This window comes from Pelodiscus sinensis, chromosome 4 (assembly GCF_052426305.1).
Source record: "Pelodiscus sinensis isolate ZL-2025 chromosome 4, ASM5242630v1, whole genome shotgun sequence".
In the NCBI taxonomy this organism is placed as follows: domain Eukaryota; kingdom Metazoa; phylum Chordata; order Testudines; family Trionychidae; genus Pelodiscus; species Pelodiscus sinensis.
Genome location: NC_143055.1, coordinates 55,983,828 through 56,272,185, shown reverse-complemented (window position 1 = coordinate 56,272,185; position 288,358 = coordinate 55,983,828). Strand labels below are relative to the sequence as shown.

At 41.9% G+C, this 288,358-nt stretch overlaps 5 protein-coding genes across 20 annotated transcripts; 4 read left to right on the top strand and 1 right to left on the bottom strand.

Moving 5' to 3' along the window:
• Nucleotides 1-60,266: 60,266 nt before the first annotated feature.
• FRG1 (FSHD region gene 1) lies at nt 60,267-73,940 on the top strand. The gene is made up of 9 exons (XM_075930346.2): nt 60,267-60,471; nt 60,939-61,006; nt 63,079-63,201; nt 65,216-65,273; nt 66,461-66,575; nt 66,920-67,024; nt 70,098-70,189; nt 70,942-71,052; nt 72,119-73,940. Exons 1-9 carry the CDS (start codon nt 60,410-60,412, stop codon nt 72,153-72,155), a joined length of 771 nt encoding a protein of 256 aa, XP_075786461.1. The 5' UTR covers nt 60,267-60,409; the 3' UTR covers nt 72,156-73,940.
• An 11,640-nt stretch (nt 73,941-85,580) lies between these two features.
• On the top strand, nt 85,581-119,120 carry ASAH1 (N-acylsphingosine amidohydrolase 1). Of its 2 annotated transcripts, none has more exons than XM_075931188.2 (14): nt 85,581-85,785; nt 95,604-95,650; nt 97,159-97,249; nt 100,374-100,460; nt 102,496-102,574; nt 104,388-104,462; nt 106,138-106,183; nt 111,413-111,557; nt 113,257-113,311; nt 113,541-113,622; nt 114,290-114,421; nt 115,325-115,448; nt 116,204-116,260; nt 118,450-119,120. In XM_075931188.2, the coding sequence occupies exons 1-14, from the start codon at nt 85,723-85,725 to the stop codon at nt 118,537-118,539; spliced, it is 1,173 nt and encodes a 390-aa protein (XP_075787303.2). In that variant the 5' UTR covers nt 85,581-85,722; the 3' UTR covers nt 118,540-119,120. The 2 variants fall into 2 exon arrangements, with proteins under 2 accessions (XP_075787303.2, XP_075787304.2); XM_075931189.2 differs by lacking the exon at nt 85,581-85,785 and adding an exon at nt 86,048-86,204.
• Nucleotides 119,121-119,867: 747 nt separating this feature from the next.
• On the top strand, nt 119,868-135,183 carry LOC102453757 (general transcription factor IIE subunit 1-like). Of its 3 annotated transcripts, none has more exons than XM_075931185.2 (5): nt 119,868-123,635; nt 128,533-128,986; nt 130,705-130,906; nt 132,903-133,129; nt 134,437-135,183. In XM_075931185.2, exons 2-5 carry the CDS (start codon nt 128,539-128,541, stop codon nt 134,811-134,813), a joined length of 1,254 nt encoding a protein of 417 aa, XP_075787300.2. In that variant the 5' UTR covers nt 119,868-123,635; nt 128,533-128,538; the 3' UTR covers nt 134,814-135,183. The 3 variants fall into 3 exon arrangements, with proteins under 3 accessions (XP_075787300.2, XP_075787298.2, XP_075787299.2); XM_075931183.2 differs by having other exon boundaries at nt 119,869-123,635; nt 128,528-128,986; XM_075931184.2 differs by lacking the exon at nt 119,868-123,635 and adding an exon at nt 123,713-124,962 and having other exon boundaries at nt 128,528-128,986.
• A 4,969-nt stretch (nt 135,184-140,152) lies between these two features.
• On the bottom strand, nt 140,153-227,715 carry PCM1 (pericentriolar material 1). Of its 12 annotated transcripts, none has more exons than XM_075931153.2 (42): nt 227,543-227,715; nt 226,776-226,878; nt 219,689-219,809; nt 217,406-217,651; nt 215,895-216,167; nt 214,314-214,484; nt 214,005-214,121; nt 212,590-212,763; nt 207,040-207,217; nt 204,035-204,144; nt 202,985-203,201; nt 200,083-200,284; nt 199,310-199,483; nt 197,799-197,956; nt 197,283-197,494; nt 195,443-195,597; nt 195,225-195,354; nt 191,688-191,819; nt 184,111-184,301; nt 183,246-183,446; nt 177,436-177,658; nt 177,142-177,287; nt 173,829-174,019; nt 171,237-171,417; nt 169,697-170,058; nt 168,934-169,101; nt 166,670-166,726; nt 163,278-163,450; nt 163,067-163,195; nt 161,782-161,902; nt 161,414-161,551; nt 161,033-161,166; nt 158,901-159,035; nt 155,530-155,727; nt 153,577-153,636; nt 152,329-152,467; nt 150,844-151,001; nt 146,446-146,515; nt 143,090-143,346; nt 142,439-142,531; nt 142,170-142,293; nt 140,153-140,475 (listed from the first exon to the last, which is right to left on the bottom strand). In XM_075931153.2, the coding sequence occupies exons 3-42, from the start codon at nt 219,782-219,784 to the stop codon at nt 140,450-140,452; spliced, it is 6,420 nt and encodes a 2,139-aa protein (XP_075787268.2). In that variant the 5' UTR covers nt 219,785-219,809; nt 226,776-226,878; nt 227,543-227,715; the 3' UTR covers nt 140,153-140,449. The 12 variants fall into 12 exon arrangements, with proteins under 12 accessions (XP_075787268.2, XP_075787267.2, XP_075787272.2 ...); XM_075931152.2 differs by lacking the exon at nt 227,543-227,715 and adding an exon at nt 227,372-227,531; XM_075931157.2 differs by lacking the exon at nt 227,543-227,715 and adding an exon at nt 227,372-227,531 and having other exon boundaries at nt 153,619-153,636.
• Nucleotides 227,716-245,657: 17,942 nt separating this feature from the next.
• Nucleotides 245,658-280,131, top strand: FGL1 (fibrinogen like 1). 2 transcript variants are annotated; one of them, XM_014576244.4, is made up of 8 exons: nt 245,658-245,825; nt 249,383-249,458; nt 257,946-258,126; nt 262,421-262,580; nt 265,913-266,010; nt 268,340-268,428; nt 270,043-270,230; nt 275,328-280,131. In XM_014576244.4, the coding sequence occupies exons 2-8, from the start codon at nt 249,393-249,395 to the stop codon at nt 275,485-275,487; spliced, it is 942 nt and encodes a 313-aa protein (XP_014431730.3). In that variant the 5' UTR covers nt 245,658-245,825; nt 249,383-249,392; the 3' UTR covers nt 275,488-280,131. The 2 variants fall into 2 exon arrangements, with proteins under 2 accessions (XP_014431730.3, XP_006128500.3); XM_006128438.5 differs by having other exon boundaries at nt 245,659-245,816.
• The last annotated feature ends 8,227 nt before the right edge of the window (nt 280,132-288,358 follow it).

The following is a 288,358-nucleotide window of genomic DNA, read 5'->3' as shown; positions in this document are numbered from 1 at the left end:
TCCTGGCTACCCAGCTTCCAAAGAGAGAGGCTAATGACCAGCATATATAGCATTAAGCATACCACAAAAACATTCAGTTTTTACCCCTCCATGTCACAGACTTCTATCTCCTTTTGTTTATTTTCTTCCTGTCATCGAGTGTGCCTGTTTAACCACCAACATGCAGAACCAAACCTGGGAGTACTGGAGCTTAGTGCATTAGCCTCTATAGCTTTGAGCTATAAAGTCAGCTGGCTCTCAACTAGGGCTGTAGAACTCACTCATTCTTATATCTTGCTGTCAGTGGTCTAAGTGCCACTACATGAGACTGTGAACCACACCCATTAGGTGTGTGGGTTACACCTGCACTCTAGCACCCCCAGATGCCCTACAGTGACACAGCAAGGACTCTGGCCTTAGCGTCCCTTCTTCCAAAGTCCCTTAAGAAATTCACACTGTCCAAAAGAGTCTAAGACAAACTCTCCCAGGAGGAAAGTCTCAGAGGGATAGCTGTGTTATTCTGTAGCTGCAAAAACAATGAGGCTACGTCTACATTGGCATGATCTTGCACAAATACTCTTTAATGCAAGAGTTCTTGCATTAAAGTATTTGCGCAAGAGAGCATCTACACTGGCATGTGCCTTTGTGCGAGAGGTGCTTTTGCGCAAGAGCATCCGTGCTAGTGTAGACGCTCTCTTGTGCAAGAAAGCTCCGATGGCCATTTTAATCATCGTGCTTTCTTGCACAAGAAACTCATGTTGCTTGTCTACACTGGCCTCTTGCGCAAGAACAGTTCCGCAAGAGGGCTTATTCCTGAGCGGGAGCATCATAGTTCTTGCACAAGAAGCATTGATTTCACACATTAGAATGTCAGTGTTCTTGTGCAAGAACTCCCCACCAGTGTAGACAGGCAGCATGTTTTTGCACAAAAGCGGCCACTTTGGTGCAAGATCGCGCCTGAGTCTTTTGTGGATGAAACCCACTTCATCAGTTTTATTGGAGAGGAAGTTACAGAGGCATTGTGTTACAGAGGCATATATTGTGTTAATGAGGCTAATCAAGTCAGGGTGGAACCGGTTCATTCACTGCATTTGGTGTGAAGATGTGACTATCAAGAGATGGGAAATGGCCTTTGTAATATGTTAACCAGTTAAGATCCTTATTTAGTCCTAAGTTGATTGTCTTGAATTTGCAAATGAACCCGAGTTCAGCTGTCTCGCAGAAGGGGCTTTCCTTTAATAAGTACAAATAAACTTGAGCTAAAATCTCTCTCCTCAAGCTCAGCGATGCACAGCCCTCCTCCTTGGGGGCCTGTGATTCTTAGCACTGTCCTCCCAGGTCTGTAGTCTTGCCCTTTAGCTCATAGATTGCACAGACTTCCTCCAGTCTTTAGGAGCTCCTCTACCTTGTATTTCTCTCAGCAACTCCACTACAACTGAGCTCTGATGGCCTTTATCAGGCTCAGATGCTGATTATTCCATCAACTCCCTAGAAAGGTTTGTTCCCCTTAAAAGAGCTCATCACAGCTAGCCTGGGCCTGGACTCCTTTTAAAAGGGCTAGGAGACCCATAATACTTCCATTGCTGTATTAAACATCCCTTATTATGCTAAATAAAATAACAGGTCTCTGCCATGTAAAGCTCCATCCACTCATGTAAATTAGTTACAATGTCTAAATAATTAAATAATAAATTGAATATATAATGAACTGTATTATTTTTAAAAAATCATTGATAGCCTTTATTTTTCCATTCAGAAGAATTCAGGGGTATTTCCCTTGCTGTGTGCCAGGTATGATAGCTGTTGGATACTGTACTGCAAGCAAATGTTATTCTAAATGACAGATCATAAAAGCTATAAAGCTTTGCCTTTAATTTATTCTTTTATTCCTATACTGTAAGGTTATTGTATTGGGGTTTAGATATTGTTGATGAGACCTAATGTCAGACTATTGTATTATAGACATGCTAGATGCTGAAATAAATGAGGGCAGCAAAACACTCCAGCAAATGATCCAGAACCTAAAAGTAAAGAATAGGGAAGAAGCAATTTAATTGTTTCAAATTATAATTGAGCTAAATATTGATTATTTCAGCCTACTGGCTTGATATCAGACAACAAGTTATCAAATTCTTCAACATTTTGACTAAGAGAAATATCTGTTAAGATATGAATATAGCTCTTTCTTGGTATATAAAACAATATTGTGGGCATGTATATTGTAGTTCAGTTTATGCTTGCCTGATCTATACAAATTTCTTCAATATCCAAAATTGATCTCTGTATCTCACAAGAACAATTTGCTCCTATCAGACTTCTGGTGCTTCCTACTTCCAGTCAGGTGGAAATGACATAGGAACATGTTCTTCTGTAGCATTTTCAGTGCTCCTACTGCTATAATCAGGCAATGCAGAAAATCAGATTATACCTATGTACTTTTAAAGTTATACATCTTTTCTGAGCTTCAAGAAAGGGTCCATTTGGATTCACACTAAATGAACTGAGCCAGGCAATTTTAAGAAGCAATAGAGAACCTCAGACCTGTTGCAACTCAACATTTGCATGATGGGATGACTTGATCACATATATATGGTTTAGTCATGTAGATTTTAAAAGACAAAAAAAAGGCTATCTAACAACATCTTTTGCACCCCAACATCATTAATTATACAGTAAAACTCCAGCAGAATTGGTCATTTCACAGAATCTCTGCTAAATAGCTAGAGCAATTCCTTCACTCATGCCCTCACCTCGCTTCAAAAACCCTGCAAGTCAGATGTATTTTGCAACATAACTGAAAGTCACCTTATTCAGGCTATTTTGGACCCAGACAGGGAACGATTTCCAAGTACTAGACCCTACACATAGAATGCTGGGCCAGCCACCCCCTCTCTTCTATGACTGAATCATTTCACTTGTTCCCTTTTCTCAGGCACATCAGATCCAAGCTGCCTCTCACCTTTCAGTCCCCCATTACTCTGCCCTTGACTTAGCTGACTTTGTCTGTCACCTTGTCCCCTGTGCTCCACAAATTACATCAGCATGGATACCTCATTTGTCTGTTTTTTGTCAAATCATTTCACACTTCCTTACCTTCCTAGAAAGTTAATATGGGAAAAATAGAGGTATAGACATGATAGCACACACAGCAGGAAGGTCAGCTGCCCTCAGTATGATCCAATATGAAACCTTACGTACATCCTTGGACCACTAGCCCACTCCACCAATTGCACTTATGTGGCTATACCGATTGAACTTCTCTAGTCCAGCACCCTTGGAACCTGACTGGTTCTGAACAAGAGAGTTTCCCAGACCATAGGAGGTTAATATTATCTAGCAGCATTACCAACATTTCCACTGATTACTGGGCTCTTAAAAGACATTCAGGATACATCTAAACAACACCCCTCTGTCGGCAAAGGGATGTAAATTAGACACATTGAAAGTGCAAATGAAGCAGCCGCTGATTTTTCCGAAATGGGGCTTCCCCGTCTAAACTGCTGGGGTTTTTTCAAAAAGCCACGTTTTTTAAAAAAAAGCAGTGGCCACCACTATGCAAATGAAGCGTGAGATATTTAAATCCCGGCTTCATTTGCACTTTCCATGTGTCTAATTTACATCCCTCTGCCAACAGAGGGGTTCGGTTTAGACACACCCTTAGAAGAAAATTAAAGCTAAAATGACAGTACAGAACACTGAGAGCCAGGAGCGGTAGCTGTAAACAAAATGTATGGAACTACAGGAAACTTGCTTATACACATGAAAAGCAGACATCTGGCTAACTAAAATCATGTTGGATGACAGATGTTTCCAGACCAGAGAGTGCTGGACTAGAGAGGTTAAACTTGTACTTCTATATTTAGCATTCTAGCTCAGTCACAGCTAGTGCAGGTATATCCACACAAACTGGAAATTACAAATCTTGCTCTAACAGAGATGTATCTAACACATCCATTTAGACCTAAGGAAAAGAAAAAAAATATTTTGTTCCACTATATCTTGCACCAGCCACCATGCCATCTTATTGATGCTACTGTACCTTTCCTTTCCAAGCCCCTCCCTGATACAATTCTATCCCCTTTTTATGTCCTATCTAATTTAGTTTGTAAGCTCCTTTTGGGGTAGATACTAGGCAATCTTTCTGTTGTGAAAGCCACCTAGAAAGCCTTTAGACATCAATAATAAATAAACTAGAAAAATGCTAGTCCTTCTCAATCAGCTGACCCTGAGCTCCATGCTATGGCTCCCCTACTCCTTTGAATTGTGCGGAGGTGGCAGTTTCAAAGGGGCAATGGCCACACAGCTGCCCCTTTGAAACTGCCACCTCTGCACGATTCAGAGGGAAAGCAGGGGAGCCTGGGCACAGCTGAGGACTCCCATGCAACACTTCTCTGGAACCCTGTGTCAGCTGGGGACTCCCGGATCCTGGGGAAATGCCACGGGGAGCCCGGGGTCAGCTGGAGAGTGCCCAGCTGACCATGGGCTCACCTATGGCTGCCTCTTTGAATCATGCCAAGGTGGCATTTTAAAGGGGCAGGAGGGGAGCACGGGGTCAGCTGGGAATTCCCCAGCTGAGCACGGGCTCCCCACCGCATTTCCCCAGAACTCAGGATCAGCTGGGAAGTCCCCAGCTGATCCCGGGTTCCAGGGAAATGCCGTGGGAAGTCTGGGATAAGCTGGGAATCCCCAGCTGACCCCAGGTTCCAAGGCCGCACTGGGTCAGACCAAAGGTCCATCTAGCCCAGTATCCTGTCTGCCAACAGTGGCCAGCACCAGGTGCCCCAGAGAGGGTGGACCGAAGACAATGATCAAGCAATTTGTCTCCTGCCATCCTTCTCCAGCCTTCTGAAAAACAGAGGCCGGGGACACCATTTCTATCCCCTGGCTAATAGCCTTTTAGGGACCTAACCTCCATGAAATTATCTAGCTTCTCTTGTTATAGTCCTAGCCTTCACAGCCTCCTCTGGCAAGAAGTTCCACAGGTTGACTACACACTATGTGAAGAAGAACTTTCTTTTATTAGTTTTAAACCTGCTACCCATTAACTTTATTTGTCCTCTAGTTTTTCTATTATGGGAACTAATAAATAACTTTTCTTTATTCACCCTCTCCACACCACTCATGATTTTATATAACTCTATCATATTCCACCTGAGTCTCCTCTTTTCCAAACTGAAAAGTCTCAGTCGCTTTAACCTCTCTTCATATGGGACCCGTTCCAAACCCCTAATCATTGTAGTTGCCCTTTTCTGAACCCTTTCCAAGGCCAAAATATCTTGTTTTGAGGTGAGGAGACTACATCTGTTCACAGTATTCAAGATGTGGGCGTACCATAGTTTTATACAGGGGCAGTAAGATATTTTGTGTCTTATTTTCTATCCCTTTCTTAATAATTCCTAGCATCCTATTCACCTTTTTGACCGCCGCCGTACACCGTGTGGAAGTTTTCAGAGAACTATCCACGATAACTCCAAGATCTCTTTTCTGATTTGTCATAGCCAAATTAGCCCCCATCATACTGTATGTATAGCTGGGGTTATTTTTCCCGATGTGCATTACTTTACACTTATCCATATTAAATTTTATTTGTCATTTAGTTGCCCAATCGCTGAGTTTGGTGAGATCTTTTTGGAGTCTCTCACAGTCTGCTTCTGTCTTGATTATCCTAAACAGTTTGGTATCATCCGCAAACTTTACCACCTCACTACTTACCCCTTTCTCCAGATCATTTATGAATAAGTTGAAAAGGACTGGTCCCAGGACTGACCCTTGGGGGGCACCACTAGTTACCCCTCTCCATTCTGAAAATTTACCATTTATTCTTACCCTTTGTTTCCTGTCTGTTAACCAGTTCTCAATCCATGAAAGGACCTTCCCTCTTATCCCATGGCAATGTAATTTACACAAGAGCCTTTGGTGAGGGACCTTGTCAAAGGCTTTCTGAAAATCTAAGTATACTATATCTACTGGATCCCCCTTGTCTGCATGTTTGTTAACCCCTTCAAAGAACTCTAATAGATTAGTAAGACATGATTTCCCTTTACAGAAACCATGTTGACTTTTGTCCAACAAATTATGTTCTTCTGTGTGCCTCACAATTTTATTCTTTACTATTGTTTTGACTAATTTGCCCGGTACTGAAGTTAGACTTACCAGTCTGTAATTGCCAGGATCACCTCTAGAGCCCTTTTTAAATATTGGTGTCACGTTAGCTACCTTCCAGTCTTTAGGTACAGAAACCAATTTAAAGGATAGGTTACAAACGACAGATAATAGTTCACCAATTTCCGATTTGAGTTCCTTTAGAATTCTTGGATGAATGCCATCTGGTCCCGGAGATTTGTTGACATTACGTTTTTCTATTTGTTCCAAAACCTCCTCTAATGACACTTCAATCCGGGACAGTACCTCAGATTCATCACCCACAAAGGACGGTGCAGATTTGGGAATCTCCCTAACATCCTCAGCCGTGAAGACTGAAGCAAAGAAATCATTTAGTTTCTCCGCAATGGCTTTATTGTCCTTGATTGCTCCTTTTATATCTCGATCGTCTAGGGGACCCACAGGTTTTTTAGCAGGCTTCCTGCTTCTAATGTACTTGAAAAACGTTTTGTTATTTCTTTGAGAGTTTTTGGCTAGCTGTTCCTCAAAATCTTTTTTTGTTTTTCTTATTACATTTTTACACTTGATTTGACAGTGTTTATGTTCTTTTCTATTTATCTCACTAGGATTGGACTTCCACTTCTTAAAATATGCCTTTTTGTCCCTCACTGCTTCTTTTACATAGTGGTTAAGCCACGGTGACTCTTTTTAGGGTCTCTTGCTATGTTTTTTAACTTGGGGTATACATTTAAGTTGGGTAATACATTGAGTACTGCTTTTCATAGAATCATAGAACCATAGAACTGAAAGAGACCTCAGAAGGTCATCAAGTCCAGCCCCCTGCTCTAGACAGGACCAATCCCACTAAGGATAGGTACCTGAAAGGGAACAAATTTCCCCTTCACAGGTAAGGTTTTATTACTATCAACCTTGCAAAAGAAAAAGTTCAGCAACTCAGTATAAGTATGTTTATATTCTGTATGTAACCCAGCACGAATTATGAATGAAACATCCCTAAAGGCTTAGGGTGAATTTTTCAAGGCTGCCTAAAGGATTTGGATGCTAATCCCATTCGTTTAAATTTTTAACTGAATTAACACTTTTAATTTGAATGGCAAACAAATCCGTTAGGTATCTTAGAAAACTTCACCTGAATGCTGGGTTAAGGTTTTTAAACCCAAAACAGGGGAAGGGAGAAGAGAAAAGGAAGTATGGCACAGACGCACCCACTACCAGTGATAAAGGCAAAATTTCACAGTTGATTGAATTTAAGAAAATGCATTATTTTCGCCATGTTTTTACCAGAGGAGTTGTATTTATGTAGTAATAATGGCTCGTTTTGTAAGAGTGCATAGGTTTCCCACATGAATACTCAAAGCAAAAGAGATTCAAATACAGTACATCTAAGAGACTACTGATTGTTGATAGATGTCTGGACTTTTTGGAAGTGCAACTTGAGATACATTAATGGGGCCTGATTTTTAAAAGGCAGGAGTCTGGCACTCCTGAAAATCAAGCCCTTTTAACTAGTAGTCATTGTGTATTCTCCATCTCTGTCTTTTTTAAAATCAGGGTCAGATTTTTTTCTAAGGCTATATCTCACGTCTTCACAGCAAGCCTACTGTTTCAGACTTGCTATTCCAACATCCCTGTAAACCTCATTCCATGAGTAGTAAGGGATGTTTTGGAATAGCGGGTGATTTTGAAATTTGGCACTGTGAAGACAGTGCCAAATTACAAAATAAGCTATTTCAAAATAAGATTCAAAGAAGATATGCAATTTGTGTAGCTCAAATTGCGTATCTTATTTTGAACTACAGTACAGTATAGACATAGCCTGAAAGATTTGCTCCAGGAATTACTTTGGGGAAGTTCTGTGGCCTGTTGTACAGGAGGTCAGACAATATGATCACAATGGTCCATTCTCACCTTGGAATCTATAAAAGTTGTCTCAAGCCGAACACCCAGGAACTTCTGAAATCTTTGACCTATTAATTTATAGGTCTCATGCAAAAACTATAATACATAGCTTTATTTCATCTTAATTTCCAGCTGTGATCTCTTGGTGTTTGCAACTGTAATCAAATTATGTAGGTCAATTTTTCACTAGATTTCCTAATCATGTCTGTCTCCATCAGAGAAATAGAGTTTACCTTACTCAAAGCAGTGGGTTGCTTTTAATATCGTATAAGCTTGCAACATTTTATATGGCTTAGCCAAGTTCTGTTTATGAGATTAACAAAGGTCCATTTCTGAATTCCATGCTGTTTAATCAATAAAACCCCTGATTTTGAGTACAACGGGAGTTCTATCTGAATAAAGAATACAGAGCAGCCCCTGGTCTTATTCATATTGGCTAAAACCTAGATAATCAGTGGCATACATAACCTCCATCTAACAGATCACATTCAACTCTATAGTAAGCTCTTAAGTTTTGAAAGCTGATTTTTATTAGTAATAAGTTGCCCATTTTTTAAACTAAAACTAAAAACCGAGTGCTATGGTTTGTTTGTTGTTATTGTTGTTTTGAAGTATCTAATGTCCTACTTTCAACCAGATTCTTCATATGACACCCTGGGGTCCTTGGAAGAAGTTTACTTTATAAATATACAGCTAATCGATTAATGGAAGACTTGATGCCTGGCTTATGTCATGACCTTTACTTTCCCTCATTATCTATCACTCATGAAACAAAAGGTCAAAATAGGACTTAGCCATTACGTATTCTCACTGAAGATGGTTATATTCATAGATATATGAAGGCTGACATAAATGGGATCGCCTCTTTGCTTTCCCATTTTTATCCATTTCTTTTCTCATCAGAGGGGAAAGTGCCAAATGTCAGCACACACATCCAACTTGTCCCATATTCTTTTCCATTGTTTTTACCTTCCCATTGACGGGTATAATATGCAATCAAAAATGGCTCCCATAAGAATTGCCCTTTTTTATTTTATTTTTTTTATTTTTTTTTTTCCTGACAGGACTCCTTCAGTGACTGAAATGAAACTGGCAGGATGAACGGAGTCCGTGAATGATAGGAGAGTTTATTGAGTGGCATGGATTGGTGCATAACTCCGCAGCTTTGCTATGGAAAGGTTTGTGCGGATATATTTATTGGCTTCAGATTGCTTAGGTTGGAATTCCTCTTTTTTAATTTGAGTTTTGGATTTAAACTCACTCAAAATCACAAAGTAAAACTTAATAAAAACCATAAATTTCAAATGTTGATCCTGCAAAGCCATTAGTCAATCCTGGTTCACTTCAGTAATGACCCATGTTTGCTCAATTGGCTCAAGAACTTTTTAAGGAACATGGTCTCAGTTTTGAGATTGTAGCAAAACTGAAAGCAATAGGAGTTTTACTTGATGCCAGGTTTCATCTGGAGTATTTTGCATAGCTGTAATGAGGTATTTGATGCATCAGTTACATGATGAATCAGAAAATGACTAATCTGCAATGGGAAGAGCAGGTAGCCTTGATATGCTACAGTGGTCCTGGGGGAGTAGAGAATAAGCAAATTATTAAAGTCAAATGATAACAATGGCATTGGAAGAATAATGTCCTACAGATTGACATGAACAAAAGGAGCTTTACTTTCTGATTCCAGGCAAGTTATCTCTGCTTCATCTGCATGCCTAGAAATAAAGCAATAACAATAACATATAATAAGAGATTAGAAGAATTTCAGTTTCAAGACAAAGGACTCATGTCTATACTAAAATAGCATATCAGTTGAGATTCCATTGAGAGTAATTCTGAGCTAGAAATGTATGCTAATGAAATATGTAAAGGTAACATGGATGTCCCATTATCTAAAGAAGCACAAAAGAACAAGCATACATCCTCAGAAAATGGGATGTCTACTTTCAAATAGTTGGACTATGACATTAGTGAACAAGTACATTTTATAGAATTATGAATGCTCTCTATTTCACAAAATTCCTACAGTATTTTATTAGCTCTGTTCATTTAATTATGTCTTCTCTAAATGATCACTTTAATTTTTCATAGAACCAGACTCTGTTCAAAGAAGTCATTCAGGCAGTGCTAAAGGCTCAATGCTTTGCAGCTTTGGGAAGCCTTTAAGAAGAACAGAATCCTACTGGACCCTAGTGGAGATTCAAGACAGTGTAAACATAATGAAATCATATTAATTTTTCAATATGTTGAATATGTCTCTTATTATAAAACCATTACTACAGGTGAAGATAAACTAAAAAGCAGATACAGTAACTCTTCACTTCAGGACAATTGTATTAAGTGGACAGCCACAGTTTATCAGTTGTCCCTTTCTACAATGGTACTGGCATGTCCCTGAAAAAAAACCAATAATCATATTAGTAAGTGATGCGAATTAGTAAGTGATGCATCCACACTACCAAGCCCATTATTCTAGAATAAGGGGCCTCAGAATTCAAACTCAGTACTCCTGCTTTTCATGAGGAATAATGCTAATTCCAAACTTGTAAGTCTGAAATAACATCAGTGTGGATACTCCAGAGCCACTAATTCAAAATAACTGGCCTCCAGCAGGCCTCCCACAGCTCCGCAGAGTCTTTCCTGGGGCTCTGAGACCAAGGTTGCACATGCACATTAATGGAGCCTGCCTCAGACTACATTAGATGCTTTCCAATAGTGAGGACATGCAAGTTTGAATTTGTTAAACTGGGAGTCCAGAATTTGAATTTAGTAAATTCAAAATAATCTCCTATTGTAGACGTGGCATGAGAGAGGCCACAATAACAGCTTCCAAGTTCCTAAAAGGTTGTTACAAGAAGGAGGGAGAAAAATTATTCTCCTTAACCTTCCATGATAGAACAAGAAGCAATTGGCTTAAATTGCGGCAAGGGAGATTTACATTGGACATTAGGAAAACCTTCCTAACAGACAGGGCGTTTAAGCCCTGGCACAAATTGCCTAGGAATGTGGTGGAATCTCCATCATTGGAGATTAAAAGCAGGTTAGACAAATACCTGTCACGAATAGTCTAGATGGTGCTTGTTCTTCCCATGAGTGCAGGGGACTGGCCTAGTTGACCTATCAAGGTTCCTTCCAATTCTGTGATTCTATAGAGATACAGAGACACAGCATATTACAATACACAGTTCATCAGAACTTCCAACACACAGAAGGGAGTGGGACAAGGACAGCAGATCTGCCATCATACCAATCAGCTAATCATCGCCCTGCAGGCAAATATGAGGAGCTGTTCCACGTCCACACTATAGCTTTGTGAGCTATAGTGTGAGAATTCCCTATACCTGACCCTTACAAACATCCTAGCACAAAGCCTAGTGCTTAGGCTTCATGTTTGGATAAAAATTTGCATAGTATTCTAATAATCTTTATACAAGGTATTCCTTCTGAAATATCACCTGAAAACTTATAATTTTGCTGGTCAATATTGTCCTGCACAACTTTGTTGAGAAGTTATAAAATCTCCCTATCTCATGTTTTTAACATATGTTCTAAACCACAACAGAAGTTGGCACAAGGGTCTACGGGAGGGCTGGGCAACTCATAACATATATTTCTCGGGGAAAATCTGAGACTGGGCATGTGTTGAGGTCACCCTGTAGTATGACCAAGGTTGGGAAAAGCTAAGGAGTGACTGGCAGGCTGCAGCACATGACTGGTTTTTGTTTCTGAACAATCAAAGAACAGTGGAGTACAGTATAGTATATTTGCAGAAGAGAGAAAGGAGGTGCTAACAGAATTGATACAGGTCATGGCTACTCAACACATGGCCTGTGGGTTGTGTACTGCCTGTGGCCTGTTTGTTTGTAGCCCATGGTGCAGTTTGGGTTTATGCAGGACTCAACACGGAGCCCGTGGATGGGATCTTTTGAACACGCTCCACAATGGCAAGTCAATATAATGGTCTTCTGTTAATAGGCATGGCAATATTCACCACTTTGCCTCATTTGTATATTTTCTTGCACAAGAGAGGGCAGTGTAGACATAGTTCCCGGTAATTTCAGTATGAAACAAAACCAAAAATAAAGACGAGAAAGATTATCATTTATTATTTCAACAAACTTATATGGGTACGTCTCCACTAGCTCATTAGTTCGAGCTAAGTAGGGTAATTAGGGCAAGCGGAGTTGCAAATGAAGCCCGGGATTTAAATATCCCGGGCTTCATTTGCATGTTCCCGGGCGCCGCCATTTTTAAATCCCCCTTAGTCTGAATTTCGTCCCCGTGGTTACACGCGGCACAGAGTAGGTAGTTCGAATTAAAGATCCTAATTCCACGAGGAGTAACAGTAGTTTGAATTAGGATCTTTCATTCAAACTACATACTCCGTGCCGCATGTAGCCGCGGGCACGGAGTTCAGACTAAGGGGGATTTAAAAATGGCGGCGCCCGGGAACATGCAAATGAAGCCCGGGATATTTAAATCCCGGGCTTAATTTGCAACTCCGCTTGCCCTAATTACCCTACCTAGCTTGAACTAACGAGCTAGTGTAGACATACCCTCTGTGATACTCAACTAGTAGTAACAAAATAAATGTGCAGAATGTTGGATAACAGGAGGAGGAGGACTCTATATAGGGGACTTTTTCTTGGATGTCAATTTTCTGTAATTTTAACAGCCTACTGCAACATTCGTCATCTTAGGTGCATTTCAGCAAACACATCCATCAGTCTATTCAAATCTATTTTGTAAGACAGATACAACTCTACTGCAACGACAGCCAGGTGGTTTGATCTTTTCTGTTACCTTGTTGTTCAGAGATAGTTCTGAGCTAGTTCTTTCTCTGTGGAAAATGATCCCTCAAGCAAGAACTCATGGGGAAAGTAATGGGCATCATAAGGAGCTCACACTTACTATATAAAATGGCTGTTCAGCAAGGAAGAAGCAGAAAAGCTCTCTTTTGCTTGAGGGTGAGAAGGGAGAAACATGTCAGGAAAGAAGGGGTAATGGTTGGTTGTCAGCAGGTCCCTGAGCCAGAATCAATAATAGAGGGATTTCTCTCTCTCTCTCTCTCTCTCTCTCTGACACACACACACACACACACACACACACACACACTGCAGTTTGTCAACTAAGGACTGCAACTGGCCACTCGGGCAAACAAGGGGCCTAAGGGTCACCTGTCCATAGAAGGTAAGAAGATAGCGGGCTGGGACACAGCCAGAGGGATCATAGCTCAGAGGGGACCTCGTGGTCCAATAGTGAGATAGGCCCAGATAGTGAAGGCGATGAAGACAGAGGGAATTCCTCTAGCTCCTTGTCTCCCAATCCCCTCCTTTTTTCCCTCCCTCCTCTCCTTCCCCTCTCCTATTTATTTTGGGTCTGCACATCCTAAACTCATAACTCCAATCATCTGAAGAAGTAGGTTGTGCCCACGAAAGCTCATGATACCATCTACATGTTTTGTTACTCTATAAAGTGCTACCAGACCATTTGTTGTTTCTTTCTGTAAGGGTATGTCTACACAGCAAAGTTATTTTGAAATAACTTTACCAGCATCTACACAGCCAAACCTTCATTTCGAAATTAATTTGAAATAGCCGCAGAGTTTGGGGGGAGGCCTCCAATATCCATGATCTCCGCACTAGATGCAGGAACGTGGCCGTCTACAGGCGGATGGCTGACAGCCTGGTCACCAAAGGCCACATGCGCCCCCAGGAACAGGTGCGCATGAAGATAAAGGAGCTGCAGCAGGCCTATGCCAGGGCCACAGGGGGAAGCTCCCAAACAGGGGCTGACCCAGACTCCTGCCCCTATTATGATGCCCTGGACAGCATCCTGGAGGGTCAGACGGTCCGTGCCCCCCAGGTGGTCATCGACCCTGGGGGAAAGGGCCCTGAGCAGAGCATGGAGGAGGAGGAGGAGAAGGAGGAGGACAACAGCCAGGAGTCGCAGGAGTCTGGAGGGAGCATGGCACTCACCCAGGACCCCTGAGGCGTCACAGCAGCCATGTCACTGGTGTCATCCAAGGCCGGGTAGGCCTCAACATGTGAGTGCCATCACTGTCCCCTTTTGCGGGGCGGGGCGGGGAGGGAGGGAGACCAGGGACCACGCATGTGGGCCTTGCTGACCACGGAGCATGCAGCAACCTGTGCATATGCCATGCCACCCTGGGCATGTGGCCCTGGCTAGCTGTCACACAGGGGCCCCTGGCCTGTTACCCACACGTTTGTATGTATGAAGGCACATGACATGCTCCTGACCCCGGGGAGGGACACTGCACGATGCCCTCTCTCCACAAGCCCACTCTACGCAGAGGCAGGGCACATCTCCCCTGTGCTATATATAGTGTGGGTGTGTAGGCCTCCACACCCACACTATATACAGCACAGGGGCCTGGGTGCAGTCCTGGGCCAGCTCACACTCCCGGGGATAGCAGGAAATGCCGAACATGGCCTGTGTGCAAGCACATCAGCTCTGATAGTCCGGAGACCTGCCATCCTCGCCTTGCAGAGGGGAGCTGGGCTTCACCCACTGTGTCCCCAGAGATAACTGACCACTTCTCTTGTTTCTCCACTGCCGCAGCAGCTCCAAGTGAAGTGCGCACCACCCCGCCTAGGACATCCTCCCACACTTAGGCCAGCAGGGTGACTTGGGGATCCTGCGAAGGAAGGTCCGTATCGTGGAACAGTGTGTGCACGAAGACCTGCAGCTGCGGCGGGAGAGCTGGTGTGATCTGCCATCTGCGACCACCTGCAGACCCTGGTGCAGAGATTGGTGCCTCCTGCCACTCCAGCCCCTGCTGCTACCCAGCTATCGCTCCTCCTCCCACTCCTGCTCTCCCTCCCGCCTCTTCCTCCCGTCCGCTCCCCACCGGCCCCACCCTCCATACCCATTCCCCCCCAGGGGCACCAAGGCCCCTGCACCCACAGTGCTGGGAGACCAACAAGACCCCCAACCCTGAGCTTCTCTTCCCCCTTTCTCCCCTTGCCTCCCCCTTCCAGCTCCCTCCTCCCAGGTTTACCCCTCCCCTCTCCCGCCCTCATTCCCCCCCACACTCCAGTTATGTTCAATAAAGAGAGTTTGTTTTTGGCAACACATGTGGTTTTATTTTACATCAGGAAGGAGAGTTAGGGAGGGGAAAGTGGAAGGACGTGTGGGTGGAATAAGGCACAAGGCCCCAGTGGGGCACACCAGGGAGACTTCACTCCTCCTCCGTCTGGAAGCTCTCCCGCAGGGCCTGCCAGATACTGACAGGCCCCCGATGGGCCTCCCGGCTGGCAGCCATGCTGGGCTGTGCATAGAGGTCAGCCAAGTGGTCGGCCTCTGCCATCCAGCCTGGTAGGAAAGCCTCTCCCTTTCTTTCACACAAATTGTGCAGCACACAACACACCGCCACCACGTGAGGAATATTCCTCTCAGAGAGGTCCAGGCAGGTGAGGAGTCATCTAAATTGGGCCTTCAGCCAGCCAAAGGCACCTTCCACCATGATGCAGGCCCTGCTGAGCCTGGCATTAAAGGCCTGCCGGGAGAGGTTAAGGTGTCCCGTGTAGGGCTTCATGAGCCAGGGCTGTAGTAGGTAGGCCACATCCTCCACCAGCCACACAGGCATGTCCACGTCCCCAACCCTGATGTGGAGATCAGGAAAGAAAGTCCCAGCATGCAGCCTCTGGCACACGGAGGACTTGCAGTACACCCGCGCGTTGTGTGCTTTGCCGGACCAGCCCACGTTAATGTCCAGGAAGCAGCCCTGATGGTCAGATATAGCCTGCAGGATGACCGAGAAGTATTCCTTCTGGTTTATGTACAGGAAGGCCTGGTGTTCTGGGGTTCCCCATCCGTCGATTGCTCCGCCCTCCCGCCCACAGTTGGGGAAGCCCAGGGTGCCAAAGCCCTCGATGACCACGTCCACATCAGTGAGGCGGATGACTCTGCGGAGCAGCACTTAATTGATGGCCTTGACCACCTACAGAGGGACACACAAAACCGAGAGTCACTGGGGTGCCCGGGTGGCTGATAGTGCTCCTTCCCTACCACTGCTCCACACCCCCTCCTCGGGAGCAACTCCCCTCCCCTGCATTTCTGGCCACTGCGGGCAGTCCGTAGTGTGGCTGGGACAGAATAAACCCTCCCGGGGAGGGGACTTGCACCACCTCCCCACCTTTTCTCTGGGGCAGCCCAGCCCCTCCTTGCCCCATTCCTGGCACAGTGGCTGGAGACTGCATGAGCACTGCTCCCATGGTGGATCTTCCCACACTGAACTGGTTCCCCACGGATCAGTATCTATCCAGTGTGGAGAACTTCCAGAGGGTGATGGCCACACGCTTCTGGAGGGGAATGGAGGGCCTCATGTGCATGTCCCGTCACTGCAGAGCAGGGGCGAGCCACTCACAGAGCTCCAGGAAGGTGTCCTTCTTCATTCTGAAGTTCTGGGTCCATTATTGGTCTCCCCAGCGTTCCAGGACGATGTGCTCCCACCAGTCGCTGCTGGTGTCCAGACGCCAGATGCGGCGGGGCACACTGGCATCCAGGCACTGCTGCTGCTCCTCCTCATCCCCTAGGAGGGTCCAGAAGAGGGCCTGGGGGTTGGGCTGCAGCAGATGCTGAGAGGCAGACGCCAACAATTGCTGCCAGGCTTGCATCAAGTCATCTAAAATAAGCACCAGAGTACCCAGGGGCAGCTCTGGCTCCACGGTGCCAAGTGCTGTGGTGTCCTGAGTCAGGGCAACCAAATCAGACAGAGACAAAAATGCTTTGCTGTCCCTCAGCGAGGTAGGCATCAAGCAGGGAAAGCTGAGAACCGGCTGTCCGGGGGGGTCCCTTTAAGCACAAGCCTCACAAAGTAACCATTGACCTGCTGCCATGCTGGAACCGGTTTCAGCTGGCCTTAAATGCAATTCAGCATCCAATAGTGGACGCGCTATTTCAAAATAGCAAAACGCTATTTCGAAATGCATTTTGTGTGTAGACACGTAATTTCAAAATATCTTATTTCAAATTAACTATTTTGAAACAAGCTATTTCGAAATAACGCTGTAGTGTAGACGTACCCTTTCAGACTAACTCGGTTACCCCCTGAAGCTTTAAATATGATGTTCAGGTTGTGTCCTTTTACAATGTATATCACAAAACTCTCTAGAATAATACGTAATTCTTCTTTACGAAAAAAGTTTGCTGCCAAAACCAAAATCAGTATAATTATAATGAATGCAATGCTCTCTCTCTCTCTCTCTCTCTTATTTCTCTCAGTCCCTCCCCCTACAAGGATGCTTTGAACCAAATTCTGTACTGGCTTTCACAACATACAAATACCATTTAAATTAATAGGAGCTATTTTGTATAGAAATTAAGGCAGAGTATGAGCCTTTTGAATTAAGTATGAGGGGCTTATCTACTATATATATTTAGAGAGTTTGTCTGTTTGATCAAGAACTCCTCCTAAACCGTAAGAGCTAATACCACCAAATTCAGCATACGGCTTCCTCTTATCATAACTTAAAGTAACATTAGGGTTTGGTTGTGCCAGGAATATGGGATTGCTTCTCATAAAACCAAACAGAAAAGAGAAAGAATCACCATATCAAATACAGTCCTCAAAAGTGACATCATAGAGTAAATGTGGGAAGAGACTGAACCAAGATGAACAAGAAACATAGGATGAACCTGCAATAGGATTGCTTCTCAATACAGAAAAAAGATAAAAGGGAGACATTTGGAGTAGTACTCTGTTTGGGCTCAGTTAAATCAATGCTTAAGGTTTGAAAACTAGAAGACAATGTTATTGGCAACTAAATTGACTATAGCCCTTTCTTGTTAAAACACAGCAAGGGATAAATGTTTTATAGAGAGGAAGAAAAGAAACTTGATGGAACTCCCATTTTAAAAATTACACAATTACACACATTTTAATAATCCCTTTTTTAAAGAATTCTGAACTAAAAATGAACTTCATAAAAATAATGCTGTATTTTTTAAAAATACACTCATTTTTAAAAAGCATGTACACTTTCCTTTTATTTAAAAAAAACCTTAATTGAATTAAGAACCCAAGCATCTCCAGGTAAATCTGCAGGTTATAAATATTTATTTTTCCTCTAAATTAGCTTTGGAGGCATAACCTGAGAAGTAAGAAACTTGGAATAAGAATTAAACCATATAAAAACTACAGCACAATTCAGATACTAAAGGGGCTTGATTTTTCAAAAATACTTCCCTCTAACTCACTCCTGGGCAAAATATGGCCCGCAGGCTGCATCCAGCCTGCCAAGCCACCAGATCCAGCCTGTGAAAGATGCTCCCCAGCTTGTCCCACAGCCCTGCACATTGCTCAGAAACATGGCTACCTGACCTCATTTCCCTTTCAGAATTGTAATTCCAAAGGAGAAAGGGAAGCATCAGGCACTGTCTCTACCCCCAGCACAATCCCTATGTCACATTCCAAAACCCTGCACTCCAGCCCCCTACCCTACGTCACAACTGCCTCCTTCACCCAGATTCCCTCCTGAATCCCAATCCCTTACCCCAAGCCCCCTTCTGCACCCAACCTCCATCCCAGACTCTACACCTCCTTCATTAATATCATGGAAGAGTGTGACCCATTTTCCAAAATCTTGGAGTAGCCCCATCAAAAATTATTGTTTCCTTCTCTCTCCGCCTTACCTCTAAATTCTTTAAAATGACTGTCATCCTTACATGTAGGCTTTAGAGAAATTGAGAATATAAATAACAGACTCTTTGCGAAGGGATTGGAATAGAATCTCATTTGCTTGACTTGAATTCTAGAGCCAACGTGAGTGAGTCATCTCTTGGACTATTGAGTCAGTCCCACACTCTTCAATCACCAAACCTGAACGGTGCTTCAATATGACACACAGGTTGTACTACCAATTACTCAGTTGTGAGCGCAGAGTTTTGCAACCCCATGTGCCAGGTCGCAGCTGCAAGCAGGTGTGACCTGACCTGGCCTGATTTCTGTGGATGCTATCACACCCATGGACCCCAGCTAAAGCCTTTTGTAGTGCACCGCACAGCACTCTCTTCCCAAGCTGGTCTGAAAGGCCACCCACCTCTCTTCACTGAAATTGCTCCTGAAGAGCCATATCTGCGATGCCTAACAGAAACTAACCTGCTGATTATAGTGAGCTTGTGTGTACCTACAATTGATATATTTATCTTATTAAAAAATAAAATAAATCTCTCAAAGTGCTATTCTGAAAGCCTTGAATTACTAGAATATGGTCAGTTATAACCTTTAATGCTATGCATTTCCTTACCTTTTTACTTGCTTGTGTTTTGAGCAAAGGTCTTCAGAGCTCATGCCTTCCTTTATGTTTGCAATGTGCTCGGCCTTGTGGGATCTGTCAGAAACAAATGATGAACTTCATAGTAACAACAACAGTTCAAGTAGTTCAAGCAGTTCAAACTTGCTCAGACCAGCTGCTTACAAATGTGTAAAAGCAAATTCTGACATTGAATGTTCAGTTTGGAACCTGTGGTGTCCCATCACCTTGTTTTACAAAAGCCATTGCATGTTGGAGGCTGAGGGGACTCCCAGAGTATAGGAAAGAATTTGAGTTCACCAAATGTCTCTTGTTTCACTCAATCTGTTATAGAATGATGCCTGTCTTCATATTCTTACCATAAGAGGCCTCTCTCAGGGTTAAAAGTCTCATATTTTATAGGGGTTGACGTAGCTCCTACATTCTAGAAATTTTTTCATTGTCTTTCTCCTCAGTGCCTCAAGCCCTGGGCAAGAACTGACAAAATTAATTAACTAAAAAATATTTACATGAGAAAAGTGAATGAAATGACTTGATTTTTCTACCTACAAGTAGAACCGTAATTAGACAATTTTGACAGATTTTGCCACTTCTCATGTCATAATTTCCTACCCTTACATTTCCTTCAGTGTCAAGGAATGAGAAATCCTGACAACTGATAAGCACTCATGGGTATTTACTAACTCTGATAAAAGGCTGGGAGTTTTTTCATATTGTATCTTTTCTCTATATTTGTATAGAGAGAGAGAGCAATTTTTGATAGTAAAGCATAAACTCACAAGTAAAAATTGACTTTTGGCACCAATAGAAAAACTAAAGGGATGAATTTTATGAAGAGGAATCAAAAGATGTTTTAGTAGTTAAAGATTTTTATCCCTGCATCTCTTTGTATGGATTCTTTTAGATCTTTTAGGCCCCTATGCTGACTGACCTTCCATGCAGAGGACAAGGAGGTTGCCAGTGCATTACAGAAATGATGGTACTGATGAAGACTAACTACATTGACCAGGTTGAAAAGTCATCTCTGATTCTCTGATTTATAAGAAGCATCACAGAGCCTTAGAAATAATTTCAAAAGTTCAGTCATTGCACTCTACAGCTTTCTGACAATTCCTGTTCTGGCTCCATTTTTACATTAAAGTAAAACTTGGAATAAGAAAAGTGCTGTAGCTGAAAGACAGTGACATTGGCAGGTAATAATATTTAGCAGCTTTTGAAGTCTTTGATCCCCTACTAGCTGCCTCAAGCTGACTTATGGCAAAGGCTAAATAGTGAGTGCCAAAGCTATTATGGTCAAACCAGGATGATATTATCAATGAGAAAAATTTAGCAAGGGCAGTGCACTTGAAGTAGGACTTAGAATCACACCTGGGGGATTCAAGATTTTCTCACTTCACACTCAGACCACAGTTAAATCTCTCCTGTGCATTTATTTACTTAAAAGGATCTTTTGAACAATTCACATCTTACTAGGATATCCAGGATTTGTAAGTTCAAGAAATCTAAAAGACTTACAAGCAACAAAACATTTCTACTGCTAATATTTACTTCAGTGTTCAATGCTGGCTCACAGCCACGCCAGTGGCTAAGTAGTCACTGAGCAACAAACTAAGAAGAACTTGATTCAGGAACTTTTGTAAACTGTCAATCTTCCATGCAGCAAGAACTCAGATTCAAGGTTCAAGGATTTCATCCAAAGCCTATTGGAGGCAAAGCAGAACTCCCATTGGCTTCACTGAGGTGAACGTCCATCCCCTAAAAGTTTCTTGGGCAAGGATAAGGTTGGCGACTGCACCATGCCTCACTCTTACACAGGGATGGGCAACAACACAGGGTGGTTCACCAGTGTTAGCCCCTGGCAGGCTGCCACTGCTATACAGGCAGTCCCCGGATTACGTACAAGATAGGGACTGTAGGTTTGTTCTTAAGTTGAATCTGTATGCAAGTCGGCACTGGCGTCCAGATTCAGCCACTGCTGAAACTGATCAGTTTCAACAGCGGCTGAATCTGGACGCCAGTTCTGACTTACATACAGATTCAACTTAAGAACCCCATGCATCCCCAAGTCAGCTGCTGCTGAAACTAATCGGCGGCTGATTCCAGGAAGCCCGGGGCAGGGGCTTCCTGTAGTCAGCCACTGGTCAGTTTCAGCAGCGGCTGACTTGGGAACGCCTGGGGCAGAGCAGCTGGGGTGCTGCTGGGTTGGTCCAGTAGCGCCAAGGAGCGGTGCTGCAGGACCAATCAGCAGCGCCCCACCTGCTCTACCACAGGCCCGGGGCTTTGCTCCACGTCTCCCTGATCTGCTGGGGGGGGGCCACTAGCTGCGCCTCCCCCCAGCAGACCAGGGACACGGGGAGCAAAGCCGCAGCGGCAGCGGGGTGCCGCGCCTGTGAGGCTTTGCTCTGGCAAAGCCACAGAGGCGCGGGACTCCTCCGCCTCCCGGCTTTGCTCCAGGTGTCCCTGGTCTGCTGGAGACAGTCCCCAGCAGACCAGAGGCACCGGGAGCAAAGCGGCAGCGGCGGCGGGGTTCCGCACCTCCCCGGCTTTGCTCTGGCAAAGCCTCAGAGGCGCGGGACCCCTCCGCCTCCCCAGCTTTGCTCCCGGTGTCCCTGGTCTGCTGGAGACGGTCCCCAGCAGACCAGAGGCACCGGGAGCAAAGTGGCAGCGGCGGTGGAGTCCCGCGCCTCCCCGGCTTTGCCACAGCAAAGCCTCAGAGGCGCAGGACCCCTACACCTCCCCGGCTTTGCTCCGGGTGTCCCTGGTCTGCTGGAGACGGTCCCCAGCAGACCAGGGGCACCCAGAGCAGGTTTTTTCGCCCCGTAGGTCGAGGTGGCAGGACCGCTGCACTCTGGGCGGTCCCGCTGCCTGAGAGCTCCGGGGCGAGAAAGCCCCGTTCGTAAGTGCGGATCCGACATAAGTTGGATCCGCGTAACTCGGGGACTGCCTGTATTTACCTACACGGCCTCCGGTACCAGTAATAGCAGTTCCCATTGGTGGCAGTTCACCATTCCCAGCCAATGGGAGTGGCAGGAAGTAGCACAGACTGGACACTACTTCCTGCAGCTCCCATTGGCTGGGAATGGCAATCCATGGCTAACAGGAGCTGTGATTGCCAGTACAGGTGGCTATGCAGGTAAGCATAATGGTGAGGGCCCGCCAGGAGCTAACCCTAGCGGACCAGCTCCGTCTCGCAGGCCAGTATTTGCTCATTCCTGCCTTTACAGTACTTGTTGCCCTCCCAGCATAGGAAAAGTTAAAAAAATCTTACAAAGTGTCAATACAGCTGCTGGGGGGCTGTGATACAAGTAATTTGGACCTGGGGAGAGGAAAAGAGAAGGGCAATCATCATGGTATTTAGAAACCAAAATACATTAATTAAAAGTAGCATAAGACTTTTTAAAAGTGAGCTCTGCTCTCAAATCCCTTGTGTTTGGCCACTTGTACTTGTCACTCTGTCTTCCCCCAAAGCTCATGTAAATAGCCCCATCCCTCTGTATCATCCATTAGTGGAAAGGTTGTCCAGTCCATAATTGTGCATCTACCGTACTCATCTTCTTCTGCTGGAATAAGTCTGAATGTCTGAAGGAGCTGGCACCAACACTATGAAACCTCTACACTGTACCCTACCACCAACTCATTTGTATTGGGGAAATTGAGCCCTGAGTCCTTTTTATTGTCTAGCCTTAGTCTGACAGCTATTCATTTAGGGGAGGCTTTCACACAAATGTGAATTAGGCACACAAGTCACGCTGATTTTCTGTAAGACTTTGTGATGCCTAACTGACCTTTGGTCTTTTAAAAATATTCCATTTATTTTTATTTGTATCTGACAATATTCAGTCTTTAAAAAGCACCTGCAACACCTTAAAATGCAGCATGAATAAGAGGTGAGTGCAGAGGCTTCAACATAAGGTCCACACCCTTCAGAGGGGGAGGAACTGCATTTTACAGAGACTTCATGGTGATGAGTTACCTAAAGTCTTTTAAAAAATCTAATCCAGGGATGCCAGGTAAACTGTATACAGAGTGTAATGACTGTAAGTATCCAGTTCCAGATTAATATGCATATGCTGATTATCTGCCAGACTGGTTACTACCTGACTTCAAGGCATACAAAAGAATTCCAGTTAAAATCCCACCAAATATTACTGGATTATTACAAATCACTATACTATGTGATTATTTTAAACACAGGAGTATGGACTGCACATACTGTATGTTATATTCTGACTTGTGCGAGCTCAAAAGGCACCTGCATGAGGTTTTTCAAAGCACGTGTACTACATTTCACTGGTTGTGACAAGCCTTATAAAAATGAAATAATGTCATGCTTTACAAGCATTTCAATCAATGGGACCAAACACATTGAGGGCATAGAAGACGATATTTAACTTTTTCCATCTGTTGATTTAATACCACACAAAAGTTTGAGTCCCATATTGCCAATTTTCCACCATGTGGTAACCATTTAGTTGGGTTTTTTAAAGTTACTGAATTACAGAGTTGAATTACAGAACACAGTGACTATCAGTGGGCACTGGGTGTAGGCATGTCCCCCAGGCTTAGCGCAGGGTCACATACACGGGCAGTAAATCATGGCAGCATTCCTAGAGCAGCACTGGTCATCTTACACAGGAATGAAAGTGCCAGATTGTAAAACCACATGCTTATGTAGTTCTAAAAATAGAGAAGGTTAGTGTCAGATTTAATTGATGTAATTCCATCAGGTTCATGTCATTTTTAGTACACCTGTGGAAATATAGTAAAGTATTGGGGGGAGGCTCTGGGATATGATCGTGTGAGAGAAGCCTGCTAGGTTATATGGAGTCAATTAAATCAAGCGGAGATTATTTTACATGGCTATGCATGTCCAAATGTAACCCAAGAAATGCCATTAGCAACAAGATTTGAAATCATTCCCTGAACTTTCACATCACAAAGTACCATTTTGCACTTCTTCTTTTCAGGTTAAGGGAAGGCTTGAGTTGACAACTTTTGAAGAGAGAAGCACTTTTAAAATACATCACAAATTAGAAGGGGGAAAAACATCAATCATTTTGTTCATTCAATATCAGAGATAAAGATCATTCATTTAAAGTCAATGTGTTCCCAATAGCAAAGATCTGTTGCAGAGTATGGAGTATGATGAATTATCTAAGCATCTTATCTGAGGGATTTCTACTGCTGTTTATCATCACAGTATCAGAGCACCAACTGCAGAAAATCTATACCAAAGATCTGCCCAAGCTCACACATCTTAAAGAAAGCAGCAAATATACCACATTACTACCAATGGTACAATATACTAGGCATAGTAAGATACTGGGTATGTTTTCTAAGTTAGTTATATGTGCGCTCCGGGATGCATCTAGCTTTTCATCCTGTTCCCCGGACTCTAAGGGAGGGGCTGGTGCACCAGCCAGGTGTGAGAGGCATGCATGGAATGCAAGCACTTTCCCCTCACTCTCTTAGCATGTGGGGACTGCTGCCCTCCTCTATCTACCCAAAATGGTGTCCTTGCAAACCAGTGAAAACCTAAATATTTTTCACAGTGCAGAGGGAGCACATCCCAGTTACCCATTTTCTCTTTCCATCTGGGCCATTGTAACTTTTAGGAACGTAAGAAAGGCTGGTACTAGATTAGATCAATTGTCCATCTAGCCCAGTATCCTATATTCCACCAAGGAAGATGCTTCCAAAGGAATTAACAAATTAGGGCAACTTATCATGTGATCCATCCCTGACCATATTGAGTAATAGCCATTGACAGACCTATGTTCCACAAATGTACATAATGCTATTTTGAACTCAGCTGCTTTAAAGTACAATTAAAACCCCGGTTGTATCGCCGCATCACACCTTGTTTTGTCGGAGTGCATCCACACTAACATCTCTTGCACTGACACAGAGAGCAGTGCACTGTGGTAGCTCTCCGGACGTGCAACTGGCCACAGGGTACTTTGGGAAGGGTTTGCAATGACTCCAGGGGCAAGCACAGTGTCATACAATGCAGATTTCTCAATACCATTATTCCAGGGGCATCCTAGTAGACATTCAACTGCTCTTACAATTGAAGTGTGTTGGGCAATGCACAGGAAATTGGTGTGTCTGGGATGTGGAGAGACAGTAGGCAATGTGGGAAATTATAATAAGCCAGAGGAGGATCTGTCTCTCCTCATACTGCCGTGACTATAGGACCCCACATTGCAGGGTTTCATGGCACATTTTTTATTTTATCATGCCCCATGCAGATTCCGGGGCAGCTGAGTAGATAGTATGTGCTATTCGATTGCCTGGGTTCCTCAGTAATCTCCTTGTTACTGAGGAACCCAGGAAGCTGAGTAGCAAATACCGCTGTCTCGGCCATTACAGAATCTACATATCAAAAGCATCTTTGAAGAGATGTTTTTCCCCTAAGCAGCTTGAACCTGCACTGGAAAAGAAAAGAAAAGAAAAGAAAAGAAAAGAAAAGAAAAGAAAAGAAAAGAAAAGAAAAGAAAAGAAAAGAAAAGAAAAGAAAAGAAAAGAAAAGGGAGGGGAGGTGCTAAACTAGAGCTACTCTGAAAGGTGGCGCTGTGGTAGGCGCCAGGGCTTCTCTGGCTGAGGGGAAAGCTTTTGGGACTTCACCATGTGGAATGAGGGACTTTGTTGCTCAGGTCAAGGTTGGGGTAGGGGTTATTAGTGCAGTAGAAATTAAAACAGTGAGCAGTCACAACAGGCATTGTGGGATACTGGTGGTAGCCAATTCTGATGACAAAACAAACAGCAGTGTCTACACTGGTGCTTTGATCCTTTAACTTAGTCCTAAAAACTCTATGCCTCTCAACGAAGTGGTTTTATATTGTCAGCAAAAAAACAGAGCTTGGTGCCCAAAATAATTTGGTAGTATGTACGTCTCCCCTGTTTTGTTAATAAAAGGCAACTTTTGCCAACAAAACTTTGTAGTGTAGACAAGGCCTTAGACAAACTCGATGGTCCAGGAGTTTACAACCTAATCTAATGAATATAATATCCAGTAAGAACAATAAAATAATGAGAGACAAGGTGGAAGGCAGACGAGAAATGGCAAGAAGGTGGAGGAGATTGATTCAATTAATAATGGAAATTGAGGATGTTCCATTCCAACCATTAAAAACCAACAGAAGTGTCAAGAGTGAAAGGAGAGCACAAATGGCTCCTTAAGGAGAACACAATCCCTAGGACTCCTATTAAGATTTTTCTTCACACCCACACTCTATTCCTCTTCAGTTAAGTCTCCGTTTTACAGAATCTATAGTATAGCAATTAAATTGTTTGCTCAGGGCTACAGAGAGATTCAGCATCAGAACAGGAATTAAAACTCAGAAAATCCTTGGTCCTAAACCTGTTCTCTTGCCATGACATCACTCCTCTTTCTGGGAGCATCAGGGAAGTCATATTATATGCATTTGCCTGGACATTTAAGGGCCACTTTTCAAATATGTTTATTTTTGCTATACCTTTGCTTTTGCAGTCATGAAAGAAATGTTAACTTCCCCATAAAATATCAGATGAACCAGAATGGTCTTTCCTGGCTATTCTTCAGTTTAGAAGCTCAAGGTGGGTAAGTTAATATCTTTGATTGGACTCACTTCTGTTAATGAAAGGCAAGCTTTCAAGCTTACACAGAGATCTTGTTCAGATTTTTAAACTCAGACTACCTGATGCAATAATACTTACTCTAGCTAATTATTGTTTTGGCATGAATCACATAAAGTCCGTAGAATGTAGATGTTCTAAACATTTTTAAAATACCAATTAGCTATATAATCGCAGCTACTATCAGTAGTACTGACTATCCTTTTGCTAATAATGCCACAGCTCACAGAAGCTCATTAGCAATCTCCATTAAGAAAATCATTTAAGCATCCTGTAAAATCAGAAGAATATGAGTCAGAGAATTAGCAAGTGGCCTTTTACTAAATGCCACCATTTTGGCATTGTTTGTCAGACAAGACTCAAAATGAATGAATATATAATCTCCAAGCACCCTCTACCCCAGAAAATATTCTCTTTTCTTCTGCAGTATTTCTACTGCATTTTGGATGTCCAATCTGCATGCATTCAATCTGGGAGAAACTGGACTTATGTTAGTCTCTATCAACCACCAATATTTCCAGTACTTCAAAATGTTATGAAAAGTAGAAAAGACAAAAAAGAAGAATATAAGCTTATTTCCCACTTCAGTATGCTAGAGGAAACATCCTTATCTGATTGTAATGGCTGCAAACCATAAGAATAGTCACTAGACAAAAAGAGGAATTCTGTATCTTACTTCAATTATAATATGAAAGCAGTTCATTAATGCTTAAAGAATCAAGTCTCCACAGGAGGTTAATACTATACTCTTTCTGCTGCTAGCATAATAATTTTTCCCAGGGACTTCAAAGCCTTTCATAGCACCCTATGGAAGACAAAGGCTGCTGCAGATTAAGAGAATGAAATGTCTGCACATCACTCTAGAGCTATTTGTTTGGACATTTACAAGGCATTTACTGTAGATGTAACAAATTGTGCCACTGCTGCTACAGAATGGCTACCTAATAAATAAGTCCACTGTTATCCATCTTTCATTATATAGAGACCAAAAGGCCAACAATACAGATTTATTTGTGTCTAACAGTCGCCTTCAGAGTGATGGAAAGAGGACAGGAACAAAGTACAAGAGTCCCTCTCAATTAAAAAAGAATATTGTTATCAGCCTTTGAGAATAAAATGATGCATTTCAGAACCCATTCAGAAATCAAATTAGAGCCTAGATATCATTATGCACCAGCCAAGGAGAAAATGCAGTGCGCCTTTCTTGCAGTTTGTATACCAATCTGTGGCGACCCATGTGGACACTCACAGAAATGAGACACCTTACCCCAGTTGTAGCACTACCTAAACAACCCACTAAGCCAGACAATAGCATGAAGATTTTGGATGCCACAGAAAACTATCCCAGAAATCTGACTACGTCTAGACTACAAGCCTCTTTCATCTAGACTACAACCAGTACTTTTGAAAGAGCGAGCCACTTTTTCAAAAGAGAGCAGCACCCAGGCAGTCTAGATGCTCTCTTTTGAAAAAGCACAGTTTGCATTACATAGTGCTTTTTTCAAAAGAGCACTTGTGATAAAAAGCATTCTTCCTCATAAAACGAGGTTTTCCACTGTCAAAAAAACTGCCGCATTCTTTCAATTTACTTTCGAAAGAACGTGGCAGCAGTCTAGACGCAGGGGAAGTTTTTTCGAAAAAATGAGACTTTTTTTGAAAAAACCCTGCAGTCTAGACACACCCTAAATGTGAAACCCTAGCGTGCGCTTTTTCTGCTGCACTTGGGATTTATGTTGAGTTTTCTGTATAGCTGAGCTACAGACCTTACCCAGCCCCACCACTATTATTATCTGGATTGTATGTATATAGGAGCCTTCCAGGTAACATTATAGAGGTGTTTATCAAAATGCAACAAACAAACAGGTCTCTCTTAATTTCCAAATGTCTCTTTTTAAAGAATACATTGGTGGAAGAGGGCTTGGAGATTACATAGCCAAGACACTATCAATTTTCCATAGTAAATGAAAATAATTTGAAAGACATCAAGAAATGCTAGTGGAGCCAATTGTCTTTTTTCTGCATCTCCCCTAGCGCAAAATTACAGGTCAATATTTATCAAAGAAGAAAGTGATGGATTGAGTCAAGTACAGCACAGACCAGAGCCATCCCAAGGGGAGTGTGGTGCCTGGGGAACCCCACTGCAGTGCCCACATGCCCCTGCTCCTCTCCACCCCACCCCTGCTCTCCCCCACCTCAGCTCAGGGAATGACAGGAGACCCGGCGTGGCAGCAGCAGGGGTTCCCTCCCCACACCCTGTGGAAGGTGAGAGCCAGAACAGCACAGCAGCCTATTCTGCTTCAGCCTGTTACGCCATCCTCTCAGCCGCTGCAACCTGCTTCTGCAGGAACCAGAATGCCCTGGGGTCAAAGGGCTCTGATTCCTCCTGCTTCTGATAAGCTGAGTGCAGCCGGCAAAGAGATGGTGGCATGGCATGGCAAAGTAGAGCGGAGCAGGCTCCTGGCACTCCAGCTCTCACCACCCATGTGGTGAGTTGGGGGGAGCGACCCCTTCCTGCCATCCCATACCACCCCCCATAATCACCTGGGTCTCTCCTGTACATAGGATTTTGGGGCAGCTCCCTCAGGGCACCCAAAAGCTTGGGGCCTGGGGCGGCCACCTCGATTCATCCTATGGATGGCATGGCTCTGGTACAGATGCAGACAGATGCTATGCAAGCTGCTGAAGAACAAAGCTAATACAGAATGGGAGTATACAGCAGACCTTTGACAACCTTGGGGTATCTAGGGCTAAGCTGAAATTTCCTACTGTGCTGAACAATATGCTAGTTGTAGCCAAAACCAAACAGAACCCGTCCAGGGGTGAATAGATATCCTACCATGACAAAAGGCTAAATACCCTCTGTAGGTTCTGTTTCTAAGTCAGAATATTATTTCCCACCAAATATCCACTTGACATATGTTTCACTGGTTGCACAAGTAGAGTGGCGGTGTGTGAGCACTCAGAATGAAATTAGACATGGGGCTCCTGTGTATCCTTCCTAAATCCTTCCTATCCTGCCAATAGCAAACATGTGTCCACAATGCAGTAACATGTGTCCACAATGCAAATCTAATGGCAAAGGCAGCCATCCCTTCCTGCATTTAAGTTGCATTGATACTTGACACTGAAAAGGGCTGAAAGACATTTATGGCTTCCGGTAGCTTAATTAAAAGTCATGCTGCAAACTTAGGTTGCATTTTTGAGCACTGAGCATAGTTCACTCTCGGGTAAGTCTACACTACTGTAGTAAGTCACCCTCAGGTACACAACACCAGCTACATATATAACATAATTGGAGTCGACATACCTTAGGTTGAGTTACTATGGTGTCTACACTGGAGGGTGGGTGGATGTGGGGAGGGGTCAACATGACCTTACTCTTCTCATCAGGAATAAAGTAGCAGGGTAAACTGGAGGGTCAGCAGTTGATTTGGTGGGTCTTCATTAGACCTGCTAAATGAACTATTGGTGCATCAATCTTGGAGCGTCAATCCTGGCTGTAATGTAGAAGTAGTGTTGGGGCAATTTTAACTTTTTCTACAGTGCTGATGCCTTAAATAAACCTGCATACCCATCCACAAACTATCAAGCTAGCATCACTATGGAGAAAAGCTACAGCTCAACTGGCCAAATATAAGATTCTCAGCAGTGAGACTTCTACCAGAGTATAATCTAACTGTTCATATCCAAACACAAGATCCACATCCTTGATAAAGACACCTCAGTATCACTCTCCCCTGTAACTATAAACATGTTAGTTCTGGTCTACATTATGAACTTATGTCACTGTAACTACATTGTTCAAGTGTGTGGAAAACCTTGTAAGTATAGACAAGCACCTAGCAACATTGTAGATCAGACAGATAGTTGTTTACATTGTTTTGAGGAAGACTGGTGGAGTGTAGAATACAAAAGCGTTATAGATACTGCTGATGGGTGAAACTAGATCCTCCTGTTTCAGATAGGTTACTCTCATTCCCACAGACATCGCCCTCCTATTCCCACTGGTCACAAAAAGAGTTTGTGAAGCCACATCACTGACAGCAGATTTACTCCACTGAAAACTGAATAAAAACTAATTTTCCCTCTTTTAGACAGACTTAGACTCAGGAAAGGGAGATGATCAATAAAATCCTAAAACGGGAAGTAGACTGAATTCTCAGATCACTTGTGGCTGGATTTCTTTTCCTGGTTGGTCTCACTTTACTCTTGTATATTTATTTCTCTCTTGTGTGTTATCAATCCTTACTCACCCCATGATAAAACAGCCAGAATTAACATGCCAAAAGGTAACAAAATATGGGACACATCATCAATCATGTAGTAAGGAGCTTTGAAATTAAAAGCAAAGTCCTTTCAAACTTGTAACTGCAACTCAGAAATAAAGTTCTTTATTTCCTTTTTTTAATCTTATTTTGCATGTTTGCGCTAACATTTCCGTACAATGGTCCTGCACAGTTTTTCCTACATACTGCATCAATTCATTTTTATGGGGAGATTTGTCACATTAAAATACACATTGCTCATTGAGCAGATGCATGCCTAATATACTTTTGAAACACTCCGTGCACAGAGCTAACTGAAATGGGATTCATTATTCTCACTCACAAGAAGCTCATATCTCACCACGAACACGCACACACGCAAGTCATCTTCAGCTATTGAGAAGCTAGGTAGGAGGCTCCCTTTGAGACTGAACAACTTCACAGCATTAAAAAGAGGCTGTCTTTCTAGGTCAGGGTCAAAGCTATTAATGAGGATACTGTGGAGCATACTGTGATTGCCTGCATCCTACTAAGTCTGTGGATAAACGAACAGGCTTAGCTCCCAGTACAGCAGCTTGCAAGTTTTCAGATGCTGATTTAGATTTAGACAATCCGATGGCACTGGTGATGGGGGATTTTATACAGGGAAAAGCCGAGGGAAAACTAAGTATACTAAGATAAAAAGAAACATGAACCCATCACAAATGGTATGTCTTGGAGGCCTCTCGTGTATAGTATTTATAAAGATTCATGACTACTCATTAACCTTCAGAACACCACGCAGCCAGGGAAAAGATAAAAAGAACAGCATTACTTTGTTTAGTACTGGCAAGCCTTAACTGTCAGGGCTTGTGCAATTAAAGAAATTTCCTTTTGAGTGTAGGTATTGCAGTGTAGACCCCTATTACAGATACACCACAGTGTTGCAAAATGCAACGTATGTAGCTGCAAACACCAGAAGAGAACATCCACACAAGGGGCAGCACTGACTGTGCGCCACCAGCACGTACATAATATCATCAGTAAAGACAAGGCCTAAGCTTGCTAAAGCAGTAACTTACCCAGGCTGCACTGTTTGCAGGAAGCTCATGCCCATAGCTATGTCTGCGTTGAAGCTGGAGGTGTAATTTCCAGCATATCACACATATTCCCACTAGGAGTATCTGTTTGCACAAGTAGCTAAACATTCAATTACTCAATTGTATGCACAAGCTCAATTTATACTAGCATGAGTGATTAGGTGTCCAATAGTTGGTGTTTAACCAGAATCTGATTTTCAGAATTATCCAAACTAATGGCCTATGGCTGATAGGATGCAGAGACCACTGCCTATCATGCTAACCAGTATTGTCTTATCATTTCTCTGTACTCCCATGTACATATATATCCCTCTTGTCACCTCTTGTCCTATACTTAGGGTGCATGTACACTTCACCCTAAGTTCGAAATAAGACGTGCAATTTGTGTTATGTAAATTGCACATCTTATTTTGATTCTTTTTCGAAATAGGCTATTTTGAAATTTGGTGTGTCTACACTGCCAAATTTTGAAATAACCCTATTTCAAGACATTCCTTATCCCTCATGCAATGAGGTTTACAGCAATGAAGAAATAGCACGTCCGCTATATTTCGCAATAACAGACGTGTTCAAAAGAGGGGTAGCTATTTTGGGACTCCCCTGATATCCTGAAATAGCATTGCAGTGTAGATGTACCCCTAGACTGTAACTTTTGGGCAGACCCACCATTGACGTGGGAGCAAAAAGAGCAATTGCCAAAGGGTCCAGGAGATTTAAAGTACCCACTGGCAGCACAGCAGGACTAAGACAGGCTTTCTGCCCTCCTTTGCTCTGCACTGCTCTCGCAAGTAGCTGGCACATCCCTGAGTGACAACTCCGCAGCTCCCATTGGCTGGAACTGCAGCCAATAGGAGCTCCAGGAATGGTGCCTGAGAGAAGCAGCAGAGACCATCTGGCCCCTCACCAACTAGCAGCCACTGCCATTTCTTCTGGGAGCCACCTGAGGTAAGTACTGACCCCCTGACCTCCTCTCACACCCCAACTGCCTGCCCAGCCACAACCAAACTCCCTCCAAGTGCCAGACCCTGCATCCTCCTCACCCTCCCAAGCTCCCTCCCAGAATCTGCACCCCACACCCACTCCCACACCCCAACTCCCTGCTCTTGCCTGGTAAAAGTGGGGGGTTGCAAGTGACAGAGGGAGAGGGGTGGAGAGAGTGGGACAGGGCCTCAGAGAGGGGCAGGACAGGAACATGGCCTCAGGGAAGGGGCAGAGCAGGGGGAGGGCAAGGGTCTTTGAGTTTACCTGATTAGACATTTGTGATGTTGGCTGATGTCCAGCAAGCTAAAAAGCACCCCATTTTCATACTTGGAAATTCCCATTTGAGTATATGAGTTTTGCAATATAATGCTGTAACCCCTGATCCTTCTGTGGTTAATCTTGGGGGTTTTCCCACACTTATCCTTTGATGGTTATTGTCAGGCTTCCCATCATTATCTTTTGTTCATCATTTCACCTTTGGGAGTGTCTGCCTGTCTCCAAGGTTCATCAGTTCTGCTAATTCATTCAGCCTTGGGCACAATGGCTGTATTCTGATCTTCTCCCAGCTTCTCACATCTTCTTGACCATCAGGACATTTGTGATGGCTTTTGCACTTATCCTTAACTATGCACATAATCCTTCACTCACACCAAACAGTTTTACAGAGCATTTCAGACAAAGGAGTACATAGTCACTAAAGAAATAACAAAAAGACCCTTTCATAACTTAGTTTGCAATGCAGACAAGAAGCACAACTTAATTTGTGATGCTGACAAGAAGAAAGGCATAGTGAAGCAGAGAATCATATAGAACTTATAAGCAAATCATTATATAGGATGTATTACCATCTTTATACTTATAGTCTCATACCAGCACTAAAACATTACATTTTGGCTATTATGTGGTAAAATGAGCGGGGCTCCTAAGCGCTATGATAAAAAAAAAACAATGATAATGAGAAAAATCAAAGGAGAACAAGTGCATATGAGCACCTAAAACTGCAGGAATTCTGTGGAGGATTTAACAAAACTATCCAAACCTATGAAGTCAGTGCATGGTCAGGATTTATTGGGGTCTCCTGGGGATAAATTTTAGACAGTAGCTTTCCCCTGTTTATGATCAAAGAACTTATATGTTGGGAAGACTATTTGTTTTATATCTATCTATCTGCAATATAATATTGACAAATAATAATTATAATAATAAGAGTTATGAGTATAGTAGCTGTTTGTTCAGAACACAAATCATTTCCTTTGAAGCTTCAGGGGCTGTTTCCACACAAAATAAATCTGAAATGTTAAGGTTGAATTGCTTTTGTTGAAGACTAATGTAAACCTTTGATGTCATAGAAATGCTTTTAACGTTTCTTATTTCTTGTGTGTTACGCATAAAATATAAGTGGGGAGATGATGTCGATAGGATACATTACAGAACCTTGTGATAAATGTATTTATCATTCATCTATGACTGCTTCATCTGTCCTCTGCACACCAATCCATAACTGCTGAAATTACTTCCATTGTTCCCAAGTTCAAGTCCACTGACCATTTCATTGCCGAGCAACTCTCAAGGTTCCTCAACAAATTCCAGCTATGTAAATACAGCCAATGTCATCCACTCATTAGCTCCCAATATCTCCATAGGCCAGGAAGTAGACCCCAACTGCTGCCATCTCTGTCCACTCAATTTAGTTGTTGCCTTCTGTGGAAGAAGGGAGCAGGAAAGACACCTCCCTGTATTTCTCCCCCCTTCCACTTAGCTTGGAATAAAGGTGGGAAAGGACACAAAAAAGCTCCTTATGAAAACAAGAGCAGTAAAATAGATATTTAAAACATGTTCATGCTCCCAACTCAGGCCCAGCCTTTGGTCACAATGAGTGAGGCAGTTGCCTTGGTCCCCGTGCATTCTGGGTCCCGCACTGCCCAGCTCCCAACCCTACCCATCCGGCCGCTCACTCATTGCTCTGATTGGGAGCCGCACAGCTGTGCAACTCAACCACACTGTCTTGGACCCTGCAAACTCTTTGGCTGGGCCTGTCCCAAATAATACTGATACACCTATTATACCACTTTGTCCCATCTCTCTCTTTCACACACACACAGACCCACATGCAGGAATTTCTGTGGAGGAGTGCTTTTTCAAAAAATGTGGACTGCAATTTTTTTTAAATATAAAGGAGTTCAAAATAGTTATGCCGTGAATGTGCATAAGAGATGTTAATGAAAAACATGAGAGGAAACTGATTGGTAAAATGATTTTGTTAGAACATGCTAAAAATGTATACAGTAATAAAGGTTTTATAGAAATTACCTTCTGGGATCAGGGTGGGCAGCACAGCTGCCGTGGCCCCCTCTTCCTTGGCTGCCTCTGCCTGCTGTTGCTCTACCTGCTTGACGATGCCAGCACCAGGTGAGTGCCAGCAGGGCTTCTGGCCAGCCAAGCTGGGCCTGAATTGTGCCTTGTGGGTGGCGGGCACCATTCCCCTGGCCCTGCCATGTTGCCACCAGCCCCTCATGGCCATTCCCCTGCAACACAGCATCTCCCATCCACCTAACATAGTGGTTCTCAAACTCTTTAGCCCATGGCCCACCTGGCTCAATGCAAACCTTTCCATGGACCATGAGTTGCTAATGGAAACTCATCATTAATTACACTCGAGCCATTTTGCTAGTGCTGCAGTTAGGGAGAATGGTTTAATTTAACCAGTAAGAAAAGAAATATTAATTTAAATTATTAAACAGACTAAGTACTTAACTTTCTCATGTTAGTTTACCAAACTGCATTTTCAATACAGTAAAATATTAATTTATGTCCAACACAAAAGGTTCCCATGTTTTCTTTATTTATGGCAGGGGTGGAGAACCTTTTTTGGGTTGGGGAACACTGACCCACAGAAAAATCAGTTGGGGGACCACACAAGTGAGAAGAAAAAAAAGCCCCTCCAAAAAACCCCAATCTCCACTTATGTGGCCGCCAGCTGAGACATCTAACTCTTTTGGCACTCCAGCCCCACCAAGGGAAGGGGAAGGACAGGGGGAACTGAGGTTCAGGGCTTCCCATAGAATCATAAGGTTGGAAGAGACCTCAGGAGGTCATTGAGTTCAAGCCCCTGCCCAAATGACCAACCCCAGATTTACTCTTCTGGGGTTTCAGGATTAGTGGATTTTGTGGACTCACCTAGGCTTGGGGTTTGGGACAAAAATGGGGGATTCAGTATGCGGGATGTAGCTGCCAATGAGAGGAACGGGGGTGCAGGATCTGGGTGGGAGGTGTGGTACAGGAAGGGGTAAAGAGAATAGGTCTGGGTGGGAGATGAGGTGCAGGAGTGGGTGAGGGTGCAAGGTCTGGATGGGAAGTAGGCTGGGAGTAGGGTCTCTGGCCAGGGGAAGGGTGCAGGAGCAGGATAGGGAGTAGGATGCCTGGCAAGGGGGGAAAATGCAGGAGAAGGCTAGGGTGTCTGGGGTCTCAGCGTGGGTCTGGGCATGAGGGAAAGGGGGCACTTACTTGCCTTTGCACTCAGTGCTACTACCAGGCACAGCCTCCCACTGCTTCCATTGGCCAGATTCCAGCCAATGGGAGCAGTGGGGAAAAGCCTCCAGGCAGTGCGTCCATTGGAGGAAGAAGCTGATGCTGGTGCTCCAGACTCGTGGAGGGGGAAAGGAGAGGCTGAGGCTGGAGCATCAGCATGGGCTCTCTGCTGCAGGAGGAATGAGAGGGGCTGCACTCAAGCTGCAGAGCCCACTCACACTTCCTAGGGAGATGATGAGAGGGTGCGTTCACATCCTTTCCATCCCCACTGCATACAGGCCTGAATACACAGAGAGAGAGAGAGAAAGAGAGAGAGAGAGAGGTACACAACTGAAACAAACTCCTACAACTAAACCAGAGAACTTGTTTTTTGCTTTTCTGCTTGCGCCAAGTAGCAAATTATGTCTAAGAAGAAAATAACAGGGTACAGCTATAGTGTGTTGTGAAAATGAATAAATCAGAAGTGATCACTGCTTGAGCTCAGCTTCTGAAGTGTTGATTTTAAACAGATCAGTGAAGGAAGCTGATGAGCGGAATAATCTCTCTAATCACTGCAGATGAAATCCACTTTTTACCAGCATAAAACTTAAGTAATCAGGCCATGTGCAGAATACCAAATGAGGGGATGGAAAGAGATGGCATACAGGGTGTGTCTAGACTAAATGGCTCCGTCGACGGAGCCACGTAAATTAGTGTATTCGGCACAGTCAAAGAAGCAGGGTTTAAATAATACCTGATTCATTAAAATAAACATGGCCGCTGTGCTGTGCCAACAATCAGCTGATCCGACACAGCGCGGCAGTCTAGACGCGGATCTGTCGGCTGGAGAAGCCTTTACCGACTGATCCTGTAAACCTCGTTTCATGAGGCATAAGGGATCGGTCGGCAAGGTCCCTCACCAAAGGCTCTTGTGTAAATTACATTGCCATGGGATAAGAGGGAAGGTCCTTTCTTGGATCGAGAACTGATTAAAAGACAGGAAACAAAGGGTAGGAATAAATGGTACGTTTTCAGAATGGAGAGGGGTAACTAGTGCTGTCTCACAAGGGTGTCCACCAAGGGTCAATCCTGGGACCAATCTTTTTCAACATATTCATAAATGATCTGAAGAAAGGGGTAAGCAGTGAGGTGGTAAAGTTTGCGGATGATACTAAACTGTTTAGGATAGTCAAGACGGAAGCAGACTGTGAGGGACTCCAAAAAGATCTCAACAAACTGAGTGACTGGGCAACAAAATGGCAAATGAAATTTAATGTGGATACGTGTAAAGTAATGCACATCTGGAAAAATAACCCCAAATATACGTACAGTACGTTGGGGGATAATTTGGTTATGACAAATCAGGAAAGAGATCTTGGAGTTATTGTGGACAGTTCTCTGAAAACATCCACACAGTGTGCAGTGGCGGTCAAAAAGGCAAATAGGATGCTAGGAATTATTAAGAAAGGGATAGATAATAAGACCCAGAATATCTTACTGCCCCTGTCTAAAACTATGGTACGCCCACATCTTGAATACTGTGTTCAGATGTGGTCTCCTCACCTCAAAAAAGATATTTTGGCCTTGGAAAGGGTTCAGAAAAGGGCAACTACAATGATTAGGGGTTTGGAACCGGTCCCATATAAAGAGATGTTAAAGTGACTGGGACTTTTCAGTTTAGAAAAGAGGAGACTGAGGGGGGATATGATAGAGGTATATAAAATCATAAGTGGTATGGAGGGGGCGGATAAAGAAAAGTTATTTATTAGTTCCCATAATAAAAGAACTAGAGGACACCAAATGAAATTAATGGGTAGCAGGTTTAAAACTAATAAAAGAAAGTTCTTCTTCACACAGCGTGTAGTCAACCTGTGGAACTCCTTGCCAGAGGAGGCTGTGAGGGCTAGGACTATAACAGAGTTTAAAGAGAAGCTAGATAATTTCAGGGAGGTTAGGTCCATAAAAGGCTATTATCCAGGGGATAGAAATGGTGACCCTGGCTTCTGTTTGTCAGAGGCTGGAGAAAGATGGCAGGAGACAAATCGCTTGATCATTGTCTTCGGTCCACCCTCTCTGGGGCACCTGGTGCTGGCCACTGTCGGCAGACAGGCTACTGGGCTAGATGGACCTTTGGTCTGACCCAGTACGGCCGTTCTTATGTTCTTATGCTTCCCCAACCGACATGTCCGCATCTAGACTGCTGCACTGTGTCGGATCAGCTGATTGTTGGCACAGTGCGGTGGCCATGTATATTTTAATGAAGTGAGGATTATTTAAATCCCCACTTCTTTGACTATGCCAAATACACTAATTTACATGGCTCTGTCGACGGAGCCATGCAGTCTAGACACACCCACAGAGATACACATATCTACCTTTGAGTAGGCCATGGGCCTATTATGCAGCCATTATGCAGAACCACTCTATTATAGGCATTAAACTAACAGATACATCATTGCTCTGAAGGGACTGCACCTACATAAGCCCTGAATGGACGGTCCTCCCCTGGCTCATTATATTCTGGTATTCGGAACCCAGCCCCATCACAAGGCTTAATTAAGTGCAGATGATTTGCACCAGCCCATCACACTGGAATAGATTTCACTCTAATGGGGACACACTACAATAGACAATATGCCAAAACTGTTACAGGAGTAGAATGAGGCTATGGCTACACTACAAACTTTGGCTGATGCATGTTACATCACTATAAAGCTGCCACCATTATTTTACTGCTTGTGCATATGCATACTTGTTTCTTTTCATTGGTGCTGTGTGTACTTACCAGGAGTGTGTCAGTGCACCATGGGTAGGTATTGTAGTGTGCAACCCAGCACCATCCAGTACACTGTCTTTCGGAAAGTTTGATAAAGTTGGTGGGGCAGAAATGACTCACAGGAATAGAATCATAGAATCATAGAATCATAGGACTGGAAGGGACCTCGAGAGGTCATCGAGACCAGCCCCCTGCCCTCAAGGCAGGACCAAGTTCCGTCTACACCATCCCTGACAGATGTCTATCTAACCTGTTCTTAAATATCTCCAGAGAGGGAGATTCCACCACCTCCCTTGGCAATTTATTCCAATAGTTGACCACCCTGACAGTTAGGAATTTTTTCCTAATGTCCAATCTAAACCTCCCTTGCTGCACTTTAAGCCCATTACTCCTTGTCCTGTCCTCAGAAACCAAGAGGAAAACATTTTCTCCTTCCTCCTTGTGAGACCCTTTTAGATATTTGAAAACCGCTATCATGTCCCCCCTTAATCTTCTTTTTTCCAAACTAAACAAGCCCAGTTCATGAAGCCTGGCTTCATAGGTCATGTTCTCTAGACCTTTAATCATTCTTGTCACTCTTCTCTGTACCCCTTCCAATTTCTCCACATCTTTCTTGAAATGTGGCGCCCAGAACTGGACACAGTACTCCAGCTGAGGCCTAACTAGTGCAGAGTAGAGCGGCAGAATGACTTCACGAGTTTTGCTTACAACACACCTGTTGATACAATCTAGAATCATATTTGCTTTTTTTGCAACAGCATCACACTGTTGACTCATATTCAACTTGTGGTCCACTATGACCCCTAGATCCCTTTCCGCCATGCTCCTTCCTAGACAGTCGATTCCCATCTTGTATGTATGGAACTGATTGTTCCTTCCTAAGTGGAGCACTTTGCATTTCTCTTTATTAAACTTCATCCTGTTTACCTCTAACCATTTCTCTAACTTGCTAAGGTCATTTTGAATTATGTCCCTATCCTCCAAAGAAGTTGCAACCCCACCCAGTTTGGTATCATCTGCAAACTTAATAAGCGTACTCTCTATTCCAATATCTACATCATTGATGAAGATATTGAACAGTACGGGTCCCAAAACAGACCCTTGCGGAACTCCACTTGTTATCCCTTTCCAGCAGGATTTAGCACCGTTAACAACAACTCTCTGACTACAGTTATCCAGCCAATTATGCACCCACCTTATCGTGGCCCTATCTAAGTTATATTTGCCTAGTTTATCAATAAGAATATCATGCGAGACCATATCAAATGCCTTACTAAAGTCTAGGTATATGACATCCACCACTTCTCCCTTATCCACAAGGCTCGTTATCCTATCAAAGAAAGCTGTCAGATTAGTTTGGCATGACTTGTTCTTCACAAACCCATGCTGGCTATTCCCTATCACTTTATTACCTTCCAAGTGTTTGCATATGATTTCCTTAATTACCTGCTCCATTATCTTCCCTGGCACAGATGTTAAACTAACTGGTCTGTAGTTTCCTGGGTTGTTCTTATTTCCCTTTTTATAAATGGGCACTATATTTGCCCTTTTCCCGTCTTCTGGAATCTCCCCTGTCTTCCATGATTTTTCAAAGATCATAGCTAAAAGCTCAGATACCTCCTCTATCAGCTCCTTGAGTATCCTGGGATGCATTTCATCAGGACCTGGTGACTTGCTGAATGACTGCCCTGTGTCCATATGCAGGCCTCGTGATTCGAGTGGAGGACAAAGCCCAGACACGGGGTTGAGATTGGATGGAAGGTAGCATTGGAATTGAGATCTAGGGACATGCAAGGATCAGAACTGAGATCAGAGTCCATAGATAAGCCAGAATCAGCACAATAGCCAGCGGTACAATATAACAGAATTACATTACAATTATACATCTGGGCACTATCAGTATTTAACCTACAGTGCCCTTGAAGTTCATTGTAACCAGATGTCACCTGTATAAAAATGTGAGCCACATACAGGCTGATTTGCCCTGGGCCCAGCATTCACCTAGGGACAGCCAATGGCAGCCCCTCAGCAGGCAACTCCAATTTCAAGGGGCCTTACCCTGTAAGCTGGATCTGAGCATCACTGAAGCTACTGTGAGAGAAACAACAGGGGAGAAGGCAAGCACATGATAGTAGCTCATCCAGGAAGGCCAGGGCTGTCTTCCTGGACCTGAGAGGGGTCCTAGAAGCACATGCAGTGGCAGTGATGTGAGGTGAGTGTACTGCAAGAGGCAAAGAGGGTCCTTCTCCAGAGTTCACTGCTGCTGGAGGGGAGAAGGCTGGGGGAGTCCTCCTGTGGGCCCAGCACTGGGCAGCCTGCCTGAACTTCAAAACTCCTCATCCCAGGCTCCACCTCAGAGCCCTCACCCTCAGCCCTAAGCTGTCTCCTGTACTAGGAACCCCTGATACCCGGCCCTAACACACAGTCCTGACCCTACACCCCAACCCTCTGAACAAACTTCTCCCACAGCCTTCACATTTTTACATTATTTTACAAAATATATATCAGCTTACAAGGCAGGTGGGGGGAAGCATGACTTGGACGCATTCTGTTCACCACCAAAAATTATATAAACCTGCCACCCCTGCTTATGTCAACTTAACTTTGCAGTACAGACCAGGTCTCAGTAAGGCAAGCAGGAGTAGGTCCTAAACACATTCTAGCTGAAAGGCGCACAGCTGAGCTTTCCAAAGCAAATGTTGGCATTATTTAACTCTGATGGGACACTCTGTTATGCATGCTATGGGACTGTCCAAATCCCTGACAGAAAATAAACCATCAGTATTCAAATAACTGCAGATTTAGAAATTCCACGTTTGTTTTAGAAGTCTTAACAATACTCCTAAGGATAGCTACAGATCCAGGAAAACAGTCACTTTGGAGATTTCTCAATGCCAAAAAGTGATCTTTGTCAAACAGAAATAAAAAACAGGCATTATCCATTGCAGGAAAATGCACTGAATTGCAGCATTTTGTCTTTAAAAGAATTATCCCTTTCATTGTCCTGGATCACTCTTATTAAGGGCTAATCCTGCTGAATCTACACTGTTTGCCATAGTGCTCTCTCCATCACCACCCCCCATCCTCCCGTTTAAATCACAACCAGTAGTGGATTTACTGAAATTGCTCCCCCGAATACTTGAGGGATACTGTTTACTCAGTACCCATAGTCTTGATACAGTTGGTAGCAATGAATGAAAATTAGGGGTGCAAAAAGTACTTTCCCTTCCTTTGTATTTATCTTCTTGGTACCACCTCCACAATCATTCATTTCCATCAAAAGACTATTCAACTTCTTCTAAAAGCCCTAGTTCCTCCCAGGACATGCCTGGAATGAAGAAATCAGATTTAACTAGCAGACAAATGAAAGGCATCAATACAATGCATAAAATATTAAAACCTAAAACAACAAATCCAAACATATCCTGAAACACTAACAATAGCTGTTCAACTTCACTCCTTGCAATCTGAGCTCAGCCTTCATTTGTATGCAGTCAACCTACATGGCAAGCTGTTTAAGGACAGGACCTTCACTTCGTGTCCATTTGTAAAGCATCTAGCACAACACTGGCCTTATACAAGTAATAATCAACCATAAACTGTACTCTATGTCAAAAGTTTTGCCTTTTACAAAGGTGGGTCCAAAAAAAGAAAGCTGGAATTGGAAGGTAGGTCTACCAAAGAGTTTATACTTACATTCTGCTGAGAGTAAGAATCCTAAATCTTTAAAATTCATTTATATTTCTAGAGGTGCATCCATTACTGTTTAATTTTCATGCTAAAATTACCTGTCAACCACTAAGAAAATAGAGTAGGCGTATTGAGCTGTGGATACTGCATTTTTATTTTCATGCAATTATATATCATTTTAAATCTTTTTCACAAGCTCATTTTCTTTTCTGTTCATAACATTTTGTTTTATTGCTTTTAATCACTTCTCAGCAATTTACTAAACAAATATTATCAGCTACTCTCAATTTATTTTGAAGATTTAGAGCCCAATGAAGTAAAAATTTGCAATCAATGCAAAATAACACCCTTTATCTACTCTGGGATCCCTGCTCATGAATCATGATATGACAGTATCTACATCTACAAGGTGCAGCACTATTTCTAGTTCACCTTGTTTAGTACCAGATCACAAAATCTTCATAAATCATATCCTGTTTTTATACATCTGAGCTGCAGACACATTCATTTTTCAAACTCCTCATTTCAAGCAGCATTTATTTTCAACTTTAATTTCCTGACCAATCTTGTCATATAGGTTATGACACCCCTTAATAGGTTTTGTGTGTATGCGTATGCACTCTTTAGAGAGAGCAGCATTGTATTTTCTATGAACTACCTCAGCTGTTAAATCTAAATCCTCATTTAGTTATCCTCTTGCCTCCAAAATCTATTGCACCGCATCAACTGTCCATAGGGCCTGATTCCACTTCCCTTGTAGTCAATAGCCACATTCCTGTAGATATAGATATAGCCTAGTACAGTGGTCCCCAACCTTTAGAGGCTCCCGGGCGCCCGGGGGGTGAGGCCACTCACGCGCCGGGCACCCGGGGGCGGGGCCGCACGTCCTGGGGCACTCCAGGGGCCACCCGAGCACCTTGTGCTGTGGGCCTGGGGCCGGCGCCGCCGCCTGAGCCACGCGCCTGGGGCCGGCACCGGTGCCGCGCCGCCCGCATGTGCCCCAGGGCTGGGGCCACCTGAGCGCTGCGCACCAGGCGCCGGTGCGTGTCGCGCGCCTGGGGCCGGCGCCAGCAGTGCGCCGCACACCAGAGGCGGGGACGGCCCAGGTTGTCGGCGGGCGCACACAAATGCCCCGGCGGGTGCCATGGCGTCTGCGGGCACCGCGTTGGGGACCACTGGCCTAGTATCTAGTGCTAGGGACAGTTTATAAACATAAAAGGAGGCAGAGTCCTATAATAAAAAGCATTACATCTCTTTCAGTGAGAATAGGATCAGGCTCACCATGTTCTGTAATCTTAAAAGTAAAAGTCCCAATCCTGAGAGTTTTCTGAACATGTAGGCTGTGTCTAGACTGGCCAGTTTTTCCGGAAAATCAGCCGCTTTTCTGGAAAAACTTGCCAGCTGTCTACACTGGCTGCTTGAATTTCCGCAAAAGCACTGACTTCCTACTGTAAGAAATCAGTGCTTTTTGCGGAAATACTATGCTGCTCCTGTTCAGGCAAAAGAGACAGTGTAGACAGCTGAGATTTGTTTTGCGCAGAAAAGCCCCGATCGCAAAAATGGCGATCGGGGCTTTTTTGCACAAAAGCGCATCTAGAATGGCCACGGACGCTTTTCGCAAAAAGTGCTTTTGCAGCAAAGCGTCCGTGCCAATCTAGACGCTCTTTTCTGAAAATGCTTTTAACGGAAAACTTTTCAGTTAAAAGCATTTCCGGAAAATCATGCCAGTCTAGACGTAGCCGTAAGGTAAAGTGAAGTCAATTCAGTTGAATGGTAAGGCTCTAGTCCTTGCTGATCACAATTAATGAGAGCTGCCTGTCCTCATCATCCCTCAAGGGACAAGTTCTCAGCCTCAGTTCCAATCTCTCTGTACCAGCCAGCCAGCATGAAGAGGCTATCACCTAGCCATAGCTGGCAGGTTCAGAATTCCCTCTTTCTTTTCACATTAATAAAGAATTCCAGCACTAAGGAGCATGTAAAGGGAAGGGATGTAGCAGGCTCAATGATGGGAAACTCCACTTTGGTCTCCTAAGGCAAATTTCAGCTGGCATAGTATATTCTAACCAACACCAGAGTCATCTTGCCTGAGTTAAAGCTGCCCCTAGACTGCTATAATTTATGTTGAGGCCAGGGCAGTTTGAGAACCAGGTAGCTGGAACAGGCACCATGACAGCCCCTTCTACTTAGTTTACACAAATAAAACAGGGTCTTTTCTCCTTGCTGCAAAATGAGTCCCATGGCCAGTGAGTTTTCACACTGTATCAAGTCTGTGTTTTGGTTTTCCTCTGGCAATGAGAAGCTCTTTGTTGAAGTGCAATATATTTTAGGGCTGTGAAAAGACAATTTAGATATTACAAAGCCCAATGATGCCCAATGGACATGACAATGAAAAAGCATGGTGGTAACAACAACAAACATCACCCTTCCCCCTGCCATCATATACGCTGCAACAGGGTTAAGTGAGCTGTCCTCAGAGTGTACTATTGTGCTGCTGGTACAGACAAATGGGTTTCATTTTATTGTGTTTGATAAGGCTTTTCAATTGATTCTGGTGAGTCACTATGCCTTACAGCACAGGTTGTTATTCTCAGAACAGCATCTAGTGCCCTTCACAACACAGTGGTTTTCCTTAAGATAGGCAGTTGTTATCAAAGCTAAAACAATCAGTGGTCACAGTTTCTACATTTTTGTGAACCAAATTAATCAATTCTGCATCAGCACATTAACCATAATAACCAGAAATACCAAGAAATCAAGGCAAAAATAAAGATTTTTTTCTCTCTTTTTCTTCAATGTTTGGAAGCATGAAGATCCAGTAGAATCCATGATTCACAATCCAAATCCACAGCAGGAATGGTGTCAAATTATGTATTTTCAAATTTCATTGTTTTAATGAGACTAAAAGCAGTTTTCACTGGATAATTAGCAATGCCAAGAATCATGATTTCAGTTTTAGAATTCAGATAACCAGAGCAGAGGTTATTCTATCTCCTGTATGACCAAATTCCTAAAAGTGAAGCTAAGTTTGTCTTTCTGTCACCCTCACATTACCTTGAGTTAATAATAATGACAGGTGAACTTCAAAAAGTTTCAAAAAGATGGATAGGTTTTCAATAACAAAAAGTTGATCAAGTCATTAAGGCATGGGGGAAAGGGGAACACCAGTAATAGAGCTCATTAACATATTTAAAACATAACAGTCTCATATTTCATATTTCTATCTTTATATAAAATAATGATACAGGCACAAAATAGGATATACATATCCAGCTGATTGTACCATTCAAATTGATAGGTTACATGAGATATTTTGTCTAAAGCATCTTCGAGTTATGCATATTTATATTCATAAGCCAATTTTCATAAAGTTTGGTGGTTGCCAATATTTATTTCCCTAAAAGATGTGCTGAAAGGATTAACTATTTGTACAGTGTTTTAGGAACCCAGATACAAGACACAATAAAATGCAAAGTATTATTATACTACCATTATTATCCACATGTTGTGAAACGTATTTTGCACCTGTGGATTGGAAATATCAAAACAACAGGCTCTCCAGCAAACTTTGAAGTTCTTCTTTGGAGATGTGTCAGAACTCCTGCCAGAGTAGTGTCCTATTCATACTTGTGATCATATCAAGTAAGTGCAGGGGCCATAAAACAAATGAAGAGTTAATTAAACTTTTTCAGAGCTTCCATTTTCTTTTATCCATACAAGTTTGTCTGTGATTCTTTTTTGGCATTACAGTTGGACAGGGATGCTCTGTAGTGTAGCCAAACACTAATTCAGATCTGCTAGAGTTGTTTTAAATCTCTCTTTTTTTTTCTTAAAACTCCTGAAAAAAGTTCAGAACAAGAGATTTAATCTTATCCATCTCCTTACTGCATGTCTGTCAGTTAGCAACTAGAAATATGTACAAGCCACAAACCAGATTATGAATTCATTTTTCCCCAAGATTTGAGGATATTCAGAATTACTAAAATGGCTTGTCCAGCTATTAGAACAGAGTAAGACCAAGATCCATAAAGGGATTTAGGCCCCTAAATCTTACATTTAGATGCTACTGTGGTCAACAAACCCCCATTCAGCTGCTGCCAAACCCTATGGCTGTGTCTAAACTGGCCAGTTTTTCCGGAAAATCAGCCGCTTTTCCGGAAAAACTTGCCAGCTGTCTACACTGGCTGCTTGAATTTCCGCAAAAGCACTGACTTCCTACTGTAAGAAATCAGTGCTTCTTGAGGAAATACTATGCTGCTCCTGTTCAGGCAAAAGTCCTTTTGCGCAAAACTTTTGTGCAAAAGGGCCAGTGTAGACAGCTCAGATTTGTTTTCCGCAAAAAAAGCCCCGATCACGAAAATGGCTTTTGCAGAAAAGCGAACGTGCCAATCTAGACACTCTTTTCCGAAAATGCTTTCCCGTTAAAAGCATTTCCGGAAAATCATGCCAGTCTAGATGTAGCCTATAGGTTCCTAAACTCATTCAGTGCCTAAATTTTCACTGTAAAAGGTTCTTAGCTGCCTAAGTTTTTGCTTCTGGCCACGTGCACTACTGCCTCAGGTAGATGTCCAGATGCCTATATCACTTCTAAACCCTAGTACTATCATCAGAATAAGTGAAGATAGGGTCACCCCACCTAACTCACCTGTGGGGCCCAATACACTAGGCATACTTGCAGCATGCTTAACTCCACAAAAAACAAGTGGTGGGTGCCTTCAGCCCAGTGATTAGGGTTCTCACCCAGACTGTAGGGGACACCACTTCAGTTACCTCATCTGCATAATGTAGAAAGGAGGTTTGAACTTAGGTATCTCACTTCTTAGGTAAGGGCCCTAATCACCAGACTATGGCATGCCCTGGAGTAGAGTACTCTCAATTGCTCTTGATGAAGCTGTTGCATTTTGTGACACTCATGAAATATGCAGTGAAATACAAAAAGAGTGAGTTAATAGCCCAATGGTTAGGACACTCACCAGAACAGGAGGGAATCCATATCTAATTGCTTTTCCACAATAAGCCAAGAAGAAATAGAACAAGGGTCTCCCACATTCAAGGTGAGTACCCTAACATCTGGGATAAAAATTATAAGACACTTCTACTTCCTTCCTACCCATTTTGTGTGGAGTTACACATGCACTACCATCATGCTTGCAAAAAACTGTATCGGTGTCCAACACCAGGAGATGGTCCCCAGCTAAGGATCACAAATAGATCCTCCTCTCTGTCAGCTGAACTTTGGTGCTGAACTCTATGTGAGGGGTACAGCTTAGAACACCCCCTTCTTGTCAGCATTTTCCACTGGCAAGTTTAGGCAGCTCCCCACCTAGTGAGGCTCCCATTCTCAGGCACCCATTTCTCCACATGCATTGCATCAGGGTCCTAAAGTGCCAGATCCAAAGTTTGTGGATACCATTAATTTTCCAGGTACCTACAAGCTAAGTGTGCAATGCCTATGCCCCTTTGTGACTCCAGGCCAGGAAATCTGGAATTTGCAGTGTTTCTAGGTGTTTGACTCCTGAGATTTAATTTAAGAAAAATCTCAATAAAAAATTCACAAAGCTTTGGCCTACGATACAGAAAAAAGTTCAGCACTATCCTTTAGTACAGTAAGACCTGTCCTTCTATACTCATGAGAAGCTTTACATCTGTTCCTGAGCTTTCCTTTCAAATTAGCTGCTTGTCAATTCTATTACCAAACAAACATGAAGCAGCTGTAGCTCTCAAACTATGATTAGTATTAAACCCTCCAAATCCAGCCCAGCTTATACAGCCTCCCTGCAGTTCTACTCAATTGATTAACTCCAACTGGTTCGCTACTAAAACTAATCTATTAATTTAACAATGTGCAAAAGCTTCAAATAAAATGCTTCACACCAGAGGGATCCAAACAATATATTAAGTAAAACATCAATGGATGACACCACAGACGTGTTTTAGGAGGGATAAGTAACTTTACGTTTTAAATTGGTGAGTTTTCTTTTGCCTTATGGCACTAAAACTGTGGATTATTTTATTGATTCTACACTCATTCTTGTCCTTTGCAGAACACTCAAGGACTGGGATAATGTTATTATTTGTCTTCTGAGAGTGGTAACATAGATGACTCTAGGAACCACATACGAATCAGCCTGCTATCTGCTGCCTGTAATGTTTGTGGCAAAGTACTGAACAAGTGATTCACAGGAAAGCTGGATTCCAACTATGCTAAAGAATAGCATTTCAATCTGAACTTTCCCCAGTTTATACCATCTCTGTGCAGTAAACAAAGTATGAGAAAACATGACGAACTCTAACCATCAATTTTCATTATCTTGTTACGACATACCGAGATGTGTAAAATCCTATATAGGAAGAAGGCTAGTTACATACAACATATCTATTGATGGGATGCTAACCAGACCAGTGAGGGGTTGTGTCACTGCCTGCCCTGTAGCCCTGAGGAGATCACAATGTTTTGCTGTTGTAGCTCCCAACCTGGGACACTCACAATCAGCCTACAGGTTGGACCTTCCTGTTCTGGCATCCTCCATTGCTGGCTGTTCTGCTGCAGGCTCCTCTCTCTGGGGCCCTCAAAGCTTGGGTTCCCCACCCTGCCACTGCCCAGCTAACTCTAGCCAGGCTCCCTGCCCACTGCTGCTGGGGGTTCCCCAGCCAGGGCTGCCTGGCTGCCTCCAGCTCCATTCAGCCACTGCTGGTCCGGGTAACTCTGAGTGTTCCTCAGAGTTTCCTGGCCCTGAGGTGTTCTCAGGGTTTCCCAGTCGGTGGCCCCAGCTGCCACCGGGGATTCCCCTTCTGGTGCCCGGACTCCCGGCTGCCGCCTAGCCCCACCACCGGTGTTCAACCTGTACAAGCTTGCAAATCCCATCCTGAGGGTGCATATAAACAGCCCTGGTTCAACAGCTCTGACCATAGCAGCCTTTCTACAGCCCCAATATGGCTTCCTCCAGCCCTCGTTACTACTTGCAGGGTGATCACGATGCACTCCCAGTTCAGACCTTTCCTAAAACCATTTGTCCAGTAATGTTCGGCCCTCTCCTGGACACAAAAGCACATCAGCGCTTATTAACTTAATTTGGGTAAAGACACCTTCCATTTAAACACAGCACTGAGTTGATTTACCTTAATAGTAGATCAGGGCTTTTTTTTAACAAAAGAAGGTAGGATAAGTGATGCCAAGTAAAAGGAATACAGCAAAAGGGGCTACAAGTGCCTAAAAGTCAAAACACATCAAAATGTCTAAAATTTAATCTATACTGGCTTTATTCAAAATGTTTTTCTCACCTCTATTAAGTCCCAGAAACTTCAAAACACACACACACACACACACACACACACACACACACACACACACACACACACACACACACACACACCCCACCCACCTTCCTCAACTTGCAAGAGTTCTTTTCGCTTGTGTGGCTAGTGATGGATGCCAAATATGGCTTCTCTCCTTGCTTATATCTTCCAAAGCTGAAGTTCAGTGATTTATTTTCAGAGTGATTTATGCTGTTCTTTCCTTCATGTGCGGTTCCCATCCCTTGTATGTAAATTACACTTCTATTGTTTTGATTTCAGCATCATCAACTGACACTGGAGACAGATAAATAGCTTCCTTCTCTCCTGTGGAAGAATCAGTTTCTCCCCATGTGGCCTCAAAACATAATATAATTTACTCATATAGTGTTCATATTTACATGTTACAATTATATTAATCACCAGGTGTCACTAGCTTTCACTCTTATAACTCAGAGATATTGCATACACTGGGGTGATTCAATTGCATTCCTCCAGAACTATGAGGGCCAGAAAATATCCCTTTTTTAAATGAAAGCTGAGAGTCTTACATAATTACTTCCCTCTAGGAGCTGAAGCTTAAAGAAAAACACCAAATATGAGAGTTGCAACAAGAACATATGAGTTGGCAAGACTACCTTCCCAATTAGAAAGTAGACTTTATATACTACATAGTACTATTAGATGTTACATGCAGATGGCAACAAAAGAACAAAGGCCCAATTGATTAAAGTGTAAGCCTAGGATTTGGGAGACCCAGTACAGTTTCCTGCTCTACCTCAAATTTCCTGTATGGCCTGGGACCTTGATTTCAGTGGGAATTAGACATTTTAGTAACTTAGCCCTTAGTTCCCCTGCGACTCAGTTTCTCATCTGTAAAATAAGAGCAACGCCCTACGTTTCAAGGCGTACTACATTAAATACACTCTGAGGATAAACACATAACAATTATAAGGCATTCAGATGCTATGGTATTGGTAGAAATAGAGAACCATCTTAGACTAAAAAACACTTGTTGGAAAACAAGAAGTGAGTTGGCAAAACAACTAACGATAACAGAATGATTAACATAGAAGACTGCATTTTTATGACAAAGGCCATTAAGTAATCATGATCTGTGTTCTATGGTGGCTGCATCACACAAGTTCTTTTCCAGGCTAACCCTGATGTTTGTTGCAGTAGTCGTAGGGATCCTAGAGATCACAAATTAGTGAAAATAATGCAGCAAGCTGTCAGAGTTGCAAAACACAATGTCTATATTTAAAACGCTGCAGCAGTAGTTAATCAGCTTCCACAAGAAGCAGTAGCCAAACTGATGGAAGAATTATTCTATCAACCTTAAAATGACCTAACCCCCAATGTAGACAGCATAACTATCTCTCTCAGAGGTGTGGATTGTTCATGCTCCTGAGAGTTGCAGCTATCCCGATGTAATTTTCAGTGAAAACCAGACCCAAGAAGTCAATGTTACATGTTTGAGCAATGTTTGTTTCCAAAAAAGCAAGCTTATATTCTTCAGGCCACATCTACCCTAAAAAGTTTGGTTGATCCAGCTATGTCATTCTGGAATGTGAAAATTCCAGACCATTAGCAACAAAGTTAAACCACTCTAACCCTTGGTGTGACTGCATTAGGTTGACAGATGAATTATTTATTCCAACTTAACTATCAACTCTCAGGAGGATGGATTAAATACAGCAAAGGGAGAACCCCTCCCATCACTGTAGAAAGTACCTACACTGAAGCACTACAGCTGTACCACTGAAGTGGTTGAATTGTAAACATAGCCCGTTTCTGGCCTCATACAAATACATGTTCCTTCTTAAAATCTGATCATTTTTTTCCTGTCCATCTCAACATCACAAGAATGGATTACTATGGCAAGGCCAACATTTCAAAGAAAAAGTCACAACTTCTGAATATTTCAGAAACCCCAACTGAACTCTCTACCACCTTAGAGGTGTGGGATTCCATGTTCAATATATGGTCTTTTTCATTGTTGTTTCTTTTCCTAAGCAAAAATTATAAAAATCAATAGCATTAAAAACAGTTTAAAATATTGGTTAGACTGCTTGGGGATATAGGTTCATAAATATAAACTGAATGGTGATTGGGCAACAAAATAGCAGATGAAATTCAGTATTAATCAATGCAAAGTATTGTGCATTCGAAAATACAATCCCAACTATACATATAAAATGATGGGATCTAAATTTGCTGTCACCACTTAAGAAAGAGATCTTGAAATCACTGTGGTAAGTCTTTGAAAATATCCACTCAATGTCCGATAGCAGTCAAAAAATCAAACATGATACTGGAAATAATTAAGAAATGGATAAATAAGACAGACAATATCATATTGTTTCTATATATCTATGATATGCCCATCTCTTGAATACTGTGTGCAGAAGTGGTTGCCTGTCTCAAAAAAAAAGATATAATGAAATTGTAAAAGGTTCAGAAAAGGGCAACAAAAATGATTAGAGGCATGGAATAGTTTCCGTGTAAGGAGAGATTAATAAGACTGGAACTCATCAGCTTGGAAAAGAGATGAATGGAGGGACTGGGGATATGGTAGAGGTGTATAAAATCATGACTGGTGTGGAGAAAGTAAATAAAGAAGTGTTATTTACTCCTCATACACAAGAACTAGGATCAACAAATGAAATTAATAGGCAGCAGGTTTAAAACAAACAAAAGGAAGTATTGTTTTCACACAGCACATAATCAACCTATGGAACTTGTTACCACAGAATATTGTGAAGGCCAACCCCATAACAGAATTTTTAAAAAGTACTGGTTAAGTTCATGAAGGATAGGTCTATATGTGGCTATTAGCCAGGCAGAGCCGACCCAAGGTACGGGCCAACCGGGCTACCGCCCAGGGCGCCCCATTGTAAGCGACGCCGCGCAGAGCTACCAGGCTGGGCGGGAGCAGCACCATGCATGCTCCGCACGCCCGGGGTGGCGCCACGCATGCGCCACGCACCCGGGGCAGGGCCGCGCATGTGCTGGACACCCGGGGGAGGGGGACGCTGCGTGCCCGGGGGCGGAGCCACACGTGTCGCACTCCCGGGGATGGCGTCGCGCTCCAGGGACCCGGGGTGCACAAATGGCTCGGGCCGGCCCTGTAGCCAGGCAGGATGGGCAGGAATGTTTCCCCTAACCTCTATTTGCCAGGAGTGCTGCTGAAAGGGTGTTTAGGCCATGCCTCCACCCACATTCTGCCCTGTGGCCCTGTTTCTGCATTCTGCTCTTAGCCCATGGCTCCACGCTCTCTGTTCTTCTTTCCATCCGTGCTTTGCTTCTTCTCCTGAGGTCTGTCAGGACCCCCTACACCACCTATATCTCACACCTCTTCACTCCCTGGGAAGCAAAGAGGCACAAATGGTGGAAAAGGTTTCAGGGGAGAGGCCTGAGGAGGAGCAGGGCCTGGGATGCGGTGGCACTAGAGTATAGATGGGACAGGAGTGGGCCTCAAGTGGAATAGGGGATGGCACCATGGTGCAGGCACTGTTACCCTCCCACTTCTAAGGATCTTCTGGCACACAGGCCCAGCCTCTCCAAATACAGGAATCAAGCATCACTAAAGTTTTATGAACAAAATCTGTCAAATAAGCAAAAATGGACTAATAGCTCTTCCTCTCAAAAAGTTACTTTTTATTGTATCAATATTGTATCAGGTATTGACTAAAGTTATAAAATGCTAGTTTGAGAATATGTACTTGTCCATGCTAAAAAACTGAAATGAAACTTCTTATTAGCAGAACTAGCAACTTTCAAGGCATCTGTAATATCCAAGAGTCACAATCATTTTCAGAATACAGAAAATGACTTTATTTTGACATCTAGATATTGTGTCGCGAGATCATGACTTGAATCAGGATATTATGGTGATGCATTATCATGATCTCGTAACTATTTTGGAACATAAAGACTGAGCACTGAAAGACAGCAGCTCGAGCTCCACCTCCAATCAGTCGTTGCTCTTCCAAATTACAAAAAAAATAACATATAAACCTGACTCACAACCTACCTTTTATACAGCTTGCTATATCTTCCAAGAGCCAGATATTTGAGAAGGGCCACCCACAGTTGTAAAGAAAGAGAAATTGACTATTAAGAGAGTTCATTCACCACTAGAGTTTCTCTTAACCTGGAAGATTTTCAAATTTCCTAACCATAAATAAAACAGATAGACCTAGAACATACAAAGTTCAGATCCCAAAGTTCAAGGATGCTCAGAGCTGGTATTTTGGTTGAGGCTCATTGCTAGCAAATGCATCCACAGTACTTGGAAATATCCATGCAAGCACAACTTCATCTCTTTATTTCCATCACTTCAAAATGTCCTAGAGACACGTTCATAAGGATTTTATTATAACTTGAGCTAGGAAGGTGCCCATTTTGCAAATGACACTGTATGGAAAATTCCCCATTTGCATGGGAGACAGTAAATGATCTGACTCTTCAGGGATATTTATTTTCAAAAAGCGCAGACAGCAAATTCTAAACCAGTAACAAAATCCATTTATGAAAAAAACGTTGATTTGTTTTCTACGTTTTCATATACCTAGGCTCCATTTATTTCCATTACCATAAAGAAAATGAACCATTACACTTTTTAAACAATCATAGCTAGCACATTTTTGAAGTGTTTTAATTTCAAAAATACTAACTGGCAAATTAGAGTGTAAATAGCTTTTCTAAAATGGCACTATTTTAGACATTGTTTTCTGACTAATAGTATGACTTTGCCCTGCGGGAGAAGATTTCACGATTTTGTACGTATAATGTAATGATGTCTTTTTGCTGTTAGTGTCACTGAAATGAAAAATACTTTAAAATACGTAATTATTGTAAATAAAATTATATTCATTATGAAGAAGAGAACCTAAGTCTCACATTGTGGGAGCTTGAGAAACTCATGCCTAATTTTTTTAAACACCAGGAACGTATACTCTCAGCACACTTCTCAAATATAATGAGGAAAATAAAATAGTAAGTGTAATGAATATGTCTCCAATCCTATTTAACTTTATGTACAGTGAGTAATATCTTCATGGACCCCTCAAAATGCACAAAGTAAGCAAATGTAAGATTTTTCAGAATCAGGACATATATCATTAGTAAATATATAGGCATATATTTCAAAAGTTTGTTAATTTTCATGTATTTTTGTGGGTACAGCAACACCTGGTGGACAAATAGGAGAATTTAAAGAGAAGACATTTTGGTTATCTGATATACAGTATATGTAACAAACTGCAATCTGTTATTGCTTGCATTTATTTAAAAAATCTTGCAAGAGAAAAACAGCTATTTAACTCAGTTTTTGCTAACTCTAGAGTAGAATTTTATGTTACCTTTATAAAGCATTATATTTGGACTCAGAAATGATCATGACATTTTTGTTCCCATGTTAGATCCTAACATACTTATCCAGGACCACGCAAAATACAGGCCATGGGCCGAGCTTCAGTCAGGCTCCACGCCTGACCCACCACCGGTTGGCACTCAGAAAAGCTGGCTACGGGGCTATGTGCATCAGTGAATGCTGCAAGATGGGGGAGAGAGGATTCTCATGCTACCACTGCCACCAGCAAAATCTTGCATCTCCTATTGGCTGGCTTCCGGCCAATAGGAGCTGCCTATTTGCAGAACAGGCAGCATGTGAAGTACCTCCCTTCTTCCCCCCTTTCAGTTCACAGAGTTCAGTTCAGAGCAGCACACCTAGGCCCTACCACTGTTCTAAGCACATCTGGGGGCACAGAAGGCAGGGACTCCATCTAAGGAACCTGATGGGCTGCTGACCAGGAGCCACCCAGCCTCTTCCCCAATCCTCTGTCCCCTTACCCCATCTAACCCAAACCCTCTGCACCCCCACTCCTTCCCAGATACTGCACCCCTCCTATAACCCTCTCCAGGTGACAACCCTCTCACAGATCTTGCACCCCAATCCCCTAATCCTGGTCAAAGCTCAAATGCCTGCACCCCCTTCTGTACTCCTGCCCCAAGTTACAATCCCCTCCTAGACCCTGCACTCCCTCTTGTACCCCTCCCCAAGGTCAGAATCCTCTCTTGCACACATACTCCCTTCCAGACCCTGCACCACAGTCTCCTGCTCCTGGTCACAATCCCTCCTTCACCCAAACTCCCTCCCACACCCGCTCCTGCACTCCAATCCCTTGCCCTAATCTCCCTTCTGTATCCAACTTCCACCACAGACCCCACACTTCCTTCATTAATATCATGGAAGAGTTCAGCACTTGACCTCTTATCAAATTCTTGGAATAGCCCCTCATAAGGAATTATTGCACATACCTGGCATAGATAGTGACAGCTAATGTTCTTAAGGTCTAATTTGGAACTGTCCACTCTTATCACTACAAATAGTTAATATTCATTAACACCCTAAGTTGCAGTTTAAGCAAGTCCATCTTGATTTGTATTAATTGTGAACACCTGATCAAAAGACAAAGTTACTCTAGATGACTGTATATATGTATAATTTAAAATTTTGGAGATTGTGTGCACATATGCACACAAACATTCATGTTTGTATTATTGACTTGGCTAACAGTCAAGAATATATTAGCTCTCAAGTTAAAAAGACAGAATAACATTATAAATGATCTGTTCTAAAACACAAGCTTTATTTTTCTGACCTGGTTGCTTCAAATAGCTCTTACTTACTAAAAAGTTGTTTTTGCAAATGCCTTTAAGAGAGAATCATGTTATTTTCATTTATACAGTGTAGTTTGCATGTCCCAGTGTGTTAACTGAAATTTTGCAGTGTGGGAAAGGGAGTGCTTGCAATTAAAGCACAAGACTTGGAATTAGACTAGATTCTAGCCCTTCATATGGACTTTCTGTGTAACCAGGGCCAACTCACTTAAACTTTGTGCTAGTGTTTCTTTTGTATAACAGGGATAACCCTTCCCTATCTCTCACAGATGTTGACAGGTTTAGTTCACTGTGTGTGAAGAGTCCAGATGTCCTTAAGTGAGTAGTAACATTATAATGCTTAGCCCACTGTACTCTTGACATGGAAGCAAAAATAATATATTTTATTTTATTTATTTTTTTAATATGAGCTCCATAAACATATGCAGTAGTTACAGATGTTGGCGGGGGAGACAATAAAAACACAGCAATCAGATTTTTCCTTAGATATCTTCTGAACAAACTCATTGGAATAGAAGGAAAATCTACAGAGACATATTAATGGGGTTATGTACTGTAAAGAAAAATCTTCTAGTGAAATATGGAGATGAAGAGTTTATAGTTAACAACGTATCAGTGGGAAATGGAGAGAGGGTAAAATCTCCATGCTAGTACTGCTGGATCTCTCTGCAGCCTTTGAAACCATGGACTTGAAAGTACTACTAACTTTCCTACTTGACACAGCCAATGACTCAGAATGAGTGGCTCCAGTGATTCCTCTCCAAGGGATCTCAGAGTATGATGGGTAATTTCTTCTCCCTTCAAAGACCTATACCTAAGGGTCCTGCAGGGATCCCTACTATCCCCTACTCTTCAATATCTACATGAGACCACTAGGAGTGATAGTGAGATGATACAGGCTTAGCTGTCAACAGCATGCCAATGACACAACTATATATCTCAACCAACATCACCACTTTTGAAATGTCCGAATATTTACAGAAAATCAGCTCTTGAATGAAGAGTAGCTGATTCAAGCTAAACCCAGGTAAAACCAAACAGATGCTGGTCAGAACGAAAAGGAAAGCTTAGAAGAGTTGATCAAGTCATTATCTTTACGTTCCATCAAAAGCACACAGCCCTCATTTGTCAAAATGGTGTGAAGCCTTAGGGTTCTATTCAACCCCTCACTAAATTTGTATAACCAGAAAGCATCAGTTTACAAAAAGGTCTTCTCTCACCTCCAGCTTGATATGAGACTTTGTCCCTCTCTCCCAGACAACGACTTGGCCATATTGATCCATGTATTGTCACTACCAGACTGGATTACTGTAACTCATATCTGAAACTGAATATGCAGATGATGTAGCTGGTACAGAAAGGGGCTACTTGACTTCTTTGGGGGTCAGGGATGTCATGAACACATAAAGCCTGTGTTCAAGTTCCTTCACTGGCTCCCAGTCAGCTTCCATTGCTAGTTTTAAGGCTTTGATCCTGATTTCCTAACCAATTAATGGATCAAGCCGCACTTCCATCAGAGACTAATTTTTTATCTCTGCACCATTAGGATAACTGAGTCACTCTGGGACAATGAAATCTCAAAGCCCAGGATAAAGCATGTGAGAGCTGAGGACAAAGCATTCACTGTTCAAGGGATTTGGCTATGGAACAATCTTCCTGAAGAAATAAGGTGAACTGAGAGTGAAACTATTTTCAGGAAATGTTGCAAAGCAACATTCTCTTTAAGAAAGGCTTTCAACACAAGTGATGATCATAGTTCAAACAATACTTTTATTTACAAATGTCTTCCATCACCACTTAAAAAGAAAAAGAAATCAATCTATTCCAAACAAAGTTGACCTTAAAAAGGAAGAAGGGATAGAGACTTCATGAAGTCCACTGCATCTTGGCCATTGCTATTACAGTGATGGGCCACACTATGAAATCTTTAAATTACATCTACACAGCACACTCCTTTTGGTGTATAGAATACAGACATTATGCACAGGTATAACATAGATATAAATAGTAGCATAGATGGTGAGTTTTCTGCATAGGCAGAGTAAAAACACACCTGAACTTTTTGGATATGTCCCCTACATGGCACTCTAACCAACCAAGCAGTGCCTCCCCTAAAAATTGCAGTGCAGTGTTCTGCTGCCTCCCTGCTGCTGAAAATTTCCTCTCTGCAGGGAAAGGCTCCTCTGGCAGGGGAAAGGCAGTACAGAAACGACGAGGAGTCCTGTGGCACCTTATAGACTAACTGAAGTGTAGGAGCAGGGTCTATAAGGTGCCACAGGACTCCTCGTCGCTTTTGCAGATTCAGACTAACACGGCTACCCCTCTGATGCAGTACAGAAAGGTTTTGGCAGCTCCATCGTATGCAGCCTTTCCCTGCAGCCCCACTCTCCACCCCATCAACACTTTCACCAACACCTGTGGTTACATGGTGCAGCAGGCACAGGCTGCTTTTCACTGTGGTGTCTAATTTAGTAATTCATATACTCTACCCACTGATGAGGGAAGTTGTAGTGTAGCCATAGACTGTAGTTTCAGTATGTCAATGCTGCAACCCACCCATGCCAGGTGACTTGGGCTGTTGAGGGTCAGGCTGGGAGGATCGCTTAATTGTGGTGTGGGATGAGCCCACATCCAACTCTACACATGGGTAGTTAAATAGTCCCTTGGTGGGAAGCCGAGTCATCTGCACAGCCAGCCACGGTACCTAACTGCAGTGTGGACACGCCCTTGTCTCTAGCCCTGAGGATTATGGAGAAAAATTGGGCAAGAGGCAGCAAACGCCAGTAGAGCGAACAGCCCCAGGGCAGAGACAGCGAAGCGGGGCTGGCGTTTGTTGTTCTTTTTTATCGTCTGCCTGGTCCCACGTGCGCTGCCAGCGCGGACACCGCCCCCGCCCAGCCGGGGCAGCAGATCTGGGGCTTTCCCGCCATGTTTCAACCTCCCGCCTCGAAAAAAATCCTCCCCGCCCGCCACTCTTACTCTGCCCCGCCCGGCCCCTTTGAGCGGCGGCTGCGCTGAGACACCCCCTCAAAAAACTGAGCGGCGGCCGGCGGGGACCGACACAGCCGGGTGAGGGCAGGCGTTTCGCTTCCTACCCCTACCCCTGCGCATGCGCACACCATTTTACGCGTTTGATTAAGCTCCGGGCGCGGCGGATCTCATTTGCCCTTCGGCGGGCTCCGTCCCCATTGCAGGAAGCGATTAATTTTTTCCCACGGCGGCCTCCGTAGTTCAGCCATGGCGGAGTATACTTGCGTGAAATCCACCAAGCTCGTGCTCAAGGGAGCGAAGGGGAAAAGGTGCGAAGCGGCCGGGGTGTCTCCCTCCGCGTTCAGGCCTGGCCAGGCCCCCCCCCCCCCCACTCTTGCTCCAGCCCTGAAGTCACCGCGCCTAGATCCGACTGCGCGCTGCTCCCCCCTCCCCCTCGGACGCGCTCGCTCCGGAACAAAGCGGCCTTGACTCGCTATCGGTTAAGCTAACTGGCGCCGGGTGCAAACTACCCCTTCCCCAGGCGCGTCCACACTGGGGACGTGCCCGGGTCTGAGTAAAGCGGTTTAAAACCTGACTTGTGGAATGGGTACAACGGCAGCCTGCGGGCAGCCAGGTTTGCAAAGCCTTGGGCTGCCCTGGCGGCGGAAATTTGCTCCGATGACTTGCCTCTTTACCCCCGTATTCGGGGGGGGGGGGGCTGATCCAGACACACGCAGTTCAGGAAGGTTTTTTGGGGGGGGTTAAATTTAGCCATTTTTGTCGTCTCCTTTTGCAGTAAGAAAAAACACAAAGATAAGAAAAGGAAAAGAGAAGAAAATGCAGAAGATCAGCTTGATATTGTTGGTGAGATGGCTTTCAAGGAGATGCATGGAACATAGAAGTAAAGACAGGAAAATGTAGGGTGTTTGCTGTGTTTTCTGTTTTGGACTTCTAGCATGATACATACCACTTCATAATCTGTAGGGGATGATGTTTTTAAATCTATAAATCATAGTCTCTGTTGTAAAGAAATAGATGACTTCTTCTGGTTAGTCAGTTAATCATTAAACGTTATATTTAGCTGGTTAACCAATTAGATAGGCGTGGGCAGGGGGGCCAGGCAGTACACTGGGCCAGGCCTGCCACAGGCCCTGTAGGGTTGGAGCGGCCCACTACCTGTTGTAGGCAGGGAGCTGCTCCAGCCACCACTTAAACATAAGCTGTAAGCATCAGCTAGTAAGATGTAAGTGGTTAACCCAGTGGTCTCCAAAGTTTTGGGGCTGCCGGGCGCCTGCGGGCGGGGCCGCTCATGGGTCTGGGGGCGGGGCCAAGCATGCACCGCATGCCCGGGGCCAGCACCAGCATGTGCTGCAACCCTGGGCAGGGGCTGCCCAGGTGCCACGTGCCTGGGAACGGCACCGACATGTGCCGCAATCCCAGGCAGAGGCCAGCACCTGCATGTGTGGCGACCCCGGGCAGGGGCCGCCCAGGCGCCGCATGCAAGGGGCCGGCACCGGCATGCGCCGCAACCCCGGGGCAGGGGCCGCCCATGTGCCCGGGGCTGGCACCTGCCGCACGCCCAGGGGCGGGGCCAGCCCAGATTGCTCCGCGGGCGCACATAAATGGCTCGGCGGGCGCCGTGGCACCCGCGGGCACCGCGTTGGGGACCACTGTGTTAACCATTCACATCCCTAATGCAGAACACTTTTGTTTAGCTTCTGGAATGCTTGTAGATTGTTTTAGTGCACGAGCAGAATGATCCCAAATATATTTATCAGTCAAGGTTTCACAGCAAACTACGTAAACTGTAGATATTTATAATGCTACTATATATTACTAGATAAAATCTATTTCCTACTTAGAACAAAATCTCAAACTCTCTCTCTCCCCTTGTGGATGGCTTGCCATCAGCTATTGCTCAACATTTCTAAAACAGCTTATAATCTTCCCTCCAAGCCCTTGCTGCGCCAGTTCCTTTTTTAGTCACCATGAACACCACCACCTTTCTGCTTTCACTCAAGCAGCTGTACAACATCTCTCTCTAGGACCTCATATTTAAGTTATCTTGAAGTTTCTTTCTGAAAAAGTTTCTGTAAGGTGTAGCCTTTCCTATCCAACCATACGGCTTACACTGTGGTGTAGGCACTTAACATCTCAATCATTGGAACATCCCTTTCTCTCTCTAACAACTATAATAAATTTAATTTTGTCCTACTTGTATCCATTCAGAATGCTGCTGCAAAGATAATACTCAGAGCCTGATATTTTGACCGTATCCTCTCCCTCTTTGCAAGCCTTCACTGGTTCTCCCTTCTCTATCACATCATACATAAACAGCTTCTCTTCACTTTCAAAGTTTTGCACAGTGTATCCCTACCCTTCCTCTAACTTCTCATTCACAGTTGAGATATTGATTTGCACCTCTAATCAGTCGATGCCAGCCTTATCACACATTTATTGAATTTTCAAACAAGCATCTTTATACTTTCTCTCAGGCTGTCCCTCATGCTTAAGAGCAGCACGGTGAAATCACAGGAATTGTAGCAATAGAACTAGACAAGGGAGCTTTTATCCATGCACTTAACAATGGCCTTTTCACATTTGGAGCACCACATAGTTATCCTCCAAATCCTCTCCTTTGCCATGAAGCTGAAAACAAAACTGACGACAAATGCTGGTATGCTGAGCCCATTGCCTACCATGCTCACAAATACTGTCTTGGTACCTTATACTCGCTTGTCTATATCCGTCCATAGTCTCTTGTCTTATACATTAGTTGCAAGTTCTCTGAGGCAAGGACCGTGATTTTGTTTTGTGCAATTTAGCTGTGGTCTATATTAGCATAGCACCTAGGAGCATAGCAGCTAATTTGAATAATAGTACTTTACTAAAATCCAGTTGTGTGTGTGGTGTTATTTCTTGTTCTTATATTTTAGGAAGCTGGTGGGCAGTAAAAAATTTTGGTGAAATCACAGGAACTGTAGCAATAGAACTGGACAAGGGAGCTTATATCCATGCACTTGACAATGGCCTTTTCACACTTGGAGCACCGCATAAAGGTTTGTATAAGGAAAAGAAAAACTTGGCAGTGTCAAAGTATGAAACGTATTTTGTTAGATGAAGAATTTATTTTCAAGCCAATAAACTTAAGGTATTTTTAACATACATTATACAGATTGCACCTCCCAAAGCCACAATACTCTGGTCTGGCAACATCTCTGGTCTGGCAGGACCATGGATGTTACTTGATCAGAGAACCCTGATAGCCTGACAGGAGGGCAATCCAGGAGGACTGGACTGAAGTAGTGGGATGGGGTAGGGGTTGCTTCAGTCCAGCCCTCAGTAGCTCCCTGCAGCACTGGGACGGGATCAGCAACAGCCTGTGGCAGCACAGGATCCAGCTGGTGACAGTCCATGGCAGAGAGCCCCGGGCAGTCCACAGAAGTGGGGCCAGAATCTGTGGGCTGTTGTGCAGTAGGAGCCTGTGCTCTTGGCAGCCCGCCACAGTGGGGATGGGACTGGCGGCAGCCCCAGCAACACATGGCAGCATGGGGCTGGAACCCCAGACAGCCCGCAGAAGTGGGGTCAGAGCCTGCAGGCTTCCATGGGGATGGGACTCTAGCCCAAGCACTCAGCTGCCCCAGGCAGCCTGACTGGGACAAGATCCAGCAGCTTGCAGCAGGCAGTCCAGTTGGGGCAACAGTAGCAGGGCTAGCAACCCAACAGGCAGCCTGTCAGGGGCTGGAGGTAGTCCATTCCACACCCTCTCCACCCTTTGCCCCTCTGCTACACCGACAGAGAGTCGGCAGCTGTGGTAGAGAACCTTCTCTAGTCCAGCAAATTCGAGCGCAGGGTAAGAAATGTCCAACCTGTATTAAAAATATTATTCTATAACTGCATAAACCAGCGAAGAGGATAACTGAATCCTAATGACTGACTACTAATCAATTTTTCTAAGCTCATCTTGTTTTCCTTATACATGCAATTCACTTCCTTTTCTGATGCTCACCTGTTGGTGAATGCCTTTAAAAAGATGGAAAGCAGTGTGACTCTTGTAAGAAATCATATAAAGCCTGTATGGGATGAATTTGTCTTATAAAAAGAGAAACTCACATCAGACCAGGACTCTCATTTTACCACCCACTGACTCCTACTCCACATCAGAGTGCTGACCAATCCTTCTGTACTTGTTATATAGATGTTCTCTGAAAGTGGCCTAGTAGCTGATCTTTCCCTCAGTCTGGGAATGAGAAAGGCACTGCTCAAGTAGGGAATCCCTATTCTGGAGGTAAAGTGAATTTGGATGTTACTTTACTCTGGGGTTGAGGAACAGCCAGTCCAGGGATGGTGGCAGTATGTCATTCCTACTGCTACAAAAGAGATGGTGGGTTTAAAATTAGGGATGTGTCAGTGTACACATTTAACTGTGTAATGGAAGAGCCCAGGCTCATTGGCTACTTAACCGTCATGGTTACACACAAGCCCTCCCCGGTACATTGCTGCCTATGTCAGAGGCAGGCGGCTCCACAGGAGACTGTACGAGTGGGGAACTGCCTCCCCTTCCCTCGCATGTTAATGTGTAACCGCTGACAATTTCAGCAGTTACACTGTTTAACTTGAGCACATAACTAGAATTCAGTATTTTAAATAAGGATGTTAAAATGTGAGTTTTTTTTGTAAACGTGTAAGTACATTTTCTTATGAGAACAGTATATATTGCATAACCTGAGATTCACAGAGAAATTCAGTGGCTTTAGATACAAGTTTTTCATGAATTGCTGTAAATTCTCAATCCTAAATTGGTTGAGGGCAGGGATTATGTTTGTATCTTGTAGAATGCTAACCATATAGGTGTTTAGCTAACTCCTCTAAAACAATTTTTTTTGCTTTTACAGTAGTTGGATTCTTTTTTTAAAATGTATGTCAATATTTGGCCCTGCAGCATTGTCTTTTCCTGCATTTTACACTGATAATTCTTGTATAATCTATCATTTTTATTAGTCTCATGAATTAGAAGATTGTATAACTAACACTTTATTCCTAATACTGATTTAAAAAAAAAAATTCTTTCAGAGGATGATGGCCCTAGTCCCCCTGAGCAGTTTACAGCAGCAAAACTGTCTGACACCAGGTAATGACCAATGTTCCCTCTAAGATTGTCCAACCATGAACTGAGTGAGATTTGGCTTGTGCACCAATATTGAGGTCACGTGTGCTGGTTTGGGTGTGTGCCACCATGGCACCTAATTTATTAACACACATGTTTCCAGCCACCAGAGCAGAATTCCTTCCCTCCCCCGGCCAAGCAGCACGTCCTGTTCCCAGCCACTGGAGCAGACCCCTGCCCAGCCATGTAGCATGTCCCGTTCCTGGCTGCAGGACTGTCTTCCACCCCCCCACACCCTCCTCGCCATGCAGCAGATCCCGTTACTGTGCCTAGCCACCAGAAGAGCCCCTGGCCCTCCCCGCCACATGGCCATGGCAGATCATGGCCCAGTGCCCTAGTAGCTCCCTCACCATGTTGTCTCAGCCAGCGCCCCCACCCGCCCGAGCAGCTGCCTGCCATGCAAGTGCTGCTGAGTGGCTCTCCAGAGGAGATGGGCAGAGGTTGAATTTTGTATGCATGGCCGTGCAGGCATACACCTCAGCAGGAGCTATGCTAATGACTCCAGTAGATCTTTGTAAAATTTGAGGTTGTGCAGGTTTTATTTCAAGAATGAATATAAAGTCTCATTTAGACTACTTTTTTTTTTATTTCTTATCCTGAATCAAAGATAAATATCCTTCCTTAAAATCAACTTTATTATAACTAGAGATGTTAATGGTTAACTGGTAAGGCTCACCCTTAATGGTAAGGCTTACTGTTTATGGTTAACTAGTAGGGGCTGGAGCAGTCTGCCTTGGGCAGGGGACTGCTCCAGAGGCTTTCCAGCCCGGCCAGAGTAGCCCTTGTCTGTGGCAGGCCCAGCCTGGGGTGTACCACCGGCAGCGGTGCTGTAGCCCAGCCAGAGCAGCCCTTGTGTGTGGTGGGCTTGGTGCACACTGGACAAGGGCACTCAAGCCCAGCTGGAGCAGTCCCCGTCCAGGTAGGGGAAAGCACTCCAGCCTGGCTGTAGCGGGTGGGGGTCCCTCCCATTTGATCAATTACACTTAACATTTAACTAGTTACCCAATTAAATGGGATTTTTTTATTCCTAAATATAACATCTAGCTCTTAGAAGTATAGCTAAAATCAAAGTGCTGAACCTCTTATAATTGAACATTTTAAACAGTTTTAACATTCAAGTATTCTGTATCTCTTTTACCCATTTCTTTAAGAATTGCACTGAAGTCTGGCTATGGCAAATACCTTGGCATAAATTCAGATGGTCTTGTTGTTGGACGATCAGATGCAATAGGATCAAGAGAGCAATGGGAGCCCGTTTTCCAAGATGTAAGCATACTCTATTACAGATATCACTTACATACAGGTAGTAAAACAATGAATGACAGCTACTACAAGATTATAAAGAATAGTTAACTTGTACATTATTTTCTTAAGTATTTAAAGTATTTTTAAAGACTTCAAATCAAAAAGTGTGTCTGTTTTGGTAGCACTATACAATGTAAGAGTAAATGAGACAGGAGATACCCAAGGCTGGCTACTAGAATTTCTTAGGCAGAATGTGAGAAGATATCTGAGGTGCATTCTGGAGTATTCTAGAAAAAAATCTTAAAATGAAAGACTTGTGTCTAAATATGTTCATAGTACTAACTTGAGTGGTGGTATTTTGACAGGGGAAAATGGCTTTATTAGCAGCAAATAGCTGCTTTATTACCTGCAATGAAGAGGGAGATATAGAAGCCAAAAGTAAAACTGCGGGGGAAGAAGAAATGTTAAAGGTAACATATATGTGTGTGCATACACCAAGACATAATGTACTACAATATTTAATATAGTGTGCATAAATATACATGCACACTACAAATATATTATCAACTTGAATGATATAATATAAAATGCAAAACTCACTATCCATAATATTTAGGGAACAAACGTTCTAACATCTTAAATTTACATAATACCTTTCATCATGAATTTTTCTAATTGACTTTGCAAACTGCATATAAAAGAATATCTTCATTCACCATTGAATTATGGACCTCTCCCTGGGGCAGCTTTTCATCAGATCTGCTGCATAACCACTTCAGACAGGAAAGGAATATTCAGGTAGTCCCGGGTTACGCGGATCCGACTTATGTCAGATCTGCACTTACGAACGGGGCTTTTCTCGCCCTGGAGGACACGGGCGGCAGGACCGCCCAGACGCGCCACGGTCCCGCCGCCGGCATCCTCTGGGGTGAGAAAAGCTGCTCCGCATCTCCCTGGTCTGCGGGGGGGAGCCCAGCAGACCAGGGAGACGCAGAGCAAAGCCGCGGAGGACCCAGGTGGCGGGACCGCAGCGCGTCTGGGCGGTCCCCCCGCCCGGTCCTCCACGGCTTTGCTCCGCGTCTCCCTGGTTTGCTGGGGGCGGGGCCCCAGCAGACCAGGGAGACGCGGAGGACCCGGGGTGGTGGGACCGCGGCACATCTCGGTCCCGCTGCCCGCCCGCCCGCCCCTCCCTGGTCTCCTGGGGGGGAGGGCGCAGCTAGTGTGCTCCCCCCCAGCAGACCAGGCTTTTCTCAGGATGCCTGTGGTAGAGCAGCTGGGGCGCTGCCGGTTGGTCCCGCAGCGCCACTCTCAGCGCTACTTGACCAACCCGGTAGCACCCCAGCTGCTCTGCCCCAGGCGTCCCCAAGTCAGCTGCTGCTGAAACTGACCAGCGGCTGACTACAGGAAGCCCAAGGCAGAGTTGCTCTGCCCCGGGCTTCCTGGAATCAGCCGCTGATCAGTTTCAGCAACAGCTGACTTGGGGGCGCCTGGGGTTCTTAAGTTGAATCTGTATGCAAGTCGGAACTGGCGTCCAGATTCAGGCGCTGTTGCAACTCTGCCTCGGGCTTCCTGTAGTCAGCCGCTGGTCAGTTTCAGCAGCGGCTGAATCTGGACGCCAGTTCCGACTTACATACAGGTTCAACTTAAGAACAAACCTACAGTCCCTATCTTGTACGTAACCCGGGGACTGCCTGTACTCACTTGAAATTGCAGGCATGCAAAATAAGGAACAAAACTAGCTAGTGCCAGGTAACCAAGATTCAAACCCCTTGCTCTTGTGTGAATGCAATGATATCTCTGACCACAAGTAGTCTCTATCTTTTTCAATTGGAAGAAATCAGATTGTACTTCTGACAGCAAATTAATAATATTCTCCATTATTTGTTCAGCACTTGCTCAGAAGTGTACCACATCCTGGTTGCCAGTAACAGACAGCACCTTCTGATTTCCTTGGAGATCTTATAGTAGATGTCCCTATTTAGTAAACACAAAACTCTCACAGTTTGCAGTAGAAACTTCATCATCGGTTAAATTAGAAATGTATTACGTCATTCACGGACATTAAATCAGTCAAAAAATTATGCCTTGATTTCTAGTTTCTACAATCCCATAAACTTAATTGAAAACTTAATATATAAAATTTGCTAATAACTATCTTCTGAGATTACACACTTCACATAGGCATTTAAGTCCCCTTTCATCTTGTACAGAAATATTTCAATCAGTTAATGCTCTTGCTGTTTATACATTTCTGAACATGAGTTGTCTACTCACTTAAATGTAGTATTTGATACTAAAGATACAGAATATATGGTGTTTAAACATTTCACAGGTTTCTTGAATGTACAGTATTAATTTATATTGGGAATGTTAACAATTCGTGAATTTGTGTAAACATGTAATTGTTTCAAATTTTAGTGGTTACACGTTTACACATGGGCACGCAAGCAGAAGCTCATGAGGAGGTGGCTTAAAAGCTGGCTTCCACTGACCCCACAGCCCTCACTGCCTCTGATAAATTGGCAGCAGCACAGGTAACTGATGGTTCAATGGGAGCCGATATGTGCAGGGAGCCAGCTTGAAAGCCTCTTCCCATGTGTACTGGCTCCCGCCTGCCTCCCTTATCCCTTGTGCTGCTGCCTCTCTATGGGTACATCTAAACGACATCACTTTTTTGATAAAGGGACGTAAAATAGACGTATCAAAGTTGTAAAAGCCGGGATTTGAATTTCAGCCACGGCTTTTTTTTTTTCTTTCTGAAAAGCCGCTTTAAAAAAAAACGCAGTCAAGACGGGGATCGTTTGACAGAAATCCCCCGTTTTGAAAGATCCTGTAACCCTCAAAAAATGAGGGTTAAAGGATCTTTTGAAACGGGGCATTTCTGTTGAACGATCCCCACCTTGACCATGGTGCGTGTGTGTTTTTTATTCATCCCCCTCCCCCTCAAAAAAAGCAGCTTTTCGAGAAAAAACCATGACCGCTATTATGTAAATGAAGCACGGGAAATTCAAATCTCCGCTTCATTTACAGTTTTGATGTGTCTAATTTACATCCCTTTATTGAAAAAGGGATGTAGTTTAGATGTACGCTATAAGGGCAGGTGGTTTCACGGAAGCCGGTGCTCATGGGGAACCATCTTTTAAGATAGTTCTCCCCCGAGCACCAACTCCCACCCAACCCCTCCACTGCCTCTACTACAATGGGTGGGAGCACATGTAGTTGTGAGGATTAACCAATAAACCCAGGATTATCAGTTAATTGTGTAATCAAATACATGCTAACATCCTTATTTTTATATAGAATTATGAGGTAGGAACAAAGGCTTTATAAAGAAATTAAACCATAAGGGAATGGAACCAACTCTTTTGTTAAGTGGTGTTTGGTTATATCTTAAGAAGCTGAGAAACTTAAAAAACTTCCTCAAATTCAACATTTGTCATATTTTTAGTACCAGGAGAAGTTAGAATTGAAATTATTTTTCTTACAAGCAAGTGTAGTTTGTATAATGTACATTTTCTGTTTTCCTTTTCTCCTAATAACTAGATCCGTTCTTGTGCAGAAAGAGAAACTACGCAGAAAGATGACATTCCAGAAGAAGACAAAGGAAATGTTAAACAGTGTGAAATCAATTACGTGTATGTAACTGAAAGCATTTAGCTGCCAGTCTTCTGCATCTAAAATAAACTATGCATTCGATACCTGAGTAAAAAGGATTCCCATTTTCCCATTTTTAAAACTTTTCAGGACCTTGAATTCTGACCCATCATCTTTCTAGTCAAATGAAATTCTCTGCATAGTCGGTCAGCACTGCACATTAATCCACTCAGGCTATGTCTAGATCCATTCCCCTTTCGAAAGAGGATTGTAAATGAGGCAAATCGAAAGTGCAAATGAAGTATGGATTTAAATATCCCATGCTTCATTTGCATATTTGCATCCTCCTGAAAAAATGAGTATGGATTTTTTCGAAAAAGGTTTTTTTTAAAAAGAATCCTGTCTAGACTGCGCTTTCACTTTCGAAAAACCCTTTTTCGAAAAAGCACTTGGATGCAAATATGCAAATGAAGCATGGGACATTGAAATCCACGCTTCATTTGCACTTTCAATTTGCCTCATTTACATTCCTCTTTTGACAGAGGAATATAACTTAGACATGCCCTCTGAGTGGTTCCTGCTAAATGACAGTTTCCCTGTGAGAACGAAGTGGCTGAATTGGTTGCATCTGCAACACTCAGTGCAACATTTGAGACCATTATGGATTCTCCTCATCTTGTTCTAGTTTTAGGCCACCAGTCTAGTCCATGCATTGAACTTTGAAATCACGTTCAAGTATTGAATTGTGTTATATTACATTTCAATGTAACTAGCACTTTATTATTCTTTGCAGAAAGAAGTTCCAAAGTTTCCAAGATCGTAAACTCAAAATAAGCCAAGAAGACAGCAAAACTCTCAAAAAAGCCAGAAAAGAAGGCAGTTTCCATGAGACACTGCTTGACAGGTATTTTAAAATCCTAATAATAATTCCAGCTGTTGATTAAATGAAAGCTATTGACAGATACTCCTGGAAAGCTAAAAGACAACTAAAGTTAAAGTTACTTAAATGTTCTCACTGTAGTCCGTTTTCTGCTGCCAGTATATTTTTGAAACTCACCTTTTGAGCTGAAAATTTTCAGACCTGCCTGGTTTCTATGAGAGAACTTTTATAGAAATCTTGAGCAAAATTAAATTGAATACAAGGAAGTTATTATAAAAGCAAAATTTGTATTTTTATGTTTTCAATAACCCTCTCACCAAAATGGGGATAGAAAGTTGCATTTTTATAGGAAAACAGCCATTACTGAGTATTCTTTTCCCATTGTCTTTTGAAAACTAGTCTTGGATTAGCCAAGCTATGAGGGTCTGAGAATAGCACTTTATCCAAGTGCAATATGTGGGGAATGCAGAATATCTCATTACTCATAATTGAACTGTATATCTATAACTAATTCAACTGCATAGAACATTGAGAACATCTCTTTCTAACATTGAACAATTGTTGGTATGTGTATTGAAGACATTGGGGTTTCATAGGAGCTTTTGCCCCATCGCATTGACTTATGTCGCTGAAAATTTTATGAACCTGGTATAATAATTTCTGTGATGTTTGCTGTGTATTCCAGTGAACCCTTTCCTTGTTAAATGTGATGTCATGCCAGAAATGTCCAGCATAATAGTTTTTGATAATGGAACCCTTTTTCTTTACATTTCCTGCCTTTAAAAAATTCTAATAAAAACAGTAAGAGATTAAGTCTTCAAGATTCAGAAGTCAGAGAATTCCAAAATTTTAAGATAGCATGTGCAACCAGCTGGCATATTCCATACAGTTCTAATGCAAGAATAAATACTAGTTGAGCATAGTAACAAAATCACTGAACAAATCATGAGTACTAAAAGGCCTCTAATGTCATTTGCAAATGCTCCAAAGATAAGTGGAAGCAAATGTTATAACAGCCTCCTCATATGTCTTATGACTATCACACTATTCAAATGTGTAATCTAAATTTTGTGTCTTTCCTTTCATATAGGAGATCAAAATTGAAAGCTGATAGATACTGCAAGTGACAAACAATTGGCAGGTTTGCTTGCTTTTATATCCTTCAGTTGCCCATCTGAACATACTATCTGAATAAAACATTTTGCAAAAAGTGATTGTATTTATGCAAAGACTTTCTTGTTCTTACTTCTCATTAAAGTTAGTATCTAATGTCACTCTACATAAGAATGTCATTATTTTGATGGAATGCTATTTAGCTGCTTAATAAACTTTACAAATATTAAAATTTGGTATGCAGAATTTTATCCAAAAGCAAATAGCTTTAGCAATTTAATAGATGAAGGTTGAGAGAAGCAACTCAGTAATCTGAGGGTCATGTTGATTAACAATCAAGAAGAGAAGAGCTGCATACGAAACCAAACTATAAAGTTGCCCTGACAAATTGTACTTCCAATAAATAAATATTTTATCAGACTAATGTCTCTCTGAGCATATTGGACTGAAGTCTCAGCTTGACTTCAGTGGAGTCATGAGGCCTTATATCAGCTGAGGATCTAGAATGGTTTTCTACATTTATAGATGTCAGTTTGTCTGTAAACATTAAGTGAATACTTGTGTAAACTGTACTTGAAAAACAGTATGAAGGAATGAAGAAAAAGGCTGTCAGAATAAAAGCTGAGGCTCTTCATGAGAAAAGACCACTTAATTACTTGTACACTTAATCATCATCATGTTGCTGATGTTTGAATGCTCTTCCAAATTTTGCTAACTTACATCAGTTTTATGAACTTGTTTCTATCTTTTTAAACTAAACATGTTAAAGAATGGTGTAAAATGCAGAATCTGTACATTCTTGATTAATATGTAGAATGCAGTTTGCTATGTGCTTGTTACCAAAATTGTATTTTAGTAAAGTCCCTTTATAGGAACTATTCCAGCTACACTGATTGCAACACAATTCAGTTATAACCAGTCTTCAGAAAGTACTTTGTTACCATGCTCAGCTTTTTCACCTCAGTTCTTATGTCTCAAGAAGACCATTATTTAAGTTATCTACATGCAATGTGCAGTCTGTACTGTTCTTAGTGGTTTTTAATTTGGAGTGTGCAGTTGCTTATAAACTAAGACGGGGTAGTCAGTCAGGAGCTCATGGGCCAAATTTGGACCTCCAGACTCTTCTGAATGCACCCCAACATATTTTTATTTACTTACTTTTATCATTATTGTTAGCTGGAATCTGGACCTTGACAAAAAAATAATTGACTACACTTGACTCAAGGTGTAGACGTGGGATTGTTAAAAAGAACAGGTAAAGTCTGAGCATAAATACTCATCAGCATAAGGCTAAAAGACGGTATTTCCAGTTTAAAGTGACATCACTTTACAGCTAGCCTATGTAAAAATGAATCAGTGTGAACTTAATAGTCTATATTCAGAACAAGTTACAACTGGTTCTTAACCCAATTAAGAAAGAATTACAGTAGCAGAGCCTTATACTCATGTGTCACTGATGTCAGGGAGTCATAGGACAAACAAGTTCATAGATTGTACAGATTTATACAGCTGAAAAACTTTTTACTGTTCCTTATCACATGAAAAACTGATTTGCTGCATCAGAATTAGAACTGGTGCTTGAGAAAGTTTATAGGTTCTATGCTAACTACACACCTTGATTGTTGACTCCCCCATGTGATTTTAATGCCAGAAATCTAATTGTCTGCTTATTTAATACTATTAAAAAGATAAAGGATCCTAGTTTTTAGATACTATGGAGAATTTGAGTCCAATTCTTAGTTTCTTAGAAAATATATATATATATTACAAAAATAAAAACCATAACACTTGTCCATTTATTATCACCTATTTTTTTTATCCATTGTTGCTGTTTGTCTGGAAATATACCAGCTCATGCCCTGTTTATCTTCCTGCAGCAGAGACTCTGCACCTAATGCTTTTTCATGAAAGCATGGGAACCAGCAGTTACAGTGTTCCTGAGTCTATACCCAGTCCTAAAGAGAGTCCTCTGTGTCTGAGAAACCATAGGAAAGGAAAGTGCTTGGGAATATGACTCCTACAATGATGCAGGGATCTCACATGAAAGTTAATATAGCTTCCTTTGGGAAGTAGCTTTTCAAGGGGAGTCCTTGCCTCATGGCTCATTTGATGTTGCGCATCCAAGGAGTTGAAAAGAAGGTTGAGAGACCCGCAGAGCTTCTGTGGACTCAGAGGGAATATGCAAATAGCATTTTGCTTCCATGTATATCTCTGCAGATCTGCTTATTCCACAGGGAGTCAACCCAATAGAAGAACTGATAGAAACTCTGCCATTTTTCCTTCACAAGACTTTTTGTGTGAGATTTTGCCTGAGAAGAGAACTTGCTGAAATGAGGAAATTTACAGCAATACTACCAATACAATTATAGTGGTATAATTTCTCATGTAGTCAATCTTATTCTTATATAGCCAAGCCCTTAAAAGAGGAGAAACTGCGGAAGGCACGTAAAAACTTTGGTGTGATAGAAATAAATTAGATTACAGAGAATACTGGGGCAGCTGCTGCAGCCCCAGGTCCCTTTGAATTGCCCCTGGAGTGCCACTCTGTGCGGCTCTAAAGGCTGGGAGGGGGCACAACAGTCTGGGCTGCATTAAGGGCTGACTACCTTCTGTCCCACCTCTTCTGACCTTGGCCCTGCCCCTTTCAGGAGCACCAAGCAGCCCCCTCCCCAACTTTCGCCAAGGTTCACAGTGGCTGTCTACCCCTCTGCAACTACCAGATGCATCAAAGGTGAGTGCAAGAAATCCCACAGTAGATAAATTGTAGCCTAACCTGACTTTTGGAAAGCTTTTCTCTTTAATCTGTTACTTATGCCTTGAGTATGAGGGTTTATAGCCCTTCCTGAACATAATTCTAATTCAGTGACTGGACATTCCCTTGAACTATATAAATGCTTAATCCTTTTTTGTATACAGTGACCTAAAGACAAGCTCCATAGCTCGAAAGCTTGTCTCACTCCTCCACAGAGTTTGTCCAATAGAAGATTTTCTCACTCAGCTTGAGTGTCTCATCCTTTTGTAAATACTTTTAAGCTTGTCAATCTTAATATTGTTTAGAATGAGTCTTTCATAAGATACATTGCTGGGAGGTTTTTTTTTAGTATTGTATTTGAACCTATCAGTTTTATATTTGTTGCTTTCCAGTTTCACTTGTTCCTGGATTGTGAAAAAAGATGAATAGCATTCATTTTACCTTTTCTATGCTATTTAATTTTGTTGAAAACTTCTTTTATATCACCCATTATTTACTTCCTCTCTAAATAAAGTTGTTCTGGTCTTTTCAATTCCCCCTCATACAAAATATGCCCATGATCTAGTCATATTTGTCAGAATTTCTGTTTCTCCCACTTTTTTGAGGTAGAGTAACTAAAACTAAACACAGTATTCCAAGTATAGGGTACTATAGTTTGATGTAATGGTTTTATGTTCTCAGTGATACTTTCTTTTTGCATACATCCTCATGTATTTTCTTTTGACAGTTATTATAGAGCAGTGGCTCTCAACCTTTCCAAAGTACTGTACCAGTTTCAGGACTCTGATTTGGTTTGTGTATCCTAAGTGTCACTTCACTTAAAAACTACTTGTTTACAAATCAGACAAAAATACAAAAAAGGCACATTGCACTGTTGCTGAAACATTACTCACTTTTTTCATTTTTACCATATAATTATCAAATGGAATATAAATATTGCACTTTCATTTCAGTATTCAATATATAGAACAGTATAAACAAGTCATTGTCTATGAAATTTTAGTTAGTACTGACTCTGATTTTGCTTTTTGCAATACCACTTTTCATCCATTTTACAAAGATAATTAAAAATATATTGAACTCCAGTTCTTGTACAGAGCCTCATGTCAGTCTGCTTTAACCTTTTACCATGTTGAAAACTGGTCTTTTATTTCTATTTTATGGCAGTATTTTACCTGTCAGATCATTTACAATGAAACAAGGAGTATGCAGGTCATTTAGAATGAAACAAAGTATGAATGCATTAATTTAGTTACCAAATTTGATCTTTGAGTTTCTAATTATTTCATGGACTTCCTATGGAATTAAATCCCTCCCCTTAGACTTCTTAGTGCCCCATATCTCCTACATCCACACAAATGCACATCAGGTGCAATGTATTTCTGTCTGGGCTAACAGTAGGACTGTATGTGAGAATTTAGTCCTTTGAGGCACCACCCTAAAAAAATTGAGGTGTGTAAAGCCTTAATCAAGTGATGATACTAATCACATACTGCTGCTGAACCCTTAGAGAAGGGAGGTATGTAACACAGATAATGCCCATAAAAAGATATTTATATAATTAGTGGATAAACAGTTTGTGAATGTGTTCAGACAGCATTTTATATAAAGCTTACCCCATAATGAGATCACTATCTGATTTTCTTAATCTTAGCTATGCCAATCTCTACATGAGTAGCAAAAGTCCATGGTGTTTTTAAAAATCTGGAAATAAAGACCAAATAGCCATTTACAGTGTGTCTGGCATTACCCCCAATGTTTTTCAATTGTCTGAAATATAAATTAGGCATAAGCAGCTGAATGAAAGACTGATAGGTAAAGAATTATCAAAAAGTTGGTAAGTGTTAGAAAACTTTTAAAAGCAAAGCTCAGTACCTATTTTAAAGTAGTTTGTGATCAACTATTGGGGCCACTCATCTGCCATATACCTCCTCATGCTGTGACTCTCCCTTAGTTATCTCTTACCACACTCTGGTAAGTTTCCAGCATACTAGTTCTTAGCTTCAGCTAAATCTCAAACTCTTCAAAAACCTTCAGAACTCTTCTGACTTACTGACAAGACTGTGTTGTGAATAATACTGACCTTTCTAAAAAAAATTGGACCTCAAGAAGAACTCTGTGGTGCTTAAAAGCTTGTGTCTTTAACTCAGTGTTTCTCAAAGTGGTCCACAAAACCACTTTGAGAAACCGTTAACTCACCGCACCAGTTTGTTTAATTACCGGCACTGCAGCAGAGCCTCACAGTTCCTATTGGCTCCATTTTGCCATTTGCAGCCAAGGGGAGCCGCAGGAAGTGGCACAGGCCGGGCCACTGCTTCCCACAGCTCCCCTTGGCTGCAAACAGCGAAATGAGGCTAATAGGAGCCGCAAGGCTCTATGGCTACGGTGTTAGTAAGTCAAAAAACAAACACGGCCAGTTACAGGTTTTTCAAAGTGGTTTCATGGACCACTTTGAGAAACACTGCTTTAACCAACAGGAATCAGTCCAATAAGAGAGATTACCTCACCCTCCTTGTTTTTGGATTTAATACAAGCCTGCTTGTATCGAGAGCTCTTTGATAATGATGGATTCAAACCCGCAGACTTAAATCCCTGCCTTCTCCTGAGATGTACTAATTCCACTGAAAGATAGATACGTCAAGACCTTTTCTGTTTAGAAAAGTCCCATATAGAGTATGCTAGCAAAATGTATTGACCTGTCCATTATTAGCCACATGTATTGGGAGGGTATAAAGATAAATAAAAGCAATTGCTGATGAACAAAACAATTCTTTTGTGAAGGGTCCATGCAGTGTTTCCCAAGCAGAAAAAAGATCAGCGACAGTCTATAATACCAAACTGATAAACCTTCCTACTACTGAGGGATAGAAATTATGTGCTCAGTTCCCCTCTTTCCTTCATGCAAAATCAAAACTTTCATTAAATCCTACCTTTTTTTCTTCTATGATATCTCAGAATGTATGCTTTCCTCCATCATTACCCAGACTCCTATCTATACTTTAGTACCTTATTCAAGAAAAGTTGTCCATTCTTAGCTAATACAATAACTATGGTATCTTCTTATGCTCTGCCTTCCCTTGACCCTATCTAATTTTCATGCTCTTCTGATTACTGCTGTCCTGATCTCCTCATATATGTCCCTTTATGCATTCTTCTTTTTTAAAAACTGAGTTCTATTGGAAAGTAATAAATATACACCATTGTAACTAGCTACAATTACTCTATTTGTGTTCTGAGGGTGTGAGAGTTTCATCACGTATTTCTCTATTTCCTTATTTTTGTATTATGCAGCCCAACTAGTGTAATGTGGAAGCAACATAAATTACAAAAAAAAACCAATTTGTATAGTGCACTATTTTTTTTTTTCAAAAGTTTTTCCATGGAAAAATGTGGCCCACTGCATCTGAGTCCAGATTTGATTTAGGAATCCAAAGTTTAAAAAAAGGTAATCCAGCCTTATCCTATTTGTAACAAGGTTATCTGCATTAACTGCATACAGGCAGTCCCCGGGTTACGTACAAGATAGAGACTGTAGGTTTGTTCTTAAGTTGAATCTGTATGTAAGTCGGAACTGGCGTCCAGCCGCTGCTGAAACTGACCACCAGTTCTGACTTACATACAGATTCAACTTAAGAACCCCAAGTCAGCTGCTGCTGAAACTGATCAGCAGCTGATTCCAGGAAGCCCGGGGCAGAGCAACTGTGCCTCGGGCTTCCTGTAGTCAGCGCTGGTCAGTTTCAGCAACGGCTGACTTGGGGACGTCTGGGGCAGGGCAGCTGGGGTGCTGCTGGGTTGCTCCAGTAGCACCGCTCCTCGGCGCTACTGGACCAACCCAGCAGCACCCCAGCTGCTCTGCCCCAGGAGTCCTGATTCAGCCACTGCTGAAACTGACCAGCAGCGGCTGAATCAGGACGCCTGGGGCAGAGCACTTGGGGTGCTGCCTGGTTGGTCCAGTAGTGCCCAGAGCGGCGCTGCGGGACCAACCGGCAGCACCCCAGCTGCTCTGCCCCAGGGTCCACAACAAAAGCCTGGTCTGCTGGGGGGGGGGGCGCACACTAGCTGCCCCCCCCCCAGCAGACCAGGGACACAGGGAGCAAAGCGGCAGCGGGGGGTGCCTCGCCTCTGAGGCTTTGCTCGCGGTGCCTCTGGTCTGCTGGGGACGGTCCCCAGCAGACCAGGGGCACCGGGAGCAAACCCGCAGCAGCGGGGGGGGGGGGTCCCGTGCTTCTGAGGCTTTGCTAGAGCAAAGCCTCAGAAGCGGGGGATCCCGCCGCTGCTGCGGGTTTGCTCGCGGTGTCCCTGGTCTGCTGGAGACGGTCCCCAGCAGACCAGGGGCACCGGGAGCAGCTTTTCTCGCCCCGGAGCTCGAGGTGGCTGATCGCTGCCTGTGAGCTCAGGTGCGAGAAAGCCCCGTTCGTAAGTGCGGATCCGACGTAAGTCGGGGACTGCCTGTACTTGGAAACTAGAAACAAGCTGTTCAGCTATTCTCTTGTTGGCATTTGATGCAAGTCAGTTTTCCACAGAAATGGTGTAATATACTCTTATAAGATATCAAGATTAAGTTAGCTGGTTGCTTTTCTGCCAGTAAATCAAAACAATACATCCAGATACCACTAGTAAATATGAAACCAGTGTTCTGCCACATGTAAGATATCCCTTCCACCCACCCTGCACAGACACCATTGCAGAAATAGAGCGAACCAACAAATTAGTGTAGGTTATTTTCTGTGCATTAGGTATAAAACAAGCTTCCAGAGCCCTTTGATGATGAGACACTCCCAAAGTGATTATCTCTGTAGAGATACAACAGCAATTTCCCCTATTTCTCAAATCTATACACTCACTTCACATTATCCATATCACACTTCTCATTGTTACCTTAAAAGGCTTTATGCAACTCCATACCTCTACATCTATGAACTGACTTCTTCCTACACACTGCTGCACACCCTACATTTTGTTCAAGGCACTCTACCACTTTATTTCTTTTATCTTCTGACACTTTGCCTTCATCAGTGCCTCCCACTCAGTACAGTAAGCATTTGCCAATCCATTCCCTCATCCTCATATCATCTGAGCTTTATTTATTTGTGGGAGTTCAATACCTAAATAAGTTGGATAACTGCATAAACTATCATATTAAAGAATGTATATCTTGTTTGTCTGTGCTTTGAATTATGTGTTGTGCCTAAAAAGTGAGGGGTATTGTAAAAATCAAAAGAAACAAAATTAAAATGCTCCCATTCTAGAAGGCCTAAATGATTAACATTCACACAAAGCCATCCACCACTGTTGCTATTGTACTTGAACTACAGTGGATTGCCTATATTTTAGCAGAAAACCCAGCACTAAAACAATGCTATAGCTTGTATTTTTTATTGTAACCCCTTTAGCGTCTGGGCTTTGTCTTCTGTTAGCTGACATTTAGAGCATTATAAAACATCACCTACATACAGTGAAACATAAATAATAGACAAACTGGCTAAGGCAGTGGTTCCCAACCTTTTAGAGCATATCGGCTCCTTTTCAATCTGCTAAAATTTTGAAGACCCCTCAACAGGAGTGGCGGGAAGTGGTGGTCAGCACAAACCCCATGGCCACACTGCTTCCTCAGCTCCCACGCCCACCATCCCCTGCCCATCCACAGAGGATACGGTGAAGGGGCTTTTGTGGCCAAAGGCAGATCCTGCCCCAGCACTCTGCTTTTGGCCAAGCACAGAGCCTTGTAGGAGAAAAAAAAGGGGGGGGGGAGAATAAGGATTGGGCCCGCTATGGGACTGGTAGGGGGGAGAGGGCTGCAGCATAAATGGCAGTGCAGCTGATGGCAGGAGGACGGATGTTGCTTCCTGGGATATCAAGATCCCATCCGGATGGCGGGAGGCAGTGTACATGCAGCCGGTCGTGGACTGTAAGCCCCAGGCAAGAATCTCCAAGCGGAAAGTTCCAGTCTTGCAGTGGACCAATTCTTTTATTTTCCTTTCCTAAACTTTCCATGGACCCCCTACAGTACCATCACAGACCTCCCCAAGGGTCTGCAGACTACAGGTTGGGAACCACTGGTCTAAGGTAATAGGTCTCATGCTACATCTGCGTTATCTCTGTGGCTGCATGCGTGAGTGATCTGCCTGTCTGCTGCATTAGATAGCGTAATGCATACAAAATTAAACCTAGTTCCACAGTTTTGTTCAGCGTGGCCTAACAGAGACAGTTGAAGCCTGGTACTGCAGTCTCACTTTTGTAGAATAGATAGATTTTTTTCTATCAGGATACTCTCTTTAATATGTATTTTAAGGTAGGTTCCATTTGGGGTTAGTGTTTTAAGTTGCTGTATCAGCTGAAAACCAGTCAAGTATCACTCATTTAAAACAAGCTCAATACAATCAACTAGAACCTGTTCATCAAGTTTCTGTTCAGTGAAACAAGTATTGTATAAGAGAAATGTCAAAAAAATAAAATAAATTAATGCAGCATTTCAGCTAAAAAGATACACGCACAAGTTGGAAATTCAGCTGCTCAGACCTGTTTTTCTCAACGTAATATTTTATATTATTCTATATTAAAAGTATTGCCATAAAGAGATATTTTCAGATGAAATAAATCATTTAAAAAAATTCTACCACAGTTACTGTTGTTTTAAATTACTGTATGAGTTTCAATGAGTTATTAAATGGAATTACTGAATACACCTACATTCATTACTTATGTTATTTTGTTTTTCATTCTACTTGGATATTGCAAACAGATTAAAAATAATTGATTGGAAATTAATTTGAGAGGGGGATTCCCACAGAAAATTTAGATTTTTTTTGTCCAAAAAAACATGAAAGCCTACAATTTTGGGGGCATAGATGAAAAGTCAAGATTTTCCACAGAAAGCAAACACTTCCTAAAAAAAATCTTGCCAAAACCCCAATTTTCTGTTGAAAAACACTTGATGGAAACTTTTAGCCAACTTTTGGCAAACCCTGGCCCGCACACTAAACCCCTCATTTTTGTTCCTACCCCAGAGCCTAAAGGAGTCCACAAAATCCACTAACTTCAGAACCCCAGAAAGGTAAATCTGGCCTATGGGAAGCCCTGAACTTCAGTCCTCCCTGTCCCTTCCCCTCACCCCATGGGGCTGGAGCTCCAGAGGAGTGAGGTGTCTCAGATGGGGGGCACATCAGTGAAGGTTGGGGGTTTTGTGGAAGTTTTTTTGCTTATCACTTGTGTGATCCCCAACTGGGGTGGAGGGACAACGGACCTCCCCTATCCCCGCAGGCTGCCCTGGGCTCTTGCCCTTGTCTGGGCTGCGCCTCTTCTTTGAGGCCTTAGAAGACAGGTGCCCCTCTTTAGGGCGCACCTTCTGGGCACTCCTCTCTGCTGCCCCACAAATCCTAAGGAGGTCCCTGGCGCTGAATCCTCCCAATTTCAGTAGAGATCAACAAGAACTATAAGTGCTCAGAACTCGTGAAAAGCAGGCCTCATGTGACTTCCTAAATTGAAACCCAAATTGCCTTCCTCTGACTCATTCCTATTTGGTTATTCATGTGAGTAAAGGCTTGCGAAATTGCACTCTTGGACTAACTTTTTTTAATAGTCAGTTTTACATTGCTTCTTACGCAGTACTACTATGCCTCAGTTTTTGGGATGCAACATGTACAAAATATGGTCTGATTTTCATTTTTTTTAAATAGCTGCTTTTGAATTCAGCCTTGGAGCTGCACAACTGCTGCAATACTTGGGCCACACACTTCTCATCCTGGTTTTGCCATTAGTTTGCAGTGTAGCTTTAGGCAAGTTACATAAGTTCTCATGTATATAGATGCTCATAAGGAAAGTACCTCCCATTATAACTATGAATTTTAAGAAGCTTTTACATCTTACATTATATAATTTAATCATTTGACCTGAACACCTTGGGGTTGGATGTTGCTGGGAGTATTACAGATACTGGACCAAATTAATCCTACCATTAGAGCTAACTATATTCCATTTGTATTAAACTCTTCAAAGCTATAGATACAAACAGAAAAAAACCCCACATTAATTACAAAAAGAATGGACTGAGTTGGTCAGGTCCATGCAACCTCCCTAACTGCCCACAGTCTTGCTGTTGTGTTGATAACTCTAACCTTATCTCTAAAAACTATTTCAGCCCAAGGTTGGATTGCTACCATCTCAAGAACTTTCCATCTGAAATATCTATGTGTTCCATCTTCTGCAGATGAAATTATACCTGTCTTAGATTTCTTAATACATTTCTTCATACCATTCATGACCCCCCACTATGCAAGCTTGCAGGAGGCAGAAGAGGAAACAGCCATTTTGTCTCTCTCAACCAAAGGGCTTGAGACTAGAGTTCTCTAGAATAGGCTTTAGGAATACTCTAGAATAGGCCTGGAGTTTCATAGTATCAGCATCTGTCTCCCAGTGACTATTGCAAGCAATCCTGGTGATTTTAATAAGCTATTTTAAGAAAATGACAGTACATCATGTTTGAGGGACAAAACCTTCCAGGATAGCTTCAGTCAGAGTTGGCAACCCTACTTGAGACTGACCTAGTGCCCTGCCAGTGAGGCCTGACTTCCAGTGACACATTGTAGGCTCCCCCTTAGTGTTGCCCTTATTACAGGGGACACGTTCTTATTTTTTATCTTTGTGCAACAAGTTTGGGAGTTGCTGAGTGCTGTAAAAACTACAACAAATACCCTGACAAATGTGAGTACTGATTATTAATAATTATTAATAACAATATCTGGAAAAGCAGTGGGATAAAGAAGCTAACAAAACAGTCCCTGATGTTTTAAATGCATTGTAGACAACCCTACTACACCAGGAGCTGGCCAGCACTTGAGGCCAACCTGACCTGCAACCAAAAGGAAGAGTTATTGGTTTCTCAATGAGGGGCACTAGCCCTTCATACTGAGTTGCAACCCCACCAACCAGGAAAGGCCTATCTATGGGCAGACTTTGTGGACATTTAGAATTTACTGCTGAGGGATGGTTTCTCCTTTATTTACTATCCAATATTTCCATATCTGTTGAAATAGCTTATTTTGAAATTTAGCACTGTCTACACAGCTCCAAATTTAAAAATAAGGCGTTAATCCAAAACATCTCTTAACCCTCACACAGTGAGGTCTACGGGGACGTCGGACTAGCAAGCCCATTATATTTCGATATAATGGGCTTGCTCCTAAGATGCAGAATAGTTATTTCGGAATACCAGAGGTATCCCAAAATAGCTCAGCTGTGTAGACACAGCCTAACACTTCTGGAGACTGGGGGCAGAGGGTGCCCCAGAGGGTACATGTTAATAAGATATATCTTTCCTCAAATGGAAACCTGGGCATGATACATAGTAACAATAATGATTTGCCCATCTTTGCAGTCTTCATGTAGTGAAGCAATTTATAAAGCTTCACAAAACAATTATGAAGTATCTCTATCCCTGCTTTACAAATGATGACACATCAAAACTAGTTTAAATTCACACAAGAAGCCTGACGTAGATTGGGGAATAGAATCCAGATGCCCTGATTCTAATCTGTATGTAGTATCAGCCTCCTTATTATAATTACTTGTTATTTAACATTGATACTGTAATAGCACCTAGAGATCAACCATTTTGGGACCTCACTATACTAGACATTTGCCACAGTAGCATCCATTTCTTTATTCTTCTGTATCTGCAACTGGCTGTACTGTGAAAATGGAAGGGGAATCTGTGGGTTTGGTGGGATTTAGAAGCAACTCTCTCTCTATTCCTAAAGCCAACTAATCTTGTCCACCACTTAAGAGTTCACCTTCCTTCCAGTGCTTCAAAATCATTTAATTTAGTCTCACAGTAAGGAACCAAATCACGAGCTGCTTCCAAATTGAACTTTCTAATTTGGGAGGATATTTTGCCAATGATTATATTAAGGTCTTGAACAGTTCAAAACTGTCATCTCTCAGATGCTTTTAGCTAGCTGCAAGATGTCTTCAATAGACAGCTAAGAGAACAAGTGGGTCTCACAGAAGTACAAGCTGAGAAATCTTTCAGTGTGGATGACCCAAAGCAATGGACTTAGATAATAGAAAATATTATGTGGACTACTGATCATTGGTTTGAGATGTTGCAATATCCAACCACATTCCCAACGTGCTATAGATTCTGCCTTAAGTCTTTCTTTAAGCAGCCAAAAATTTCTTTACACAACATAGATTGCAAAATAGGACTTGCCATACTAGGTCAGAAAAGTGAAGTATCTAGTCCAGCATTCTGCATCTGACAGAGGCTAATAGATGCCTGTGAGGAAGAGACAAAAAAATCCTGTAGTGGGCAATTATGAAATAATCTGTCCACACCACACACTTTTTTATTTAGGCAGCCCAGGCAATTACCAATTAGTGACTGGTTTATTCCAGGTGGCGGCATTAAGGATTATAGACCTTAAACAGTTTCACTCTCAATGGATGCCAGACAGGCTGTTTTTACTGCCCTTCCTCTTTTTTGCTATGATGGCTCTGGATCGCCGCAGCAGGGAGTTCCACGGGGGCGCGCAAAGAAAGCATTTCCTTGAGCCGGTTTTGGTGTGAGCTAAGCGCTGCCTCAGCCGAAATAACCTGGCCCAGCGTCCCGCCCGCACCCGGACTCGAGCGAGGCCTTTCGCTGGGCGCCGGTGGAAAGTTGCTCAGCAGCCCTTCTCCCGCCCCCCGTAATTTCCCGGGGAGGAGTCACGAGGCGCGCCCGGCTGTGGGCGGTGTGGACTCAGGCTGTGTCACGTGACAGCGCTTTGGCCTGGGTTCCTGCTGACCCGGCTCAGGCCGCAGTGCGGGTGCGGCGCGCGCGGGGCCCAGCCAGGATGAGTGTCTCGCGCTGGCTGCTACTGGCGCTCGCGACCGCCGCGGCGCTGGCCGAGGACCCGGTGAGCGGCGCGCGGGGGGCTGGCGCGGGGCGCAGCTGGAGGGCGCGGGGCGGCGCCGTGGTCGCTTCGCTTCTCCCCGGGGAGCCTCGGCGGCTGCGCGCTTCGTGGTTAAGCAGGGCGCGGGAGCCGCACCTTGCGGGAGGGGGCGCGGCCGGGCTGGGCCACCCGCAGCGCTCTCCTCTCGGACGGGGGGGCCCTCGCCTGATGCTGCCTCTGGGCCCCCGGGGCAGGACGCGGAGCCATGTCCGCACTAGTTGTGCATGGGCAGCACCTCCCCGAGAGAGAAGCCCGTGGGCTGCCACGCCTGGATTAGCGGTTGGCAAATGGGAGCGTCAGGAGCCTGGGAGTCCAGATGCTTTCAATTGCTCGAGTCATTGGTATTGGTCTAAACTAGGGATGTGAAAGGGGAACCGGAACCGGTAAGCCTCGTTGCCACCGTTTAACTAGGAACCGGGGGGAAGGGGCTGGAGCAGCTCCTTGCTGGCCTCGTCGGACCCCGCAGGGGGCCCGCCACGGACAGGGGCTGCTCTGGTTCAGGGCGGCCCCTGGGCGTCCTACAAGCAGGGGCTACTGCAGTGAGGACTGGGAGCCGAAGCCCAGCTGAAGCGGTCCTCTGCCTGAATCATGCTTAGTCGGCTAACTGACCTGTTAGGTTGGCCTAACGTTTAATTGATTAACTGGGGTTTGACACCACTTGTCTAAACATTCAGGGTGAAGAACTTTTCTGAATTGAAACTTGAATTTTTTTTCATTGGGGAAAGAAAACACTTGAAGGTTTGGGTGTAGTAGCCAAAGTAGGAGAAATCTATCCAAGCATGATAAATTCCTACTTGATTTAAAAGTCTCAGAGGAGTAGCTGTTAGCCTGTAATTTTAAAAAAGGAGTGGTCCTATAACACTTTAGAGACTAACAAAGAATGTAGATAATATCATGATCTTTTGTGGGCACAACCCACTTCTTCAGCTACTCCACTCATCTGAAGTGGGTTGTGCCCACAAAAGCTCTGAGACTTTTAAATCAAGTAGAAATTTATCATGCTTGGAAAGATTTCTCCTACTTTGGCTACTGTCTATATTTTTTGTTAAGTCTCTGAGGTGCTACAGGACCACTTGTTGAGTGTTAAGTTTTCCTGACTGATTTAGACAAGCTGGCTGTTGAAGTAACAAAATGCATCTGCACTGTCTAACTTGTAACCTTCCTGCACCTCTGAACTAATCCTCTCAATGCCTGTAACTTCATTTCAGTAGTAAATGAACTGAATTGCATGTATACCAGTGGTAGGCAACCTGCAACCCAAGGCCCACATGTGGCCCATTAGGGTTCTATATGTGGCCCACAAGGCTCTTTGTTTACTGTTTCTCACCTGAAGGAAGCTTCTGCTGGTTTCCTTCCACGTAGATTTTGTTTTCCCTACTGGTATTACTAAAGTGACATACATGTAAAGCAAAAGCACATGAAGTGGTGAGGTGCATGTCAGTTGCACACAATCATTGACTGGGAGCAGTGTGCTCCCCCTGCATCCAGTCAAAGTTCTACTACAGTTTAGTCCGTCAGTCTAGATACACAAGCACAGTTAGCAAAACTGTGGTAAAGACAGTCTCACAATCTTGCAGTCCACTGAGATGGAGTGGACGGTCACTAATGCAGCCCACTAGCCTAGGTTGTCTATCACTGATATAAACTTAAACAACAAATAGTCTGGTAGCACTTCATACCATCTACATGCTTTGTTAGTCTATAATGAGCTTTTGTGGGCATAGCCCACTTCTTCAGGTGTCTGGAGTTTTAAGTTTAGGATGTCCAGTCTCAAAATAAATAGAGGAGAAAGGGGGGGGGGACAACAACCCCATATCACTGATGTGTTTGTGATAGGGATGTGAATGTTTAACCTGTAAGCCTCACCTACCTGTTAAGATTAACCCGTGGGGGCTGGAGCACTTCCTCGCCTGCCATGGGAAGGAGGCTCCAGCCTCAAGGGGCTCATCACTGAGAGGGCCTGCTTTAGCATCCCCCATGTATGATGCGGGGGAGATGGGGCACTCCAGCCGTGCTCCTGGAATGGCCTCCCTACCTGTGGCCCCCTTTAATCGGTTAATCCAGTGGTCGCTAATCAGTAGATTGGGATCTACCGGTAGATCTTGGAGCCTCTGACAGGTGATCCTGACTGGTTTGGCCAGGAAGCTATCAAGTGCTGGCACTGCAGTTGCCCCCCACCTACTGTAAGCCTGCTGCTTGCTGCACAGGGCATGGGAGGAGGAGAAGGGGGACATTGCTGTCAGGGTGTGTGTACCCCCACATCTTTACCCTATCTCCACACAGAAAGAAAGGGATGGATGGAGCTTGGCAATGCAAATCTGTCACTCACACACTGTGTCTCTGTCATTCTCACAAACACACATTGTCCTTCACTCTCATCTCCTGACCCAGTGCACGTGTGGGGGTGGTTATTACTTTTACTGCTTGCAAAGTGGGTTAGTTTTGGTGTTTGACATGTCATAATTTTCATTTCTCTCTTACTCCTCAAAGAATTAAATTCAAGTGTGAGTTCTAAAATGCCTAATCTGTCATGGCTGGGGTCATTATACCTGTGGTAATTGCTGCTCCTGAAAGTGGCTGGCGTGTCCCTGCAGCCCTTGAGAAAGGTAGAGCAGGGGGTCTTCATATGCTATCCTTAGCTGCAGACACCATTCTTGTAGCTCCCATTGATCAGTAATGGGGAACCATGGCCAGTAGGAGCTGTGGGCTCAATGCCTGTAGATGAAGGGCAGCACATGAAGCCATTGCTATATGTGCCAGCTGCTTTCAGGAGTGGGGCAGGGCAGAAGTAAGCCTTCCTTAATCCCACTGGTCCACCATCCAGAAGTCATCTCAGTTAAACGGTGCCCAGCCAGAGCCTGCTTCCTGAACCCCTGTCTCACTCCTGAACCTCCTCCTGCACCCCACCTCCTGCCCCAGATGTGAATCCCCCTACACCCAAACTTTCCCAGAGCTTCCACTTTGAAATCCCTCCTGGGCCCCCAATCTCCCACCCTGGGCTAAGCCCGGAGCCCCTCCCATACTCCAAACCCTTTAGTCTAAGACAGAGCTCGCACCCCAACCCACTGCCCCATTATCAGGGGTACCTGCAGGATAAGGTACCTGCTTCTGGAGCCAGAGGCTGAAGATTCAAACCCTGCCCAACATGGGGGTCGCCCAGCACCAGCTTTGTGATGGATGGACCTGGCACCCTTGGGACAAAGGAAGGATAAAGGGGGCCCTGAAAGTAGGGTGGTTGGGGGCCTTCTCCAGTGGCACAATGGGTTGATAAAAGTGAATGCGGTTCAGGGAGGAAGGAGGATGGAATGGGCAGGGTGAGGCCTCAGAGAAGGGATAGAGCAGGGGTGGGGACTCAAGAGAAGGGACGGGAAGGAAGCTGGGCAAGGGTATTTGGGTTGGAGGTAGATCTTACATTGCACTTAAATTGAAAAAGTGACCTTGTGGTTAAAAAGGTTGCAGACTAGTTAAACAAGACTTTACATTCCTAGTTTGCTAAGTGCTTTGGGATAAAATGTTCTAATATTTGGATTACAGTGGTTTCTAGAGGCGTCATTCAGAATTGAGATCTCATTGTTCTAAGAGCTGTGCAAATAGTGCAAAAACTTAAATCCCTGCTCTGAAGAGCAGTAAGTATTTGCAAAACTTGGGCCTTGTTAAAAATTAATTGCTTAATAAACTACTGTCCTGGCAGTTGTTTTTCTTATGGTTGCAATGATTAGTTTATCTTAAATGTATGTAATATACTCTTCTGACTCTTCATTTGTTTTCTATCTTGTATGAAAGATAAAACTGGCAAAATGCTTCTTGATGAAATACTGCTGTACTACACACAAACATACCAATACAGTTCCTTAAAATGTTAAGAGGAAAATTAAGGGAGCAGTCTATTTGTTATTCAAATAGAGAGTTTAAGAGCAGTTTAGTTGAGCTGCTTAACAAATCATGTGTAGTGTATCTTAGAAGGAAAAAATAACAAACAATCCTAAGGATTCCTGAAAATTTCTGCTACTCAGACTAAGAATTAGGAGGAAAAAATCTCTTCCTATATAATTAGGTTATTTGTTTTAGAAGTGTCCATTTTGATTTTTATCTTCTCCCTAGTCCACAGTAATTTACAACAGGACAGTTGCTTCCTTTCTTAACTTTCTAAAGTCTAGGTCAGGAGTCTCAAACTCCTGGCCTCCCATGTGTGCCAGGCCCCCAGTGATCTCCATAACAGCATGCTCAGAGTATAGAGTGCAATAGTAGGGGGGGCAGGGCTTAGGGGCTGTTAATGGATGTTTTCCTCCTTCCGCCTGCCCCAGCCCTGCCAGGAGTCCCAGGCCAGTTTGTGCAATCCCTCTGGATGAGACTGGGCTGTGAACCAGGAGTTTGAGACCTCTAGTCTAGATAACGTCTTGTTTCAGAAGTGACTCTTAATACTACTACTGTTACCTTTTTCAAACACATGCTATGTTCTTATTACGTTATAAGCAGAGTTCCTCATTTTATTTTTTTCCTTTAAGTATTTTATATCAAGCATGCTATTAGAATGTTTCATATGAATGAGTTCACACACTCAACCTCTAATTGATAAATCCTTTTTGATGTAACCACAAGGTCTTGTTGAACGAATAAAAATGTTAAATGTGGCCTTCACCAGGACAGCAAATATTTGTAATACGTTTATAATGGAAGCATTGCAAAGGTAATTAAAGGGAAGCAAAGTGGATATTAAAATCCAGACGGATCCTTATTTTGCAGTTGACTGCATATAGGCGTGTCCTTGGATCTGCACAGAACTCTAGAAGGCTCCATGTTGTTATGGAGCATGCTGCTGGAGTGGCTTAGAGGCACTTGTGAAAATATGTAATGGTAGACCGTTTGTGGGTATGGGAGGAGAGATGAAGGTAAAGTATAGTGTTCCATGGGCACTTGTGCAGCTGCTCAGGAGAGCTTCAAATGTCACACAGCTGATTAGCCTCTATATAACTTTTTAATGTGTGTGATTTATTCCTAATAAAGAACTTCAGGTTTCTCTGTGGTGCAGATGGAGTATTTGTCAGTGGCATGAAGTCGACTTTAAATCAAGATGGCTTTTTATCCTATAGAATTATGATGGGCAACGTAGTTAATGAGCATGAGTTGCCCCCCTTCATCTTAGTGGACCACAAGATGGTTGTAACCAAGATGGTCTCCCAGAATAGGGTAGATTTTCTAATTGAGCTTGTATACCTGGCATTTGTAAGGTGTGCTGATTGAACTATAGCAGCACTTGGATGCAGAGGGAGCACCAGGCTCTCACAGTTAATGTTGTGTGCAGTCAGCATGCACCTCATTTCATGTTTTCTTGCTTTACTTGCATTACTTGCATGTCATTTTTAATAACACTGATTGGGGAAAGAACTATGTGGAAGGAAACCAACAGAATCTGGCAACCCTGAACGTGGGCAACAGTAAACAAAATGTCTCACAGACCACACAGAGCTCGCAGGAAAGCCTCTCCAAGCCCACTTCACTTTATACAGCAGATCCTGCAGCACATGTAACTGCTAAGATTTTCAGCAGTTACATGGCTACCTTTTAATCAACTTTTTACATCCCTACAGCTGTGCTGTACTTAAATGTAACTTTGTTAATTTTCTGTTTAATAACAGAGAGATATATGGAGGCTAAATTTTGGTTCATCTTTCTTCCTAACTTGACTTCACTCATTTTGTGATCATAGTATATATTTTCTGTGTTCAATGTCTTTCATCTTATCTTCCTCCTTCATGATATTTTTTTCTCCATCCAATTCTTCCCCACAATCTATCTTATGTTTCTTTATAAATTATGCTGCCGCACACTCTTCCACATACATTCATGCACACAGGAGGTTTGGAAAAACTTTACTAGACATCAAACAGTCAAAACCAAACTTGGTAGCAAAAGGTTGGTAAGAAAGATGAAGGCTTACTGCCTGGGCCAGCGTCCAAGCAAGAAGCTATCTTATCTCCAACCAAAACTCCCTCTGCATTGAGAAGGCGGAAGTGTATGAATTTTTACCAAATTGCTGCCTCAGGCCCCTCTGTCCAAGCTGCAGTTTTTTTGTAGCAGCCAGTAAATATATGTTTGACATACTTGAAGCTAACTTTCTGGCTTCTGAAAGGAAGAGAAGTTATTTGTCTACTAAGAGTAGCCTGACATTTGAGAGACAAGGATGTCTCCTCTACCCTTCCTTCAGCTTCACAATAGCTGTGTGGGAAAAGGCCTCTTTTACCATAACTCCAGACATTCTCCCAATTTCCCAGCAACAGAATGAAATGTGTCAATTTCATTGCTATCCCAGAAGCTTCTGAAGAGTAGCAATTAAATTAATCAGTCTTGTCAATTTCATGCATTTGCTTAAGGAATACTTTAGTAGATGCACTGGAATTGTCTGAAGATCTGGGAATAGCAGTGTTGGTTCATGTATGGAGGGCTATCTTTGTAATCCACCACCTAGAAACTTGTCTCTTTTTGAATTTATTGTAAAAGTCGAGTTTGGGTGGTGTTTGGAGGTTTTCGTCTTTGGGGTTTTGTTCTTTTTTGCATTAACTATGTTGATATAACACAGAGGATGACTATAACTGAAAGACTAAAGAAAAGTCATTTCTGGTTTTTTTCATTGTATTTCCTTTAAATATCTACTACAATGGACGGTCAAATGGTCCATTTGACTGCCCACCTATCTGGGTTATTTTACACAGATAAAGGGGAAGTCTTTGAAGAGTGATTATAAAACAACCAAATAACAGGGGGTTAAGGCAGCATGCGTGGGACCTGAAACACCAAACTAAAAAAAAAAAAGTTGTGTGGATTTCAAGCTAATATACTGTTTTTCCGGAAAAACTTGCCAGTCTAGACGCAGCCTCAGAGTTTATCTAGTTTTCTTTTATAGTTTAATAATGGTGGAGATAGGGAGGAGGGATAGTGAGGTTTTTAAACACTGCTGGCAACAAAACATGGATCATTTTGAGATGTTTAAATATTTGTCTGCTTAGTAGAGATGTAAAATTCCTTTTAATTGGCTAACTGGTTTAAAATATTGAATCCTACTTAATTTGCTAATCAGTTAAATGATTAAACCTGGGCTGGAGCAGCAGAATACTTTTCACACTTCCCTGCCACAGGCAGGGGCTGCTCCAGCCTGGGTCAGAGCAGGCCCTGCCTGCAGGGCACCCAGGCCTGCTGCAGGCAGCGGCTGTACTTGAGCAACCCCTGTCTGTGGTCCCCTGCACCTCCGCCGGGCTGGAGCAGCCCCCTGCCCATGGCAGGTGGGGAGAGCTGCGCCAGCACTGATTAACCTTAACCAATAAGCCTCACCCATTAAACCTTCACATCCCTATTGCTTAGTAATGTTTTTTGACAAAATATCTATTTTGAGAGGGGCGCTTCACAAATTGTCTCACATAGTCCTAATTTATGCTTTATCTGGCATGTGATGAAATATTTCCTTTTTTAAACATTGCAAAATGTAAACATTTCACAAGATGTATTTTATCTCTTCAGAATTCCTTTGATTGTACATGAGACTTCTGACTCTTTACATCAGGTGACAGAGGAGACTCTATCCAACTAGCTTCCTCATTTTAGATTCCTTAATTTGGTGGTTAGCATCTGTAAGATTGTAATTAAGAGGGGGTGTAACAGCTATGCAACATTGTGTTCAGGCCCATGAATCAGCCTACTTCCTGTAGTCACATGTAGCATGAGCTAGGATTCTCCTTATTAAGTTTCTTCTCAGTCTCCCCAAATAGCAATACAAATGTATTCCATTTATTCAGCACTCTGCTGGTTGCAATTCTCAGTTGTGACTATATAGTGACTAGGACTACAGGTTAAGAGTAAGAAGCAGCTGCCAAAGGCTAGCCTCAGTGATAGTAGTAAAATCCCTTTAATTTATTTTGCTCTATTATGAGTTAAATCTAATATCATATTTAATTATATTGCACAAGTATTAATTGTTTTTTAATGTCTTATGATTAATACCATGGAATAACTTGTAAGTCAGCCTGTGATACTCTGCGAGGTACCTTCTATTTGAATTTATGAATGTAGGGAACTTAAGATGAGTTGGCCAAGAACATTTTGTGTCTCCATCCAGATTGTTAAACAAAGATATGTTGGCTATCAGTTTAGTCTGAATGAGTTGTGTGTCTTATTTGTGAAGGACAAACTGCTAATCTTACTCACTGGTGCAACCAAACAAACTGCAAATAATTGACCTTCTTTCTGTTTGCTTGTAAATGGCATGTGTCCATAAAATACATGGGGGTGCACTTGTTCTGAAGGGCAATGGAGGGTGTGTTTGGGTGAACAGAACTCAGGCTGGCAATTACTTCTGTTAGCTGGCTATACTTCTAAGGCAAGTGAGGTGAGTTGCCAGAGTGGAATAGCTGGTGCAGCACAGGATTGGGAGCAAGGAAACAGGTTCTGATCCTGATTCCTAGACTTCCATATACTACAGAAAGTGCTCATTACATTGCGTGCAGCTGTTATGCTGGGATTATGCCTTCAATTAACCAGTTTCTATATCACCGCTGAATGAAAAATTAAATATACTTTGCCCTTAACCTCACTGCATTTATGCTATATTCAGCACCAGTTTAGCTGCTCATGTAGCAGTAGGTAATGTCTGTAGCATATCGTAAGATCTCAAGTCTTAGGAAAGCACTTAATTTGCATGTGCCTCTGTCACCCATCTGTAAGACAAGGATAACATCAAACAGCCCCCCTACACACACATCCCCACCCTCATCTTGCATGTAGGTGGTGATTTATTTAACACTTCTGAATTGTTCTGATCTCTTAACAGATACCATTTATCATTTACAGAGAAATCATTTAATATATAGTGCAAACCATTAGCTTGTTCGCTAAGTGATAAGTAATCTTAAATTCACTTTTTCAGCTTGGACGAACGAAATATGGGATTTTTTCCTCCATCTTGTTTATTCTTTGATAAAAATCCGAGGGATTTTTCTGTCCCCTCCCCAAACACTCCTTGGGTCTGAGCACCTTCAGACCAGAGTTACTGTCCCACTTCTCCTTTCAGGCTCTGTAAAAACACCATAACAGGCTCTCTTGCTTCAAGAGCACCCCACCTTAGGGCCCATTTATTACAAAAATAAGCCAATATGCCAAAACAAAAATATCAAAGTGTACTCCATCTATCAATCCCAGTGCCTCTGATATTAAAATATTAAAGCATACTCTGTCTATCACTCCCAAAGCACAGGCCACACCTTCTGCCAGGGCAGTCATCCCAACCCTTCCACCTAGAATACAACCCCAGTTTTCCAAATAGGAACCCTTCTCTGCTGGGAGTTCACCCATGCCAGGGGGTGGGAACATCTTTCTCATCCTTTCCTGTTAACTTTTTCCAGCTCTGTAGATGTCAGCAGGTAAACCTCTCTGTTGCATCCTTGCCTTCTGTCTTCTCTGGCCCTTGTGTTTCAGCTCTCCAGCTTGGGGAGGTCAGCCAATGAACACCTCTGCAGCTTTCTCCCAGTGACTGCCTTCCCTATGTGATTCTTTTCCCTGATCCGTTATAGCTGCATATACTGCCTGGGCCTCCCCAGTTAGCCAAACTAGAAGCACCTTTACTAGTACAGAGGTTCTGGACATGCTTCATTTAAAAAGGGAAAAGCCAACCTGTGACAATAAGTCAAAAGGAAAAAAAACACTACATGGTATATTTAAAAAAAATCTGCTAACCAAGAAGCTGGTTTTTAAAACCTTGCATTCTTAAATAGCACAGTTTCTCTCTTTCTCTACAGTTTGGAGAAGACTGCAGAAGTAAAACATACCCTCCTGCAGGACCAACGTGAGTAACTCAAATGACTAGTACAGTTTTTGCCAAATTACAGGACAGTGAATTGAGAAGAAATAAAAAGCAGTTCAGTTTTCTTCTGGCTTGCTCACATAGAATCAGATGGAAAAATAATCTCTTCTAGTGTTTTGGCATTGCACTATACCAAGTAAACGTTTATAATATTTTTATATACCGTATTTTCCGGCGTATAGGGCGACTGGGTGTATAAGACGACCCCCTATCTTTTTAATTAAAAGATAGGGTTTCATCTTATACCCCAGCGCCCCTCCGCCTCCTTTGCTCCCGGTGTCCCTGGTCTGCTGGAGATGGTCCCCAGCAGACCAGAGGCACCGGGAGCAAAGCCGCCAGGAGCGCCTGGGCTGCCCCCCCCCCCCCCCCCGCCGGAGCCCCTCCGAGGCTTTGAAAGCCTCGGGGGAAGCCGGCGGCGGGGCATCCCAGGCGCGCATGGGCTGCGCCCCCGCCGGAGCCCCTCCGCGGCTTTGAAAGCCTCGGGGGAAGCCGGCGGCGGGGCATCCCAGGCGCGCATGGGCTGCGCCCCCGCCGGAGCCCCTCCGCGGCTTTGAAAGCCTCGGGGGAAGCCGGCGGCGGGGCATCCCAGGCGCGCATGGGCTGCGCCCCCGCCGGAGCCCCTCCGCGGCTTTGAAAGCCTCGGGGGAAGCCGGCGGCGGGGCAGCCCAGGCGCGCCTGGGATGCCCCGCCGCCGGCTTCCCCCGAGGCTTTCAAAGCCGCGGAGGGGCTCCGGCGGGGGGGCAGCCCATGCGCGCCTGGGATGCCCCGCCGCCGGCTTCCCCCGAGGCTTTCAAAGCCGCGGAGGGGCTCCGGCGGGGGCGCAGCCCATGCGCGCCTGGGATGCCCCGCCGCCGGCTTCCCCCGAGGCTTTCAAAGCCGCGGAGGGGCTCCGGCGGGGGGGCAGCCCATGCGCGCCTGGGATGCCCCGCCGCCGGCTTCCCCCGAGGCTTTCAAAGCCGCGGAGGGGCTCCGGCGGGGGCGCAGCCCATGCGCGCCTGGGATGCCCCGCCGCCGGCTTCCCCCGAGGCTTTCAAAGCCGCGGAGGGGCTCCGGCGGGGGGGCAGCCCATGCGCGCCTGGGATGCCCCGCCGCCGGCTTCCCCCGAGGCTTTCAAAGCCGCGGAGGGGCTCCGGCGGGGGGGCAGCCCATGCGCGCCTGGGATGCCCCGCCGCCGGCTTCCCCCGAGGCTTTCAAAGCCGCGGAGGGGCTCCGGCGGGGGCGCAGCCCATGCGCGCCTGGGATGCCCCGCCGCCGGCTTCCCCCGAGGCTTTCAAAGCCGCGGAGGGGCTCCGGCGGGGGGGCAGCCCATGCGCGCCTGGGATGCCCCCCCGCCGGCTTCCCCCGAGGCTTTCAAAGCCGCGGAGGGGCTCCGGCGGCGGTGCATCCGGCGTACAAGACGACCCCCGATTTTGGGGGGATGTTTTTTAACATCAGAGGTCGTCTTGTACGCCGGAATATACGGTATATGAACTTTGGTACTTGTTTTTCAGATTCAAGGGGACGGTTCCTACCTACATCATAAATCTTGATTTACCTCCCAGCAGAAGATGGGACAAGTTGATGAGTGAAAAAAAACCAGAGGTATCAAGTAACACTTTTTCTTTTAAGTTTAGCTTGAATCATAACTAGTATACAACTTTCTCTCATAGAGTCTCACAGGAAAGAGTGAGATGAATTTACTTCTGAAATATTTAATGACTACTTAAACTGATCTAATTTAAGTTCTTGATCAGAAAGCAAATAAAATGGTTTAAGCAAACATTATTTCTTTCTACAAAATGTTTATTCTCAGAACTGAATCTGATATAAAATAAAGTAAGTTAGAACACTGAAGAGTGACATTTTCTGAGGTGGACTTCATTTTTCTTACCATTTTTTTTCTTCAAATCTAAACACAATTATGGGAAAATTGTGCCAATGTAATGGCCTTCTGGGGATTGAAGTGTTGTATCCACAAATACAATATACAACAGCAGTATTAACTTTCCCATGTTAACCAGTCAATGTGCCTGCTCCCTAATTTGGAAACATCGACTCGGGTGCTGATAGTCCATTCCCCGTCACCATGCTTGTGTTGTCCTCTTAAGACTGTATATAACCTAACTAACTGTGGGGGAGCTTTTTGTTGTGTGGTAAGAGGGTCACTGTTTGGTTCATTTAACCCATCTAATCTTCCATTTGGTAGGAATAGCTCTTGAACAACATTTAAATGTGTTTGGGTTGAACCAACAGAAAAAGTACAGTCAGATTTTTACATCTGCTTGTCTCTAGGCTTAAAATTTTTATTTAGGCTTCTATTTAGAAGTGGTGCTTTTCCCCAAGTGGGTTGGGCATCTGCTTCTTACCCTGATTTTTAGTGTTAGCTGGAGCTGTTCAACACCTCAAAACTAAACTAGTTTTGCTTGTGCCCAAATGTAAGTCTTAAAAATCTATTTTTAGATAGACATGCCTATAACTTTGTTTGTATATTTTAGACCATGTAATCCAAATCAGTGGAGTTGGACCATTTATAACATAACTACATTTGTGATGTGCTTTCAGATGAAACAAATGTGAAGTTTTTGTACCATATGTACTTGAGAAGTTTCCTAAAGTAGGGGTCTTTACCTTCCTATCTGAAAAGACTCAAGCACATGAGTGCTGAATAAGGTTATGTCTAGACTACAAAGATAAATCGGAAAAAGAAACGCAATTTGTGGTACATAAATGTATCTTTTTCCAATTTACTTCCAAAAGAGGCTTTTCCGGAATTGTGCCCATCTAAACATGCCACATTTTGGGGGGAAACCCCCTCTTTCGGAACATCCCTTCCTCCTCATAAACTGAGATTTACAGGGATGCTGACAAAACGCGTCTACTTTTCTGACATTTCTTTTCAGAAGAATGGACGTGTTCCTTGGCATACCTCTGGAAAAACTCTGCAGTCTAGAGGTATCCTAAGTGAAGAAATAGAATGGAATTTGTTTTTGTTTGTTTTTTTTAAAAAAAAAGAAGTGCCAGTTCTAGGATTTTGTCAAGAGAAAAAAAAACGCCAGAGAAAATTTGTCAAGCAAAAACAAAAAAATGCTTGGGAAGTCGGGGCCTGTTATACCAATAAAAGCAAGCAGGATCTTATGAGGGGGATAAGGTAAAAAGCCACATTTATTGTAAAGATAATAATAAAAAAATAAAGAAAAGATAGACGCAAACAACGTTGTTTAACTACTTAACCCTTATACATATAAACATTCATTCATTCATCCATTCATTCAGGTTCTGTGTATTTGTTATAGTTACCAGCCTGGAAGTTGCTTGTGACAGAATACTGGCCAGGTATTCTGTACACAAGTGATGGTAGTGGGGAGCGAAGTCCTGATCAGATGTGCATCTGAAGCTCCTGGTAGGCTGGCAGCAGAACCTTGGACTCTGATTCCATAGTTTTTTAGTCCAGTTCTTATAGGAATTTCTTCCTATGCCAGTCTATGGAAATTGCTGCATCGTGCTGATGTCTTCAGGGTGGCTGCCAGGTGCTCGTCAGTGATCTCCTTGAGTGGACCTCCAGTACTTGGTTTTCTCCACTTGACACCTTTTGGTTGCGCTGGCACCTGACGCCTTTTTCAGCCCTTTGTTGCTGTATTCTCAGGCTGGCACCTCTCAGAACCATTCATTCATCGTCCAAGCACTCTCTCTCTCTCTTACATACATTCCCTAATTAATGTTTCCCATACAGTGTTTCATATAATAACAACTTTACATATTCAAGAGTTGTAGTTACAAAAAAGTCAAGTTTCTGGGTGGCATTTCTTGAAACATTCTCTGTCTGAGTGCTGAGTTAGTTACAGTTGTTTTGAAGAGAACAGGCGTCAATTATGTAACAATGCCCTTAGTCAATTACAGGTCTTGGCTCCCATAGCAGAGTTAGTGGCTTGACAATGCATTATTACAATGTATCTCTGCAATGTCAATTTCAAGCAGCCCCTTGCACAAGCTTGAGCATGCCCTGGGACACAGGGGGGGGCTGTTTCTGGCTACATAGGATTATATTCTTAACAGTTCTAAGTTACATTATATTCTAAACATTTAACAATCTTAACTAATAATAATAAATCTAAATAATAATAATAAATCTAAACACTTTAAGTTGTGAGGAACAAATTATGGGGAGTCACTTCCACTTGGGGGAATCATTTTTAATACATTGATATGTTATCCCTACAGGCCGAAATGTGGTCATGGCCCCTTTAATTGCCATGGGTCCCGAGTGCGCTTCTATCCAGTGCGGCATGAGTGCTCCTAGGGCTGGCTGGGGGCTGTGCCGGAGGAAAGTGGCGAGTACTCCCCCAAAAAAGATGATGGTACTCTGTACCGGTGTGTACCGTCAAAAAAACACTGGATGTAACCCTTTCATGGCTGGAAGTGTGCAGAAATTATCAGTGTAAAACATTGCCAGTGGATGACCATGGTAGTATCTACCAAGCACAGTCATTCTTATTAAGATACTTACTGTTACAAGAAAAGATCCAGGCTCTGTCCTGAATTGGTATGAATAAGGATTGTAGCTAATCCCCCTGATTTCAGATGAGATTACACCTGTGAGTAAGGATTTCAGACTTGGGTTATTAAACGGTTGAAGATTATAATTTTTGCTTTCATTGTTTTTCTGTTTTATTTTGCATTTTAATATACTATCTTGAACTCTATTAACTTAAAACATTTTGCCTTCTAGTTGAAGACTGTAATTCATAGTATTAAAGATCTAGCAAATGCATTTATCCCTAGTGGCAAAGTGATTGAAATTGTGGATACTAAGTTGGTAAGTGTCGTCAATTTTGTTTTAATATCAAACTGCATGCTGTAGCCTCCAGAATGCTATCATAGAATCCATAGACATACAGGTCTGGAAGGACTGTGAGAGGTCATCAGATTCAGCCCCCTGCACAGTGACAGGGCCAGATACACCTCAACTGTATAATAGGCAATCTCCATTATTATTATTATTATCTCCTAGATCTGGAAGGGACCTTGCTAGGTCATCGAGGCCAGTCCCCTGCCTTCACAGCAGGACCAAATCCTATCCCTGATGAATTTTTGCCCCAAATCCCTAAATGGCCTCCACAAGGATTGAACTCACAACCCTGGGTTTAGCAGGCCAATACTCAAACCACTGAGCTATCCCTCCCCTGTTAGCTACTCTCCCTTGGAAGTCTATTCCAGGCCTTACTTACACTTATAATTAGAAAGTTTTTCCCTACTATCTAACCTAATTTTTCCCTTGCTGCAGATTAATCCTACTACTCCTCCAGAAACAGACTTCAGATGTTATACTTGCCTGCCCTTAGATTCTATTTTCTGGAGTTTACTGAACTTACTTACCTGAAACCAAACACTAAATTGCGGGGTGGGAAACCCACAAGTGTTCAGCTTCTTGAGTTCATAGGAATTCTCCCAAAGTTTGAACTTAGTTTTCCTATCCAATAGGAAAATTTATTTGCCACTTAAAAAAAGGCTTGGTTTCTTTAACAAAACAGATTTATTGAAATGCTGTTCATTCTGCTGTGCTGAACTCTTTAGTGTAGTCAGTTTTTTGTCCATTACATGTGCAGTAAGTGTCTGACCAGAACAGTATAGGTGTATTTACCAAATGGTCACAGAACCCTTTTTTTGTTTTTGGACTAATAGCAGCATGGTGGTCCCTCCCTTTTAACTGCTAGCATAAATAGGAAGTACATAAGTGTAGCAAAACTGATTTGAAACAGTAAAGTTCTGTGAAGCAGCAGTACTATCTGGAGTTAAAAGTAGAAGTACTATGTTCAGTTTTGCAAAGGGCAAAAGGGATAATAGCAAGAGAGACGGCAAATCTAGTATTAAAATCTACTGATCATAATTGTAAAATGTGTGTACAGTGCAATTTCCCTTTTCTTCTTTGTACATTTTTAGACTTCTCAGCTGTTTGACTAGCTGAAATGATTATCTTAAACTCTTTAGATAATGAAACACACTTGAAACAGTCGTAGTGGTTCTGAAATGCCTTTTATGTCTTGCTCTTTGAAGTTAAAGATTCTTGGGTCAAATCTTCAATCTAAATTTGGTATAGGACCTGAGCAAGGTAACAGCCCCACCCATGCTAGTTGTGCTTGAGCTAGTGAGCTAAAATAGCATTGTGGATATTGCCTTTAGACTAGCCACATGAGTACAGATCCGAGGAGTCAGGAGTGCTTGTACATGGTCATCTAATCCAAACTACAGACCTGCTGCAATGCCCACATTGCAATTTTTGCCATGCTGGCTTAAGTAGAGTTAGTGTATCTGCCTTCCTTGAATAGGAAGCACACTTCCAATTGCAATGTAGGCATAACATTTGATGCCTCTGCTCTCTTTAGTCTGAAAGTACAGTAGGCCAACCCTGTCCCTACCCAATTTACAACAGTCTCGTGTCACTGGATTAGAAGGCACTGTGGCATACCACATCCTACTTTCTCCCATTCCTCTGACAGGGAATGGGTGGTGTAGGTAGGGGTTCCCCTAGTCAGCGTTACTGTTAATGATTCATGGACTTGTCTTGGTCTTAACTGTGACTACACTTATCTCTTTATTAATGTCTGTGGTCTCAAAAATTAAGTGGCTATTGTGCTCATCTCCACTGTACAGATTTTAATAAACTAATTTTTATTCTTAAGGTGGTTCTTTGCCTTTCATTTTCTTCCACACCCCGTAAATATTGGCAGCAATGTTAAATGGCCAAATTACAGTGTCAGCCTAAAAAGATGTAAATATAAGGAGAGCCCCTGTTTAAAGACAAAGCTATTATTCATCTTCAGTTACAATTTAAACTAGATTTTTTTTTTCAGGTTTGGTTGATTTCCACTCTTCCCTACCCTTTCAATGAAGAGCTCAAAGGGATAGCAAATGCTTCAGGCATTCCTCCAGGTAATATTGTCAATATTTCAGTTTCATAGTGTCTGTTTCCATTTTTTTTCTTCTCTAAAAGTGCAGTGTATTTGTCAATCACATTAGCCTCCATTATCTAATTATTCAATATACAGTTGGTAATTTAGTGAAGCAATTTGTGATGCTATAAATGAAGAGTGCCTATAGGAACATAATGACAGCAAATGACACTTGAAAGATTGCAACATGTAATCTTTTTATCCAGCTGGGCCATCTCCCCAATGGCCTTGTGAAGCAAATCTACTGCTGGGAGTTATGGGGGTTCTCAATCCATGACTACTAGATGTCTCAGTCCTCCTTTGGTGAGGTTCTTTGCATTTCTTACACCCAATGCGCTATAGGACGAGGTGGGGAGTTAGATTGCTTTCTTTCCCAGAAAGGCTATGTCTGTACTGGCAGTAGTATGTAAGGTATGTATGCCAAAGTAAAAAGCAGATTGTATCCACGTGTAAGTCATAGCATTGTAGACTGGGGACATGCTGCTTTGGGCATGTAGAGATCATTGTAGGATAGATACCACCAGGATTCAGGAGTAACTTTATTTGGCCAAGCAATGCCTCACCCTGTACGCCAGTGATGGGCAAGCAAAGGTAGTAAATGAGCCGCATAGGTGGCCACAGAATTGTCATAACCAAGATGGGATAGAGTAGTTTTGCTAACTGTGCTTGTGTACCTGGAATTTGTGGAGTGGGCTAGATGAATCACAGCAGCGCTTTGATTGGATGCAGAGGGAGCGCGCAGCTCTCAGTCAGTGTTGTGTGCAATCAGCAATCAGCATGCACCTCACTTCATGTGCCCTTGCTTTACATGCACGTCACTTTAGTAATACTGGAAGGGAGAAAAAAACTACATGGATGGAAACTATGGGCTGCAGGTTGCCCACCACTGCTCTACATTGCTGTTGATACCCATGCTAGGTAGGCATGCAGTGTATGTATTCTACATGCTGAAGTAAGGTGTGTGCAGACTCCCATAATATATCTTTGTGTGCTCCATTTTCTTTATCAGAATCAATGTAGATCAGGAGATCCATTGATTTGTGCTTTTCCCAACACTCTTAGCCATGTGGGAGCATCATGAGTAGTGAAACGCTGAAGATTTTCTATGATGCAAGTTACTGAAAATATAGGTTTCCTTGTTCTGCATCAGATTTGGGTGGGCACATAGCTGCTCAAGAGAATCATAGAATCATAGAATAATAGGACTGGAAGGGACCTCAAGAGGTCATCGAGTCCAGCCCCCCGCCCTCAAGGCAGGACCAAGCTCCGTCTACACCATCCCTGACAGATATCTATCTAACCTGTTCTTAAATATCTCCAGAGAGGGAGATTCCACCACCTCCCTTGGCAATTTATTCCAATATTTGACCACCCTGACAGTTAGGAATTTTTTCCTAATGTCCAATCTAAACCTCCCCTGCTGCACTTTAAGCCCATTACTCCTTGTCCTGTCCTCAGAAACCAAGAGGAACAAATTTTCTCCTTCCTCCTTGTGACACCCTTTTAGATATTTGAAAACGCTATCATGTCCCCCCTTAATCTTCTTTTTTCCAAACTAAACAAGCCCAGTAAATAGTCCCCACATTAGTTCTCAAAATACTGAAGCTCCTTGTATCTTGTGAGGCTCTTGCCTTTAAATGAACTGGCCATTTGACTTAAGTCCCAAGAGAGTAAAACTGAAATTCTAGCAAAGTGTTGTAGAATGCTCCTATCTCCAATAGACTTCTTTCTAATAGTTACTGGTTTTTATTGACAGTCTGGCAGTTTGAATGTTCCTTCTTCTTGTTTTCTAGGAGAAATTCTTCTATTCAATATCTTCTATGAAATCTTTACCGTATGCACTTCTATAGTAGCAGAAGACAAAACAGGTAAAGTCTGTTCTTTGCTACTTTTATTGTGAATCTTAGGGAAACAATGTCTTTCTGGCTTTTGTCTTGTGTAAATACTTTTTAGTTGAGCTTTCCTAGTAATCCACTAGGAATTTTGCTGTTGCTAGCATCTCTTCTTTGCTGTCTTGCTGGATGAAGGGATTTGTTCAACGTCATTTTCCTCTGTCTCAGTTTCCTCTTCTGGAAAGTAGAAATAATACTGAGCTTTAAAGCACTTAGATCTACAGATAGAGTGCTATGTACAAGTTAACTTTATATGGAAGGCGCTCAGATATTAGGGTGATGGCATTATAAAACTTTAAATCGGATCATCTTAAGTGGCTGATTCCCTACTGAATGGAAAAAATCATAGTTGCCATGTTCTCTGAGGACTAGATTTCATGTTTTGTTTTCTTATTCCCTTCTTTCACCTTTCTAAACTGCACAGGCACTAACTTGAGTTGCCTCAAAAAGAGTCTTACATTTCTGAAAGAATTCGGTGAACAAATGGCATGAAGATTTCATTTGCTGCTTTTTCCCCTTCATGGAAATGAGTTCTGATATTGCACAATCACTCTTCTCATAAACATTTACAAACAGAGTAAACCAAATACTCAATTAGAACAAAACCCTCATACATAGTTGTGGATTAACCCAGATCTGGGCAAGATGCGGCCTGCCTAACACTTTGATGCAGCCTACGACTGCATCTGCCACTTCCTATTTATATCCTGATGCTCGTGCCACTGCATTTCCAGGTAGTAGGATCCTGTTTCAACGTCTCCTGGCTCATGGTTGCAGCAGGAACTGTGAGCCTTTTAAATAGCCAGGCTGTGTGGGTTGGTTTTGTTTTGTTTTTTGTTTTTGTTTTTTTAATTTCTTTATTTCAAAACCTCTGGCCCCAGACAATTCTGGGGAGAGACTAGTCCCCAGCCCTGCCTCTTCCACATCAGGTCCTCCCCCTTCTGGGGTGGACCTGGCCCATAACCATGGACCAAAATTCATTAAGTGGCTCCCCCTGAAAAAATGTTTGTCCAACCCTGGATTAATTAGAAAATTGGAACTGCTTTAGACTCTGGAAAACTAATAGCAATCTATAAGCTGCAACAACTTCACCTATGTCACAGATTTACTAGCATAGTTGAAATGCCCTTCCAAATCTCCAAGAAGATATAGCATTTTTAAAGTTACCTGATTATGTATTCAGTCTGGTGTTCTATTGTGTAAATTTGATAACATTCTATTTTATTAAAAAATTATTTGAAATGGGGAAAACTGGGAGAATTGTATTTATATGCTCAAATAATGTTGGGGATTAGAGTTCATTTTGATATTGAAAACAATGGGACCTGTTTCGTTTCATCAGAGGAAAAAAATGCTAAGGTTAGAAAACATTAAATTTAAAAAAGGAAAAGTTCTAGAAGCAGACTTGTTCCGAATATTTTTTTTGGCAAAAGTACCTTATTTAGACTCCTCAATTATTCTTCATAAAGTATGGTCTTACTTCGCATCCATATTGGTATATTAAGAACAGTCACAACAACATACAATTATAAAATCTTACATCTGCTATGAGTTCAGCTTGCCTGTTTTTTCTTTATTCAGACAGAGCCTTAACCTCCAAGACATGTCTATTTTAAAAAATATACTAAAGTCATTTCTTTTCTAAATCCAGGAAAGCTGTACCATGCTAGAAATTTAGATTTTGGACTATTTCTGGGGTAAGTGTGTGTCTGTCCTTTAGAATAACTCAAAATAAGAGTCCTAAAAGCAACCTAGGCTTGAATGTTACTGTTTGCTGTATTTCAGTACAAGCTGCTTAACATTTACACCTTGTCTGCCTATTGCAACTAGTTACTGTAGCTCTTCACTAAATATTGCTGATATAATAAAAAAGACCAGTGCAGGCTAAAAGTACAACTCTTCTAACCAGTGTGTTCTCTCTAATTTTTTCCATCCAAGCTAAGTGCAGATGTGCACCACCATTAGAAACACATGCTATTGGCTCTGCTAATCAGTTGGGTGGCACTGGAATCTCTCCTGGGTAACACTGAATCACTTAGCTTAACACTGCTCCTCACCTCAAATAGTAAAATTACCTTTATTTAGCAGAAATGGCTGTCGTTCAATTAAAAAATTGTCTTGCCCTATTACTGGAGTGGGGAACCTGCAGCCCCCAGCTTGCCTGGATCTCATCCCTGAGGCTTGGGACTTCTCTCTACAGCATTGGGGAACCTGCACTGACACTCCAACCCCCGCCCCAACTATCTCACCATGGGGCTGAGGCACACAATCTAATATCCTGGGGATCAGCAGCCCCGACCCAAAAAAGGTTCCCCACTCCTGCCCTATTAGCAAGAAAGAACCCCATAAATGGAATGAGCAGCTTCCCCCTCTTCCCCGTCCCCCCAAATATACCAGGCCTGGATAGTTGCTAGAGACCGATGCACTCTTGATATGCTCTGCTCTGTCCTAGTAGATGGAACTCAGTCCAGCACAGAGCTTGCTTTGGCGCAATACACAAAGGAAACGGTGTAAAAGAAAAGTTCCTCTAGTGGTATCATGTGAAGAAGCACTTGTGTCATGCCATCTGAATTATTCTGACTGCTTGTTTTATGGGTCTGCGCACGCGCACGCACACACTCTCACTCCTCCCCCATGGCCCCCCTCCCCCCTCATGTGATTCTGGAATTTGGTTTCCTTATAAGGATAACTTAGGTCAACAATGGACTTAAGCTTTTGCATTGTCTAAGAACAGTAGAAAAGTTTCTATGGACTCTTCTTCTAAATTCTTTTGGGGTGCATCTACACAACACCCTAAACTCAAAATAAGTTACGCAAATTGCATATCTTATTTTGAATCTATTTTGAAATTTGGCGCGACTATGCAGTGTCAAATTCAAAATAACACACTATTTCGAGACATCCCTTAACCCTTGTGGAACGAGGGTTATCAGGATGCCGAAATAGCATGTCCGTTACTGTATTTTGAAAAGCATTTCAAAATAACATCTTGTGTAGATGTGGGGTATTTATTTAGCCATGCAGTGTAGACATACCTCAATATTTTGCATCTCAAATATTGCCACATTATGCTAGTGCATGAGAACCAGAAAACAGAACCGAATAGATTATTTTTCTGAGAATTTTCCGAGAATGAAAACTATAAATAGTGAAAAGTAAACAGTATGAAACGAGTGAATTTTACTACTCTTAAAATTATCTATGGTGTGCTTAATGTGCTATGTTTTTTAAATACATACACACACATCTGCATACTAGGGGGCTGTGCCCCCCCCCGTTTGCTATGCTCAACAATCCCCTTCTCTCTGGGAGTAGGTGTCTGGCTGTGGGGAAGGTACAGGAGCAGGCTGGGAGTGGGGGGGTTCTCTCTGGAAGGGGTGAGAGGGATGGGGTACAGGGTCTCAGTGGAAGGAGTGTGAGGGAGTTGGGGGTCTCAGCTTGGGGGGTATAAGGAAGTGGGGGTGTAGGGTCTTGGTAGAGGGGGTGAGTGAGTAGGGTGGCATTTCCCCAGATAGAAAAGGAGCTTCAGCTCTGCCCCTCCCTCCCATCCCCAGCTGCTGCTGCTATCGCTTCCTCCCCTGTGGCCAACCTCAGTCTGGCCACATCAAGTGGCTGAGGGTGGAGGTGGGCGGCGACGTGGGCAGCATGTAGATGCAGATGATATTCCGTCATCTGGCAGGAAGAAAATGTCTCAAATACAGATATGCTTAACCTGGCTATCACTCTATTCTCAAGTTTTTGGAAGTTTTTATTATTAAATAACTATCCATATAGTTTTTATATGTCTCTAGTATCCCAGACCTACTGGGCACCTTGCTGCTTATAGGCATGTGAACTAAAGATTCAGCTGTGTAATAGTCTGAGAAATGTGGTCTCTAAAACAACTCAGTTTAGATTTGGGTTACAGATTTATTTACCATACAGGTCATTGTTTCCTTGACCTCTATCAGCAGGTTCACCATCTGCTTTCTGTCGAGAGGTTGGTAGTCTACTCGTTATTATATTTGTATCGTTATGACAAATATAGTGTTTGTAGCCGTATAGATTCTCATATTTTCTTCCACTCACTTTGTTTGAATAATCTGAGCTCCATTGCGGGGCAGTAGTTTCCCTCCCAACTCTTTTGTTAACTAAGAATTTCATTTCAGAATTTCATTTGTGACTAGTTCAATCACAAGGGTTCCCCTTGCAACTGTCATTTGCTGTGCTGGTCAAGCCACTGAGCCTGCCAGCTTGCTCTCTGCTATGCCCCACCACCCTGCCCTTCCGGGCCAGAAGCTCTGGTCTCCCCCAGCCAAGGCACAGATTTGAAGTAGCAGCCCCCATCAGATCAATACAGATACTATGCCAGCTCAGCTGTGGGAGAGCTTAGCTATAAGGCCAATGACAGCACCCTGGAACACAACCCCAAAGAGGATCAAAACTCAGAATAAATTCATCTTACTTTGTATAAAAGTTTTACACAGAGAAAACTCATCAGGTTAGCTTCCTTTTTCAATAAAAGAGAGAGATGCACAGTGGTTACTTCCCGCCCCCCCCCCCCCCCATGTAACAATTTACACTGGACTTGCTTATAAAAATGTTGTTTATTAAGTGTAAAAAGTAGGATTTGAGTGATTGCAAGTGACAACAGACAGAAGAAAGTAAATTACTAATACAAAGTAAACAAAACATGCTAATCTTAATACACTAAAACTTGTTAAATGCCAACAGCTCTAATCCTCTTTCACGAGCTAGGTGGTCTCCTAGCCCGGGCCCAATCCTACCCCTCTTTTAGTCTTAGATGTTTCCAGCAGGTATCTTGATTGGTAGGAAGGGGGCTCCTGGCATCTAGTCACTTCCTATTGTTTGGTTTTCTACCTTTATATCCTTTTTGCAAAAGGCAGGAATTCTGTGTGTTCCGTCTAATTTTTTTTCTCACTTTGAGCAGAAAAGTACTGGATTCATAATGGGTTCCAGCATTAGGTGGTCTGGCCACAGTCCTGGCATGACCAACCACAATCCAGGCTTAAAGGAAAAACAAATATTTGCAGATTTGTTACTTTGAGCACCTAAGTTTCTGGCATATCAATAATGGCCCTCATTAGTACATTTTAGAATTACAGGCAGTCCCCGAGTTACGCGGATCCGACTTATGTCGGATCCCTAGATACGAACTTACGAACGGGGCCCTCTCCCTGGTCTCCAGCAGACCAGGGAAAGGAAGCAAAGCGGCGGGGCTGTCCGCTGCCCGCGTGCTCCAGGGCTTTGCTCTGCTTTGCTCCCCGTCCCCCTGGTCTGCAGACCAGGAGGACGGGGAGCAAAGTAGCGGAACACGCGGGCGGCGGGCAGGGGGACGGGGAGCAAAGCGGAGCAAAGCCGCGGAGCCGGAGGGCAGCAGGACAGCCACGGCGCGTCTGGGCTGTCCCGCTGCCCCTGTGCTCCGCGGCTTTGCTCCGGGCGCCTGTGGTACAGCAGCTGGGGCGCTGCCGGTTGGTCCCGTAGCGCCGCTCTGGGCGCTACGGGACCAACCCGGCAGCACCCCAGCTGCTCTGCCCCAGGCATCCCCAAGTCAGCCGCTGCTGAAACGGACCAGGTTCTGACTACAGGAAGCCCCTGGCCCGGGGCTTCCTGGAATCAGCAGCTGATCGGTTTCAGCAGCAGCTGACTTGGGGATGCCTGGGGTTCTTAAGTTGAATCTGTAATGTAAGTCAGAACTGGTGTCCAGATTCAGCCACTGTTGAAACTGATCAGTTTCAGCAGCGGCTGAATCTGGACGCCAGTTCCGACTTACATACAGATTCAACTTAAGAACAAACCTATAGTCCCTATCTTGTACGTAACCCGGGGACTGCCTGTATAACCAGATCTACATTTCTAACTTTGCATACAAGGATGATACTTGCACAAAAATAGAATATGCACATTCCACAATTTTTAACTTAAAAAATGTTACATAATGCATTTTGCCTAAATTTGAGTTATGCATATTCATAAGCCAGTTTTTATAAAGCATTGGGGATGCCCTGTGACACCATTCATTATCCCATTACATTTCTGAAAATGTATCTTTTCCTAATACCAGGGATTTCAGATCTCAGAGTTTTTGTTTTAATTTCTCATTTGCATATAGTCCTTTATGTTAGTTTTTTAAAGAGATGTGTGTCTGCCTATGGGATATTCACTTCCTGAATTGCTGCAACTTATCTCCCTCTTTCACACAGATACCCTCTGCATATTAAATATAACTTCTGTCTTCTCCATATTTTTACAAGAATTGCCGCTGTTTCTTGCAAGCTTTATTGGTCTGAACTCCTCATCATCTTCCAGATTTCTCCTGACTAATAGCAAGAATAATCTCCTCCCAAAAAACCTCCACTGTTCTTTAGCCTCTCAACAAAGACAACCCCTGCATCTCTTTAATGAATCCTGATAGTATTGTATGTTTGCTTCCTCAATGACCCTATAGGATACAGGCATGACTGAGACTTTAAAGTCGGCCTTGCACAATGAAATTTGATCACCCTTTGTCCAAGAGGCATACAATATTGGGGTGCTTTCAAAGTCTCAGTAACTCCTGGAATTCCAGGTAGTATCGGCCAAAAATGGTCCAGTTACTGCGGCAGTTGACATCATTTCAAGACCTCTTACTAACAGAGCTAAAGTGGCTGGATAAGTGTTGTATAAAGATCCAGTTTGGCATTGAACAGTAGGATATGGACCAATATTGAGTCTTTACAACCATATGTTCACCCATAAACTGCAGTTTATAAATTTTGCTTTACACATTCATGCATGGATTTCTTTTTAATCCTTACGTCTAGCTAGTACTACGTGTGGAATTAAGAACCCTGTTGCATTGGATGCATGTGTGCATTACTGTAATGCAGTTATATGTTGCAGTCTGTAATAATTGTGGATTAGCTGAGTTTTCTTTCCTTCTGCAGGTGGAACGTAAAAAATAGTTCTTGGATTATAACTCAGGAACTGAAGCCCTTAGTGGTGACTCTGGACTTCCAGAGAAACAACAAAACAGTATTTAAGTCTACAAACTTCGCAGGATATGTGGGCATAGTATCTGGAATCAAACCAGTAAGTATTCTTTGTTTGCAATGATACAAAACTTTCTAGGTTTTCCCTTTTTTAGCGCACAATTCACTTTCCTTCCAAGATCAAATAGCAAATATCCATCTTCACAGATTGTCCTCCGTCTTTGTAACTGAGCCCTTTACATGTAATTGAGAAGGAAATATACATTTCCAAAGAGTGGAAGAAGAAAGGATACTTGTTGAAGGCCATTGATTTGCGCAATTTCATTATAGAAGGAAACAACCCAAATAAAATACTTGAACTTTGAAGCAAGCTTGTGTAGCTAAATCTTAAAGAAAAAGGAAAGGAAAGAAAAATTTAAATGAGCAAGCTTTGTAAACATGTAAAAAGTGAGATCACCTGTGATTCCCAAAAAGGGGAACCAGCAAACTTGGTCAGGGTTCTTAGTGTTAATCTCTCTTCCTAGTAAATGTAGAGATGTATTTTAAAATGACTTGGTTTACCAGCAGTGAGATTTGGGGGTTACCTAGAGTTTAATCACTGTGACTATAAACATACACCCTTCCTCTCAAACTGGGGGCATTCCTCACTGCTTCCTCTTTTCCCTTTATTTTACCATTACCTCAGTCTTTTCTATGTGCTCTATCCAACTACTCTCCTCTACCATTTTAGTCCCCAGCACAGTAGAATGAGTTTCACCTTCAGTCCCTGTTCCTTCTTAACCTTTCTTCATCTTGGTAATTCCACAAGCCAACAACTTGGAAAGATCAACTTAGCTGTTGTGTTCTATTCCCACCCCACTAAAGGAGCAGAGTGTACATGAGGGAAATTTTTGAGGCTTTAACATGGAGTCTAATGCACACATTGGGGCTACGTCTACACTGGCCCCTTTTCCGGAAGGGGCATGGTAATTTTTGAGATCGTAACAGGGAAATCCGCGGGGGATTTAAATATCCCCCGCGGCATTTAAATAAAAATTTCCTCCGCTTTTTTCCGGCTTTTAGAAAAGCCGGAAAAGGGCGCTTTTTCCGGAGGATCGGGGCCAGTGTAGACGCTCTTTTCCGGCTTTTCTAAAAGCCGGAAAAAAGCGGCGGACATTTTTATTTAAATGCCGCGGGGGATATTTAAATCCCCCGCGGATTTCCCTATTACGATCTCAAAAATTAGCATGCCCCTTCCGGAAAAGGGGCCAGTGTAGACGTAGCCTGGGTGTTTCATGTGTGAGGATAACATGTAAGTGTGGTTCAGGTCACCATGTCATTGGGCAAGTGGGTAGATTGCGATCTAGTCTTCAAGCCTGGAAGTTCACTGAAGTCTGGTGTCGTTATGAAAGACTAAGCAAGTGGTTAGTTAGCAAGTAGTTAAAAAGGAGGTTGGTACTGAGGGGTGACTGATGTGCTGCTTCTGTACTAGTGTGGGAGAATGTCCCCAGCATTGACTTGGCACAACAGCAACATCTTTGTGGCTCACTACAGTAGACTGCAAACCTTATGATCCAACTCCACTTCAGCCTTGTTTTACCCACATCTAGATTAGTGAGATTCTGCTGCATTTGTGTCTAATTTTGCAACCCCTTACTCAATGAGTAGTTCTACTGGTGTCTTCTGGAAACATTCTCACATAGAACAGATTACAGGACCAAGCTACATGTTCACTTTAAAATATAGTATTACTTTTAAATAGTTACTGACACTGCAACTTTATTATGAAAGCTAACTTAATTTTGTTTACTGTTTCCCAGGGAATTTTCACTCTTACGATGAATGAGCGTTTCAGTCTTGATGGTGGTTACATTGGTGAGTAACTGTAAGACTTGTTTCTTGAATAAATAGTAAAGTTTTCAAACGTTAGTGGCATCTACTAACTTACAAATAAGACTTGACATCACTGTCAGAGGTACAAGATAGGGAAACAGGAAGCTAACGCTAGAGATTATACAGGTATGTAGAAGCTATAAAAATCAGAAAGAAATAAGATTTTGTGTGTGTGTGAAGACAAGTTGTTACAATTGATGATTTTTTTCAGGAATCTTTGAGTGGATTCTTGGGAGGAGAGATGGTATGTGGATGGGCTTCCTCACCAGAACTGTACTAGAGAACAGTACAAGGTAACAATTTTTTTTTCTTCTGATCTTTCAGCGGCTTTGTTTACAGTGGCAAACATTAGCACTTGAAACCTCCTAGCTACTCTAAATGTTTAAAATCTATTAGAAGCTTGAAAAATCGATTGCCTATTTTGACAGAGGTAGATCTTTCTAGAAACTGGAAAAGGTTCCTTTTCTTGTCATGCATTTGTGTGTGTGGCTGGTTTGTTTTTGAGAAACCTTTCTTTCTTAAATGACATTAACAAGACTACTTCAAAACCTAGCACAAGTTGGAATGTTGACATGATATTGGAGAAAATGCATTGTTTTGCTCCAGCCCAGTAGGGGGAGTGTAACACACTTTAGTGAGTTATAAAAAAGTTTCCATTTTGGTCTTAATGACAGTTAAACAGAAAACGATCCAGGAGACTTTTCCCAGTAAATTATAGGACTATACCATTTTTGTATAGCAAATCAGATTGTAAACATGAGCAGCTTCTATTGGGGAACTTTTACTTCCACAGGACTACGTAAAGTAACAACACTGAGTTGGTGTAAGTTTACTTATTGACTAAGACTGATAAAATGGAAAATACTTTTCTAAAGCTTCGATATTCAGTTATTCATAGGGCTTAAAGCACAGAGGGAAAAAATGTAGATTAACATGACTCTTCCCTAATGCATAATTTAGTTATCAAGAAGCAAAGGACCAACTGGTTAAAACAAGGCTACTGGCTCCAGCTTACTTCATACTGGGAGGAAACAAAACTGGAGAGGGCTGCGTGATCACTCGTAGCAGACTAGCGACCTTGGATATCTGGGAGTAAGTACAAGTTGCACCGCCTTAAACTGGGACACACTCGTCCGGCAACACCCGGGTTTCAGCAGGACCAGGGATATTGCTGAATGAGAGTTCTGAGGCAGGAGGGCCAGCTGCTGAGAGCCCCAAGCACAGCGAGGCTGGTAGTAGTGGGCGAAGGGCCTCAGCAGCCTGGCGGCAGTAGCTGTGCCATGGTAGCAGGGCAAAGCAGCCCGGCAACCCAGCTGGAGCCGGGGCAGCCTGTGTGTGCCAGCCCAGCAGTGGGGTTGTGCTGCGGTAGCCCAAGAGGGGCTGCATGCCAGCCCAGCTTGCTGGCAGCAAAGCCATCTGCATCCGTGGCAGGTCAACAGCCCAACTGGGGACACATGCTGGCTGGCAGTGTGGCTGGGGCTGTGTGAGGCTGGAGCGGCAGCTATGGCAGTGCAGCTGGGGCAGCTGTGTGGAGGGAGTAATAGAGGGCTGATAGCAAGGGACCTTCCCTGGTCAGGCAAATTCTCTCAGCCAAGACTGCTCAGGTCCCAAAGGTGCTGGACCAGTGAGGTCCAACCTGTACGTTTAGGAGCAAGACAACTTCCATTGGTGTAAGTGCACCTATGTCTAATGTATGATCTCTTATTTTTCCCGCTTACCAAAGAGAGCAAGCTGACTCTAGTATCTTATTGCTTGATCTGTTAGGTTGTTTTTAAAACTTTTAATCCAAAAAGCAATGTTTTGATATATTATCTGGCTTAGTCAGGAAGAGGAAGTTTGTAATCCTAAACAGCTATTTCACTAATCTGATCATGAATCTCAAATTCTTTAACTAGTGCTATCAGTGAAATACAGATATGGTTAACATAGGAGATAGAAGTGTATCTGTGGCGCATTTAATCAGGAAATTAACACACATTCACATCTCTTCTCAAGCCTTGATGCAAATGGGGGCACATGGTATGTTGTGGAAACAAACTATGATCGTTGGCAAGCTCCCCTTGTCTTGGATGACCGTAGAACACCTGCAATGAAGTGCATGAACCAGACAAAGCAAGAGGTAAATATTGTAAAATAACTTAATTTAGCATTTTGAAGTTCTGTGAACTGAAGCTACCTCATAGTGAGGATCTGCTCTAACCATTGCAGTTGCATTAGCTTGGTAACAAGAACATGCATGCAAGTCTTAAGGGAGTAGCCATGTTAGTCTATATCTGCAAAAACAAAGAGGAGTCCTGTGACACCGTAGAGACTAAACAGATTTATTAGGGCATAAGCTTTCGTGGGTAATACCCACTTTATCAGATGAATTGGAGTAGAGTTTACAGAAGCATAGGTGTGTATATATAAGAACAACAAAAGAAAGAATCTACTTCGTTTACACAAGTACCCTCTATTTTTTTTTAATAACCATTTTCCTGCTCTGGCCTGAGGCTTTCACTGCTCTGCATTTTTAAACTTAAATTTCGGAAACATCTTTTTCTTCTGTAGTACAAACAGGTAGGGGTAGAACTGATAATATAAAAACAATTCCTAACCTAAATACAGGAATTGCTTCATACATGAGTGAAATACAGCAGCTGACTTAACAGGTACCTTATGCTATAAAACTGCCATACCTGTATCAAAGTCTAGCCTGCCAATCTCCCATCCAGAAGATGGTTGGGGAGTTGCATATTCTTTCGGTCTGCTTTATCTTTATAGGTTACACAATCAGCAAAGATGATAGATCACTGTTCTTAGCATGATCTTGTTACATAATTTATGTAAACATGAGCTACTGTAAACCTAGCTAATTGCACTCTTCTCTTTCAGAACATCTCCCTATCAACCATCTATGATGTTCTCTCCACAAAACCTATCTTAAATAAGGTAACCATATTTTCCCATTGCTTGCAATGGTGGTGTATTTCACAATGTGGGCACATTACTTGAGACCAGATTCAGTGGAATTTCACCTTTTTACTCTGGTTGATCTGTGTATATTTTGGTAGAAATTTGAAACAAACAAAGCAAAACCCCTTAGTCTTGAAAATGTAAAAAAATAACCAGGAAAACAGTTACTGAAATATCAGTGAGAATGCAGTGATCATACCAGTTTGTAAGAGGATGTGTAGCAAATCCAGTTAATTCAAAGAAATGAGGATGACTGTCTCCTCATTTCCAATAGCAATCAAATTACACAAGCAGGGGAAAGCACTACTATGACATTACTAGTAAAAATTTCCTCAAAATATGTTTGCAGAGTTCTCAGGCACTCTGCAAAATGTATAGAAAACCATTTAACCTTGTATCTGTAAATAGATGAAGCAAATACACTTGGCTTGAGATTTGACTGAGATCAGATTCACCCTTACCCAGGAATTTACAGCTTAAAGATCCAAGGAATAAATCCGGTCTAGTTTGTTTACAAATTGACTCTCCCCACACACATCTGTCCTCCTTAGTGCCAGGAGCAAGGAATGTAATGTCAAGGAGCATGGAAGAGAAGTGTTGATGTTGGTTTGGTTTGGTTTTTTTTTTTTTTTTTTTTTTGTGACAGAGATAAATTGTAAGATAATTTCTCCTCTTATAAATACAGACTCAAATTCATTACCGAGATTCTGGGCTTTCATTAAGGATCAGTACAAAACTGGTTAATTAGCAATCCACATAATTTAGAATTCTTCTAACTTTTGGGTTGCAGCTCAGGATGCTACTTCCCAGCATGTTTAGAGTTTTTCTCTTAACATATGGAATGGACTCTTGTCAGTTCTTCAGTGGGATTAGGATTAAGTCTAGTTACAAGTGATCATAGTGGTTATATTCTAGGTTTTGGTTTTTTGTGTGGATAGCAGGAACATATATTCATATTCTTGCTTTTACAGTATTAATGTAATACAGGCAGTCCCCGACTTACGCGGATCCGACTTATGTCGGATCCGCAGTTACGAACAGGGCTGCGGAGCAAAGCCCCGGAGGGGCTCGGGCAGCGAGGCAGCCCAGGCGTGCCTGGGCTGCTCCGCTGCCGGCTTCCCCGAGACTTTGCAAAGCCGCAGGGGGGCTCGGGCAGCGGGGCAACCCAGAGGCGCCTGGGCTGCTCCGCTGCCGGCTTCCCCGAGGCTTTGCAAAGCCGCGGAGGGGCTCGGGCAGCGAGGCAGCCCAAGCGCCCCGCGGCTGTCCCGCTGCCGGCGTCCTCAGAGGCTTTGCTCCCCGTCTCCCTGGTCTGCTGGTCTCCAGCAGACCAGGGAGACGGGGAGCAAAGCCGTGGAGGACCCAGGCGGCGGGACTGCGGTGCGTCTCGGTCCGCCGCCCGCGTCTTCCTGGTCTGCTGGGGTGGGGGCGGGGAGGGGTGCAGCTAGTACGCCCCCCCCCTTGCCCCCCAGCAGACTAGGTTTTTCTCCGGACGCCTGTGGCAGAGCAGCTGGGGCGCTGACGGTTGGTCCCGCAGCGCCGCTCTGGGCGCTACTGGACCAACCCAGCAGCACCCCAGCTGCTCTGGTCCTGATTCAGCCGCTGCTGGTCAGTTTCAGCAGCGGCTGAATCAGGACGCCTGGGGCAGAGCAGCTGGGGTGCTGCTGGGTTGGTCCAGTAGCGCCGAGGAGCGGCGCTACTGGAGCAACCCAGCAGCACCCCAGCTGCTCTGCCCCAGGCGTCCTGATTTAGCCGCTGCTGAAACTGACCAGCGCTGACTACAGGAAGCCCGAGGCAGAGTTGCTCTGCCCCGGGCTTCCTGGAATCAGCTGCTGATCAGTTTCAGCAGCTGCTGACTTGGGGACGCTTGGGGTTCTTAAGTTGATTCTGTATGTAAGTCAGAACTGGCGGTCAGTTTCAGCAGCGGCTGAATCTGGACGCCAGTTCCGACTTACATACAGATTCAACTTAAGAACAAACCTACAGTCCCTATCTTGTACGTAACCCGGGGACTTCCTGTATTTCATTAAACCGCATAATATACAAAACTAGAAATATTAGATGCTAAAAGACAAATAGTTGTTGTTCTCTCTGTTCCTCAATGACTATCTGAAATAAGTAAAATGTGAATCACAGGAGGAATAACATGAGTTCCTTTATCTTGCTAGCTGACTGTGTGCACAACACTGATGGAGGTTTCGGAAGGCCGTTCAGAAAGTTATCTGCGGGAGTGCATAGGTTCCTGTAGTCCTTGGTGATCCTTCACCCACCTGGGATGAGCTCTGCCTGTGGAACTGGATGCCTGTCATTTAAAATAACTATTCCTCTGAAAAGGGGTTCTTCAGACTACACATTTTTTATCAGTTTGATGGCAATATGCAAATAGCCACAAATGAAGGACCTGTCCTACATTGGATCTCTTTGCTTCCTTAATTATTGGCAGTTCAGACAACTGTGTCCTAGTATTCCTTTGTTTATTCTTCCAAGTATCTTTTCTGTAAGTGTAATTCAACAATCGCCTATTGGTCCCTGCTAATTTTTGTTACTGCAGTTGTTCAGAACATTTCTTTTTGAGATTAAAGATATTTTTAAACGACAACATTTTATTAACATAGCACCCTCTCCCAGTATGAAAGAACTAGAAATGGCATTAAAAGGCAGTTGATTAAATTAGTTCTGCTACTTTTTCTTTTCACAATAACAAATTAAGAGTAATAAAGTTATTTGGAAGAATGTTTAATGCTGCTAGTTCCATATTAAGAATGTATTTCTAAAATGTCTATGTAAAATGACCTATTCATAAACTAACTCTTATTACAATAAACAAGCTGTTGGGGAATGTATTGTGTTTAGTCTGGAACAGAAGTGGTCTTCAGTGGTTGGGAGATTTTTATCCATGTTATCTTGTTGGTATGACTTGTGCACTCTAACAAAACAAAACAAAACCAAAAAAACCCTAGTGTTTCAAAACATATATTAGCACTATGCAATATTCCTAGAGAATATCTCTTTATTTTTTTGGCTTCCAAAGTGTCTGTGTCTGAGTCACTTGTGCACAAGACACCTATGCATACATCTGTAATCTAATTTACTAAGTCTGTCACTTGCAATGAAACTAGGACATTGCAAACAGCTTTTATAAAGAAGGGAAATTATCCTGTGAGGAACATAAACACCAATTATTAAATTAACAGATACTTTCATAATGGAAAGCTGAACAGCAGAGAAGGAGGATGTATTTGCATCAGGAAGTATTTCAAAGACCAGTAATGTTGGTTCTATTATTCAATTGTTAGATCGTTACAGAGGACAAAGGAAATATAGAAACCAGAACTAATAAATTGGGATGATGCTGAAATTGCAAGGAAAAGTTTAAGATGCTTATTAGAGCTGAGTAAATGTGGTGTGGGGTTTTTTTCTGTTCATGGGTAGAACTGAAAAAATCAAAAAAATCCACTTGTTTCACAGTGAAACTGATTTTGTTGTTCTTCTTTGGTTGGACTGAAATTTGTTCCAAGTGATTTTTTTATTTATTTCCCCTCTTGTTTTTATTTCCCCTCCTCACCAGATTGTTTTTTTTTTTTTTTTTTAGGTTTTTGCAACCTGTAGCTAAGTAAATAGCTACTTTTGAACAAAACAAAATTTTTAAATAAAAAGCCAAACTATTGCATTTCAAAATAACCATCATGAACAGTTCCAACTTAAAAGCCAAAATAGTGTACACACATCATTAACTTGTGCTCTATGTACTTGGGGTCATACTGGAGGTTTTTTCACTTACCCATCTGATACTATCACATAAGTTCAAAAAATTTCAGAGAAGTGCTGTCACACACAAATGGCTATTTTGAGTACTGATTTTAATTTTAGGAAACTATTGGTATTTGCAATAGTTAATAAATATGAGGGCCTTGTGTATCAAATGGTTGTGATTGCTATTATAACTTTCTGGCTTTTCAAGCTATGAAAGAAATTAGATTCAACAGTTTGTTTCAGCAGGTGCCAGGATATATCATTAAAATGGCTTAGGAGACTTTGTCAGTAAGTTTAACTGCATCCAAACAGAGGCTACCTTCTGTTAACATAGCACTGTCATTTCGGGGATTTTTTTTTAATATATGAAAGGAAGGGGGGGGTATAAGAGACTAGATAGTTTTCTCATGGTGAGTGAAGGCCAATGTTTTATATTCAATGGCCAAAAATATTCCTAAAAAGCAAGGTTTCTTAAGTTTTTTAGTATTCACTGTACTGTAGTGCTTAACTGTTTTAAAAAACAGACAACAGAACTAAATGTGATTAAGAATATGTTGGTCATGCATATGTTAAATTCACACTCTACTTTAAAATATTAACTGGTTTCAGACAGCTGCATGCAACTTATTTTACTCCATACATTTGCAAAGTGCTGAAAAGATGAAAAATCATTGCCTCAATGTTGGGTGTTAAATAAGTTAGGAGTTTTTGAGTGCATGAGCCATAAACCTACACTGCATTTTCAACAATCATTTGATGCATGAGATCATAACGGGCAGATGATACCACCTTATATACTAGAGGTGGGCAAGATTTGGCCTGTGACTGCGCTGCTGCTCCCCTGCCCCCAGGCCAAATATCCCCTAAGGATAGGAGATTGCACAATCTCGTCCTCTCCCAAGGGATTCACAGCACCAGAGGGAGCTACCTGCTGTTCAGAATGGCTGGCGGTTTGCTCTAGGCACTGTGTGCCCCTGGTAGAGTGGAGGGTAAAGATTTTGCACGCTCCACCGCCCTCAGCAGTGGGTCATGCCTAGAGGGCCTGGGAGCATATGAAATCTCCTCTCCCTGCCAGGGGTGGGCCATGCCCACAGGGAACAGCCCCTTTTTACCTAAGGCCCCACTGCCAAAATTCATGAAGTGGCCCCTCTGCAAAAATTATTGCCCACCCCATCCTATACATAAGGTTGTAAATGCTTTGTTAGAGTTTGGGAGGGGGGGGGACTCAAATGATTGAAATACCTACCTTTTGGCATTTGAACTGCTGTTTGTGCACTTTAAGAAACATTCATTTGGAAAGGATGGACTAAGTGCCACTAGCAATTTTAATACATTCAGAAAAGGGAAGAAACTCATTTTTTATTTTAATTCTAACTTTTAAAAGGTAATTATGAAATGTTAGGAAAAATCAGTTTATATGATCACTGTTCTAAAATCACGCTTTATTAAAATATATCATTATTGATCCTCCCTCCCCAACTTTTTTTCCTACACTCCCTCTTGTGTTTTAACAGTAGGCTAGTCAAATTCAATCAGCTATTGAAATAGTTTCAGTATGCAACCAAAAATGTAGGTCTTGGCAAACTGATATGTGGAAAAGCATTCATACTCTCTAATGCTTAAACATGCAATATGCACGTATGACCCAGCATCTCTTTACATCCATAAGAACTGTGCATGAATGGCACTGGAAATTTTTTATGAACTGTAAAACCGGTTACTTGCTTTGCAGGATTTCAAGGAGTGAATTAATATGGTTATATGTGGAATTAGTTCCAGGCCTCCAGCTCTGTGTAATTATGAGCAAGAGTGTATGGTTTTTACCAACAGCCTCTTAAATTTAATGTATATTATAGATAGCATTTGTTTTGTGTGTGAACAGCTGCAGAGCAGTTCATACCTAGCATATGAGCAAAGTGTTGTTCATCTGTCCCTTCTGGATGGTGTATCAATTTCTAGATAAATCAAAGGAGTAGTAAGTGCTTTAAGTACCCCTACCAGTCACAAAATCACTGTTTTACCTAAGGTATTAAAATAAAATAGTCATGTTAGCAGACAGCCTAAAGCAGCTGCAATTAAACATTTTAAATTACTCGTGAGGTCAGCAGTGTTACTGGATTCTTGGCACTTGTGTAATATATTTTTTCAAATTCTCATCAAGTGAAATAAATTAGACATACATTTTTCTCAGCGAGTGATCAACCATTGGCACAATTTACCAAGGTTCATGTTTTATGCTCCTTCACCAACAATTTTTAAAATCAAGATCAGTTGTTTTGCTGAAGATCTGCTCTAGGAATTATATTGAGGAAGTTGTGGAGCCTGTGTTATGACTGGTCCTGTCCCTGAATTCTTGCACCCAATGTTTTACAGGCTTAAGCTCCTGCAATCACACTTGGCACTTGACCTTGCAAGCTTCTCTATTGATTTTAGTGGGGCTCTGCATGCACACAGGTCCTCCCACCCCACCCGCACCTCCCTGCTAGGCAATTTCCAGGAACAGAAAACAATGTGGTGAGGTACTAATATGTGTCATGTGCTTGTAGAACTCATATGGTCATCCTCTAGTCTCCACAAACAGGAACAAATGGAAACGTGTAGGTGATGTTGTCTGATAATCAAACCATGGGACTTGGAGGTCAGCTCTGCAGTGTTCTAAGTCTGGCTCTGACACCCTCTGGCCTTGTCTTAATTTTTCTATCTTAGTTTCCCCCATCTAAACATAAGATTAAATTACCCTCTTACTTCCCTATGTCATGCAGATGTTGTCAGGATTAACGTCTTAATATCTGCAAAGGGCTCCAAACATGAAAAATACTGCTGTACATAAATAAGTTCCATTCTCTCTCCTGCAGGAGGTAATCAAACTATATTGCTGTGAAAATGCTAAATGTAGAGTTGCCAGGTGTCCTGTTTTGAACTGGACAGTCTAGTATTTGAGCTTTCTGTTCGGGAAACAAATTGAGAAAATATAAATGTCTGGTATTTTCTGAAGATGTGATGTAATGTCAAGTGTGTCCGGTATTTTTGTTGAAACCATTTGGCAACCCTAGCTAAATGCAAGTTAAAACTGGTCAGGCTGATGAGCTGTTGTACAACCAACTAAAAGGACTTGGGTTTAGCTTTAGCTTTTTCACACTGAAAAAAAAGATTTACTGTCAGCTTTAGGAAATAAGTAATAGAAATCAGCTTAGTAATTCCACATGCCCACTGTTGTTTTCCACATTGCTGAATTATGCTGATAATATTAATCTTCTACAGAACAGCTAATGAAGAAGGCTACTTGCTGATTGCACTAACCATAATAATTTCAATCTCTTGGCTGCTCTGGTATGTTTGTTTTACAATGATATTTGCATTGCTTACATTTAGCATGGTGTAATTTAAATGTTGATTTCATTCAGGTGCTAGAGAATTACTGAGTGCGGCTCCTTTCAGATGGCTATCAGCTGTAACTCATAATTGATAGGCCTAGGAAGAAGAAAGTAAAGAGTTAAGCTTGGGTGAGGGTTGCTTATGACTCTTTGGAAAAGGGCTGTATCTGCTACAAAATTAAATCAGAAACTTTCCAGGAAAGTTGGTCCTGCCTGCTCCCAAAGAGGTAATAATTAAAGGTTTAATTCAAATTTCTTGATGGTTTAAGACTTGCTAGAGGCTTTGATATAATAACCGTCCCCCTCATTTTTGTATTTTAAAATGTGTAGATTGATCAAACCTAGCACTTATTGAATGATTGTGAGACACTTTTTTCTTCATTTCTTAATACTTATGGTAAGAAATTAACCTTGAGTAACTGATTTTTGAAAATCCTGCTACACACATTGTGTAGGATGGCTTTTAGGTAAGTAACCTTATGTAAGCCTTATGTAAGTAAAAACAGCTCTGAGGGTAGTTTCCACATTCCTTACTCAAGACTTTTTCCTGAGTAGTAGAGCTAGCTAGCATACCTGATTGCCTATGAGCTAGTGGAGTTTGGTTGTATTTTTTTTTTTTTAACACTAACACTGGCAAGTGATCCCTTGGTGGTGGGAGGGTTAGTTCCCATTCCTGTCCACGAGGGAGCTTTGGAGCTGCGGGATGGAACAGCTTTCTGGATGCAAAGCATCTTCCCTTCATAGAAATTAAATGGGCTTTGCACTTGTTTGGAAATTGAAAGTTGTGTGCAGTGTCTAATAGGCCCTGTTAAATAATGCATTAGGGAACTCCCATTCTGCTGGAACCAAATCTGATCTTAACAATGGTGTGGGCTACAGCTGACCTAAAACACAATTTTAAGGAGAACTGTTCCTAAATCGTTCTAAAAATCAAAGTCATACTTGTTCAAGAAGTTGCAAATATACTTGGCTTCCTTGCATGGGGACTTGAGATGCTGATCTGGCAAATTATGGAATGTAAATAGATCCCTGTTGAAGCTAGTAGGGCTCTGTGTCCCAGCAGCTCAGAGATTTGCTCCTGTCTCACAAGAAGCCAGAAATTATGGCTCCTAGCAGTTAACTCTAGGTCTCCCCTATCATATTACAGTGCCTCCAGTTAATCACTTAATCTCTGTATCTCTACTTCTGTGTCTCAAACAGAGATAATACTGAGCTGATTCCCCTGTGTGGGCACCTATGCTATGGTCCTCTTGCTTAACGCAAAGCTGGCATTTAGTTTACAGTCACTCCCATGTAATGACTTGGGGATGTGGGTGGGAAAGACCTAATGAATATGTGGGCCAGCTGTCAGGCCAATGAAATTATTTGCAGGTGAGAGTATGTTACTACACAGCTTAAAGAAAGGAAAGTTAGATAAGGAGAAAAGGGTCCTACTCCAGCCAGCGAGATGCCATGATGTGCAGTGTCAAAGCAGCATTGCTCTGTAGGGAATGTGGGAGTGGTTGAGCTATTCTCTCACCCCTGCCTTTTAGTCAATGGTGGGATTGTCATCAGGTGAGGACCCCCACTGTCTCAGTGACCGGTAGGAAGGGGTGGGGCTCTTTGGAAGGACAATGGCCTGCAAGAGACATGGGATCTTACTTTCTACCACCCTCAGTTACACACCTCTCCCCTCTGGCTCACTAACAGCTGCTTGTCTCTTCTGGCAAGAGAATAGAGCTCCTGGGCTCTACTGCTTCTGCCAGTAAATTCCTGGGTGGCTTTGGGCAAGTCTCTTAGGAAGTCAGAGAAGCTATCTATAAAATAGGGTTAATGTTACTGAATTACCTCGCAGGGGGACAATGCATTGTTTATGTATTAATGATTAAGTAGATTATTGTAGTGCAAAGTCAATTGGTGTCTGCTGCAGCTTGGCGTAGCCCTGCACAGAGGAGATGGCTACTTACTGTCAAGAGCATAATTGTACTGCATTTCTGAGGAGATCAGGATATACATAAAATGAGAAATACAAGGTGTTTGAAGAGGGGAGAGAGTTTGGCAGAAGCATTTACAGTGGAAAGTGAATCTGATCTAGGAAAACAATGACAGAGAAACAGCAATGTGGCTCCTAAGCCATGCTGAAATGGTGGCAGAGTAGTTTAGGCACAAATTTTGAGCTCATTAGACACCCCTTCAAACCTGAGCAGAACTGGGTTAACTGTTTATCCTCAAGGTAGATAGACTGAGCTCCACGCAGTTTGCTGTGAGAAGTATTCTGACTTGGCCTTAAAACTGGAGCTCTGTGTGAACTTTGGAGAGTATATGAGGCATTTTGCAAGAGGAGAAAGTTTGCTCAGTGTCATTACACAAACAATCCCTCCACTCATCCACCCATCTTGTGCCTCAGTTGAAAGAACTGAGAACATGGCCGCACATTCCAGCTGAGCTTTATGTATATATTTTGGAAAGTGCTCTGGATAAAAAATGCTGCATGAAATGTTATAGGATAGTGCACAACTTTCACCTACTGACTCAAGATGGCTGCTTTATTTGGGACATACTCAGAAAACAGGTTTTCCTCTGCTCACAGTGACTAGTAATGGTGGTTATGAACTTAACTTCTATTATAGTCTCTAATTTTGCTAACTAGACTGATTAGCAACAAAGCCACCAAATCTGTGCTATATACAGGCAGTCCCCGACTTACGCGGATCCGACTTATGTCGGATCCGCACTTACGAACGGGGCTTTCTCGCCCCGGAGGTCAGGGCGAGAAAGCCCCGTTCGTAAGCTGCTCCGGTGCCCCTGGTCTGCTGGAGACCGTCTCCAGCAGACCAGGGGCACCGGGCGGGTTCCCGCGCCTCTGAGGCTTTGCCAGAGCAAAGCCTCAGAGGCGCGGGGAACCGCCGCTGCTGCCGCTTCAGTCTGGGTGCCTGTGGTCTGCTGGGGACGTGGCAGCAGCGGCGGTTCCCCGCGCCTCTGAGGCTTTGCCAGAGCAAAGCCTCAGAGGCGCGGGAACCCCCCACGGCTGCGGCTTCAGTCCGGGTGCCTGTGATCTGCTGGGGATGGTCCCCAGCAGACCACAGGCACCCAGACTGAAGCCGCAGCCGCGGGGGTTCCCCGCGCCTCTGAGGCTTTGCTCTGGCAAAGCCTCAGAGGTGCGGGACCCCCCCGCGGCTGCGGCTTCAGTCCGGGAGCCTGTGGTCTGCTGGGGACCGTCCCCAGCAGACCACAGGCACCGGGACTGAAGCCGCAGCTGCGGGGGGGTCCCGCACCTCTGAGGCTTTGCCAGAGCAAAGCCTCAGAGGCGCGGCACCCCGCTGCCGCTGCGGCTCTGCTCCCCGTGTCCCTGGTCTGCTGGGGGGGGGGGGGGCGCAGCTAGTGTGCTCCCCCCCCCCCCCCAGCAGACCAGGCTTTTGTTTTGCACTCTGGGGCAGAGCAGCTGGGGCGCTGCCGATTGGTCCTGCAGTGCCCGCTCTGGGCACTACTGGACCAACCCGGCAGCACCCCAGCTGCTCTGCCCCAGGTCCTGATTCAGCCGCTGCTGGTCAGTTTCAGCAGCGGCTGAATCAGGACGCCTGGGGCAGAGCAGATGGGGTGCTGCTGGGTTGGTCCAGTAGCACCGAGGAGCGGCGCTACTGGAGCAACCCAGCAGCACCCCAGCTGCTCTGCCCCAGGCGTCCCCAAGTCAGCTTCTGCTGAAACTGACCAGCGCTGACTACAGGAAGCCCCAGGCAGAGTTGCTCTGCCTCGGGCTTCCTGGAATCAGCTGCTGATCAGTTTCAGCAGCAGCTGACTTGGGGATGCCTGGGGTTCTTAAGTTGATTCTGTATGTAAGTCAGAACTGGCGGTCAGTTTCAGCAGTGTCTGAATCTGGACGCCAGTTCCGACTTACATACAGATTCAACTTAAGAACAAACCTACAGTCCCTATCTTGTACGTAACCCGGGGACTGCCTGTACAAGCACTGGAAACCAGTCCCAACACAAGAGAAAAATCCCTGTCACAATCCCAACCCAAACCCTAGGTAGCAATGGACCAGGTGAACAGTTTTATACTGCACCCTGTTACAGGGGGATGTTGGGGAAAGCCTGGAGAAGGCCTAAGACCTCTTTCCCCTGCCTCTTCTGGGTTCCTGGACATTTGGGCTATGTCTACACTACAAGGTTTTTGCACAAAAACCTGCAGAGCATCCACACCTCAAATGAGCTCTTGCGCAATGAAATGGGCAGTGAAACGGCAGAACAGAGGGCTTTTTCTGCTGTAGGTAAACCTCCTTTTCTGAGGCATAACTGCTTTTAGCGCTACCGCTATTTTGCAAGAAGGCAAGTGTAGATGCTCCTATGGGAAAAAGCACAGGTGCTCTGATGGCTCTCAGAGCTTTCTTGTGCAAGAGCATCCATGCAGTGTGGATGCTCTCTTGCACAAAAGGACATTGCTTTTGTGATGTGCTTTGAGGTGTGGATGTGCTCTTGCGCAAGAACTTGTGTAGTGTAAATGTAGCCTCATTCCTTTACAGTCTGGACAGAAGTCGGGTGTTGAGAAGATAGTTCTATCTTTATGCTGCTCTCTTGTGTTTATAGCTTAAAATGGTGTCACATGAGGTATGTTAAACTATTTTATTCATTTCATACCAGCAATCACGTGACACTGGCAGAGATTTCTGTTTAGCCTTGTAAATTCCACACAGGGCACACAATGTTCACTTCAGACCCAACTAGCATAATCTACAAATCGAGCTGAAAGCAAACTATAGTCTGGACGGCAGGGTAGGTGACCTTCAGAAACCAAGTTATCACCGCTGTTCCCTGTACCTGCAGGAGACAGCCTAAGGGAAAATTCTTCAGAGGAACCTTACTGAATGTTTCAAACCCCTTCTCCCACACTTTATTCTGTGGGCTCTTACTCAGCAGGGGGCATCTGTTACATGGACACTCATTAAACTGCAGCTAGGCTCGTAAGCATTCAATAAGATTTGAGTATCCATATGTGGTAGTGCTGAATGCAGATTTAGGCTCCTATTGAAAAAGCAGAATTGGAGATGACCTTCTTTGGAACATCTCTGGGTCTGATCTATCCACAGATTAACCAAACATTTTAATGATGTGTAGGTGTATACTAACATTGTTCTTTCTGACAGTTTAGTTCCTGATGGGAGATCAAGACATTATTATAGAAGTCCCTGCAACACTGAAGCGGCTGGCCAAATACATGGTGCGTGGCTTCTATGGAGTAGAGTATTCACTGGTCCTTGACGTATTGATCCGATACCCCTGTGTGAAGGAGGATGACTTGTTGCTGCTACTCAAGTATGAACGCAAACAGTTGCGCACTGTCCTCAACACACTGAAGGCAGACAAATTTGTTAAGCTGCGCATGCGAGTTGAAACAGGGCCCAATGGGAAGAGTACAAGGCATAATTACTACTACATCAACTACAAGGTACTGGTTGATGTTGTGAAGTACAAGCTGGATCATGTGCGTCGGAAGATAGAAGCAGATGAGCGGGATTCAACCACCAGGTCCTCTTTCAAGTGTCCGTCTTGCTTCAGCACTTACACAGACCTGGAAGTAAATCAGCTCTTTGACATATTCACAGGTATTGCAGCTAGATTGTTCATCTGCTCTCATCCTGCAGGAAATCATTGGCAGTATTAAATGCAGCTACACCTGTGTGCCTTTTGTAATAAAAACAGGTTGGTTGGATTTTGTTTGGACTTTTGACCACCAAAAAGTCCAAGGAACTAACTGGGCTTATAGAGTGGGTTGTGGTAAAGAGGGAGGATATTCTTGTAGCTAAGATACAGTACTGGGATTAGGATTCCCAGGGGTCCGACTTTTGAACTGGACAGTCCAGTATTTGAGCTTTCTGATCAGGAAACCAATTGAGACATTATAAATGTCTGGTATTTTCTAAATAAGATGTCATGTAGATTGCAATGTAATGTCAAGTGTGTCCTATATTTTTGTTGAAACCATCTGGCAACCCTAACAGGGATTCAGATTTTAGTTTCAGTTCTGCTATGGACTTGGCCAAGTAGTGTAACCAAGTCATGTGTGTTTTAACTTCCTCGCATGTAAAATGTAAGTAAGTTGCTCATTTCTGAGGTTAAATTAATGATTGTACGTGCGTGAAGATCCTGAAGCAAGATACTATTAGGAATTAATGAAGTACAGTATTTCAATTTGTTTTAACTAACAGTAAATAATCTCAATACCAGAGAGGGGGAGGGTATAAGCATCTCCTTTCTACAGACAGGGCAACTGAGACACAGGTCCATGTCTTCCAAAAGCCATGTAGCAAGTGGGGGGCTGAGCTGTCAATAGAGCTTGGGAGTTTCTTCAAGCCAACGGAACAAGAAGTTGCATTTCAAACTGGCTGGACAGCTCAGCCCCTGACTTGCTACATGGCTTTTGGAAGACTCCGTCTCTCAGTTGCTCTGTCTGTAGAAAGGAGATGTTTATACCACCCTTCCCCCTCTGTTTTAACCAACAGTAAATAAACTCAACACCAGACTGAAATACTATACTTTATTAAATTCCTAATAGCAATCTAAGGGCACTTACACTATGGACAGCTGTAAGGATGGATGAACAGAGCCTGCTTTGTTTTGTTGTTTGTTTATAAATAAGATTGGAAGGGAAATTTGCAGTGCTGTGTGCTCGCAAAATCCTCTGGCTTGTAAACTGAACAAATTTAATCTGTAATCCTTGAAACAAAGATGGAAGCTGCTGGTGGTAACAGTTTGGGAGTAAGACTATATACTTCAAACAGGTTGCTTGAGGTAAAAGTACTGGTTTTCATGCACGGCTTAGCTAGAAATCACTCCTGTACTTAAAAGCACACTGCTTTAATATCAAATCTACTTAAAAATATTTTACCTCTTCTTCCATGTTACTCATGTTAGATGTAGATCATGTTACATCTAAGATGAGTGAATGAGTATAAGATCTACAGAGAGAAGAAACTGACTATACAGAAGATTTTGCCAAATGCACAACATATCTCTTTCCTCTCATCATTTGTGTGGATCTTTCGTGTAGCGAATGTGTGCAAAATCAGATGCAAATGTGAATCCTTAAATTGTTCCTGAGGATTCAGAGGCAGGAACAATATCAGCAACTTAATTAATTTTTGGAAATTAATGACTTCAAGTTTATTTTTATCCCTTCAACCAGTATAACCTGTTGTAGCACAAAATTGAGTTGATTTTTCAAAAAATTTATTTGGGTAGCAGATTCCTTGGTAAAGATCACTGCTAAACTTTTTTGCATCTTTTAGTAACACATGAATTTCAAACTGGGGTTATGTTGCAGAGACTTTCCGTTGCACCTACTGTAATGCTGAAGTTGAGGAGGATGCTTCTGCACTTCCCAAACGAGATGCTCGAACCTTGTTAGCAAAATTTAATGAACAAATTGAACCCATCTTTGCACTACTGCGTGAGACTGAAGATGTTGTTCTACCGCATGATTTGCTTGAGCCTCAACCAACAGAAATCCCAGAACTATCAGAAAGGTATTTTGAGAAATGTCTTCTCAATACAAGTTCTAATGTAAGGAAGCAAGATGTTTTCTGGCTCACTTCAGAGAGTAGCTTGAGCTGAAATTGTAATCTTTCCTTCTACGTAAGTGGAGCACAAAGTAGACAAGATCAGGAGGCAAAATGATTCTCGTTAGAATCAAAACTTGACTTTCAGAAGTCCACTAAGGCCTATTTTTACATAAGGAATTTTAGTTCTGATAGCTGTGCATCTAAGCTTGCTTTTGTGTGTGTGTGTATGCCCTCTTTACCAGCCTATCCCTTCTCTGTATTTGCCTAGGAAGTTGCTACTACATGATTTTATAGGCTCTCCTTCCTGCCTCTTATTTTTTCAATGCCAATCTCTTCTTTCTATTTCTCTCCAGCCCAGTTACTTGCTCTTTTGCTCCCAGAACCTTTCACTTGTCTTAATTTTCCATTCTACATTCAAACATGCCATTATTTTCATTTTCTTTTTTTTTTAAACCCCACTGGATTCACTCTCGCAGAACCTTTTTTCTTCTCTCGTTTGACCTCCATACCTTGGGTAAGCAGCCTCCTATTCTTTTGCCACATGGCTTTCCCCAACTTTCCTTCACTGAAATGACTCTTGCCTATGTTCCTCCTCATTGCTGATACTGTTACCAATGACTCCCAAATCTGCCTTATCAGGTTTTTTTGTGAACTTTGCCACTTAAGTCCCATCCTCTTCCCTTTCCACAATCTTTCCTATTGCCCAAGCTTGTAGGTTTGATGTCAAATTTGATTCCTCTCTGCCTCCTTTCCAGCACTCCAGGCCCTCAAGCACATCGGCTTCCTTTTCTACATTTCCTAAATTCCAGTCCCAAAACTATTCATTGGTAAGCTTTGCTTTCCTAGACTACTGCTATTTATTCTGTACCTACTTTCCAATTTCTATCTTCATCCCTATTTAGATCTCTGCCAGCACACCTACCAACATCTCCTTGTCACCTCTAAACTTTATCATCCTTTCACAAAGCCTAGAATATCTTTAATGCTTCTGTGAAACAACTTCCTACTGAATAAGTGCCAAGTTCCATGCATGGATGCTAATAATTCTAAAATCCTCTGCTATGCAATATTCTAGTTTCACTGCTCTATTTCTACACTATTTGTCTTGTTCTGTATTTAACTACTGCTTAACGTACAGACCTGTCTTGTGTTTGGCATATCTATAGCAGGTGGCACTTTAAAAGCTCCTTAAGTAGTGAATGTGAAATGTGTGTATTTACCTGTCAAATGCATTTTTTTCACTTTTTTTAAAAAGCAAGAAGAGAGGTCTTTCCATATCTTACATTATATTTCTCTCGATACTTATGTTGGCTACTCTCTCATATTTTGCTCTCTACTGTGGGAGAGTGTATGTACTACTTCACACAAGTCAACCTGTAGCATTCCGTGCCAGAATGTTGTGATGGTCAAGACTAAAACAGGGTTCAAAAAAAGAGCTAGAAAAAATAATGGAGGATAGGTTAAGAGGAGCAAGGAGCTATTAGCTAGGATGTGCAAGGATGGTGTCCTTAGCCTCTATTTGCCAGAAGCTGAGAATGGAGGATAGGGGATGGAATCACTTAATGACCTGCTTTGTTCATTCCCTCTGGGGCACCTGGCATTGGCCACTGTCAGAAGCCAGAATACTGGGCTAGATGGACCTTTGGTCTGATGCAGTATGTCTGATCTTATGTCTTGTGGGGGGAAAAAAAATGATGCAAAAATGTATTTTAGAGGAGGGTATGCAGCTATTAAGGACTCAGCACTACATACATTAATCATGCATTGGGAAGGAGAATTTTATCTGTTAAGTGTGGCCAGCTACATCACACTTTAATCTTCTAAGTTTCTTTGATTGTGAGGTGGTGGTCGTGGCGTGTGTGTGCGGGGGGGGGGGGGCAGGGAGGCTTTTAAATATGTGGGCATTTGAGAGTGATACCTCCCTCCAAGCAAGAATTACACTTTTTTTTTTTCCCTTCAGCTTTGAACAGAAGGTATGTTCAAGCATCCTGGACTCCAGTAGCCGTCCTGAGAAGTGGGCTAACAAGAATTCATCTGTCAATAATATGTATGTTCAAAACTTGGTCATTGAGGTCCAAGATTCTGAGCCAAAGAAAGAGAAAGAAAAGGTGACTAAAGAACATCCTATATGGATGTCACAAAGTACTGTAGAGGGAGCATCTTCAAATACTACTGACACCAATGTTGGTAAGACAAAGTTTGAGAATCTAAGACTGGAATATATGCTTGTGTTTTCAATGGCCATCTGGTTAGGGTTGTGCTATAACTAATTCTCCCCTCGGCCTCACTTTAGTAGGTGGATGCTCAGCACTTTTGAAAACTGTCTTCATGTAGGTACCTAAATACAACTTAAACTTGCTTCCAGAACCAAGTTCTAAAAAAACCCTGTCTTTAGTAGCCTTAAGTTTTAAAATAACTACTTGTTACATAGAATCCATTATTGTAAAGCTCTTCCAGTACCTTCAAAGAGAGACCTCTGAGAATAGAGGGTTCTTGATTGCAGCAGACAAAAGCATAACAAGAGTCAATGGTTGGAAGTCGAAGCTAGATAAATTCCTGCTGGAACGAAGGTGAATGCTTAGTCGTGGTATCTAATCGTGGAACATCTTGCCAAGGAATTTGGTGATTTGTTTCATCCCTTGAAGGCTCTCAAGACAGAATGAATCTTTTAGAAAGACACCCAAACTCAATCTGAATCTATGGTATGAGGTAAGAGTAGTTGATACTACTACTTTCTCACCTTTTACAAATATAAATCTATACAAGACCAGATTATTCAAATGGTAATTCAGTGTGTTCCCTAGCCTAGAAACACTTTAAAATGTACTAACTTTCAAAAAATGCTGAGCACCCCCACCACTCTTTGAAAATTGTTCCTTTTTGAACAGAGACTCCTGACTCACTAGTAAAAACACTGACATCAGCCTCCAATAGTTGAACATGAGAGGCTTGGGTTGTTCTTTTATGAACCAAGATGTGAAGATTAAAAGCAATATTCTGTATATAATGCTGGAGATCCAGTCTATTGATTAGAAGGAAATAAGCATTAGCCAGAGGAAAAATCAGTAGACTAGTTGAATAAAATATGATCCTGTTCAGAATTTCAGTGGGGGGGGGGCAGTAAAAGTGACAAGATGCAGCTTAAAATTAGAATTGTGTGTCAGTTTCCTAACTGATGCATCTGGAGCTGAATTTCAGAAAAATCAGGGTGCCATGTTTTAAACATTGAAATAGGTATGCTTCGTATTAGGTACTACATTTGAGATGGCTCTTTAAAAATGTAAAGGAGAGCTAGAGATAGTTACTGTCCATATCTCCCCATTCTACTTTAATATGCTGCTTATAACCTGCTTATAAATAAATAGGAAACCACTCCCTTATGAAAGATGTTTTTGGATTGTAAATGTCAAACATTTACAACAATTGTTCAAAACTACCAGTCTTTTTACATGTTAATTCTTTGTGGCTTATTTGGTGCTTTTATTTTTAAACAGAAATGGATGACACTGTCAAAGAAGTGGTTACTGATAATGAAGTAATAAGGACTCTTCTCATCCATGAATCGAAGTCTTCCTCTGGCACAGGGCATGCCCCTCTTCTTGCCCAAAAAAAGCTGCATGAGTCAGAAAGTGAAACCAGTGAATCAGAGGAGGAGTCCAAACATGCAAAACCTGTGGTAGTGAAAGCAGCAGGGAGTGACTTAGAACAAGACGAGCAGGAAACACTGGATCCTACAATAATGGTGGCTGGACAGCCCCACTTATACAGTGAAATTAATGACAATCCAGAGCTAGTGACACGTATGTCAGACAAAGAGAGAGACTCTTATATTAAGGTGGGACAAGAAATGTTCCAATCTGTCTTTGAGTAAAGGCATTTATTTAAAAAGCAGCTATACTGCACGTGTAAGTTCAGATGTGCTATGTGAAGTTCATTTTTGTAATTTAGCACCCAGCAGTAGCTGGGTGAAACAAATGTAGAGTTCAGGATATCCTTGTCCATGGCGGTGATGCTGTCTAAATCTGGTCATTGGAGAGCTTTCTATTTAAATTTTGCTCCACAGCAACAAAGTGAAAATGTTGCAGACACTCTAGATTAAAAGTAAGGTTAATTAAATAGTTTTCATGTTTCCTGTTTGTGAAACAGTCCTAAATTTTGTTTAATATGCCTGGTATTGTAGTGAAAAGACTAAGTAATTCAATTCCTTAAGAAGCAGGATCAATAAATAAGTTACAACAGGACCCAATTTCTTGACTGCTGAATTAAATGCCTAAAACCAAGGGTTTGTCAGATCCAAAATAGTAAAAGGATCTAACAGGTAATAGTCCATCTCCTCACCAAAGCAATGTTAGATTAATTTCCCTTTACTAATAAGTGAGTTAACTCATCCCTGCTGTAACTTCAGTGCCAATGTAGTCAACAATCCTTCTGGACTGGATGCTACTACTGCAGTAGAGTATTCCAGACAGACAAGTCAAAGTGCTGTCCTTGCAACAAATCCCTGCTCCCAGATTTTTCAAGAGCAGGGTTTCCCAACCTATAGGTTGCCATTACATTTCAAAAGGCTCACCAAGTGTCTTCCCAGGTGGCTCTGTTCCTCCTCCTCCCCCCATTTTTTGAATTGTCTTGGGGATCCATTTTGACAATTCAGGAAGACTTGGTAACCCATCTGAAAAAGGTTGGGAACTGCTGTTCTAGAGTTATTACTAATGCTTAAAATCAAAACAATGAACAGTCAGAACAGCTTGATAATTTTAAAATTGTCTGGATTAGCAAAAATGGCCCTCCCCCCATACCCACACAGCTGAAATCTTACCAAGTACTCTAAGTGATCACTTTTGGGATGAGAAGGAACTAAAATCTGGTTGTTGTTAGTCTAAGGTGCTGCAGGACATTTTTTGTTTTTTCGGTTAGACTAACATGGCTACCTCAGACTTGCAGGGTAAAGTGTGAGCTGAGGTCCCAGAAGAGAGGTTCATGCATAGGAAACCACAGAATTAATGCAGTCCAAGGCTCTAAGTGCTCATTGCCATCACCTAATCGGACTTCCTGTTCAAAACAGGCAAGAGAATTCACCCCAAAGTATTCCCAAAGCATAGCTGGAGGGGGAAGATGAGTGTGGAAATCCAACATGATTTTAAAAGATTGGGATGTTAAGAAGCAGGTAGCTTGCTAATTGTGTAGTTGAGGTGGGAAGGCAGTTAAAGCACTCAGTCCTGGCTTGTGGTCCAGGGTCCAGAACTACCCTGGTGTAGTTCTGCATTTAAATTGTATTAGGAGTTGGGTGGAAAGGCAGCTTGGTTCAGTCCTGGCACTACCTGACATTAGGGTAGCTTCCAGACCTGGTATGTGCCAAGACAGAGCAGAGCTGCATGTACTTAACTGATAAGCAAAAGCTTATTGGTTAATGTCAATTGACTACACTATTACATCCCTGGATAGACTCCATCAGACTCAGTTTACAAGGGATCAATTACTCCCACTGTTCACTTTTTATTTCTAGTCTGAAATTGTCCAGCTTCAACTTCCAGCCCTTTTGTCTACTAGATTGAAGAGCTAATTATTGACTTGTTTTCTTGTAGATAGAGGCTGTAATGAAGTCATACATTAGTCTTTTTAAACTAGAGTTCTTTGAATCTAGTCACAATTAGGCATGTTTCTAAACCTTTGTTTTGTGAACCTTCTTCAGTTTATCAACATCCTTTATGAATTATGAGCAACAGAACATGACGGGTATTCAAACAGAGGCTGCCCTGGTGCTAGATACAGGGGAAGAACTTTTGCTTAAGATCCACCTCTTTATGCAGCCCGGAAGTTAGTTCTTTTGGCTAGTTGTCACATGTTTGGGTGAGTTCATGTTCAGCTGATTATACACCATGACCCCTAAATCTTTTTAGTTTGCTTCCTGGAATAGACCCCTCACCCCAGCAAGTATATATTGTCTGCTTGTTCCTGGATTTGTTTACATTTTAGCTATATTAAAACAGACCTTGCTTACCAAGTGATCACTTTGCCTATCAAGGCTATGGAAGAAACACATCACAGGAAATATTTCCGGTTAAGTTGACAATGTAACATTTTTACATTCAAGAATGGATTCCGACAGGATCCCTATTAAAAACATTTACTCAGGCTGTGAAATGTAAACATGACTGTTAATTTTCTAGCATTCTAGTTTTTTAAATCAATAGTGTGCTGTTAGTCCATGAAAGCTTCAGGCTACATTGGTGACTCAGAGGTAAAGCTTAGATTGTTTTAAAATAATAAGTACATGCAGATTTATCAAGTTACAAAACAGAACTAAGTAGAATGCATCATCAAGTAGTGGTGGGAAGTATTGTAATACACCTTTGGTTCTTAAAGAGCTCTTGGCCAATTACTTTTGATACAATTTTTGATTTGTTCTAAGCCAGTGGCCCCCAATCTTTTGGCACCACATGCCTAAAGGCGGGGCTGTGTATGTGCTGTGCGCCAGCCCTGGACACACGGCAGGCCCTGTGTTGGGGACCATGGCTCTAAGCAATAGCTGTCGTTCAAAGGTCTTTAATTTCCTTGTACCATTTTCCCCTAGTCTCGTGTTCAGTGATAAGCCAGTGTTTTAGGGGCTTTAAAAGTCCACTTTCTCCTGCAATCCTGTTTAAAGTACCATACTGGTATTTGATTGTATAAGTTAATGTAACTTCACTAGGATAAGTTCACTAGTTAGAAAAGTGAAGCATTCTCACAAACACTTTCAGCTTGACTGACAACAGACAAGCAACTCTATTCCTCCATAGATCTATCTACTTGCTCAGACTCTGTTTAACAAAAGGCAATAGCTCTAAAGCAGGATTGTCTTTCACAACATCAGTTGTTCTGAACACTTGTCAAAATGGGGGAATACAAAGATATAGAAGTGGTATCTAGATCTGTCCACCGAACATACTGTAGCAATTGACCTTAAATAATTTTCCTTGTAGAATTACAAGTTGGAAGCCCTCAATGTAACTTAAGTGAAACAAACAAAATACAGGACTATGTAGCACTTTAAAGACTAACAAGATAGTTTATTAGATGATGAGCTTTCATGGGCCAGACCCACTTCCTCAGATCAAATAGTGGAAGAAAATAGTCACAACCATATATACCAAAGGATACAATTAAAAAAAATGAACACACATGAAAAAGACAAATCAAATTTTGGAACAGAAGGGGGATGGGGGGGGGGGGAGGAAGGTAAATGTCTGTGAGCTAATGGTATTAGCTTCCCCAATTATCACCTCTATCTTTGTAATGGGTAAGATAGCTACAGTCTTTGTTGAGACCCACGCGTAGAATGTTGAATTTTAGCATGAATGACAGTTCAGGGGATTCCCTTTCAAGTGCAGATTTAAAAGGCTTCTGAAGCAGGATGCATGTAATTAAGTCCTTGAGACAGTGTCCTTTGTGGTTGAAATGGCAAGAAACTGTTTTTTCTTTGTGATCCTGACTAATATCTGTTTTGTGGGCATTGATCCTTTGGCGAAGTGTCTGAGACGTTTGTCCAACATAGCCCTGTATTTTGTTTCAGAAATGTAGCCGTGTTAGTCTGGTGTAGCTATCACTATTTTAAGTGAAACAGTGCATCCTTGAGAAATTCTTTCAGAGGCTCATTTTTCTGCTCAGTTCTTCATTGAACAGTTAAATCAGGAAGCCTAAAAATACATTTCTAAAGCGCTTATGACTTCTCCCACTCTAGCTGTTGTAACTGCAGTAAGAAAGACTTTTTGACCAATAAATACTGCAACCAAGCTTTAGTACAATGGCTAAGTAACAATTTTCTGGAAGATTCCCACCTCATACACAAATAGGTATAGGCTTCAGGAATACCACACTGGGGGGACAGGGTATAGAGGGTCCTTTGACTTAAAGCAAGCCCCCCCTTATCAGTTTAACTTGCGTAGAGAATAGGTTTTCCCTCCTCTGTCCATTTCTCTTCCTAATCACCCCCCCCCCATTGTGCAAAGGAACAGTTATGAGTGGTTCTGTACAACTTCAGTTCTGGACTCCAGTAGCACTGCAGCTGCTCAACTTCTTTCCCCAACTGGAGAAAGACTGCCACTCTAATTTTCAGCAAGCAATAAAGGAAAAAAACCTACTCAATAGATATAGTTACTAGACTCTTGCACTCAAGAATACTTTCTGCACTATGTAGCCAACCAAGGAAGACAGCATTAGGATAAACAGTGAAACATTTTTGACTGGGACTTTTAACAGGGTTGAAAAAAGAAATAGATAAATTCCTGGAGAGCAAGTCCATCAATGGCTGTTAGCCAGAATAGGTAGGAATGGTGTCCCTAGTGGCTGTTTGGGAATGGGTGATAGGGGAGGGATCACTTTATTATTATTTGCTCTGTTCATTCCCTGTGGGGCACCTGGCATTAGCCACGGTCAGGAGATAGGATACTGAGCTAGATACACCCATGGTCTGACCCAGTATGGTGGTTATGTTCTGAAGTCAGGAATTTCAAAAGTTAAGGTTCTCATACTTGGAATTAAATATCCTAATGATGGTAGGCTAATAATGCAGGCTGTTTTTATTTCTACTTGGTATGCCATAATATACTGATATTAATTTTAAATAAGTTGATAACCTAAACATGAATATTCACATCACTTAAACATTTGATTAAATAAGTGCTCATCATAACTGAACTAAGTTGTTAGCAATTTAAAGGTTTGGTGTTTGATGGGAAGGGAAATCTGTTCAGTTTAAATATAGGTTGAACCTCTCTGGTCAGGCTGTCAGATAGGATTTTGGCAGGAGAGGGGCAAAGGGCCAGCAGCCACAGGGAATGAATCTACTTAATTTCAATAAAATTGAAGTTGCTTGTAGTTATATCAATTGAGTTTTGTAATCACACTTCCCTATTTCTTAAACTTTGCTGATTGTGTAGAACACCTCCACAAAGTAAGGGGGAAATGATTAAAATAAGTACTGTCAAATGAAGATAGAAGAAACTTCTAAAATTAATGTAATTGAAAGTGGATGTGAGGTAACAGTAGGTAAACACAGTTTCAGAGCCATTAAACTAGTTGTCCTGAGCCAGGAAAACTGATACAGTATGTCATTCAGACAACACTGCTACAATTAAATATTCACTACAGAGCCCTTCATGCTGTCATGAGCTAGATGCCTTTGCACAGCATCAGAACTGTTCCAGAAATTGTAAAATAATGATTCACAAAGGCTTTACAGACAAGTTCAACCTTTATTTAAAACTACATTTTAAACCATTTAAAAATTACTCAAATCACAATAAAAAAGATTAAGACAGAAAAAGAACAGTGCAGTAAGAGTAAATAAAGGATTCAGTTACAGCTGTTTGAACTGCCCTGCCGGAAGTCAGCATACCTATCCTAAATGCAGTAGTGTCAAAAACTAATTTACATTTTTATACAGATTCAAATTTAGTGACATTTGTGCCAATTTTCTATATGCACTGGTATATGTGGATAGGGTCTAAGGAAGGAGTTTCTGGAATTTTTTCATGCACTTTGAGCTCCAGCAGTTTCTGCAAAACAAAAATTGCACTCATCAGGAACAATTACTAAATCTCAATTAAATATACACCTGTTAAGATGCATAACTGCTTAAAAGTAATGGGTGAAAACATTTTAATAAGATGAGCCCTACTCGTTGTTGGACTACAGACAGTTTGCGCACTGTGACCGATGCAACCCATCACGTGAGCATTCTTATTTCAGATGAAGAGCACCCTAATTCAGTTTCAAATTTTAAGCAAAACTGACAGAAGATATTCAACCCAAAATAAACAGAGAGCTCCAGAACCAATTAATTCATTGCAATTTTGTGTAGACTAGTCCATAGTAACATTTACATGAATCCAACATTAAGAAGGAAAACTGCAATGTCTTATTCCCATACCATACAGTTAAATATCAAGTTTTTATAACTGTTCAAATATCTGTGTCTCTTACTATTATACTAGCACCCTTTCATCTGATGTGAACTGAAGTTAAGAATAGGACCCAAGCCAAACTTGAAATTCTATTTTTTAATTCTACGAAGTTGGTTTTGAAAATCTCTTTAAATTTAGCACAAAAGAATGAACTTGTATGTCAGTTAGCCTGATAGTCTATTGGACTGTACTTTAATTTTTTACACGTAAACTGGAATGTAATATGAAACCTTTTAATCAGAAAGTAAACCAGAAAATATCAGCTTGTAATTAAAACCCATAATAAGCAAGGTATGTCCAGGCTTTTAAAATACTCAGGGCCAGACTAAGGTGTGGGTGAGCCAGGCAACTGCCCGGGGCGCCAACCAATGGCAGCTGTAAGGGGCGCGAAGCATCCCTTATAGCTACCAACAGGCACCAGCCCCCCTTATCCCTGCGGCGCCGGCCCTGCACGGCCAGGTACTGCACGCCAGCAGCGGTGGCCAGGCTAGGCTGGGCTAGGCAGCGCATACACCACGTGCACCAGGGGCGGGCCTGGGCTTGGGGTGGGCCTGGGCTTGCGCCGTGCGCCCCAGGGGCAGCGGCGCACACCTGGGCCCAGGGCACCAAAATGGCTCGGGCCAGCCCTGAAAATACCACTTCTGTTTGTGTGACTTTGCATCTTCCCATCTTGAACAAAAGAGAAAGGGTTCAACCTCCCTTCCTTACTATTTAAGCATTCCTCACTTACGCATCTGAAATATGTCTAAAAATGCCATCAAAATTTCTGGTTAAATCAACTTGGATTTTTTTCCTCCTTCACCTCTTCTATCCCTAACTCCTTTCCCCACCTGCATCTCACCTCCCTGCTGAAATAGTCAATACAGATTCAAAGACTTTATTCACAATGTTGACCCCAGTTACCTACAAATTAAGTAGTTCTGAATCATATAATAAGTGTAATTAACAGTAGCAGGCTTAGCAGTAGTAGTTCTGAATCATATAATAAGTGTAATTAACTTATATCAGAACCTTCCTTACCATAACTTCAAATTAGAAAAGGATTGCTTCTTTAGTCACAGTTGAGATTATCCTGAGTGGTAAAAGTTACTGAAGTCAGCAGCATACCCATGTGTAAGAAGCTATTTGCATATCGACAACCACACTTAAGTTGCAGCCCTCGGCATTTGCTGTATCACTGTTGCAGTGGAGGTTTCCAAAGTTGAGTAGCCCTGGTTTAGACCCTAATTAAAGCTTAACTCTCCCTAAAGGATACCCATGAGTTAGGAATTTAAAAAATCTCTTACCGGGTTCTTTCAGTATTTGAGAGTCTCCTGCTAATTCTTCACCTTGCATTCCATCACTATCTAGTATTTCGTCAGACAAACTATTAGTCTTGGCCTCTGCCACCATTTTCTTCATTAGATCTGCCTTGGGAGTGGATAAAACAAAGCAATTTACAAAATCATGTATATCCCCCCCACCCAACACACGCACTTCTCCATCCTCTCAATTTAGAAAACAAGATTCATTTCTGTGAGGGGTTCTTGTAGGTGCAGAAAAACAAGCAAAATACCTCTGAATATATTGTGAGTTTAAGCGGCAAGTCTTCAACTTTCACAAAGTCATCTTCATCAGACTTTTGACTTATGTTTCCTGACCCAGCTTCCTGTTGACAGAATTTGACATTTTAAGAGGAAAATACAGGGGTACATGATTCTGCTCTCTATGTACTCAGATATCTGTACTTAAAATACACAAATATATACAGGTCGTACCTCCCTTAACTGGGACACTCTGGTCTGGCAATACGTGTAGTCCGGCAGGACAAGAGATGTTCCTGTACCACAGAGCCCAGGTATAGGGAAGTCTGGCATTGGGGTAGGAGCAGGATGTGTGTGAGAGAGAGATTCAGCCAGGCGCCCCATTGCAGGGGAAGAGCCCCAAAGAGCAGCATCTGGCTAGCAGCCCGGGGAGGGAAGGGGCGGGGCAATAGCATAGGTGGGGAAGGGTCTCCCCTGGTCCAGCACATGCCCTCATTTGGGACTGGTCAGGTCCCAGCGAGGTCCAACTTGTACTCTTAAAATATAACTAAAAAGCAAAGAAATGAAGTGCTTGTATACACAATTTAACCTACAAACTGAATGAGTCTGGAAAGAAGACTTGACTATAAAATTGGCCATTTCAAAGTTAAGACAAACAATATGGAAATTCAGGTTATACGTACATATTCATTCACTAACACAGGTGACTCTGTATCAGGGCTGCCAGCCATGGAGCTTTCTGGGCTTCCAGTCAAAGACTTGGTTTCTATGCACATTGTTTCTGATGTCTGAATTTCATTTACTGGTAATGAAGTATTTGGCTCTTCTGTTGCTGACACACTGGTGTCAGTAACAGACTCAGGTGCACTGACTGTGAGATGTTGCTTATTTTCCAGCACATTGAGATAATGAGGCAAAACAGCAGGCACAGCTTGTTCATCTAAGAACACAAAGCATTTGACAAAGTAAATGACTTCTTAATATTTTGAAAAAAAAAAACCTTCATATGAATAATACAATCATTTACAAGGAGTCTATTTGTCTGACAAGAACAGAAATTAATATTCCTGCAACCTTTGAGAACTAGCAGCCTTGTAAACATTTATTGCCAAGTAAAATTAACACAGTAAAACTCCAAATGTCTGGCGTCCAGTAGTCCGGCACTCCTGATAGTCCAGCACCAACTGGAACCCCAAAGTGCTCTGGCCAGCCAGACAATTGGAGCTGCTGTGAGACCCATGGGCACTTGTAGCTGGGAAAGGGAAGGGGAGAAGGGGATTATACCCCTGTGACAGGTCTCCCAGGACCCACACTGCGACCCGCTGGGGGGTGTGGAGGGTGGGCAGGGAAGGGCGCAGTGAGGGGCGAACCCTCTGCTGTTTTGCAGGAAGGCAGGGGAAGCCCCGCGCCTCCACTGAGAGTTTCCAGGAGGAGAGTGGGCTCCCCACCCCCCAGACTGCAATAGTTATCACTGAGCAGGGGGGAGAGGGGCAGCGCTGCGGGACCAACACAGCAGCACCCAAGCTGCTCTGCAGCTTCCCCAAGTCCGCCACTCGTCAGTTTCAGCAGCGGCAGCAGTGGACTAGGGGCAGCTGGGGTGCTGCCAGGTTGGTCCCGCAGCACCGCCCCTCACCCCCCTGCTCAGCACCTGCCATCACCTCAGCTGCCCTGCTCTGCTGCTTCCCCAAGTCCACCGCTGCTGAAACAGACTTGAGGAAGCAGCACAGCAGCTGGGGTGCTGTCGGGTTGGTCCTGCAGCACCGCCCCTCACCCCCCTGCTCGGCCATAACTACTGCAGTCTGGGGGTGGGGAGCCCGCTCCCCTCCCGGAAACTCTTGGTGACGGCGCAGGGCTTCCCCACCTTCCTGCAAAATGGCGGAGGGTTTGCTCCTCGCCACGCTGTTCCCCGCCCACCCCCAGATGCAGTGCGGGTCCTGGCAGACCCGTTACAGCCATCCACTGGAGTACCTCCTGATACTCCGGCATATCCGATAATCCGGCACTACCTAGGTCCCAAAGGTGACGGATTATCGGAAGTCTACTGTATAATGAAAAGCCAATACATTAAGGTACAGAGAGTACACATTTAATATCTTCCTGGGGTTTAAAGACTAACCTTGAAGTCAAGCACCCGTTTATTTTTTAAAAGCAAAAAAACAGAACAAAACAAAACATTTGATCTGCCTAATTTATAGATCACATTCATAGTAAGGCTTTTTTAAAGTTATTTCAAAGCATATGTGAGAGAAAGATACTATAAAGTCATAATTTACAAGAGACTGATCTATCCGGTAAGTCATTTAAAATAAAATATCTATATACACATTGATGTAAAAAACAGAAGTATTTTATATCTAGAATTTCGCTCATTATAAAGGTAGCAAAATTATTTACTGGTAAATTATCACAGTGCAAAACTATACTCATTTTAAGTTGTTTGGTACTATACCAGAGTAATTTTTAGCAGTGTTTTAGAAAGTTTATCAATCTGCAATTTTGAAAACCACGGAATTGTTGAGTTTCTTAATTTAAAATTCTGATGTTAAAATTAGCTTTTTTAAATCATCCACAAACTTTATAACAAAACAAAATGTATAATACAAATTTCTGAAGGCAAGGTTAGTATTTTTATGATGAATCAGTATATATTCGCAACACTAAAGATATTGAGAGAGACTTGTGACACTACTCCTGGTTGCAGATACAACGTTAAAATTGACTGCTGGTGTACGTGGAAACATTACTTTTGTTGACATTAAAACACTATTATTATGACCGAGGGGAATTTCTGAGTACTCAGAATTGTTTACTTTTTCCTAGTCTGTGTATGCCCTTCATACATAATTTAAAACAGTACAATGTGCAAAATTTCTTAATGTTTTTTAGGACTACTGAAGAACTACAGAATCAATTAACACACAGAGTTGTCAATCTATGAGAAAAGCAGGTATTGCTGTAGAAAACAGAATACTGCTGACTGTAACAGAAAAGAACTCTTTGGTGACATAAGAAGCAATCATCATGATGCCCAGCAGACTTGCCATCTTTCGCCAATAATAGCCAAGAACAGAAGGGCAATTTATTTTCGGAACATTTATAGAACCACACAACAAACGTTGACACATTTTCCCAGCACTTCTCCAGTAGATATGAATTTGGATTTGGTATCAGTCCCCATCTAACATAAAATTTCTCTCACAGTGAAGTTCACGTAAATATTTAAAGCCTTATGTTTTTTACAAAGAAGGATGAAAATGGCATGGAGTTAGAAGGTGGCACAGCAGCAATTGTGTGTCGATTAAGGAATTCAAGCTTTATCACCGAAGTTTACTAAAGCATTATCCCCCATCAGCTATTGTCCAATGGCATCGATTTTTTTTCTAGATACAAGAGTGATTTAATCAAAACTGCATGAACCATGATATCAAAACAAACTTGAAAGTTCTGCCATGGACAAGTGCCTAAATGCAAACCTATCACATAAGCTTGGTTATACAGTAAAACTCCAACTGCCTGGCATCCAGTGGTTTGGCACTCCTGATAGTCCGGCACCAACTGGAACCCAGAAGTGCTCTGGCCAGCCGGATAATTGGAGGTGCTCTGCCCCAGGCTTCCCCAAGTCAGCCACTGCTGAAACTGACCAGCAGCTGACTTGGAGAAGCTGGGGGCAGAGTAGCTGGGGTGCTGCAGGGTTGGTCCCGCAGCGCTGCCCTCTCCCACGCTGCACAGTTTCCAGCCAACCCTCCCCTCCACCCCAGACCCTTCATAGCCCCCCTTCCGATAATCTGGCACCCCCTGGGTCCTAAAGGTGCTGGATTATCGAAAGTTTACTGTATAGAGTTTCCCTTTTAAAATGCTTGTTTTTTCTAATTTTATATAATTAGATCTCAGCACATGCAAGAATCAGCAAAACAATCCAATTTAAAATAATCCAATGAACTCTTACAAGTTTAGTCTACTTCTTTGTTCTTCCAGGTCAAGTCACATGAGTGATAAGTTTTTGTTGTACACCTAATTTAAAGCTTTATTCAGATCTTACCTTTAGCATTAATAGATTCCTGTTTAGATAAAATCTCACATTCATTTGGTTTATCAGATTCTTCTGGAATCTAAACAGGAAAAATAATGTTTAGACAAAAACTTCTATGAGGGAGAGTTGAGTAGTTATCTGGTCTTCTCTCTATCCCAAAGTCCGGAGACTCTCCAGTCTGGCAAAATCCGTGGTTTTGAATATTCTGTAAGTTCCACAGTTTACTTGTTAGTTGCTCTTCCATAGATTAAAGATCTCACTGTTAAGATGTTTTAACCTGACAGCCTAAATTTTTCTTTTACCTTCTTAGTTCTCATTGTAAGCCTATTTATCAAAATGAAAAGCTCCTCCGCCCTCAGTATTTATCTCATTCGGTGCTCTTAGTTATACTTGGCTATCTCTTAGGCATTTTAGCAAAATGCCTGTATTTTAAAAAAGCCTTCAGAAGTCCTTTCAACCCTTCACTCATTAGTAAATTAAGGAACAAGTCTCCAGAAACAAATAATACTCATTCAATAATTTCTAACAATCAAGTGGTTGAAATATAAAAATACTGAAAGTTTATTTTGAAATCTACCACCATACTAGAAGGCTGGAGAATAGCCAGTAATTGTACAGGTCTTTAAATTATAGATTCGTAAAATTTATTTCAGTGCACTTAAATTGGATTGAAAAAAATGGAATAGAATTATAAAGCATGCATTGACCAACTGGGATGATAGAATGACTTCTGCAAAGGCAAATTGGGGTTTTAGTAAATCTACTACAAGTTTCAAGGACCTATCAATGAAACAATGAAGAAAGAACCAGCACCAAACAATGTATCTGGACTTTTAAGAAGTCTTTGATAACTATGTCCTTGCCATAAATGCTAAGACAAATAAAAAAAAATTAAAAAAAAGATGGAAATAGTTGGAGTTTTCCTTTAGAAAACTGAGTAGTAACAATAGGACCAAATCTCTTTTACTGTAAGCTATCCTATTACAAGGAGAATAAACTTTTCTGTCAAATCCTGTAGGACAAAATGAAGTTACCTTCATGTCCATATCTACAAAGTGAAATAGTTACCCTGCATTTTGAAAGGTGGGAAGAATGGGTTTTTAATACAGATTTTCAGAGTTCCAAAACAGACTAAAAAATTATCACTATGGTGTGCATGATCTTTATAAAATACAAGTTTTGGAATAGCAGTTTTCCCAGAGGGTTTTTAAAACACAGCGAGACTGTAACTGGAATACGTAGGGACAGTTCACTTGACATACAAATTCTCTGATGCCAAAGCTTTAAACTGATGCACTAAATCAGACTGAATCTGAAGACTATGCTAACCAAATGTGTGTTAAAGAAATCATAGTTTTAACCTAGCAAAATTCAGCCCGGAAATGTAAAAAAAAAATATTTTAACAGTGAAGGATGTGGTACATTTTCTCTCAGTTGAAGGCTTTAAATCCAGACAGGATACCTCTATAATATATGCTTTAGTTCAAGTTTTTGACCCAAATCCTGGAATCACTGTGTAAAATCTGATGGCCTATATTATACAGATCAGTCTAGATGACTATCAGTTATACTTCTGGTCTTAAAAATCTATGAAGATAAACGATGAGACTAGATGAATATGAAACTTAAAATGTTGAAAACGTATGAGAGATCTGCAAAATTCTCTGAAAAAACCTCCTTATTCAAAGTCAATTAGTCTCAAATTTTCTGTTTCCAATTTGGTGAAAAGAGGCTTTATCAAGTCATTAGGTATTTTTAAAGCAACAACCCTATGACATCACCAATGGCTACTGAGCTAGGTGGTGTAACAAACTAAACTAACATTATTCTCTAAAGATGGGAAATGAACAACAGAAACTTTAAATGCACTAAACCCGAGTGTCACTGCCACTACACAGGCCAGGTTACATCACCTGTAGTAAGAACAAGAACCACGGCTAGGAGAGTGAGGGCCTGGTGGGCTCTTTCTCCAAACCCTTCCTTCCTCACCACACATAGGCATCCTGCCTCTCCCAATCATGGATAATATTATGGTTTTCACAGTCTTCTGCCACAAAATGTATTAAAAAATTGGCATGTCACATTCTAATCATCAGGTCAGAAGAAAATGATCTAGTCTGACCTCCTGCATATAAACACAGGCCATAGGACTTCCCTTAATTTCTATTTGAACTAAAGCAAATATGTTTGTTTCAAAAACAAATCAATATTTAAAAGTTTTAATAATGAAAAGTCCACTATAACTCTTGATAAGATGTTCTAATGATCAGTTATCCTCACTATTAAAAATAGCATCTTATTTTCAGTCTGAATGTGTTTAGCTTCAACTGCTAACCATTGGATCGTGTTACAATCCTTCATCTCCTATAATGAGGAGCCCCTCTTCTCAAAATTTCTGTTCCCCATATAGGTAGTTATCTATACTGAAACCAAGTCATCTCTTGCTTTATCTTTATTGAGCTTCTTGAGACTGTCACTGAAAGGCATGTTTTCTAATTATTTATCACTCTCATGGTGCACCACAAAACCCTCTTTAATTTATCAACATCCTCATTCAACTGTGCACAGCAGAACTGCACGAAGTAATCCGAAGAAGTTACACTAATGCTGAATAGAGAAGTAATATAATCTTGAGTATGAATAGGAAGGTTATCTGCATTACAAATCCAAAAACTGTATTACCCCTTTTGGCCACAGGGTCACACTGGGAGTTCACATTTGGCTGATTATCCTGAGAAGCAGTGATTCTGAGAAAAACTTGGGAGTCATATGAAAAGTCTCCCATTCTTTAAAAGTGGCCTACATTCTTTGCTCCTAAGAGTATGGGGCTTTATACTTAGGCAATACAAAAACATTGTAAGCTTGCTTACCACATGAGCAGGATCACTCTATCAGTGAGCTTCCCTTTTCCTTGATTCACAACTCCCCCAATCTTTATCTCATCTGCCAACTTTATTAGTAATGATTTTATGTTCCCTTCCAGATCATTGAAAAAAACAGTATTAAATACGATAGGATCGAGAACTGATCATGCAAATACTATTATTGACAAGAACTCAAGAAGAAAGTGTGACAGGAAAAATCATAGAATTCTAGGACTGGAAAGGACCTCGAGAGGTCATCGAGTCCAGCCCCCTGCCCTCATGGCAGGACCAAATACTTTCTAGACCATCCCTGATAGACATTTATCTAACCTACTTATCTAACCTACTCTTAAATATCTCCAGAGATGGAGATTCCACAACATCCCTGGGCAATTTATTCCAGTGTTTGACTACCCTGACAGTAAGGGACTTTTTCCTAATGTCCAACCTAAACCTCCCTTGCTGCAGCTTAAGCCCATTGCTTCTTGTTCTATCCTCTGAGGCCAAGATGAACAAGTTTTCTCCCTCCTCTTTATTGTCAAGTATGGGTTCTCTTGGCCAGGCCTGGCGCGTATAGCCGAGATCTACCTCAGCAACCTCACCACATCACATGGATAGCAACAAGGCTTATCTACCAATAAAATGGAGCTTGTCAGAGTCCAGCACTCAACACCATATATGGGCCTCACACCACACCCAGACCATTCCCATGCCACTCCCAGAGCACAAACAACACCAAATATGGTAATAGGCATGAACATAAAAACCTCTCAGGCCTCAGCTCCGGGAGGGCTCCCAGATATTGGAAGACAGAATCTGAGTCTGGCTTAGGACTGATCACCAAAAGGCTGCCCTCCCACCCAACGAATCTAAAAAGGGGTGCACGAATCTCGAGCATGCTCCGTTTCCTTGTGTGTCTTTGTGTTGTTGTTGCTGAGTTTGTAAGTATTTAATTTACCCCCACTATTGTTAAGTTGTTTAAAAGAGACAGGTTAGAAAATATATTGCTCTGTGGTAACTTTTACCCTTGCTATTGTCAGTGTTAAAGAAACAGTTTTTTAAAGTGTGTATATATTTGACTTAGCTGTAACGTAGGTAGGGTTTAGAAGTTGTTGTATGGTAAATATTAAGTAGTTGTTCATTATATTAGGTAAATGTTAGGAAGTTGTTCAGCTTAATAAATCACTCCTTTAGCAAAACTTGTTGTCTTGCCATCATTCTGTATTTTCACTGGGTATTTGAACCTTGAGCCTCTGGGGCTCCTGCCATTTTACCGAACCAAGCACCAATACTTATGACACCCTTTTAGATACCTGAAAACTACTATCATGTCCCCCCTCAATCTTCTCTTTTCTAAACTAAACAAACCCAATTCTTTCAGCCTTCCTTCATAGGTCATGTTCCTTCATAGGACATGTATCCATGTATAATATTTCTTTAAAGCAACCATAGTGGTTCAAGAATACAGTGCATAGATAACTTCTCTTCATTGAAATATTTTTGGGTACCAACTTGGTTTGGAGTTGTAGAACTCTGATAATACCTGTCTTTGTTCATTTTCGGCTGTAGTTTCATTGCTGGCTTGCAGTGAAGTCTGGACATCAACAGGCCCTTCTTCAAATTCTTCTATTTCTTCATCTTCATTCTCATCTTCCCCACTTCCATAATTAGTTAAAGCTTGTGTTTCCGCTTTCGACAAACCTGGTCAGTCAATGCAAAGGTTTCATAATAGCTTAGTGACAGATAGAAGTTACACTGGCTGTTAATTAAAATTCTTGTCCACAAGTATTTCAAAAAATAAAATTCAGTCTTTAAAGTTCTCTTCATATTCTAGAAGAAGAAATAAGGCAACATCAGGTTCCTAGAATTTCAACAGAACAGGATAAATTATACATGTAGGAGAATGGTAATGACCTGTAATTCTCCAGTGAGGCCTTTTCCTAGAATGAAAATACTCTACAGAAACCTTTCTGGAAGTACTACCAATTACACCAAAATACCAGTGCTGTGCTGTAATGCAGCCAAGTATTTTTATTTATTATAAAGTCTACTTGAAGAGTGCAACCATGATGGAAGCAGGAGTGCAACCATGACGGAAGCAGAAGTAGTCAAGAGTGGAACAAAGGGACATCATTTAGGAATAACGCTATTAGAAGAGAAAACATTTAGGTGCAATACCCAGGAAAAGTGAACAGATAGCAATTGGAGTTGAACTGCAGAATCAGATTAATAAAATGAGAATAAAAGCCACTAGGGCTTGGAAAGATTCATCTGAAAAGAGACTGAAAATACTGAAATTATCTGCCTTAGGAGATGAAAAAGAGAACATGATAAATATATATCAAATAATAAATGGTATAGACAACGTAGATAATAAACTTTGGTTTCCCTGAATCTCAATGTATGAACAAGGGAACATCCACTAAAATTAAAAAGGAAATATTTTCTTCATACAAATACATTTGAATGTAGAATTCATTGTCAGATTAATCATATCACAGAGACTAAGAACATGACTAGATTCAAGAAAGTGATCTGTTATCCATATACATGTTCAAAGTAGTTATTAATGGAAAGAAAAAAAAATCAGAAGGAATGTAAGCGCCAGGCTTCAATGTTCAAGACAACTAAGAAGTATCACAAGGCCTTCATTAGAGAAGGGTGGAGTTTCTTGACTCATCCTCTGAAGTTTGCTTGATGGCTGACTGTTGTCAGACATAAGTTACTAGATTATACAGACCATAGATTTGATTTACTATGATGAGTTCTGTGTTTCTATAAAAAAGAAATCCATGAAATAAATCATCTAAGTTAGTGAAAACTGCACAACTTCTGGAAGTTAACCGAGACCGGACAAGATATTGGAAAAAAACTACCCAGAAAAGGAGATAGACTAGACAATTTTACAAAGTTGAAATAAGTTCTGTTGTTCTTATATATCTATAAAATCATTAAAAATGTGCCATAAAACTAGTTGCATGAAGTTACAGTCAAAACTGAATAATGACTTATGAAACAAAAAACTCACTTATAGACACTGGACAGCCTTCACTCTCTTCATCTTCTTCCTGATCAGAAGCATCAGATCTCATACTTTGAGGCACTTCACCACCATGGTATATTTCTGATTCCTGTGTCTGTTTAACTGTTTCAGTCTCATCCTTGTCCTAGCCATAAGTAAAATTAAACCTCTATTGAACAGATTTTTCCTTATTCTGGATAAAGAGATTATTGTAACTTTTTTTATTCATCAGTAACAATTAAGTGAATAGCCTCTACAGAGCTGCATTCTGCACTAAAATCAGGAGGAAAAACACCTAATCAAACAGGCAGTATTTTATTCAACAATCCAAACATTCTGAGAGGGAGACTGAGAAGTTTCCATAGTGCAAATTGCCCTCATACATTTCTACTAATTCCAAGAGTTCACAAAAAGTTCCACAGGTGAGAGTGAAAATCCATGATTATTGTGCCTATTTTTACATCAATTCTAAGTTAAACAAACACATTTTTGTTTAAACTTATTTAAATTATTGCAAATCATTACTGTGATCTCAAAGTCAATCTTACTCCTTCACACTTGCTTCATTATTAGCAAAGATCCTACAGGTCTCAGTGGGTTTTCAGTCAAATCTGATGTAATCATTGTGATTTCACAACTCCAAATATCTTTAATGAGATTACACACAAATAACAGAGAGCAGAATTTGTCTCTGCATCAAGAATATAATGAGACATAAATAGACTCAAACTTGAATGCCTGTAAGCTCTAATAGTGCTGTTGTGCTAACAGAATGAAAATGAGTAAAATTTGGTCACTAAAATAACCTGCCAATATTAAATACATACAGAAGATAATCTACTGATTATGAAAGTACACTTTTATATAAATCATTTTTCAGAGAACTGCACTTTAAAAGTATTTCAGAGACAATTCAAGTAACATGAAAGCTTATTTCCAAATAAATCTGTTAGTCTTGAAGGTGCCACGGGACTCATTTTTGAAGATACAGACTAACATGGCTACCCCTCTGAGAAGTTGGCAACAGTTTAAGAAAATACTAATATGATATTTTCAACCAAAATTAAATTCTAAAACATTTGTTTTCAAGAATCAGAGTGAAATGGATTGTTGAGACATTCTGGGTTTGTATGATCAAACATATTTGTTCAAATCATTACTAAAACTGCTCTGAAAGTTATATCACTAATTACATCCGAAAGTCTAAAAAGGAGTGAATACAGCTACAGCTTAAAAAAAGTAAGTATAACCTACTTTGTCTTCATCAATATCTTCCGTAGATGAACTAACGCCTACCTCAAGAACTCTCTTTGCCTAGAAAAAAAAAATCAATTGCATGATCTTCAGTTCTGAATTGAAAATATCCATATTACAAAACTTAGCGTGCATATAAATCCACATTTGAAGTCAGAAATGGCTTTGAAATACTGGAAGAAATTGACTTAGCAGCATACCTTTAAAAAGAATTATTTTTATATACCCTGACCACTATTATAAATTCCATCTAAAAATGGCAATAAAATAGCAAGTATCTCAATTCTTGTGGTAGTTTTTGAAGGGCTACATCTTTAAATAGGTGTCATCACCATGTGGGAGTTTCAATACTTGTTCAGAAATGCTTTGGTAAGTATTTACTATTTAATTATATTTTAAATCTCACAGATCTCTCACAGATGTGTTCTTTTCACATTAAAAAGAAATTAACTTTTCTGAGTCTTAAAGAAAGTTACTAGTGCTTCCATTAAAATATGAATAGAGAACAATTACAGTAAATAAGAAGAAAGTGATTAGGTAGTTGCTTAATGCTGTGGTGGGGATCTATTCATTTAGCTTATATCATTTTTATTTTTTCATTTCTTTTTTTCCAGTTAGTTCATTATGAATCCTGAGGATGCTGCAGTGATATTTTTAAGTGACACTATGTGATAAACAGCCCAGATTTTAAAAATTGCTCACGATGTATCCTGTTGGTATTGATGATGCCAAGATACTCTTAATTAGAAATAGAAAATAATTCCTGTGAATAAACCTATCAACTTCAATCGAACAATTCATTTGAGTCAACGTAGTCATGTGAATGTTTACAAGATTGGATCCTATGTTTATTGCTTACAAGGCAAAACAGAAATCTGTAATGTATTCCATGCACTAAGCCACTGAAGAATTAACTAATTGACAGGCCTATACAAAATCACTTTATTACTGTGATGTTAGATGCCAATTTTGGCTGGACATATTCTTGAAGATTTCATCACAACAGTCATTTACAGGCAGTCCCCGGGTTACGTACAATATAGGGACTGTAGGTTTGTTCTCAAGTTGAATTTGTATGTAAGTCGGAACTGGCGTCCAGATTCAGCCGCTGCTGAAACTGACCAGCAGTGACTATAGGAAGCCGGAGGCAGAGTTGCTCTGCCCTGGGCTTCCTAGAATCAGCCGCTGATCAATTTCAACAGCTGCTGAATTTGGACACCTGGGACAGAGCAGCTGGGGTAGGTCCCCGCAGCTCCGCGCTGTAGGGACCAACCGGGCAGCGCCCAGCTGCTCTACCCCAGCTGCTCTACTAGCTGCGCTCCCCCCACCCCCAGCAGACCAGGGAGATGCGGGTGGCGGGGCCGCCGAGACGGTGCCGCGGTCCCGCCCGCATCCGCCGCGGCTTTGCTCCCCGTGTCCCTGGTCTGCCGGGGGGGCTCCCCCAAGCAGACCAGGGAGACGCGGAGCCAAGCTGCCGAGCACGCAGGCAGCAGGACAGCCCAGATGCGCAGCGGCTGTCCCACTGCCGGTGTGCTCCGAGGCTTTGCTCCCCGTCTCCCTGGTCTGCTGGGGGGGGGGGGGGTTCCCCCCAGCAGACCAGGGAGACGCGGAGCAGCTTTTCTCGCCCCGGAGGACGCGGGCGGCGGGACCGCAGCGCATCTGGGCGTCCTGCTGCTCCCGTCCTCCAGGGCAAGAAAAGCCCCGTTCGTAACTACGGATCCGCATAACTCGGGGACTGCCTGTAATTAAAAAAATAATTTGTCATTTCCAGAGACTCCAGGACAATCCTGGAAGACTGGCAACCATACTGTCCTGTCAGATTAATATAAATAATTTCTCAGCAGTTATGTACTTTTTCTAGGAACAGTTTTTAAAATATTTGAGTTAAACATATACATATTAACTAAAATCAGATAAATTGCATGCTTAATGTAAAAGGCTTAAGCAATTAACCTCTTTATCATAAGGCTGTATTACTCCAACTGCTTCCATTTTACTTTTGCATCTTTGTTTTACATTAATACTGTTGTTATCCAAGTCTTTCATGAGTTTAAAGAAGGCCAATTCATTAAATAAAACTTCAGAGATTTCCACGAGAAGATCCTCTCCACAATCTTTTAGTTTTCTACCAGCAAATTTTGCCAGTGAATCCTGTCAAAAGAAAAACAGTTATTCAGTTTGAGCCATGCTCTTAAAACTAAAATGAAGACTTAATAGATTTTTCTTGTATACCCTTGAAAATCAGGAGGCTAATACATGACAAAGTTAAGCTAGTTAGAAAAAAATTGTCTAGGTAGCCTGTTTAAACCATATCCTCTTTCTTTAAATGGAATCATGATGTAATGTGGAGCACCTCTTGTTACTTGAGTCATGGTTCTGAATTGACCCCAAACCTACGGTAGTCAAAATAATTTCACATGGGTGACTGGAAAGACATAAAATAAGTTTCTACTTTCTGTACAAAGGTGTGCGCACAAAAAAAACTATCCTCATGGTTACTACCTTGAAAGACAGTCTCAGCAGATGTATTTCTCCACCTGTGTTTTACTTTAAATATTTGTGCATACTTTGTAAGATAGCTGCTGCTTGTGAAAGATACAGTATCTTCAGCACTTCTATTCTGCATATAATAGGTCAAACCACAAGAAGGTGACAATGCAAATTTGTCTGCTGACATTGCTCAATTCTGTAATAGACGGGGGTGAAAGTAATTTATGTTTCTTACAGGTACTGTCATGTCATAATCCTCGAGGGGAGGCCTCAGGACAGAGGGGTGGGGGGTCAGGTGAAATAAGACAATTGCTTTTCTTCTCCTCCCTTCTTCTTCTGAGTCTAGGGAGCAAAGGGAAAGTACAGAGCTTGCTGCATTATTCTGGCTCCTGACTGCCCAGGGGAGAGACAGAGGAAGAATGCAGCAGGCAGTGCACTTTCAGGGAGCAAGGGGAAATCAGAAGGAGAAGAAAAGCAACAGGGAATCAGTATATGTGGCTGCCGCCCTTCCACCTCCAAAATGGCAACGGGTAAAGGGGGGCGTGCCAGACCCTTTAACCTTACTGGCTGCCTCCTGATGAACGCAGCAACCTGCAGGAAACGTCAGGAGCCTGGCTGGGAGTGCACCACCCTTCCCTACTGCAGGGTCTAAGTCTGAAGCATCCCAGCCCCAGCTGGGCTATGTGCAACAGCCAGGGGAAGATGCCAGCTGCAGTGGCAGCCAAGAGAGCCCAACTCAGTTTCAGCCCCAGCTGATCTTCCTGGGGGCAGAGAAAGACACAAAGTCCCAGCTCTAGCTGTGCTGGGGTGGCAGGCAGAGGAGAGCCCATTTAGTTTAATTCAACTCCAGCCTCAGCTGCATGAGGAGGTAGAGAGGGGGAGCAGGAAGAGGTGAGTGTTTTAAACCCCAGCTGGGCTGTAAGGCTGGGAGAGACAAAATGTCTCAGCTATAGCTGCACTGTAGCTGAGGCAGGTAGACAGCAGCGTTCCCTGAAGATTTAGTGGTCTGCAGAGGGGAGTTAGCTTCTTGGGGGCTAGCTGGGAGGGGAGAGAAATACTGATTGACAAAACTACAGTAATAGTGGTTTGTTTTTTAAATGAATCCAAATAAATTATCCTACTCTCTCCAATGCTGTCTTTAAAAATCACATTTAACAGCTTTTTTAATAATTACAAAAGTAAGACTGTATTTACACCTATCTTTCACATTAGACGGCAGTTCCAAATTGCTTAACTGGTACATGAATGCTACCTCGTCCTGCTGTTTAAAACATTTGCATTTAGCTTTGTCTTGAAACATGCATTATAGTTCTAAAGTTTGATTTACAGTATCAGACTTAAATTTTTCAGCTTATGTCCCAACTCCAGCTCAGAGACTGCAGTGGTTAGGAGAGATGCCTCTCCCCAATTTCTAAAGCTTAATGGAAATCACTTGGATTCCAGACAAGTGAATTCCATTAAAGTGTTAGAATTTGTTTGGGAAGAGGTATTGAAAACCATTAAGGTCCAATCTTTGTTATCTAATATAGCTTTGGCTCTTCAGAGTACTTCACTGACTCAAATAGCAGAACTAGGTTTGGTGTTGTGTGCTTTGTAGGATACAGAACTTATTTGCAAGCTCTTTGAAGGAGGGATTTGTCTGCAAACTCTGAAGCCAAGTATTCACGTGCTTCCTTTTACATAACAGAAGGGGTTTGAGCCTACTCTGATTTGTTCAGTTGTTGAGACAGTGTGAAATCAAGAAAACTGCTTTTTTATACAGGACCCAGTGTTTAGGACCCATTTAAAATATAAACCAACCACTTGCTGTTTTACTTCTTTTCATATTTTCAGTGTTGTCATTTGTTCGTGGTTTTGTTTGCTCTGTGTTAATTTATTTTTAAAGTTGTGTGCGAAATATTAAAGTTGACATCCCTTAGAAATTGTACAAGACTGAATGAATGCCTTTTACTCTTCCTTCCAGTATCAGAAAATATTAGTTGATTTTACAGATTTGTTTAGCATCTATTTAATGGCCATGTCTTTAAATATAGGTTCTTCAAGGTAGTACTAGTTTTCTTTTCATTTGATTCATATTAAACAAACATCTTAAGCCATGCACCTTGTTAATTAACCCTGATGTCACATATCTACACATTAGCCCAATATTGGTGCATACATCAAAATTCAATCCAGAGGGAACATTGCTCAGCACAGTTGAAAATTAAGTTTCATTGTAGTATAGCTTAAAGGATGAATGTTTAGACTAGAGATCATGTATATGGCAAGTTATTTAATTTGCAATATAGCCCAAAACAAAATACAGGCACTCCCCAAGTTACAAACATCTGCACAAACAAAAGCTCACCTGTAGCCACCTTCAGGCAAGAGGCACAAGTGCTGGCTGGAGGACCTCAAGAGAGCAGGAAACGGTTGCACATTCAGCAGCTGGGAAGAAGTGGCGCTTTGAAGAAGAAAATGTCACTTCTCTCCAGCCACTGGCTGCACAGCCACCCTTTGCTCCTCTGGAGTTCTTCGGGACACATGAGGAGCTGAAGGATGCCTAGAAATCCCCATCAGAATCTCTATCTAGCTCCTCATCCTCCTCTAATTGAACCTGCCTTTCCTCAAGCACCATTCAAGATTAAATAAACTATTTTTCATTGCAAATATAAAATATTTCATTATATGTAACAAATAGGCTTTTGTGGGATAGCCTGGGAACCTAACTACCATTTATAACATTGTTTTTTGGGAAAATACATTATGTGTTCCTAACATCTGAGTTTAACTTCTGGAACATAGCCTGTTTGTAAGTTGGGGACTTCCTGTATCAATGAAGAGAAGCTACTGACCTGCAGTATGCCACCAAGTTGCTTATGAAAAAATTTCACAAATTCTTTGCTTTCATCATTTTGCTGTGTAAGAGTCAGGACCATACGTCTTACTGATGTCAATAGCTGTGGAGAGCATATTTCATCCATGTGTTCCTAGCAAATCCCAGGGGATAGAGAAAATTATTACTACTTAAAGAAGTGGTAACTATACTATATCTTGAAGCTGACATTTATCCAGATATTTTGCAGAGCTGTAACACAGTCTGAGTACACAGTTAAAGGATAGTTCATTTCAATCCTATTCACGTGGCAGAGCCAAGTTGTGTTTTTAACCCATGTCATAACTGTCCCCCACACTTGGAAGGAATTATAGCTAAGCCCTTATTTATTTAAAAAAAACAACACACCTTACCACCCACTTCATCCCATTCCACCTTCCCAGTACAGTTATTTCACACCAGCCACTGGAAATTTTACAAACATCTTCTGATGTTCAGATACTCCATGACTGTGAATGTTTTAAATCCTATGTATGCTGGACATTGTTAAAAGACATCAACAAGTTGTAAGCCTCTTTAAACTCATAGGCAAATCTTAAATTTTCCCATCAAAAATTCTGTTAAACCATCAGGCTATATAAACATTTAAAGTGTCAACCAGTAGGAATTATTCTTACAGATATAACAGTAACTTGTATTGTGTGCACACTACTGTGGTGACACAAGGTAAGAGTAAGAGTGCTTGGGAGTTAATCATTTCTGCATTTACACTTCAACTTGTTTTTTATTTTTAATCCTGTGTATTACTGGACTTTCCAATATTTGGCCTATTTGGGAAAAATGGACAATTTTCACTTATAATTATAATTATATGAATTTACAATTTCAGATCCAGTTTAAACTTTTCCTTTTAAATAAAATTGTCAAAGAAAAATACTAGTATGGCTAATTTATGTGGAACTACTAATCTCCACCAAAAAGTAAGATTGATTAAACCTACACTGAAACTGCATTAATTAGCATCTCAGACTGCTGCTTGCTAAACATAGAAGAAAATTATTGTATAAGTATATATGTGGACTTAAGTCTTCTACTTTGTGGATACTTCATTCTGTGTGGTTTTTAAAATCTACACAGTTGTCTCTGTCTAGAAAGTCTGAAAGATTCCTTGTAGCAATAAGAATTTCCAAAAATTCCCCTCTTTCCACAAACCTTTTAATTTTTAAGGGCTACCATCTATATTGAGTTTAGATCGAAGATTTTCAACAACAAGAGCTGAAATTAGGCTCCTTAGTCCATACTTAGGCTCCTAAATAATGAGTTTCAGAAGTTATTTGTATCCAACGATATCTCCTGGACTATGTCAAAATTCAATAAAAACTTGGCCTCTGTCCCAAGGAGTCCAGTGTAAATTTGTGAGAATCTCTATGGTATTTATAAGTTCTGTAAGAGTACAGGTAGAATGTAAAAGTTCTCCAGAAATTAATACATTAATGTAGATGAGCACGAAAGGGATAGTGCAATAAAGGGATAGTGCAAGTCCTGCTCCCAATACATCTAATTCAGCTGCAATATTTTTAAAAAGATTAGTTTTTTGAGAAGTATCTTAAGTCTGATTATATATTACATATGAAAGACTACTGTGCTTTTTTACCTTTGGGAAGCCTACAAGGTATCTGTGTCTGACTTTATAAACCGTACAAAGGCATGACAGATTACTGTAACATTTCTAATTCAGCAGCAGGTGATTTCCACAATATGCACTGAAAAAACTCAAAACAGAGAAAGGTCTTAAAAGAAGTCACACAGATCTTTGGACTAAAGAAAAAGTTCATAATATTTACCTCTAAGAAAAAAAAAACCCAAAAAAGATTCCCATTGCTCCAACATAGATAACTCAATTTTCTGTGTTTTCATTTTCAGGAAGTCTACCCACAAATCACAAGTGCCAAATTGGAAATGAAAAAGGTTCATTTTAGAGTAAACAGGGTCCAAGATTTTAAACCTTGCATCTAGAAAAGCCACGGCTGTAGTATAGTTTGTTTTATACAACTATATTATGTCATAATTCTCCTGGTTAACCATAGTTGTAAGAAATGTTTTTTAAAAAGTTTTTTCCAATTAAAATTCCATTGAATTAAAATCTCTTACCTTCAGAAAAGGGATGACCTCTTTCATAATTGCTTTAATCTGTCGGTCAAGCTGCTGAGTATCTATACGAGGACATGGTACAGTGGAAACTTCACTAGGCTGTGGCACACCTTGATTCTCATCAACAGATAGACCTTGTAAAATAAAATGTATTCAAATCATAAGATATTTTTATTACATGAGTATCAGTTTTAAAAACTACACTGTACTTTTAAATTTACTTATGTTTAATTAATTATGGCAGAAATCCTATATAATTTTAGTTTAGTTGCAATGAAGTATAATTGAGATGGAAATGAATTGTCAGGTGATTACTTCCTGACATTATTAACAGATATAATTTTCAAATACACAAAAAAGCCCCAAATATTATTTGCATACCTTCTAATTTAGTAGCAGAGGCACCCTGGAGATTACTACAGCAGCCCTCTGAGTCAGGGGCACTTTCAGCTTCAGTTTTCATACGTTCATATTCCCTCATCCTAGCCAATGCCTGATCTAAGTGAATCACGGTATTGCCTATGTTTAGAACAAAAAATACTTGTCATATGTTTTTTAAATCTACATTAAGGTTTGCATATGTAAACACAATATATATAATAGTAATAATGAATTCAAAAGTAAGATTATGTCTAAGTCCAAAAGCCATCATTAATTAGGACACAGCAAATATATATTTCATCTTTAGTAAAAAGTAGTCAAGAGTTTCACATACATTAATTGCCAATATTTTACAATATAATGTTTACCAAGATCATCAGTAGCAAATGGTTCAAAATTTGAAGATGTAGACATGATACTGCCATTGTCTGCATCATTTTGTTCATATTCTCTACTTGCTCCTGTGTCAAAGTTCTTCTCAAAAGTTTCCTAAAAAACATACAAAAGAATTTATATAAAGCAAGCAAATTCTCTACTCCCTTAAATATCCCAGCAAGACACTGATACTTCCTTCCCTCTCCTTCTAAGGTTACAAAATGTGTTACCAGAATTACATACAGGGAATGACTTAACTAATAAAGAGGTAAGTATTTAGAGTGCTTCTATTATGATCTACTTTGTACCCATACATAGGGAATATAATTGATTGGCACATTGGTATTAGTGATTTCTTAAACAAAATACAGAAAGCTTTAAGTCTTTGGATTCTAGTAGGAAGTAGGAATGTGAAAACTTATTGTATAGTCAACAAACTAGTCAACTAGTTGCTTCCCCCACCTTGCTGCCTCTATCAAAAAGCAGCAGCAAGGGGAGAGGGAGAAGAGAAGGGGGTGCTTCGAAGTGGCAGCACCACGTGGTGCCTAGGCCGGTCTGCCATTTTGAAATGCCACATGCAGCCCAGGTCCCCAGCTGGCCCCGGGCTGTATACAGCGTTTCAAAGCGGCAGCACCGCACGGAGCCTGAGGCTAGCTGGGGACAGGCTCCATGTGACACTGTCACGGGGAGCACAGGGCCAGTCGGGGACTGCTTGAGTCCTCCGCTGGCCCCATGCTCCCCCGCAGTGTTTTAGCCTTGGGGATGTTGCTACACTTCAAAGGCACCCTTATAAACTAATTGAATAGTAGATGCAAATTGCATCAATTATTCCATTAGCCAATTAATCTAAATTTAACATCCCTAATAGGAAGTGCTAACACTCCCTACCGACAGCCCCAATCAGAAAAGCTCTCATGCTCCTGAAAGTTATGACAGCTGACAGAATTGTTGCAAGTTCCTAGCAGAATCTCAGTCTCAGATATCAAGTAATCTGAGAGATTTACATTAAATGAAGGGCACTGAAGACTCCCTTGCTATTCATACAAGATTTTACACTAGTTTTCAATATTAAATTAAATAAGATTCTACATAATTCCCATGGGAAGATGTCCTTTAGCAAGTTTCTTTTTACAACAAAGTGACTGCTTATAAGCGAGTGTGGGGTTTGAAACACAAGTTGCTATTATGAATGCAGCATAACAACCTACACATAAACTGAAAGATGAAGAAATGAATTTCATATTAAACTAGTTTCTAAAGATAAAATCAAGAACTTACATCATCAGTTGTAGCGAGACTTTCACTGGGAGTAAGTTCAGAATTTGAAGCTATCCATGTAGCTGAATTCAGTGACTTTGTGCATTCTCCTTTTTCATTGTTCTCAGATATATGTCTAGTCACTATATCCTAGATCAGATAACAAATCTTAAATCTATATTGTAAAGAAAGTTTATGCAATTCATAAAAGTAAATAAGGTATGTTGCATACCTGTAATGCATACAACGCTCTTTGCCTCAAGTAGTCTGTATTTAGTAGCTGAAGCTCATGGAAAAGTTCAATAAGAAAATGTGGACGAGATTCATTTTGAGATATCAGAGTAGCTACTTCAGAATAAATGGTGTCCCTCAAAGCCTCGAACATAGAAAGATCACTCCCAGTTTCTGTAGAAGAATAAAAGAGCCAATATTTGCTCATGTAATTGTTGGTAGTACTCTCTTTTGAGGTATACCTCAGTCATATTTGAAAACTTTATCTTAGATTCAGTATACATTGTAAGCAGCTGAGCAAGTTTACTGTTTCTGAGAGCTTTACTATTTCCTGAAAGCTACCAAGATTTAAATAATAAAATTGTATTTTAGACCAGTGATTTTCAACCATTTTTTATTTGCAGAACGTTAACAATTCTGAATGGAAGTGCAGCCTCCTCTGAAAATCTTAGAGTCTACACACCCTGTTGAAAACCACTGTTTTAGACGGTCATATATGTTTACAGGAAGACAAACTCAATAAATTAAAGTACGCCACACATTCAGATGTATCAGAAATCAGAACTAGCTTTTTGTTTTTTTTCTTTAAGTTTGTGAATGACATCTTTAAATAAGGTATGTTATACATCTGAGTATACTGTGTACACACACACACACACACACACACACACACACACACACAGGTTTTGAAAGCAGGTAAAAAAATTTTTTTTTAAACCAGGCCTCTTTAAAGAAACAGGGAACACAGAAAACCTGGTCTGGTCCTAATTTCTATATTCTAAAGATGAAGTCCCAACAGAACTTACTACAACACTTAAATCCTACTTGTAGGCTGTGCATAGGGAGGGAGTATGCAATAATATATGCAAAAAGGATCTCCATACAAACTACGAACAGCTTAATGCAGATAGGGGCATAGGCACCAACTCCATGGGTGCTTTGGGGCTGGAGCACCTAGGAGGAAAAATTAGTGAGTGAAGAGCACTCACTGGCATCAAGCTCCTCCCGCCATGCTTCATAGGTCAGCAACCACATGCCTATCAATTCTTCCCGCTCCCTCTCAGTGCTTTCAGAGTACCACAGAAAGCCAATTCATAGCCTTCAAGCTCTGGGATGGAGGAAGAGAGGGAAAGGGAGGAGCAGCGACAGACCATGCTCAGGGCTGCGTGTGGGGGAGGTGGAGAGGAGGCAAGGCAAGGGTTTGGGGAAGGGGTGGAGGGGACTCAAATACCCCATAAGAACAGCCATACTGGATCACACTTAAGGTCCATCTAGCCCAGTTTCCTGTCTTCCATCAGTGGCCAATGCCAGGTGACCCAAAGGGAATGAACAGAAAACGTAATTATCAAGCGATCTCTCCCCTGTCATCCATTCCCAGCTTCTGACAAACAGAGGCTAGGGACTCCATCCATACCCATCCTGGCTAATAGCTATTGATAGATTTATTCTCCATTAATTTATCTAGCTCTTTGAGCCTTTTTAAAGTCCTGGCCTTCAAAACATCTTCTGGTAAGCAGTTCCACAGGTTGATTGTGCATTATGTGAAGAAATACTTCCTTTTGTTTGTTTCCAACCTGCTACCTATTCATTTCATTTGGTGACTCCTAGTTCTTGCATTATGGGAACAAGTAATAAAATTTTCCTTATTTACTTTCTCCAAACCAATCATGATTTTATAGATCACTATCATATCTCCCCTTAATCATCACTTTTCCAAGCTGAAAAGTTTCAGTCTTATTAATCTTTCCTCGTATGGTAGCTGCTCTATACCCCTAATCATTTTTGTTGCCCTTTCTTTTTGGAGATGCAGTAACCACATCTGCACACAGTATTCAAGATGTGGGTATACCATAGATTTATACAAAGACAATAAGACATTCTCTGCATATTGAGTGGATGTTTTCAGAGAACTATGCACTATGTATAGTTGGGATTATGTTTTCCAATATGCATTACTTTGCATTTATCAATATTAAAATTAGTCTGCCATTTTATTGCCTAGTCACCTCATTTTGTGAGATCTTTTTGAAGCTCTTCAACACCTGAACATTCAGGCTCTTTGGATCATAACTGGATCACACTTCCATATTTTTCCTACTTAAAGTATAATATAAAATACCCCCCAAAACTGAGAAATTGGTGCTTATAGATGGGGACCTAACCCAGAGTACATACACATTCATGCATGAATAAGTTAAATTGAAGCAAATGTGCTGGTTTAAGCTGCTTAATATGAATTACCATGAACTTTTACCCAAACTGGATTGCTTAGAAATCATTAATGTTTAACCTCTCCATCAAAGATAAGCCAAGATTTACCACACAAAGCACTGTTATTTTACATTATCTTCACATGCAGCTCTTAGAAGTTCAAAGAATCTTCACAAATGTGTGAAGTGATTAGAAATATTCGTCCAGCTGGAATACTATTCTAGCAGAAATGTTTGACTGTCTAATTCTTATAAAAATGAGGCTTCTCTAAAAATTAGTGAAAACCAGAACTATTCTACAAAGCATGCCACTTGTTTCACAACGTAGATTTTGATCTTCCACACTATTGTTTTTTAGACTTCACATTATTTGGGGAAGAGATACTTCACTATTTGTTTGGCACAGTTTTCCTACTGTATAAATCAGTATTCACTGATAAAACTATAGGAAAAGTAAAATCTAAGCTAATATGATTATTAAAAACTGAAGTGCATAGGAATCAGCTCTCACGTTAAAGCCAATGGTCCATTCTACATGGATATCGGTCTCTTCCAGTGGCCAGCAGGGAGGGGCACTCCCACAGCAGCAGAAGCATTGGTAGATATAAAATAACTTGGGCACCGAACCATGAGTTATGTATGATTTTTTTAAGGTGGAAAGTGAATACTTTGAGGGAGGGATAATAAAAAAAATCTGTTACAATGACATGTATTATAAATGTACAATGTATAGGTGCAATGTAAAATCACATGTGGCCTCTTAAAGTTACCACAATGAATATGCAAATAAATGAATTACCACAATAAATATTCAAATATTTCAGTGCCGGTTTGCCAACAGTTTTTGAATGAATTTGTCCATCTATGATGTACAAAAGATTGGGAAACACATTTTATATAAAAACAGTTAATAGTGCAATTAACAATATTTGTAGGAAGAATATGAAAGTACAAACCAGTTATGATCCAAAGAACAGCGTATTCAGCAAAACAGAAGATTTTTGTTTTCCTGGAGATTTTTTTGTTTGTTTTCTTAAATAAAATACTTGCAACAATAGCAATTAGTATACATAATGGTAATTCACTAACAGAGCTATCGAGAAACAGTTCTGCTCTAGGACAAACTAAAAGAGTAAAGTAAATAGCTGTGAACAGTTTTGAAGCTAAGCAGTTAATGCATTACCTGGAGCTTCAGTGCATGCATTTCTGTTAGACTGCAGCAGTATTCTCTTAGCATGTGCTGTAGGAAAGCGGGGACAGACAGTGATAAACACAAAAATGTGTACCAGAAATAAAGACAGTCTACACGAATCAGTGGGAGAAAGACTCACTGAAATGATACTGAACGAGTGGAGATGAGGGGAATTGTTTATTTTAAGGATTTTGTGTTTTGTTGTAAACAACTAAACCTATTCCAACTTGAAAAAAAAAATCTAATCTGGTCAAACAACGTTAACTAACAAATGCCAAGCATATTCAAAATATATAACCTAAAACCAAGAATCAGTTTGTAAGTATGAAACACTGTAGCCACATTCTGCCCTCCCAGATACATACAATAAAATTCCGATAATCCGGCACCTTTAGGATCCAGAGGGTGCCAGATTATCAGATATGTTGGACTATCGGAAGGGGGGCTATGAGGGGACTGGGGTGGGATGGAGGTGATGCCCCCCTTCCAATAGTCCAGCTCTGCCCCAGGAGTTCCTGATTCAGCTGCTGCTGGTCAGTTTCAACAGCAGCTGAATCCAGATGCCTGGGACAGAGCAGCTGGAGTGCTGTCAGGTTGGTCCGGTAGCGCCAACCCGTGGCGCTGCGAGACCAACCCAGCAGCACCCCAGCTGCTCTTGGGAACGCCTAGGGCAGAGCAGCTGGGGTGCTGCCGGGTTGGTCCTGCAGCGCCACTCCTCGGCGCTACTGGACCAACCGGCAGCACCCCAGCTGCTCTGTCCCAGGTGTTCCCAAGTCAGCTGCTGCTGAAACTGATCAGGGGCTGGTTTCAGGAAGCCAGGGCAGAGCAGCTCTGCCTTAGGCTTCCTGGAGTCAGCTGCTGGTCAGTTTCAGCAGCGGCTGAATCGGGGACAGCTGGGGTTCTGCAGGGTTGGTCCCGCAGCCCCAAGGGGCAGCGCTACAGGACCTACCCGGCAGCACTCCAGCTGCTCTGCCCCCGGCTTCCCGATTCAGCCGCTGGTCAGTGGCTGAATCGGGGAAGCTGGGGGGAGAGCAGCTCCAATGGCCCGGCTGACCGGAGCACTTCCGGGTTCCTGATGGTGCGGGACATCAGATGCCGGACCATCAGAGTTTTACTGTATATAAAATCTGTACTGGGCATTGCATTGGTGGTTCCTGGAGGAGAGGAGAGGAGAGGAGAGGAGAGGAGAGGAGAGGAGAGGAGAGGAGAGGAGAGGAGAGGAGAGATCTTACAGGAACCACCAATGCAATTTCCAGTACAGATTTTACCCATAAACCTTTGAATATTGAGATCCAGGGATAATCTATATGGAACAAATAAATGAAGTCTCACTGAGCATAATATCACAACAATCTTATCTATATCCTAAAGCAGCAATGGAGCAAAATCACAAATCTGAAGTGAATCCTTCCACCTGTTTCATCATGATCAAAAACAAGAAGAGGAGGCACACTTGCAGGGATATTGTAAGGTGCCTGGTTTGATAAATTCCTTTTTCTCCTTTACAAAACCTAATAACCAAAATGTTTTAGGGAGCTAGGTAAAAAATACTAGTTCAACTAATTTTAGCATTATACATCCTTTGCCAAGTAGTGTTGCCACCCAAACACTACAGCACTGAGCCAAAAATTTAAAGATAGTTACAGTATGTTCATGATACAGGAATGCAGAAAGAGAAAGGAACGTAAACAGTGACATGTAAATGCAGATTTCCGAAGATATGACTGTTAGATAAATAAGGATTAATTTTTATCCCAAAAGATTCATTTTAAATGTGAAAGAGAAAGAGCATGTAGCACAATAAGAAATTCTAACTGGTGGTTTTTTTTTTTAAACCATCACTGTTGCTCTAGCACAACCTGCACCTCCCATCAAACAATACTAATGAGTACTTTTACCTTTTCTGAGTGCTTTTACAGATTACAGTTAGTTTTACAGTTAGATTATAATCCAGTTTCAAAATTATGTGAAATTAATGTTTAGTCTACATTAAAACATTTTCTCCTTCCTCACAATCTGTACAGCAGTTTTGAAGATTAAAAGTGTGAATTACAAGTGTATCTTAAGTAGTTATATTTAACATGGACTTTATTTATAGTGACAAAAGCTAATTAATGAACATGTAACTGTAAAACCCTTTGAGAGCTTACAGGACGCCTGTTAAAAAAAATACAGTCAGTGGATAATAAGGAGTTAGAGGATCTACACACTTTTATACAAGCTTTTGATATTATTGAGATTTATTAAAAGAATACCTGAGGACATTTCTGTAGATCTACTATACTTAATTATTTTTTCCAATTGTTCTCGATTCTTTTTGCTGAACACTTTTGCTTCAACAGCCTCTTCATTCTGTGCAGCATGCCCTCTCCTATTACTCTTACAAGGATCACATGTACTAGAAATGCTGGCACTTTCATAACCTTAAATGAACAAAAAGTGGCGCTTCAGAAACAGGTGATTTTAAGATCTTTTTGTAATCAGTCTTAATGATAGTAAATAAGTAAAAGTAAATAAAAAAGATGACAATCCAAAGACTTGTTAACCACTCTTGAGTTATTTCAAATTATGCACAACTTAACTTATTTTTATTGTAACAGGTGGCTGAGACATCTCTGTAATTAGCATTCACAGCATCAAACCTGAATTAGAGATTGTTATGGAGTGCAGTTATGTATTCACAATGGATAATCTGGAAGATGCAATTCACCATGGAATGTTTGTTGGATAATAACTAAGTCTAATGCAGAAGCATATCAGAAGGTTCCAAACACCTATGTAACCACTAGCGTACTTTACAAGAAGGTATGTACATCAGCAAACATTTCTATACCTTTCCATACTATAAGCAGCACGTTCACACAATTAGCATTTCTGACACGTTCACAAATTAAACTTCTGCTTAGTCACTGGTCATCTCCACATCCTGTGTAAAATTAACTTCCATTCCAAAAACTCTACTATCAATGATTAAAATGAAATCTGACTCAATGTCTTTAAAGTTATCTGAAAACCTACCTGTATTTTTAACTCTGCTTTTTAGCTGAGTAGAACTCCTCCTCTTACTCTTTGATTTAGGTGTTTTATCTTTAGATGCCAAGCTGGCCTGGGCTGATGCTTTTCTAGATTTAAATGTTTTAGTCACAGTAGTTGGATCCACTGGATCAGGCATACTACTAAAACTCTTCAAAGATTCTTCATCAAACTCTCTTCTCCTCCGACTAGTATCAGACTGATTTTTGTGATTACCAGAGGCCATGTTTTGTACTGAAACTTCAAATCCTGCCTTCAGGAATGACTGTTTTTCTCTTCTTCCTTCCTGGCTATCATCTAGCCAAACAGATCTGTTTTCCAGTTCCTCTTCAGGTTGTCTCTGACACCTTATCAGATACAAAAGTTGCAAAATAAATATTACAGAAAAACTCTTTGGAGAAAGAATCATGAATGCTATGAGACAAATAAATTATAGGTTCATCCATAATACAAGGAATACCTGTAACAGTTACCCAATAGCCAGTAACTGTAAGAAGATGCTGCAGAATTAGTAATATTTTTAAAAATGGAAGAGAATTACAGGTATTAGAAGAAATTCACATTACCCCTTAACTACTTCATCAGTAACAGAATTCATTTCACATTTTATGTTTGTATAATAATGTAACCTCTTTTTTGGTTTAGAATCTGTGCAACAATCTATTGTTTTGGAGAGAGAGAGTACGCTTGTGTGGGCGCAAGAGACTGACTTTCTGATACAGATTACGTGCTTCTGAGAGAGACTGGGTGTTTGAGTACAACAGTGACAGTGTGTGGGGCACAGAGATGGTATGGCTCGGACAGTGTGCTGACTACTACTGAGTGTCAGAGATTCTATGCGCTGTCTGAAGACAAGGAAACCTGTCCTGCTCTGTAGTCTCTTCCCCTCCCCATGGGGTATGTTGGGGGAGGAGGATAGTGTATGTGAGTGCAAGTGTAAATGTGAGAGAGAGAAAGAGAAATTAAGTGAACATGTACTAGCTGCTAGAGAAATCTTATGAATAGTGCACAGTCTCTTAAGATAGGTACTCATCATCACTACTTCAAACAAGAGCAGCACTGCTGTGTCCCACCATCTCCCTAATTCCTGCTATAGAGAGATGGGGTAGGGAGACATGCTGATTTCAGCACTCTCCTCCCCTCACCCCTCTGCACAGTTAACAGGAGGGTACAGGGAATAGTTCAGCTCCAAGATGGAGCAATATGGGGAGAGGGACAGTTGAACACATGCTGTCAGCTGTAAAGTATACACCATCTGTTAACCAACTGGGAGGGCTGGATCTGGCTCATGGCCTGCATTTTGCCCAACCAGACCCAGCCAGTGTATTTTTCCACATACTTGAGCAGTATTTGGTGTATGTTAAGAACACTTTTTTCCGTCAATAGAAAATATTCATAACATAGGTAGGGAAGAGCAAATCTCAATGAAGACAGTTCACTATTTAATTCAATTGTTTACTTTCCAAGTCCCAAAAACAAAATTACAAGTAAAAATTATTGAAGGATAATTCCTTTAATAAAATACCTTTGTTTCTCAGCTCCAAGAGAGGAACTGCTTTCAAAAGGCTTTGGAAATGCCATGTAATCAGTTTTTCCAGAACTGCTATGATCTAAGGGTTGTTGCTGTGGCTGCTCACTGTTGTGTGGGGAAACACTGTGTGCAAAATCTCCAAAACTGGAGGGAAACATAGGAGTGAAGTTCATACCTGTGAGAGTAAGTTCAAGTTAATCAGAACACATTCCACACACACAAAAAGGCAAAAAACAGGACATCACACAAATAAATGCTATATATCAATACAAGTCTTATTTATGCAATAGCCTAGTAGATATTTTAAAAACTAAACAATGGGGAGAAAAATCATTAGTGACGCTCAAAACTATTGTTCTTTCAGATTTGTTGCTAATATCCATTCCAATAGGTGTGTGAACATGCACTGGATGAACGATCGTCATAAGTTTTTTCCACAACAGTAGTATGTCAGGTCAGATGTGGAGCCTCCTACAGTGACACTTTCATGGCAGTGTACATAGGTCCCAACTGACCTGCTGTCTGCTCAGTCCCTTCTTGTCAAAAGACTCTGATAGAGGGGAGGTGGGAAAGATTTAGAATGGACATGAGCAACACATCTTGAAGGACAGTTTGAAGAGGTAGATAATCATTTTTTTGCGTTTTTGTTCATGTCAATTCCAATAGGTGACTTAGGCAGTTTCATCAGAGGATGAGTAGGCATTTACCTGGTTGCTGACTACAGGACTGCCTTGCTGAATGATGCACTGTCCCTTGCCTGTTGAGCGGCGGTATACTGTAATATGAAAGTGCAGATGAAAAACCATGTTACTGCCCTGCACGTGTCTTGAACAGGAATGCATACAAGGAATGCTGTGGACAAAGCTTGTGTTCCCCTTGAGTACATTGTCAACAGTGAGCATGGAACTCTGGCTAGGTCGTAGCATGTTCTAATACAGGGATGTGCAGCTTGACAAAATATGCTTGGATAAGATGGTAAGCCCTCATCTTCTTGGTGATTGCAATTAAGAGCTGTTGTGATTTAGAAAATGGCTTTGTGCACTTATTGTAGAGGATTACGACATGCCTAATGTCCAGGGAATGGATCATTCATGCTCTGTTGCTGGCATGAGATTTAGGGAAGACAGATAAAAATATCCTCCCAGTTTCATGTGTACCACGTGAGGACACAGCTGCACCTTGTTTTTTCTTTTTTAAATAAAAGATAGTATAGGAGGGCTTGGAAGTGAGCACTTTAAGCTGGGAGACCCTTTCTGGCCAGCCCTTGTTGCTTCAGGTTCAAATTGCCCAAAATGAGGAGAATGTTTCCACTTCACCAGATTGTTCATCACAGGGAAGGTGGTGGTGATAATAGTGCCAGTCCCTGACCAGGCATTCCTAACCTTCAGGCTTTCTGGAGGCTGGTTCCTGTACATCAGTCCTTTCCAGGGCAAAAGGTACCACTTGTGTCAGAGGTTGCTGGCTCGAATGCTGTGCCTGAATGTGAAGATTCAGAGTCCGTATTCCATGAAAAATCTTCAAGGACCCTGGGAGTATGGCACAACATGGACATGGCTGATGGAGCAGCACATGATGCAGATGCCACCAACATAGCATTTATGCCCATATGTGCAGGGATTAACGGTGACCAGACCAGTACAGGGACCATGAATGGTACTGACTGTGCTGGGCCACGGAAGATTCAGCATCCAATGCCAATGAATATTCCAAACCTGATTGTGTTAGGGAATGGTACTGTGGTGATGGGGAGTGGTGCTGTAATATTGCTGCCTTGACAAGGTGCTGAATGGATGGTGTTGCCAATATCAGTGCCGAAAACAGTGCCACAGACTGTGCCATTGTCATAGCCAGGACATGAACGAACATCTGGAGCAGAGCCGGTGCTCAGGCCTGCAGAGTCGGGGACTGTGTCATCATGGCAATACGGTCCTGCATGGTGTGAAAGGTATCCAGCTTGGAAAGAAGTTCAATTTTGTACTCCCAAGTCCTGAGTTGGGGAGTCGACCAGCGCTAGACTAAACGGACCTCCTGACAGAGCAAGGGTATAGGACACACCCTCCTGGAATCCTCTTGCGGCTTCTTGATGGGAAACCAACCTTGTCCATCTTCTTAGGTGGCAACAGGGATTATAAGCGGCTACTACTTACAACTAACTATAAGGTTAGCACTAAAAAGCAAGAGACTGAATTGCTCCAAAGACAGTCAATGGTAGTCAAAAAGAACTGAGCAGATAGGTGGTTGGCAGGGACCTATAAACACTGCCATGGATGGGTGAGTGGGTGGGTGTGTGAGTGCCCCAAAGCCAACAATGGGTATTACTAGGGGGGAAAAAAATCTTCCCATAATCATGCGCACACACCTATTACAATGTACATGAACAAGCACTCAAAGAAGAGCACATACCAAAAAATGAAAAACAAAAACAAAAAACCCCACAGTAGTTGGTTTTAAATTGCTATGATATTAAGGCCTTGTCTTAATGTATTCCAATTTCAACCTCCTGGCAGCCATCACAGTAAATGCACTTGCTTACCAAAACTTTGCATTTACTCATTTCCTTTTCTTTACATTTCCTGAAATAATCACCTGGTGCAAAAGAAGAAAAATTAGTAAATCCAGGTATGTTGAACAGATTCATAGGCTGAGAAGGAAAACTTAGAGGACAAAATACTGTAGGAGATGGAGGTGGTGGCGCACAGCTGCCTCTTTCCTTTCTTTGCGGCTTCTCCTGTTGCTGTTCTTGCTGGTACATAAGATCATTTAACATCTGCTTCAACCTATGAAACACAGATAAGTTACTTCTGAAGAGGAAGGTAAGATAGGCATCATTTTTGTAATACCATGTTTCACTATTTAAGAAACATGAACGTTTTAAAAAAAAAGACCATAACTAACTGGCTTTCACTCCACCTTTCCTTCAGTACAGCAATTCAAAATGAATTGTACAGTCCATCCAAGAGGCAGAACTATTACAGCAAATGGACGTTATACAGTTTTACATCTACATATTACCTAACAACCATGGCTACAGAATAGGCCCAATTCCCAGATAAGCTGATTTAATGAAACAAAGCAGTTCTGGGGCAAATTGCCTAAACCTGTTTTCTTTCATAATTTGAATGTACTTGAATTTCAAAACTGTTTACCAAGCTGAATTTTGAACTTTAAAGGTAAGCAAAAACAAAACATAAAATGGCTACCACTTGTAACAAAAAATAAATAAAAAAATCCAAAGTAAAGGCAAAGTACTAAATATGGAATATGGTCCTAACGTGAAATACCAACTATCAGAAAATGCATGGAGTGATCTCTGCTGAAAATTATACCTCTCAAATTCACTAGGTTTCAGGTATTGTTGATATGTGAAGGAGTAAAACGCACAACTATCCATTACACAAGATCAACACATTATGATAAATTTCCAAAAGAGCTCCTCTTTCAAAAATATAAATTATTGTTCCCTAGCAGCCCTTATCAGTAACCTAACCTAAAGCTGACTTTTGCTTTCAGTGCAAGTTGATTGATTCGAATAACAATGCCATGGTATAAGTGGTATACTCTATATTTAATCAACATTCACATGCCAGTTAGTTATTTTCATCAGGTACTCCATACACAGAAATGGAGGCAATCCTGAATTTGACATGTCCCTCAACAATATCTCATGAACAATTCATTATTTGTCGATAGGAAAAAACAAAAACTACTTTTGTTTCTACTTTCTAGAGATGGAATGTAGAAGGCAACCAATGCAAGACAAAAAACTCAGATTTCCAAAATACAAACACAGCTGATATGGGTGACCTGCAAACCCAATTTAGTTACAATCACCGACAACTCAGAGCTTCAGAGCAACATCTGCCACAATGAACTGGAGTCTTTGCATTATCTGCCAATATGGAAGTTGCATACAAAAACTTAATTCCATAATAACATTCAAAAACATAACACAGTCATACTTGATACAGAAGAGTAAGACCGTAAATTCAGCTTACATATAGATGGTGTTAAGTGACCTTATAGCCTCAAAAAGGAAACAATGCCCTAACAAAGTTAGGTATGAAACCACTCATACTGATAATGACTTGAAAATGGTCTCGCTTAGTAATGAAGGTAAAACATCGTGCCCCAAAAGGCCATGTTTTGGAACTTTCACTGGTATGGACTTATTACGGTTTCTCAAATTAAGCTGGTGAAGAGATCAGACTTTTTTTTAAGTTATAGTAACTTTCACATTTTTTTTCCCAATTACTGATCTTATTTACAAATTCATTTTCTTGGGTTATCAACATGTTTGAAGAGACAAATACTACTAGCACCTGTCAAATTTTGTCACATCTCTGTTTCTAAATCATTATACAGTAAAGCAGAACAAAAGTTATCAACCATGCCATTTTCCAAGACAGCTGTGTTTGAAGCTCAATAAACCTTCCTGTTTTATGCTGGCTCAGAGTCGCTCTGATCTGGAAGGCAGGGTTACACTACTTCCTCTAGGAGTGGAGACCCCAGGGATCCTCCCTGAGGGGACCATGGCACAGAGAGGCATACTGAAGGCGCCAAGAGTTGCCAGCCCAAGAGGTGGAGGGGTAGACTGCTGGGAGAGAGTGGACTCCCCAAAAAGGGGCTGTCGCCTAGTTGGAAGTTCTGCCCAGGGACTGCATGGGCCAAGTGTGGGCTGGACCAGTGAGATTATGACAAGGAGAAATTGAAGGAGGAGGAGGGAGGACACAGAAGATAACATTGCAGAAGTATGTGAAGAGGAGAAACAAGAGTCACATAAGTAGTCCAGAGCTATAATTATTGCAGATTTCATCTATAATATAAGTAAAGGTAAGAAGTGGATGCCCATATATGCTGGCTTTGGAAGTATACTTCACCAGGCAACAAGTGTTAAAAAAACTTGTTCAAATGTTTCACAATGCTGGGCATTGCATCAGCTGCAAGGACATACTCTGAGATGACATGGGACTGGCTAAGAGGAGACTGATGTAAATGAAAGAGGACAGAACACTGATCCGTGAAACTTGGTACAAGGAAGATTTACCTGTATCACTACAGATAACATAGATGTAAATAAACATACACACTTGATGGGCAAAACACATTACATTCCACATAATATGCAGCCTGGCATAAAGGACCCACATCAGATCCAATACTGCAAGATACTGAACCAATAAGCCATGATACTTTGAGTATTCCAAATGCAGTTCACCCTTTTGCCAACTAATAACATACCAGAAACAAAAAACAAAACAAAACAAAAAAAAACAAACAAGAAATCAATGGAGTTGTCCTGGCAGAAAGGTTTATTGGACATACAAAAGATTTGCCAGTCAGCTTTTGAAAGCACAAGATGTTATTTTTAGAGCTGTGATTAATTGCAGTTAACGGACAAGATTAATTTAAAAAAAATCACATTTAAAAATTGATGATTAATCAATTGGTACTTTGTTGTTCAATGTGAAGTGTATTACTGTTAATTTTTTGGGATGTTTTTCTACGTTTTCAGATATATTGTTTCTAATACAACAGTACAAAATGTACAATGCTCACTTTGTATTACTTTTGATTACAAATATTTGCACTATAAAAATTAAAAGAAAGTATTTTTCGATTCACTTTATACAAGTACTATAGTGCAATCTCTATCATGAAAGTGTAACTTACAAATGTAGATTATTTTTTTTGTTATATATCTGCATTCAAAAGCACCAATATAAAACTTTAGAGCAGGGCTACTCAATATGTGGTCTGTGGGTCACATGTGTCCCGCGGCCCATTTGTCTGCAGCCCGTGGTGCAGTTTGTGTTTATGCGGGGCTCAATATGGGGCTTCTGAATCATTTCAATACAAGTATTAGCAAAAGTCTTTCAGAAATACAGAATGAATAGCATACCTTTGAACATTATTCTGTTGCCAGGTCAGCTGAGTATAGCATTGGTTTAACTGGTGCATTATAAGATGCACTTGTGGAGATGCAACATTACTGGGCATCACACTATAAGGGCTTGTAAGCAGAGTCTGTAGTAGACAAGAGAGGGTCTGTGGGAAAATAAAATAAAATGCTGGTCACCAAAACTGAATTATTTTTTCTGAGCTGAACTATTCCTGAAAGATTTAGAGGACTACCACCACTACAATATATACCATATAGAGTATAATACCAGAACAAGTGTCTTTGATATCTTACCTGCTGATCCTGCATCAAGGTCTGACAAATACTGACACTAAATTCAAGCTGTTTCTTTAACTGGTTAATTTGCTCTTGCCATTGTTCCTTCTCCTCCACATAAGAAAGTTCAGACATCCACTTAAGGTTTTCTTGCCGCCGCATGCTAATGTTCTGTTGTTGCCTTGTCTTAGCCAATGGACGGTAATTCCCATCTGCTGAAAGAGGGCGGCGATTCTTCCATCTGGGGAAAAGGGAGCCTTAGATTTCTTGAAAGTCAAAATAACCTTGCAAATTCCAATTTTGTCTTACAACATGACCATGGTTTCAGTCAACATTTCAGTTCTAATGAATACCACAAACATTTTTTGGCACAAGCAGTTTCCATTTCTTACTTCCAAGAAACCTAAGCATTGACCCAAAAGAAAACTAACTTTTACAGTCAGTGTAAGGTGTAGAAATGGCCATTTGGAGATTGACATTGACATCTAGGAATTCAGCATCTTCTCTCTTCTTGAATCTCAGATGGCAAGACTAACTTGTGAGTAAAGAATTTATCTTAATTTCTATGTATTCATATGCTTTTATAGCTTTCTATGTACTCATATGCTTATTCATTGTAAGACAATATATATGTATATATGGGGTCAGTGGTGGCCTTGCAAAAATCATGCAAAACTGTATTAGGGATGTTAGCGAGAAGTTAGTGATGTTAAATACTCGGGAATAAACTTTCGGAGAATATTCTCGAGAATATTCTCCAAAACGAGAATTTTTGAGAATTTTCTCTTAAATACTTGTTAAATAGTTTTTAAAGAATTTTACTATTTATAATAATGTCATTTTTAAATGAAACTTCAAGAATCATGAAAGTTTCCTACTGCTAAAATGAAAATTCAGGAAAGTAAAGACAGAGGTTTAAATTATTAAAACTTATTACAAATCTTCTGTTGCAGGATACAAATATTTGTAAGTTGCAGGATTGAATACAAGTCTAATCAGAATCGGAACATTCCGAATCTGACCCATATATTTCTCTCTCTCCTTCTTCCTCATTCATATCCTCCTTCAACTTCTTTTTTCTCTTCAGCATCATCAATTTCTTCTTCCTCCTCATTTCTCTGGTTCTGTTTCCTTTTTTCTCCTGGGGATTTCAACAGAGCATCATTTGGGTTTTTAAGAAGCTTTGTATTATGGGATAGGAATGTCAGCTTGCCTGCCCTTTCTTGTGTTAACTTCTTTCTTTTTGCATTATGAATGATACTGAGTCTAAGTACTGAAACTTCTTTCAGTTGCTGCCATTGTTAGTGGCATATTCAATATGTAGATCCCTGCTTTCCCTAATTTTGATCCATAGCAAATATCTTTCCACCATGTTACTGTATCTATTGAGCCAGCTGATTTTGTTACATTTGATTTTCCAAAAAAAACCTTCTTTAGCACGATACTCTGCAAGCTCTGCAATGACTTTTGCTGAGTTATCGGTGCCACACATTCTTGTGACTAATTTATCGATGAATTCAGTTCCTTGTATTTGTTCGTTTCTAGTAAGGCACTCACCATTGAATTTTGGATCTAGAATATTTGCAGTGTAGAGAATGTCTTTTAGAGACATATCTTTTCTTCTCTCAAAACTTTTCACCGCATCCTGTTTTTCTTGTTTGGTAAGTGGACTTTCAGGAAGTAGCCTATCAAAATGATCACTTAATTCCCTGAAACATTCAGGAACTTTGCTCGTTTTTAGCTGGTTGGATTCAAGCAGCGTAATCCATTTAATAACGGTACTTATGCAGTTTTTGGACCCGTACCCCAAAATACATCTTCATCCAGGATTGAATTCCTGGTACTCAGTTTAGTCTGTAAATTGCTCAGTTTAGTCTGTAAATCTTCATGGACAAGAAAGGCATTTTAAGACTTATTTCAATAAGATCTTCAAACAATATAAAATGGAACCCCACCTAGTTTTTACTGGCAATTTAAGTGCACAAGTTTGATTTTTCTCTTTTTGAAATGCAGTAAAATGAGCTTGTAAAACTTGCGATTTGTTAATTTCCTTCACAATAGTTTTACATGTAGCTTCAGTTTCTTGAACAGATTTTAAGTTACTGATGTCACCAATTAACAAATTTAGAGTATGAGCAGCACAAGTGTACATAGCAATGTGATTGTATTTTTCGTTAAGCATTGGTAAGGATTTCACCATTGCTGCAGCATTATCAGTGACCATAGCACCAAATTTTTCAGTGCCTATTTCTGTCATTATTTCTTCCATACAGAATACCATATACTCAGCAGTATGGCATTCAACATTGGTTGCCACTGTCTTGTGAAACACTGGTTAGGGTGTTAACATAATAAAATGTATAACAGATTCATTTATTTGGTTGCTCCAAGCATCACACTGCAGTGCAAGGGAAGAGGCTTCAGCAATTTTTGTTTTTATAAGAGCATCAATACATTGATATTCAGCTTCCAAAAGTGTGTACCTGGATGGAATCTTGTAAGTTGATCTTAATTTTTGCATGAAAGTAATCCAATCTTCGTTTTCAGCCAGTGAAAGATGCGATCCCAATGAGAATATAGCTTGTGCAAAAAATTCATTCAGAACTTTGTTTTCAGTTTCATTCATAGAATCAAAGTAGCGACTTATGGAGAGACACACCTTGGCTGAACTAGATGTGGAAGGTCCTGATGTAAATTCACTAGCACTATCACAGTATTCTATAGATGTTGAGGTGATCTGCTTCTGGACTGATAATTTTGTTGCCTCTTCCCTGATGTAAGCAGGAGTCTTCAAACAATTGGAAATATGCTCTCTCATCCTTGTCGTCTTTTTAATGTATTCAGCCTTGCAGTACTTATATTCATATAACACTTTGTCTCTAACTGTTTTATGAAGGAAATAATCCCACACATCACTTTTAGGCTTACTTCTTCTTTTCATGCTAATGAATACACAATTACACGTTTCACAAAAAAGAATAAATGTGTTATTGCCTCTTTATATTCTTTTTGTGATGCTTCCAGAAAGTTCCATAACACTCAGAATTCCTGACTCATGAATGTTCTAGAAAGTTCCATAACATTCTGGAACATTCTATAACGTTCTCAAACTATCTTGAATGATCAAGAAAGTCTTTAACATCTAAGGTATTTTAAGAGTTGAATACAATATATTATTTCAAAAGGAAATGAAAAATTAGAAAACTCTCAAAAATTCTCAGGAAAATCTTTTGGAGAATATTCTCGTTCTCTGAGAATATTCTCGTTCTCTGAGAATATTCTCACCTCACATCACTACAAGTAGTCAAGTACCCCATAAGCATAAGCATATCAGGTAGCTGACTGGAGTATCTACTACTTGCAGCCCCCCACCCCACCTCCCCAAGAGGCAGCATCAGGGAGAAAACGGGAACCAGTTCAGGGAAGAGCCAGCATAAAAACTGATTCCCCCAGCACTGGCTCCATGGTGCTGCCTGCCCCTGCCATGCCTCTGTCAGAGGCGGCAGGGGGAGGAGGAGGAAATAAGGGAGGCTGATAGGGGATATGCTGGCTGCCGTGAAAAGGGGCTGCTGGAATCAGCATGACCCGGGACCAAACAGTCCCAGCTCGTGCTGATCCAGGACACTGCACCTCTGCATTTGAAATCTAGTAAGAGCTGCCGGATTCTTACTAGATTTCAAATGCAGAGCCACAGCGCAGGTGGCTCCCAGTCAGCACAAGCCAGAACTGCTCAGTCAATACAAATTATATGAAATACACAATTAATCAGATAATCGCAATTTAACATCCCTGAACTGAACAAGTGTTCTCAGCAAGAGTATTCGACAAAGGCCCAGTCTGCACTAAAGATGCAACTGTAGGACAACTACTAACATGCTCTCTTCCACAAATGGGTTTGTTAACCCCTGGAGTGTTTCCATCACCGAAGTCAGCTACAGAGTAACTATGAACGTTTTTAAAAAGTTAGAACATTAAAAGGTGATTTTTGTTATTACAGACCTATAAATCTTACTTAAGTACCAGGAAAATTAGTAGAAGTTATAATTAAAAAATAGAACCACAAAATAATTACACAAATATGCTAGGACACAGATTCTGTGATGGCAAATCATGCCTCTAATCCCTGAGAATTCGAGTACATCAACAAAAGGGAAGGGCAAACTGGCCGATGCAATTAATTTTGACTGCTAAAAAGCCTTTGACAAAGTCCCTTAAAAGACTATGAAGTGAAAAAGTACCGTCATTGATTGGTTGTTTCTTAGCCAGTTTCTAAACAAAGAAATCAGAAATGGCTAATTTTCAACATGTCAGTAGTCAATAGTCATGTGCCCGCCAAACGTTCCACACTAAGGCCATGTCTTCACTTGCTGCACCAGAGATTGATCTTTTGGTGTTCGATTTAGAGGGTCTAATAAAGACCTGCTAAATCAAACCCTGAGGGTGGTTCTGGTCAGTGCCAATACTCCTCGCAGTCACAAGGAGTAAGCAAAGCCAATGAAAGCATTTGTTTCCCTCAGTGAAGACGGTGCCAACCTTGGCTTAAGGTAAGCCAATTCCAGCTACACATTTTACATAGCTGGAGTTGTATACCTTAACCGGACCTTTCAGGTCTAGTGAAGAGCAGACCTGGTCTAAGACTGTCATTTAATGAAAAAACTGTTGAAAAATGAGGTGGCAAAATTTGCAGATGAGATCAAAATATTTAAAGACTAGTAGAGACTGAGGAACCTGAGGTGAACGAACAGCTTGGTAACAGAAGAACCTAGCTATAACCTTTTGACAAAAAAAGGTTTGGTTAGGTGCTGCTGTTGCCAGCTCAATAAAGATCTCTTCTACTCAGAAATTGTGGAAAAATAGTGGAAGACACACAGTAACTTCTCAGTCAACGCTATAATTATGTTCCTGAAAAATGCTACACTTTAAGCAAAACTATGTTAAGGAAATCCAATTTCCCTATAAAAATTAATGTAAATGGGAGGGTAGGTTCCAGGGAACTTTTTTTCAGCAGACAAAAGACAGTATATACATAGTTTATTTTTTAAAAAAAATTAATACTATACATAGCAAAGATGATTGAGAGGCTTGGTTGAGACAGTGGAGTCAGAAGCCAGAATATTTCTCAGTGTGGGTGAGCCACAGACACACACACACTGTACATGTGAGAGTGCATGTATGTGAGACTGGGGTGGAGCAGACAGAGACCTGCACTGCACCTTTAAGTACACTGACCCCATTTCAAGAACACTACCCTTTGAAGTACTGTACTGTAGATCAGGAAATTCAGACTCAGTAATCTGTATATGTTTGTAACTTGCTTTGTAGAGATGAGGTGTGGAGGTGGGTGGAGGAGAAATCAACCAGGAAAAGGGACATCCTGACATCAATAGTACCTCTCTCTCCCTTTCCACAGCAAGAAAGGGGCTCCCAGAAGAAGCTATATAGGAGAGGGCAGGAGCAACTCTGCACTGGAGGGAGGGGCAGCTTAACTGCTGCAGGCAGCTGCCCAGACGCATACAGTATTTTACACGGAATTTAGGGGAGCTGATGGGTGGCTGCCAGCCCATCCTGGTTCCAAGCCCCCATGAGGACAGGATGTTCTTCCAGAAAATCCTGCAAGCAGGACAAAGCAGGAGGCCAAAAGACATTATAAGGGAGCACTGCATAATGTTAAATGAGAATGTTCTAATAAATAAGCAACATAACAATGAAACAACGTTAACCTGGATGTTAAGTGAGGAGTATTGCTATCAGCTTTCTCTAGAAAAAGGGCCAATGCTATTTTATAAAACTTACCATAGTTCAGACCAAAATAAAATAATGCAACTAACCTATCTTTACTTTCCTTAATACAATATGTACTTTGATCATTGCTTTGGGGATACATGGAGAAATTGTCATTAGAACTGGACTCTTGTTCTTCCTCTTCCTCCTCCTCTGCCTGAACAAGTGCATCAGAAAGATAACCATCTTCATCTCCTTCTTCTTCATCTAGTGCACACTGGGTAGAATCTCCCCATGCTGCCATTGTTCTAGTGAACATTAGATATTAAAAGATACAATTAATCTGCCATTGATAAAGGATAACTAAAATCAGAATACTAACAGTAAGCTTACACATTTTATATGCCAATGAATTCGCAACCTTCAAGCAAAGCAGAGACAGACTAGTTTTAAAAGAAATATTTGTATTTGAACTTTGTACCTAATGTTGTTAACAACAAATGTAAGAGAAGCTTTCTAATTTGTCTGGATTTACAGATTTGGTCAGAAAGAACCATTGTGATAATCTACAAAGAACTCCTTATACTACATAAACAATAGGACTTCCCTGAATTAACTCGTTTGAATTACAGCATATTGTTTAGAAAAATAGCCAGTGGAGATTTAACACTTGAAAAGAAGCTATTCCTTCAAGTTGGAATCAAACTGACAACATAAGTTTATCTGTCCAAACATGCTAGAATTCCACCATAACAATGCCTATTGAACCTAATATTTTAGGCATTTGACAGCATTTTTCATACAGCCATTTTCCCTTGTTTATATGGGTCTTTCTCCAGTAATGGGGCATTTCAAAAAATATAACAGCAAATATAAACAATGGTATGAAACTAAGAGGCAAGTGGGTACCCCAGAAAACTTTTAGGTGAAGTTTTAAAGGGACTAGTAAAGAGGTGTGACTTATGCCCTTACTTTTCCATCCTATTTTGTTGGGGTGTACAGTGGGTCTCTAATCCATCACTTTTAACAGATGCAGCAACAGGAGAAGTGGTTTCTGCCAGATCTCTTCTCCTCTCATGTTCCGCCATTAAAGCTTCAAGCTGTTTTCTTCTCTGTCGTAACTCTTCCCTTAAAATCTCATGCCTACGCATCTCAGACCATAGCTATTTAAAATAAAATAGTTTGAGCCTCCCATTTCATTTTACAATTTTAATTATATTCAAAATCATTACATTCACAAATTAGGCAAAGTTAAGATTTTTCAAAATTAGTCTGTTCTGACTATCTAGCAGAACAAGCAAAAATAAGAGGAGGTTACTCACCTTTCTGTAACTAACGTTCTTCAAGTGAAGCATCCCTGGGGGTGCTCCACAATGGGTGGTGATGCGTCCCAGCGCCTCTAGATGGATTTTTGCTAGCAGTGCATTGGAGCCACGCATGCACAGCATGCACACCTCCACTCCTCCCACCCCCCCCCCGGGGCCGTCAAGCATGCATGGCCACCCTCCCTTCAGTTTCTTCTCTATCTGGAACCCGGTGAAAGAGATAATTTATCTTTTATTATTATTTCTCCGAAGTAGAGGGGAGGAAGAGAGGGTAGTAGAGCACCCCCAAGAATGCTCTTCTCAAAGAACGTCAGTTACAGGAAGGTGAGTAACTTCCTCTTCTGCAAGAGGCGTCCCTGGGGGCGCTCCACAGTGGGTGACTACAAAGAAATACCTGTTATGGAAGCAGGGACTTCGGATCAGGTAAGTACGCTGTTTGAGTACAGCTTTTGCTAGTCTGGTATAATGGAGAGGGCCAGAGGAAAGTGCATAATGTTTCACAAAGGTGTGTTCTGATGCCCATGTGGCTGCTGTGCATATGTCATCGATGAGGACTTTCCTCAGGTAAGCGACCACTCTGGTGGAATGTGCCCGGACTGAGGTAAATGATAGTAAGTCATTAAGCGAGTAGCACGTGGCAATGCAGTCAGAGTACCTATGCAATAATCTTTGTGGTGATATCGGACTTCTTTTGTTGCGTTCAGCTATAGAAACAAAGAGACTATCTGAAAGGTTTGGTTCTGTCGACATAAAAGGAGAGAGCCCTTCTGACATCAAGGGTATGCATCTGCGCTTTGAACGCATTGGCTTTGGAAAAAATACCGGTTTGGAAAGAATACCAGTTTATAGTTTGGTTAAGGTGGAACGAAGAGCTCACCTTAGGTAAGAACTTGGGGTGCAGTCGCAGGGAGACTTTGTTCTTAAAAAAAGATGGTAAATGGCGGGTCAGCCATTAGGGCAGCCATCTCACTCTACATGCTGAGGTTATTGCTACTAGGAAAGCTATCTTTAGGGTTAGGTGGAGTAAGGAAGATGTAGCCATCAGTTCAAATGGTGGTTTTGTAAGAGTTGTTAGTACCATGTGCAAGTACCATGGTTCCCAAGGGACAGCAATGTCTGGGTATAGGGCTTATAGGCCTTTTAGGAACTGCTTAGTTATTGGACGTGTGAACACCGTAGTGTCATCCACTGGCATGTGGAAGGTTGTTATTGCTGCCAGATGGACTTTGATCGAACTGCAGGAGAGTTGCACTTGTTTGAGATGCAGTAGGTAATTTTGGATTGTGGGAAGCGGGGCACCCTGCGGTGCTACATTTCAGGAGACAGCCCAATGTGTGAAGCGGGTCCATTTATTAATATATGTATTTCTTGTCGTAGAATCCCTGCTGTATAAAAGGACGTTGCACACTTGTTGTGAGCATTGGAGCTCTACGCTCGTGAACCATCGAGGTACCAAGCCTTGAGGTGGAGAATCAGGAACTGAATGTGAAGAAACATGATTCCCTGTTGAGATAGTATAGACAGACTGCAAGGAAGGGTAATGGGGTGATAGCGGGCCATTCTGTTTAAGAGAGGAAACCATGGCTGCGGAGGCCAGCAAGGTGGTATGAGGATGACTTTTGCTTTGTCCTTCCATGTTTTTATGAGTACTCTGTTGAGGAGGAGAAAGGGGGAAAACGCATAAAGTAGGATGAGGATGTCCCCAAGGGACTACTTCCCCGGGCCCGCTCTGGAGCAGTACAGCGGACATTTCTTGTTGGTCCTGGTGGTGAATAGATCTATACAGGGATGTCCCCATCTCTCGAATATCTCTCTCAGAACTGCATTGTCGAGTTCCCACCCGTGGTCTTGTGGTAGGGGTCTGCTGAGGGAGTGTGCTGTTTTATTGAGGGCCCCGGGGAGGTGGCATGCATTTATGCAGATGTCTCGGGCCAGGCACCAGTTCCACAGTGTTATGGCCTCTTTGCAGAGGGTTTGAGATTGGGCACCCCCTTGCCTGTTTATATAGAACATACATGCCGTATTGTCCGTATATATTCTGACATGGGTTCCAGTAGTGTAAGGGAGTAATTGTTGACATGCTAGTCATACCACTCTGAGTTTGAGGACATTGATGTGTAATGTGCGTTCTGCTGAGGTCCAGAGGCCCTGTGCTGTAAGTCCTTTCATATGCGCTCCCCACCTGGTGAGAGAGGCATCAGTTGTGATGACTACTGTGGGTTCTGAGCCTTGAAAGGGTATACCTTTGCAAAGGTTGGACGATTTTGTCCATCACTGTAGTGATGTCTTTACTGCGTGTGGAAGTGATATTCTGGTCATCTGGTGTATATGTGGCATGTAGCGGAGTCAGAGCCAACCCTGGGTACACCTTATAAATAGGTGTGGATTGGGGACCACAGGATTGCACAATGCCATGTGACCTAGAAGTAGTAGGCAGTCATGGACCGTGACTGATGGCATTCCACGGAGGGAGTGTGCTAACCGGCTGATGCAGATGAATCTGTCGTTAGATAGAGAGGCCCTGGTTGTGACAGAATCTAGACGGAAACCAATTAAATGGATGGATTGCGTAGGGGTGAGCATTGATTTGCTGTAGTTTATGAGAAGTCCTAGAGTGGAAACAGCGTAGGACCACGTGAGTATGATGATAGGAATCGTGTCTGGTTCTTGCTTTGATAAGGCAGTCATCTAGGTACGGGTAAATAATGACTCCGCCCTTCCTGGGATGAGCAGTGACCACTGCCAACACTTTGGAAAATACCTTGGGTGCCGTGGAGAGGTATAGGACCGTATATTGGTAGTGTTGTGAACCTAGGGTATCAGAAAACGTCTCTGAGCTGGTCGTATTGACATTAGGAAGTATGCATCCTGTAGATCAAGACAAGAAAACCAGTCACCAAGCTCCAGAGCAGGGATAATGGTGGCCAGTGTAAACATTTTGAATTTTTGTCTTTTTATATATTTGTTTAATGCCCCCAGGTCAAGAATTGGGTGCCACCCGCCTGTTTTCTTCTCCGTGAGAAAACAGTGAGAGTAAAAGCCATTTCTGTGGAATTCTGGGGGGACTGGTTCTATGGGTACTAGCTGAAGTAAGTGATCCACCACTTGTGGTAGTATGGTCTCATGAGAGGGATCCCTGAAGAGGGATGGGGTGGGTGGGTGAGGTGGAAGGACAGAATGGAAGGAGACAGTGTATCCTGAGGAGACTGTTTGTATCACCCACTTGTCAGATGTAATGGCTTACCATTCATGTAGAAATGGTAGCAGGCGATGGTGAAAAAGTTTAGTTATATTTTGGAGCTCTGGAGTAAGTGACATGGTTTTCGGTCTCTCGACAGCTAGTTCAAATTTGCTTATTTGTTTCGGATGAGTGGCTGGGGTTGCTGTTCTGGGAGTGCTGTCTTTGTCGTCTGTTTCACTCACGATCTCGTCTTTGGTAGCGATACGTAACTTGTGAGAATTGCGGTCTCTGGTATGGCTGATTGCAGTATTGCCTTGTTCTCATTCCAGGCATCTGGATTCCCAGAGAACCTAGTGTCATGGAATGCAAGACTTCATTGGTTTCGCCGAGAAGAGCTTCTCATCCTCAAACGGCAGATCCTCAACTGACAGTTGGATATGGTGGAGAAAAGCAGATGAATTGAACCATGAGGCTCGTTGCACAACCACTGCTGTGGCGGTTATACTTGTAGCCATATTTGCTTCATCGAGGGCAGCTTGTAGAGCAGAGTGCGATATTGTTTGGCCTTCGGAGACGATCGCTCTGAATTGTGCCTTTTTGTTGTCAGATAAATCCTCAATAAAGGTGTTAAAATTTGCATAACTGTTGAAGTCATATTTACTAAGAAGCGCGGCGTAGTTGGCTACTCTCATTTGAAGAGTAGCTGAGGCATATACCTTTTTCCCCCCCAATGAGTCAAGCCTTTTATTATCCTTGTTGGATGGAACAGACCGGTTCTGTTGTGTACTTCTCTGCTGGGTAGCATCCACTATGAGGGAGTTGGGCAGTGGGTGAGTGAAAAGAAATTCAGAGCCTTTGGGAGGAACCTAGTATTGTCGATCTATCTTTTTACAGGTAGGTGGAATTGAAGCAGGTATTTGCCACAAGGTCTTTGCAGGTTCGAGTATGGCTGTGTTGACTAGCAACACGATTTTTGCAGATGGAGTTGCCTGGAGGATGTTTGAGTTCACGGTAGGAGTCATGTACCTCCTCCCTGGGGATATTTAAGTCAAGTGAGACTTTTGAAAATGTTCTGGAAGGAAGGACATCCTTGGTATTATTAGAGGACCGTGGTATGATGGCCTTAACCGTGCAAGACGGGGAGTTTGTGTGGAATAAAACTCCAGAAGCCGAATTTGGGGAGTCATGGCCTTCGGTATCATTTTTCCCCGTGCCCATTTGGTGTGACTGGGTCAGTGGAGAGAGAGCTTTTGCCATGCATTTGGTCTTATGTGGTCTCTTCTTGTATTGTTGAGGCCATTGGTTCCACAGGTGCCACAGTGGGGAGTAAGGCATTGATGGTGGCATCCATGGATATGGAGCCCAGGGAGCCATTGTGCTCTGGTAAAATCAGACTGGAAAGGATTAAATGACATTCCTGACACCTCTGAGTGGGAATAGCTGAGGTGAAAAAACAGCTAAGTCTTCTTCCCCCTCCATTGATGAGGGGAAGGGAGATTCTGAGTAATCAGAGACTGTAGAGTGAGATTGTCTGTTTTCACTCAAAATCTGAGAATTCAGAATAGAGGAGATTGTCAAGTCCTTGTACTTCCTGTAAGTCATAATAGGAGAGTGTGGCATGGAGAGCTGTGCTGCTGCCGAGAGTAATGCCTGCGGTGCCGTAGAAGCAGAGCGTGCAGCGTATGGGGTTGTCTCAGGCAACGGGGGAGAACAGGGGTGCCATAAGGCTGCCCAGTCAGCTGCTGTGGCGCCGCTGTAGTTGGTGTGGTGGTAATCGGCGGCATGTTCGATACCGCACTGTTTGAGGTAGGGCCGGTGTGGCCTGTTGCCTCTGTGAGGGCACTCTGCGTAGCGCTTCTGTGTTTAATGCGCAGCTCGCCCAAGCTACTGGGGAGGTCAAATGTACTGTGGCAGTGTTTGTCGGAGTATTAACTCCATTTCTCATTATAGCCAACTATCATTAACCAGCTAATTTAATACTTACGTCAAGACAAAATAGGGTCCCTAAGGAGAATCCGAAAGCAAAAGTGTTAACAGTTTTATGGATTAATTCATGAACATAGGAAACATGAATGAAAGGACAGATGTTTCTGCAAGAAGCTGTGGCCCCTCTCCTGGCTATATAAAGACAATGTCCAACTCCCCCTGGTTTCTTCACATGAAATGGCCAAAGTAGAAATGCTGATCCAGAAGGGAAAGAGAATGAGTTGTGGAATATCAAACTGCATCACCAGTGAGCACAGGACCAAGTGGCAGCTCTGCCATCGTGTAATACTGGAACCGGTCAATCCCAGTATATTAGAGAAACAAAGTGGATGAAATAATCAGTATTCCCTATAAGCTGAGCACTTATAAGCCGCTCAGTAGAAATTCAAATGCCATCCATGTGATTAACAGAGTGCTCACAGCACCTACAGCCAGCAGCATGTGTTTCTATTAGTGGTGCATATCCACACATGCTTTGGTACACACAAAATTTATTCCACACATGAATGGAAAAATTAGAGGGAACATTGGAAGTACTATCTATTATTGGACCAATTTCTTTGGGTGAGAGAAGCTCTGTGTCAGTTTGTCTTTTTATTAAACCAACTTCTGTTGGTGAAAAAAAGATATTGCCTCATTTTCCTTTTCTCTCCAATATGCAAACGTTGCTTAGAAATGCCATTGATATTGCTTGGATCCTCATGGAATGAGCTTACAGCCACTGAGGCAGTACAGTCTGAGCTACTTTCTATGCTGCCAGAATTATCCACCTGGAAACCATTATCCACCTGAAAACCATTTGTGAAGAGATTGCTTGCCTCTTCATTTGATCTACATATGAAAAAAAAAATCAAACAGATGAGATAAAGAATGGAAAAGTTTAGTTCTGTCCAGCTAAACAGAAAGCTAAACAATCACCTGACATGCAATATATGAAGATGCTGCTTTCATCTAGGGTTGAATGTATTTTAGGGAAGAACACTGGTGGATATGTAACTTGGTTTGAAAGAAACCTCAAACTACCTCAGATAAAAACTTAAGAATGCAGTTGCAAAGTTACTTCGTCTTTGGAAAATTGTTTGCAAGGAGGCTCCGGCATCAAAGCCTGCAGCTCCAGATGTTTGTGTCACAAAAAACAGTTTTCTGCCACAGAAGGTAGAAAGAAGTTGTCAGAGACCTGAATGGTGGTCTCATATGAACCACTAAGTCAGTATCAAGGTCCCAAAGAGAGAAACAATTCTTAAACAGTGGATGGAAAGACGTGACTCCTTTCAAGAACCTCACTTCCATGGAATTCAAACACTGACAGGTGAATGAAATGCTGAAATCATCTCCAGGTGCACTCTCAACAAGCTAAGTGCAAAATCAGGAGACTGAAGATGTGAAACGGGTCGTCCAAAATGTCCTGAATACAACCATTTTCAGTCCAATTCTTCAGGCTAACAAGCCGAGGTCAGAGAACTAACCTAATTGTCTTGGCCATGGTGGAACCATGAGAATGAGGCTGACCTGATCCAACTTCAGCTTGATCCAGCAGGGATGATCTGAATTGGAAAAAAAGCATACAGGAGCACAGATTCCCAGTTCACGTGATCTTGAATGGTCTGATGGACACTGTAGATGGCACAAAGCTCCAGGACACTGATGAACAGAGAAGCCTCATATTCTGAACATAAGCCTTGAAATTTAAGCAATCTCCGATTCATTCCCTCAACCTATTAAGGAGCAACAGGTTTGGAACATTAAACGTGCTTAAATAAGTTGTTCCTGGAAACCAGTTTCTGCTGAGGTCTTTCAATAACTCCAGTTATAGTTTTAAAATTCACACTCCTTTTACAGTCAAATTCTGCAATATTTGCTTAAATATCTATTTTGACAAATACTTCTCACTTCTACGATTCACTATTTGCTTTTTATTTTAAGACACGTGTTTGTAGAAAACATACATCTCACCATGTATATAAAAGACTTAAACATTTAAATATTTTGAAAGATATCAAAGGCTTTTTCCTCTTCAAAAAAATAGCCTCACAAGCAAGTAAAAAAATGTTAAATACCTCATTGTCCACTGTTACTGATACTTCAGGTTCAAGAACAGGCTTGCCTGCTGCATTACTTTCAACAGCTGGTGTTGAAGTAGCAGGTGAGGCTTGTCTATTCGCTGGGCAATTCCCCAAGCTAGCTGACAACTGAAAGATAAATTTTTAAAATTAAATAAATATCTTTCTACAGTACAGTAACAGATTATAGATTATTGCTTTCTGTAACTTTTACTTATTTCTTACAATTATTGGCTATGGCCTCCAAATAAATCTCTAACTCAATTTCAGACTTCTTAAGATAACACCTCAAAGTTAACACATGCTATGAGAACTCATCTCAGAACCCACATTACATATACTTTAACCAGCAAACAGACAATCTTATATTAAGACTGATGCTATGTGTAAGGTCAATATGGTCATCAAAAATGAATTTTTAAAACTCAAGCCAACACTGTGCAATGTGTAATAGGATACTGTTTTTTAGTAATTTTAACATTTTCAACTGCCTGAGAGCAACATATTTTTGAAAAAATTACTACTTTGTTAACTTTCATATTGCTAAAAGCTAAAATTTTAAAAGAAAGAGTTACTATCACATCAGGATTTATTCAAGATTTAAGGGGAAAACATAGCAAAAATGAAGGTGACAAACTTCACAAAGTTTGGTAAGTTGTGCTCATCTGAACATCTGTTTTAATGTACTGAAATATAAAGTCATCATCACAAGATGAGACATTACACTAGAATGCAGAGGCTCTGAAAAGGACAATAAGGTTTATGGGAAACAGACTAATGACAGTGAATATCCAGTGAGATTATGTAGCTAAGGGGGCAATGTGATCCTTGAATCTAGAAGAACATCATGTAGGAGTAGAGAAGCAGAACCTCCCTCTGCATATGGCAGTACTGATATTATTATTAAAATGCAGTATCCAGTTCTGGCATCATTTCTCAATGAATATTGAAAAGTCTGAAAGACTTCACAAAGGAGCTACAAGAACAATTTCAAGACTGAAAAGTATGCTTTATATAATGAGAAACTTAATAATAAGGGATAGCTCAGTGGTTTGAGCATTGGCCTGTTAAACCCAGGGTTGAGAGTTCAATCCTTGCGGAGACCATTTAGGGATTTGGGGCAAAAATTTGTCAGGGATAGTACTCGGTCATGCTGTGAAGGCAGGGGACTGAACTCAATGACCATTCAAGGTCCCTTCCAGTTCTAGGAGATAGGCAATCTCCATTAATTTAATTTAAAATGTGCCATCTTCTGAGTTGATTCAAGAGAGGAGTAAGGCATGTAGTGATCATGGCTTACACTACCAGTACATATGTAAGGAAGAGATTGATAGTATATGTTGCTAACCTAGCAGGAAAAAACACTATAACAAGAGTCAACAGCTGGAAGCTGAAGACAGTCAGACTAGAAGTAAAGGGCAAATATTTAACAGTACAGTACTGAAACGTGTGTACAGGCAGTCCCCAGGTTATGTACAAGATAGGGACTGTAGGTTTGTTCTTAAGTTGAATTTGTATGTAAGTCGGAACTGGTACATATTGTAGGGGAAACTCTAGCCAAACATTTCTCCAGAGCTCAGTTTTATTCTCCCACACCTCACTTCCCTCAGTCCTTTATTCTCAAGCTGAGGTGTCTGCTGAGAAAACCCGCTCTGCGTCTCCCTGGTCTGCTGGGGGGGGGGGCGCTAGCTTCGCATCTCCCTGGTCTGCTGGGGGGAAGCAGCTAGTGCGGGGTTGCCTCACCCTGTTTGTAAGTAGGGATCTGATGTAAGTCGGATCCATGTAACCCGGGGACTGCCTATATTAGTGTGGTGATTTCTCCAACCCGTGGAGTCTTTTTTTAAAGACTGAATATCCTTCTAGAAAGATTGCTATACCTAACAAACTATAAGTCTAATTTAGAATCTGTTGGGTAAGGTTCTACAACAAGTACCGATGTGAAAGTATAACTGAATAACCAAGTAAGTTGATGCTTACCATTTTCCACTCATGATTAAACTCCATCTGGGATCCTGGCTATCAGGCCAATATGTAGAGCCAGCAGCAGGGACCCCGGGCATACAGAGCACTACAGCACCTCTCACATTTCCCCCTTAATTCCCCCAGTATGTTTAACCATGTAACCAACAGAATTTTAATCTGTTACATGGTTATTGTTTTGCACACTATTTATATCACTAATGGTTAATGTATAAAAGAACATAGTAGATCAGAGGGAAAGGGAGATAATTTTAGTTTGGAAGCCATATATAAGTGGAAGCAGGGAGAAGACGTGAGTTTCAGGACTTAACCCCAACTTTAGTTAACTCTTCTGAAACTCTGGGATGAGTAGATTTTGGCTCTGGGTGGGACCAAAAATATGGGGTTCAGTGTGTTGTCGGGGCAGTCAGGAAGTATCCTGGGGGTAGAGGTGCAGGGTAACAGAATGTAAGAGCAGGGTGGGGTGCAGAGTTGGGGCAGGAGGTAGATTGCAGGAGTGGCTTAGGCTAAGAGTGCAGGGTCCAGGTGAGAGGGAGGGTGCAGGAGTGGGCTGGTGGTGTGAGTGCAAGGTCTGGGCAGGAAGGAAGGTGCAGGAGGACCAGGCTGCGGGTGCAAGGTATCAGCAGAAGGTGGAGTACAGGAGTAGATTAGCTGTGGGTTCTAGGAAAGAGAGGGTTGCAGTAGCAGGCAGGCAAGGTCTGGGTAGGAGAGGTGCAGAAGAAGGGTGATGTATGGGGTGGAGGGGGGAGGAAGAGTGCAGGACAAGCAGGCTGGAGATGTGGGTGCAGGAGTGGACAGGGAATGGGGCATGCTCAACTGGTGCAGTTCCTAAGGGGTTGCAAGTGGTTCTGTGCACTTCACTCCCTGCATAAAACCCGCTTCTGTTGGCCACGATTCTTAGCCAATGGAAGTGATGGGGAGAGGAGGAAAGGGGAAGGGAGGTGCCTCCAAGAAGCTGTTCCTGCAGCATGCAGAGCAGATTCTTCCCCCTGCCAGGGAAAGCAAGCTTGCCTAGACTGGACCTGAGAGGCTCAGAGCTCCTCCTCCCTCCCTTACAACACTCCCTGCATTGCTGGAGTGCCAGCACCAACAAGCCCCACTGCTGGGTGGCGAGGGTGAGCCTCAAGCCTCACAGGCTGGATCAAGGCAAGCCAAGGCCATAAGTTCCCCTCCCTTGTACAGCTGATTATAGCTATCCTTTATCTATAAATCTATGAATGGGTCTCACTATGTTTTTATTAAACATAATTCAAGTTTTAAATTTCAATTTTTCTACTTCAAAACTACTGTTGAGACACACTTGGTGCTCCTTGGCTGATATTCTTGGTGTATGTCCATACTACAATAATACACCTACTCACAAGGCTCAGGCTGTGGGGCTATCTAACTGCAGTTTAAATCTTCAGGCTCAGACCAGGTTCCAGCCCAAACCCAAATTACACAGTCATTTTAATAGCTCCATATCCCAAACCAACTTCCATGGACCAGTCTTAGATGTTTTACTGCAATGTAGGCCATATGCTTGCATTCTGTGAAGAAGTATACTCTACCTACTTGAAGGTCAGGACAAGCCTTCTGTAATGCTTGGATTTTTTCTTGAATCTCAATCAGTTTCCTTCTTTCTTCCTGAAGTTGCTTAAGTTCCCGCTGCTGCTGCTGAAGTTTAGCTTCATAGAATTTTTCTCTGTAGTAAGAGATATTAGCTGCATATTACCTAATAAGAAATTTGATGGAATTGTGATCTTTTAAGATAATTTTAAAAGACAATATACCTTGCTTTCTCATTCAGTCTCACATCTTTCTGCAACTTGTTGGTGTTAGCTCTGATGTTATTTGGCTGCTGCTTTGCCTCCTCTACCTCAGCCAAGAAGTAGTCACCCACATTAGATGCATCAGCTGTAGTTGCTTCAGGCTCTGTCTCATCATCCTGTAACATCAGCAGTGCAGTGAGCAACATTTTTCAACTGGTATAGTGACATTTTTAATAAACTATATTTTGTCAACAAATCTGAAAAAGCTTCATCTTTGCATGTAGTAAGATCCCATTGTGTGTGTATGTTTGTGTGTAAACACACACACACAAACACATACAAAGTACTCCAATATATTACTCTGCCTCTGTAAACTATAAAACACAAACAAGTCATACTCCAGCCATATGTAAAGTGTATACGGCTGGAGCAAAAGTTTATAGATGAAAATTATTACTGGAGTACTATGAAAAAGATATACAAAAATATGAGTTGAGGGACAACAGTAGAGAAGGAATAGGCAATTGACTTTTTAACCATCTTCCTACTGAGATCTTAACAAAATATGTACAAATTTAACCAGAACCCAATCTGTGTCTGTAAGAAAAAACGTTTAAAACAAAAAGTGACCTTTATGTTGCTTAAAATGCCCATTATTTTTACTCTTGATTCTCCACCCGCCCCATCTCATGTGAATTTAGGATTTTTTTTGAGTTAATCTGAAAGGCCACAAAACTGGAACTGCCATTTCTATTGCTGTCCAAAAAGGAATACTTTCAATGAAGAACCAATTAAAGCAGAGGGATAAGAGAGAGCAATGAGATCTGTATATTCACAATACAGTTATTGAATACCTAAATAATTGTACTCAGATTAACTAAACTAATGTCAAAAAGGATGGGAGGATTTACTTTTACAGTTTAAAATGATCTGCACCATAATTATGCACATAATTAATCCACAACCAGAATCCAGGGAAAAGCATAAGAAAAAAATTAAATATTTAAGCAGTTGTTCACAGTAGCTCTACTCTCTGGCTACAATAATTCCACTTACATAAGAAACTTGAACACATACCTTAATTAAAACACCATTGTAAGAATTACAATTTTTAATACTGTATAGGTTTTATTTTTATATTTACTTACTGCGCAAAGATAAGATGTGTAATTTTTCAACTGCCTGTTAAGGGGAATTATGTTAATCTTTTTTCAACTGAAAGTCAATAGGAGCAATTTTTTTTTGGAGGGGAGGGGTGGAGAGAAGGGGACAAAAAAAAGGAAGAAAAACATATTCTATTAAAAAACACTGAATGGACAAGGCAATTCTTATTTTGCCCGCTATTTAGTTTGAAAACATCAAATTATTATGAAAATATTGACCAATTAATTTTTCCCCCAATTCCAGTAGAAATAGGTGTTATTTAAAAAAAAAAATCTGTTAATATGCAGTGAGCAAGAGACAAAGTAGCAGGACCCAAAACCTAAATGCAAGATTGATTTCTCTAATATTCATTATCCAGGTGGAAAAAAAACTGCAAGAGTAACAAAGTCTAAACACTGACAAATTAGATTTTTAGAATTCAGTCAGTGACCTATGGTGTTTCTTGAGAAAGTTAGTTATAATTTAAGTTGAAAGTATTTTAGATTGATGTTACAAATTGACCATTTCCATATTGGACAAATCAAACTTCTGCTGTTTTCAAGCTTTAGAGTGGAGCATTACTACTTTATTAGTTTGGTCTTTTTTTTATTATGCAAATAGTTTATACATTTTAGAATTGATAGTTTGTTGGTTTTTTTTTTTTCAAATTCAATTCATGTTCACAGGCAAATATCAAGATTATATTTGTAAAAAGTACCTGTACCATAGCTACAAGATTTTGTAACTGTTTAAGTTTTTGTTTTGCAGCTATAAGTCTATTGATCTTCTGCTCAAACTCAGCATCCCCACCATCAGCTACACTGCTTCTGCAGCTAGATAAAGAAACTTCACTGGTTCTATCCTCTTCCACTTCATCATCAGCACCTTGCGACATATCAGTATCTTTGTTGTGGTCCCTATTACGACAATCTGAAAGAAAAACAACAGAAACAGTGCCAATGTTACAGATAAAAACTCTAGTGTATTTGTTAATAAAAAAATCACAGAATGTTCATATGACTAGCGCATTTCAGATGTGAAGCTGTACTGCTCAAAGGAATCCAAAGTATTTAAGCCATTATTTAACACTTAATTTATAAAGAGATCTGGAGCTCCCAAGCCATGTTACCAAGTAGAAAGCATAAGGAGAGTCAGCTACGTGTTCCCAAACACAAATTGTTATTCATTTTAGCTCTATATAAAGCCATGCTTGAATATCTTGAATAAAGCATACCTAATGTTGAAGACATATTTAAAGTCCGTAAGTTCACAGCAGATCGGTTATTTATTTCACAGTCAGTATTAAGGTGTCTTCCATCTCTATTAGTAGTTCCACACTGTATGTTGGAATTGCTATTTATTTCACCCCAGCTACTAATTCCCTGAGGGTTTCTAGGGGAAAATATTCATGTTAAATATCAGTTCTCAGTCCATTAAAGCTTTTCTTTTAAAAACTGTAACATATAAATGTTTAAAGAGACAAGCACATGACTTTAACACCAATAATTTTAGATTAATGTGCTCAACACTACAATTACCAGATAAAAGATCATTCAAAACAACCATATACAAACCTTAACATCCCATTACTCTTTAGTGGGACAACCAGAATCCCCTCAACCAAGCTTTGCATTACACCTCACAACTATCAGACAGGAGATGGTCTACAGCAGGGATAGGGAACCTCAGGCCTAGGGGCCATATGTGGCTCCTAGATTGCCTGGATCTGACCCACCCAGGTTCAGGGCCTCCTCTAGCATTGGGGTGCCCGCACTGGTACTCCAGCCCCAGCCCCCTCTGTTGCCCCACCACAGGAATGGATCTCATAAAATCTACTAGGCTGGGGACTCGTAGTCTCTGGTGTGTGAGAGCAATGGGGGAAGCATCTTTTTCCTTCTCAGTCAGGAGCGACATGAGGGAGGGTTTTTTTTGCTTCTTACTTGTGTGCGGCTCCCCAACTCATTTTTTCTGTGGGTCAGTGGCCCCCAACCCAAAAAAGGTTCCCAACCCCTGGTCTACAGCGTAAGAGTCCCCTTTCTGAATAATATCCCCCACATAAGTTTGCAAGTGGAGCTGAAGTTCTCATCCAAGTGTATAAAATGTTACATGGTTTGGGACTTGGTTACTTAAATGATTATCTGTACAACCAAATACATATGGAACCCCTTCAATGTGAAGAGAAGCAGCTGTCAACAGGGCATATCCATGAACATCCCTCAACACCACAATTCATTTCTGCCTTGATTCTCTGGACTAGATTTCTTAGACTCACAGGTACACTGCAAATCCCATAAGGCTGTTTTAATGTGCCTGGTTATCCCTTCTGTATTTTATCTTAAATTGCTAGTAGGTATTAAGTGTTGCCAACTGATGCTAGAAAATCTAAACGGGAACATTAATTTTGAAACAATTTTAAAACTTTTTAACATTTATGGAAAAAGCATACTTTATCCATTAAGCCCTTTCTGGAGTTTTGTGGTCTAATCAGCAAGGGGTCTAAATCCATAGTACACAACTGTAGAGGTGTTGAACAATTTAGGAACTAACAACTGGACTAAGAAGAATACTGTGTTAACCAAGATTAGGTTAACAACATAATAAAGGGTATTTAAAATGAATTGACACAAAACAAAATCAATGTAATCAAATTATTAATAAATTCTAGTTAATGACACCATTTTACCATGCAGAACCTACAACAATTAAGGCCATCAAATTTAAGACTTAAATATATAAAAAAGTAACCTAATATTGGTAACAGGTTGTGGATTTTCATTCTCAGAATCAAATTCTGATTCTCCTGTGTCCTCCTCTTTAGTGTTTTCATTCACAGCATCAGTCATCATATCAGATGTCTGTTCATAGTAATGAACTAACTCTCGCAATTCATTCAATCTTTTACGAACTTCATTCAGTTTCCTGGAATGAAAGCAGAATACTTCATATGCTGGATCAAGAAATGTAAACTTAAGATTCATTTATTTATTTAACAGTGTTCTCAAAAGAAGTGCAGCAAAATTAGCCAAATAATTAATGTATAAATATACCATAATTTGAAATCTCTAACAATCTTTGCTTGAAGATGTTCTGAAGCCCAAGTTAATCTGTACGATATTTCACATAAAACAGTATTAGTAAGGTAAGAACATAAAAACGGTCGTACTGGGTCAGACCAAAGGTCCATCTAGCCCAGTATCCTGTCTGTCGACAGTGGCCAGCACCAGGTGCCCCAGAGAGGGTGGACCGAAGACAACGATCAAGCGATTTGTCTCCTGCCATCCCTCTCCAGCCTCTGACAAACAGAGGCCAAGGACGCCATTTTATCCCATGGCTAATAGCCTTTTATGGACCTAACCTCCATGAAATTATCTAGCAATATGTAGCTCAAGATAACTAGGCTTTCTGCATCTTTCAAAAATATGCTACTTGGGGGGGAAAAAAACTTAACTTAAAAGTATACTGAACAACTTAAGCTCATCACAACAAATAAATACAATAAAATATATTAAACATTTTACTGGAGTTTTTCTGTTGGGTTTAAATTGTCATCCTCTTCACTCTCATTCTGAGAAGGAATGGATTCAGGAGGATAAGGAGCAGATGATGCTATGCTGTTAGACTCTCCGTTGACCACAGTTACTATGCCTAGAGGAGCAGAGGCAGCTGAAGTTGTACTTCTTTGATCAATACTCCTTTGAGGAGAGCCTGACACAGGCAAGACTAAAAAACAAAGAAATGAAAAGCATCAAATCTGATTTACATAAAATATGTAAAGACATTATCTATAAACAGAATACTTAGACAGCAATAAAGATTGGTCTTAAGTATTCGCAAATTTCACTGCATTTATTATAGGCAGTGCTGGTGATGCTATCATTATGTTCGCCCAGATTTCTCATTACAATACCCTATTTTCAGTTCCTTGTAACCTTACTCAACTGTAACCATTTGTGCTTAAGTTTTTCATGCGGGAGGTCTGTTTTGTATTCACTTTTGTTGGTAAATTTCAGCCAAAAGGATTCAATCATAATGAGAAATAAGTTAGAGAAAAATATGTTTTACCCAAATTAAACAATTGTCAACTTTAAAAAAAAAAAAAAAAAAAAAAAAAAAAAAAAAACCCGTAGCCCTTCAATGCGTTACAACAATAAGAATTTAAAACTTTGCAAGGCTGTGACAGGGATGTGCTTTTTAATGTCCTCATAGAAGTCTGTCCAAATTTTTTCAAGTTATAAGCATATAAAAAAGTCAGTTTGAAATGTTCAGTAAAGGTTCTACGATTAGCTAAAAATCTCCTAAGTCTCTCCTCACTTAGCATACACAAGCTTTTCAAAGCCCCTGTGTGTGACTTCTCATGCACCATACCCAAAAAGCAACCAAGCAAGCTCCAGCTCAGATCTAACAGGGACAAAGCCTGGTTTTCCCTGTAATTCCTATGTTGTTTCAGGGCAGGGACCAACATCTAAATGTCCCTCCTGTGCTGGCACCTTGAGGTGGCACAGCAGCTTAAGAGAGGAAGTTGTCAGATTGTAATGCAGATGTGTGTTGGGGGAGGAGGGACGGCAAATATGATTTCTGGCATTTCTTAAGCTTCTCAGCCCTAGCCTTTCCAAACTTCATAATTTGTTTAATGTAGGTTTGTTTGGGGTTGGGTTTTTTTGGGGGAGGGAACGGAGAGGGGGAGAGTTTTAGTAATAGAACAAACCTGAGATTTAGGGCTTCAAATGTCAGGAAAAAGGTCATAATCATTCCACAGCAACCTAAAGGGTTGCCTACGTGTACAGATACTACAAGTCTCATGCCACATAGTTTCAATGGGATAGGATTTTAAAATTAATGTCTTTTTATAAAGCCAAGTTAAATACACAAAAATAGTAGCAAGTACCCCTAGTTATATTAAAATTATAATCAAATGTCTATTTGCATATTTTATTGACGTTTACAATGGAGAAAGTATAACAAAGGAGAAATTATAACAAACAAAACTAACAATTTTTCTTAATCATACATGATGGGAGCTCAGATTAGGAAAATGTTTATCTTTTCTGTTGCTCAGTCCCGGCTCACGCCAGGTCCGACAGTATCCCTCTGCAGCTCTGCATTTAAAAAAGTTGAGAGCTGGCATGCAAGCACACTGGCTCAGTCCCAGCTTGCACCAGGTTCGACAGCTACCCCGCTGCAGAGTCCCAAATTGAACATCCCAACCTATCAGATGCAGGATCCTGACCTGCGGTAGAGACAACTTGTCTGTGGACAAAGGGAGACGTGAAATCTCACTACCCAGCGTGGCAAGGCTGTAACTGCATCATCACTGCCTTGTATTTTGATGTACTTTCCTCACCATTTGCTGAATTAATGAAGGGAGAGCACACACAAGACCTCATCCACAGTGCAAAAGAAATGTCTCTGAAATGGACTGTTTGCCTCTTCCTATACTTGAACAGTAGATGGGAAACTTCTTGTTGAATGGGGTTTCCAACAAATCTATAAGGGATCCCAGTTGGAGAAAATCTTTTGAGCTTTTAGATCTTTCCAAGAGCAGTTGTGCATCATTTGTCCCACTGAGACAGTTCACCAAACACACTTCTCTCCTCTGCTAGATGCAGTGCCAGACAAACATTGTGAAGAGTACTGCAATTAGATAAACTGATTGCCTTGGCACATAACATATAAGTATTTCTTCCCTTACATAAGGAAGAATCTGAGGGCCAACTAAATGGCTTTTAATTCCAACACATTTATATTCAAGTTCTTTTTGCGAGACAGCCAATGGCCTCAAATTGTAAGATTACTGACATGAGCTGGCCATTTATTATTGGATGTATCAGAAGTTATCACAACCAAAAGTGAAGGAGGATTGAACAAGACTCATCTGGGGACTGCAAAGCAGTCTTCCACCTCATATCAGTGAATTTAGGACATGATGGCACGATGAAGACTGTCATCTTGAGCTATCCAGAGCTACATAGACCTTATTTGGACGCTATTAATGGAAAAAATCCCCAGATCTAAATGGAACTGAGCAATCCATCTTGCATAATGGCTGGAAGGAACTGAGGCAGTAAAGCCACACACATCTCCCTTACAGAGCCTTTGCACTCAGAACATTTGAATATGCTAAGGGAGGGGCAGGAAATGGCATATGTGTACCTCAAATGACAATACTTGGAGAAGGTTCTACCATTGGGTTAACATGCTGCTGGATAGTGCCTAAAAACAAAAATGCAGAGCCACTGAAAGGAGAACAATGAGCATAGGTAGGTCACCAAAAAGTTTCACGGCAATGCCCTAGTGTCAAGCTCTTTCCCATCTCCCTCTGTACATTCAACTGAGTCATTAGTTTACACGTTGTTTCTGTAAAAACTATAAACTACAGTAAACAAATCCAGTTTAAGCTGTGTTCTGCCTACATTTACTTACAGGAAGAGTTGTTCAGATGCTGGTCACGAAGTGTATGAAGTTCTCCTAACAGCTTATCCATTTTTTGTTTTTTACCCTGCAACATTCTCATCTTGCTAAAAAGTTGTGCTTTCTCATCAGATAAGTGCTGTGACATAGAAGAATTCCTACTTTGTGAAATCTCTCTGGTAAGTGAAAGACTTTCTGCTTGCCTTCTATTATCTGGCACAGGTTGAGTCTAAAATAAATAAATTTTATTTTACTACAACTATTATGAAGATGCCATATTAATTCGCTAGTTACGTCTCACAACTCCAGAAAAGGGGGAAAAAAAAACCACCTCATTTAACTTGTTAAGCTCAAGGCTAGTGCAAAGAGCTCCATAACAAGAAATCACGGTTCTCAAACTAAATATGTAATAAATTCTTGTATTCTTCCAATTGCATAGTAACTAGTATGGATTGGATGTGAAACTGTTGCTTTCAGCTTCAAAGAAAGAACCGTGTATAAGTTGAAACTAAGCTTGCATCAGCCAATGAATAACCACTTCTAGCCAAAGTAAACCAATAACATAGAAAACATCAATTGGAATAAAAAAAAACAGAAAACAATTTTAAAATAAAATCATGTTAAGATTTTCCATATACTAAAAAAATTTCAAACGTACTGCATGATTTTTTAAACCTGTTGACCATATATATATAATTATTGTTAAGAGTAGTATAAATAACCCACAGCACATGTTACTGAGAATGTAATTAGAAGAAACCATACTTCAGCAAATCATACAAGTACAGGCATTTACATAAGCATTTAAGAAGCAGCAATACAAAAAGCTAAAATGTTGTGCATCACAGCAACAATATCTAAGAAACAAGATCTTTTAAATTTCATATTACTGCCATGAAGATTTAACAAAATGTTATCAAAGCTGCAATCACTCATTGTATGAAAAAAATATACTGATAAATGTCAGAATAGCTTTAAAATAAACTCATTTCTTCAAGTCTTTTTAAGACCCCTATAGGGAAATTGAACTAAAATAAATATAGCAACACAATATTAACTTACCTGAGATTCATGAAGCTGATTGTGAAAACGCTGGATTAGGTCATTTAGTTCTTCATTTAGTTCAGATGTAATACTCACTCCTGAAATGCTACCTGTGGTCTCTGTTACAACTACAGACAACAGTAAGTTCAACACATTAAACTAAAAAGTTATTTTGAAAAAAGAATATATATACTTCTTTTAAAATTATATAAAACCATAGCTACTAACATATAGCACTAGATAGACAAATTTTATTTTTCAACTGTACTAATTCGTGTGAGCACATTATATAAGATTAAAATCAAACAAACTTCTGTAATAATCCATAGAAAAACAGATGTCCTTAAAAAAAAATATGCACCTTCCTAAATCCAAGAAACTCATCAGTTGGGCTTACGTCTACAATCTAAATTTCACCAACAAAAGTGCTGGTATCGAAAGCAGTTGGCAGCAGAGACTCTCCTGCCAACATAGGCAAGGTGGATTGTTGGAGGTGGTTCAGTTATGCCAGGAGATGGCTAAGAGCAGCTGCATAGAAGACCTTACATAGGCACCAGAATGTACAGCTTCACTGTGAAAACTGACTATGCAAAAGCATACCTTGTTCAGCAGATCAGTTCCTTTTGAGTTTTTGTTTTGGTTTGGTTTGTTTACACAAAAATCTGTTAACTTCAGTTTCTGGGTTTTTTGTTTGGGTTGTTTCTTTAAAAAAGATCTACATGACCCCAATGTTCCTAGGAAGAATCAGCTGGATTGCTTATCAACAGAACTTTATAGTCACTGAAAAGGGATTATATGGGTGTAAAAATATAAACGTGGCCTCCACAATCTTTACTGGCCATGGGATGGCTAGAAGGAAATACCTCAGTTTTACATTCAGATCTGATGTGCACTGCTGGCAGTTAGAAGAAAAAAAGCAACATTTTGACTTGTGAACATTTGATATGGAAATAAAGACAAATGTAGTACCCTAAAATATTTTTAAAACAGTCACAATTCAAAATGCACACCGAGACCTGAAAAATCCACCTATTTTACCCAAACCAGATTGTGGGTATCCGGCCTATTTTTAGTTTTCTTAGTAAGCCTTTAACTTGGTTTATTTTTAAAATGTTACATTCTCATAAGAGGAACACCAAAGAACAGTGAACAAAGCTCTCCCTTAAAGCTTACTTAAGTAAGCCACTCCTCTGTCTACTCCTCCTACTCTATGAAGAAAGAATCTTTTTGTAGGGGAAAGGAGAGGGAGAGTATGGAACTTCCATCTTTTGCAAGTAGTAGGGAATCTGTTTAGGGGAACAGACACTATAAAGGCAGAGCTGAAAGTGCCCACAAGCTGATTCAGAAGAACTACATGGAACTACTGATCACTTGCTATTTCTCTCTACTCACACGAGAAAACTGAGTATCCACCCAGTTATACATCTCCTCCTATAACATTATCGCTATAAAAGAGGAAAATGGAGAACAGTTGATCAAAGCAATGAACTTAACAGCTAGTTTGATAGCAGAAAGCCTCAGAAAGAACTAACTTCCTCTTTCCCCACCACAAAGCTCTTTACAAGTAGCTAATACACATCTAGACAGGCTTGTGCGTAGTGCTGGAAAGAAGCCAATGGCTATAGATAATGAGTGACACTGGGAAAGGTAGGAAAGAAGTTCTGGAGGAAAAATTTAGAGTGCTAAGAAAGAGACTGAAGTTCAGATCTTCATGGTAGCATTCTCTGAAATTCTTCCAGTTCCCTGTGTGGACCCAGTTAAGACAGGCAGAACAGTAAGGTCTCAATGCATCAATGTGATGATGGTGCAGAAAAGAACAGGTTAAATTATTAGAAACTAGGGAGCCTTTTGAGAAAGGAGGATGTAAATAACCATTAATATATAAACAATCAGTTAATCAAAATTATATACCATTTAAACACGAGTCCTTTAAATAGAAGCAGCTGAAAGGGCTTGCATGTCCCCAGCCCGCAGGCAATGCACTAGTATCGCCGGAGCTGCGAGTGCTTTTAACTGTTTCTATTTAAAGGGCTCATACCTCCTAGACGTTTGCGTTGCCTGGCATCTACCAGGCAGACACAAAACCTTTCAATAGAAGCAACGAAAGGGCTTGCACCTCCTGGCTCCATGCTAGCCCATTGCCTGGAAGCCAGGGACTTGAGTCCTTTCAACTGCTTCTATTTAAAGGGTTTCCACCATCCCCACAACTGCCAGGCAACAGCCCCATGGAAAGCACGAGCCCTTTAAATAGAAGCAGTTGAAAGGCCTTGCATGTCCCCAGCTCTCAGGCCAGGAGCAGTGAGAGCTTTGAATAGCAGGAATTGAAAAGGCTTACAGCTCCCATTTCCGGCTAACGTGATGCCTTGGAGCTGCAGAGGAGGCATGAGCCCTTCCAACTTATGCTATTTAAAGGCTTGCCCCTCTGCCCCAGGCCCCACCCCTTCTGGGGCAGCCCACGACCACTACAAAAAAATTTTAAGTGGCCTCAACTCAAAAATTATTGCCCAGCCCTGCTTTAGGCAGAGACCAAAAGTTAGAACATTCACCCCCAGAGATTCTTTTGGATTAACACTTTCTTAACTTTAAGTTTATAATGGAGTAACACTTATCTTTATAGTGGTTCTAACGTAATTCTTTGCAATCTGAAATATATTTTTACATTTGGATAAAATACAGCAAATTTAATCTATAATTGTTCTGTTCTTCCTCACTCTAGATTAAAACTAAAAAAAAAAAAAATCTATTTTGAAAGCTAAGTAAGCTTTGGTAGCTAATCTGTAAGTGCCAGATTTAAGGAATCTTGTGGTTTTAAGTTTGTGGTCTTGTTACCTAACAACATATGAAAAATATTTAAACAAAGTTCTTCCACCAAATGGAAGACTTGTAATATTTGGAATTTTACTGCAGGTATGTTACATCAGGCATAGAACGTACAAACTTAAGAATATATCCAGTATATTTATTCTTTCAATAACAATGTTTTTAAAATTCAGAGTTTCAGGTTTAGTCAATATTTCACATACCAGAATCATCCATGACAGCAATGGCCTGCTCTGCTTTATGCTGAAGAGCAAGAAGAGCTGCCTGTCTTCCCTGTAGTGCTTTCAGCTGTTCCTGTTGTTGTAACATTCTTGTTAACAAGTCATGTTGCTTCTTCAAATTTTCTAGCTCCTCTTTAGCCTCCTGCTGTGGGTCTCTGGCCTGGAAGATAATAAAGAATGCCTCCATAACTGTGGAATTTGATAACACTGCAAATAATATCTTCATGTGAGCAAAATCTTACCATCACAATGAAGAAGTGTTAGTCTTGAGAAGTGTAAAGAGGTGAACACTAACTATCATTTCCTCACACTTAAAGCTAGTTCTTCCAACTGAAGCTTGAGTTATTTTAGGGAAAAGCTTGAAGTGCCAATAACCATGCTGCATTAAGGATGTTAAATTGCAGTTATCTGGCTATATCGTTTAGTCGATACAATTTATATCAACTACAAGATTAGTCGATAAGGAGCTGCTCTGCAGAGCCACAGCGAGGGAAATTCCTGGAGCCACCTGCACTGTGGCTCTGCATTCTAAATGTAGGAAGAACCACCAGGTCCTTATTACATTTAAAATGCAGAGGAGCAGCATCCCAGACCAGTGCAAGCCCGAACTTCTCGGTCCTGGCACATGCCAAGTCTAGCAGCCCCTGCTTGAGGCAGTTAAGGCTGGCCGCAGACAGGGGCTGCTCCGGAGCAACCCTTGGCTGCAGCCAGCCCAGGCCACTGTGAACAGAGACTGCTTGGTGACAGTAGCCCCTATCTGCTGTGGGGTGGGAGGGAGACGGGGGCAAGGTGGGGGGAGAGGGGCAGCAGCCCCTGTCCTGGAGCAGCCTCTCCTCTCCCCCATACATTGCTTCTGATAGAGGCAGGGGGTGGGGCCAAGCATCACAGCAGAGACAGTGCTGGAGGGGAACCAGCTTTTAAGTTGGCTCCCCCCAGCACTTGCTCCTGTTTCCCACCCCCATTGTTTCTCATACAGAGGCAGTGTGGGGAGGCGGGAAGCGAGTAGTTGAGTACTCCACTTGACTACCCAATAAGCTAATGCTTATCGGCAGGGCTCGCTGAACCACAGCGAGCCCCGCTCACCAGACGCGCTCTCTGGCGATCTGCGCATGCGCAGATTGCCCAAACCCAGCTCTTCCGGGTTGTAATCTACTCGCCACAGGTGAGTAGATTGTCTTATTTGTCGAGCCATGCTTATCGGGTAGTCAAGCAGTCAACTACTTACTAACATGCTATGCTGCACTGTGCTTTGTGCATAAGTAACCTTCTTTGGTCTCCAGGTCTGTCAACTCAGAATCTTCCACAAGCAGATTACAAAACTAAAAACTCACAAATGTTTCTTCCTTTAATGGTATGTATATGCATTTATTAACAAGAAAAGCATAAAACCACAAAGCTATAAGAGTACCCCCCACTTCCATCTCTGATGGATATAAAATGTAATTCAAGATACAATTAAAACAGCAAAAAAGCAAAGACTTCTGTTCGGCATTGACTTTTTTCCCCCCCAAGAGTCTCTGCAACAAACACATTTTTAAAATATCCACCTGATCCTCTTCAATTCTTACACTAGTGTAACAGTCAGCGTAGAGTGAAAACAGAAACTTAATCTGTTCACAAGTATGTTATGCAGCTGTCAACCTAAAAAACCTCCATGGATCCCTGCCTCAGTAATATTCAAGGTCCAGAATGATTAACTATCCCCAAAGCTTTACCTTTCAGAACACTAACTTTGCAAATTATTGTTTCTCATTCCACAAATATATGCTACAACTCTGCATCAAGTTTGAACCCACATCTTCATGGGTAGATAGGACTGCAAAATAAGTTATGAATTGCTAAATGTTTCTTTCAACTTTTCAATACCTTGTACCAAGCTGAGCCCTACTCCCAAAGAAAAAAATTCACCTACTGTAAACAACTATGTATCTGAATTATGAAAAATTCCTACAATGAAGAATATGCATGCATACATAAAGGAGTTGGCCCTACCCCAGAGGTACTTCCCACTAAGTAGGGAATAAGGATGTTAAGGACTAGTCAACTATCCAATAAGCAAATGCTTATCGTATAGTCAGTCAACTAGTCTATTCCCTCCCTCCCCCCGTTGCTGCCTCTATTGCCATTGTCACCAACCTGTCGATTGCGATCGAGGCCCCATCCCCCATCTCGCCGCATCCCCAAGAAGCCCCACTACCTACCTCCAGCGACAATGGAGGTAGTGGCAGCTTCCCATGGGGTGGACGGAAGTCCTGCAACTGCGCGTCACTTCCAGGGGTTCCGGAAATGCACTGGCTGCTTCCTTGTCTCAGGTCTGTGGCGCACCAGGAACTTACCAGGGGAGTACCCAGAGGCGCGCACTGGGAATTCCCTGTTCCATGGGAGGGGGGAGTCAGGTCCGGAGGGGGCGTGTGACGTGGGGCTTCCCTGCTCAGTGGAAAGCATGTGCCAGCCCTGGAGGAGGCGTGCGACAGGGCTTCCCTCCTCTGCAGTGGGGGGAGGGGGGGCGGGAGGAAGAGGCTGGTGCAGGGGACTCTCTGTCCCCAGTGGCACCCTGTCCTCTGCTGCAGAACCCTGCCCACACTGGCACCCTGTCCTCTGCTGCAGAACCCTGTCTCCTGCCCTCCCAGCACCCCTGTTCCCTCTCCCCTGCCACAGAACCCTGCCCCCACTGGCACCCTGTCTACTGCCCCAGCACCCACCACCACCCTTCCCCAGTACCATGTCCCCTACTCCCCCCAGCACAGTTGGGACCACATAAGTGAGGCTTGGGGGGGGGAGGAGGGGGTTTGGAGGAGGGTTTTATTTTTTGCATCTCACTCGTGTGGCCCCAACTGCCTTTTCTGTGGGTCAGTGACCCCTGATTCAAAACAGGTTCCCTACCCTTCTCAGAAATAAAGACAATGCATAAACTTTTTGTGTTTGACATAGTATTTTATTTAAAAATGAAGCCTGGCCAACAAACCCCCAATTGGGGCCAAGCCCCCCATCTGCCCTCAGCAGCATAATACTCTTGCACCCTGTCCCCAGATCTGAGCCTATCACTGGAACCCCCTGCCTTGAGCCCCTCACATACCCCAACCCAAATTCCTGCACCCTCACAGCCACAATCCTGTGGCTTGCTTAATACCCCAACCTTTCATCTGATCCCAACACTGCCGGGCCTGGAGGCCCCTCCCCAAGCCAGCGTCCCCTTATCCATCTCCTCCTGCATCCAGATTTCTTCCCAGAGCTTGCACCTCTCACCCCTTCCTGCACCCAAATCCTTCATTCCCACCCTAGAACCTACACATTCTGTCTCAACCCAATGAGGGTACAGCTAGACTGCAGGAGATTTTTAGGATTCCAGAGATATCCCAGAAAAACTCTTCTGCATCCAGGGATGTGTTTGTTCTTCCACTTTTTTTAGTGGAAGAGCAAACATGCTCATTTCAGTAACCCCTATATTCCTCTTTCCATGAGGAATAAGGGGGTGTCCAAAAGAAGGGTTTTTTTTTCTGACATTTGGTCCAGTCTAGACAGGCCAAATGTTGGGAAAACTTCTTCCTACAGAAGAATTGAAAGAAAAAAAAAAGCAGCAGTATAAGGGTTAGGGATAGCAAGTGATGGAGAGGAAGAGAATAGAGAAGGCAGGGCGGGGCTTCAAGGAAGGGGTGGGGTCTTGGGGGAAGGATGGGGCTTGTTCTGTCATTTAAAAAGCGATCTTGGGTGTAAAAAGGTTGGAGACCACTGCTCTATTAGATAGAGACAGCAAAAGGGGGAAGGGGCGGATTGGGAGAAGAGGTGGTAAAACAAAGAGGCAGCCCTGGGCTCAGCTGTGTGTCACTGCTGCTTTGAAATGCCAAGGTGGGATTCGAAAGGGCAGTGCCGCATGGAGCCCGGGATTTCTTATCTGATCCCACGCTCCGCACGGCATTTCCCCAGAACCCAGCTGATCCTTGGTTCCACGCTGTGATTCCACTTGGAAATACACAAGAGCCTCTGCCGGACACTCTTGTACACTTCAAAGCTGGCATGCCCATATGCAGCCCGGCCCAGAGTCAGCAGGACTTCCCACTGGCCCTGGGCTGTACACAGAGTTCTGCATTCCTCCTTGATAATGTACAAGTGCCTATTGACTAGTTGAGCGATTGATGGAAATTCTGTCAACTGCTCGACTAGTAAAATAACCAATAGTTAATATCCCTAATATGGAAGTTACTGGAAAAGGCAAGGTTAAGTACTTTAATGGATAGTAAATGAACTTTGTAGGTGAGGTGCCATTTCTTGCCCCCCAGAAGAGTGTGGATCACAAAATGGAGTGAGCAACTCTGTCTCAGCCTAGGCATCAGAAATATCTGAATCTGCAAAAAAATTCATTTTTTAAAATTACTGTTCACCTCAATCTATTATTTTTAAGCCTCCATAATTTAAATACAAGGTCCCCAAAAGTTCATAAAACTTGCAAGTATACAGCACTTTCAAATTATTCAAACTACTAAAAACATCAGTGATAATATCCCTGCATAACCCACATTTCAAACAAAGAAACTGGGGCATGGAAAGATTAGGTGATTTGTGCAAAGTCACATGTCAAATCAATGGCTAAGGAAAAAACAAAAGCAACTGAATTAAAGTTTGGTTTATCAAGCTTTTCAGAGGCATCATTAAAACAAAGACCAATTTTTTTTCCAAGTTGGGTGTCTAAAATTAAGGACTCAATCATGACAAATTTTCTATAAAAAGCTTAGACATTCAAATAATGTATTTAAACTGTTAAATAAAAAGATGAGAGCACTTAAAAAAAAAAATCAATCAATCAATTTTTTTTTATAATCACAGCAGGACTGGACAGTTTTTAATGCAATGACCCATACTACTATATTTTCCCCTGTATTTATGTACTGGGCATTACTATAGGCTTACACCGTTTATCCTCTGTAGGGAGTTCATTAAACCATGTTTTTCCTTTAAGTCACAGAAGTTTCTGATCTTTCAATTCACTATCTCTATACAACAAGTTTGTTATTAAATTATTTCAGGCACATTAATAGCATAAAATTAACACACCGCTAAGTGTGAATCTAAAATCAGACTACATTAAATCCAATTTTAAAACACATTCCCAGAAATAAGAGTGTAATTGCGTCAAGTTATAAAACTGAATTAGCAGCCTGTGGTTGAGAAATTAGATTAACAGGACATATAATTAGATTTACCTCTCAAAAAAGGCCGTACATTGAGTTGGAGGAGGAAATTAGTAAAAACTTATTTTTATAAAATCTCCTCTTCCCAAAATAAATCATTAAGAAAGAAAGACGTTCAATAAAAAGTTAGCCACACACAGATAAATATACCAGATCTACTGTAATAGCGGTGAATGAAGCATTAAACATCAGAATCTTCTATTTGAAAAGAATGAGAGAAAAAAGTAATTGATCATTACAAATAATTAGTACGTTTTAAAGTTGTTTAGCAACAAAGGAATTGAGGAAGAAAAAGTAGCACAGACCCTATTTTGGAGACTTGCCAAGATAATATTTGGAAGAGTACCTGTGAGGGTATTCCAATCCTAATAGGCCAGATTTCCCTGCCATTCAGAGCAGCTCTGTCACCTTTCCCTTTTGGACTTGTTGTAACGTCAATGTCTGAAACCTGTCCTTGTGAAGCTGAATTCCCTAGTTTGTCCTCAATGCAGGGCCGAATTTTCAGACTAAAAGATTCTTCCTTTATTAAATAGTTTAGGAGGTTAGATTTAGAACACACTCCTGTTCAGCATGCATTTTTACACTATAAAAGTTGCCTAATTAATTTGTGTCTTACTTGTTATATATGGCAAATTGTTTTAGTTTAATTTTACTGTATTTTCAGTTTCCTTTGTTAAAATTATTTTCTTAAATGACAGAATTCCCAGTATCACTATGCTATGTAATTACACAACACTACTCTTAATAATTCAAAGAACCATGTTCTACTTGAAAACGAATTCCAAAATTCTTAAATCTACACAGACTAAAAGTGAAAAACAAGATGCAGACTTTGTTTATAAGCATTCTGTATTATACGAATATTTCCCCCACAATCTAAACAATATTAATAGTTGGATCTATTCATCTATACAGTTTTGTCTTTTTAGAAAGACACAATAAAAACAATAATTTCTTGCAAGACTCTGATAATTAGATTGAGAGACTGGTTTCATTCTGATTTCCAATGAAGTACCTCTGTATTCTTTATTTAAATGCTATTTTGTAGCTTCCTAGAACATGCATTCCTAACCTAGGGCCTATAGAGCACTTTTTTGATGGTTTGTAGCCTGTTGGCTGGAAACAGAACCAAAACCATATCCATAAATGCATAAAATATATTTAAAGGGAAATTTAAAACATTAGGAAGTCTTCAATGCTCTTTTCCATATATAAGTAACTACTGATATTGCTACAGGAATATTATATGATCACAAATGTGAGAAGAGTTGGTCTGTGCAACCGTTAAGTACACATATGTATAGAAATGCCAGAGTACACAGGACACACTAATAAGAGGTGGTCCACCCAACCAAAGAGGCTGGGAAGCCCTCTTCTAGAGCAATGCTTCTTACTGTATCACTATAAATATACTTATGCTTCCTTTAAAACCCATGACAGTGAAACATTGCTACCCCCCATTACTGATCAATTTGCCTAGTACTAGAAACATAACACATACCAAAAAACAGTTTAGAAAACTAGTCCTTTCTGCACTTGTACAGGTAAGATACATATTTAATTTCTACAATTATTTTAAAGGTTCATAAGCTACCAAAAAGTAAAATTGTTACAAAAGAAGCCCTTTAAAAATATACATTGAACATTTCAGGGGATTAAGTTTCAAACCGAATTTCAGATTAACATTATGATGAAATATCAGTCAGCGAAAGAAAAAAAAAGTCTTCATTTCTAGCACTTGAATTACTAAAAGCAGCTTACCGTGGTATCTGAAGCTTCAGACTGCACATCTATGTTTAGCGATGTGCTCTCAGCTACAGAACCAGATCCCACAGCTGAATCTACAGTCCGAACATCCTCCTCCTCATTTTCTCTAGCCTGAAATATTTTAGTGGCATAAATCAAACGCTATATAAATGGAGTAGTAAAAATGAATTATTATGGAAGGTACTATATCTTGATGTTAACTCCCCTAGCGGTACCATCAAAACACAAATGACTGACTCCTTAACATTTTCTCACATTGCTTAGGAGAAACATGGTATCTGTATGTTAAGTTCTGAAACTTACAAGCATCTTTTGCAAAAATTTCAGATAGGATTTTTCTTGTTCTTTAAGATGATCTATGAGATGTGACAAGCGCTCAACATTAGCAGATCTTTCATTTTTCTCTACAAGATCATCCCGCATGGAGCTGGCCTTAGCAATATAGTCACGAATTTGGACTAGTCTGCTCACAATCTGCAGGGAAGACATTGAAATTACTCAGTGAGTTAATCAAATAGTTTTGATATTTGTGATCCACAAGACATGAGTGTGATAGCTGTGGTATAAATAAAATTATGTAAATAAAATGTAAGGTGACAGTTTATGGCCTCAGTACTACAACTGGCACTAACTTCAGCAGGGATGCAACATATGCATAAAGTTCGAAGACTGAAGCAACATTAAACCTCAGTCACAGATACCAGGTGCATTTCTGATCTAATACATCTAAAAACAATATGAAATGGCCACCAGTTCAATCTTAAAGATTAAGAGTGGTATATTAAAGAAACTGCTTCTCTCTCAGTACACAGTTACAGGCAGTCCCCGAGTTACGCGGATCCGACTTACGAACGGGGTTCCTCTCCCTGGTCTCCAGCAGACCAGGGAGAGGAAGCAAAGCAGCGGAACAAATGGGAAGCGGACAGGGTTGTCCGCTGCCCACGTGCTCCGAGGCTTGGCTCTGCTTTGCCCCCCCCGCCCCGGTCTGCAGACCAGGGAGGGGGGGGGGGTCAAAGCAGAGCCAAGCCTCGGAGCGCCCGGCCAGCTGACAGCCCAGAGCGTCTGGGCTGTCAGCTGATCGCGCGGTCCACGGCTTGGCTCTGCTTTGCTTCCCCCCCCCCCCGGTCTGCAGAGCAAAGCCGCGGAACACGCGGGCAGCAGGACAGCCACGGCGCGTCTGGGCTGTCCCGCTGCCCCCGTGCTCCGTGGCTTTGCTCTGTACACCTGTGGTACAGCAGCTGGGGCGCTGACAGTTGGTCCCGTAGCGCCGCTCTGGGCGCTACTGGACCAACCGGGCAGCACCCCAGCTGTTCTGCCCCAGGCGTCCTAATTCAGCCGCTGCTGGTCAGATTCAGCAGCGGCTGAATCAGGACGCCTGGGGCAGAGCAGCTTCCTGGAATCAGCCGCTGATCAGTTTCAGCAGCAGCTGACTTGGGGATGCCTGGGGTTCTTAAGTTGAATCTGTATGTAAGTCAGAACTGGCGTCCAGATTCAGCCGCTGTTGAAACTGATCAGTTTCAGCAGCGGCTGAATCTGGATGCCAGTTCCGACTTACATACAGATTCAACTTAAGAACAAACCTACAGTCCCTATCTTGTACGTAACCCGGGGACTGCCTGTACTAGCATGTGATCACAAGCATTTCCATATGTAGTACATTTCAAACCTAATTTCATGTGTTCTGAAGCACAATACTTAATAAACAACAACAAAATATAAACCTTCATAGGAACCATTTGAAATTAATTTTAAAATTTGACAAAACTTTCTAAGAAGCTTCATAAGGTGTGTAACAAGCAGCAATGAAATTAGACATATTCTAAACCTTCCAAGTTTGTAGGGGGAAGAGACGGCAACAGAAAGAGGATGAGTCGCAAACCATACCTGGCTACTGTCCATAGCAGGTTCTCCTCTTCCATCTTCTTGAGCAGACACTTGACAATTTTGCAAGAAGTCCTTACTCAAAGCAGATGCAAATAACTCTTTACATTGTGATGAGCTACCAATTTCTTTTTTTTGAGGGCTTGTGGCTGCATCCTTGCCTTTGTTGGTGTTAATCTGCAGTGATAGGAAGTTGAATGGTTTTCTGGTTTCATTAAGCTGACGTTTGTTGTTAGCAGCTGTTGCTCTGCCTTGAGAATCACTTCCAATGCTCCTCTACATAAAACAAACCAAAGGAAGATAGGATGTTACTTAAATATTCCTTTAAACATTTTTCTACTTTCATTGTTCAATAGTGAAATAATAGGGGGCATTACTGGCCATAGCTTGAAAAAACAAACAAATTCACTTGCTGGACAGAGAACTAAACTTACTATCCGATGGCTGATATTAAGGACAAATAAAACCATCAATACCAGAAATATTCTGGTAAGAAGAGCAACCTCCCACTCAATATACTGATGACAGGGAAAGCTTTACAATTCTTATCAGGGTGTGATCACTCTGGACCCTGCCCTGAACTCCAGCTTTGTGTCTGATAATGTGAAGCCACATCTCCCTGTCACATGCACAAAGAAGCTACTTATCCCATTGCCTCTTGATTATTGAGCTAGAACAAAGAACAGCATCTGACACTGACTTCCTCTATAGTCTCTTGCTTGCTGTGTGGGAAGAGGCTCTCCCATCCTACTCCAGACTGCTTTATTTTTTATCTTCTCCCATCCATTGTTCCAGACCCTTCTTACCACTATTAGATGCTGGAATTGATGCTATTCAGAAGTCTGCTTGCAACCACAATGTTAACAGGTATATTTACCCTACTGTTCCTTAGAAAAACTAAGAACAGCAACAGAAGCTCAATAGTAGTTTGTCTTAAGATTTGACAAGAAAGCAAACTAATGGGCCACATTTGGAAAGATACTGTTACAACCATAAGAATTACAGCTCGTTTTTTTTTTAAATGGAAACAAACTTAAATTTGGCCAAAATTTTAGGGCAGAATGGGAATAAAAAGCACGACACTCCATTTTGCCACTAGACACCCTATTCAGACATAACTAGGATCAAAATCCCAAATTATATGACTTCAGAAAGTAATGCCCTCAATAAAATACTTTCTAGATTGGCAGTTACTAAACTAAATTAATAGATGTTTTTACATATAAAGAAACACTGATTTGGAGATCTGCAATTTATTAAATTCCACAATTACTGAGTGACACCATCTGCCAACCTTCAGCTACACCACCTCATTTTTATAGACTAAGTATCTTGACCCTATAATCCAGAATGTGTCTTTTTCTATGCTTTCTCCAGTTCAGAATGTGGACTATTTGCTATGTGACATGAATGAAAATTTGAAAGTCGTTCCTTTTCAAGTGTCAGATTAATAAAGATAGTTTAGGTTTCTATGGTTTTACATTCACATTTTTCCCATATACATCTCCACAAACCTGATCCAGATCACTGAAGTTTATTCTTTGCTTAAGCCTTTCTAGCTCTGCCTGCTCTGGAACGGACATCTGAGTCATATATCTACAGTGAGGATAACTATGAGGAGTCCTTGTCTTCCGCCGTCCCATTCCAGGTGAGGACTCTGGAGAGATGTCATTAGTAAGCCTTGTTTCACCTTCCTCGCCAATTTTTTTCTTATTCTTCTCTGAAGACCTGTTTGCTTTCTTCTGTTGACTCCCCCAGTCCTTTAGAAAAGCAGGAAATAAAACATATTCATTATCTCTTTAGTGGAAAAAAAGATATAGTTTACTTCAGAATCAAAGTCTGACAATTTTAGAGTGACAGAAATAACAAAAATGCTAAAAATGTAAACAATAATTTGAGAATGTTAAGTATCAAATTGAATAATATAGTTGTCTCCAAAGCAAAACCAATATTCAATCTGACAAAGTTTGATCTACATAACCAAGTATTTGTTCACTGAAAACAAAGATATATTAACATTTTTCTTCTGCTCCAGGGATACTCAGTTAAGTGACTATTTGCAACTAGCATTAATCAAAAGAACCACATGACTAGTGTATGCTCCGTGCACCACTCCAGCAAACACAGTAATAATAAATAACTATAAGTGCAAATACTCTAAAATTTTCAAACAAATTTAGCTAACTCATTTATTGCATGCTGCAGATAAAGCATGTTCATGGTGCTCCAGGAAGGAGTCTTGAAGAGCCACAGGCTAAAGGATGTTAAGAAGTGGGCAACTGATTAATCAATAAGGGAAGGTGTCCTGCCCCAGCTCGTGCTGGTCCAGGAGCTACCTTTGCTGTGGCTCTGCATTTTAAATGTAGTAACAGCTGGATGGCTCTTACTACATTTAAAATGTTGAGCTGCAGTGGTGCCGTACTGGCATAAGCTAGGACTGCTCAGTCCAAGCTCACACCAGGTCCAGCAGCCCTTGTCCACAGGCGGCCAGAGCCAGCTGCAGGCAGATGTTGCTGCCGGAGCAGCTCCTGCTTGTGGTCAGCCCGGACTCCTGTCACACAGAGGCATTAAGGAGAAGGGAAGCGAGTAATCGAGTACTTGACTGCTACCCGATGAACTTATTGGGCAATCAAGTACACAACTACTCAGTTACATCGTTACCGCAGGCTATGCCCTAATGCAGGGGTCTCCAACGAGATCACTTTTTGAATTTAAGTGCAATCCAAGATCTACCTCAAATATAAATACTCTTGCCATGCCTCCTTCACGCCCCTTCTCATTCCTTCCTCCCTCACTTTCATTGGGGCAGAGGGTTGGGATGTAGGCTCTGGTCTTGGATTAAGGGATCTGGAGTATGAGAGGGGCTCTAAGCTGCTCTTGGGGCAGGCAGTTGGGATGTAGGAGGGGGTTTTAGATGCAGGCTCTGGGGTGGCATTTGGATGCAGGGGTGCTCGGGGCTAGGACAAGGGCTTGTGGGTAGAGGATAGGGTTCATGACTGGAGTAAGACTTTGGATGCGGGCCCCAGCTGGGCACTGCTGATGGCTCCTGGTTGGTGATGTAATGGGGCTAAGGCAGGCTCACCCCTGTCCTGGCCCACTCCCTACAGCAGCCAGTGTACTCCCTCTGAAGTCCTGTTATGCCCCCTCTTTGCTCTGTGGAGATTGGATACAGGGTAGGAGATGGGGCACACTGACATCAGCACCCCTCCTCCCCCTTCCCTGCACTGTGCAGAAAGCTCCCAGGGGGAGGGCCAGCTCCAAAGCAAAGGGTAGGAGATGAGCAACATTGGGGGGAAGGACAGCTGAAGTGCTGTGCTTGATAGCCTCTTGGCCAGACCAGTCAGGATCACCTGTCAGAGGCTCCAAGATCTACCAGTAGATCCCGATCTACTAGTTGGTGACCACGGCTGCCTAATGAGCCACATGGGTCTCGCAAGACACAGACTCAGAATCATTCTACTCAGTCTTCAGTGGGTTATAATGCTTACCTTGAGGGTAAATTCCCAATTCCAGCTTTCAATCAAATACTCTAGTCCCCACACTCTTGACCAGGTACGATCATTCATATTAGCCTATGGTTCTTTCAAATCTATCATGTGTACATCCTAAATTTGTTTGCTAACTTTTGTTCAAGTTGGACACATTTTTAGCTTTATCTACAGAATGTAAGCAAATAACTTCTACTATAGTTTGACTTTTTTATGGTTTCATATCTATCCAACACAGCAGTAGAATTTGCATTTCAATTTTCACCTACAGTATGCTGTTACAATTTAAAAAATAAAATGAATGTTTACCGTATTGTTTAGTCGATCATCAAAGCTCTCATTGCTCCAGCTAGGCAAGTCCTGATCATTCATGCTTTCCTCAAAAGGTCCACCTCCTGTTGCCATGATATGCGGCCCCCCCCAAAAAAACCTATAAAAAGTTATAGTTAAGATATTTTAATGCAGCATACTTCCCATATCAACTAAAAGTTAGAAATCCTTTCTTTAAAAAGAAATTATTCTACCCTGCCTTGGCCTGCGACGCAGTGGGCTTGGTGGGGTTGAAGAAGCCCTCTGCCTACAGTGGGCTCCTCCCAGGCGCCAGTTAACCATTAGTCAGTAATTATCACTCTTTCACATCCCTACTATTTTATGAAATGCTAAATCCATAAATATTAGTAACGCAAAAGAGTATCAAGATAGGTGCTAAAACTATTTAAAACTTCTCTAAAAATATTTATACTCTGACATTTACTTTCTAAAATTGTTCTATTATAAAAGAACAGTACAAATGTAAAATATTTTAGTATTTTTAATTTCTGCAGTGAAGAGCACAAAAGGTATAAAATGAGAAAATTTAGTTCCTGGAAACACTACAAAGAATGTAATACAATAGCAACAGGACTACAGCGATGTCAGTCTCATACAGTGGCTTTCAAGAATTAAGTTTCACATAAAGAATGTATTCAAACAAAATAACCTGCATTCAATACTAAAATAGACCATAACAGACCACTGAAAGGAACTGCTATCAGTCAGTAAGAGGCATTCTTTTTCCTTACTATACCACAAATAAATATTTAGTTAGAGAAAGCCCTGGCTTTCATAGTAAATATGGTTTACAGAAAAATAAAACTATAGTGGTACATACGCTTTTATTTAGCAAAGATATAGTTTGCTAATGTAAGATAATTTAAAGGCCTGCATCAGAAACAACTCTGAAGTTAAATGAGCTGTCAACAGTTCAAAAAAATTTTTTCTAATTTTTTTTGGCTGTGCTTAATTGGTTGTCGTTTGTATCAAAACGAGTTAAGGAAATCACTGCTGTCTGACTTTTTTTTTTAAGCTGAATCCTTGGTTTACTCCAGGGATCGGCAACCTTCAGACCGCAGCCATCAAGATAACCCGCTGGCAGGCCACAACACAGTTTACATTGCCCATCTGTAGACATAACCACTTCTCCCCCCCACCCCCCCAGCAAATAGGAGGAGCTGCAGCAAATAACGGACAGCATGTTCCCATGGCCTGAGCCACTTCCTGCAACTCACATTGGCTAGAAATGACAAACCATGGTTACTGAGAGCTGCAGGGGCCATGCCTGTGGACATTCACTGTAAACAAAATGCCTCGCAGCCCACTAGCGGACCACCATGATGGGCCACAAGCTGAAGTTTGTTGATCCCTATCTTATCCTGGTGTCTGTTGGAACGAAAAAGCCCTAACCAAGTGTAAATATATACACATTAAAGCACTACAATACCAACCATGCATAATACAAGAACAAATCTGTAGTCCAGGTACCAGTGGCACACTTAGCTTGGTTGACCAGGAAATTAGTTCCTTTCACCCACACTGATACTCATATAACCACCACCACTAGTTACAGAAGTGGAATACTGACACACTTTTGCCAAGCACTCTCCTACATTGCCCGCATTGTCATGTGAATATCAGGATCATATTCTGAAGATATCTTATGAAATACAATGTGGTGTTATTTAATTTATTCTGTGCCAGTCAGAACTTAGTAGCTTAGGTAAGAGACCTGTAAGGTCAACAGGACACTGCAGCTACATTAATTGTACCTTAAATCTGACCTTCGGTGTGATCTCCATAGCAGGAGGTTGACTGGAGCAAACACTCCAATTGACTTCCCTTACTCCTCCAGAATTGAGGAGTACCAGCTTTGACAGGAGGGACCTTGGCATTCAAACCTGTTAAATCAAACTCTAGAAGATTGACCGCCACAGTGTCAATTTTCCTAATACTGAAGACATGGCCCAAGATAACAGAAGGTATATTACAGTGATGGATAAGACATTGATCCCTATCTCAAACCACTAATTCCAAAACAAACATTCTCACATCACTGAGAATGCACACTATAGGTGAGGAAGTCAACTATGTTTATAAGTTGGCTACCCAAGTGGCTTCTTGGTATCCAGCTTGAATTAATACTAGCAGAATTAAACCTGATCTACATTTGAAAGTTGTACCACTGTAACTATTATGGTTAACTAATGTGGATGCAGTTACACTGGCAAAAAAGGTGCCATATCAGGATAGTGCATTCTCCTTCCTGTACAGGAATAAACTATACAAGCACTTTTATACTCATTTAACTGTATCCACATGTAGGTGTGGTGCCACTTTCACTTTTGTTGATATAGTTAAAAAGCAGTACAACTATGTATAAACAAATCCCTTAGTTCACCTCTGCCTAGGCACAACTGCATAGCTAAGCGGATTTACAAAACAAAATTAAAACAACAAACATATATTACTGTAGAAGACAATTACACTACAAGGTTTGTAAGCAAAACGATCTTTGACAATCTTTTTGATAGCGGAGGTACCTGTGATTCTACAAGCCCCTCAAAGCCCCTGTCTAGCTAAAACTGTTGTCAGGCCTGACAACATATACAAAACACAATGTTGTATTTGCCCAGAGTATTTTGTAAAGTATCATATGAAAACTAATTTTATTAATATTCTTGCATGATTTACACACAGTTATGTTGGAGTGCCAAAAGTTTCACTGACCCAGAGAAACATCATTTGGGGGTCACATACAAGTAAAAAGCAAAAGAGTCCTCTTGACCTGATCTACTAGTCCTGGACCCCAGAAGAATAAATTTTGTGGGGTAGGGTAAAAAATGAGGGGTTCAGTACTCAGAAGTAGGCTGGGAGTAGGAGTGCAGGGCCTGGGCAGGAGGCAGGGTACATGAGTGGGCTGAGGGGTAGGAAGGTCTGGGAAGGAGATAGGGTACAGGAGCAGAGTGGGGATAAGGATGCAAGAGATTTTCTTATGCATGTTCTGCTGTCCTCTATTACTCTCTCTTTGTATTTTCATCAATTAGCCTCAATAGAAAGTAATCTTACAAGATGGTAGGGTTCCCTTCAAGCTGTATGGCCAGACAGCTGCCTAATAAGCTCCAAGCACTGGTTCAGGGCTGCCACAGCCAGCAGAAAGACATCTTCTCAAAGTTTACGCCCACCCCACCCCCGTCATCCACAAAGCACAGATTCCCTACTACCCAGCCTCACCAGAACAGCCACAGCTAGCAGAGAGGCACCATTCACCAGACCCCGGAGTTACTTCAGTGAGAGAGGATCAGGAGTAGTCGTCTCTCCTGAGGGAGTCTGTACCCAAACCCCCCCATCCCAGATCCTGCACCCCAACCCTCTGTCCCTGTCCTAAGCCTCCCTCCCACACTCAAACTACTCATCTCCAGCCCCATCCCAAAGCCTGCAACCCAAGCCAGAGCCCTCACCTCCCCCAATCCCCTTCCACACTCTTAACCCCTCAACCATCCCACCCCAGATTATCTCCATATTGGCGCACGTAAAATTATTTCCACACAAGGATATAAAAAAGTTAGACAGAACACTGAAAGATAGGATGTTAACACTATGTGAACCTTCAGCAGTCATTACTATCAACTAAGAAATACATACACACATACACAAGAAATACATTCATACACACATACACAAGAAATACATTCATACACATACACACACACACACACACACACACACACAGAGATGTAAAATACTGTGTAATCAGTTAACCGGTTAACCTTACCCATCATATCAGTAAAAACACATGTCTGAAAAATTCATGCCTACAACAGTCACAATATTTAATACTAATTTAAGTAAACAGCCCAACTAACATCTTTTGTGTTTATTTTCTCTGGTTTTCGGTGACACTTTTTGTATATTAGGGATGTCAACATGAAGTAAAGTAAACAATTAACGGATAAGCCTAGGTTTATAGGTTAATCTTACCAAATGCATGCACTACCCGGCTCCTGCTGCCTCTGTATCAGTGGCAGCGGCGTGAGGGGTGGGACGGGAGCCAGTGCAATGGGGGGCCAGCTTTTAAGCCAGCTCTCCACGAGCACCAGATTTGCAGAGTTGCCTGTCCTCCCTACCCCAGCGCTGCTGCCTCAGATACAAAGGCAGCAAAGCATTGGTTGAGGGGGCAGGCAGAAGCCAATATACACTGCCTTTCTGTATGAGGCAGCAGCGCCAAGAGGAAAGGCAGGAGGCGATACGTGTGGGGAACTGGTTTTTAAGTTGGCTCTCCCTCCATGCCTCCTATCAGAGGCAGCAGCAGGGGAGGGGGCAAGGGCTGCTGCCATGGAGCAGCTCTGTCCACAATGGGCCTAGTCTTGCTGCGGACAGAGGCTGCTCGGTGGGATGTCAAAGCAGATTCTGTTCACCAGGAGATCAGACCCCTTGTGGACAGAGGTGGCAGGTGGGAGCTGGTTTGCTCAGGTAGCCCGTTTTTAACCGGCTCCCCTCAGATTCGCTCCCACCTGCAACCTCAGGTTGCTGCCTCTGATAGAGAGGCTGGAATCTCACTGGCTGCCGGCCCCAGCCCTAGGGACGATCAAATAGTCATGTAACCGATAATATTTTGTGAAATTACACGACTATTCAATTAATCACTATGTAATGTTCCTACTGCATATAGTTAGTTTCACCATTTTCCATTAGTCAATACTGTATCTCCCTTATAAACACTAACAACAAATAAGAAAATAATTCTTATCCTCTACAGGTTTTAGAAGAAAAGATATTCAAGGCCATTAAATTAGTGGATACTCTATCAGAAAAACAGCTTGTTAAGCAAATTAAAAAAAATTCTCAAAAATTGCAAGTTGAGAATGCACTCATTCATTTTTATCAAGTAGTCCCAGAAAGCCAAGTCATTTTACCATAACTTGCACTAATGATGCATAACATCAATTTTGTATTATATAAGTAAGCACAATATCAAAACTGCTGACCTTATTAGGTGTATTGGGGATGACCAAATTGCATAAAAGCACAAACATTTGGCACTAAAGCAAAGCAATGCAAAGATGTAACCTTTTATTTTAAGAGGCCTTTTGTTGGTATACAGGCATTCCCCGAGTTACGCGGATCCGACTAATGTCGGATCCGCAGTTACGAACGGGGCTTTTCTCGCCCCGGAGGACAGGAGCGGCGGGACGCCCAGATGCGCCGCAGTCCGCCGCCCCCATCCTCCGGGGCAAGAAAAGCTGCTCCCCGTCTCCCGGGTCTGCAGGGAGACGGGGAGCAAAGCCTTGGAGCACACCCGCAGCGGGACAGCCCGGGCGCGCTTGAGCTGTCCCCCCTGCAGGCGTGCTCCGCGGCTTTGCTCCCCGTCTCCCGACCAGCAGACCAGGGAGATGGGGAGCAAAGCCTTGGAGCACACCCGCAGCGGGACAGCCCGGGCGCGCTTGAGCTGTCCCCCCTGCAGGCGTGCTCCGCGGCTTTGCTCCCCGTCTCCCGACCAGCAGACCAGGGAGACGGGGAGCAAAGCCTTGGAGGACTGTCCCGGGCTGCCCGGGCTGCCCCGCTGCCCGCGTGCTCTGCGGCTTTGCTCCGCGTCTCCCAAGTCAGCAGACCAGGGAGACGGAGCAAAGCCGTGGAGGACTTGGGCGGTCCCGCCACCCCCGTCTCCCTGGTCTGCTGGGGGGGGTGCAGCTAATGCCCCCCCCAGAAGACCAGGCTTTTCTTGCCTACCCCTGGGGTAGAGCAGCTGGGGGCTGCCGGGTTGGTCCCGCAGCGCCGCTCCAGACCAACCCGGCAGCACCCCAGCTGCTCTGCCCCAGGCGTCCTGATTCAGCTGCTGCTGGTCAGTTTCAGCAGCGGCTGAATCAGGACGCCTGGGGCAGAGCAGCTGGGGTGCTGCTGGGTTGCTCCAGTAGCACCGAGGAGCCGCGCTACTGGAGCAACCCAGCAGCACCCCAGCTGCTGTGCTCAAGGCTTCCCCAAGTCAGCCGCTGCTGAAACTGACTAGCGGCTGACTACAGGAAGCCCGAGGCAGAGTTGCTCTGCCCCAGGCTTCCTGGAATCAGCTGCTGATCAGTTTCAGCAGCAGCTGACTTGGGGACGCCTGGGTTTCTTAAGTTGAATCTGTATGTAAGTCAGAACTGGCGTCCAGATTCAGCCGCGGTTGAAACTGATCAGTTTCAGCAGCGGCTGACGCCAGTTCCGACTTACATACAGATTCAACTTAAGAACAAACCTACAGTCCCTATCTTGTACGTAACCCGGGGACTGCCTGTACTTATAAATTTCATGTATGATTGGGTCAAATTATGAATCAGTTCTGTCAAATTTTTTAAGTATGCTTTTGAGCTGTAAATGCTCCAAATATACAATATTTTTGACTGATGGAAATCAAATATTTTGCACAAATCTTCAAATCCAACATTCTGAAATCTAGAGCCCTACAAAGCATCGATAACCACTTTATATCTACGTCTGCAGATGGGGACAAGGACATCTATGGCTTATTTTTTTGGATACAGATTCAAATTTCGTATCTAGAATCCTACAAATTTGCAGATATTCACTTTATACATGTGATATCTGTAGATGCAGATATCCCTGGATCATTTTTGTGGATGCGAATACCAATATTGTATATGCGCCAAGCTCTACTGAAAAAAAAAAGATTTTAACAAATTTAAAATTGAATTGAAAGCAATTTCAGGTACCACAAACCTCAAGAATACCCCTACTAATCATATTCTATTTTTAAATGCTCTCTCCCCCTTCTGTTATGGGGATAGTTACACAGTGTTACCAACAACGATTTAAACAAACAAATCCCCAGAGAAATAGCTCTCATCTTTTTCAGCTAATAGTCATATCCTCACGTGAGTGTCAAAACTGCAGACAAAAAAAAACTGTGGCAGGAAAGCTACTTTAACGGTGATACTGAGACCCTCCCCCCCGCCCCCTCCACTGCAAGAAGAGGCCTTTAACACACACTCAACACCGGGTGACCAGCCACATGAAGGGCCCCAGCCGAGGTCCATTTTCATTCTGATCGCTACTCTATCCCCAAGCAACGTGACCCAGGACCAACCTGCCCTTCAGCCGCTCCGAGACTCTACCACAGCGAAGTTCCTGCCCTCGCCGCCTCCTGCGGCCGCCAGCGGGGATGGAAGAAGCCTCTCGGGTGGGTCACGCTGCAAGGTGGGAAGGGGAGACGGTTAGCGGGGGGCGGACCCGCTTCTTTCCCAGCGGCAAAGCCGGCGGGCGGGCCCCGCGCCAAGGGCTGCTGACAAGCGAGCGTCGGGCGGCCGTTGCCCATGAACGCGCAGCGTCTCCTTGGAGAAGCGATCAACAGACCCTCCCCCACCGCCGCCGGGCACCTTGGGGCGCCGGGAAGAGACCTCCGGGGCGCAGCGCCGGGGTCCGTTCAAGGCGCGTGCCACGCTGCTCCCCCTTCTCCTGCGGGGGCTGGGCCCGGCCGAGCGCGCTGCCAAGGCCAAAGGGCTCTACACAGGCGCCAGCCCGGGAGAAAGGGGGCGGGCAATGCGGCGGCAGCAGCGCCGGGATAAGTGGCGGGGGCTCCCCAGGGGAGGGATCGCTCTGTGTAACTGCGACTGGAGCGCTCCCCCAGCCCTGCCCCCGCCCGCCAGCTCGGGCTCCCAGGCCCTGACGGGCCAGCCGTGTTACCTTGGCAGCAGCTCCGCCACCGTGGGCCTCCCGCCCAGCAGCAATGACCGAGCCCGCTGGGTGCTGGGGTGGGGGGCAGGGACCCTCACACACAATCCTCAACGGCCACCTTCGCCGCCATTTTGGTTCGCTTCTGTGCGCGGAGGCGGGGCGGCGCGGACTGATACACACCGTTACTTGGTAACCTGCGCCGCAGATGCTCTTCTGCGCTGCTCCCCCCCGCGGCCGGCATAAGGGCACGTGACTGAAAGCCAGAAAGGCGCCTTTCCTTCAAGCTCTTCCGCTCACTTCATTCCTGGCGGGAAACCTGGAACGGCTAAATCTAACCAGGGCCTCAAAGAAAACCAGGACTACAAATCCCGGCATGCTATGCGCAAGCATGCGCGTTCCAGCCACTCTTGCGAGCAGCGCATGGTGGGATTGGTAGTTTCAGTGGTCTTGACGTCTACCGTGGAGGGAAGCGCTCACGCTAGGGCGCATAATCTGATGGCAATGCATGCTGGGAAGTGTGTTCTTGATACTGTAGTTCTTTATTAGGGGGTTCAATAATTCTTTTGGTTTTTTTGTCATTAGGACCCAGAAGCCTCCAGTGGGAAGCAGTGACCAACCAGCTCCCACGTCCTGATGCCCCGCCCAAGCTCTGTACCCCCTCCGACACTCCAGCTTCCACTCATGAGCCCCCTCCAGCTTCCACTCATGAGCCCCCTCCTGTACCCAAACGCGCTCCCCCAGCCTCAGCCAGGAGCCTCTCTCAGACTCTAAATTCCTTTGCCCAAGACCAGAGTCTACACTGTCCTGCAGCCCCAACTCGGTGAACGAGAGTGAGGATGGAGGAAGGAAAAGGGAGGGAGAAGAGTAGGGCCTTGGAGAAAAGGTGGGGCAGGTGCAGGGTCTCAGAAAAGGAGTAGAGAAGGAGGCAGGCCAAGAGTATGTGAGTTTCAGATTGATCTTGGATTCCACTTACATTCTTGTGGAATTTGTGGTTAAAAAGGTTAGAAACCACTTATCTAACTGCATTACAAGTGTCCAAAAAGGAGGAAAAATTGCTCTTTTTACTTGTGTGGGTTTGTATAAAAGATATAAAACACTTTTTAGATTTTTAGTTCAGGTAAGCTTCTTTGGCAATGCTCTCCAACTTCTTTAACCACAAGATCACTTTTTTAATTTAAGTGCAATGTAAGATCTACCTCAGACCCAAATACCCTTGTGGAGTCCCCCCTCCCCCCCTCCAGTTCTGCCTTTCTTAGGGGCTGCAGGGACTTGCCAGCCCCTTCCAGGAGCAGCAGTTACCATAGGAATAAATACTTCAGCCATGACAGATTAGGCATTTGAGAACTCACTACTCAAAGAATTAAATTTAAACATGAGAGAAATCAAAATTATAAAATGCACAGATCAGTCAAAAACCAAATATAAACACATTTTGCAAGTAGTAAAAGTAGTAACAACAACAGTATGTGTTTGGTCAGGAGTTGAGGTTGAAGGACAACTGGTGTTTGTGAGAATGACTGAGACACACACAATGTGTGAAAGTGACAGATTTACATTGCCAAGCTCCCTCCATCCCCTTTTCCCTATGTTGGGACAGGGTACAATAGTGGGGGGAGGAGGGACACCCTGACAGCACACACACCCTTCTCCCTCTCACACCCTGCACAGCAAGCAGGAGCTCCTGGGGGTGCAGTTCCAAGGCAAAAGCAGCATGACAGTAGGTGGAGGGGCAGCTGAAGTACCAGCGCTTGATAGCTTCTTGGCTAAACCAGTGAGGATCACCTGTCAGAGGCTCCAAGATCTGCTGGTAGATCCTGATCTACTGGTTGGAGAACACTGTCGTATGGCATACTAATAGGATCTAATATCAGTCATCAGGTATGAGAAGTAATTTTTATTTAGACCACAATCGAGACATAGGTTTAAAGTTCATATTTAAGTTTATTTTTTTACCTTTTCTCATAAGTCATGCATAAAACGATAAATAAAAGATTAAAGAGAATAATCTTTTCAACATGTTTAATTTGTGCATATTTCTGCATGCTGTGTATAGTCATTTTACTGTTTCTCCTGTTGTGTCATTTTTGGATATTTTTATTCAGCAACAAGAGGGGGGAAAAAAACCTATCATAAGGAAGTACATGCACATAAAATGTACATAGGAGAGATCTCTATATTTGCTTACACGTAAATAGTTATATCATCTTAAGCACCATCTGTTATCATATATATGTGTTTTATATGATCAATAACATTTTGGCTTCCTTTCTGCAGCTCTTTATATCAGCTCTTAACACCTGTCATCTGTTGGTATTCTTCGTACATAGCAGGAGTTATAGCATATTAAATGAAACCTAAGTCCTGTGATCTCTGTCAGCCACACCTCTGCATTAAAAATAAGATACCTAGTGTGGAATTCATAAGTTCATCAGTGCCCAAGTTCAACATCCAGGCATCACTGGCATTCACAATATCCCTGCTCAGTTGCTGCCTAGCCCCTTAGGTACCTTAATTCCATACATGCTTAAGTTTCTTCCACAAAAGTCTGCAAAGTGCTTAAATTTTGGCATCTAGACACATGCACAGCCATCTACTTCCTGACACTGACCAGATGCTCAGTGCTTAACTCAAATTCACAAATGGAGTGTTCTTCTGCTGACAGTGCCTTTGGGACCCAATCCACTTGACATACTCAGAGCATATCTAAATCCAAACCAACTGTCTGCTGGTGGTATATCATTTAGACCAATGGTTAAGCACTCACCATGTTTGTTTATATAAGGTTTTCCCAAGGTGACTGATGATAGTTAGAGGACCAGGATATCCCTACCCTACTCTTAAGAGCAAAGGTTGAATCTCAAGAAGGGTAATATACAATGTGTTGCTCATACCTCAAATCCTATTGTCAGAAGTATGGAAAAAGGGGAAATGAATTCCAGAGCCTATATTACCTGAGACTCCTAAAGCAGGGGGCTTTAAGAATTTGCCCTGGTTTGTTGTTTAATACTAATCCTGTGAAGTGGATGTTTTCTTTATGCTACATTAAAATGTAATAAATGAAACTTACATTGTTACTAAAGCTTTCATCTCCTTATTTTACTTTACACTAGTAAAAACAGCTGCAGGAAATTATTTTCCATGGCTCATTAACTGATCTCCTTTGTACAAAAAGAACACAAGATCCACAAACACATTGGCTGCGTCCAGATTGGCATGATTTTCCGGAAATACTTTTAATGGAAAAGTTTTCCGTTAAAAGCATTTTTGGAACAGAGCGTCTAGATTGGCACGGATGCTTTTCCGCAAAAGCACTTTTTGCAGAAAAGCGTCCATGCCAATCTAGAAGCGCTTTTCTGCAAAAAAAAAAAAAAAAGCCCTGATCACCATTTTCGCGATCGGGGCTTTTTTGCTGAAAACAAATCTGAGCTGTCCACACTGGCCCTTTTGCACAAAAGCTTTGAGCAAAAGGGACTTTTGCCTGAACGGGAGCAGAATAATATTTCCACAAGAAGCACTGATTTCTTACAGTAGGAAGTCAGTGCTTTTGCGGAAATTCAAGCGGCCAGTGTAGACAGCTGGCAAGTTTTTCTGGAAAAGCGGCTGATTTTCCAGAAAAACTGGCCAGTCTAGACACAGCCATAGGGATATATGTATGAGGCAGTGACTCTCTTGGATTTTTATGGCAAATGACCCCACTTCAGGGTAGGGATTGAACTAGTTGCTTCCCCCTCTCCCCCCTTTGCTGCTTTTATCAGAAAGAGACAGCAAGGATGGAGAAAGTAGAGGGGGTATTTGAAAGTGGTGGTGCAACATGGAGCCTGGGGCTCCCCACAGCATTTCAAAGTAGCTGCGCTGCATGGAGTCCAGAGTCAGCGGGGGAGTCCGCAGCTGATCCCAGGCTCCATGCTGCACTGCCGCTTTGAAACACCGCATGCAGCCTGATGCCAGGCTCCCCCACAGGGTTTCAAAGCAGCAGCGCTACATGGAGCCCAGGGTAAGCGGGGGGAGTCCCCAGCTGATCTTGGGCTCGGTGTGGCGCAGCTGCTTTGAAACATCATGGGGAACACGCAGCCAGCGGGGGACTGCCCCACTGGCCCCGTGCTGCCCACAGCGCTTTCGCCTTTGAAGTTTAGCAACAGCCTTAGGGCTATTGCTACACTTCAGAGGTGGGGACACCTTGTCAACTAAATCAAATATTGCAGTGAAAATTGCAAACTATTCAATTAGTCAATTACTAGAAATTTAACATCCCTACTGCAGGGAGAAGCATAGGAATACATCCCTATGTTTTCATAAGTTAAGTCACTTTAAAAGAATATGCAGCAACTTCCTGTAGTAGATCATGTACCATTACCATCTTATAACTATTGTACAATTAATAATCTCACCTTATAGCATGTTACAGATACTTGTTAAAAATAATTCTGCATCTTATTACTTGTGTAATGTATTTTTCTCCCACTAGTGCCCTGCTCTGATAATCAGCATTATCCTGGCAATGGTTCGGATAAACCAGGGGTGGATTTGCCCCCGGCTTGCCTGCATCTGGCCTTTGAGGTTTGGGGTTTCCTCCTCCCCCATGATTGGAGAGCCTGCACTAGCACTCCAGCCCCCCGCAATCCCACCTGTGCACCTGGAGCACACAAAATCTTCTAGCCTGAGCCCCACTGGGCGCTGGTGTGCAAGGGAAATGTGGGGAGCGTCTTTCTCTTACTCACTCAGGGGCCACATCAGTAAGCATGTATTCTTTTGGTTTTGATTCTCACTTGTGTGTGTCCCTCAACTGATTTTTCTGTGGGTCAGTGGCCCTAGACTCAAAAAAGATCACCTGTCCTTGGGATAGAGATGTTGTTGTGACTGAGCAGTATGTGAAACAAAATACAGGACTATGTAACACTTTAAAGACTAACAAGATGGTTTATTAGATGATGAGCTTTCGTGGGCCAGACCCACTTCCTCAGATCAAATAATGGAAGAAAATAGGCACAACCATATATACCAAAGGATACAATTAAAAAAAATGAACACATATGAAAAGGACAAATCACATTTCAGAACAGAAGGGAGATGCGGGAGGGGGGGGGAGGAAGGTAAATGTCTGTGAGCTAATGGTATTAGAGGTGATAATTGGGGAAGCTATCTTTGTAATGGGTAAGGTAGTTGGTGTCTTTGTTGAGCCCCCTGCGGTGAGTGTTGAATTTTAGCATGAATGACAGTGTGGATTTGAAAGCCTTCTGGAGTAGGATGCAGGTGATTAGGTCGTTGAGACAGTGTCCTTTCTGGTTGAAATGGCAAGAAACTGTTTTTTCTTTGTGATCCTGTCTAATATCTGTTTTGTGTGCATTGATCCTTTGGCGAAGTGTCTGAGACATTTGTCCAATGTACATAGCAGACGGACACTTTCAGAATACATATTCCTGGGCATCCAGAAATATAATTTATGCTATCATGTGCCCCAATTATCACCTCTAATACCATTAGCCATTTCAACCAGAAAGGACACTGTCTCAACAACCTAATCACCTGCATCCTACTCTAGAAGGCTTTCAAATCTGCACTTGAAAGGGAATCCTCTGAACTGTCATTCATGCTAAAATTTGACACTCACCGCGGGGGGCTCAACAAAGACACCAACTACCTTACCCATTACAAAGATAGCTTCCCCAATTATCACCTCTAATACCATTAGCTCACAGACATCTACCTTTCCCCACCTCTAATATCATTAGCTCACAGACATTTACCTTCCTTTCCCCCCTCCCGCATCTCCCTTCTGTTCTGAAATGTGATTTGTCCTTTTCATATGTGTTCATTTTTTTAAATTGTATCCTTTGGTATATATGGTTGTGCCTATTTTCTTCCACTATTTGATCTGAGGAAGTGGGTCTGGCCCACGAAAGTTCATCATCTAATAAACCATCTTGTTAGTCTTTAAAGTGCTACATAGTCCTGTATTTTGTTTCAGCTACACCAGACTAACACGGCTACATTTCTATCACTATATGAGCAGTATGTGTTATTGCCCTGCAGATGGCAGTAGCATTTAAGAAAACCTTATAAATTATTAAAGTAGTTTTGAGAGCCCTGGTCTACAGTAAGGAGTTATTTTGAAGTAACCCCCCTGATTTTAAAATAAGTGTAGCATCCACACTGTCAAGCCTATTATTTCAAAATAATGGGCTAGTTATTTTGAAATCTGGAGTCCTGCTTTCCACAAGGAATAGTGCTTATTTCGAAATAATTATTTCAAAATAGTGGTAGTGTGGGCCCTCCACTGCTGCTATTTCAAAATAACTACTCCCTAGAGTAATTTGAAGTAATTACTTCCTAGTGCTTCCTGGGGCTCTAAGTCAGAACATGTCCACAATAACAGAGCCTACCTTGGATTAATTTTGAGGACCCGCTGTATTGGGGTCATGCTATTTTGATTTTGTTATTTCAGGAGTTATTTCAAAATAATTTCCTAGTGTAGACATGCCCAGAGAGACAAGGTGGTTGAGTTAATATCTTTTATTGGAAGGAACCTCTGTTGATGCGAGAGCTTGAAAGCTTGTCTGTCTCACCAACAGAATTTGGTCCAATATAACATCCTACTTCACCCACTTTGTCTTTCTAATATCCTATGACCAACATGGCTACAATAACACTGCCTGCAGTAGTTCTCAATTTTATTTTCCATATTATGGCTCACTCCTTAAAATCTCCTAGTGTCACCTTCATTTCCACTCTTCCCTGCAGTAAGTAAATTGCTTAGGGCAGTATTAAGGAAACAAGATTAAATAAACTCACTTGAATACAATGGATGTAGATTCTTTATTATATATTTGCATTATGAGTCATAACTGTATCTTCTCTCTCCCCAGTGTAGGATGTCATGTATGTTAGAACCAAATCTCCCGCTTCCTTACAGCCCTCATTGCTATGATTTCCCCATGACATTTTGTAGTCTGGTTCTGTTCTCTGTATTCTGCTGTCTTTGAAGGTTGAATGTAAATCTGATCTTTTTGAATTTGCAGCAAATATGAGGTTCCTTGTGACAGGGTGGATCAGACCCCGAGGCCCAACCTGGGGCAGCCAGGCCACAAGCCAACATGCCCCATGAAAGACTATAGACAAGTCCTCCAAGCAGGCTAGATTGGCAGCAGAGGAAGCACCCAATCAAGGGCCAGCAAGGCCCTATAAAAGGATCTGCAAAGCAGCTGTCAGTTGCAGTGTAGAGTTTAAGGGATTCAGATAGGGGTGGGAGGGAGAAGCTGGCTAAGAGAGTAGTACTGTGGTGGGCTTCCTGTAGTCCAGTGGAGTATGCTGAGACTTGGAGATAAAGTTCTGAAATGAGGGTGAAAATGTTGCTTGGAAGGAAAGCCCTGGGGATATCTCTCTTGTTCAGAGTGGGGAGTAAACTTAGGACTCTACAGAGGGCACTGAGATTGGCCTCTGTTAAAGGAAGTGTGCCTCACACAGGTGGTGTGACTCAGCTGGAGAGCTGAGTTGCTGAAGAGGCTTTCTGCTGTCAGAGACAGAACGAACACAGGTACTTAGCCAGAGGGGGTCACTTGCAAGAGATGAGTGCTGCTCCATTACACTCATCTATTAGATGCTGGGAGTTGTTTCTGAGAAGAGTCTGGCAAAGCTGAAAATCTTGGACTGAGCCATCTTTGCTTGGAGGCTGCCGTGATTCATCACTTCAGAATACAGCAGTTCCTTCAAATGGACGTTGGCTCACCAGTGACATATTGACTAGCATGAGAATAAATGTTTCATCAGAAAGTAGTATTAGTTTAAATATATTTCTGACTTTAAAAATCAAATACACTACGTATTTACATCTAGTTGAGTCTGGAAGAACAGCAGTAACAGAAATTTTCACCTCTAAATCACTGGTTTTAATCTAGCCTGTGTTAAAGTCTCTATGTGGTGGCTGCTTAGTGACCTGTGAGATATTAATTGATGGTCTCAGTCAATTTCCTAGTTAATATCACAGAGATTTCTGCCATAGATGCTAACACACATCACATCAGAGATAGCAAGAAATGAAGACTGAACTATACCCTCGCAGTAAAGAGAGTCCCTCTTATTAGCTGCTTTGGCAATATCTTCTTAATTTGTGTTCTTTCAGTATATAGGAAAGCAATTAGACTATAGGTGTTCAAGGACACCACAAGCAGGTACAAGGAAGTGGGAGAAAACAAAAAAGAATTTGAAGAGGTATCAGCTGGACCTGGGGGAGAACCAGAGTTTTAAAAGAAAACCAAAAGAAAAGCATGGAAATGTGGGTGTATTGATCCCAAATAATAGTAGCATACTTTTTCTAAGTTTGCCTTACCCAAATTGTTTCTGCTATGAAAACTAAAATGGACAATAATTAAACTACCAATATATGGGTAGTCCAGTGGATTGCCATAATGCTAAAATCAGTTTCATTCTTAGCATAATGTTACATTAAGAACATTTTTCCTGTTATTGTTCCAACAGAGAATAGATTCACATATACACATCCACTCCTCCATGTCTTGGTGATTACCATGTGGTTTAATAAAAAATTAACAAGCTTCCCCACCTGCCAGAGGCAACACATTTTAAAATTCCAAGTCAATCATTGAGCCATTAACTGCAGTCTTTTCACAAATAATGGAAGGACACGCTAATTCTTGGCAAGCCACACAAAGGTAACAAGTATCAGAGGGGTAGCCGTGTTAGTCTGATTCTGCTAAAACAATGAGAAATCCTGTGGCACCTTATAGACTAACAGATTTATGGGAGCATAAGCTTTCGTGGGCAAAGACCCACTTCGTCACACATCTGACAAAGTGGGTCTTTGCCCACGAAAGCTTATGCTCCAATAAATCTGACTATAAGGTGCTACAGGACTTCACAAAGGTAACAGTTGTCTTGAGCAATGAGGAAGAAGGAAAGAGAGGAGGAGATGAAAGTTAGCTAATTTGGTCAGACTAGCACTCACTGGAGAAGTGTCAAAATGTAATGAGATTCCAGTTGTGTACTTTTCCTAGGTCTGTAGCTGTAAGGAAAACAATCCTGTGGGCATTGTTGTTGCTGGGATGTCATCAATCTCTAATCTTTGCTATCATGCACATTCCTTAATGAGGATACTGTATGTTTTAGTGACCCAGATTATGGCATGTGTGAAGCCTGAGGTAATGGAGGTGGGGGAAGAATACTACTCTGAATTCTTGCATGAGGGGGCAGTCTTCCCCTCAATCCCCTGTGGGTAAGCAGCATAATACCTGCAGATGTAGAATCAATACGCATCACTGGAGCTCTCCTGGCTCATTCTGCTTGGATGCCCAATATCTTTATGTTGTCTTCAAGGGCTGCAGCAGTTCCTTGGCCTCCTTGAAGTCAGGCTCCCCTAGAGCTATAGTGAGAGTGCTTCCACTGCTAGATGTTTCTTGAAGGGACTTCCATAGCACAGACCTTAATGAGGATACACCCTAATTAAGTTTTCAATTTCACCCTCTTATCTCCAGTAACTTTCATGAATAGTCTATTCTAGATAGAATATTGAGACCTAAATATGGATGTACATAGTATTTTACTGTTTAGCTTAAAACTATTTGATATATTGTACTCTAATTAGTCTTATTTAACTTTCTCTTTCCAGCCTAGCAAAATCTTTTATCTAGTCCTTGTCTAAGTGACAAAATCTTAAACCAGTACTCCTGAAAAAGAAGCCAAATACTTATGTGTCTGAAATGACAAAATAGAGCCAGAACAAGCAATATGACGAGGACAATCCTTAATTCATAATGCTAGTGATGATGAATGTATGTAACATCAACATCTAGCCCAGTGACACTCTACTTATTTATCATTATGGGCCACATCCACACAATATATATACTAGCAGTACATTTACCAAAAAGAAAAAGGTTTGGTATTCATTATGACAGCAGTGCAATTTAAATTAATATAGTATCTTTCATTTCAAGACAAGCAAATATCTACCAAGAACATTTTAAATTAGCTAAATAAGTCAAAACATAAATTGTTAAAAATTAATTTACTGTAATGGTGGCATGGCATAATATATTGCCATCCTAACTCCATGTTGCTGTTGATGGTGTAGCTGGACTGTGCCTCAGATAGTGCAGCTGTGGAGCCTGCCTGCAACAAAGGGGATCCCTGTCAGGCGTAGGGCACTGGCCCAGAAGAGACTACTGCCAATGTACCCAGTTAGCAACTGTCCCACATATACCCAGACACCCACCCAGGAACAGTTCCCAGCTTGGGAATATCCCCCATCACCCAGCCTACCTGAGACCACCACCCAAAATCCCCCAACACTGGGCTGGCACACGTGCCTGCCCTGCTGAACCAGGTGTGCTGTCCAAAGCAGAACACCCCCACCACCCATAGGGACTGCCCTCTCCAGCATCCCCAGGCACTCAGAAGAGCCTCCCAAGGGACTGCTCCCACCAAGAGACTGCCTCCCCATGTACTCTGCCCCACAAAAAGCGACTGTCCCATATCCAGCTAGTGTGCCCTAGTATCTAGCTGCTCATCCAGCCACTAGTCCTGCCCCCCATGCAGTAGCTGTACTCTACCTGCTATTTTAGCCCACTAGACTCCTTCCCTACACTGGGTTTGCCAGGCAGCTCATTTTCAGTCAGAATGCCTGGTTGAAAAGGGGCCCTGCTGGCTGGGCCACTAAAGTCTGGTTTGCAGCACAGCAGGGCTAAGGAAAGCTCCTTATTAGCCCTGACTCCATATAGCTCCTGGATGTCTGGCTTCTCTGCACAGGTACAGGTGGGGGCTTGAGATGGGGATGAAGGCTCCTAGGCCAACATGTCTGACTCCTAGGCACAGGTGTAGTCATGAGGTTCTGCTTGCTGTTCCTGCCCCCAGCTCAGGCTTCACATCTCCATTTGTTGGGCACCACAACTAATGGGAGCTGCATGAGTGGTGCTTGCAGGTGCAGGTACCTGGGAGAGCCACCTGACTGCCTCTTTGCTTAGTAGCTATATTTTTTACCACCTGGAGCCTGTACCCCAAACCTTCTCCTGCGATCCCAACCTGCTGTCTCACCCCTGAGCCTCCTCCCACACTCCAAATGCCTTGCTGCCAGCTCAGAGCCCCCTCTTTCACCCCAAATCTCTCATCCCTGGTCCCATCCCAGCACCTTCATCCCCAGCTGGAGTCTTTACCCTTCCACACATACACCAGCCCCCTACCCCAACCTTGAGCTCTTACCCGCTCCCCAACTTCATCCCAGGGCCTGCACTCATCTCATACTCCAAACTCCTTGGCTTCATCCCTGAGCCTCCTCCAGTATCCCAAACTACTCATCTCCAACCCTACAACAGAACCCACACTCCCCCTTCTGCACCCCAGCCCAGAATCCACATTCCAAAACTCTTGGTCCCTGCCCAGAGGCCCCTCATCTCCAACCTCACCTTAGAGCCCACAAACCTAGCTGGAATCTTCATTCCTTTTCACACTCCAATTCCTAGCTAGGGATGTTAATGGTTCCAGTTAACCAGTATGCTTACTGGTGAGCATGAGACTTACCAATATGCTTATGGGTTAACTAGCCCTTGCCGGTTAACTTTGCTGTTGGGGTGGCCGGACGTACTGGGCTGGAGCAGCCTTGGCCATCGTGGGCTAGATGATGGGACCCCCGTGGCTGCGGAGGGGACAGATAGCAATCCTTAAGTTAAAGCATTTAACTGGTGAAGTGCTGTCTAACTGGTTAACCTTTTTAACATCTCTAGCCCCACCCTAGTAAAAGTGAGTCAAGTTGGGAAGAACATGGGAAGGAGGAGGAGGGGTGGAGTGAGTTGGAGCAGGGCCTGGGAGAAAAGCAAGGATGTTCAGTTTTGTGCTATTAGAAATTGCTAACCTATTCTACAGCCTAGCCCTCAGTACTATGTCCCAATGCCCATTGGTCTCTTACCAAAACTGCCTATAGCTGAGCAGTGCAGCATGCCCTGCCCATTTACTGCTGTGATCATAGTGTTGATGTAACAGCTGCTCTTTATTCAGGATAAATGTAAAAAAACAATTAAGCTCCTTCATGGAATAGACATTTGAAACAGGAGCCATTTGAAGGTTAGAATAGGTGTTGAGCCTTGAAGTTTAAATGGTTTTCCTTGAGATCTGAATGCAAACACAAAGGGGGCTGCATATAGTTAGACAGATCTTTGTGCAAGAAGGAGAGAGAGAAGGGTCAGAAATAGGGATGTTAGAGTTTAACCAACTAACCATTTGACCAATAAGCTGATTCTTACTGATTAATGGTCTCCATTAAATTCAACTGGTTCCCAGGGATGTAGCTTCCCTGTGGCAGGACAGCAAAGCCTCCTTCCCAGAAGCCAAGTAGGCAAAAGCTGCCTGCTCCTCTTTCAGGGAGGTGGTTTCTTGTGGGCTCTGCAGTATAAAACTAAGCTTTACATTGCACAGCTTGCATCATGTGTAACCACTAAGATTTTTAGCGGTTACACAGTTACAATATTGAACAGCTTTTAACATCCCTAGTCAGAAATACCATGAAAACCCCCAAACAAAGCAGCAAGGAAGCCCAAAAGACAGCCAGAGAAGCACTTGCAGCATGACCCTTAGAACAAACTCAGAGTTTTTTTATTAAAGTTCTGGCTAAGAAAAGATTTGGAGCTGTGAGCAAAAACAGTTTCCTGTAGTTTCATTCCAAACATTGAGGAAAACAGTACGTTATGTACATGTTTTCTTGGTAAATAATGCCTGATTTCATCATCAATTTCTGTTCCTAATGGAAACAACTTGCAGCTTCCTGAATATTGGCTAAAGAGGGTAGCATTGTGTTAAACTGATGGGGGAGGAGGGCTGAGGGAGTAACCCATTCTATTTCTGAAAGAAGTCTAGTCAAGGAAGCTAGTATTCAGCACTAAGAAGTGTCAATTTAATCTCCATGGAAATATGTACCATATGTTTTTTTTCCAGTGATGCTACCATTTAACTTAAAGACTATGGGCCAAATTTAATGGTGAAGTAAATCTTAGAGGTTACACATGATGCAAGCTCTGCAATGTAAAGCTTAGCTTTACTTCCACATTTCTGAGTAAGTAAATATGGCACTTAAGTGTAACCTTCAAACTGTGGGGATGGAGAAATCATACAATAGTAGTTAGACAGAACTACTGAGGGCAGTGCTTTGTGTTTTCTGGGGGGAGGTTTCACCCTCCTGCTTTTTCCAGCTATCACTACAGATGTATTACCACTTATTTGCAGTCACATAGGCTATGTCTAGACTGCAGGCTTCTTTCGAAAGAGGCTCTTTCGAAAGCATCTTTCGAAAGAGCCTCTTTCAAAAGATCGCGTCTAGACTGCAGGCGGATCTTTCGAAAGAGAAATCCGCTTTTTCGAAAGAGAGCACCCAGCGAGTCTGGATGCTCTCTTTCGAAGACGGCCTCTTTACATTGAAGAACGCCTTCTTTCGAAAGAGGAACTTTCGAAAGAAGGCGTTCTTCCTCGTGAAACGAGGTTTACCGCCATCGAAAGAAAAGCCGCGTTCTTTCGAAATAATTTCGAAAGAACGCGGCTTGAGTCTGGACGCAGGGGAAGTTTTTTCGGGAAAAGGCTACTTTTCCCGAAAAAACCCCTGAGTCTGGACACGGCCATATTGACATAACTTAAACCACTTTAGCACATTATCAGTTTCTACTGAGTTTGTGCACTTGGGAAGCATTTTAATTTCAGTTCAGCAGCAGTGAGAGCTGGTCTGCACGCATTGTGCACCAGCAAGCCTGCCTTAAGTTGATGTTTTCTAACTGATTTCATAACTGAATTGCTGCAACCCCCCTCTATGCAAAGCAGTTTCAGAGTCTCCACACAATCCCCATTTAAAGTAGATTCTTCATAAATCATTACTTACCATATGCATAGATCAGCACTAAAAAGAAACAGTAATACTGTATTAAGACTTTGGGAGCCATATGACCCTGCAGTAAGCACAAAGAATGCTGTTTTTCATAAATATGACTCTAAAATACCATATGGAGTATTAAGAGTTAATTACTCTATTTAGCTACTTAAAAAGTGTATCTGATTGATGGGTACTTTCAGTCACATATGAAGGACTTCGACTTTCTACTCATCCTCTTGAATGACAGGGTAGCATATATATGACTCAAAATGAGACCTTGTACAAGCTGAAGCAGGGTTCCCAAACTATGGGGTTTGCCTGCCAAGGAAGGCATGGATATGTGTCAAGGGAAGCATGGATGGTGGGTTTTTTCCTCCCTTCTTTTTTGGCTGTCAGCTCTAGGTATCATGCAGAGGAGTCAATACTACCTGGGAGATGAGAATAAAGTGGAAAGCCAGAACATCCGTCCCCCCCAGGCCGGGGCTGACAGCTGGAGTTCTGCCACGTGGGCATGGTCTTTCCTTCCGACCTCATCTTCCAAGTCCCTCAGTGGGAAGCTGCCTGGGCTTGGGCTCTCTTTCCCTTCATTTTCAGTCCCTCACTAGGAGGCAGCCTGAGCTCAGGGTCTCCTTCCTTTGCTTCCCACCACCCCAAATGGAGGTGTTCCAGCTGTTAGCCCCCCAAACTGGCAGCAACATCAGAGAAGTAAGGATGATAATGAGGTGCCATCTTTACTTCTGTGGGTAGCATTGCCTTCAGAGCTGAGATATAGTATGCATAGTTGGAGGGCAGGGATGATGCTTACAGGCCCACTAGGGAGCAAACAATGTGGAGAGGCAAGGCATCAGAGTCTCTGGGGTGGCCTGGCACTCACAGCAGGGGTTGGGCCCCCTCTGTACTCACTGGCAGCATTGGAGGGAATTGGAGGGACGTGGCTCCCAGCTGCATCACTCCATTTCCTACCGGGAAGTGTAGGGAGTGATCCTGCCCTTCTCCTGAGCAACACAGCCAACAGCTAAGGCTACATCCCTCCACTTCTCCCCCCACACTCCCACTCCTGGGCTACATCTACACTGGCATGTTCTTGCACAAGAAGAGAGCATCTACACTGGCATGTGCGTTTGTGCAAGAGATGTGCTTTTGCGCAAGAGCATCCATGCCAGTGTAGACACAAGAAAGCTTTGATGGCCATTTTAACCACAGGGCTTTCTTACGCAAGAAATTCATGTTGCCTGTCTACACTGGCTTCTTGCGCAAGTACAGTTGCACAAGAGGGCTTATTCCTGAGCGGGAGCATCAGAGTTCTTGCACAAGAAGCACTGATTTCATACATTAGAATGCCAGTGTACTTGCGCAAGAACTCGCGGCCAGCGTAGACAGGCAGCAAGTTTTTGTGCAAAAGCGGCTGCTTTTGTGCAAGATCACGCCAATGTAGACACAGCCCCATTGTTGCCAGTGAGTGCAGGGGAGGGCCTGACCCCTGCTGCTGGTGCCAGACCTCCACTAATCTCTCAGGTTGTGTCACTTGGGGAGGGGAGTTGGGGGAAGAGGCAGGAAGGGGGTAGAGAGAGGGTTGTCCGGGCCCTCTCCCAAGCTGGGTGACACAGGGAGGAGTCACATGGAGGGGCCATCACATGACCAGTGACACCCCTGAATTCCTCCTCAGCAGTCGCCCATGCTAGAGGGGGTGGCATAAATGACTACAGACACAAAAAAGGGGGCTAATTTGTCAAGTCATTCTCTAATCTAGCTTGTACATGCAAAATTTAAAAGCTATTAAAAATTAGACTTACTTTGAGTTTAAGTTAATAGGGGAGAAAAAGCTGAAACTGGCTGATCCTTGATTTAAATTAAGTGCTGTATTAGTTGTAAATAAATTTGCTTTTTCAACATGAATATTGCATAGAAGTGGTAAAAGCAACAAATCATTAATGGTGCAAAATACTGAAAAATACATTAATCAAAAATACAAAAATAGTTAGGAAAGGAAAAGATCTTTTTGATTTGATTAATCATATTTTCTGCATTCAAAGTAAAGCACAATTTTAAAATATAATCTTCAGCTAAACTACCAAACTAGCCATTTCTTATAAAGGCATTTTTGTTAGTGACTTAGCATATGCATGTAAGACCATCTGAGTATCCTTATGTTGGATGTACAATTCTGTACATCCTTAGGACACATTTAAAATGTGGTTTTAGCCAATTTTAGAATCAAGTCCATTATGTTTTCTATTTATCCTGGACATTCCAAAAACAAAAAAGCCATGAATTGTGTAACAAAATTAACTCAAAACAGATGGAATGAAAGTAAATTTCAGCATGCACAGAGCTACCATTTCATGGCTGTATAAATATTGACCCGTTGGTGTTTTTACATTACAGCTGAAGGTGATTTGAAACTTCCTAAGCTCAAAGCCACATCAGAAGAGATGAAGCTTTTCATATATGGTGCTTACTATCTACATTATAGTTTATCAGGGGAAAAAACCTTCCTAACAGTTAAGTATACAATACAAATTCTTGTCTGCTTTCAGGCTCATTTGAGTGACACAGGACTGACTTTATGAACCCACTATTTGGGATATACTGATTTTACATGCTCTTGTAATTCTGCCAGATAAAATATGCAGCAGCCATAGCAGTCTAGCTAACATGGGCTACTAAAATGATGAAGGATCCTCCACTTTCTATAATTAATTTCTTTTAAACATCCATGTAGGAAAATAGAGTGGATTTTTACAGTTCTACTGGCCTTGAAGTTGACTATCAATTCACTGATGTCACCATGCACAGAGGAAGTTTTAAGTTTTACATGGTTTAACATAAAAATGAGCAACAGCAATACATTTTTTTATAATAGTTTTTTTAGAAATGAGCTGAGAGATGAGTGACTAATTCATGGTATTTGACAAATTCTCTTACATGTCTGGTTATAAGTTGTCCAAGAGTAGCTTATTCATCGACTTGGGTGGTCAAAACTTGCATAGTCTCACTGAAGTCTATGAAGCTTAGTCAGTTTACACTAGTTGAGAGTCCAGGCCTGGATTCTCAGATATATAGGGGCCTAACTCCAGTCCAAGGGAATTAGGCATCCAGATACATATAAGGATCTAGATTTTAGCCCTCTCTCAAGATAAGAGATTATTGTGATCTTTCTTTCTCTGATACTTAAATGGTTCCCATTTCCATAGTATCTAAGTACCTCATGGCACCCTTGTGATAGTTATCTAGCCTGACCTCCTGCATAACAGATCATTGAATTTCATGCAGTAAATTCTACACTGATCCCAATAACTTGTGGTGGAACCAAAGCATATCTTTTAGAAAGACATGCAATCGTAAAGACTGCAGGTGATAGCGGCTCCCTTGATAAGCTGTTTTAATGATGAATTACTCAGAATTAAAAATGGTGGGCATGTTTTCCATTCTAAAGTTTTCTAGCTTCAGCTTTCAGCCACCATATCTCTTTGTACCTTTGGCTGCTAGGTAATGGAGTTCTTCTAGTAACAGAAGTCTTCTATGTTAAGCATCATTTTTCTCTTCTTTATTTGCTACTTAAAATGCCTTGCAGAATATTGTCTCTCAATGATTCTTTATCCAAGTCATTCATGGTCATTTTATTGTAGATATTTAACATTTGCCATTCAAAATTGGAGCTGTGTTAGTTAGTTTTATTAGAATCTGGCTTATATAGCATGATTTTGCTTCTGAGTGGATAAGTTGTTAACCTTAAAATTAGATTGTCAGTGAAAATATTCATATTTGAGTCCAAAATTACTTTCCCTGAATGTTCCTTAATATTTTTATAGTTTCTTTCCAAAAGTGTGCTTACTAGTGCACTAATTTGCTGTGCTATTCTTGAAAAGTCAATAAAAGTGAAGTGCCAACAGTCAAAACAAATTCAATTTATCTGAATATAGAATATGTTTGTCCTGCCCTAAATTAGTCCATAGCAGTAGGACTATATCCTAAAGTCAGTAGGTTCATGCGTGTTTATAAGATATCACTAAAACAATAATAAACTTTCCCTGTGAAAGTCCATTGTCCTTAGAATGTCCTGCCTTTTATCAACTACATGTCTGTCTCTAGCCCACTTGTCTCTCTCTATATTACTTTGTGTGTTTTTGCAGACATTCTTTATTCTCTCAGCTCTGCCATGTAATCTACTACATAGTTCTGAATTAATCTTTTTAACCTATTGATTCAGTATGTTAAACATTCTTGTGTGTTTCTGAAAACAAACACATTTAGATCCTGATTCACGAAAGCATGTGCTTAATGTTACATATGTGCTGATGTGCTGTCCTGATGAATAATGCTTTCCTGAATCAGAGCCATAAAAAAGAAAAGAATCACTCTTTCTTTCTCTGTTTATATTATGAACTATATTATAGTCTTCTCTTTCCTGTGTTGCAATTTAGTTAGCCCTGATAATAGCAACTCCTCAGCAACATTCCTGCCCACTGACTCATTAGAGACTTAAGTTTCAACATTACAGAATTTAATAGCAAAACCAATCTTGCTCTGGAAAAGGCTGTGGATTTTTTTGCATCAGCTAGGAAGATTTAACTATCAAAAGTTGTGTCTAGAGTAAAGGTAAAGATGGTAGGTGGGCTTGAGGTTGTAAGCAAGGATTTGGGGTGCTTTCTACAGAGCTGAGTAAAAACTGACTTTTTGAAGCAATAATGTTTTGTTTTAATGATCTCTAATGGTGTGATATTAAGGGTGGATCTAGATATTTTGCTAAAAGTTATGTTATTCAATAAACTCTAAATTACAATCTGTAGTCATAAAATATATTTTAATACATTGATGTACAAACTATGGCAAGACTGTTTTAGATCTTTTAATGGGCTAAATGATTGACTGTATTTCAGAAAAATTAGGTGTATTTCCATAGATATGATTACCTAATATAAAACAGTGCAGAGCTTGAATAATGGAGTAATTATTACTTTGTTCATGAAAGCGGTTTCACTTTTAATATTTCTTAAGAATGAAAGGAGAAAAATATTTTCCTGCAAGTCATATACTGACCAATTTACATTTCTGGCAGGAAACTTCACTTCCCTGCAAAGATTCTTGCTTATTATTATTTTATATGTTTAGTTGTTCTTGGCACTGTACATACACAGATGATCAGCACAAACCTCACATAGCTTACAATCTACAGAATTCAGGGAGGCAAAAACAAAACTAAACCACATGTTGCGAGTTCAATATTTTAGCAGTGCAGGTTTTTTTATGGTATTAATGTCTATTTGGTAGATTACCATCGAAGGACATTCAAGGATAAGTCAATTTTAGGAGGCATTTGAACTGAGGGAAAGTCCGACATAAACAGTGGGAGGAAATTCAATGCATAAGGATGGCATGGAAGAAGGCAGTTTAAATACACCTACCTGATGGTGGTGACAGTAGCAATGGGTGGCTGTTACTACTGCTTCTTCAGAGAAATAGTTTAAAATCACCCAGAGAGCCATATTCTTCTCCCTGCAATATCTTAATTACAGTGTATGGGTACTATTATCTTCTCATGGATGGAACATCAAGTTTTTGCTATAATCCTTAATGCTGCTTTACCTAACGATGATTCTCCTTTGCCTCTCGTGCTACTAATCTGTGCCTTCAGATAAGAACAACTTTCTTTAAGTTTTTGTCTTCACATGTGGCTCTTCATGCTATGTGGAAGATTGAGGACAGTGAATCGGAAAGATCTGTCATTAACTGTGAAGGGCTTTTGGGGGAAGAGCTCTTATATGTATAATTTCTGTTTTCTTTATGGGCAAATGTTGTTAAAGGGAAAATCTTTATAATTATTCAGCACATTATCTTTTTGGAGTCACTGAAGTCAGCAACAGAAAAATATTCACTAAAATCACGTGACTGATTTCAACTGTGTTATGCATAGTTATTTAATAATGTGGCAGCTTTATTGGAATAAATATATTTGCTTGCTGTTTTAATATGTGAATATTTATTTGTAATCATTGACTCTAGTGTAGGGAGATACTTTCTTGATGAATTGTTTTACCTTGTAAGGGCATTTCTTATTAAGTTTAAATAGCTATGTAAAATGAATTTAACTGTTTAACTAGGCAAGGAGATTAGCTTCAAGATATAGCCTCTCAGGTTATCTGGAGTGGCTCATGATTGTGAGTGCTAACCTCAGGGCAAACTGTCAAAACAGGGACAACATCCCAAACTGGTGGTATGGCTATAATTAGATTTCAGTAAGCCAATGTCTAATATGAACTCCTTGATCACTGTAACAGTCTCATCATGGTTTCATAGATAGTGCCCATAGACACTCTAGTGTCTCTGGCAGTCCATTTTCTCTCTGATTGTTATGTTTCTATGACTCAATAAATAATTTGTTTTGAAGAAGGTGTCTGTCACTGCATTTTCATACAGGTCACCACTCTGAAAGGAAGTTTTGAACAGGTGCCAAACTTGGTTGAGCCAGCTAAGGGAACAGAATCTGTAACTTGCAAACCTAGTCTAAAAGTGGGCAGAATCACATAAATCCAACCTGAAAGACAGAGAGGTCAAAATTATAGCTAATCCTGAACCATGACCTTTTGTTAATAAAAATCAGTGAGGCTACAGGATCCTGCTGCAAGTTATATTGCAAGGGACATTTAGGCACAATAGGAGCAGTTACATTACACATTAAATGCCCAATTCCGCAACCTGGATTCATAAGTGATCTCATTTATCTTACATGTATTTGAAATAAGAAGAAATAAAATATAAGGAAGCAAAGCCAAAGAGGCATATTTTATACCAGTGATCTTACCATTGACCCCTTTCCTGGCTGTGCTAGAGCTGATATAGACAGAGTTGTATTCCATTGAGTTTCCAACTCCAGTCTTTGTGCACCTTTCCATGAAAGAGTTTCCATTTAAAATTAGTGATCTTCTCAACAGATTTCAGAGGGATAGCCATGTTAGTCTGTGTCAGCAAAAACAACAATCAGTTGGGTGACACTGTGAAGACTAACAAATTTATTAGGGCATAAGCTTTTGTGAGCTACAATTCACTCGTATGCTGAAGAGAAAAAAAAAGAAAAAGGAAGGGATAGCAATATGACCTCAGTGCTAATTAAATCAGAATGGACATGGGTCATCTCTAACAGTGATGAGAAGACAAAAGACAGAACTATGTAGCACTTTAAAGACTAACAAGATGGTTTAATAGGTGATGAGCTTTCGTGGGCCAGACCCACTTCCTCAGATCATATTCTGAAAGAGAAATGGCATGACCATATATACCAAAGGAATACAATAAAAAAAGCAAACACATTATTAAACTGACAAATCAGATTTAGAACAGAAGGTGGGTCGAGGGAGAGAGGTAATAGCTGTTTGTAAGTAAATGAATGGCTAATCAGGGGTGATAAGTGGGGAAGCTGTCTTTATAATGTGTAATTAATTACCTCATCACTCCTGATTAGTGATATGGTATATATGGTTATGCCAATTTTCTGCCACAATTTGATCTGAGGAAGTGGGTCTGGCCCACGAAAGCTCATCATCTAATGAACCATCTTGTTAGTCTTTAAAGTGCTGCATAGTCCTGTCTTTTGTTTCAGCAAGACCAGACTAACATGGCTACATCTCTATTACTTACTTTACATGAAATTGTGAGGCTAATTTTATTAATGTTGAGCTATGATGACATTATGATCTTATATTATACTATGATATTAGAATACAACTCAAGTAAAGCAGTTGAAAATTTCATATATTGTATAGTACAACATATTCCCAGCAATTTTTTTCAAATGCAGTTCTTATGTAGAGTAGCCAGTTTTGGTTGTATGTGTTCCGAGATGTTTCATCACTTAATATAATCTTTAATTAAAACTTTAATTTTTGGGAACTCCAAGCAACCATACTCTTGTCATCAGTGGAATAGAAGTTAAATATGACACAGTTTCGATTCTAGATACTTCTAAAAATAATTATGTGGCAGATGTATTAAAAGTGACATGTTAAGGGGTGGGGGGATGATTTTATGCTACTTTTGTTGCTTGTTCATGATATATGAAGAGAGTCTAGAATTTTCTGCTCTGACCCCAAAATAGTTTTTCCTACTTATTTTAAATATAGTGAAAAGGTTACTTTCAGGATTTCATTGTTTTGTTTTTTTGTTTGCAGTTTCCTCAGAATGAAGATTTTGAAACTGTTTAATTTTGTACTTGCAAATTGTTTAATAATGGTCATTGGCAACTCGGTAAGTTTTACTAATTGTAATCATATTTATAATGACTTTATTTCTAACAGTGTAACTTTTTCTTGACTTCATCTGCATTATTCTGATGTCTAATTTTTCCTCTAGCAATGGGTTAACTTCTAAAAGTTCATAGGGATAGTTTGGAGGAGCACCCAGAAGTTTGGGCAACATAAACATCCAAATTAGCCACATTTCTTGGATTTGAAAGTCTCTTGGATTGAGCTTTCTGAGAGGGGACTTCTGGGGCAATACTTTCTGTTGTGGCTGGGCTAGAATTTTGTCAAATTTCTGTATTCTGGCACTTCCATTTCTAGTTTTGGCTGACAGTTAGTAGGGTGGAAATACACAAAAATTAAAACAAACAACAGGGGAGATTTAGATTTGCTTTAGTTTTGTGCAAGTGCACTGGCTGCAATAGGGGGGAAATAATAGCAACAAATCCATTTTCTTTCTTTTAGTTTTCAGTGGGAAGCTTCTGGACTCTGGCTTACTTTGAGGTGAATAAACTGGGAGACCTCTAAACCTTATAACCAGGGTTTTCATAATTTCAGGGATGCACACTGTTTCATCTCATTTGGAACATATAAAATGAACAATTCTGTGAAAGGTCCTTTAAGTCCTTAGCCCAGTTTCAAGTAGGCTACGTCTGCACTGCAGGCTTCTTGCGCAAGAACTGTTTTGCGCAAGAGTTCTTGTGCAAAAAGTCTTCCACAAGAGCATGTCCACACTGCCATGCGCTTTTGCTCAAAAGATGTGCTTTTGCACAAGAGCATACATGGCAGTGTAGACACTCTTTCGCAAGAAAGCTCTAATGGCCATTTTAGCCATAGGGCTTTCTTGCGAAAGAAATTCATCTTGCCTGTCTACATTGCGTTCTTGTGGAAGAGCTCTTGCTCAAGAGGGCTTATTCCTCCTGGGAAGAGGAATAACTCTTCTGGAAGAAGCCCTGTTTTCTGATGCTGTACTATAAGTTTACTTGCGCAAGAACGTACGTGCAGTGTAGACGCTCTGCAAGTTTTTGCGCAAGTACTCTCATTCTAGCGCAAAAAGCCTGCAGTGTAGTCGTAGCCGTAGTGTTTTGCTGGAAAGATGTTAGCGTTCCTAAAGAGTTACAAAGTAAAGAAAATAAAGGGTACATATGCATATTAGTAACAGCAACTACTGGGTTAAATATGGGACAGTGTGTCAAACTAAAGCTGTCAAAAGCCTTAAATAATTCCTTCTAAATATATAGTATAAACAACTGTAGTCATTAAAGCAGACAGAAGAGGCTATGTTCAATCTGGTTTAAATCAGTGTCAGTACTATCCACTAGAGACAGAGCTACCACCAAAATAACATTTCTCTATTATAGTATGGTAATATTTTAACTTGGATTCATGTATAGACTAAAGAAAGAAAAGGAAAAACAATCTGTCTGGGGCCAGAGTTACCATTTCATTACTCTACTTCTACACTGGCATAACTCCAGTCTTTTCTGTGAAGTTATCCTGGATAAAGCTGGAATAACAGGTCCTGAATCCACACATCTGAGAGACATATTGATCCACATTAAAGTTATAGAACTGGTTTGTGATTATCCTCATGGGGAATCAGTCTGGTATTCCAGATATGAGCAGCAATAATATTTGTCTCATTAACAAATCCTTACAACGCCTGTTTGGAGTTCAGCAAGAAAGAGAAACCAAAAATTTAAGAGTTAGTACTGTTCATGCCTAGCTAGACAGATGTTTTTATTCTCTTTTCTTGTCATTCAGTTCCTTATTATGTTACTAGCTGTTCAACACTGCTTATGAACAGCTAACTGTGTTAGTTTATAGGGTGCCACAGGACTTCTCGTTGTTCTTACGGATTCAGACTAACCAATTTATCGGCACATAAGCTTTCATAGGTCTTTGCCCACGAAAGCTTCTGCTCCAATAAATCTGTTAGTCTATACGGTGTCACAGGACTTCTCGTTGTTCTAACACTGCTTATGATCCTTTGATCGGAACCTAGTATCCACCAAGAAGGGGATCATTAATCTCTTGCACCAAGGGTATTATGATGTAGAAGGTGCCAGTTTTTACTATAATTGAGACACAAAGCAAAAGAATTTCTTGAACTATATCCTGGCTCTGTGTGTATTCCATGCTGACATCAATTTCACATCACTGTAGGAAGCTCATGCTAGGTTTCTGCTAAGGGAGTCTGTGAAACTGCATGCTGTGAGACCCCCAGAAAGGCCTGAGTAACATCCCTCCCACAGCCCACTGATTGGCTCGTGCTGGTATATAAACAAGGAAGTCATTATGGCAATCTGTCTGAGCAATGATCCATACAATTTGTATGCTTCTGCTACAGGCCTTGCCTCCCTTTGAACCACAGACTCTGCTACTTGCCTCCTGTCTGCCACTCAGCACCTGACCCTGATTTCCTTGCATCCTGACTGCCTGATCTGACCTTGAAGCTGCTTGTCTCCTGTCTGCAACTCAGCATGATCTGGCTTGACACTGATTGTACTATTCATTTTCTGACTGCAGCTTGGTGACTGAGCCATATATGGAGACTCTCCTGCACCCAGTCCTGACACTGAGGGTGCATCTACACAGCAGCATTATATCAAAATAACTAGCAATATTTTGAAATAACTTAGTCCGCACCTACACAGCAGGCAGTTATTTCAAAATAATGTCAAAATATTGTCAAGCTGGAGGACTTCTTACTCCAACTCTTGTAACCCTCATTGTATGAGGAGTAAGGGAAGTCGGAGGAAGAGTGCTCTATTTTGAAATAAGTGCTGTGTAGACACTCCCCGTTTCAATTTTAAAATAAGCTACGCAATTGATGTAGCTCAGTTTGCTAAGATTATTTCACGTGAAACCCTGAGAAAAGCTGAGGCTTTAGTTTGGACACAAAGAGACAGGTCTGGAGCAGAGAGGCAGTTCTCTAAGTTGTAGAGATAGTAGTTAAATTGGTGTTCATGAGTGACAGTCAAGGGGCGACTACCCCTTGGAGTCCCCCTGAACCTAATTTCTTTTGATTGAGCAACTTAAGCATCACCAAATCAATTTACAGGACAGGTCAACAGCCTCAGTCTGTACCCATGACTCCCTGGTCAGGGTCTTCTGGCCTGATGGCCCTAGTCTATGTATAGAATCATAGAGCTGGAAGAGATCTTAGGCCATCAAGTCCAGCCCCTTGCCCAAGGCAGGACCAATCCCAATTAAATCAACCCAGATAGGGCTTTGTCAAGCCGGGATTTCAACACATCTAGGGATGGAGACTCCACTACTTCCCTAGGTAACCCATTCCAGTGCCTGACTCCCCTCCTAGTGAAATAGTTTTTCTTAATATCCAAACTGGACCTCTCCCACCGCAACTTGAGACCATTGCTCCTTGTTCTGCCATCCATCACTACTGAGAACAGCCTTTCTCCAGCCTCTTTGGAACCTCCCTTCAGGTAGCTGAAGGCTGCTATCAAATCACCCCTCACCCTTCTCTTCTGCAGACTAAATAGACCCAAATCCCTCAGCCTCTCTTCGTAGGTCATATGCTCCAGCTCCCTAATCATTTTGGTTGCCCTCCACTGGTCCCTCTCCAATGCATCCACATCCTTCCTGTAATTGGGGGCCCAGACCTGGACACAATACCCCAGATGTGGCCTTACCAGAACCGAGAAAAAAGGAATGAGATCCTCTATTCCAAATATTATAGTCCATTAGCTTAAGTCTTTCTACTCAGGGTAGTACGGCCTAGTGGCCTAAGTCCATATGCACAGGGAAAACTCCCCCAAACAAGGTATGTATGGAGGAGACAGGGGGACACAGGCTCTCCAACTCCACCAGGTCCCAGGCCAGGACGCTGTTAGCAGTAGCAAGGTCCACCAATTGCTCAGTGGGGAATCCAGCTACAAGACACTGAGCACTCAGGAAACAATTCACCACCCTGGCTACTTCCTACTAGTACCTGACAGGTGTATTCCCCATAGTCTCACTCCAGTTCTGCGACTCCTTGGGTAGCACTCTTGGCCCAGCTGCCACTGCTTGGTCTGGTTGCGCTTCCTCCCCTGGAGCTCCCTCAGTACCGCCTTCTCCTTCAGCAGTCAACCCTTACTGAGCTGCTCCAGAAGCCTTTATAGCCAGTCTCCAGGGCTGTGGGGGTGGAGCCCTTTTAGTCAGCTGGGCCAAGGCAACTCTATTAGCTTCAGTGCAGGTTGATACACCCCATCACACAGAGATTACTCAAAAATATGATGTAGAGGGAGAATAGAAGGGGACAAAGGACAGAGTCCTGTGGAACTCTGAGAAAGCTGAGAATATCCTCTGAAGGACCTGCTGAATTAGAAATTAGAGAAAAAGGAAGACAAGCAGGAGAGGGTAGAGTCATAGAAGCCAAGGGAGTACAAGATTTTAAGAAGAAGAATTTGGTTGACTGTGTTGAAGGTTGTTGACAGATCAAGGAGAAGGAGGATGGAGTTCTGATCCTCAAATGTGACTAAAAGGTCATCTGTAAAATTATGATAATACTTTTCTACATCCCAGAGTGTTGAAAAGCTTCATTCATGCATTTTTAAAGCACTCAAATGTTCATTTGAAATGTATTATAGAAACAAAAAATAGTATGATTTTAAAATTAAGTTCCTGCATGACTAATTTTTCAAAACCCTCTACATTTGTACCCATAATTTTGCTTCTATAAAAACTCACATTTGAGTGCAAATGCTTCTGTGAATGAAGACTAAGCAGCTAGATCTCTGTTTGACATGGCCATTCAAGCTATTATGTGTATGTGGAATGTGGCACACTTTGAAAATCTGATTCATATTATTTTGGGTTTTGCTGTTGAACATAAGAATGGCCATACTGGGTCAGACCAAAGGTCCATCTAACTCGGTATCTGGTCTTCTGACAGTGGCCAATGCCAGATGCCCCAGAGGGAGTGAACAGAAACACCTAATCATTAAGTGATCCCTCTCCTGTCAACCAATTCCAGCCCCTGACAAACAGAGGCTAGGGACACCATTCCTACCCATTCTGGGTAATAGCCATTGATGGACCTAACCTCCATGAATGTATCTAATTCTTTTTTGAAAGAAGAGTCAGCAGAGGGAGCATAAATGCTTTACACTTACATCAAAAGAGATAAGAAACCATCACAACTGTGTGCTGTGAGGCAAGACATGACTATTCCCTTTAGCTGAAAAAAGTACCTTTTCTCATAATTCATAGCTAAGAATTTTGTAGGAAGAATTATTGACCAACAAGGTCCATAGGTGAGGGGTTCTCAGCTTTTTTCTTTGAGTTTCTCCCTCCCCTCCAACATGCTCTAAGAAGTCCATAGCCCACCTGTGCAACAGCTGTTTTTCTGCATATAAAAGCCATAGCTAGCATTAATGGGCAGGAAGGAGGGAAAGATTTTTAAGGCACTATTCAAATAAATTAGGGTTCTGGGGATTAATAGGCCACTGGATGGTTTTTGTGTGGCTGCTGATGAGTTTTAGGATTTAGTCAACTAGCTCACAACTGTGCTGCCCCCTTCTTGTGGGCAAAGGTCCCGCTGCCTGCTCAGCATAGCTTAGGTGGAGGCAACCAGCTAGTACAGAACTTACTTAATAGGTATTTTTTGAGTTTTCAAAAATGCATTACACTGGTGCATGCAGTAAAGGTCATAAACCCTCCATTCTTCAGTAGGTTCTTGAAAAACTACCTCATCCTGCCACATGTGTGCCAGGCTGCTAACCATCATTGTAAACCAGATTACAACAGAGAATAAATTAAATAAAAAGCAAACATCTGAGACAACACAAACATTCAGAATGAAGGCATGTAATTGAGATTGTGATATAAAGCCAATTTGCCTGAAGCAACAAATACTCATCTGAAAAAACTCTGAATATTAAAAGAAAAATCATTATAACAAACTCATTTGAGGTGATTTTTTATGTTATTTAGAAAGATTAGTTTGTCTCTCCTTTCCATCTCCTACTATAGGTTGGTCAATCTTGAGGCTTACTAGGAACAAGAGTCTCAGAGCGGTAGCTGTGTTAATCTGTAACTTTAAAAGAGAGAGAGAGAGAAGTCCTGGGGAAAATCCACTACCTCATATGTGAGAGTGAGTTTTGCCCATGAAAGCTCTTTTATATATATATATATATATATATATATATATATATATAAAAGTTTGTATGGTTCTACAGGACTTTTTTTTTTAACAGAAACAATAGGGCATATCTGTATAAAATGGATATGAGTGTTTTATTGTCTGTAGTAAAAGCCCCTCTGCTTTTTAACTAAAGCTACAGTATAATCATATGTTTACTTCACAGTTTGTGGAATCTTGAGTGTTGTGTGTCTTAATTAACAATCCTATTCTCAGGGCTGCCCAGATATTAACGTGTGATGGTGTTAATTCACCAGCAAGGGAACAAATCTATAGAGAAACATGCTCGTTTGTGCTACATTTGGATGTACTGGAGGGAAACTATGTTTGTCAAATTCACTAGAACAAAATTAGTATGGAAATAAATTTGATTTCCCCAAGTTTTTACAAGAGTATTAAGTGAGTTCACAACACTGCTATTACATTCACAGCGTGTACACAGATAAATTAAATAAAAACAAATTCTCTTGCAGGAAGGTTGCAGCATCACAATTCATTTCTTAGAATTCAGCATGATAACACTCAGCCTGCAGCCCATAACCTGAAAACAGGCTGCTCCCTAAGTGCATCTATGCTGCAGGGCTTAATTTGAAATAAGCTACGCAAATTGAGCTACATCAATTGCGTATCTTATTTCGAAATAGCTTATTTTGAAATAGGGAGTGTCTACACAACACTTATTTCAAAATAGAGCACTCTTCCTCCGACTTCTCTTATTTTTCGTACATTGAGGGTTGCAGGATTCGGAGTAAGAAGTCCTCCAGCTTGACAGTATTTTGACACTGTTTCGAAATAACTACCTGCTGTGTAGATGCAGACTAAGTTATTTTGGAATAGCGCTAGTTATTTCAAAATAGTGTTGCAGTATAGACGTATCCTGAGGGAGCAGCCTGTTTTCAGGTTATGGGCTGCAGACTGAGTGTTATCATGCTGAATTCTAAAAAGATGAATTGTGATGCTGCAATCTTCCTGCAAGAGAATTTGTTTTTATTTAATTTCTCTGTGTGCATGCTGTGAATGTAATAGCAGTGTTGTGAACTCACTTACCCTTAGGTACCCCACAGTGTTACGTCTACATAGCAGCGTTATTTCTGAATAACTGATTTTATTCCAAAATAATATGGTCGGTGTCTATGTAACAAGCAGTTATTTTGACATTATGCCAAAATAATGTGGAGCTGGAGGACTTCTTACTCCAAGTCCTGTAACCATCATTTTACAAGGAGTAAAGGAAGTTGGAGGAAGAGTGCTCTTTCTCAGACTTCCCGCTGTGTAAACAGCGCCAAAAGCCGAAATAAGCTATTTCAACAAGCTATGCAATTGACAGCTCCAATTGCATAGCTTATTTCGGCTTTAGCACTGATGTGTAGACATGCGCTATGGATATGTCTATGCTATGGCCTAAAGTTGAGTTAAGATACGCAACTTCAGCTACGTTAATTGCATAGCTGAAGTCGAAGTACCTTAACTCAACTTTTGGCGCTGTCTACACAGCAAGAAGTTGAAGGAAGAACACTTTTCCTTCGACTTCCCTTACTCCTTGTGAAATGAGGGTTACAGAAGCCAGAGTAAGAAGAGCATTATTTCAAAATTATTTTGAAATAACAGCTTGCTGTGTAGACACGTACTCTGTTATTTTGAAATAATCATGCAGTGTAGATATAGCTTTAGGTAGGAAGGCATGGTTCTCTATGCCTTGCTTTAAGCTGGTTTTGTCCCGAATGATTTTGATGTCACACATTGCTCTGATTCCCTGCTTTAAGAAGCTTGTACTCTAAAATTAAAGGAAAGGCTGATATAACAGAGTTTTGATGGCAAAGCTGAAGAAGTACTAGTGTCCAGAGTATACTTCCTGAGACCTTTGGGGATCTACAAGGTTTGGGGCAGATCCACATTACCTGTTGTCTGGTAACTAAACTCTGTCTCTGACAAAGATGTGGGAGAGGCAGTCTCTATGAAGGGATCCTTACAGTAACATTCTCCACCAGAGTCCCCCTCCTGCAGATTTTAATGTGGGAGCGGACCATCAATCCCCAGGATACAAAGTCTGTTCTCTAAGTGGTGTAACTTTTTTTTTATATATAAAATATATAAATGGACTATTATTTAAAGACTCCATGGAATAAGTTTTTTTTTTTTTTTAAATAGAGGCCTGAGAAAATAATGGTGGATGGTTGGCCACCCTGGCTGTAATACAGTCAGTAACTTTACATAAACGTGGGGCAATAGGGCAAGCTAATCTTAATCAATTTCCACATTGATTGATAAGAGCTGGTTGTTAAATCAAGTGGTTTAATTATGCAAAATCACTGTGACAAATGTTAACTCTACATTTTTCCTCTCTAGACACTACAGAGTTGTTTTCAAGAGCAGCTCAGACTCAAGGCTCAGGTGAGACTTCTGGAGTATCGTGTGAAACAGCAGCAGGTAAAAATTGTGCAGCTCTTACAGGAAAAGGAGATTCAATACAGTGACCAGGAAGATGAAAACAGTTTTATTGATCTAGGAGAAAAAAGACAATATGCAGGTGAGAATTTATTTCTTCTATTCACATGGTGTCTTTGTTGGAACTAGTGCACGCGTTTTCATGGGCCAATATAACTGAAACTTCACATTTACAGATATGCTTTAAAATTCTCCCAGGAAACTGTGGCACCAAGACCTAGCATTCAGCTGTTACCCCAGCCTTTGTTGTCTTGAAATCAGATTGTGCAATGCATTCTACATAGAGCTATGCCTTAAAACTGAAGTTGCTGTAGAACATGCAGCATGCTTTTTGAAAATGAGATTTTTTTTCCAGGAACATATTACACCCATGCTCTATATCTGTACTAGCTACCTGCTGTCTTCTGCGTAGATTTTAAGGTGACCTATAAAAATATAAGAATCCTAACAGTTACCTATTCAAAATGCCACCTTTCCCTCATTGTGTTACTGCTGCAGCTGTGGTCAAGAGGGAGCTTCCCACAATATAAAATAAAAGTTGCTGTTTTTCATGAGCACCTATTACAGGGCAAGCCCACTTATCCCTCGCAGGATAGGGATGTATGCGACTAATCGATTAGTTGACTAGCCAATAAGCAAAAGCTTATAGGCTAGTCGACACACTAGTTGACTAGTCACTTCCCTCCCCCCTCCCTTGCTGCCTCTATCAGAAAGAGAGGCAATAAGGTGAGAAGAGCGGTGCAGGGGGGAGCCGGCTTAAAACCCAATTCCCCCCCAGCTCCAGTAAACGTACAAGAGTCCCTGCTGGGGCTCTTGTATATTTCAAAGCAGAAGCAATGCATGGGGCTCAGAGCAGTGGGGGAGTCTGAGTCCCCTCTTGGTCCCAGGCTCCATGCAGTGTTTCAGTCTTTGAAATTCACAAGAGCCCCTTTTGGGGCTCTTGTGCATTTCAAAGGTGGAACACTGCACAACAATTCCACCTTTGAAATGTAGCAATAGCCAGGTGGGCTCTTGCTTCCTTTCAAAGTAGAAGCACCCTTATCGACTAATCGAACAGTCGATGGAAATTCCATCAACGATTCAATTAGTTGATTACTTTTAACATTCCAATCACAGGGTGGGGGGCAGTCAGGCCTATGAGGCCCTTCAAGTGGTGCTCAACCCCACTTGCTTACCAATTAGGAAAAGAGGGAGGGGCTATCCCTCCCCTCCTGATTATATCCAGATCTCATCCCTGGCTGTATGCTCTGGCTGCTCAAGTCAATAATCACACCCCTTCCTGTATGGCAGCATGATCTAGCAGCCAAAGTCAATGGCAATGCCCTTCTCTGCACAGCAATGTGTTTTAGCTGCCAGAATCAGTGGGGTGCAGGCAAGGATGAGGTAGGAGAACAAGGGCCCACCCTCTCCACCCGGTCTCAGCCCAGGGCTACCTCAGCAGTGGAGTGGTTCAATGTTTTCTTCCACATAGCCACTCTGAGCTACTTCCTACCAGTCTCTCCAGTACAGGCATCCCCAGCTCTTTCCAGGCTGGGGGCTTCTCTTACAGTTCCCCACTGACTGGCCTCTGTGTCTTAGTATTTCTGCAGGTCCTCCTCAGGAGCACCAGCATCACCTCCTTCGTCAGCAGCAGTAAGCCCTGAATGAGCTGCTCCACAGGCTTTTATACCTGTTCTCCAGCTCAAGCAAGCCCAGCAGGGTTGTGGGGACAGGTCTTACTCAGCGAGGTGGACAGGGTGAACCTTCGCAGCCCCAACATGGGGTTGGTACATTCTGTCACGAGGCCTCTCAATTTTGGACCTCACTGTCTCCCATCCCGGTCCAAAACAGCACTCTGTTGACATTAAAATTCTCAAAGAGGTGAAACTCTAATTTTAAAAGTATAATATCAGAAGGGAAATAATTTTCTACACTTTAAAGGACATGTTACAAATAAAATCTTTTTTTTAAAAAGCCACAACTATGGTCTGTTGTTTACAGCCACATTCTTTAGGAATATAAACAGAGCCTGAGCTAAGAGACTGAAGAGAAAAGGCAAGCCCTTCCAAATATGTTTTTTAATCATGATTTTCAGCTAAAGAATGAAACTAACTCCCAACTGTTTTCAATTTAATTTTAGGAACACCCAGCAATGCAATACTGTATGTTTTGATTTGAAGCTTACACACTAGCAGCTCAACCAGAGCACACAAAGCAAGACCATTTAGCACATAAATTAATAAAACTTTAGAATGTATTGCTGGGTGACCAGAAGCCAGTGCAAACTTCATATCACTTTTATTTGTATTCATGACCTTAGCTTTAGTTTGGCTGATGATTTCATTATTCAGCTAGCCTCCAGGGCTGTGTCTACATTGGCACCCCTTTCCAGAAAAGGGATGCTAATGTAGACTTCAGAATAGCAAAATCCGTGGGGGATTTAAATATCCCCCGCGGCATTTACATTTACATGGCTGCCGCTTTTTTCCAGCTTGGGGATAAGACGGAGAAAAGCGCCGGTCTAGACGTGATTCTCCGGAAAATAAGCCGTTTTCCGGAGGATCTCTTATTCCTACTTTCAAGGAATCCCCCGCGGATTTTGCTATTCCGAAGTCTACATTAGCATCCCTTTTCTGGAAAGGGGTGCCAATGTAGACACAGCCCAGATGTTTTGTGGCAGTACATTTAGTTCTTTCAGGATCCTCCCCACAAATGTGATAGAGCTACCATGGTAGGAACAGGAAGTGACTTAAAGCCACCCTTTCACAAACCCTTCTGCACTGTGTTGAGTTCCACTCACCTGTAATTGATCCTCTGATTTTGCTATCTTAAGGGTATTTGAGACATAAATAACAAATAGTCAGCTAGGGCTGCCACCTTTCTAATGGCTGGGAACTGCTCCCATCTTTGCCTTGTCCCCCAGGAGCCACCCCATCTCTCACTCCTTTCCTTGCTTCTTCCCATAGGGTTGCTACATCTGCCCACACATCTTAGGGAAAATAAACACAATCTGCACTCGAAGGGATTTTCATTGACGGATGTTCATTTGCACTTCTTCATTTCCATACATGTGCACACAGTGGGAGGTTTATTTCATAAGCACAGTTGTTCTCGGGAGCAGGGGAAGGGAGATCCCCCATTTGTATATACAGCTGGTTTGAAAGGGAGCACATTCTTAAGTACTTTGCAGATTTGGGGCTCTGAGAAAATCATGAGTGTTTGAAAATTTGAGGCTCTACCTTAATGAAACATTCTTTACATTCCTCCCATATACTCACTTACATTATGTTTATATTACTCTCTTCTACCATAATCTGTTCAACCCCTGGCACAGCCATTTGTTTTTAAGATAAACTGTTTATTTTCTGGTCTCAGATGCTCTGGGGCTTTCATAAGGGAGAAAGAAAATAGTTCAGAACATTCCAAACTGGCCAACAAATGCAATTAAAAAAACCAAAATGTTGGCTGACTCTCAGGTTGAGATTCAGCCAACGTGTTCATAAAGTTTTCAGAGGTAAATCTTACAGTTAATCACCTCTATCCTTGCCAGGAAAAACAGAGAGTTGAAAATTATATGTCTTTCCTGTGTAACTGACAGCTTGGTAGTAGATTAGGTATAAAGAAAGAACTCCTTTCATGTAAAAATTAACTCGTAGGAGGAAAAAAATGTTCAATTATATCAGTATTCTGCGTTCATTGGGCCTGATTCTTTTGTTGCTTTGAACTTTAGTCAGTCACTTACCAATGCAAAGTGAGAACAAAATAGTATCAGATCAAAATAGAAACATGGTACAAACTGAAGTGAGTGAGTTTGGACTCATTCTTCAAAAGGTGCAACAGTGTATCAGGTTCAATAGTTGTTGTTTTTCTCCTAGCAATGACAATTCTATCCTACTGTTTGTGGCAGTTCTATACTGTAGCCCCCTCAGCACATGGAATTCCGACTGAAGTTAGTGAGTGTTTTTGCATTTGGGGAGGTGGTTCGGAAATGTCCAGATCCTAATATAAGTCACACCAAACGTCCCTCAGAAATGACTCTCTAAATCTTAGGATTTATGGCAGTGTAAGTAACAGCCAAATCAGGGCTGCCATATTTAATGACTATTGTAAAATGTGGGGGGGGGGGAGGGGGAGGGTAACTTCTTTGAAGAAATGTCAGAACTGTTACATAATTTTACTGAATTGTACTTATAATAATAAATGAAAACAATAAAACACAAAGATCTATATAAAAACATTTCATGGGTATTTGCTGTGCACCATTCTTATATATAAGCTATATATTTTTACCATGCATTAATTATGTTGATGAAGGTCCCTCTTATGAAGCTTGTTTTCACTACTGTATTAAGTTATAGGACTGACAAAATCTGTTTTCAACTGATACTTATAACCAGATTGTGCAGAGATCTACAACGATGGATATAAACGCAGTGGATTTTACAAGCTGAAATCTTTCCAGAGCCCTAGTGAGTTCCTCGCCTACTGCGACATGTCAGACGGGGGAGGCTGGACTGTTTTTCAGAGACGTTCTGATGGCAGCCAGAAATTTGATAGGTAGGTGTTGCAGCCAGTAGTTATGACTGCAAACAAACCACAGGCATCTGAGACCAGGTGGGACATATTAAATATTAACTCTCAACCTATGCTTGTAAGGGACTCTCTGCAGTGAAAAGAGAGGAATGATGATTTTGTGTGTAAGCCACTAGATTGGAATGCTGAAGTTCTTGGTTCAATTCCTGACTTCGCATCAGACTCTTGGTGTGGTCCTTGGTAAGTTACTAGGTCCAATTTAAAGTAATTAAAAATTAACCTAACTTTAGATATCTTTTGCAAACAATCCACTGAAGGCTTTGGGATTACTCCTGTGCTTTAAGCTTGGCACATACTTAAATAAGATGCTGAATAAGGGTCTTAACTTTTCTGTTCTTCCTCTGTAAAATGAAGATAATAGCAAATACCTACCTCACAGTGTTGCAAGGATAAAATCAAATAATGTTTGAGGTGCCCTGATATTGTAATGATGTGGGGTAGGTAAGGACCTAGATGCTGTACCTAAGAATGGGGACAATAGACCTTAATTGGATGTAAGAGTTGTTGCTCCTTTCCCCCTTTGTCATGTTCAAATGAACTATGGCTCCACCCCTCTTATAAAAACACTAGCCTAATTATTTGTAGTTAACACCACAGGCATATTAATTTCTAACTACTATATAGTGGGTAATTTGCTGCACTGTATACTTCCTTTTACAACAGTGTTTGAGGTGATTCAGATGTTCATAGAACCACTGTCCCACTGTGTGTAACTAAGTTCACTTTCATCTAATTAATAAACACTGAAATAGCGTTTGACAAGTTCAAAGTTATGTGTAAATACTAAACTAAGGTATACTCTTTGAAAAAGAATATGAGACTGGTAGGCATATATTAAAAATAGCTGGAAAAAGGGGGCAGAGAGACTGTTCCATAGAAAACCATGTCTTTTCACTAAAAATTTGAAAACCAAAATAATTTGATTCAGAAATGACACTTCACTGAGTAGTAGTTTAGGTGCCTCATGCTTTTGTTCTCCTATATTGGTCAACTCCTGGCCTGGACTACATCTCTCATGATATACCACAGGAATGAGGGAATCTCTGGCTGTGGTGCATTATGGGCAATGGAGTCTGGCTGGTGAGCCAAACATATAGAGGAGAACAGGAGCATGAGGCAACTGAACTTTCTGTGTAGATTTTGTGTGCCTGGGTTTTGTTGTGGTTTGTTTTCTTATAACTTGATTTTCAGGAATGAAAAATTTAAACTTTCTATGGAAAGCATGTACTGCTTGGGGGATTATTGTGTTGAAAATCCATTTTTTCTGTCAAAATTTTTTTTAACAACTGTCAACTAGTTTTAGTAAGTATTATTATCCTCCTTTTATAAATGGAGGAAACTTAGATACAAAGAAATTAGAGACATAGTAAGTCAATCTGAAAAAGACAGGATGAGAAGTCAGTAGCTCAAAGTCCTGATTGCCAGCCTTGTGTTCAGTCTACCAGACCATACTGAGTCCCATATGGTTTTAATATTTTTACATAACTTAAACTCAGTTAACTTTAATGACGCTACATCCACTACACTGTTATCCATATGTTCTTGATAATCTTTGCAGTTTTATAACTTAGTCGGTAATAACACACTGTAGTAAATGAAGATCTTTTAAGGTCTGACACTTTGCTTGCTCTTTTTACTTTTAGGGCTATGTCTATATTAGCCAGTTTTGCGCAAGAATATATGCAAATGAGGCATGAAATGAATATTGCTGTGCCTCATTTGCATGCTTAATGAGCCTCTAAGTATGCAAATGAAGTGTGGCGATATTCATTGCCTTGCCTCTTTTGCATATGTTCTTGCACAAGACTGGCCAGTCTATACGTAGCCTTAGTGAGTACACCCTGTATTATCCATTATGTATAGCACAGGGCATGCTTAACTAACTTCTTTTAACAACTCTAAACTTCACTGCTAGTTATCACTACACTCACCAGTAATCAATACCTTAACATACAGAAACACAAGTGAATCTTGAAGCAAGTTCATTATTAACATATTTTCACGGTCATATATTGCCATTTTATGTGCCATATGCTAGCAGTGTATTTGATTTTATTGTTGGTTTATATCTACTCTATTTCACTACTGTATTTTTCCTTTTTAAATGCACTAACCACTGCTAGGAAAAGTTTTCTTCTGGAATCAGACTTCCTGAGTCAGTTGGAGCCTAAGTGTCAAGTTGTTCTCCACTTGACCCATTCTGAACCCAGTACTTGTATTCAGGGTTCATCAGATTTGGGTTCCATTGCATGACTGTGTGGCATTTCTAGTACCCCCTTCACTTTAGTATCTGGGCTCCAGAGAGAGACTCAAAGTGATAGAGCTAATCAAGATGCGTGCCCCTAGCTTAAGTGTGGGAAAAGCAGGGTGATGCTAACGCTTACAAAACAATAGCAGCTGTGTGAGTTTCATAAGCTACTAAATCAAATCACAGAGCATATTTCTGATGAAATGCTCTGTGGGATGCACCTAAACATAAATTTTCATGCTATGGTCACCCAGTAAGTGTCTCTTACTTGTACAATTTTGAGAGATGGTTATTGGAATTTAAGCAAGTATGTTATGCAGAATGTCAGACAAGTGGTCATAAAGATACTTTCTGACCTTACAAACTATTTACTATAGCCATCTCAAGGCTGTGTTTCTGGGGGCTGTGCTTTAATTTGGGTTTCAGCTTGGGCACAAGAAACCTCTCACTTCTATACATACAAATCAGAAGTAACTTCATTTAAGTCAACAGAGTTACGCTAGTTTAAAAAAACCCAGGGTAAGTGATGTCAGAATCATGCCCCAATAGTCATTCATTAGCAACTTGATATCATATAAGTCTAAGGTTAAATATGGTGTAGTTCCTAGAAAACTTAATACTCTCTGACTACGTCTAGACTGGCATGATTTTCTGCAAATGCTTTTAACTGAAAAGTTTTCCGTTAAAAGCATTTGCGGAAAAGAGCGTCTAGATTGGCACGGATGCCTTTTTCAAAAGTACTTTTTGCGGAAAAGCGTCCGTGCCAATCTAGACGCACTTTTGCGCAAAAAAGCCCCGATCGCCATTTTCACAATTGGGGCTTTTTTGCGCAAAACAAATCTGAGCTGTCTACACTGGCCCTCTTGTGCAAAAGCTTTGCGCAAAAGGACTTTTGCCCAAATGGGAGCAGCATAGTATTTCCACAAGAAGCACAGATTTCAGACAGTAGGAAGTCAGTGTTCTTGCAGCTGCTTTTGCGGAAAAACTTGCCAGTCTAGATGCAGCCTCTTTGTTTATCCCAAATTATTAGTTTTAATTTTATTTTCAGAGTCTGGACTGACTATGAACAAGGTTTTGGGAATTTTGCTTCGGCAGATGGTGAATACTGGCTTGGAAATAAAAATCTTCACTATCTCACAAATCAAGGTAAGACTTGAACAGAAATATTTGTGTTCATTAGTGTCCTTTGCAATTCAGGCAGATTAGTTTATGCTTATTACTTTGCTCTTTCAGGACCAGGTTCTGATGCAGTTTGCACTAATGTAACTCCTGAGTCACACCCCTAGTCTGAATGGGATTGTTCAGAATTTACAACAGTGTAAATTACATCAGATTCTGGTTCTCCGTTCCTAATAAAGGATTCAAACTCTCATTGGATCAATGTGTCAATAGTGTGTAGATAGTCTCCACAGAAAATGCTTTGCAGTACATAAAGCCACCCTCCCCTAAACTCTCAAGTGATCCAGATCTTTCCTGAACTCAGCAGAACTGCATCGCTTTAACTGACTGTCATGAGCCTGTCAGTGAACTGCTTCAGTTCCATTTAATCAAGACTTGTAGTGGCCACATATGATATACAATCTGATTGACAGTGCGGGTCTGGGTGTTTTCTTGTTTCTCCTATCTCTGGGAATGGTAACCTGAATCTTCATATTTTGAATAATTATAGACTGTTAATCTCTTAAACTACATCTACACTGCAGAGTTATTTCAAGATACCAGAAGTATCCCGAAATAGCTATTCCGCATCTTTTGAGCACACCCGTTATTTCGAAATATAAGGGGCTCGCTATTACAACGTCCCTGCAAACCTCATTCCACAAGGAGTAAGGGACGTTTCAAAAGAGCAATTTTTTTCTAAATAAGTGCTGTGTAGACAGTGCACATTTTGAAACAAGCTATTTCGAAATTGACTCGAAATAAGCTACGCAATTTGCATAGCTCAAATTGTGTGGCTTATTTTAAGCTACGGGTGCAGTGTAGAAGCACCCTTTTTGTCAACATATATACTCTAAGGACTTATCTGTACTTAAAACACTGCACTGGTGCATCTGCACCATGATAGCACTTCGGTGAAGATGTAATCTACAATTACAAGGCTGGTTTTCCCATCAGCATAGGTAATCCACCTCTGTGGGAGGTGGTAGTTACAATGGGAATTAGATTGGTTTGACTGCGTCACTCAGAAGTGTGCATTTTTCATACCCCTGAGCAATATAGTTATACTGACCTAATTTCCTAGAGTAGACCGCGCCTAAATTATTGGTTGTTAGTTCTTATGCTTCTATTTAATCTACTCATTCCTCCTCCCAAAACATTAAAAAAGCAGACTTCCTGACTTCTTCTGCTGACTGTGCACATTGGCACCATTGCCTTCATTGCTCTACCAACCTTTGAACATACTCTGTTCTTAGATCAGAAATCTAGGTCAATGGGTTGATGGGTGTAAGTGCAAAAAAAAAAAAAAAAGAATTCTATGCATTCAGGGCCATATCTTCAGTTGGCTTCAATGTAACACCACTCCACTGAAGTAATTGGCATTCATACCATCTGAGAATTTGGCTCTGATTGTTTAATTTACTGATCTGCAGATGAGTCTAAGCTTCAAATTTTGTATTTGGATGCAAATACTCCCAAACTTTGAGGAAGGGCAAATCCAGGATTATAGAAGATACTCTTTCCCACTTTCATCAGCAACTCACAAATCTTACCAATGTAGGGGCTAACTGGTTTATAATGCAAAACTTGTACCAGGGTAACTCCATCAATTTCTGATACACATCAGCCTTGTATGTTTTGGGGAGGGAGAAATACTAGTAAAATTCATTTGAAATGTCTAAAGTTTACTCCAAGTATCGTGGATTGACATGCACTCACTTTTATAGACTTTCATGAGAAAATGTGACTTAACAGAGATGGTACATGATGGGGAACTTGTGGGTCATGTTCCTCTCCCCCATATTTGTTGCTTGGCTTGTCCTGAGTGTGCTTACATGGACTGACCATGTTCAGTAACACTGCTGATGCCTGGTTCTCTCACTCTGTCATACTCTACTCTCCCACTGCCAACAGGCATAGGTTGTCCCTAGGCCTTAGCAATTATCTACCAATTAGCTTTTTGGCCTATGTGTGTGCTTCTATAAACCTTTGTATTTTTGCATTTACATATTTAAAAAGTTATGAGATAAATTCCCAATCACAACAATTTCTGTAAGAAACTAAAATTGTTCTGGAACCATCTTCGGTAAATTATACTCCTAAATTGTTGTAAAACAAGAAATAGGAAAAAATGCTTAAGTGGTGCAGAAAAAAAGAAGATAAAGTGTGGAATATATTTCAAGAATACAAATTATATTCATGGTAGAAGAAACAAATACAGTTTTAATCTTTTTGTATGACACAGTGGCTTTATTCTGAGGAATGCTGAGAGCGGTTGATTTAATGTGAATAAACTTCTGTTGTTGTTTCTGTTAAGGTAACTATACCCTAAGAATTGATCTCTCTGATTTTGAAGGAGAACGGCGCTTTGCCCAATATAAAAGCTTCAGAGTTGCAGATGAAGAGGTAATATAACACTGAATATCTTCATTAATAAGTAAATTCTTTTTTTTTTAAATGAAAGCTTGGATTCTGTAGGCAATAAAAATATTTTAGCAGTCCATATAATTATATGTGGTTTTCTAATATATCTTAGTAGTCAATTTTCTTCCTCACCAACATCTTGGAATTTTTGATTATGTAAGAACACATTGGTTTAAGTTCATAAATTGGTTTCACATTTTCATATTAATAATGTGGGTTACAACATTTTTACTTAAAATGTTCAACATAAAATGAAGTTTTTATTAAGCAAAATTAGCTCCATTACAGGGGAGTTAACAAAAAGAATACCCTTTGTTAACAAAGACCTTGATTCATCATGTGAATCATCATGTGAATCATCTGTGACTAATTTTAAACGTGTGTATCTTGTTAAAGTCAATTCACTAGGACTGTACATGGTTAAATTTAGGCAATACATAAGCATCTTACTGAATCGGAGCCAAATGGCCCAATTGTGCCTAATGCTGAGTGCGTCTTGGTAGGTTCTGAGTACAGACAGTCCCTGGGTTACGTACAAGATAGGGACTATAGGTTTGTTCTTAAGTTGAATTTGTATGTAAGTCGGAACTGGCTCTAGATTCAGCCGCTGCTGAAACTGATCAGCAGCTGACTACAGGAAGCCTGAGGCAGAGTTGCTCTGCCCCCGGTTTCCTGGAATCAGCCGCTGATCAGTTTCAGCAGTGGCTGAATCTGGACTCCTGGGACAGAACAGCTGGGGCACTGCCGGGTAGGTCCCCGCAGGACCAACCCGGCAGCACCCCAGCTGCTCTACGCCAGGCGTCCCACAACAAAAGCCTGGTCTGCTGGGGGGGGTGCACTAGCTGCGCCCCCTCCCCCCCAGCAGACCAGGGAGACCGGAGCAAAGCCGCGGCGGCGCAGAGGTCCCGCCGCCTCTGCGGCTTTGCTCCTGTCTCCCTGCGGTGCTGGAGGGGCGTCCCCCCCAGCACAGCAGGGAGACCCGAGCAAAGCCACACAGGCGGCGTGGAGACAGGAGCAAAGCCGCAGAGGCGGGGGACCCTGCCGCCTGTGCAGCTTTGCTCGGGTCTCCCTGCAGTGCTGGGGAGTCCCCCCCCAGCACACCAGGGAGACCCGGAGCAGCTTTTCTCGCCCCGGAGGACGTGGTGGTGGGACCGCTGCGCTCTGGGTGGTTCCGCCGCCCGCGAGCTCCGGGGCAAGAAAAGCCCCGTTCGTAAGTGCGGATCCGACGTAAGTTGGATCCACCTAAGTCGGGGACTGCCTGTACTCTGAAGAACCACTCATATAAAATGCTATTGTTTCGAAGGCAGTGAGAGTTAAAAGTATTCAATGGCTTATAAAAGCCACTCAGCATCTATCAGAATTGAACCCTAAAAGCCTGCTTTATGGCCAGGTATTTAAAGTTCTTCAAAATTCTTTTGTTTTACTGAGCATCCTCCCAGTTGCCTTTTATACTGTGTTTAAATGGCAAGTACTAAAAGGCATGCCATTTTTAAAGTTATGCTAAATAATGGAAAGCTTATATTTCCTAGTTAATACCCTATCCTTGTTAATAACATCCATAGGTGAGTCTAATTTTTTCTCCCCGTTTTTCATTAGAGTTCATACCAGCTAAGCTGTGGTGAATACTCTGGCACTGCTGGTGACTCCCTTACTGGAGGTTTTCATCCTGAAGTGAAATGGTGGGCTGATCTCCGAGGAATGAAATTTAGTACACGAGACAGAGACAATGACAACTATGAAGGGAACTGTGCTGAGGAGGACACATCTGGTTGGTGGTTTAACAGGTAGGTATTTCATGAGAATACCAATACTAGTATTCTGATATCTCCTGAGTATCTAAATGAATCTGTTCTAGACAAATAATGTGGCTAGACAAATAATGCAATCTAGTCACCCATGGTGAGTAGATGGCAACCCGGAAGAGCCGGGTTCGGGCTATCTGCGCATGCACAAATGTCACATGCTATATGACAAGTTACTGCTAGTGTAGGGTAAAGATGTTAAGGACTAGTCAACTATCTTCGCATGTGCAGATAGCCCGAACCCGGCTCTTCCGGGTTGCAATCTACTCACCATGGGTGAATAGATTGCATTATTTGTCTAGCCCTGCTTATTGGATAGTCGAGTCAACTAGTCGATTCTCTTGCTGCCTCTATCAGATAAAGGCAGCAAATGGGGTCGGGAAGTGGGTACTTCAAAATGGCAGTGCTGCATGGAACCTGTACCCAGGCTCTGTGTGGTGCTGCCCCTTTGAAATGCCGCAGCGGCATTTCAAAGGGACAGCACCACACAGCCTGGGATCAGTTGTGTAGCGCTACCCCTTTGCAATGCCACCACAGCATTTCAAAGCGGCAGCGCCGTGTGGAACCTGAGGTTAGCTGGGGACTCGCTACCTGACCCTGGGCTCCCTGCAGCATTTCTGTGGAACCCGGAGTCATCTGGAGAGTCCCCAGCTGATCCTGGTCCCTGTACAGCACCACTGACTTGAAATGCCGAGCAAAGCCCAGGATCATCTGGAGACTCCCCAGCTGATCCCGGGTTCTGGGGAAATGCCACACAGAGCCTGGGGAGTCCCCATGCGCAGCTTGGAGTCCCCGGCTGACTCCAGGCTCCATGAGGGCACTTCTGCTTTAAAATGAACAAGAGTCCCCACTGCAGACTCTTGTACATTTCAAAGCTGTGGGGCTCTTGTGCATTTCAAAGAGTAAGCACTCTCCTGGACCCTGGAGTCAGAGGGACTTCCTGCTGGCCCTGAGCAGCACGCAGAGTTCTGCATTCCTCATTTGAAATGTACAAGAGCCCTAGCAGGGCCTCTTGTACATTTCAAAGGAGGAAAGCGGAAGTGTCTATCAACTAGTCCAGTAGTTAATTAAAATTCCATCAACTACTCAACTAGTAAATTACTTGTTAGTTAACATCCTTAGTGTAGGGATGTAAGCAACTAGTCAACAATCCGATAAGCAAATGCCAATCAGATAGCTGACTACTGACTTGACTAGTTGCTTCCCCACCCTTGCTCCCTCTAACAGAGAGAGGCAGCAAGGATGGGGAGCAGGATCCGGTGATGAGGGGAGCCAGTTTAAAAGCCAGTTCCCCCCAGCAACATCTCTGTGGGAAGAAGGGGAAGAGGCAAAGCAGGAAATTGGCAGCACTTCTGCCTTTGAAATGCAGCAAGGGCAGCCCTGCTCTTGCTACATTTCAAAAGCAAAGCGCCACAGGGAGCGCAGGGCCAGCAGGGAACTCAAACATTCCCCCACTAGCCCACACTCTGTGCTTTTGAAGAGCTCTGTGCCCTTTGAGTGCCCCACGGGCCCTGCGCTCCCAGCAGTGCTTCCACCTTTGAAATGTGCTACATTTCAAAGGTGGAGGAGCCCTTATAGACTAATCAAATAGTCGATGCAAATTACATTGACTATTCCATTAGTCGATTAATCTAAATTTAACATCCTTATGCTAGTGATTGAGTTAATAGATATCTATCTGTTGGGGGAACCATTTTTCCCCTCACTTCATAGGGTCATTATCTTCTCATCAAGAGGGGAATACATTCCTTTAACTAGGGTTCTTCTTAGAGTGATTATTCTGAGAAGGAAATTTCCTTAAATATGATGAAGGTTCAGAAAAGGACAACAAAAATGATTAGGGGGTTTGGAACAGCTGCCATATGAAGAGAGATTTAAAAAAACTGGGACTTTTCAGCTTAGAAAAAAGACTAAGGGGGGATATGATAGAGGTCTATAAAATCATGACTGGTGTAGAAAACGTCAATAAGGAAAAATTATTTACTTGTTCCCATAATAAAAGAACTGGGGGGGGGGGTCACTAAATGAAATTAATAGGTAGCAGGTTTAAAACAAACAAAAGGAAGTTTTTCTTCACACAGCTCAGTCAACTGTGGAACTCCTTGCTGGAGGATGTTGTAAAGACCAGCACTTTAACAGAGTTCAAAAAAGAACTAGATAAATTCATGGAGATTAGATCCATCAATGGCTGTTTGTCAGAGGCAGGAAAGGGATGACAGAAGAGGGATCATGTGGCGATTACCTGCTGTGTTCACTTCCTCCGGGGCATCTGGCATTGGCCACTGTCAGAAGATAGAATACTGGGTTAGAGGGATCTTTGGTCTGGTCTGACATCGTATGGCTATTCTTAAAGGCAACATTTTTAAAATGTAACATTTCTTATACTTCTATATGCAAGCTGACATAGAAGATTAAACATAAATGATAAATAACTTTAGCTTTGAATATATAGGAATCCATCCATACAAGTTATCTTGAATAATAAGATAAATATAGCTGCAATATATAATATATAGCTATAAAATATAGTTCAAAGAAGCCTATTATCACAATGAGATCTCAGTTCTCTTGGCAGGAATTGCCAGGCAGGATCAGCTACAGTCTCTCTCTCCCTCTCCCCTCCCATTTTAACCTCTCACTTCCCAGAATTCACTAGCACTTGCCTAACTTATCCCAATCCTTCTAAGGACAGTCACATAACATGTAGTCACCTAATAGTTTTGTTTCAAGATTAATTTTATCTTTTACTATATGCTAGGGAAGAATCAACATAACAGATTTTGCAAGAAATTGGGATATAATATTGTAGGTAAACCACAGGTTGTCTGCGTTTCTACTTAAAGCTACAATTACAGCTATACAAAAAAATTCATTATGATCCTGCTCCAATGAACCTCCAGCCCTTAAATTGCATAGGATTGTGAGAACATATCACTGCTTACATGGGTGATGAAGCACCAATAACTATTAGTCAATTGAGTCCATTTTTCTCATAAATAATCTCTAATAGGCTCAGGCAAAAAGCATTATATCTTTGTGGAAATAGCTGCATGACAGAATTTGACAGTTCTCTTTATCTATTGTACTGTTGTGATGTGTCATATATATGCCACGGACAGCTAGCTTACAATGCAGGTTTCTATTAGCTGTGGGTCTTTTTCTCTCAAAGTTATAATACTGTCTTGTATTGTAGCAACTCTGTTCAGGGTTAAAGAGGAAAGCTGCTAATGAAGTTACCCCACCGCCTAGCTTCTGCCATTTTGTTGAGTAAGCACTTACTACTGAAGTGCACACTGAATCACTCAGCAGAATGCTTGCAAAGTTTAGTATTCTGCCTGTACACAAGAACAAAGCAGGCAGGCACAATGCAATGAAAACATTCAGAACACTCATTTGTCACGAACACATTAGCAATCATGGGAAGAACCAGTGGCCTGGATTGGTTTATATAGGCTCTCCCATCTGGGTAGAAATTTGTTTTTCATTTTAAAATCTGTTGAAATGCAGTTTTTGTCTTAAAAGGATCAGGAAAGCAATAGGAATGGAAATAGGCTATTTCTGAAGTACATGAGCCTGCCAGGTTTGGCAGTGTAACTTTAAAAAAGCACACCTTTATGAATTTCTATTTTACATAAGCTGAAAAGCTAACATTGAATCAATCATATGCCAGTTGTGTTTCTTCTTCATGTCTAGCTATTCTTTGTCCAGACTGATACATGGTATTTGTCTATATTTGTAGTTGTGCTTTTTTGGCTCCCCAGCACCAATTTAAGAGCTGTTATCCTTGGCTCATGGTACTTGCAACAGAATCCACTTTTGGCTGTTTCCCACCAAAAGAAGGAAATGCAGTTAAAGGAGTCCATAAGGAAGTCCAGTAGCTAGTCACTCTGTTACCTGCTATGTCTTTGCTATGGAAGTCTGTGCTTGAGTGAGCAGTTCAAAATAAACCATTCTGAAAAACAAAGCCACTTTTTATATCTGCAGATTGTGAATTTTCAGCCTATAAATGGCATGATTCAATTAATAAAGTGTTTGAAATCAACAGCTAGCTACATAACAATTTTAATATTTGGCCTTTATTATTATTGCATCAATTTCAGACTTTTGTAACTGTTAAGTGTAAACATGTGCAAACATACCTAGAAAGACTAACATTTACCACTAATTATATCCTTAAGGCTTATCATTGATTTTCTTTTTTAATTCTTCCTAAATGCTGCTTTTATTCCATCCTAATGTGCGACAACTAGCTACCAATAACAAAGTACTAATCTGGAGCTACAAAAGTTACACAGATTTGCTACAATAACTTAGAGAATAAATTGTTTAATTGTCTATGTGTCCACAAGCATCAAGCCTCCTCCTCCTTCATGGAAACAAAATTAATGGTGGGAGAGGCTGCAGCATGGCAAAGTATTTCTCTGACCGTTACAAATTTAACTTGTACTGTGTTCAAGAGTCCGAGAAGGATGCCAATTAAAATGGCAACGCTGATGATCCAGCTAGTGGAGGATTGCCAGAATGTCTATATTTAACTTGAAAACAGATTTCATATTTTCCAACAAATATGAAATCAGCCATTTAACAACTGAACTGATGGTGATTATTCTTATTTTTGCACGACAACCCAAGTGTTGGCACTTAATACAGGATTTAGAGCAATTGCTCCAAAACAACAGAGGAACTATGCCACGTTCCTTTCACAAAGTTTTTATTGCCACGTATCCTGGTTGCTAGGTATGATCTTAACAAGTCTGCAAACATTCTTTAGTGAGGGAGATTAGCAGGCAAAATGTCAGGGAACTAATAGTGTTAACGGAATGGAATCAAGGAACAAAAGAATTTTTTGTTTTGAAGCCACTAAGAACCCTTGAAATTGTGCCCTAATTTAGCCTTTATTGTTTAGTGCCATTGAGCCCCATGAATGCAGATTCTTGCAGCTGTCAAACTAGACTGTCATCAACATTGTGATTTCTTTGGCTCATGCAATAACTACAAATCCCTGTAGCTTTTGGACAAATCAGATTTGTTAAATTAACATGAATGTCTTATTTTTGTTTTCCCTTTCTTTCCCACCAGGTGTCACTCTTCCAACCTGAATGGTGTGTACTACAAAGGACCTTATACAGCTAAGACAGACAATGGAATTGTTTGGTACACATGGCATGGGTGGTGGTATTCTCTGAAATCTGTTGTCATGAAGGTCAGACCGGCAGATTTTGAACCTAATGTTGTTTAAGTATCTAGTTAATATAATTCATCTAGTTAATCTTTTAGCAAATACATGCAAATTAAACCAGTGGGCAGGTTCTTTCCCTCCCATCCTCAGCCCCAGAAACCTGTATAAATCTGGAATAACTTCATTAAAATCATTGGTGTTTCATGGCTATACGTGAAAATAGAATCTGGCTTTGAATCGGGAGATACAAATAATGTGCATGGGATTGCAGACTGGACAAAATTCTCTCTGGGTTTATGGCAACTTCCATCTCTAAAATACTTAGCAGTAGGTTCCTAGAAGTATCAGGAACTTCCAGGTGCCAAAGTGGGTGGTATTGGTCAGGAAGGAGGAGTGCATTACTGTTGTAGCTTCTGATGGTGAGGCTCCTTTGGATTCCCTAGTGCCGTGGCCACCAACCAGTAGATCGCGATCTACCGGTAGATCTCGGAGGCTCTAAGAGTAGCTCTTGAGCCCTCTCTGAACTTCCTCATTTGAGGAGCAGCTACTCACCGAGCAACAGCACAGGTGAGTAGCTGCGAGAAATGGTGCGATTTTTTTTTTAAGTAGCAGTATAAGGATTGCGGATAGCAAGTGATGGAGAGGAGGAGACTAGAGAGGGTGGGGCTTCAAGGAAGGGGCAGGGCGGTAGCTCTTGGCTTGGTCTGTCATTTAAAAAGTGATCTTGGGTGTAAAAAGGTTGGAGACCACTGCCCTGGTGGAATTTAAAGCAGTTTAGAGGCAGAACCTCTGAAGGATAACAGTAGGAATATCACCTGCCCTCTCTTAGGACAAGAGATTAGGTTGCACAAAGGTGCAATTGGTACCTTCTGGGAACTAGGGGTACAGGAGCAGGTGCCAAATTGGTCCACACTGTTTTGGATTTTTTTTCATTTGAAAACCATTTCTATCTAAATATTTATCAAATATTTATAAAAATAAATTCATTATATTGTCTTAAAAAGCAATGCGACTATGTATTACACACAAAAATAACATTCCAAGAATGTTAGGGGTGATCAGTACACAAAATGGACCATGTCTGGGAATGAATCTTAGTTGTGAAGAGTGAATGTGGTGTTTGTAGGATACCTGTGTCATTTGTTGCAGAGATTGGAAGATGTGTAGTGAAGGAGGCAGAACTCTGGAAGAAGATTGTCTTGTGGCTAAGACACTTTGCTAGCCTAGAAAATTCTACCATAGAGTTCTTCTGTGATGTTGGCAAGCTTTTTAAACCAAATTTTTCACACATGGCCATTAATAAAGTATTCCTCATTTTCTGAGTGCCTGAGTAGAGCAATTGTAACCCATACATCTCTTAGGTGTAGTGTACTGTCCCATCTAATGGCACCGAGACTACTTACAGAAAGAGTAATGAATCTGCTCTACAGCCGAAGTTGTGAGCCAGCTGGCTTCTAGCTCATGTGGTAGAGGCATATGCACTAAGCTCCAGAAGTCTCAGGTTCAGTTCTGCCTCTGTGTTACACTCTTACAACTGCAATTGAAGCCAATGGCAATTGTGCTTTGAACATACAGAGTGTGATATAACTCCAAGTACTCTGAAAGATCACATCCTAGTTGTTTCAAACTGAGTAGCCAAAATTAGTGGACAAAGGGGAGCTGGAACCATTTGTGTAATGGGGGTGCTGAGAGCCAGTGAACCAAATTAAAAATCCTGAATCCATTTCAATTCAGAGGTTACTGCTATATCCCCCAGCACAGCTAGTTTCAGCACCTATGAGTGGGCATGCTGTGTACTGAATGGGGCAGAGGTTCAGTGGAAAAAAGTATGTATAATCCTGTAATTAAAGACTGTATTATAGTACATAGGCACAAGGGAGCCAAATTAAGGTTATTTGGGCAATTTTGGTTCTGGGAGTACCTAATTTTTGAGCGTTTGTTTCAGCAAACTTAACATTCTTTTAATGTCATTTTTGTGTGTGTAATTTTGAAAAAGCTGAACACCTGCTGCTCCCAGCATTTCCATCATGACACCCAGCAGGGTTGGAACCTTTAGATCCACTGCACAGACACCTGCCACTTGAACTCATGAAGTAATCGATAATAGTATCCATTTGCCTTCTGTCTGAACTAGTGACTAGTGGGGAGATGAAACACACCTTTTCCCAGAGGGTTTTGCAGATATGTGCAGACAGCAAAGGAATAATGGGACTTAGAAATCTTGACTTTCAGTCTAAGTTCTGAAGTATAGCATGTTTCACAGGTAACACAGACTCTTGTGAGCCTTTCAACAAGACTGGCCTCTTCTGTCACTGTTCTATTTAGCCTGTACCTTTTCCAGTCCTAGCTGTTCCCTTTCTTGCAGATCCTTTCCTAACTAGTCCCAGTCTAGATCTCCCCCGAGTCCTCACTCCACTTCCCACTGTCCTTGCCCAGTTAGATCCAGACTCCCCCTTCCAAGACCCAGTCTTCTCCTGTCTCAGACTTGCTATTCCAGTTTCCTTTCTCAATCCGTCCCATTGTTCACATACTCCTCTCCCACAGGCTTCTCATCCAATCTCAACATAGCACCCCTCTCCTTCCCCTGGATTCCAATTCTGCTAATCTCAGTCCCCCTCACCAGGGTCCTTGTTCCAATCTACTCTCTCATACGCTGACCCTCCCCCTCCCAAATCTGGCTCTTGACCCTTCTGCATTCAGGTGAGGAAGTTTCTTCCCCCAACTGTTTGGGGGCCTTAAGGGGAAAGCTCACAAGCCCAGTAGAGAAAGCTTTCCTGATAACAGCCAGCCACAGCAGCCAGAAGAAGCAAATTCAGGCAAAGTATTACTCTGCCCCCGTAGCTATGCAATGGAGTAGGAAAGCAGAGAGAGTGATTGGATAATTGAACTACAAAGCCTACTGGTCATGTGTAAACAGACTTTTCAAAAGCTTATCATTTGGCCAGATCTGGGTGGGTTTTTTTTTTCTTTAAGAAAAAGCAAAAGATACATCCCGGACTTATATTTTTCATGTTCCTGTTCCAAAGCATTGCAGTACTAGAGCTTTTCAACTGAACAGCTGTAAGAATTGTTTAATCTCATTGTAGGAAATGGCTAAACTGTTTTTGATTAAACTTGCCTCTCCTTTCTTTGTCTAAAAAAGAAAGAAGAAAGTTAGCCTCAGGCAGATATCCAGCATGGAAAAAAAATCAGCCCAAACAGTTCAAGTTTGGCAAAGCTATAACCATCAGACAACAAGATCTTACAATGGAAGTACAGGCAGTCCCCGAGTTACGCGGATCCGACTTATGTCGGATCCGCAGTTACGAACAGGGTTTGCTGCCTGTCTCCCTGGTCTGCTGGACACCAGCAGACCAGGGAGACGGGAAGCAAAGCCTCTGAGGATGCCAGCAGTGGGACAGCCGCGGCACGTCTGGGCTGTCCGCTGCCCGCGTGCTCCACGGCTTTGCTCCACGTCTCCCCAGACCAGGGAGACAGGGAGCAAAGCCAGGGAGCACGTGGGCAGCGGACAGCCCAGGCGCGCCGCGACTGTCCCGCTGCCGGCGTGTTCAGCAGCTTTGCTCCCCGTCTCTCTGGTCTGCTGGAGACCAACAGACCAGGGAGACGGGGAGCAAGGCAGAGCAAAGCCGCGGAGCACGTGGACAGCTCAGACGCGCCACGGCTGTCCCGCTGCCGGCGTGCTCCGTGGCTTTGCTCCGCATTGCTCCCCGTCTCCCTGGTCTGCTGGAAACCAGCAGACCAGGGAGACGGGGAGCAAAGCCACGGAGCATGCGGGCAGCAGGAGAGCCGCGGCGCATCTGGGTTGTCCCGCTGCCCCCGTGCTCCGCGGCTTTTCTCCAGATGCCTGTGGTACAGCAGCTGGGGCGCTGCCGGTTGGTCCCGTAGCGCCGCTCTGGGCACTACTGGACCAACCAGGCAGCATCTCAGCTGCTCTGCCCCAGGCATCCTGATTCAGCCACTGCTGAAACTGACCAGCGCTGACTACAGGAAGCCTGAGGCAGAGTTGCTCTGCCCCGGGGTTCCTGGAATCAGCCGCTGATCAGTTTCAGCAGCAGCTGACTTGGGGATGCCTGGGGTTCTTAAGTTGAATCTGTATGTAAGAACTGGCGTCCAGATTCATCCTGTTGAAACTGATCAGCGGCTGATTCCAGGAAGCCCAGGGCAGAGCAACTCTGCCTCGGGCTTCCTGTAGTCAGCCGCTGGTCAGTTTCAGCAGTGGTTGAATCTGGATGCCAGTTCCGACTTACATACAGATTCAACTTAAGGACTGTAGGTTTGTTCTTATCTTGTACGTAACCCGGGGACTGCCTGTATTAAGTAACCTTAACTAAAGGGTGTTGTTACCATCTCCTCCTATAACAGAGCTGATGCTGAAGTTCTTTTCGTACAGAATTCCTATTGCCTCAAAAGTGAGTTCCATGTGCCAAGTGGCTACAGAATGAAGCCATAGCATAGGTGTTACTATAGTCAGAAACTTTTTTTAAAAAGAAGCTTAATTAGCTCTTTTCTTTAGAATCAATATTATATCTAGGTCTCTATTCTGTTCTGGAACTCTGTTGTAGCCAGTGCTGTTGAGATCCTTATATCATGCTCCTCATCTGAACACTTTTCTGTCATCATCACATGTAACATAGCTCAGACTTTGTATGAGTGAGCTATATATTTCAACTACATCATGTACAATAAACACATTCTGTAATATCACATCTAGTTTGTCATATTTTATTCACTGGGAAAAAAGGAATAAGAGGTAGAATTCCTACGGGATTTAGAACAAGCCAAAATGAGTGAATGTGGCCAACATGATGATTTTCCCCATATTGTCCTCCAAAATAAGTGAAAGTTGACTCTAGTTTATTCTCATTTCATACCCTATGATGGCAGAGAGATTCTATCTTATTTTACAGTCAGTATGTCTAGCCTTGAAATACTAAACCTGACTTGCTTTTGCCAGCAGACTTCCCATTGCCGGTTCAGTAGCAGAAAAGCTATTTGACAGAGACCTGGACTTGGCAAGTGCAGTTCAGAAAGCAGTGAGTGTGTCATCCAAGAAGGTGGCAGAACTTAGACACTGGAAGATGCAATGATTTAGCAGAAGCAGCTTCTACTATCAGGATGATGGCATGGATGACTGGGTGAGAGATGAGGACCAGAGTGTTTATTTGGGAGATATAGCCAGTCCCCAACTTAGGACCACCTCAACTTAACAACCATCCGCACTTAACGACCAAAGCGGTCGTAAATGCGGGTTCCGAGTTACGAATGCGACTCGCGCTTATGAACAGCATGGTTTCAATGTAACTCAATGGGTTCCGAGTTACGACTATTCCGAGTTACGGCCAAATGTTTGGTCTGTAACACGTTCATAACTCGGGGACTGGCTGTATTTGATTCATATGGCATTAAGATAAAAATAAAAACAAAAAAATCCATAATTTAAGGAAAGTAATAGCAAACCTCGTATCTCCTTATGCAAATATGAATAAATTCACAACACATGTGAACAAACTGCTGTACACATTTCCCTCAGTTCCAAACAAGAAAAAGACCAGGAGGTGTATTTATGTATCTCTCCATGGTTTTACCTGGCTTCTCGTGTCCTGCCCAATTCAGTGCTACTTGCTATTTAGTGATAGAAATGTAGCCAGTTAGTCTGGTGTAGCTGGAATAAAAAACAGGACTATGTAGCACTTTAAAGACTAACAAGATGGTTTATTAGGTGATGAGCTTTCATGGGCCAGACCCACTTCCTCAGATCAAATAGTGGAAGAAAATTGTCACAACCATATATACCAAAGGATAATTTTTTTTAAAAAAGAACACATATGAAAAGGACAAATCAAATTTCAGAACAGAACGGGGATGGGCGGGGGAGGTAAATGTCTGTGAGCTAATGATATTAAAGGTGATAATTGGGGAAGCTATCTTCATAGAATCATAGAATAATAGGACTGGAAGGGACCTCAAGAGGTCATCGAGTCCAGCCCCCCGCCCTCAAGGCAGGACCACGCTCCGTCTACACCATCCCTGACAGATGTCTATCTAACCTGTTCTTAAATATCTCCAGAGAGGGAGATTCCACCACCTCCCTTGGCAATTTATTCCAATATTTGACCACCCTGACAGATAGGAATAACTTCATAATGGGTAAGATAATATCTTTGTTTAAACCTAAGTGTAAAGTGTTGAATTTAAGCATGAATGACAGTTCAGAGGATTCTCTTTCAAATGTGGTGTGAAAAGGTCTTTGAAGCAGGATGCAGGTAATCAAGTCATTGAGACAATGTTCTTTCTGGTTGAAATGGCAAGAAACGTTTTAATTTTTTTGTGATCCTGTCTAATATCTGTTTTGTGAGCATTGACCCTTTGTTGAAGTGTCTGAGACATCTGTCCAATGTACATAGCAGACGGACACTTTCGGCACATGATAGCATAAATTATATTTCTGGATGCACAGGAATATGTGTTCTTGATCTTATAACTCACTTGGTTAGGTCCAATAATGGTATCAGCAGAGTGAATATGTAGACAAAGCTGGCAACGGGGTTTGTTAGATTCCTTCTAATGTCACACACTGTACATTGGAAAATACAGAAGAAAAGTCTAGTAGTTAAGGCAGCAGACTAGAGATAGAGATGGAGATTCTGCTCTGAGTGCTCTCATGGATTTACACTGTGATACTGAATCCCTCTGCAAAATAGGTGTGACATTTACTTTCACTTCACAGGGTCTGCTAAGCGTTAGATACACAAATGTGTGGCATTCAGACACTAGAATGGGGAGTGAGATGTGGCTCAAATACTCCTCTATGCTGCAGTATAAACTTTAGTTTAAATTCAATACTGTATTTTAAACTTACACTTTTTGTAGCAATACAAATATTTTAAAAGATCGAGTCAAAGGACTGGATGCATTTGTGCCATTCGAGTGCAGAATAGTTCAGTCACATAGAAAATTCACAGAAGGCTGGAAGATACAATACCTGTACAATATGATGTAGTCAATATCAAAAGAGAACCTCCAGATGGTATTTCTAACCAATTTACTTGTTAAATTCAAAGTTACCGTCCATCTCCCTTCTGCACGACCTATAAATCTAAATCATTAGAGTGAAGATGAAAGCTTGTTTTTCCAATGCAAACAAAAAGGCAGGTTTCTAGAGATGTTACGCATGCATTCTTTCCTGGGGGAATTCTCAAATTTCTTCCAGAAGCCTGAAATGAGTAGGGTTCATTCTCTGCCAAGCCATGAATGGGTATTACAGATAACTAAAATTGCCCTTATTTTGGAGAGAAAAAAGGAAGGAAGATTACTTAATGCATTCAGAGAAGCCCTACTAAGGCTGATCAAATTGCACTTAATGTAAATATAAGACACAGAAGGTTTAAATAGTAAATTCTCCAGTAGGAAAAAAATAGATTGCTCTCAAACTTACCAGTCTAAGAAAAATATTAAACTGTTTGTTGAGCTTGCTATAGGATAAATTCAGTCTTTTAAATTATGAGACAGCTAACAATACTTGTCAGTTGAGGAAGGACATGTTCCTAACATTTGACTACAAAAGTGACAGAAAAAACGAGTTCCCTTCCCTTTTTGGAAATCTCATGAGAAAAGGTACTGTAGACAGATGTACAACGTGATTACACAAAGCATATGTCTTTCCATGTTTTTTCCCATATAGCTTATTTGGATTGTAAACTTGTGATGGCAAAGACCTTCTCCACCTAGTTGCTTGAATAGCACCTGATATATTGGTGGAATTATGAAAATAAAATAAGTCAACCTACCCCCATGTTTTTCTTTGTATAATTCCTTTGAATTCCATTAAAATTTAGGAGTAAAGTGTTTTTAATTAACTCAGATGTAATCCTATGATTCTTATCAAATAAGCAACACCTTTATTTTCAAATAACAGCTTCAGTTGGATTTTTTTTTAAAAGGACAATTTGGAAGTGATATCATAAACTGTTAAGTGTTCATTGCTGTGCCTGGCATTGCCTGTTGGTATTAATTTGTTTCCTCTACAGGTCTGAACATGTCCTGGAGCATAGTCCAGTCAGTATTCATTCAAGAGTGCAGAATAAAGATCAGTTTATTTGTTCAATCATTAGATAGGAACCATAACAAAGGGCAGGTTTGTTTCACTTGATACAAATTACACAACCCAATAAAAAACAATCAAAGAAATAATAAGGATAATGCTGTGTCATTCATCATTGAACACAGAACACTATCCTAGCTACCAGCAATAATGCAAGTGGAGAAAAAGCCCGTATTTAAGCATCCTTTGTGAAAAATGTCTCAATGTCTCAGTAATTTTGATAGGTTTCCTTTCTCTTCAGATTTTTAAACTTTTTGGAGATTAAAAAGCATGGACATCACAAATCAGCAGGAGTTAAATGGAGTGAGATTGCCGTGTGTGCGTGCGTGCGCGCGCACCCATTAGAACTCTGCCTTCTAACCTCTCCCTACAATCAGAAACCTAACACAGCACCATATTTGTTTATTTTCTCAGGGAGGGAGGAAGGAGAAAGGGAGATATTCTGTCAGAATTTGGCCTATAGTTTTCCTGACTTTTCTCTGAAGCTCTACTGGTCTAGAATTACTTCTGCTGTCTACCTCTTACACACTGCTACCCCATTACTATGCTGTGTATTCCTTTCAGAGGGTCAGTCTCAGGCAAGTTCTCAGCCAAGTTGCTGGCAAAGTAAATGTAACCATTTGGTATGGAGTAAATTGCTGGCTTGTAAAGTCTCTGGTAACTCCAAAAGATTGGAAAGTCTTTAGTCCATTAGTGGAAATGCCAATCCCAGGTTTGCCTCTAGCCATGGATCCCAGCCCACCAGCTGGTCAGAAAGAGGGCTTCTGCCACGTGCTCTCTCCTTTTATTGGAACTGGGCAGCTCCTGTCACTGACGCAGGGTTTCTACTTCCATGTTGGTCACCGAGAAGCATGCCCAGACCTCCCTCAGTCAAGGTCCTTTGTGTCTTTAATTAGTCACCTCCTGGCTACACATGTTTAGCCTTGCTGTTTCCTTCACTCCAAGCACACTCCACTCACACACACCCTCCCATCAGAGGGTGGCATGCAGCCCAGAGCCAATTACAAGCAAAGTGGCTGATAGTTACAAAGATCACAAAACTGCAAGACACAACAAGCCCTTTTAAGAGCCCCTGTTAAGGGTAAACACTGGAAGGGGTTTTGAGTGATTCACAAAGGGGTGTAACTCAGCAAGAAAGCTGAGCAGCCAAAGAATCTAACAGCTAAGTGAAGGCATACACACTCAGACAGATGGGGAATGCTCATAGGAGGTGAGTGCCATCCTGTTACACCCATATTCTGGCTAAAATGTCCACAAGAAGGCCCATTAGGTAGTACAAACACCTTCTGCTATTGTGCAAGCTGAGTGTCCTGATGATCCATCAACATAGAATCATAGAATACTAGGACTGGAAGGGACCTCGAGAGGTCATGGAGTCCAGTCCCCTGCCCTCATGACAGGACCAAATACTGTCTAGACCATCCCTGATAGACATTTATCTAACCTACTCTTAAATATCTTCAGAGATGGAGATTCCACAACCTCCCTGGGCAATTTATTCCAGTGTTTGACTACCCTGACAGTTAGGAACTTTTTCCTAATGTCCAACCTAAACCTCCCTTGCTTCAGTTTAAGCCCATTGCTTCTTGTTCTATCCTCACAGGCCAAGATGAACAAGTTTTCTCCCACCTCCTTATGACACCCTTTTAGATACCTGAAAACTGCTATCATGTCCCCACTCAATCTTCTCTTTTCTAAACTAAACAAACCCAATTCTTTCAGCCTTCCTTGATAGGTCATGTTCTCTAGACCTTTAATCATTCTCGTTGCTCTTCTCTGGACCCTCTCCAATTTCTCCACATATTTCTTGAAATGCAGTGCCCAAAACTAGACACAATACTCCAGCTGAGGCCTAACTAGTGCACAGAGGAGCAGAAGAATGACTTTTCATGTCTTGCTCACAACAGACCTGTTAATGCTTCCGGAATCATGTTTGCTTTTTTTGCAAGAGCATCACACTGCTGACTCATATTCAACTTGTGGTCCACTATAACCCCGAAATCCCTTTATGCCGTACTCCTTTCTAGATAGTTGCTTCCCATTCTGTATGTGTGAAACTGATTGTTCCTTCCTAAGTGGAGCACTTTGCATTTGTCTTTATTAAACTTCATCCTGTATACCTCAGACCATTTCTCCAATTTGTCCAGATCATTTTGAATTATGACCCTATCCTCTAGATTAGTCGCAACCCCTCCCAGCTTGGTATCATCTGCAAACTTAATAAGCGTACTTTCTATGCCAATATCTAAATCGTTGATGAAGATATTGAACAGAGCCGGTCCCAAAACAGACCCCTGCGGAATCCCACTTGTTATACCTTTCCAGCAGGATTGTGAACCATTAATAACTACTCTCTGGGTACGGTTATCCAGCCAGTTATGCACCCACTTTATAATAGCCCCATCTAAGTTGTATTTGCCTAGTTTATTGATAAGAATATCATGCGAGACCGTATCAAATGCCATACTAAAGTCTAGGTATACCACATCTACTGCTTCTCCCGTATCCACAAGACTCGTTATCCTATCAAAGAAAGCTATCAGATTGATTTGTAAAGAATAAATCATGTCAGACCAATGCTGGCTGTTCCCTATCACCTTGCCACCTTCCAAGTGTTTACAGATGATTTCCTTAATTACTTGCTCCATTATCTTCCCTGGCACAGAAGTTAAACTGACTGGTCAGTAGTTTCCTGGGTTGTTCTTATTTCCTGTTTTATAGATGGACAGTATATTTGCCCTTTTCCAGTCTTCTGGAATCTCTCCTGTCTTGCATGTTTTTCTGAAGATGATAGCTAATGGCTCAGATACCTCCTCTATCAGCTCCTTGAGTATTCTAGGATGCATTTCATCAGGCCTTGGTGACTTGCTGGCATCCAACTTTTCTAGGTGATTTTTAACTTGTTCTTTTTTCATTTTATCTTCTAAACCTATCCCCTTTCCACTAGCATTCACTATGTTAGGCATTCCTTCAGACTTCTCGGTGAAGACCGAAACAAAAGTCATTAAGCATCTCTGCCATTTCCAAGTTTCCTGTTACTGTTTCTCCCTCTTCCCTGACCAGTGGTCCTACCCTGTCCTTGGTCTTCTTCTTGCTTCTAATGTATTTAGGCCTTTTCTAATGCACTGGATAGATTGGATGTAAACTACCTGGTGGATGTTACCCATGGGAAAAAAAACACATTTGAAATACTGGTACATGGTCAAATTCATAACTTTGGATACAAAAATATGCATACAAATAGGATAATCATAATGAGCAAGTCATAACTTTATATGACACCTTATATGAGAAATCTTTTACCAGATTTGTTGCACTGATTAATAATGGGAATATTAATGATATAACTGGTCAGTCTTGCAATGTCACACTGGGTGCCCTGAGAACCATCATAGGCACATTCATTGTTTCTTCAAGATACAGCTGAGAATTGGAAATGTTTACTGGGCTTTAAATGTTCAACCAAAATCCATAGGTTTACAGATTAAGGGTACATCTACACAGCAGCGTTATTTCAGAATAACTGAAGTTATTCTGAAATAAAGAGTGTATCTACTCTACAAGCCTTTATTTTGAACTAATGTGAAACTGGAGGACTTCTTCCTCCAATTCATGGTAACCCTCATTTCATGAAGAGTAAGGGAAGTTGAGGGAAGAGTTTTCTTTCAACTTCCTGCTGTGTAAACAGCACCTAAAGCCAAATTAAGGTATTTCGACTTAAGCTACGCAATTAATGTAGCTGAAATTGCATAGCTTAATTTGACTGTAAGCCAGGGGTTCTCAAACTTTGTGATACCGTGACCCCCCTCTAAGTTGCTTACGACTCCCCTCTAAGTTGCTCGAGATCACCCGAGAGGTCGGGACCCACAGTTTGAGAAACGCAGCTTTAAGCTCTGCTGTGTAGATGTAAATTAAAGGTTAAGTAATTATAATTTTGTGTTAGTTTAAATGTTTGTTCAAATTTGTACACATAAAAGTATAGTATCTAGCAGTAAATATTTTGCCCTTTGACATTTTATTAGCCATTTTCATCCACAGAGAAAACAAATATATTTTCATTATACTATCTGGAATTCCCCAAATTCATATATTTCTTTCCCTCTTCCTCTACTAAGAAAAGTCCAATGCTCATCACCCCTCAGAACATGTCATTTCCATGCACTAGTCGACCACAAGGGAGTCACTGCAAAGCAACATAGGACATCTTGTGCCCTCCCAACCAAAGACAAATATATTTCCTTCAAAAGAGAAAGCACGTTTGCAGAATTGTTACAGATGTATTGGTCCTAGGATATGAGATAAATGAGGTCTTTAACTGGACCCACTTTTGTAGATGGAAGAGACAAGCTTTTGAGCTTCACAAAGAGCTCTTGAGATGGTAACCACTGTAACACTCTGAGGCCTCGTCTACACTAGAGCCAAAGGTTAACCCAAGATACAAAACTCCAGTTATGTTAATTGTGTAGCTCAATGTATCTTAAATCACCATATACACAGTGGGAGGTTGACAGGAGCCAACCCACCCATTGGCTTCCCATGAGGAGCAGGAGTACCACTGCTGATGGGGGCGTGGTCTGATTTCAATTTAGTGCATCTTCACTAGACCCACTAAATTGAATCCCAGAAGATTGACCACAGCAGCATCGATCTTCCGCATAGTGTAGATGTGCCCTAATTATCTTCTCCAGGCTTGAAGGATGTCCAGGCTTCTTTCCTTCACTATAAGATCGGAGGAATCTCATGCCCAGGTTGAGTGGGGACATAAAGTTGGGAATCCCAGTTCTAATAGATGATTCTCAAGCAACATTGTGGACTGAAGGCAAAGCATCT

Bases quoted from the DNA above. Each gene is read 5' to 3' on its own strand.
- FGL1 (XM_014576244.4), top strand. From the start codon at position 249,393: ATGAAGATTTTGAAACTGTTTAATTTTGTACTTGCAAATTGTTTAATA. The intron at 262,581-265,912 runs GTAGGTGTTGCA...TTTTATTTTCAG, and splicing joins GGCAGCCAGAAATTTGATAG to AGTCTGGACTGACTATGAAC. The intron at 268,429-270,042 runs GTAATATAACAC...GTTTTTCATTAG, and splicing joins TCAGAGTTGCAGATGAAGAG to AGTTCATACCAGCTAAGCTG.
- PCM1 (XM_075931153.2), bottom strand. From the start codon at position 219,784: ATGGCAACAGGAGGTGGACCTTTTGAGGAAAGCATGAATGATCAGGAC. The intron at 161,167-161,413 runs GTATGCAAATAA...TTATTTTACAAG, and splicing joins CTCTGCTACTAAATTAGAAG to GTCTATCTGTTGATGAGAAT. The intron at 143,347-146,445 runs GTAAGATCTGAA...TTGTGTTCTTAG, and splicing joins GGAATCTATTAATGCTAAAG to ATGAACAAGCTGTGCCTGCT.
- LOC102453757 (XM_075931185.2), top strand. From the start codon at position 128,539: ATGGGAGATCAAGACATTATTATAGAAGTCCCTGCAACACTGAAGCGG. The intron at 128,987-130,704 runs GTATTGCAGCTA...GTTATGTTGCAG, and splicing joins GCTCTTTGACATATTCACAG to AGACTTTCCGTTGCACCTAC. The intron at 130,907-132,902 runs GTATTTTGAGAA...TTTTCCCTTCAG, and splicing joins ATCCCAGAACTATCAGAAAG to CTTTGAACAGAAGGTATGTT.
- FRG1 (XM_075930346.2), top strand. From the start codon at position 60,410: ATGGCGGAGTATACTTGCGTGAAATCCACCAAGCTCGTGCTCAAGGGA. The intron at 65,274-66,460 runs GTAATGACCAAT...CATTTCTTTAAG, and splicing joins GCAAAACTGTCTGACACCAG to AATTGCACTGAAGTCTGGCT. The intron at 71,053-72,118 runs GTATTTTAAAAT...CCTTTCATATAG, and splicing joins CATGAGACACTGCTTGACAG to GAGATCAAAATTGAAAGCTG.
- ASAH1 (XM_075931188.2), top strand. From the start codon at position 85,723: ATGAGTGTCTCGCGCTGGCTGCTACTGGCGCTCGCGACCGCCGCGGCG. The intron at 113,312-113,540 runs GTGAGTAACTGT...GATTTTTTTCAG, and splicing joins TCTTGATGGTGGTTACATTG to GAATCTTTGAGTGGATTCTT. The intron at 115,449-116,203 runs GTAAATATTGTA...CTTCTCTTTCAG, and splicing joins TGAACCAGACAAAGCAAGAG to AACATCTCCCTATCAACCAT.